Below are 288,358 nucleotides of genomic sequence, written 5' to 3' on the forward strand. Positions count from 1 at the left end.
CTATCCCTCATGATCGTAACACCCAGATACTTGAAGGAGCTTACCCAACTTAGAGGGGAAGGGGGGTAGCTATTGGGGTCTATGCCTTCATCTACTGGAAAGATATTGGATTTCTCCCAGTTTATGCGTAAACCCAAGTATCCTCCGAACTCATTTATAATTGCTAACGTTGACTGTAGCAAGGGTCCAGGATCACTTAAGTACAATCACACATCATCAGCATATAGGGAGATGCGCTCCTCCACCCTACCCAAATGCATACCTGCTATATTGTGAGCTGTGCATATTAGAATAGCCATTGGTTCTATCGCCAAGGCAAACAATAACGGCGAGAGGGGGCATCCCTGCCACGACTCATCTGAAAGATGTTTGACAATATTTTATTGACACTTATTCGTGCTTGGGGGTTTTGATATAGGAGTCCCACCCATTTGATGAACTGGCCACCCAGTCCAAAACTTTTCATTACCTCCCACAAGTACGACCATTCGTAGGCCTTTGCCGCATCCAATGAAACTACCACTCTTGAGCCTACCTCCCTATGTGTTGCTATATTGGTGTATTGGTGTAAAGCCTCCTTATATTTATATCTGTCGATCTCTCTGGCATAAAGCCAGAATGGTCCGCATGTATTATTTCAGTTATAACTTGTTTAAGCCTATTAGCCAGTATTTTGGCCATGATTTTGGTGTCCACGTTCAATAGGGAAATTGGCCTGTATGATCCGGGCTACTATCGTGGCTTCATGGTAAGAGTGTGGGAGGGAACCCTGGTCTATCGCATTGCTAATAGTTTTGTGCATGTGTGGAATTAGTTCATCTGCATTGAGTTTGTACCACTCGGCCGGGTAGCCATCAGGTCCCGGGGCCTTGTTTGCTGGTATAGAATTGATGGCTAGTGAGACCTCACTCTCTGTTATTGGGGCGTTTATTGCCTCTCTCAGGTCATTTGAGAGTCTAGGAATGGGTATACTGTCTAGGTACCTACATAATTGGGAATGATCATGATTGGACTGCGTGGTATATATGTTCTTATAGTGGAGAACACTTCTGCAATGCTATGTTCCCTGCATCCATCTGGATCCTGGGTACTGCATTAGATGTAGATTGCATACTTGCTAGCTAGTCCAACAATTTCCCATTTTTTCCCCCTTTGTCAAAGGTGCGCTGTGTGGCGTATAATAGTTTCTTCCTAGTTGCTTTAATTCTAGCCCTTTCTAGTTCAGCCTGTGCCACTTTATATGCCTGCAGGTTGGGGGCTGAGGGATCAGCTATATACTGCGTTTCTGCCCGGGAGGAATTATTCGGTGTTTTTGTGGCCTTAAATGCATCCCACACCACGGAAGGGGCTGCAGTTGCTGTGTTTAGGGCCCAGTATTCTGTTATAGCCTTGGTTGATACCTCTGCCTGTCACTCCCATTATCAACAGAACATTTTAAGGTAACCAAATAACTGCTCCCTGGTAGATATAAGAACAGCTTGCAATAAATCCATGTCCCACTGTGACTTCTTTAGTTACATTGAGTATTGAATTTCCATGTTCTCTGCGTTAATCTCAGGGGTCAGGTGACAAGGTAACGCCACGTCTAAACCAACTGTCACAGATACTGATGGTGCTGATGAGACCTGAAGCCCATCTGTAAAGTATACATGCACAACTATTAAACAACCGAAATAAAACATTCAAAATATACTGACATATCTCTGAGAATAAAGATCAGCACTAGTAAGGGTATGGATATTACTGTAACACTTTATTGATGAATTGATGAGAAAGCTGAATGTAGTGTTGAAGACTTTTCAGATGGACAGCTAGGAAAATGAACAAAGGGGACCTTGATGTATTATCTATATATTATACAGTAGTTAGTAGCAATCACCACAATGGTCGCAACTTAAAGGAGAACTAAATCTTAACTAAAGAAGTAGCTAGAAATGTTGTACATTATGTTTTGGGCTTCTGTACCAGCCCAAGACAACCACAGCCCTTTAGCAGGAAAGATCTGTGTCTCCAAAGATGCCCCAGTAGCTCCCCATCTTCTTTTCTGCTGATTCACTGCACATGCTCTGTGCTGCTGTCACTTACTGAGCTTAGGGACCCACTCACAATAAACAGTACACATAGAATAGAAATGTCACAATATAAAGCTGATAAGTAATTAATACAGATAATTACTACATAGCAGACACCAGTGCAATTAGCATCAGAATTTAACAATCAGCCCTGAAGCATCAGCTTATATTACAGACCAACCTCATTTTCTGCTGGATAATTAGTGACGACCCCTAAGCTTAGCTTCTCAACAGCTGCTCAGAGCCCATTGAGCATGTGAGTGTCACTTTCCAAGATGGTCGCCCACTGTGACAAGTTTGAAGTCCTGGATCATTGCTGCTATTGACAAGCTGAAACTTTAGCCTTGTGCAATAAGTTCAGTATAGAAAAATGCCATTTTTAGCCACATTCATTTTTTGGCTTTAGTACTCCTTTAAACCTTTAAAATAGAATAGTTAGAAATAAAAGTGTCTATAACATCAGATACTAATACTGGTATCAACAGCAGTTTTTACCAATATAAATAAATTGAGAATTGTTCTTTTAGTCCTATTTAGATCAAATGGTGGAAATTAAACTTGTGACGTGCCATTCATCATCACTTGACAATGTGGCTGCAAATAGAATGAATCACCAGCTAGCTTGATTTACCAAAATCTTTGGCTTGCTTGGAAACAATTGCATAACATTAAATATGAATACAGTTTGTCTGTTTACAGCATGTGAAGACACAGCTGACAAGAAGCCTTATAAATAATAAAAACAAAATACGTCTATAGACAAAAAAGGCACGATGAGTGATACTCAGAGTTCCCTGTATAACTCAGCCAGCAGCCTTGTGCCTTTATATGGTCACAGAACAACACCTCAGTGACTTCTAAATCCTTATCAATTACAGTAGGGGGTACATTATCCCTTATAATACATAAGTGATACTCAGTGTTCCCTGTATAACTCAGCCAGCAGCCTTGTGCCTTTATATGGTCACAGAACAACCCCTCAGTGACTTCTAATATCCTTATCATTTACAGTAGGGGGTACATTATCCCTTATAATAGTTCCCTGCAGGCTGGTGAATGTAAATGTGAGTCAGTCATTGAGCACCATCCAGCAATGGGTAGTAGAGGGAATAAGATGAGACTATAGACTTTTACCTATGAATAGATCAAATAGGAGATTATATGTGGATAATATGGATGTCAGTTTAGCTAATTAACTCTATAGTTACTCTAATACTGTGTTTAATGGACATGTTCTGTCAATAGCAGCTTCTTCGTGAAGATCTACTTGCAGGTGCTGTAAAGCAATAACAATCACTCTGGACTACAACTACTTTAAAGGGGTTGTACCCCTTTAAATTAACCTCTAGTATGATGTAGAGGGCAGTGGCCTTACTAAAATGCACCGGGCCCCCCACAAAAAATATCTTCAGAGGGGCCCAGTGCACTCTGATCCTCATACTCCCACCCACTTCCCGTCTCCATCTAGCCCACTTCCTGTCTCTGCCCTCCCCATGTCCCTCCCATGCCCCACCTGACCCCGCCCACTCTCACCCGACTTGCTTCTCCCTTCCTCGACGGTAAGAGAGAGCAGGTATCCCTGTTGTACATTAGTTTGTAGACGGACCCGTGTTAGATAAGAATCATAAGATGAAAAATCAAACTGGAGCAGCACGTTCAATACTTGCAAGTCTCAGTGTCTCACATACAAACTAATGTACAACAGGGATACAGACACTGTTAACAAGTCCACCTTAATTTCCTTCTACCTCGTTTCTAGGAGGGAGGGGGGAGTTTCAGAAGAAGAGCATGAAAACGGACTTGAAAAACTATGATGCTGGCCGGCTGCAGGGGGGCTCAGTCAGGGAGAGAATGAGTCTACCTTTCCTTACTTATTCCTTTCTCGGAGGGAGGGGGAAGCTGTAGAAGGAGAACAGCTTTATCTGAAATTGAGTTTTAAAAGTTACAGAAGTACGGAGGCTGGCTGGTGGGGGGGGGTGTCTGACTCACTAGAGAAGATGATCCATCCAGCAGGGCATGAAAAACAGAGCCTTTGAAGCCATTGAGCAACGGATACTGACTTAACACAGTTTCTGATTGACAGCTCTGACAGCCAATGAGAGAGAGGACAGAGCTGTTATGCAATAAACCCGACCCCGACCTCAGAGCTAGCCAGAGGCAGATAGGAGAGAAGCAGCTATGTATGGATTCACTATAATGGCTGCTATATTTTAAAAACTCTACATTTTTTTTATACAATATATTTGGACATTTAAACAACTTCATGCAATGATTCTTTTTACCAATTTTCAATTTCACGATAGTTCCCCTTTAAGGAGCATTAGGGACGTGCAGCTTCCCAGTGCTCCGACGTGTGTGATCGAATGGCAGCGGGCGCTAGAACCGTGCGGTCGAACTGCCGATGGGCACTAGGACCACGTGACCTAGGGGCACCGGCGATCCAAATCCAGCCCTGGGGGGCACTGTGCAGGAGGAAAGCGAGTCTTTCAGGCAAGAGCTGGCTGAACCCATGGGACACAGACTAGTCATGTGCGGCTCGAGAATTTCTCGACCCTAACCCGCCCGCATCCGACCCGGCCCCGCTGCTCCCCTTTATTTATAGACCCACGCCCTCCTCACAGTGACGTCACAAAAGGGTCTAGGCTATAGCCTAGGGGCCCATTGTGGTAGGGGGCCCATGAACTTTAATTAAAACAATTTTTAAACCGTCCTCCGGTCCAGTCCGGGGGCCCCCTGCTGCTTGCTGCCTGGGGTCAGGAGGGCCCGGGGACACACAAGTCAATTTGGGCAAGGGCAGCTGGGCAGGCCAGGCACTGAAGGCAGGCAGGCGCAGGCACACATCACAGCAGCGCGTGTGCGTGTCAGTGTGCACATGCGCCGAAGCTCTCCTGCTGCTGCCTGCCTGGCCCCGGCTGAATTGGTGCGCAGTGACACACGCATGTCGCACACTGGTGGCGTCATTGACCCACGCCGTGCTTTCATATAGTTGAGCACGTTGGCGCTGGCACACACAACACGCAGTCTGACCAGACGAGAGTTGCACTGCTCTTGCTCACCTCTAGAGACTAGTCTTTTGTCTTGTGAATATTATTTTAAGATTGAGAAGCCTTAAATTAATCTGCAGACGAGTCACGAGACGAGACAGTGCTTAGCTAACTAAGGCTAGCGGCAGCACCTTCCTTCAATCTTGCCTCGGCCTAGGCGTAGGCCTAATTGTCTGTGACTCAGTAGTACCAGCGGCCAGTTAGCTAGAAAGCAGAGGGTGGGGGGCCACGGGGCCACCTGGCCAGGCCAGCCACTGGTAGCAGCCAGGCTAGCCAGCACCACTGGCACTGGTCCTGCTGCAGCAGTCAGTGGGCAGGCCGCAGCCGGGCACAGAATTTCAGGCCGCAGCAGTGCACAGAGGCACCACCCGGCCTGGTGTAGAGCCAGGTGAATAATTTCTGCAGACAGTAAAATAATTTCTGCAGACAGTGAAATAATTTCTAGAGACAGTGAAATAATTTCTGCAGACAGTGAATAATTTCTGCAGGCAGTGAAATAATTTCTGCAGGCAATGAAATAATTTCTGCAGACATTGAAATAATTTCTGCAGGCAGTGAAATAATTTCTGCAGACAGTAAATAATTTCAGCAGGCAGTGAAATAATTTCTGCAGACAGTGAAATAATTTCTACAGACAGTGAATAGTTTCTGCAGTGAAATTATTTCTGCAGACTGAATAATTTCTGCAGACAGTGAAATAATTTCTGCAGACAGTAAAATCATTTCTGCAGACAGTGAATCATTTCTGCAGACAGTGAATACTTTCTGCAGACAGTTAATAATTTCTACAGACAGTGAATAATTTCTGCAGTGAAATAATTTCTGCAGACAGTGAATAATTTCTGCAAACAGTGAATCAGTTCTGCAGACAGTGAAATAATTTCTGCATACAGTGAATAATTTCTGCAGTGAAATAATTTCTGCAGACTGAATAATTTCTGCAGACAGTGAAATCATTTCTGCAGTGAATCATTTCTACAGACAGTGAATAATTTCTGCAGTGAAATAATTTCTGCAGACAGTGAAATAATTTCTACAGACAGTGAATAATTTCTGCAGTGAAATAATTTCTACAGACAGTGAATAATTTCTGCAGTGAAATAATTTCTGCAGACTGAATAATTTCTGCAGTGAAATAATTTCTGCAGACAGTGAAATAATTTCTGCAGACAGTGAATAATTTCTGCAGACATTGAAGCATTTCTGCAGACGGTGAATAATTTCTGCAGACAGTGAAATAAAAGGTCCACTTCATATTTAACTTTTAGACCAGGATAGCACCTTGTCTATTGTGTCACTCTCCCCACCCTGCTGGTGCAGAAAGGCTCAAATAAAAATTAAAAGATTTTCAAAAAAAAAATAATAATTCAATTTGCTATCAATTTGGCATTTTGTGTCACTCTCCCGTGCGGCAGGTGCACCCTGCCTGGCCTACAGAAAGGCTCAAATAAAAATTAAAAGATTTTCAAAAAAAAATAATAATTCAATTTGCTATCAATTTGGCAATTTGTGTCACTCTCCCGTGCTGCAGATGCACCCTGCCTGGCCTACAGAAAGACTCAAATAAAAATTAAAAGATTTTCAAAAAAAAATAATAATTCAATTTGCTATCAATTTGGCAATTTGTGTCACTCTCCCCTGCTACAGGTGCATCCTGCCTGGCCTACAGAAAGGCTGAAATAAAAATTAAAAGATTTTCAAAAAAAAAAAATAATTCAAATACGGAGACTTGTGTTAATTATTCTTGTGGTGCTGTTTGTTATACAGTTGGTTTTAGTCAAAAATGTCTGAAAGAAAATTCCTTAGTGGGGCACAAAGGCAAAAAGCTCAGAGGCTGAAAGAAAAGCAACAGGTGAACCTGCTTAGGAACATCCCTAAATTGACTGGGTATTTTCAGTCTGCTGGATCGCCATCCACTCATTCTGAATCAGGCCTTGAACTAACCACTAAAGGAGCGGTTACTTTAGAGATCACAAAACAAGTCAACAGTGATTGCTCTGAGTCCTCTGACAGTGATGTATCCACAAATGAACTTTTGTCAGCATCACTGACAACTGAAACACCCTTTGTTTCTACCAACAACCCAACATGCGCTGATCCAGATGTGGCAGTAACTGTTGTGTCTGTTGAACCAAATCTGAGAGTAGAAGCAACAGGATCAAATTCCTACAGCTCAGACCCTGCATGCTGGGGTAAAGTCGATGAACAATTGAGGGCATACTGGACCAAAATGGGCCCAGAGTTATGTCAAAAAAAAGATGCAGATTTTGCAGCATCAGAAAGATTTCAAAAACATCAAAAGAGGTACTTCTCTAAAACACTTTTCAAACGAAAACTAGCAAATGGGGAATCTGTTTTTTTAGAGATTGGCTGTTATATGCCCCTTCAACAGGTAACATTTACTGTTTTGCTTGTAAATTGTTTGGTGATAGAGAGAGCCATTCCTCTTTGTCAACAGGTTACAGTGATTGCAAGAATGTATCTGTTCCCTTGGCTGAACATGAAGGTTCAGAGAACCACAGTAAGTCGTTACTTTCTTATGTTGCTCGGTCTGCCAAGAGTGGCACTGGCAGTCAAATAGATTCATAACTTAAAAAAACAATTTGAGAGTGAATATGAATATTGGACAAATGTTTTAAAAAGGGTGGTGGTCGTAGTTTAATTTTTGGCAGAGAGAGGACTACCTTTTAGGGGACACAGTGAAATGTTTGGGCATCCTGATAACCGGAACTTTATGGGTGTCCTTGAAGTAATCAGCGAGTTTGACCCCTTCCTTAAGAAACATATAGAAAAATTTGGGAATGCTGGCAAGGGAAAGCCCTCATACCTTTCATCAACCACATGTTTAGAATTTATTGAACTGATGGGAGAACGTGTAGTTGGCGATATTATCTATCAAATAAAAATTGCAAAGTACTTTTCAATTATTGTCGATTCAACCCCTGATGTGACACATACAGACCGGCTAACATTTATAGTAAGATACTGTATGTATCACTGGATGGATGCATTGAAAAACGTTTTCTTAAATTTCTTCCAATTCTAAGTCACACAGGAGAGTCACTTTTCCATTCAGTACTTACTGATGACATGGGAATTGATATTAGAATTTGCCGTGGGCAGTGTTATGACAACGCAGCCAATATGTCAGGTGCTTATAAAGGTCTGCAGGCATGTATCAAAGAGCATAATCCTTTAGTTGAATGGGTACCATGTGCTGCACATACCCTAAATTTAGTTGGGGCAAATTGTGTGAACTGTTGCTTCGAGACAGAAGAGTTTTTTAATTTTGTTCAAACTCTTTTTAATTTTTCATCAAAGTCTTGCGCCCGTTGGCATATAATTACAGCAGGATTACAGCCAAATATCAACAACAGAATAGAGACATTAAAAACCCTTTGTGACACCAGATGGTCAGCACATGCACAAGCCACCAAAGCACTAACCGTGAATTACGCCAACATTCATGAATCATTGAACAACATAGCAGATGACCTTAACCAGAATCTACCAACTCATGATGAGGCTAAGTCACTCTGTAAAAAAATGGAAAAACTGGAAAATGCATTTCTTTGTGTTATGTGGAACAACATATTGAGCCGATTTCACAAAACAAATACTGCTTTGCAGTTGACTTGGATTTATGCAATGCAATTGATTTGGTCAGGTTATTGAAGGGTTATGTGGCTGGTTTACGTAAAGAATTTGACAACTTTGAGAAAGAAGCAAAAGAAATTTCTTCTTCAGTTTCCCAACAGTATAAAGTGGAGAAACAGCAGCAGCGAAAAAGAAAAAAAACTTTCAGATGAAGCAGCAGAGACAGAGTGCATACAGACAGGCCGAGAGGGGTTCAGAACAGGTGTTTTCTTTGTAATTGATCGACTTGTTGCCAAAATGGACCGGAGGTACCAGTCCTACAGTGGTATACATCACACATTTGGATTCTTGAACAGAATTTCTTCTGTTTCTTCTGATGATCTTCATTTACTAGCTACTAATCTTCAAAAAAAAATATACAGATGATTTGGAAGATGATTTTGCCAATGAAATATGTCAGTTGAGAGAATTTGTGCAAGGACATGAGGACATTGTGCAAGGGCCTACTACAGTTAATAAGGCAGAAGAAATTGCTGTCTGTTTTTCCGAATGTTGATATTGCTCTTTGGCTCTTCATTACCTGTAACAAATGCAAGTGGTGAGCGCTCATTCTCAAAACTGTCACTTATAAAAAACAAACTAAGGTCAACAATGCAACAGAGTAGGCTGAATCACCTGGCACTGATGTCAATTGAAAGTGATGTCCTACAGAAAATGGATTTCACAAGCCTGATCAAGGAGTTTTCTGTCAGAAAAGCACGAAAGAAAACATTCAATTGATAACTTGTTTTATATATTTTTTTAATCTACCGTATATACTCGAGTATAAGCCGACCCGAGTATAAGCCGAGGTTCCTAATTTTACCTACGAAAACTGGGAAAACTTATTGACTCTAGTATAAGCCTAGACACAACTACAGCCCTGTCTCCCAGCAGCGCACATTCTGCCAAAGCGACCCCCCCCCCAGCAATCAACCGGACTTCTTTGCAAAGTTGATAGTGACAGAGAATTGCCAAACGGATTACTGTCTGCATTGTCCCACTGTCCCACTACCATGTGCAGAGGGTGCGGTGTGATATTGCCATCACTGGTAATCCTTCATATAACCAACAGAGGGCGCTGTGTGATATTGCAGTCACTGTTATTCTTTCATATAACCAACAGACGGCACTGTGTGATATTGCAGTCACTGTTATTCTTTCATATAACCAACAGATGGTGCTGTGTGATATTGCAGTCACTGTTATTCTTTCATATAACCAACAGAGGGCACACTGTTATTATTTCATATAACCAACAGAGGGTGCTGTGTGATATTGCAGTCACTGTTATTCTTTCATATAACCAACAGAGGGCGCACTGTTATTCTTTCATATAACCAACAGAGGGTGCTGTGTGATATTGCAGTCACTGTTATTCTTTCATATAACCAACAGATGGCGCTGTGTGATATTGCAGTCACTGTTAATCTTTCATATAACCAACAGACGGCACTGTGTGATATTGCAGTCACTGTTATTCTTTCATATAACCAACAGATGGTGCTGTGTGATATTGCAATCACTGTTATTCTTTCATATAACCAACAGAGGGCGCACTCTTATTCTTTCATATAACCAACAGAGTGTGCTGTGTGATATTGCAGTCACTGTTATTCTTTCATATAACCAACAGATGGCGCTGTGTGATATTGCAGTCACTGTTAATCTTTCATATAACCAACAGAGGGCGCACTCTTATTCTTTCATATAACTAACAGATGGCGCTGTGTGATATTGCAGTCACTGTTATTCTTTCATATAACCAACAGAGGGCGCACTGTTATTCTTTCATATAACCAACAGAGGGTGCTGTGTGATATTGCAGTCACTGTTATTCTTTCATATAACCAACAGAGGGCGCACTGTTATTCTTTCATATAACCAACAGAGGGTGCTGTGTGATATTGCAGTCACTGTTATTCTTTCATATAACCAACAGAGGGCGCACTGTAATTCTTTCATATAACCGACAGAGGGCATTGTGGGATATTGCAGTCTCTCCCCAAGTGAACTGTTGGTATAGGAATGATTAAAAGTGACTGCAATCTCAGCTACTGCCCGCTGACCCGAGTATAAGCCGAGGTAGACTTTTTCAGAACATTTTGGATGCTGAAAAACTCGGCTTATACTCGAGTATATACGGTATTCATTGTTATTGTGTGTTCAGCTCAGTTACAGTGCAGTAGACACAAACTATCAAAGTGCAAGCAATGGTTGCTTTTGATATACATTTATTCAACCAGGTCTCTATTGTACTCTTTCTTGTTTTATGATATGCCTAATGCCAAAGTGTAAGCTTACCATTTGGTTATTTTTTTTTTTTTTAAATTATTTTACTATTACTGATAGTTAATAATTTGGAAGTTAATTGCAGATTACTGTGTAAATATGCTAGCGTCATGTGCCATTGCCTAAGCTTTAAAACACTAGCATATTTACATGGCGGTCTGCTTTTTTTTATTTTAAAAAATGGCGTGTACTGGCCTAGAAGGGGGCCCTGTGGAAAGTGTAGCCTAGGGGCCTCACATGTCCTTAATCCGCCACTGTCGCCTGCTACCTGCGGAGGGGTGAGAGCTGTGAAGATGTATAATTCTCTCCCTGAATCAGTCTTACAGGCTGATACATTAGATAAGATAGATAGAAGGGGTTGGATGGCTTTTTCGCAAGTGCGGGAATACAGGGCTATGGACTGAGGCAATACAGCTCATAGTACAAGTTGATCCAGGGACTCTGGAGTCAAGAAGGATTTTTTCATCCCTCTGAGGCAAATTGAAGAGGATTCTAATGGGGTTTTTTGCCTTTTATTTTTTTAACTTGATGGGCATGTGTCATTTTTCAACATAACTTACTATGTTACTATGTAAAAATATCTATTATCAGTTACTATTTTATATGCATTTACTATTTTATATGCATTTACTTATTCCATCACCCTTGTACCATCTACTCATTTCTAGTATTTCTTATGTTAAGTTATATAGGAATGGAAATGTTAGGATTCTTTCTTGTTTTCTATCATGTCCCATGCTTTTCTTTTACTATTTTCTTTTCTCCTTTTCCTCTAACCTTTTAACTCAATACAAGTTAAGTTTAAAAAAAATGGTGGGTGGGGGTGGCATACGTTATATATATGGAATACATTTTTTTTTTGCATTATCTTATCTTTACTCCTGTCCCATTCTTTTCTTTTACCATTTTCTTATCTGAAAAAAATTTAAAAAGATAGGATAGGTTATAAGGTAATGTATAAGATATAGGTTACATTATAATTAGATAGGATAAGTTATAGGGGATAGGAATGTTAGAATTAATAATTTCCTTTTTATTATGCTCTCCTATCTTTTCTCATCTAGTAGCACATAAGTTTAAAGTTGCAGGGTGGAAAAGATATAGCAGTGATGGGCGAATTTCTCCAGTTTTGGCGAAAAATTAGTGAATTTCCCGCGAAATGGCAAAAAATTCACAAAACATGAATTTTGCCACTGGCATCAAAATTATTTTGACTCCGGCGACAACTCTGACGCCTGCGAAAATTGTGACAATTTTCACTGCAATTTTGTGAATTTGTTCGCAGACGGCCACAAAGGCCCGGGCATAGGGCAGCAGAGTTTCAGAGGAGGCATGCTGCCCAGCTGCATTTGGATAAGTTCCAAGCACTGGAGACACCATTCCAGTCTCCAGTGCTGCACCAGACCCGACTGTTCAAGATGTGTGCATGCACGTATAAGTGCAGGCACAGTAAGGGGAGGAGGATGTGGTAAGCGACGGGGGGGGGATGTGGACGGCAATGAGGAGGTAGACTCGGATTGGGAAGGGGACAGGGAGAAGAATGTGGACCGTGAAGGGGGGGAGACGACCAGAGACAGTCTAGGGGTGCCCGGTTTGTAAATCCTGGCCTGTTTAAAGGGATACTGTCATGGGAAAAATTTTTTCCAAAATTAATCAGTTAATAGTGCTGCTCCAGCAGAATTCTGCACCGAAATCCATTTCTCAAAAGAGCAAACAGATTTTTTTTATATTCAATTTTGAAATCTGACATGGGGCTAGACATTTTGTCAATTTCCCAGTTGCCCCAAGTCATGTGACTTGTGCTCTTATAAACTTCAATCACTCTTTACGGCTGTACTGCAAGTTGGAGTGATATCACCCCCCTCCCTTTTCCCCCCAGCAGCCAAACAAAAGAACAATGGGAAGGTAACCAGATAGAAGCTCCCTAACACAAGATAACAGCTGCCTGGTAGATCTACGAACAGCACTCAATAGTAAAAACCCATGTCTCACTGAGACACATTCAGTTACATTGAGAAGGAAAAACAGCAGCCTGCCAGAAAGCATTTCTCTCCTAAAGTGCAGGCACAAGTCACATGACCAGGGGCAGCTGGGAAATTGACAAAATGTCTAGCCCCATGTCAGATTTCAAAATTGAATATAAAAAAATCTGTTTGCTCTTTTGAGAAATGGGTTTCAGTGCAGGATTCTGCTGGAGTAGCACTATTAACTGATGCGTTTTGAAAAAAAACATGTTTTCCCATGACAGTATCCCTTTAAAGAAAATCATAGCAGTAAATAAAACACCAGTTGCAGCTTATTTACTGTGTGATTTGCTGCAATAAGTATGAATGGTATGTGAATACAAAGTGGGATCCCCTTTGCATCAATATAGAAGATGAACATCTAGTTTAGTTAAATCTAAAATGTGCCATTGTGATTGGATTAGTGGAAGAGTTTATATGCCACACCAGCGGGTTGAACTGAAGAAGCTGCTCGGACGAGTACATGAGAACATCTTCATTGATTACTCAGCAAGTCCAGTTGTTTTTAGATTTACCTATACTAGATATACCATGACCTGGATGAATGAAAATCTTCATAGTCATAGAAGATGAACACAGGTCACCTTTTGATTGGCTGCAAGTTTAGTTTAGATTACTATAGAAATGAAAAAAAATCTGATGAGGCCGTCTGTATGCTTGTGCCTCTTTGACCCAACAGGAGGAAGTAGCAGGTGGAGCTGCAACAACTGAAATAAAAACTATAAATGTATTTATACAGTATATACAGCAGGCAACTAAATCAGGCTTATACATTTCATTATTTCCTGCTACGTCTAATTGAGGAACACTTTAATGAGCTTTAAAGCCTTAGGCACATGAGGAGCTTTGTCACCTGCAGTTAAATCTTCAAAATATTTCGCAAGCTGACTTCCCATTAGATTCGGCCAGTGGCTCTTTAAGTAAGTAATAGATAAATGGATTGCTTCTTTGCTGACAGGGAGCACAGTTGTATCTTGTCTCCATAAGAGGGCAGCTAATGCCCATTTCCTCATTCAGTGTGTGTGTTCTGCAAGCGAGCAATCTTAAATTGTTAGCTTGGTGTTAAATATAGCAAATCCAGTTAATTAAGTTTTTATAACTTTGCATAAAAGGATCTGCTGTTTGCAGAATGAGCAGGCTGCAGCCCTGTTACAGTGGACACCCATTTGTTATTATTAGTGATGGGTGAATTTGCGAAAAATTCGCGAAACAGCGCCGGCGTTTCGTTTTTGATGCCGGCACTCGTTTTTGAAAAAGTTTGGGAACCCCTCTCAGTAATTTACTCCACATTCAACAAAAAAGATAACAGTGGTATGGCTTTAATTTCCCAGCAACGAGTACTGGGGGGGGGGTGAAACGCGTTAGGCTCCATGAGGGGTTTGTTGATGATATTTTACAAGATGTAATAAAGTTGTATCTTTATCTTAAAAACATGCTTCTGGAAATTTTTACAAGTAATGAGGTTATACCACTGTTTGGTCACTATAGGACTCCAGCATGCGAGTATATGTTTACTTTGATCCATATCCAAGTAACTAAAGGTGGCCATAGACGCAAAGATACGCTCGTTTGGCAACATCGCCAAACGAGTGGATCTTTCCCCGATATGCCATTAACAAGCATGGCTATATCGGGGGTAATCTGATTGTTCGGCCGTATGGCCAAACGATCCGATTACGATGTGCCATGGGCTCTGGCGGGATCGGTCGGGTCAAAATCAAACCTGACCAATCGACCAATCGACCAAACGACCGATCTCCACCGGACGAAAGATGTCGGCACATGCCACACACGATACAAAAATCGTACGAATCCTTGATTCGTACGATAGGATCTGTGTGTCTACGGCCACCTTTAGAGTCTAATTTGACTTTTTTGACAAAGTGTTTTGGACTGATGAGACAAAAATGGATTTATTTGGTCTTAACAAAAAGGGCTTTGCATGGCGGAAGAAGAAGAACACCACATTCCAAGAAAAATGCCTGCTACTGTCAAATTTGGTGGAGGTTCCATCATGCTGTGTTAAAGTCGAGGGTCGGATGAATTCAACCCAGTATCAACAAATTCTTCAGGATAATGTTCAAGCATCAGTCACAAAGTTGAAGTTATGCAGGGGTTGGATATTCCAAAAAGACAATGACCCTAAACTTCGAAATATACAAAGGCATTTATGCAGAGGGAGAAGTACAATATTCTGGAATGGCCGTCACAGTCCCCCGACTTGAATATCATCGAAAATCTATGGGTTGATTTGAAGCAGGCTGTCCATGCTTGGCAGCCATCAAATTTAACTGAACTGAAGAGATTTTGTATGGACTAATGGACACTCATCAAAGTCTATAGGAGGCATCTAGAGGCTGTTACATTTGCAAAAGGAGGCTTAACTAAGTATTGATGTAATATCTCTGTTGGGGTGCCTACATTTATGCACCTCTCTGATTTTGTTATGATGCATATTGCATATTTTCTGTTAATACAATAAACTTTTTCACTGCTGAAACACTACTGTTTCCATAAGGCGTGTTATATATTAAAAGGAAGTTGCTACTTTGAAAACTCAGCCAATGATAAACAAAACTCCAAAGAATAAAGAGGGGTTCCCAAACTTATTCATATGACATATAAATGGCTCTTTTCTAATTTTTCAGTAGCAATCTATAAATGAAAGACCAGTTGCTTAGATAAATTATAACCAAACCTAACCAGTAAATAATATTTTTGTTCTGTGAAACTACTATGGTTAACTATCTATACTACATTGGTGGTGTTGCCCAGTGCTGCTGACATGGGCTTGAACACAAATCTCTAGGGAATAGGGGAAACTAATCCAGCACAGCTGGGGTGTGAGCAAGTTCCAGGACAGTCACCATATTTATAGCGGTGACAGATGAGTTCAGAATGTCGCAAATTGGTGTCAGAGCTTAGAGAGGGAAGGAGGGAGAGTGGGGCTGAAATACAATCCACTGAGCATCTAATGAAGAGAGAGACAGGGAGTAAAAAAAGGATACACGCACTTGCTAGCTAAAAGGAAAGTTCTATAGGAAACACGTTTGGGAAGAGACTGCTTGCTGCTGGAAAGCTCTGGTAGGCCGACCTGAAGCACATCAGTAGCATAGCACCAAGTCTTCTCCTGCCATGATTCAAGACCAGTATCTTATTGAATGTCCAATCGACTCTGATCATGACCAAATATATTTGCAAAACCCTCCAAATACAAAGGTCTACATCGAAGTGCCCCCCAGACAAGATATACGGGATCCTCGGGGTATCAACAAGCATCTGAAGGTACTATCGCTTGTAAGGTGTATGGAAAGTATCAGCATGTCCCACTGATTTATTTATTAAGAGTCAGTGCATTTTGCAGGGCAGTAAAGACAGAAATAGAATGAGGAAAATATTCCATTTGGGAATTTGGCAAAGGTATTTAGCAAGATATGGGGTTTTGCAATCCTAGGAATTTAAACAACTGAATCCAAACCCATGATTTCCTTTTATTACTTTAGTCTATTAGTCTACTATATTCTGCACAGCTAGACATGCTACTATACATACAGTATGTGTGCATGTTTGTGGAATCCAGCACACTCGTTACCTTTTCAATAGATACCATGGATTAAATGTCATCCATTGATAAGGAAAAATGTCGACATTTGTTTGCTTTATTGGGCAAAAAGTTTTGACTTCAGAAAATCTCATACATAGGCGTTATATTTTACTTATTTATTGACCCATAATCCTTAGAAAAAATGCCACTATATAGGACTTCCAAAAATGTCTATTTTAATAGCACTATATGGTTTTTACCATAACAGGGGTTCTTATACTTTTAAACTGGCAGGTGGATTTCTCTGATGTACTGGCTGAACCAGCATCATTTCACAGTTTTGATAAGGTATGGACCTGGAGTGACATCCTGTTTGAATCATCCAAGTTGTGGTGCTACCGCATTATATCCCTGCTGTGTGCCGTGCCAGTGTCTCTGCTCTCAGGAATCCTTTTTGCACTTCTAGGCTGCCTACACATATGGTAAGCAAACCCACCTAAAAACTAGGGGTCTTTTATCATACCTTCAAAACACTGAACTATTGGGACACGTTTATAATTGGTGGATTGACACCACTATGGCATGTATCTATGCTGTTTTAGTTATCCTAAGAAAGCAAAAAGGGGAAGAAATTCCTCCTTTCACTATTATAGAATGGCAGCTTTTGATTGTCATTTCATGACAGTAACTGTACTGTAGCTCCTAGCTGTTCAAGTGACCCCTTAAATGACCTCAGTTCCATAATATATTATAATTTTGTACTGCAGAGCTCCTAGCAAGGAACATGAATCGTATACTAGGTTACTTCCAGATTCATTAACATATGTATCTTCCTACATTTCACCATTTTAAATAAATATTTACATTGTGTGATTCGTGATGTATGATACAGTCATTCCATTGTTTCAGAAGACTTTTCAAGATGTGGGGTTTTACTTGTATACTGTATTTCTGAATTCTACCTGTTATGGGTACAACAACAAGGGTTGCTACCGTTGGTAACTTTAATTGGTTAACTTGAATGCTCATTCATTTTCTGCAGTAAGATATTAAGTATGTAAAACCACTCAAATACAAATGCAACATATATATAGGGGGCATCACTACACTTGTATAACCCTGAAACCTTATAGGGTTATGATTTTTAATTGCAGCATGATCAGTGTTTAATTAGCAAATTAGGAAAATGTCTTTCCATTAGACTGCTGCAAACAACATAGACGTTTCTCCAGTATATACAGTAAATGTTATTTTCTGGATCTAGGTGTAAGCATGCCAAAAAATACAGATAACCTTTTATTGGGGTAGTTGAGGAGGGTACACTTTGTTTTACATAGGCAACAAAAGTAAAGCAATGACCGATTTTATAGACTATAATGTGCAGTCGCAGGCAGCTTGCAGTAGGTGGATTGGTTTGTTAGCCTGTCACACCTGTTGGTTTCAATCTGTCATTCGGTTTAATGGCAACTGCCTGTCACCATTGGCACAGATAATTTTTGGCCCTAATATGTTGTTGCTTTTAAACTCGATGACAGGCATTTCTCTATACAGACAAAGAAACTGCCTAGTGTTGTATTAGGGGCAGATTTATCAAGGGTCGAATTTCGAAGTGTTAAAAATTACGAAGTACGATCATACTTCGAATCGAACAAATTTATTGTACGATTGTATGATTTCACCAAAAAATCCTTTGACTTCAAAAAACTTAGCCAAACACACAGGCGGTCCCCCATAGGCTAAACAGCAATTTGGCAGGTTTAAGATGGCAAAGTTTTGAAGTCAAAGTTTTTTAAAGAGACAGTACTTCGATATTCGAAGTGGAACAATTTTGCTTCAAGTCGAAGTAGCCTATTCGATGGTCGAAGTACCCAGGAAATTACTTTGAAATTTGAAGTTTTTGTGTTCGAAAATTCCCTCGAATTCACTTGGACCCTTGATAAATCTGGCCCTTAGTGTTGAAGTAACTGCATTATTCAAAATGTACTATGATTTTGCCAGTATTACTATGTGGTAATAATAACATTTACTAGAATGTAAATGAGGACTTCCTCGCCACCTCACACTCTGCCTCTCACTAGTGCCTGACAGGAATACTCATTTTAACTAAACTAGCCCCTGATTCACTATATGTGGCTATAAGAGGCTAATTTAATAGGTGCTGAATTGCTGCAGTATATCAGTATAAAACAAGTAGCATTCGTTGCTAATCGAAACTAAATTCTGAATGGTTGTTGTCATTGATAACACAGTATTCTGCATGCATTATATATGAACTGAGTAGATATGAGCTATTTGGAGTGCACCCATATCAAAATTCTCAGGTATACCCTGCAGCCGCCTGCAGAAGCTATGGGCTGCATCTTTGCAGTCACTTCCTGTCTGACTTTGATTTGTACAGTGAAAGAGGCCTTATTCAGCAGAATAGCAGTTTGACATTCCATGAATCAAAATGGTTCAATTACAGGTTAATTTAATCATGTGTCATCCTGTGTTTTTCTAGATTATATTTCTGTTTATTATTTCTTCCAGGTGTGCCATGCCATGTATACAGCTTTGCAATATCTGCATGCCCCCTATCCGGAGCCTGTGGGCAAGTGTGTTAGACATATTCATCGCTCCTATCTGTTCCAGCATTGGCCGCTGCTGCAGTTCTATTTATGTGAATGTTGCCAAGCAAAGACTATAGCAGGGTTGAGACTGGCTGGTCAACATATGGGACACAAGGAAAAAGTTTTTTAAAATAAATGTGCTACCTGCAAAGCAATCTCTTGCAGTCAGAAACAAAATAAAACATCCAAATTGATATATGCTAGGGACACGGGGGTGGTGGGCAACTTGCAGTGATCAGCTTTATTCATCCCAGTCTTTGTGACACTTTTGTTTTTCACGTATAATTCAATAATTGACAGTTGTTGGACTTTATTGTATAATGTTATCCCCTCAGCATTGACTTTGTTGTAATACATTCCCTGTGTAGCCTCCCATGTTTTGCAAATGTTTCTTCTGCAAATGTTGTTGTACTGATTGTTACAAGGGGATTTCTGCAGCTGTTTTGTTCTAGTATCCATGTTGCTGCTAACTCAAATAAAACATTTTTAAATCCTGATGGTCTAGTTTTGTGTACACTATATTTGAGGTAAGGCTCCTGAAATGTCATTGAAACATTGTAGAGAAAGGAGCACTGATGGATACACTGAGTCAACATATTTTTCGGTGTTCCATTCTCTACACTGTTTCTATGAACTTTGTAGCTGTCTGGGAGCTTAATGAATGTGTAGCGTGGGAAGAAGTTGTAGAGGAGAGAATTATGGCTCATTGTAAATTAAGGATGCGCTTTTTTTTATAAAGCACCCCCATAGAAGTAGATGGCTAAACTGCACTGAGCATTTCCTATAACAGTTGCCTGAAACTGTCTCACTTGGTTGAAATAGATACATAGATGTGGGACCCATTATACAGATTGTGGGGGACATGGGTTTTTGATCAAACAGTTATTTCTGTAATTTGGATTTGCATACAGAAAGTAGTAAAAATTAAATTGAAACATTAATCAAACAGAAAAACAAAATATTTTTTTTAAAAAAAAATTAATTGGAAATTGTGTATCCATGTTTAAAAATAAAACACTAAAATGGGCATTTGTGGATCAGCCAGTTGAATTCACACCCTGCTCTGAATTCATTAAAAGTAAATATGGTACGCAATTTATAAGGATCACATTGACTTTATTAATGCTAGGTAAACTATGTTGTCCAGGTATTATGTCCTGGGTGCCTCATTTATCTGCTTTGCATGTATTTACTGTATATGAGTGACATCTGCCATGCCTAATATTTCCTTATCAAATACAGCCTATTTATTGTAGCATACTAAAAGTTTAAATTTCATGCAAGTCAAAATTAAGACTCTGTGTTTATAATTGTAGCTTCTACTACATCTCTTGTGACACCCTAGCAAAAAGTTCTCTATTGCAGATGAGGACACTGAAATATTCTTCTGCTAGAGACCACGCCTGAGACAAAAATTTCACACTTGGGTGAAGAATTCGAACAACTTAACAGGAGGAATAGTGGAGAGGGACAAGGTTCGCATTACATGAAGGGCTACTAAAGCTAAATTAAGATAAGCAACAACAGCCCCAGCAAAAGGGCAAGACACATACAGCCCAGTGCGTGGGTGAGACAGAAAGCAAACGTTAGCCTAAACTCACTGCACAGCTTGGACTTTTCATGGATTTTCTGCAAAAACATGTACTACAATAAAGTGAAACTTTTTTTAATTTGTTCTGGGAACTAAAACTACCAGCTATCAGTTAACAGTTTGCATGCTTTGGGTTGCAGGTGAACAGCTGGTTAGCCAGTAGCCAGAGATGGAATGGTGGCTGCTGGGGTGATGTGTATTGTAGTTTACGAATTAATGGAGGGATTCTGTGGTTAAATAACAAAGGACAATGGGCAGAATATAGGGGTGGACATGTAATCTGCTTGAAAAGGAAGCATGTATATTTTTTACATGAACAGTTTTTTAAAAAAAATAATAACAACAGAGAGGTAGCTGTAGACAGACATAAGTAATCACCTTTAACTAAAAAGCAGCACATATATTCGATTTGCACAATGGGCAGAGACCACCTTACCACCCTGGGCTGTGCTTAGGGAAAGTCTTTCGAGGGAGGTGCTTCTGTATATTACCAGCCCACTGCACTGCTTTGCACAGAAGGTCTGGCAGCATCAGCACAGTGAGAGAGCCAAAACAGGGTAATACTGGCATATCAAGAGGACATGGCACAAATCCAACAACCAGAACCAGCAAAGCAGGACAAATCAAACACGGAGGCATTAACTAAAGAGATAGACCTGGTGCAAAGGGACCCCAAAAAGATCAACCAAGAGGTTGTGCAGGTGAGTAGGGGGTGTCAAGTTTTACTCAATGCCATGGGAAATCGCTATGTCATTTAACTATTATTTTTAACATAATAAGTAAGGTTGATAAAAGACACACGTCTATCAATTTCAACTTTTTTTTTTTTTTAATCTGCCTAACTGCCAGTTGATCCAGAGGAAAGCAAAAAACCCATCTGAAGCCTCTCCAATTTGCGTCAGAGGGGGAAAAAAAATCCTTCCTGACTCCAAAATAGCAATCGGACTAGTCCCTGGATCAACTTGTACCATGAGCTATCTCCCATAACCCTGTATTCCCTCACTTGCTAAAAAGCTATCCAACCGCTTCTTAAAGCTATCTAATGTACCAGCCTGTACAACTGATTCAGGGAGAGAATTCCACATCTTCACAGCTCTCACTGTAAAAAATCCCTTACAAATATTTAGGCGGAACCTCTTTTCTTCTAATCGGAATGGGTGACCTGGAAAGACCTTCTGGTAAATAAAGCATTAGAGAGATTATTATATGATCCCCTTATATATGTATACATAGTTATCATATCACCCCTTAAGCGCCTCTTCTCCAGCGTGAATATCCCCAATTTGGCCAGTCTTTCCTCATAGCTAAGATTTTCCATACATTTTACTAGCTTAGTTGCCCTTCTCTGTACCCTCTCTAATACAATAATGTCCTGTTTGAGTGATGGAGACCAAAACTGTACGGCATATTCAAGTGCTCTATACAGTGGAAGAATGACCCCCTCCTCCCATGACTATGTCTATGCCCCATTTAATACAGCTCAAGACCTTATTTGCCCTTGATGCTGCTGACTGGCATTGCTTGCTACAGCCAAGTTTATCATCTACAAGGACTCCAAGGTCCTTTTCCATAATGGATTTGCCTAGTGCAGTCCCATTAAGGGTATAAGTGGCTTGGATATTTTTACATCCCAGGTGCATGACTTTACATTTATCAACATTGAATCTCATTTCCCGCTTAGCTGCCCAGATTGCCAGTTTGTCAAGATCGTGTTGAAAGGATGCCAAATCCTGGATGGAATTAATTGGGCTGGATAGTTTTGTGTCATCTGCAAACACTGATATATTACTTACAATACCCTCCCCTAAGTCATTAATAAACAAGTTAAATAAAAGTGGACCCAATACTGAACCCTGGGGGACCCCACAAACAAACTTACTCCAAGTAGAGAATGTACCATTAACAACCACCCTCTGTACCCGATCCTGTAGCCAGTTTCCATGTGCAAACAACTTCATTAAGCCCAACAGACCCTATCTTAGAAAGCAGTCGTTTATGGGGCACAGCAGGACCGCCATCACAAATCGCAGGGCCCCATACGACAAAATTTCCTGGGCCCCCTGGGCTGCACCCACGCAAGCACCACCTACAGGTCCGCCCTCCCCACCCCCACAGGTCCGCCCCCACCACACAGTAAAAAAACTAAAAAAATATTGGTAGCTAGGGTTCCCACATGTTAATAAAAAATAAAAAGATATTGGTGGTCAGGGCCCGCCATAAAAAAACATTTGTGGCCAGGGCCCCCCCATTAAAAAATATTGGTGGCTAGGACCCCACATGAGAAAAAAATAATTGGTGACCAAAATTGGTAGCGAGGGCCCCCCCCACATTATGAGAAAATTGGTGGCCAGGGCCCCTTAAACGTCTATGCCTTCCCAAAGTCAGCAGCTCTCAGAAAGATGGGGCCCGGCTAATCAGTAAGTGTGGCCCCCTTACCCTCGGGACCCCCTACAACTCTCCCCCCTGTCCCCCCTGATGGCTGCCCTGGGACACAGTGTCAAACGCTTTGGCAAAATCCAAATAGATCACATCTACTGCCCCCCCACTGTCCAGCATCTTACTTACCTCATCATAAAAAGCAATCAAATTTGTCTGAAATGACCTATTCTTCATATTCTTCAGCATATTCCATGCTGATTGCTGCTCATAATGCCATTCACTAGGACAAAATCTTGAATGTGATCCCTTAAAGGGATCCTGTCATCGGAAAACTTTTTTTTTCAAAATCTGACATGGGGCTAGACATTTTGCCAATCCCAGCTGCCCCTGGTCATGTGACTTGTGCCTGCACTTTAGGAGAGAAATGCTTTCTGGCAGGCTGTTTTTTTTCCTTCTCAATGTAATTGAATGTGTTTCAGTGGGACATGGGTTTTTACTATTGAGTGTTGTTCTTAGATCTACCAGGCAGCTGTTATCTTGTGTTAGGGAGCTTTCATCTGGTTACCTTCCCATTGTTCTGTTGTTAGGCTGCTGGGGGGGAGGGGGTGATATCACTATAACTTGCAGTACAGCAGTAAAGAGTGATTGAAGTTTATCAGAGCACAAGTCACACGACTTGGGGCAGCTGGGAAATTGACAATATGTCTAGCCCCATGTCAGGTTTAAAAATTGAATATAATAAAATCTGTTTGCTCTTTTGAGAAATGGATTTCAGTGCAGAATTCTGCTGGAGCAGCACTATTAACTGATTCATTTTGAAAAAAAATGTCCCATTAGAGTATCCCTTTAACAAGCCTTCAAATAATTTGCCCACCACAGGTGTGAAATGTACTGGCCTATAATTGCCAGGCTGAGATTGTAATCCCTTTTTAAATATTGGAATGACATCAGCTTTTCTCCAGTCCATAGGCACCATACCAGAATCATAGAGAATCTGAGAAAATAGGGGCTGGTCTAAAACTGAACTAAGCTTTCTTAGAACCTGGGGTTTATGCCATCAGGCCCTGGAGCCTTGTTTACATTAATTTTTATTAAAGCTTTATGAATAATATCCTGAGTCAGCCACTGACTAGATTGAGCTGAGCAATTAGTGCAGCTATACAGTGAGCCTGGGAACTCAGACTCCTCTATTGTATACACTGAAGAAAAGAACTGATTTAACACATTGGCCCTTCTGTATCTGTTACAACCATACTGGTACCATTATTTAATGGAGCAACATTCTCAACCTGCATCTTTTTACTATTAATATATTTAACTTTTTAGGGTTAGTTTTCTCCTCCACCGCAATGAACTCTTCATTTCCTTTCTTTGCCTTCCGGATTGCTGATTTACAACATTTATTACAGTGTTTATATTCATTAAATGCAGCCTCTGTCCCAACAGATTTGTCATTTTTAAATGTCTTTCTCTTTCCTATTAACTTCTTTACTCCTGCATTAAGCCACACAGGATAATTCTTAGAGCTTCTACATTTACTGCTTAAGGGAATAAATTGAGAACCTTAATGATTTAATATCATTTTAAATGACAACCATTTCTGTTCTGTGTTTTTAGCTGAAAACGTAATGCCCCAATCAATACTCTGTAGGGCAGCCCTCAAGGCACTAAAATTAGCTTTTCCAAAATTCATGGTTTTTATTGTCCCAGTATATATTTGTTTTTTGCACCAGACATTAAATGATATAACGGTCACTATTACCCAGGGGTTCAATGACTTGCACATTTGCTATAAGTTCTGGGTCATTTGAGATCACTAAATCCAGAAGAGCATTTTTTCTGGTAGGCTCCTCAACAACCTATGCCATAAAATTGTCATGCAACAAGTTTATAAACTTGTTCCCATTCACTGATCTGGCAGTACTGTTGCTGCAGTCAATATGTGGGTAATTAAAATCCCCCATTATCATTACTTTACCCAAGCTAGCAGCCTTTTCTATTTGCATCAGGAGCTTCGCCTCCTCCTCCTCACTTACATTAGGGAGTCTATAGCATACGCCTGCAATTAATTTGCTGGACTCTTTACAATTGGTTAAGAACTCCACCCATAAGACTTCTGCCCCCTTATTTTCTAACATAACCTCCTCCTTTATATAAGCTTTTAAATCCTGCCTTACAAACCTGCCTTTTCTATTGCCTCTATTCCTCCGAAACAAAGTATGGCCACTGATATTTACTGCCCAATCATGCGACTCATTCAGCCATGTTTCGGCCACACCAATCGCATCATATTTTCCCTCCAGTACCAGCAGCTCCAGCTCTCCCATTTTACCAGTCAGACTCCTTGCATTTGCAAACATACATTTAATACTGGTACCATATTGAACATATGACATATGGTTCTCCCTATCCTTAACAGTACCGCCAACCAAATCTCCTTCCCCTATTTTGCCTTTCTTTGCCCACTATCTCATCTAACCTGTCTTCCACTGAATCTTTTACTGAACCCTCCCCCCCCACACCTAGTTTAAAATCTCCTCCAACCGTCTAGCCATCTTCTCTCCCAAAATGGCTTCACCACCTCCTTTAACTTCGTCATTGGTACCTAAGTGTCCCAATAATCTGTCCACTCATTCCACCACATGCCAAACCCTAGCACCAGGCAAGCAGCAGACTGTTCGGCATGTAGGGGCCTTACGACAGACTACCCTATCCACCTTTCTAATAATTGAATCCCCTATAACTAGAACCTGCCTTTCCTTCCTTGCACTCCCCCCACCACCGTATTAGAGCCACTGCCTCCTGCTCCATACACGCCAGTTCAGAGTTTTGCTCCCCAGCATCTTCAGCCAAAACGGTGAATTTGCTGTTTTGGACAAGCTGTGGACCAGCCCCCCTACCCTACTGTCCCCTACTTCCCCTCCTGACTGTCACAAACCTTCCTCCCTCATTAGCCTCCACTGCCCCTTCTCCTCCCCCCACTCCACTAACCCCTGCCAGTGGTTGCTCTGCGAGCCTCCTTTCCTCCCCTTCGTTTGCCGCTGCTCTCAGTACTGCAAGTTCACCTCGCCGACCAACCACATGTTAAAACACCACACAGAACATCAGCGCTAAAAATGGTCAACACACATACAAGTTAATAAAAAGCTATGGATGGTCAGGGGCCCCCTATAAGTTAAAAAAAAAATTGGCGCCAGGGCCCCTCCCTAAAAGTTTTTTTTTTTAAAAAAAACATTGGGCCCCCATTACAAGTAAAGAAAAATCGGTGCCCCAGAGAATATTTTTAAAAAAGCATTGGCACCAGGGCCCCCCTTACAAATTAGAAAAAATTGGTGCTCCAGAGAATATTTTTTAAAAAGAAAACATTGGCGCCAAGGCCCCGCTTACAAGTTAAAAATAATTTGGGGCCCCATTGATTATTTTTTAAAAAAAACATTTGTGCCAGGGCCCCCCTTACAAGTTAAAAAAATTTGGGGCCCCAGAGAATATTTTTTTCTATAGGCAGGGGCCTATAGAGTATTAAAATAATACATTGGTGGCCAGGGGTTTAAAAAAAAATTGGTGTTCAGTAGAATTGAACTCGTGGCTTCAGGACTTCAATTGTGCCTCCTTTCGTGACTTTGGGTCTTTTCGCAGCTTCAGGACTTCAATTTCGCCCACTTCGGGTCTTCAGATCTTTTTTTTGCCGCTTCTGGACTTCGGGTCTTTTCGCCGCTGTTTGGCACCTCGGCTGTTCGGCTTTTCAGGACGAAAGAGGTGGCAAGGCTTCGGCGCGGTCAGGGGGGCCCAGCTATTTGAAAAGTGCAGCACAGCCGGGCCCCCCTTCAGGCCCAGTACAGGAGTACCCCCTGTGCCCCCTTGATGGCGGCCCTGCTCGCTACTATCGGCACCATCGTCCCTACTATACCTGCAATCCTACATCTCCAATCCTTTCCTAGAGACTATTATCCCTACCCACAACTATAGGCACCATCTCTCCCTACTATAACTGCTATCCCACAGCTCCAGTCCCTTCCCAGAGACTATTATCCCACTTCTTTAATACGCACCACCCCTCCCTACTATACCACAGCCACAGTCCCTTCCCAGAGACTATTATCCCATTGCTACTATAGGCACCATCTCTTCCTACTATACCTGCTATCCCACAGCCACAGTCCTCTCCCAGAGACTTTTATGCCATTACTACTATAGGCACCATCTCTCCCTACTAAACCTGCTATCCCACAGCCTCAGTCCACTCCCAGAGACTATTATCCCACTTCTACTATAGGCACCATCTATCTTTACTATACTTGTTATCCCACTGCCACAGTCCCTTCCCAGAAACTATTATCCCCACCCACTACTATAGGCACAATCTCTCCCCACTATACCTGCTATCCCACAGCAACAGTCCCTCCCCAGAGGTTATTATCCCACCCACTACTATAGGCACCATCTCTCCCTACTATATGTAACATTTCACAGCCACAGTCCCTTCTCAGAGTCCATTATCCCCACTGCTAATATAGGCACCATCTCTCCCTACTATACTATATTCTGTCTACATTTTCCTACTCTGTTTCAGAAAGCTTTTTTCCCAATGGCACTATAAGAACCATCTCATCCACTATACCTGCTATCCCACAGCCACACCCCCTTCTCAGAGGCCATTTTCTAATCACTACTGCTACTGTGAGGAGGTGTTTTGAGCAGGGCCGGGCCAAGGTATTTTGGCACCCTAGGCAAGTGCTTCAGTTGGTGCCCCCCCCAACCAGTAGTCTCACATTACCATTTTCACCTTGCCATTTTACCATTTCAATTTTTAATAAATAAATCTATGTAAATTATAAAAAAATATGGGCAGCAGTGTACCCAATCAGACTTGACAGTGTCATAGAGGCCCATTTAGTAATGGTCATATTTAGTGATTTTCATGGTTTTAAAAACCAAGAAAAAACTCACTTCAGAAAAAAAATCATTTATGAACAACTACGAATATAGAGAAAACTGATCGGAAACGAAGTGTGATAAATACAATGAAAATTTGAATCATGGTTTAATGCTCTGCCTGACCCTTTATCATAGCATAATCAGATCTTGGGTATTAACACACAAGGGCTTTATCAGAAATACCAAGCAATCACAAAATATGTGATTAGGTAAAATATATGAGTATAATGGCAATAAAAACACAATACAACAAAATAGAGCAAGCACTGAATGCCAAATAGGACACACTTCTCTACAGTACAATGCGAAGGCAGGAAAAAAAGGGGTAGTTCACCTTTAATTTAACTTTTAGGATAATGGCAAATAGGTTGTATTCTCTGCATAATGTAGCATAACCACCCAACTCAGTCAGCTTACCAGAAAATGCAGCCAAATAAAATATTTAGCCAGCCCCCCCTTCCTGATTGCACCCCAAACATGTGCTAGCATCCAGCATGAGTGTGGACACAGAATATTTTACCAGGCCAGGGCCCCCCTCCCAAACATTTATTTAGCCCCCCCATAAAGCCCGTGTAACTGTGCAAGCAGCCAGCCCATAAAAATGTAACCAGGGTTCCCTGAACCTGTGTCAGCATCAGTGCAGCCACATAAAATATTCATATTTTATTTAGCCCCCACTACCTGCTCACATGTACCTGTGCCAGCGCCAGCCAACGCCACATAAAATCGGTCCAACAACTTTGTCTAAAATCCTTCTCCAATGCAAGTGAGCCACATTAGGTCCCCCCTGAACAGTGCCAGCAGTGAATCAGTGCACTAGTGCAGACATATTCAATTTTTACTTAGCCCCCAATACTTGCCCCATATACCTGTGCCAGCAGCCAGCCGGTGCCACATAAAATTAGTCTAATAACTGTCTCCAAACTTTCTCTAACCCTTCTCCAACCTTGCTCCAGTGTGAGAGAACCAGAGCCACACCAGGATCCCCTGAATCACTGCAACCATATTAAATTAGCCCCCACAACCTCCCCCCTGTGTACCTGTGCCAGCAGCCAGTCAGTGTGCCAAATAAAATTGCCAAAAATATCTCCAATATCCAGTTTCCAAAGTTTCTTCTCCTGTGAGGTAAGCCAGCAAGAGCCACACCAGCGCAAGTACCGTCAACCGATACAGTGACGTCACGCGCAGCCACCGCCGTCCACTGCGCATGTGTCTAAAGGGAAGAAAGGTACAGTCCAGCAGGAGGGGTGAAGAGGGAGCGCAAAAATTACAAAAATGACAGCGCTAAGGTGGTTGGGGCGGGCGGCTATTAAACACATACACATGCGTTAATAATGGCCAAAAAAAAGCGACAGTAAAAAAAATAAAAAAAAGATACAATTTTTTTTCTCCTAAGTGTGCTCCCCAATGATTGCGCCCTAGGCAGTCGCCTACCCTGCCTACCCCTAGTTCTGGCCCTGGAGCACACACTCCACATTCAGGAAGAAGTAGCCACAACTTAAGGAGTCTAAACTAGGGGAAGGCATCAGAAGAGGTACGTGCCTAGCACCCCTCTGCCTTTGCACCCTAGGCACCTGCCTCTTCTGCCTACCCCTAGTTCTGGCCCTGACCCCACCCCTTTAGACGCACAGTTTCCTTAACCTCATGACGCAGCGGGCCCTAGTGCGATTGCACCCCAGTGCCCCAGCACCTAGTGCTACAACTTGTTATTTTTCGAATTCACAAAGTTTTTTCGCCACAATGCGTTGTTTTTTCCCTGGTGTCCAGTGTAATTGTTGCCCCACTCGGGAGTTGCTCCTTCTTCTATTGCTCCTGATGGGGTAACATGAATGCAATTGAGCTGTGACTGCAATTTGTGTGCAAGTTGTAGCAACCTTTTTTTGAGTAAGATTGTGTCAATTCTGCCACAAGATGTTGAAACGACATTAGCCTGTGATTTTGCTGCGCTTGTTGATACAACCTGCAGCTGTGGGAACCCTGAAATTAGTGATGTGCATGTTGGCAAAAAGTTGCATTTGACCCTAAAGCTGGCCATAGATGTTGAGATTTTTAAAAGATTCGATCGTCATATTGAGACCACGATTATCTCGGAATGATTGTACGAATTGTACATCAACTAAAAAGACCAATTTGCCAGGAAAACAAAGGGTAGCTGCTTGCTTGGCCCTGCAGACATAGATAGATTGCACTGGGACCGATAAAGATTTTTCAACCCGGCCGATCAATTTCCTGACAGATGTCAGCCGAAAAATCGTAAGATGTACGATCGTTCGAATCCCACTAACTTCACGATAATTTCGAAGGATTGGTCGGACTTCGGTAAAATCGGACGTTCGGCAAGAAAAATCTTTGCGTCTATGGGGAGCTTAACTTGTCTACTCCCAATTCCTACTATGTTCAGGGAGGTGGTAGATGCAGGGTTTCTCAGACTTAATTAAAAAGGTATAAATGCAACTATGTGCAAGGAGCATGTTTGAACAAAATTATCGTTAATAAATGGTGTCAACACACACATTTGTACTCTATGGGTTATGAACTTGTGAAAGGTTTATAATTTCTTTCATAAAAATTCTTAAGAGCTAAAACTGGCAAATCTCTGCAATTATATCACAGTGAGATGCACAGCCGGACAATAGCGTCTAAATATCAGCTGCAAAAATAGGCACTAGTGTAAAATTAACCTAGAATGAATGTCTATCCAGGCGTAGGCTGCTGTCACACACGCCTGAGCAGAAAAGACAACTGGTGCTTGTGCCACCCACCCTATCCATCAAATATACAGTGGAAATTAATGGTATCCCCAAAAAGACATAATGGAAATTCCCTTATAAGAGCATCTGAGTGCCGGGATATCAAATTCAAAACATTACAAATTCTGGAGAACTACATTACCCAGCATCATCAGTCACCCATTTTCTATGTCATATAAACAATCTTCAAGGGGGGATTATAACAACAGGAGGATCTTTAAACCCAAGATTAGTCTTTCCATCTGACTTGATATTTGCTAAGGAATATAGGAGTAAGTCTACTGAGGTCAAGTAGGGTCTTCTGGGATTCATGCTGGCTAGTTCACCTAGTTCAAGTTTTTGTATATTATTGAATTACCAGTTTTAGCATCATCTTCAACTGGTCTTTTTATCTTTTTTGAATTATTTTCTTTCCTTTTCTGATTCATCCCAGCTTTCAAATGGGGGCACTGACCCTGGCAGCAAAAAAAAACGATTGCCATGAGGCTGCAATACAAATGTTATTATCTTTCTTACTTATTTTTCTATCCAGGCCCTCTCCTATTCATATCCCAGACCATCGTTTAAACTACTGCCAGGTTGCTAGGGTAAATTGCACCCTAGCAACCAGATAACTGCTGAAATTCCCAACTCAAGTGCTGTGAACAAATAATAAACAATCATGACCAATTGCAAATTGTCTCAGAATAGAGACAGTGCAGAACCGAGTACAGTCTGGTTGTAATTGTGATGCGCAGAGTTCTTTGAGTGGCTTCTTTCCAATATCACAGTCTGGTTGTAATTGTGATGGCAGAGTGCTTTGAGTGGCTTCTTTCCAATCAGATATTAGGTTAGAATATAAAAAAGAAATTAGGTGGGCAAAACGGAACCAGCACCCACACAACTAATGTGAAATTTGGATGCAGTAAAAATGGCAGTCGGTAATGGGACAGGAGGTTCAAGAGCTAATGAAGTTTTAGTTAGTAAAATAATTATCACTTAAAAAAGCAAGGCTACAACGGATTCATCCTGCTAGATAAAGTATGCGTCGTTTATTAATAGGAAATGCTTTATTAATGAATTATTATATTTCAAAGATTATTTGGACTACAGCTTTTCTGGAGGTGGTGGTGCTTGTCTCGTGCTGTTTATTAAAAGGATTTGGCAATGACAGTAGGTGGTGGTATACGGGTGATTTACATTTTATAGACCCTAATGATAACTGGCTCTTCCATTTGTAGTACAGGTATGGAATCCGTTATCTGGAAACCTATTAACTATAGCGATCTGAATTAGGGGAAGGCCATCCCATAGACTCCGTTTTCATCAAATAATGAATTCTTTTAAAAATGGTTTCCTTTTTTCCTGATATAATAAAACAGTACCTAGTGCTTGCTCCCAACTAAGATATGATATTGATTTTTAAGCAGACTTAAGGTATGAAGGTATGAAATTAGCGAATGAACCGTTATTCGGGAAAATCCCAGGTCCCAAGTATTCTGGATAACAGGTCCCATACCTGTACAATAAATCTCACACATCTGATTAATTCTGTTTTTTGCTCAAACCATTTATTTTAGTGGGAAAGGGGTGTTAAAGAGTGTCCAGAAATTAAAATAAAGACTGCTGTATCTGTAAGCCTCGTTCCAAAATGTTATGTTTACAACATACATTTTCAATACTTGAAGACAAGGTATACTTGCCATTTAATAAGAACTACATTTCTTAAAAATATTTTCCTTCAGAAGCTAGAGGGGTCTGCTATAGTTTTACGTTTGAATATTTTGGTTGCAGTGCCCAGCAGAGAGAAAGTGGTATGGGACCTCTAATAAAGATTCATTATATCTTAGTATGAATCAAGTACAAGGATCCCATACCTGTACCCCAAACTGTGGAAGCAGTTCATGTGAGATGTGCAGAATGTAGAAGCATCTTTTCCTTTACACTGAACTGATTCTGTCTTTGCAGGTGGACTTTGAAGATGTAATTGCAGAGCCGGATGGCACACACAGTTTTGACGGAGTGTGGAAGGCCAGCAGTACCACCTTCACTGTGACCAAATACTGGTGCTACCGAATGCTCTCTGCTATCTTTGGACTCCCTTTGGCGCTGCTCTGGGGCTTTGTCTTCGCTTGCTTATCATTCTGCCATATCTGGGCTGTGGTGCCTTGTGTGAAGAGCTATTTAATCGAAGTGCAGTGCCTTGGACAGTTCTACGCCATCTGTGTTCGCACCTTCTGTGATCCAATATTTGAGGCTGTGGGAAAGGTCCTGGGTGGAATCCGTGTAGCACTGAGAAAAGAAGTCTGAGCATAAACACTTGTTCCTCTTTCTCCTATGGAACACCCAGCCAACTCCCTCCATTAATTTCAGAGCACCCCGGTGGTCTCATTGCTCTGCAGTGAGCTACAGTGCTCTGTAAAACCATATATTTTTTTTTACCTTAAACTTATGGGCTGCAAGTAAGGCTAAATAAAACAGTAACAAGATTCTCAGGCAAAAAGAGATATAAACACATTTTTATTAGCATTGCTTTATAAGCACAAATAGCTGGAATTAAATGGGAACCAGAACAGGGTGTAAGAATACTTTTCTGGTACTCAAACACAATGAGGAGATATGGGGGTATATTTATCAAAGAGTGAAGTTAATAGTGAAGTTCCGCCACTAGAGTGAAATTCCGCCACTCTCCATTCATTTCTATGGGATTTTTATAGGCGTATTTATCAAAGGGTGAACTTTCACATTTACCGATTGATAAATACGCCTTTCAAAATCCCATAGAAATGAATTGAGAGTTGCGGAATTTCACTCTAGTGGTGGAACTTCACTCTTTGATAAATTTACCCCATGGAGTAGGAAACCCATCTATGGCTCTCCAACTGCTGCCACACCACATCTCCCATATTTTACCAGCTGCAAAGCCTTCCGGGAGTTTTAATACTATAACAGCTGGAGAGGCACAGGTTGTGTATTCCTGAGTTAGAGATTCCAAAAGTGCAATGAGCAGGCTAGAGTAGTAATGTACCTCTTAGAATCTCCATGTGGGCACCCATATTATAAGCAGTCACATCTGAATACCACCCCCCATATTTAAAAAAAAAAAAAAAACTGTCACAGTTTTCATGATCAGTGAAAAATAACAAGAGATGATTGAGATATAAGGCTCTTCTCCTCTGTCACACACAAACACACACATGGAATTACTTATATACATAAGCTGAGTGCCATGACACTTCAAGCAAAGGATTCTGGGTTTCCTGGTGAGTGGGTCACTCAGTGACCAGGTCCAGGGTGGGCAGAATAAAGAACTGACAGAGAACACTGAAAGGGAAAGGACTGGACCAGCAGACACACAGCAGAAGTCTCGGAGTCCAAGAAAAATGGAATAAAAAGTATGGAAAATGGAATAAAAAATATACTCTCTTCTTGTGCCATTCAAATTGGGAACATTTATTAACCCATAAGCTGCCTCAAGACCCTCCTTGATGGGGAAAATAAAAAAGCTGTCTACCTTGCTGGTGATGTTGCAGCGACCAATTCTATGCAAATGCAGAATTACAAACAAATGGACTGATCATTAACAGAATGTTTGCAATCTTAAAATATTCCACAACTAGATAGGTATAACCAGAACAGGTATAGTCTATTTGCTGTTGGGGGGGGGGTGCAGTTACTCAACTACAAAACTTCAAACTGAAAGGACATTGGGGGCCCAAATGTTATTAATGCTGCTCACCGTGCAATACAAAAATCCTTCGCAAATGTTAAACTTGTGCTGCTCTTCAATGCTCACACTGAATGTTCCCATGCACTAGACCGCTTTTATGTAAACAACAGCTCTGTCTTCACCTTATAATAAAAATTGTATCATTTTAATATAGCAAAAGTTCTCCAACACGTCTCATTTATTTTTAATGTTGGTAATTCTAGACAAGACAAGGAAAGTCTAATTTTAAGATTGTGCTTCTGAGGGTGGTTTTAGATCACCCTCATATATCATATATCTCACTTTTGGTATGTTTGGCAAACTTATGTTCTATGGGGTGCTATAGTGGCTTTGTGAAACCATTTAAATTCAAGCACTTCTGTATAAGATGCTCCTGCCTGTTTGCTTACAGTGTTGACCATAAGAGTTCAGTGCTGGCAAGTTTGGGGTAGTATAAGGTAAGGGAGCCCCTGCTGGTATTATAGCTGTGCTTCTGTTTATGACAATTGCACACACATTGATAAATTAAAACAAATGCACATTGGAGATTAAGAGAGTCTTGATCCCTTCAAGGGAACATTCCATTGACTTGCAAAAAGAAGAGCAAGCATCATATGTGTATTACATTTTTACAAGTGAGAACATTAGACACATGGATATGGCAGAACAATCTCTCCCTCTGAGGAACCCACTGGTCTGTACAATCCTTCTTGCTCTCATCTACATAATCAGTAACTGACGTTCATCTCCGGGTCCCAAACACATTTCTTCCTGCAGCTCCTTTCTTCGCTGCTGGGCTTCCACGTGACTGATCAGGGGTACTTGGTGCCACTTGCTTAAGTTCCCGTGGTTTTCCAGCTTTAACAGGGTCTACAGGATCTTCCAAATTCACCTGCTTTAGAGCAGTTTTTCCCAGCAGCTCTTTGAAGACACTGTTCATATTTTTCGTCACATCCTGCACAAATACAAAAGTTAAGAAGCTAAATGACCCAGACACTGTCCACTTAGCACAGTAAATTCAGAGTTGCAAACTTCTAAAATACTTATAATGCAATTTCATTAAGATACAGTATATACCATTATGATATTCAGTTTGTCCCTTTGAAATTTTCCAGCATTACCTTGACTTTCAGTAGTGGTGATATAATAAATGTAACAATTATATGTGCTGGTTTGAAACTTATTACATTAGCCCACATTTCTTATTCAGGAATTCAGGACATGCCCTCAATCCATTTCTACTCTTACCTTATCCACTTCGATGCCCTGACGATCATTTTGCCAGGGTTTGGCTGCGTTGGTACTCTTTGAAGCACTGTCTATTACGGTTCTCCTTTCTCCAGTACCTGGTATTACCCTGGGGACAAAAATAATAGATAGTAATATCACACCAACTAGTCAGCAGTTAAGCAGTAAAGTTAGAATAGCATCCATTATGATAGGTTGCTAATGAATAGCATACTACTTGTAAATATTGTCAATATTTATTCATAACCCCATGGTTTGCATTGTATCAACAGTATTTAAAGGCAGCTTTAAACCACTGTTTGCTGAATCTAGGAGGCTTCTATTTCACTTTGCTAAAATATTTGCCCTCCCTCTCTTTTACCTTTCAATATGCCCCCCCATCCTGGGAGTTGCCTGGAAAGCCATGTGGAAGGGAAGCCGGACATTGTCCATGAAGGGGGAGTTGAGTTTTCTGATGGGGCTTCCTTCACTGCGTTTCCTAGGGGAGCAAGCGCTGTCAGAATTTACACGTAGCCTGTAGAAGGAGCATGAAACAGTGTGACTGCTAAGAAACTACCCTCCACCCCAAAAACAACCGTCCACCCCAAGTACACCTCCCACTATTTTTACCTGCATGGTTCTTTAAGACCATCGTCAGGGGTATGTGCTATACCAGACTCCAACTCTTTTCTCTGGCACTTTTGCTCCAGCCTCTTCTCTGTTCTACAGATACAACGGGTTTTCTTGTAAACACAGCTTATATTAACACTTATTAAACACTTGTAAATTGCATTTTTACAGAGTATGACTAATAATCCTGTTAGACAACAGTGATCAGCAGAGTTGGACTGGCAGGACACCATGGAAAAAATACAGCTGCCCCCTGACCTCCCCCTGGCCCCGATTACAGCCGCAGCTAGAAAATCAGTATGCGGGGGTGGTGTTAGAGCGGGGTTGCACACTGGTGATCAGAGTATTTCCTCTTGAAGTGCTGCTTACTGCAACATTGTCCCCTAACCCTGATTCTATCAAAGTACTACTTACTGTCAGTATCCAAAATATAACCACTTACAATGTGTTATAAACCATCCTAACAAGACTAATACTAGAACATCTTTCCTTCCACAGCAACCATGTTACATCATGTCATTCAGGCTTGGTTTATTGCCCTCTGATACTCACCCCTCAGGAATACTGATGTACTTATGGGGGATGAGCCCCAAGGTCGCTGCAATCTCGCCTCGCCACCAGTCTCCATTTGCTTTACCATGAAGTAGCAGAATGTCACCCTTTTTGAATGAAAGCTCTTGAGGCGTTTGAGCTGAATAATCAAACCGGGCAATGGCTTCTATGGGTTCCAGCTCTGCAAAAGAGATGAGGGGTATTAAGTATGTATGTTTATTTTTGTTTATATAGTGCTATATATGTTTATATATGTGCAGCATTCTACATTCAAACAGCACATTAATAAAACAGATGAGTATTTTTAGAACACAAATAACAATAGAACGTTATAGTAAGTAAGGTAGAAAAAAGACACAAGTCAATCAAGTTCAATCTTTTAACTCTATTTTAACCTGCCTAACTGCTAGTTGATCCAGAGGATCAGAAAAACTAATTTCAAGTCTGTCCAATTTCCCTGAGAGGGAGCAAAAATTCCTTCGTGACTCCAAAATGGAAATCGGACTTGGCCCTGGATCAACTTGTACTATTTTCTATAACCCTGTATTCCCTCACTAGCTAAAAAGCCATCCGACCCCTTCTTAAAGCTATCTGGTGTATCATCCTGTACAACTGATACAAGGTTAAGTGCTAGGTGTTAAGAGACAATTAGGAGGTCACTGCCACCCAGGGTCAGTGGAAAACATACAAAGACAACCAGAATAAGAGTAATACATTCTGCATAAGGCAGTGCATAAAGACCTGCATCATATATGATAAGGTTAAATCAAATGTTATTCCGGTGTTGTAGGAGGTTTTGAAGAGATTTGCATATTATTATGATTTTTCTTTAATGGTAGGTATGTTGTAAATATAACTTTTTGCTAAAGGTTATTCATGGAATTTTGAGGATGTTTTTGTCAGCTCTATCTGGAAAGCCAGTAGTGTTTTATGTTTTGTGGTTTTGCAGAATCTGTAAGTGCTTAATGAAGTGCTTAAGGAGGCCATCTCTACAGAAGCTCCTTTAAAAAATAAGAAGTGTTTTTAGCCAGGCTTTAAATAATTTCCTTCAAAATATAAAGATACTTTAAGGTGCATTGTGCTCCACTACTACAAGACAGAAATTCCAAAAAAAAAGCTGGAAGTGCTTTGTGGTGCATTATGTGCTCCAGTCCTACTGCAGTTCCCTCTGAGATGGTAATGGTGCTATGTTGTACATTGTGCTCAGTTCCATTAGAGAAGGGGGAAGTGCTGCACAGAGCAAGGTGCTATAAATAAGGTTCAATTAGTAAAAGTAAAAATATGTGAGGTGTCTAGTTCTATTCTGGTTCCATAAGAAAATAGGGAACTGTTGTGTGGTGTGATGTGCACTAATTCAACTGTGGTTCCACAAATAAAGGGTGAAGTGGTACATGGAGTATTCCGACAAGCTTTACAGAGAAAAAACATACTGCTTTTCTGAGCAGACAAATCCTTGAAGAAATTGGAAGCACTCAGTGCACAAGATTTATGGAAGACATTTAAAAGTGAGTTGGGAGGGCTATGTCATGCAGTATGGTTTAGAAGGAGAATTTTTTGAGAGGACATGGACTTGACCCACACATGTTCAGTGAAAATGAAAGGGTTTTGTATTTAAGAGTTTTTCAGGTATACAGAAGGCCACGCTAGAAAATGAAAAGAATGCTCCGTGCTAGCTGAGGGAGTATAGGAAATGCTTCCACCACAGATATTTATAAAGCCAGGAATAGCTCCCCCAACATGTGGAACAGGGGCCACAGAATTTACAATCTTCCTAGGTACAGAGAGAAAAACACTTGGGGGCCGATTCACTAACTTCGAGTGAAGGATTCGAAGTAAAAAAACTTCGAATTTCGAAGTGTTTTTTGGGCTACTTCGACCATCGAATGGGCTACTACGACCTTCGACTACGACTACGACTTTGAATCGAACTAAAAATCGTTCGACTATTTGATAGTCGAAGTACTGTCTCTTTAAGAAAAAAATTCGACCCCCTAGCTCGCCATCTAAAAGCTACCGAACTCAATGTTAGCCTACGGGGAAGGTCCCCATAGGCTTTCCTAAGTTTTTTTGATCAAAGGATATTCCTTCGATCGTTGATTCGAAGGATTTTATCGTTCGATCGAAGGTATAATCCTCCTTCGATCGTTCGATCGCACTATTTGCGCTAAAATCCTTCGACTTCGATATTTGAAGTCGAAGGATTTTAATTCCCAGTCGAATATCGAGGGTTAATTAACCCTCGATATTCGACCCTTTGTGAATCGGCCCCTTGTGTGTGTGCGAGTGTCCTTGAATTCAAAATTGGATCAATTGTGTTGCTTCACCTTAGAGCAGTGAAATGTGTACAGTGCTGTGTCATTTAATGAGTCTTATTTCACTTTCCATGCTAAAACTTTGCCACGATACAACTGCTCTAAGTAAACGAATCCCTCACAATAACAAAAGCTTAGGTGTATACCCCAGTTCTACTAGATACTAGTCCAATTTAAAAGGATATCAGCTGACAATACGCTGCAAATGTGTTTAGACATCATGTTGACTAAGCCTATAAATATCTGCACCAATTATAGAAATCATGATATTTTCATTCACCCTAAGAATTTAAAGGACAAGGCATCCCGCTAAACCATATGTTACCAATTACTACCCTAGATGTCTTAAGGTGCCCATACACTATAAGATCTGCTTGTTTGGCGAGGTCGCCAAATGAGCAAATCTTTCCACGATATGACCACCAAAGGCAAGGCGATATCGGGTTAATGCCCTTAGGGCAAGCGATCGGATAATAATAGTAGCAATGGCTGCCGAGTGGTTGTAGGACCACATCAACTAGCTGATGTGGTCAATAGCAGGAAAATTCAAACCTGCCCAATCAATATCTGCCCGATTTTTGGACAGATATCAATCGAGGAGACCCATCGGCACTAAGGCAGGCTGTGTGGTAAAGTGGTGAAGTGCTAGGGGGCCTGAATGTGTTGATGGAAGCGGTTATCATTGGGGGCAGGGTGATTTGCCAGAGAGGTGGGCCCTTAGCTGGGGGAAAGAGGGCAACCAGAGGGTGGGCTCTTTGCTCGGGTTTTCCTGCAGGTCCTCGCCTCCCCAATTCCAACACTGATACCATGTCGTGCCACTCATATGCTCTCCATCCTTGTGGCCCACGAGCTGAATGGACAGAGACAGCATACCAGATCAGCCCATGTAGAGCAGTCTAAAGCAGTGGCAGTGGTTGTTGGGGAGCAGAAGATCACAGACCCTGCAATTGGGGGGAGACACAGGGGACAGGGGGACTGGACCATGTGTGTTATTTCCTCTATAGTTAAAAATCACCCCTCTGAAGATTTATGGGGGGGGGGGAGTCCAGTGTGGTGTGACAACACTGGCCTGTAGTGTAACAAACAAATGTACAGAGGGAAGTAGCAGCACAGGCAGAAAATTACACATAAAAATTATTCAAAAATTTTTTCCTGACCATCCTCACTGAGGGCCAGTTCTTGCTGTTGTTCTTGTTCACATTCCTCAATAGGAGCATCAAGGGACAGTGGATCACTAATGGGATGAAAAACAAAGAAAGTTTAGACTTAAGTTTATCCATGGTCTTTACAACACAATAGTTTGAAGCACAAAAACATCAGCAATCACTTCAAAATGGTGCACTAATGAAAAAAGATGCCAGGCCACACACTGCTTCTCCCATACCACACCTCAGGTTTACATAAAATGCCAATCATGATCCACCCAATGAGGCCATTAGGCTGCTAATTCTATTATGCTGTCTGGATGCATGGTTTAAAAGATCCAGCAAGCTGTTTACCAGTATTACATGAAATACTTCATAGTTACAGTATGGGTGTATTGCAATGGTGTACAAAAAGAGGTCCACTTTGTAACAAAGGAACAATCACCTTTATAATTTCTGAGAATAGCTAAAATGAGCATGAGTAAATACATAACTGAAAGCCACTAAAATAACTGTAATACTACAGGCCCTGTGGCTTGGCGTGTGTATTCCTGAGATATTTTTGCACTAAAGCTAACACATACATAAAATCAGTGCACTAGATAGTACCACTTTGCTTAACTACACCAATACACATGTTACATCACCAGATTTTCCAATATGCCAGATTACCGAACCAATCAATATCAATGATACATAGATCACTGTCAGGATCATCAGTCCACTATACATGTATTTTGTTTCATCCAATATTATTAGAATGTGCTTCAAACTTTACAGTGGTCCACCCAAACGATTTCAGGCTCTTTACATAGTATAAAGCGTCAAAAAAACACACTCATCATGCAGCCACAGACATCCCTCTTGTTGCACATAAATTGTTTTGCACATAAATTGTCTATCACACATTAATTTAAAAGTGTCTGGTTAGCACTGGGGCTCAGTTGGCAGCACTACTGTCATAAATGACCCCTTAAAAGTTGTCAACTTTTGCACTGGTTTAGTGAAGTAAAATCAAATCGTCTCACAAAGTTTTGTCCTGTTTGAATCAATGTATTAAAAGTGCAATGTTTAATAAATGTTTTGTGCTGGTATAAATGACTAAAAACTCCATTGGTTATGTGGCCTATATTAAAGTGCAATGTGTTCCCCTAAAAATCACGTGTTGTTATATTATAATAAAGACAAAAATAAAAGCTGTGTCTACTAACCATATGTTCCTCCATAGAGATTAAGATAACAATATATTGGTCCTATATTAAAAGTCCATATGTACTATGTATTATTGTATTGGCACAAAACAGTTAAATTGCATATTTGCATTCAGGCCACTAGCTGCTACGCAGTCCAATTCATAAGTCCAAGATTCTGTCTGAAACCCACTGTATACATCTCTGTAAACACTATTTTAGTAAAACTACATTCAACATTCAATTATAAAAAGGGCCAATAGTAAGTAATTGGACAGGTGACTATTCAATTTATATTACTGAAGGTGACCATACATGAGCAGAATGGAGATGTCTCCAAACAAGAGGATCTTGCCCCAATCTTGAGAGGGCGCCTGGGCGATATTGTGGGCCCTAGGGCCCAATGATCGGATTGAAAGCAAGCGGTTGGACGAGTCCAACGAGACTTCTAAGCCTGTCAGATCGACATTTTGCCGAATTTAGACCAAATTGGGTTGGGGAAGCCAATTGGAGAACTACCATCAGTGAAATTCATAAGTTGCTGGCTTGATTTGTCTGCAGTTTTTATCAGCCCTTGTATGGACACCTTTACTTTGGAGAGCATGGACCCCAAGAAACTAAGGGATCCCTTTTAATGGTCTGAAGGAAGTACAGAAGGAAGGATTGCCTGATCTAAACATAAAATCCCCTCAGAATACCCCACAGATATTGTGGGCACAATGGGCACAAACTGCCATGTTTACTACTAACAAAGGAATGTTTTTTTTCCCCACAACTTTAATTAGTGGCTGTATTGGTTAAATTGCACTATGGTTGCAATATATATAATAATATGCAATATATAGCTGATGTGGTGTGGGTGTTAAGTGCATTATTTCTGGGGCGCCATGAAGTTTATTACGTAAGTAAGTAAGTAAGTATGCGCTTGTGACAGACCCCTCCCCACTTGATACAGACAAATTGCACTGGAACACACTCACCAGTCTTCATCCTCCTCCACCGTCATGCATTTCTCATAAACTGGCCCCTCCAATTCAGCACTTCCTGGGAATATCCTCTCTTGGTAAATTATGATAGTTTTCACCACCTCATTAACACGGGCCTGAACAGATACAGGGTCCTGCCCCTCAGGAATGGAAACCAAGGTTGGTCCAAAGCACACCGCTATATTATATGGATCCATCATGTTCTCATCACTATACTGGGACAGACTGACAGAGAACATAACCAAGGTTAGGTGATTGCATTGGCATCTGTACAACTAAGAATATAGAAAACTTCTTGATGAGAATGACAGGTACTGCAACTAATCAAGAGATGTCATAATCCAGCTCCCTAACCCGACTCTAAACTCCTTAGATTACTCACTGATTCAGAAAGGCAAAAAGGTATCTAAGAACAAGAGTGACAGGTGGCGGAAGTTGGGACACCAGCTTCCTTAGGTGTGTTATTCTCTCTTGAGCTGTTTCCAGATCTGTAGAGAGAACCCCAGAGATCAACTCAGCAAGCATACAGAATTAAAGCCCCCAATGCCCATGCAAAAAAGCTTAGTGCCCCAGAATTAACAGTTCAAACAATAAGTGTCGAATTCAGAAGATCAGAAGAGCAGCAGTACTCACGGATACAGTACAGGAGATCATTAAACATCTCAGGGGGAAAGAGGGGCTTCTCCAGGCCACGGAAATAAAGCTTTAGGACCCCAGCAACTGAGTCCACATCATGGCCACTGCAGCTATCGTCTAGTGGATCTTCACCTGTGTAATATGACACATAACCAATTCATTTAAATGTCCTATTGTGACATCTCAGTGTATCAAATGAATTGTCTGAGCAATTGTTTTTGGGATGTGAGAAAATATTTTACAATTACAAGGCATTGTTTTATTTTTTGTGTCAGCAGAGGGAGATGTTGTTCACAGAAAATAAACATTGTCTTTTTAAATACTTAACAAATCTTAATAATTAAGTACAAACAAAAAAATGCTGGTTTTGTAAAAGGGCTGTTGAGGTTTCACCTGAGTTATTTTCAGCTTCCTCTGGATCAACTAGTAATAAAGCAGGTTTAAATTAAAGGGGTGGTTCTCTTCTTCTTCTGACTCTTTCCAGCTTTCAAATGGGGTCACTGGCCCCATCTAAAAACATTCACTTATATATATATATATACACACACACATATATATATATATATATAAGCATTCACAAAGTACCTGCACTCCTTCCTTGTTGTTCAAATGTGGGTGCTTGGTCAATCAGCGTATACAATGTTCAAAGTGGACCAGCACACCGAAGTTTTCAATCAAAAGAGTTTTATTTTAACATCACTCATGTGTCCATGAGTGATGTTAAAATAAAACTCTTTTGATTGAAAACTTCGGTGTGCTGGTCCACTTTGAACATTATATATATATATATATATATATATATATATATATATATATATATATATATATATATATATATATATATTTTATTATTTGGTTTTTTTTGGAAGAAAGACCAGCAACACTGGGCCCCTACCTATGCAAATGCATACATGTATACCTATGAGAATAAGCACATTTTAGGTCACCTCCTATAATGGTAAAGCATACCACATATAACATAGACTGACTTGTACGTCCAGTAATGTTGTATATATTATTAAATGCCCTTGCGGGCTAGTGTACTGCAGGAAAACCTGCAGACAACTTAAAGAACTGATTAGCATGCATTATGCATCGATAAGGGCAGCTTTGGAACATAAACCTAAGAAAGAAGGCAAACAGGATATATCCAAGCAACCAGTGGCACAGCATTGGCTACAAGCTAAACACTCAATAACCTCCTTTAAATGTATGCCAATTGACCACATCCCAAATCCACCGTGGGGATGTGGACCGTTTTTTGTTACAAAGGGAATACTTCGCATAATACAGTAACTGCAGCACTCTGATGATTGTGATTTTATTAGCTCATGTAGACAAAAAAGTGGCAACGTTTCGGGCCTCGCAGGGCCTTTTATCAAGAGGCTTGATGGCTCTGCGAGGCCCGAAATGTTGCCACTTTTTTGTCTACATGAGCTGAGCCAATAAAATCACAACGCTGAAATATCACTATAATCATCAGATTGCTGCAGTTACTGGATCATGCGTAGTATTCCCTTGACCTGTGGCTGGTTGGGCTAATCACTGCTGAACACCTGATTCGAAAGGATTGTGCACAAGGTTTGAGAGCTCAATTTCTGTATTGTAAAGGGAAACATTTTGGACTTATGAATTGGACTGCATAGTAGCTAGAGGCCTGTATACAAATATGCAACTTAACTGTTTTTTGCGAATACGATAATACATAGTACATATGGACTTTTAATATAACGGTAGGACAAATATGTTGTTATCTTAAACTCTATGGAGGAATATGCAGGTACATATGGTCAATAGACACAACTTTTATTTTTATCTTAAATGGTAAATTTTCCCTGTTTATGAATGAGAATGTTCTTCCTATCGTCTTCATGATCTTGTTTTGTGTAGCTTTAAGATTATTATTATCTCCGTGATATTGTAAATACAAGTATGGCACCTGTTATCCAGAATGTTTGGGGGCCTGGGGTTTTCCGGATAACGGATCTTTCTGTAATTTAGATCTTCATACCTTAAGCTTCTAGAAAATCATAAACCAAATAGGCTGGTTTTGCTTCCAATAATGATTAATTATATCTTAGTTGGTATCAAGTACAAGGCACTGTTTTATTTTTACAGTAAAAAAGGAAATAATTTAAAAAAAAAATGGATTATTTGGATAAAATGCAGTAATGCAGTATATAGAGGATGTCCTTCCTATAATCCAGAGTTTTCTGGATGATGGGTTTACGGATAACAGATCCCATACTTCCCAACTATCTCTTTAACTGCTTCACTTACCTCTTTCAAAGGAACTTCGGATTTCGTTCACCTGAGCCTGAGATCCGGGGACACGAAAAATACCTTCATGCTGTAATCCTGAAAGCAGAAGAAGCTGTAGTAATAATTCTTTAATCAGGCACTTACCAAAATAACTGTTTTTAATGACAGACTGATCTGGGTCCTGCGTTCATACCAATATTGTGGTTCGTCCTGCAGAAATGTGCACATCAAAGTACTTCACCAAATCAGACAACAGTGAGGGATGCCTACATCCCTCTTTATACTGCAGTGACACCCAGTGGACACATGTGGCTACTTAACGAAGTTGGTTCTGGTTTTTGTTTTAAATTTAAAGACTGCAAATAATTGCTGTTTCCAAATTATGATATCATACTTTATTATTAATAACAATAATAATATCCTTACCATGCAAGTTAATGAAGCGAATGCAGCTGGATACTACCCGGGGAATGGCTTGTCCTGAACTCTATGATTCAAATAACATTGTAGTGTTAAGGTGTCTGACAAACTGTATCTGATACACCAACAAATACAAATGTCACACAAAAAGGTAAAACTACAGCTAAAATACAAGTATATAAAGGAGTATATTGTGAAATACCAAAAATGCATGTGATTTGTGTATATATATATATATATATATATATATATATATATATATATATATATATATATTTGTACAAACAAAATGAGCGCACACTGGGAACCTTTTTATTGTACAACCATAATTTTATTTAAATTAATTAATGTTTTTTAATTACTTAAATAAAATTATGGTTTTAAAATAAAACCTTTGGAGTGTGCACTCATTCCATTTAGACAAATATCAATTACGCTTAATTGAGTAGCACCTGGGTTGTTTGTCAACTACATATATATATATATATATATATATATATATATATATATATATATCTCTCGTAAGGAGACAGTTTGTATCCTACAAGTAGCAGTTGATAGAAGCTATCCTATTGCTTACATTATGATTTACAGTATCTATGCCCAATGTATAGTGAATAAACCACACTTTATTTTAAAATAAAAGGATATTATAAGTCCCAGAGAAGTTCCATGACCATATAAAAGTACAAGGTCGAAGGCTTCTGAGGTGTTATCCTCATATTATTATTCAACAGGGGGTGCTTTATTATACATAAGTTTCAGTCATGTGTCGTGATATATTACATCACTAAGCACCAATTATAACTGATTACACCACTAAGTGCCATTTATAAGGATATAATTTACAGGATGTTCATGGCTCTTGTGTATTATATAGTGATATGGCACCATAAAGGAAGAAAAATGACGACCCCTATTTATAAATAAAGTATATCTACTTTTATACCTGAATGATTATACTGTCACTGTTAATACCTCTCAATACTGATAATCTACGGCTCCCAAAACCTTGATGGAGTACAACTGCAGGTATTTGATTACTGTTACTGAGCTAATGCTAGCAGGGCTCATCAGCAAGAGATGCATAGAAGCTGAAAATCCAGTGGCTGGAAAATTCTGCACTGTGCAATTAGAGATACTTGTATTTTAGTTGAAGTTTTTCTGTAAATGTTCCCTTAGGGCATGAGCTCTCAAATCAAAGTAGTAATGACCTTGTAACAACTGTTTGCATACAAAGGATATCAGGAAAGCAATGAATGTTAGCTTGGGGTAAGTTGGAACAGTGCATTTTTACTTTTCTCTGTAAATGTTATTCCTTGCCTTGCATATTTATATATATTACTGCCAACTAGCAAAACCCAATTTTGTATGGCAGGCTACAAAGTGGCGAATTACAGACCGCACTTAAAAAAAGATTTTATGGTGATATGACATGATCTTTGCCAGTGCCACAGGAGATGGCTTCTCCTTATGCTATATTGCAAATAGCACCTATCCGTCCTTACCACCAACCGAATAACACATTGCTAATCAGAAAATGCAAATAGGCAAACGGTATAATATATATATATATATATATATATATATATATATATATATATATATATATATATATATATACATACACACACACACAATAAGAAGCACCTATATAAAGAAGAAGGAAAGTAATTTATACTTAAGTTAGGCACCCCAAGTGGTTGTATATACTAATGGCTTGGGGTTCCAACAGCGAGCGATTGTCTTCTTCACTTTTCATATTTCCTGGGGCAGATGCAGTAGTACAGTAGAATGACATTGCCGGCTTCTTCGTTAAAGCTTTCACTCTACTGCGCATGTGCAGCCACCAGCTGAATAAAGAAGCAGGAAGAGGATCGCTCCATGGTACTCTCTGGAATAACCTATTGCCAGTGCAGTTTTCTGCTAATAGGAGCCCAGAGTGTCAGGTAAGTAAATACAATTGCTTGGGGTGCCTAACGTTTGCCCCCCCCCCAAGCATAAAAGCACTTTCCTTGTCCTTTAAATTATATATTTCAGAGCTATGGTATAAGACTTATTATAAGATGCAAGCTGAGACTTTTAGGTTATAGTTATTGGGACACTGAGGCTAAAATAATACAGGTCTTAATATAAAGTAGTAGAGTATTTAATAAAAAAAGGCAATCAACTCCCTTTAGCCATTTGGGAGTTACTATACCTTTCCCATGGAAGCAACTAACTAAATGTCACCCGAGGATGGTACGGAAACAGTGCCCTTAGATGGCCAAACTGGCATCGTCATTTAGCATCCAAGTAAAATAAGCTATTAGGTTTTCCATAACACGCTGCTTATTCCAGCATCAGTGTCCCTTTCGTGGCATAAAATCATGAAAAAAATATAATTCTCATAATTCTTCTAAGCTTTTGCCTGTTGCAGAGCTACAACTGCCATCAAGCCCAACCTTCTGCTTTCCAGCTAATTTTACTAAAACTTAAATTTTGGGCTGACAAGGCTATTGTAGCTTACAAAAGGCCAGCATATTCAGCGCAAGCAAAAATTAAAGATATTTCAAAAAACCTTTTCAACAATGACATAAGCATAGCAAAAGAATGCCTGAAGTGTACCTGTGCACGGGACAGATACCTCCTTCTCCTGACAGCAGCACAAAAGAAAGAAGTGGTTGTAAGCAAGAAAGAGAAAACGAGAAGGAAGTGTAGAAGGAAACTAACTTGAGCAAGGAAAGACAGCATATCTGGTCTACATGAGACTGGAAATACACATATTGGAGTCACAAATTGTGCAAAAGTCTTCCACAATATAGAATAACAGACTAAAACAGTGGGCAGTTTAATACAATGTATCATTTTCAAAAATCATATGACAAATAATGACTTTTTTCAATCGTTTTAGATTTTTTTTATTTTATATATATTATACAGCACCAACATATTCTGGAGTGCTTTACAGAGACTATAAATCATTCATATGAATAGCTTTATTTTACTCATATAACATCAGTAAGCTGGGTTGCTCTAACCAAGAGATACCCAAAATGTGGTACTGGCCCATCTAGGATGAGGAGGAGCTTGGAGCAGAGGATGAGGGAGCCAGGTATTTGCTCTCTCACTTAGGGTGAGATCTGAAGTGAATAATGTCTCTCTTATTCTATATTCTTGAAACTATTACCTTTTTTTTAATTCATTTCATGATCTAAGGAGGGTACTGATCAAAGGTTAAGTTCTCAGTGGGTTCCTAAACAAAATATGGACCTTCACGTGGGGCTTGAACTGAAACGTTTTAAAACCACTATCAGAGATAATTATCAACATTAAAATTGCTCTGTGAAAGCTTTAAGTAAAGAGTGCTGTGCATGCTTAGTAGTACGGGGTGCCGTTTGTCCCAAATACATTCTGTATACAAAACTATTCCTAATACACAGAATTAATGCCTCTCATGGTATATAAGACTTTGTGACCATATACACGTAAAAAAAACATACAAAAGACTTATTTCTATTAAAGCATGAGAACAAAATCTTGTTAGTGCACAAAAGAATGTCATTATATTACAAACTCCATTCTGTACATTTTAACCATCAATCTGTCTCACGAAGTTACTTACAGAATTAATTATGTAAAAGAACTTGGACATAATATATTAGTGTAACTAACTAGTGCATGCTAAGCTAGATTTGAATGATAAAATAGATTTATGACAGAAAGCAAGGTTTTATAGTACAGGATTCATTCTTTCCACATGAAAGTTCAGTTTAAAAAAACATACAACTCATGGACAGCATCATTACACCCCATTTGTTATAAATGAATGTAAAGCAATGTGCAGCTTGCTGCTGCTATATAAATAAATTATGATCCCCTAAAATTGCCCCTGCCTAAATGACCCCTTTTGTTTGCACACAGTTGCTCGTAAGACCTTCACATCATAGTATACCGAATGTGTGTACACATGAACAGTCCCACATCTGTGGCTAAACCTATTATGGACTAGTTACACTACAGCTAACTATGAGACTACTCATAAGACCCACTTTTCATACTATAATGAATGTGTGTGCACATGATCAGTCCCACTTCTGGTTAACCTATTATGATCAGTCCCATGTCTCTGGTTAACCTATTATGTAGCAGTTGAACTATAGCTAAGCACATTATAAAGAGAGTGCTAAATGCTAACTGGTGCAAGATTACAGTTAGGAGGAGACATTGGAGCCTAACAATCATTTCTGGTACATTAATTACAACATGGCAGGTAGGTGTGGCCTGCACCACAATTGCTCTCACCTTAGATAGGAAGAGGGAAACAGGAATATGAATCACAAGACAATGGCAAAACAGCAGTAATGCACTTAACCAAAATGCCATCAATTCAATTCATGTGTGCTTCAAGAGAGGAAAACAACTCCTTGTAGCCCCAGGTGCCCTCTGCCAGGGCAAATAGATGAAGATCAACAAAAGCAGCAGCACTCCAGTAATTTGAAAAAAGTGAATCTTTACTTAAAAGTGGCATGGCAACGTTTCGGGCTTCTATGGCCCTTTATCAAGCCCTTGATAAAGGGCCATAGAAGCCGGAAACAGTGCTATCATGCCTTTGTGTAACGAATCCTACTTACAGTGGTGGTCTAGTGGGAGGACGGCAGGGACGCCTGCCGCCCCCTCGGCGGGCACGCCCGCCATGCTTTTCCAAGCCACAGGGTTCTGTCTCTTAGGTGTGCGTCGCGCACTTCTTCCTGGTTTATTGGCGCATGTACGCTGTCGTGATGACGCCAGAGCGCAGTGGCGAGAAATTTAAAAGTATTTAAAGGCACAGTTTAGATTTTCACATTGCCCGTTATAGGATTTGTTTCCTGGTGCTTTCTGAGCTTTGTGCTAGTCTGTTATTCTGATCCTGATACCTGTTGTGACCCCTGCCTGACTTTTGACGATTCTACATTCTGTATTCTGACCCCTGACTTCTATTCTGCCTTATCCCTCTGATTGACTTCCTGGTTTGAACCTTGCCTGCCTGACTTTTTGCATTCTGCCTGCCCCGACCCGGCCTGATCTGACTAAGATTCTGCCTAACGCCTTGTACCGTGAACGTCTGCCCAAAGACTTTGCCTTACAGTTGTGCCCCTCTGCTTGTCCAGAACCCCTCGCCTTGCACCTCTCATTTAAGACCTGGCGGCATCTGAGTGGCTGAGCGCTCCGTCCAAGGCCAAAGGCGGCTGCATAGACCAGGGGGCTTGGCATAGGTTCTGGATTTAAGGTGCCAACCGTGACACTTTGATAAAGGGGCATAGAACCCGGAAACGTTGCCTTGGCACTTTAAGTAAAGTTTCACTTTTTTCAAATTACCAGAGTGCTGCTGCTTTTGTTGATCTTAACCAAAATGCCCACACAAGCAGGTTACTATAATAAGAATAGCCATATCAACTAAAAGTATCATATTTATGTTTTGCATACTTTTCTTTCTCTAGAATCATTATCAGTGCAGCATTATATGTCTCAGTCATTTGTAAGAACTTCCAATTATGAATCTGTAGTTTTTAACAGCAGCCTTTTTAGGAAATGTTTGATCATGTTTATTACTATACAGCAGAGGGGACATTAGAGGGTGCCCTCTATAGCAGGCCATATACTATGCCTTAGGGACGATGCAGCCAAATGGAGCAAAGTTGGCAACTTTTAATCTTGTTTGTTATATAGCAGTACGCATTGTTCTTATTGGTTCAGTAATGTGACTGACAGTATTGCTTCACAGAATGGATATGTTTTGTGAAACGGAACTTTCATTTTGTATAAAGAATGAATCCTGTACTACAAAATCTTGGTTTCTGTCATAAATATCTATTCTATAAATATCCGTCATTCAAATCTAGCTTGGCATGCACTAGTTAGTTACACTATTATATATCACGTCCAAGTTTTTTTTACATAATTAATTCTGTAAGTAACTTTGCACATAAATGCGTCTGTTACATGGAGGTTATACATTTGTGAAACAGATTGATTGTTAAAATGTAATATAATGTTTGTAATATAATGACATCCTTTTGTGCACTAACCAGATTTTGTTCTCATTCTTTAATAGAAATACGTATTTTATATATTGTTGTATATGTATATGGTCACAAATACTTATATACCATAAGGGGCATTCATTCTGTGTATTAGGGATAGTTTTGTATACAGAATATATTTGGGACAAACGGCACCCCATATACAGTAATAGGGGCCTAAGCTGCTGAGCATTGTCAGATAATGCAGAGCTGCTCTTGAAGGAGCTTGCAACTGGGGTGGGGGGCCCTGAGGCACCAGCTGCGGTGGGCCCCAGACACCCAGGACAATTCAGTCCTGAACTTTGAGTGGAAAAACAAAAGAAATTAATTTTTTAAACATACATTTTAGGAAAAAAGTAAATACAAAACAGAGAACCTAATTTCAAAAAGTCATTATATGTTGTATATAATTCCATAACAATAACTTTTGGAAATGTGACCTGCCCTTTTAACCACATTCATGAGCACCAGAAAGTGATCCTGATAAAGAGATACTCTTGCATGAAAATGAGATTGTACAAGATGCTGGTTTAGAGAATCTTGGAAGCCATTGTCCTTGAATCCCCACTCCCTGATGATGTTTTTTCTTTTTGTCGCCAAAGCTGATGACAACTGCATTAAAAAGAAATGGGCATCCCCCACATTTAAAAAAAATATTTTTATGTTAAAAATCTATTGAGCAGTTGTAAATTTAAGGGTGAAAAATAAAAGCAGTAACGTTATTTTTAATGAATTTGAATCGAAGACTTTTGCACACTTTTAGTAAGTATTTGAAGGTAATGAAAATATAGATAGATCATTAATAGCTGCTAAGGGTTTTTGCTCTTCAGCTTACACACAGCAAAGGCTTCTGGGATGGACAACACTGAAAAGTTGGTGCCCACCACAAATCATCTCAAGATAGCTCAGAAAGCATAGGAATTTGGGGCAGCACACAGGGAGGTACCTGAACAAATTCCTCCAAATCCCCGTTAAACAGTTTGTGGTTATACTGGGATGTCGGCCGCTGCCTTTTCACTCGCAGAGACTTACTGGTGCTGGACTGCTGCCTGAAATCAACCGTGTTATACACAATTGACACCACACACACACACAAAATCCACTTATGCTTAAGCAGCACTGTCAAATTAAATCACAAATCATTGAACATTTTTGGTTTTGTTTGAAAGCTTATATGCACACTTTGGAGCAATAAAGAAATCCCAAAATTCAAAAATCTGAAGGCAACCATTTGACTGTTTATGCATACTAAAATATGGGAAATTTGGAATACCAAAAGGCTTCACCTATTTCTAAAATATAACTGTCTTCTTATTAGGGATGCACCGAATCCAATATTTTGGATTCAGCCGAAACCCCAAATCTTTTGCAAAAGATTTGGCCGAATACCGAACTGAATTGAGGGCACTACATTAAACAGAAAATGCGCTGTGTGTAAATAAATTTTTCCAAATAAGTTATTTGGAGAAAATGGGGACTTCTGCCAATTCTTGTCCTGATCACTGCAGGTCCTCCCCAAGTGCTGTCAGTTTCCAATGAAAGGCTCTGAAGGGATTATTTGGCATTCACAGTGCAAGACTGTAGATCTGTTGAGCAGGCACTGTGTCCCTCTCAGTGATCTGACCCTGTCAGATATTTCCATTGAGATACATATAGAAGTATCTAATCTTAAAAATATCAGATCACTGCCCATGAGTGGAAAGAGTGTGGTCTGCAGAAACTCTCCCCATAAGATCAGTGTTCCAGATTGCTCCTTCATTCCTATAGAGGCCAGGACTGTGAACTGATGAGTAGTTTCAACTGCATAGGGAATTACCCCCAGATCATTCCTCCTCTCAGCTTCATTGCAAGCAGGAACCTGGCTCTTTTTCTCAAAAATATGTACATACATGTTATAATAACACAATAGGAAGGTTATGGCTTCCATTTCTGCAAATAGCCTTTGTGCTTATGGTTTCAACTTTAAAATGCCCTAACCTATATAAACTGCTAATCTGACTTCATGCAAATACTTTTGAGACAATGATTAATTAGCTGAGACTGTTAACACTAGTGAAGGCCATGTTGACGTATAAAGGTTACACTTTAGGTATATCTGCCTCTATATTTTAATCTGCTGAAATCAAGGAAAACATAGGAGGGTAAAAGATAATATACTTTTTTTTTTCAATTGTCTTTGTAATACTTTAATATTTTTGAACTTATTTGCAGTATCCCAAAGAAGAACCTTCCCCTGGATAAAGGGGTACTTACTGCAAGGCAGTGATTTTCTGCACTTCATTCTCCTGTGCTGCTCTCTTTATCAGTGGTCAGACCTGCCTGAATGAACCGAATGAGTTTTTTCCATCATAATTCATGACTACGGGTCAAGGGGAGTTTGTAAGGCAGTGTAAGCAAGTTTAATTTAATGAGGGTTCCTGCTAATGACCAAAGCTTTACAAACCTTGATATAAATGAAACAATTAAAGCTACCCCTTTCGGGGGTTTGCCTCTCTGGCCTACCCTAATATTTGATCTTTACTTTAAAATACAAAGGGTCATGAGTTTACCTTATAAGCAAAGCAAGTTTATCAGCTTGGAAATGCTTAAAGGGGTTGTTCACCTTTAAAATAACTTTTAGTTAGTGATATTTTGAGACTATATGCAATTGGGTTTTTTTTCTTATTATTTGTGTTTTTTAAGTAATTAAGCGTTTTATTCAGAAGCTCTCCAAATGACCCTAACAACCATGCAATGATTTGAATAAGAGACTGGAATATGAATAGGAAAGGGCCTGAACAGAAAGATGAGTAATCAAAAGTAGAAATAACAATCCATTACAGAGCATAGGTAGCTAAAAAGAGTCAGAATAAAAAGGCAAATAAATAAAAAATTAAGACCAACTGAAAAGTTGCTTCTATAACATCTGACAGCTGGATAAATTGTTTATTAATAAATCAACACCGATCTACATTCTATAGCATTTTTATAACATTTTTAGACAAAATTTTTAAAGATAAGGGACTCCTTATCACTTAAGTCTTAAGTGTGCTTGCTCTATACATTCTTATACAGCCCTTCCGTGCTTTTAAAATTCCCAACATGAGGAAACATACACTTCCCCTTGTTCCTATTAAATATGAGAATCAAACGTCTGTTGCACAATAAACTGAGTGGAAATTGCTAATCTTCCCCTCCCAGGGCCGCATAACATTGCCAGCTTTGCTAAAAACTGAAAAGGATTGCGTTATCATAGCAGTTGCCCTTGAATTTTAGATTCATTTTAAAAACATTAGACTGCCTTAATAAATCCAGATATAAATGTAAGGGCTCCTTGAAATATTCAATTTTTGTTGATAATGTTTTTTTTTATCAAGGAAAGCAGAGAAATCAAAATTTCTTCTGCACTTGTTATCCAAACAGGATACTATAAAGTGTCACTTTAAAAAACAGATAACGGGTCTCCGGATAATGAAAGCCATACCTGGATTTTTACAATTTTCACATTTCCAAACATAACTATTTTTTAATCAGCAATTTTCTATGTTTGTGTTTTATGGAAAAATATCAAAAATACTGCAACTGAAGCTTTGTGTCTTTTCATAAAACACAGACACAGCAAAGTGCGGATTGCAATACACATTTATTTTACGATGCTTCAAATTCGACATATCAAAATAAAGTAGTTATTGCAAAACGGAAATGTTATAAATTGCTGAAATTTAAAAACAACAATCTCTAGGAAAGGCAAATATATTAAAATTTTAATGAACAGCAAAAAAAATACTATATTATTAAATTATAAATTGGTATTTTAGAATGAGTATCCCTTAAAAGCACAAAGGGAAGAAGAGTAACAAGCAAGGTTTAGCTTGCCATATGTACAGTATGTGAGACAGTATGGGGGTTATTTATCAAAGTCCGAATTTATCTCAATATTTTCCGCTACAAACTGCTACGGATCATACCCGCTCGGGTTTTTTCTGATTATTGATTATTACATTTTGCCGAAAATTTTCTTTGCTTTTCGAATTTTTCACCCAAAAACTCAGAAAACGTTGGGGTATTGCACAAAACCCAGCGCACATCAAAAATCATTGGGACTTCTCCCATTGACTTATATGCAACCTTGACAGGTCTGAGATGCCGGATTTTACAGATTCGGATTTTTCCACCCTCGGGGTTTAATAAATTATGAAAAATTCGTGAATTTATTTTTACATTTTTTTAAAAAAATTTTAAAAAAAATTGTGATTTTGCATTCAGAGTTTAGTAAGTAACCCCCTGCATATGGGAGTGAGATTTTCCCTCCTCCCCACCACCCACATGCTGTGCAACAAAGGCAAATACATACCCAGAAATATTACTGTCCATCACAGCAGCTGGGGAGAAAAAAGGAATATATTAGTCATAAACAGAGAGGATGAGTTTTGTTTTTCAGTATGACTTTGTATGACACATTCATTATTTTTTATTTTTGCCTCATTATAGCACTGCCTGTAGTCCTGATAAAAAAAGATGATTTTGCCTCATTATATAAGTGCCTGCAGTCAATGTAAAATAATTTTTGGTTGTTAATAACACTGGTTGATAATTTTTTTCTTCCAAGGACCCTCAGAGCTGAATTTCATTCTTTTGATACTGAGCAAAGATGCCTTCAAAATCTAGTTAATAGTCAATGGCATGTAGGTAAAAGGGATCCTCATAACTTAAGTCTACTAGAAAATACTTTAAACATTAAATAAACCCAATAGGCTGGTTTTGCTTCCAATAAGGATTAATTATATCTTAGTTGGAATCAAGTACAAGTCACTGTTTTATTATTACAGAGAAAAAGGAAATAGTTTATAAAAATTCGGATCATTTGGGAGCTTTTTGGATAACGGGTTTCCTAATTGATCCAATACCTGTAATTGCTTCTTAATGGGGTTGTTCTCCTTTAAATTAACTTTCATACTAATGTAGAGACAGATATTCTAAGACAATTTGCAATTGTTTTTTTACTTCATATTTTATGTGCCTATTTTTGATTATTTACACCTTTCTGTTCAGCAGCTCTCCAGTTTGGTATTTCAGCAGCTATCTAGTAGCTAGGGTCTTCTTTACCTTTCCTTAATTACTCTCCTTCAGACTCCATCTCCTTGATGGAGGTCCCTTGTCTCTATATGGCATAGCACAGGTACCTGAACTGTTTTTATTATGATCTTTATAAGCCCGTGCCTTATTATTCTGATGGTATAAATGCATCAATTCCACAATTGCTTCAATCTAATATGTTTTTAGTTTTACTACTGCTAATTTGTTGCAACTTTGCTATAAAATGATAACCGTGACAATATGGGGAACTGTTGTCCTCCTTGTCACGGTTGTCATTTTATAGCAAAGTTGTTTATACGCCGTCTTTAATTCCTTTCCACCTGTCATGTGGGTGTAGTCAGCTTTCATGAACACTCAGACATGCCTAACTGCAAGCTTATATGTATAGGCTGCCAAGCAATGGGACAAACATCAAAGTAGAAACATGAATGATTAATGAAAAACGGAAAAAAAGAAAAATGGAAACATAAATCTAGAAGGGGGAAAACTGCACAGATGTCTGTGATTAAGATTTGTGGTTTTCTATGGAAATGACAAATTGCATTAGAATACATATAGGATGTATTTCAAGAACCACAGCTCAGTTAAATATAACTAAAATAAATGGCCAACAGGGTTAAGTAGCACAAATGTCTAAGAGCTATCCCTTACTTTTAATAATAGGATGACTGTCAAAATAAGGTCTTACTATTATAGGGAACTAGAGCTCCCAGCATGATCTAAACATCCCTTACCATTTTGGTTGCTCAGAGATACAGTTCCTAACAATTCAGTTAGCCATATCTGCTAATAGGGTTGGGTAGGGAAAAAAAGAGACGTGCATACTAAAAAATAAATTTGTGACAAAAAGTCACATGATTTTAAGGATTCAAATTCAACCAGGCACGAGGATTTGTCTTAATCCGAATCCAACTGAAAATGACCAAATCCTGGATGTGGTGGATTCCTAGTTCAATTACACAAGTATTTGTAAGTATTCCTTGGTCCCAACAAGGGCTAAAATAATAAATCAACTTGCCTTTTTCTATGGCTTCCTTCAGCAGGTCATACTTTGCTTGGAGTTTGCAGATTGTACTTCTTCCAAGTAGATACTTCTGGAATTTCTAGAACATGCCCAGGTGAAAGAAAGTATAAGTGTGTCTGTCATGGCACCATGTTAAAATTATTTGAAGGCTTGTTAGGTGATCACATTCAAAATATTGTCCTAGTGAATGGCATCATGAGCAGTAATCAGCATGGCTTTATGAAGGATAGGTCATGTCAGACAAATTTGATTATTTTTTATGAGGTAAGCAAGATGCTGGAAAGTGGGGGAGCAGTAGATGTTATCTATTTGCATTTTGCCAAAGCATTTGATACAGTGCCCAATAAACAACTGCTTTCCAAACTAAGGTCTGGACTCAATGAAGTTGTTTGCACATGAATAGGAAACTGGCTACAGAATTGGGTACAGAGGGTGGTTGTTAATGTTACATTCTCTACTTGGAGTAAGGTTCTTAACGGGGTCCCTCAGGATTGGGTCCACTTTTATTTAACTTGTTTATTAATGAACATTAATGAAGCGATGGTATTGTAAGTAATGTATCAGTGTTTGCAGATGACATAAAACTCTGCAGCCCAAGAGGCATAGATTCACGGAGCAGGGGGTTATTCTTTCACTGTACAGAGCGTCGGTAATGCCCGTCTAAAATATGATGCACAGTTTTGGTCTCCAGCGTTCAAACGGGGCATTATTGAATTAGAGAGGGTCCAATTAAGCTGGTAAACGGTATGGAAAATTTTAGCTATGAGGAAAGACTGGCTAAGTTGGGGTTGTTCACCCTGGAGAAGAGGCGTTTAAGGGGGAGGTGTGATAACTATGTATAAATATATGAGGGGTTTGTACAATAACCTCTCTAATGCTTTATTTACCAGTAGGTCCTTTGAGCTAACAAGAGTGCACCCATTCCGATTAGAAGAAAGGAGGTTCCGGACAAATATTCTGAAGGTATTTTTTACAGTGAGAGCCAGGGCCGGAACTAGGGGTAGGCAGAAGAGGCACTTGCCTAGGGCACAACGGCACAGGGCCGCCAGGCACGTACCTCTTCTGACGCCTTCCCCTAGCTCTGACCGCTGTGTTCAGAAGCTGTGGCTGAAGTTCTGCATAATATATGGTCTTCTGCGCATGCGCACGCTCACATTTTCTGCACATGCGCACTCGCGCTTTATTGCCGCTCGCACACTTCTGCGCATGCGCGAGCGGCGGGGGCGAAGTACTTGGCCGGGTTGCCTAGGGCGCCCGACCGAGTAGGCCCGGCACTGGAGATAGCTTTAAGAAGGGGTTGGATGGCTTTTTAACAAATGAGGGAATACAGGGTTATGTAATATAGCTCATAGAACAAGCCGATCTAGGGACTGGTCCGATTACCATCTTGGAGTCAGGAAGGAATTTTTTCCCCCTCTGAGGCAAATTTGAGACGCTTCAGATGGAGTTTTTTTTTTTTGCCTTCCCCTGGATCAATTAGGAGTAAAGTAGGTTATATAAAGTTTTAACAGGCTAAACTTGATGGACGTGTTTCTTTTTTCACCAAACTTACTGTTACGTTACTATGTTACATAAATCTCCTCCTATCATAATCCTCAATCCTCCCTACAAATCTATGGAGTCTATCAGAGCAAGGACCATTTATTCTGTACTATTTCTAGAGTTTTGTTTGGAGACCTCTTTTATGTCTTGGTAACTTCCCATCTATTGTTCCCCAGTCTCTCAGCTTTTATTCCCCTTCCCCATCTCTCAAGTGTATTATTCATCTTTTCATTCCATTTTCCTCTTGCTCTTACTGAAACATAGAAGTTCTCAGTGTCCTGCTGGTTGGCTCTCCTCTTGGCTGTGCTTGTCTTAGTGCTGGTGTCTGATCCTGTAGATTTAAGGGATTCAGTAGACTGGCTGGACTGGAAAACCTCCGACAGATCAAACTCATCTACTCCAATAAGATCTAGCAGGGACTGTAGAGTGGCTTTAAGGGTTTTTTTCACCTGCAAACAAACAGGGTGATAGAAAGAAAAAAAATATTTGTCTAAAAGATTGCCAATTTTTTTTTTTTATAAACTGTCATTGTGATTAAAAAATAAGGTAGACATTTTGGGGGCCTGAAAAATAATTTTCTGTGGTGCTAGTAATATCTACTTACACCACTGGAAAGGGGTTAAACCTACCTGAAGCCTTCCTCCAATCAACTGCTAGAGGAAGCTTTTTAGAGACCTTTCCTCTTTTCTCTCATTGCCTGAGCAAAAGGGTTTTGTGTGTTGAAGTGGGGTTGTGTGGAAAGCCGATTTCTCTGTGCAGTAAATTCCAGCTTTTAGTAAATGTTTAACCTTTGCCTGTTTGACTTTGATTTTGTGTTGATTCTTGGGTACTGTGTAGTCTAATTTATTGTTTATGACTTTGGTTCTGTTCTAGTTTCTGCCTCTGTTTAATCCCAAGTACTGCACTATTACTGCTATTGTGAGATTTGGGGCAAACGTATTTGCTGTCTTAGATATTATTGGAATAATGGCTGCTACATCAATGTTTTCCTATATCTATAGCTGTTATTAACTAAGGGGATCCCTGACCAAAGCTTCCACTTCCCAAGAGGTTTTGAACAGAAAAACCCACCCATTTGGGTTATATTGAGACAAGAATTATTTGATTAAATGAGTGCATCATAGGGTTTTTGGGTGGCTTTTTCTAGTTCTAAAACTTTAAAGGGGATGTTCACCTTTTAATTTACTTATAGTGTGATGTAGAGAGTGATATTCTGAGACAATCTGCAACTGGTTTTAATTTTTTTTATTTGTGGATTTTGAGTTATTTAGTTTTTTATTCAGCAGCTCTCCATTTTGCAATTTAGTTATTGCATTTATTTGAATACAAGACTGGAATATGAATAGGAGAGAGCCTGAACAGAAATATGAATAATAAAAAGTAGCAATAACATGAAGATAACATAAATGAAGTGAAGGCTAATTGAAAAGTTGCTTAGAATTAGCTGTTCTATAGCATACTAAATGTTGAATTAAAGGTGAACCACCCCTGTAAATATGCCAATATGTCAAAAATGTAAGAACCAGGACTCTGGCTCTTTCAGTGTGCAGAACGCTACTGCCCACTCTCCTCAGACCAAGTAATAGAGGTAAGCCTGGAGAGGGTGAGGTCTGCCTGTCTTAGAATCATACTTGTTCAAAAAATGCTGGTGACTTTTCCTTTTTTCATGGTGATAGGCTGTAAAACTCCTAAAGATTTTTTTTGGGTAAGCGGTTTCCCCCATACATTTTCTAACATATGGAACATTATTTTACAGTGGGCTCATGTGTAGGGCATTATAACAACTTTATTGACTTTATTAAGGTTCCCTGGACATGTCTACTTATCAGTGTAAATGTAATGTTTTTGATGCAACTTATAACTAATTTAGTGAATTAGTGTTGTCTGAGCTAAATTCTTGCGAATTGTAGCAATGTGTTGCAAATCGGTCACTGGCGAATTTTCGCCAGTTAGTGAATCTGTCCCCAAGTAGGAATTGTGGCTAAAGAAACTGTTTTGAGGCATAAAGATCATTTTGATCACTTTCCACTATTATAAATAACTAGGGATATTATAGGGTGCTGTGCATGACATACAGACAAAAAAATAATCAGAAAGGGGAAACAGGTGTTGTAAGGGTGGTTAAATCAGAAAATGATCTTCTCATTTGGCAAACTCCCTTTTCTGCTGAACTTTACAGTTATACACAGTACTCCAACATATCTGCTGTACTACCTCTTCGGTTTCCAGGTGCTCACTCTCCAGTCTGGATTTGATGTGCTGTATCCTAGAGACTAATTCCTGATGTAGCAATGGCTCAGACCGAACTTTCGACACCTGTAGAAACAAATGCCATGTGGACATATGAAGTGTTTTTGGATATATTCAGCAAGTCCATATACTTGGTATCTATAATTAAGCTGCATCCAACCCCTCAAACTGACCTTTCTCTGTTTTTATTTTTTATGCTAGCATATCCTCTTCTCCAATTCAGCTTAGTGTAGGGGTGTCTGATGTTCTCCCTGTACACTTTCTCTCTTTTTAAAAGACCTCATACATTTATTTGGCTTTAAATATCACTATGCAGACAAAATGTCAACAACCTCTTCACTAACCACTGAAATTCAGATTTAGATCTCTAACTGTCTCCTAACTATCTACTCCCGGATCAATCAACGCAATTGCAAACTGAACCTACCATAAACCAAACAGACAGCGTTTCCACCCAAATTTGAACAGTAACTTTATTCATCCAGAACAGGTAGGCTTTGTCCCAAGACAAGAAGCTCGAGATAATACCCTACGAGTCTATAGCATCATCCACCATTGCAAAAAGAACAAAATCCCACTTGCCCTATTATCAACTGATACGGAAAAGGCCTTCGACCAAGTTTCGTGGGCATTTATTTTCAAATGTTTATCTTGGATGGGTTTGGGACCAAACATCACCCACAGCATTCAAAGCTTATACTCTAACCGTCAAGCAAGCATCAGAGTGAATGGTCTATTGTCAGATTCCTTCATGGTTAATAATGGGACCCGCCAAGGATGCCCCTTATCCCCCCTTCTCTTTATAATCAATTTAAAACCCTTTTTGCAGAAAGTTTTCTTGAATTCTGATATCAGTGGGGTCAGCATATCGGATTTCCAACATAAAACTGCGGCATACGCCGACGATATGCTGTTTTTTATAACAAAACCACATATATCCCTACCGAATCTGATGCAAGAACTTTAGCAATATGGAGCAGTTAGTAATCTTAAAACTAACTATCAAAAATCTAGTTTGCTGAATATATCTCTATCTCCAGAACAAATAGACCTACTGAAACACTCGTTTGCGTTCACGGTGGAAGAGAGGTCCTTTACATACCTAGGTGACAGATAACATACTCCTATTACTGAAACACACTCAGAAGGACCTGACTCAATGGGACAGACCGGCGTTCTCATGGTTTGGTCGAATTAATATTGTTAAAATTGACATATTACCACGTTTCCTTTATCTTTTCCAAACTATCCCATTTCAAATTCCAATTCATATTTTTCACACACTTCTGAAGATGGTTACATCTGGCAAAAGAAAAAAGCCCGGCAAAAATATACCTCCCTAATCCAACCCAGAGACAGGGGTGGAACAGGACTCCTTGAACTTTTCACTTACTACAGAGCAGCGACACTACAAAGGATGTTGGATATCAAACATACTAAATCTACTAAATTGTGGGTCGCCATAGTACAATATGAATCCAAAACGCCTTTAGAAATACTTCCTTGGATATTACGGCATCATCGTCCACAGAAAATATCAACTAATCCTATTGCTTCTGCTATTCTCAACACTTGGGACAGCCAAATTTGAACTAACTCTAACTAATATCCACTCCAGAATGATCCCAATTCTCCATAACGCAAATTTCCCTCCAGGACAAAGAACAACTAACTTCCAACACTGGTCCCCATCAGACTCCTTATGGGCTTTTCAACTCATGAATGGAAGACAACTTAAGCAACTAGAGGAAATACTAGAGCCAGAATCGATCACATCTATGGACCGCTTGCGGTTTTGTCAAATCCAACATTTTTTTCTCTCAGAGGGAACTCTAAAACCACAGGAACCAGCGGACACACCCTTTAAACAACTATTTGTTAGTCACACTCGATTCCCTCACGAAATATACAAAATCTTATTGGACACATATCTATCCCCTGCGATCAAATTCTGCCATAATTGGGAAACAGAACTCAATACTACCTTTACTGATACTGAATGGACTTTTATCCAAGAGAAAACATTTCAATCAGCTACGTGCACGAGGTTACAGGAACTCAATTATAAGATTTTTTCACAATGGTACAGAGTCCCTACCAAGTGGTCCAAGACATTCCCAAACTTACCAGACGCCTGCTGGAGATGTAACCAAGAAAAAAGAACACTTACTCACATCATGTGGAACTGTCCTAAGATAAAACCCTACTGGACGGCAATCATGCAGCTTTTACCCAAATTTACCAATCAATGATCACTGACTCTGCATCCTTTTTCTTATTACACAACAATCATATGCCCACGGCGCAATATAGACATTCATTTATATCAACGATGATCAATATAGCGAAATCTCTAATACCCAAATATTCAAGATTAGAGAGAGTTCCCACAATTAAAGAGTGGGCGCAGAAAGTACAAGAACTGTATCTATTTGAAAGACTAAAAGACACTGGAGAAGGACAAACGAGTGAGACTCGATGCAGACAAAAGTGGTGCCACTGGCTGTTATATACAGAAACCCCGTAATACAAGGCCTTAGTCTCCTCAACACCATAAAGCTCCTAGAAAAGAGACCATCTAGTGAAGAGATGGGATCAGTGACAATATACATACAGGTGCTCCTGGCGCTCTTCCCTCCTACCATGCATTTCACACACCCCCATGTTCTAATTATCCTCACTCAGATGCCATACTTGAAAAGTTAAGTTACATGTACCAATACCCGATATCCTGCTTTAAAATCGGGCAAATAGAATATTCTAGCAATTGGGCTGCACGACAGACGGCATCACTCTGATCCTGTTGAAGTTCCTCTTTCTCCTTTTTGATTTATTTTTGCTCCCCTCTCTTTATTTTATTTATGGAATATTTGCGCCACAACAATGACTGATCCCTATGTCTCAGTAATAACACAATGTAGACTGGAGAAGTCATTAAAGGGGTTTATGCAGTATGTGAAGTAAGATATGCTGAATTTTTCCAAACTCAAATGTTGCGGGTTTGGATAAGAGTAACAATAAAGATTTATACTCGAGTAGCACACCCCCTAGCTATACTTAACAGTAATGATGTTTAATGATATGAAGAATGCAGAATAGTTCTTTAGCCTTTGATATTATGTCTGTCCAAGAAATCATCCAAGCCCCTCTTAAAAGCATTAAGAGAATCAGCCATCACAGTGCATTCCACAACCTCACTGTCCTCACTGTGAAGAACCACCTACGTTGCTTTAAATGAAAGTTCTTTTCTTCTAGTCTGAAGGGGTAGCCTCTGGTATGGTGATCCTCTTTATGGGTAAAAAGGTCCCCTGCTTTTTGTCTATAATGTCCTCTAATGTACTTGTAAAGTGTAATCATGTCCCCTCCCAAGCACCTTTTTTCCAGAGAAAACAACCCCAACCTTGACAGTCTACCCTTATAATTTAAGTCTTCGATCCCGCTAACCAGTTTAGTTGCACGTCTCTGCACTCTCTCCAGCTCATTTATATCCCTGTTAAGGACTTAAGTCCAAAACTGCACTGCATACTCCAGATGAGGCCTTACCAGGGACCTATAAAGAGCCATAATTATGTTTTCATCCCTTGATTTAATGCAGACGGAACTTTATTTGCTTTAGTAGCCACATAATGACACTGCCCAGAATTAGACAACCTGTTATCTACAAAAACCCCAAGATCCTTCTCATTTAAGGAAACTCCCAACACACTACAATTCAGTGCATTACTTGCATTTATATTATTTCTGCCAAAGTGCATAACCTTGCATTTATCAATGTTTTAGCAAAGTCTAAGTAAATCACATCCAATGCCATCCCAGAATCAAGGTCCCTGCTTACCTTCTCATAAAAAGAAATTAAGTTAGTCTGGCAAGATCTATAACGCATAAAACCATGCTGCAAACTCATTATATTGTTATTTGATATGACGTCCAGTATCTTATCCTTTATTAACCCTTCAAAAAGCTTTCCTACCACTGACATCAGACTGGGGCTTAGTACGGGATCCCTTTTTGAATATTGGCACCACATTAGCAATTCACCAGTCTCTCTGAACCATGCCAGACCTCAGTGAATCCTGAAAAATTAAGTAAAGCGCTTTGGCAATTACAGAGCTAAGCTCGCTAAATACCCTGGGATGAATACCATCTGGCCCGGACCTTTGTTTATCTTAACATGTTCTAGTCTCTTTTGAATGTCTTCATGTGTGAACCATGCATCATTAGTTGTATTACTAGAATTGAGACTATTAGTAAGAAAATCATTATTAGCTGGTTCCTCATTTGTGTAGACAGACAGAAACTGAGCTTTTTTTTCTTCACATCAACCAGCTGACCCCCCCCTGATATTAAAGGCCCCACCCCTTCCTGCTTTATTTTTTTTCTATTAACATATTTGAAAATTAATTTTGGATTCATTTTACTGCTTGCTGCAATATCCTTTTCCATATCGATTTTAGCTTGCCTGATAGCTTTTTTGCATGATTTGTTGGCCTCATAGCTTTTTGAATTGCTGTTTTGGTATTTCATGTGCCAAATTCCAATGCTTTAAAGGAGAACTAAAGCTTAACTAAAGAAGTAGGCTAGAAATGTTGTACATGATGTTTTGGGTTTTTGTACCAGCCCCAAGCACCACAGACCTTTAGCAGTAAAGATCTGTACCACCAAAGATGCCCCAGTAGCTCCCCATCTTCTTTTCTGCTGATTCACTGCACATGCTCTGCGTTGCTGTCACTTACTGAGCTTAGGGACCCACTCACAATATACAGTACACATAGAATATAAATGTCATAGTATAAGGCTTATTAGTAATTAATACAAATAATGACAACATGGCAGCACAGAAACCAGTGCAATTAACATCAGAATTGAATAATCAGCCTTGTGACATTAGCTTATTTTACAGACAAACCTCATTTTCTGCTTGATAATTTGTGACAATCCTTAAAAAGATTGAACACTGTGTTTAGGGGCGATCCTGCTGCTACCTCAATCCCCACACTCACCATTTGGTGCCTGAGGGGGGTTGGGGGGGAGTCCATGACGCTAGAGCAGAGAAGCGCAATAGTGCTCTTTGTGTGAGAAGAACTGAATTTTCAATATGAAAACTGAAAATTCAGCTCTTAGTTACCAGGAGCTGCATTTTTGCCGTCACTTGTAACTATCCCCAATTTGCCTGAGGTTAGTTCCTCAACTCCCCTTATGTATCCCCTAACTGAGTTAAATTTAACACAATGCATATCTAATGGTACAGCCCCTCTTGAAGTAAGGTTCTTAGTGGGGTCCCTCAGGGCTCGGAATTGGGTCCACTATTTTTTAACTTGTTGGTTAATGACTTAAGGGAGGGTATTGTAAGTAATGTATCAGTGTTTGCAGATAAAAACGATGCAGCCCAATTAATTCCATCCAGCATGTGGCATCCTTGCAAAGGATCTTGCCAATCTAGGTAGCTAAGTGGCAAATGAGATTCAATGTTTATAAATGTCATGCACCCGGGATGTAAAAATATTTAAGCCACTTATATCCTTGATGGGACTGCACTAGGCAAATCCATTATGGAAAAGGACCTTGCAGTCCTTGTATATAATAAACTTGGCTGTAGCAAACAATGCTAGTCAGCTGCATCAAGGACATATAAGGTCTTGAGCTGTATTTAAAGGGGCATTAATTCATGACAGGAAGGGTCATTCTTCCACTGTATAGAGCACTTGTAAGGCCCCATCTAGAATATGCCATACAGTTTTGGTCTTCATTGCTCAAACAGGACATTATTGTATAAGAGAGGGTACAGAGAAAAGCATCAAAGCTGGTAAAAGGTATGGAAAATCTTAGCTATGAGGAAAGACTGGCCAAATTGGGGATGTTCACGCTGGAGAAGAGGCACTTAAGGCGTGATATGATGACTATGTATAAATATATGAGGGGATCATATAATAATCTCTCTAATGCTTTAGTTACCCGTAGGTCTTTCCAGCTGACATAAGGTCACCCATTCCCATTAGAAGAAAACAGGTTCTGCCTATATATTTGGAAGTGTGAAGATGTCAAATTCTCTACCTGAATCAGTTATATAGGCTGATACATTAGATGGCTTTAAGAAGGGGTTGGATGATTTTTAGCAAGTGAGGGAATACAGGGTTATGTAATATCCATGGACTAGTCCGATTGCCATTTTGGAGTCAGGAAGACATTTTTTGGAGAGGCTTTCTCCTGCAATGCTACACCACAGCGCTTACCTTGGAGGTTCATGAGGGCTGCATCGCTAGTGTGGTGAGTACAATTGTGTTCTTTGCACTCGAAGAGCCAAATTTCCGGTTTAAAAACTAGAAATTTGCCTCTTAAAGTTACCAGGAGTGGCATTTTTGCTGCCCCTAGTAATTTATACGGTGCTGCTGCCGGAGGCAAGATTTTCAACGCTCCTCATTTGTACAACATATATCCTATTTTTCCATGATTGCTTAGTAGCGCATTATAAAGATACATGTTAGTAAAAGTTCATTACTACCTTATTCTAAAAAGGATTTCTTCTCACCTCATCCCCCTCATGTGGCTGGTATTCAAATTTGGTCGGACGGGAAAAGGTTTCACTGTACATCTCAAACAATTTATTCTTGTCTGTCTGTGAATTGAAGTTGTCAACAGCCCCCTCGACGGCCTGGAGACTCTGCTGACGGGACATCTGCACTTTCTCCTCAGCCTGCAGGTAAACTCGCATTGTCTTACTCATAGAAAGATGAAATCCGAGGTCACAGCACTGCCAGGATCAGGGCAAAGATCATTGTTATTGTTATTATTAGTATTAATAATAAAAATCAGAAGGAGAATTACTATACAAGAGACGAGGCGTGCACAATGTTACTTACATCGATGAGGTCATTGATGTCGTGTATATAGTAGTTCTCGATGTTATTGTTGACAGTGTTCAGGTTTATAAGATATTCATTCCTGGCCTTGGTGCACTTCTGACTGTTCTCCAAATATTTCTTCAGCCTCTGATTGATGAGAAAATACAGTTCCACACTTTTTTTGTATCTCTATAAACTATTGATAAGCTTTCCATATTACATGACGGATTATGCTTTTTCTGCCTGGCTGGCTGCTACAGATGAAATTTCCTGCTAGTGTTTTATTTGCAAACAGCCATTCACAATATAATGTATGGCGTAAATCTAAATCAGGGGCGGTTAGAGTGACGTCGCAGCAGTTGCAAAGCTAAATGCATACCCAGACAACCATTATTCTAGAGTCAATGTTGCACCTGCAAGACAGGTAAGGACTTTGGGAGCATTTATTGTAAAATAGTATAACGTTGTATGTATTAAAATATTCTTCCTATTAAAAAACTATATCTGCAGAAGAAAAATAAGACCGTACTGCATTAATTAAACTAGGCACAACAACCGGAAGCATGGCATAATGTACTACAGGTTATGCACCCTAAACAGCATACCATCGCAACCAATCGTAAGGATGGCTTATGTAGGCAGTCATAAGGCACCCTTGTTACTTGTTATGAGGGTAAAATCTCTGAATGACATATGATCTACTGGTCTTTAGTAAGAAATGGTAAATATTTGTATTGGCGCATGGATATATTATTTTTTCACATTTTTGGAGATCCGAATCGAGAAATTCACCATGGCACGTGTTTAGACAACCCGATGGCTAGAGACTTGATTCAAAATAGTGGACTATTTCCCATTTGCTTTGTCCCATTTCAACCAGGGACTACTGCTTTTTCTAGGGTAGGAAGTCCCAAAACTAACTTTAAAAAAAATGTAAAGATTTGGCAGCTTTTTTTATTAATTAGTTACCTTTTCCACAAGTCTTTCACTCTTCTTCAGAGAACTCCGTCTCTGCCCTCTGTCAGCTACTATTTATTAGTTACCTTTTCCACAAGTCTTTCACTCTTCTTCAGAGAACTCCGTCTCTGCCCTCTGTCAGCTACCGGTGAACTTGCAGTATGTTCACCTAATTTGCCCGAGCGTTTTTCGTCCTGCTTCTCGGCCTCCTTCAGCTTATGTTCAGCATACATACAGTCACTGTGATACAACTGATACGTCTTCATGGCCTTGGGGTAAAACACATATATTATGTTTAAAAGGATGTCACAAATAAAAATCTAAATAGCAGCTCTAGTCATCTATGTGGACTTGCCCTACTGAAACAGTACATGGTGCTTTTTATCTGTATTTCTTTTTTTTTCTCTACTGCAGTGACGTAAAAAAAACGTAAAAAAGAAAGTTGTAAAAATCAAAGCCTTTCTTCTACTTTCTTATAAAAATGTGTAGTAACATTAACATAAACATTAAGAAGGTATTACTACTTACTAACTAACTATTCTTACTAACATACTTCATTCGAGCAGGTATGGGACCTGTTTTCCAGAATGCTCTGAACCTGGGGATTTCTAGATATAGGATCTTTTTGTAATTTGGATCTTCATACCTTATTTATTAAGGGATTTATTTAAGGGTCGAATCCGATTTTTTTAAAAATATTTTTTTGTTCGACACTCTCAAATTCGAATTTTGAATTATTCTAACTCAATTCAAGTTTTAATTGGAATTCAAATTTCGAGATTTATCAAACCTATACCCTGGGAATAATTTGAATTTGACTTTTCGCCACCTTAAACCTGTGAAGTTCATATATAAGTCAATGGGAGAGGTCCAGTGAACAATTTGAAGATGTTATTAGCCTTCTGGAGAAAAAACTAGATTTGAGTTTAGTCAAATTCGATTCGAGTTTTCAGGTTGGTAATATTTGTTTCAGCTTTAGATATTTGATTTTTTTTAAATACTCTCCCAATCAATTTCGAGTATATTCAAATCTATTAGCGCTAAAAAAACTCACATGAATTTGAAATTCGACCTTTGATAAATGGTCCTCCGTCTACTAGAAAATGATGTAAACATTAAATAAACCCAATAGGCTGGTTTTGCTTCGTATAAGGATTAATTATATCTTAGTTGAGAACAAGTACAAGGTACTGTTTTATTATTACAGAGAAAAAGGAAATCGTTTTTCAAAATTTGGATTATTTGGATAAAATTGAGTCTATGGGAGACGGCCTTTCTGTAATTCAGAGCTTTCTGGATAATAGGTTTCCGGATAACAGGTCCCATACCTGTATATCCATTTTATTCAAATAATTCACATTTTAATAAATTGTTTCCTTTTTCTCTTTAATAATGAACCAGTACCTGATACTTGATCCAAACTGAGGTATAATTAATCCTTATTAGAGGCAAATCCTATTGGGTTTAATTCAATGTATTTTAATTAGATTTACATTATTTAGAGCTGAATTACAGAAATACCACTTATCCTGAAAACCCCAGCTCCCATAACTAACTTATGGTTTTAAAAGAAAGGAAAATCTTTTTCTCACACTGGAAAATCTCCACCTATATGGTCCATACTAATTGTCTTCAACAGAGAGTAAAAAAGGGATGTTTTGTTTTTCACTTCGTTTTTAGATAATATACCATTGCCAAATGAGTGGAATTCCCCTAATGCTGCAAAAAACACTAACCCATAAATGTAACTCATAGATCTACATCTATACAGGTATGGGACCTGGTATCCTGAATGCTCGGGACCTGGGGTTCATACTATGTTCATACTAAAAAATTATTTAAACTTTAATTAAACCCAATAGCATTTTTTTGCCTCCAATAAGGATGAATTATATCTTATTGAGATCAAGTACACGTTACTGGTTTTTACAGAGAAAAAACAGCTGATTACAATTTTTTGATTACAATAGAGTCTATGGCCTTTCCGAAATTCAGAGCTTTCTGTATAATGGGTTTCCTGATAACAGATGTCATAGTTGTGCAATAAGACAGCCTTTTAATAAAGCCTACTGTATGTATAGTTCCTTAGAAGAAAACAAAAACACAACATACATTTATGCTTAAACACAGGTATACAAAGCGTGAGTGTTGTGAGCATACAAATGATGCCATCGTACTTGTTTAAATATAAGATAAAACCATACATTGTATAGTACCCCATTAAGCTGACACAAGAAGGCTGCACGTCATATCCACGTTAGATGAACATTGTATAACTCTATAATACTGCTACTCTTGAGTGTTTAGACAGTTCCCTTGCATTGCTTTATCTTCCAATGGTAGCTTCTTTTTTTTAACCAAAAGCGCCAGAAATTAACTGAAAAGTCGTCATACTCATTCAGATATTATACATATATTTTTAAAGGCAAAGTCTGATGAAAACTGTATTAAGCTTTGTGTTGTCATAGTACTGTGCTATATTCTTTCTATAACTATTGTGTGTCTTACCAATGCAAAGTTTGATGCCTCCAAGGCAACTAAATAAACATTTGCTTTGTCTAATGTTGGTCATAGCTTATTGCAGATGCCAACCGACTACAGTTATGGGATCTGTTATCTGGAAAACAGGTAGCCTGAAAGCTCTGTATTACAGGAAGGCCATCTCCCATATTCTCCATTTTATCCAAATAATCAAAATTTTTAAAAACTATTCGGTTTTCTCTGTAATAATAAAACAGCATTACTTGCTGGTCAGGTTTTTTGGGGCAAAAATTTTAATTTTTAGTGGAATAAAGCTCAAATTTTTGGAGATTGATTATACCCCAATGCTGCGAAAAGCATGAATCTAAAAACCCAGCATCTCAAACCTGTTGAGGTCCTGTATAAGTCAATGGCAGATGTCCCTATCCCAATTTGAATATATTGTGGCCTGTGCTGGGTTTAGGCCGATAAAAAACATTCTGGGTTTTCGAACGATAACCCAGAAAAAAAATAGACAAATTTGAATTTTAGTAAATAAACCCCTATATGTTTACATGATTTTCTAGAGGACTTAAGGAATTGTGATCCAAATTGCCAAAAAGCCGTCAACCGCAAGACCCCAGGTCATGAGCATTCTGGATAACAGATCCCATACCTGTACCACTTAATTTTTATTACTATTACTAATACTAATTGCCTTAATACTATTGTGACATTTTCTAAAATAAGAGCCCACTTGAAGACTATGTTTATGTTTTCTTTTTCTGAATGAGGTTCTATGTAAAATCAATGATGGAATGTGGAATATTTTTAGTTTATACTGTATAAGTATACTGCCTTAGCCTTTTAAAACTGAAGACCTATATGATCTTGCATTCAAACTGTTAAGTTAATGGCTAATTTACATGCATATTGCATGGCTGCATATAAATCAGTGTAGTCCACAGCATGTATCTACTGTAATTCAACTGTTAACTTAGCCACAAAAATGTCTTATTTCTGTTATTAAAAAAGGGAGAGTATCAGCCTTAAGTGTAAGGAAAATGTCATGGATTGACTTCCACAAATCAATACTCACCCCCTGTAACTCCGAAACTAACTTTAGCAAATCTTCTTGTTGCTGCAAACCTACTTCCTTACTCTGCAAAGACAGGAAATATGGAGTTAAAATAGGCTACTTATATGTATATGAGCATTTAGTGGTGAACTAGGAACCCCTAATAGTTTGTTGAAAATGTGCAAGACAGCTATATTAAGCATGTGTGTTGAAAGCAGCCCTTCCTGTTAGCAAATTTCACATTACAATGGTTATTGCTAAATGTGTATGATTTTGTGCAGGGTAAACTGGTTGTATGCAGGATATGTGGAAAACAAACTAAATTTAAAGACACAGTTTGTGATATGTTCAATTATTTATAACAGGAAACATTAAAGGGGTTGTTTACCTTTGAGTTAACTTATAGTATGATGTAAAGAGTGATATTCTGAGACAATTTGAAATTGGTTTTCATTTTTTATTTTTTTGTGGTTCTTGAGTTACTTAGTTTTTTTATTCAGCAGCTCTCCAGTTTGCAATTTTAGCAATCTGGTTGCCAGAGTGCAAAATGCCCTAACAACCATGCATTGATTTCAATGAGGGATTGGAATTTGAATAGGAAAGGACCTGAATAGAAAGATGAGTAATAAAACAATACATTTGTAGGTGTAGAGAGCATTTGTTTTTTAGATGGGGTCATTTGAAAGCTAGAAACAGCCAGAACAAGAAGGTAAATAATTCAAAAACTATAAAAAATGAAAAAAAATGAAGGCCAGTTGAAAAGTTGCTTAGAATCAGCCATTCTATAACATAAGTAAAGTGATACTGACACTAAAAATGTTCTTTTCAAAATATTAATCTTCATCAAAAGTTACCTACAGGTCATGTCGATCATTTTTAGCTGATAGTTCTGCTTTTGTAAGTAATTGTCACTTGAAGTTCCTAAACCTGACTGTTTTACCAACCTGACTGTCCCTTCTTAACCTGTCAGTTTTTTTAATGCTTAACCTGTCAGTTTTTTAATGCTAACGGACTACTGCTGCACACAAATATGGCAGCCCCTCTGCCATTACTTATAGGGTAGTAAGAAAGGTAATGTAAAAGCATCAGACATATACTTTTATGGCAAAATTATAAATAGCATTCAAAGACAATGTTATGATAGATAAAAAACGGTTATTTTCTGATGTCAGTATCTCTTAAAATTTAACTTAAAGGTTAACCAACCCTTTTATTCATCTTGCCTTCTTTGTGTACGTCCATCTCCCTTCTCATTATCTATATTACCACTTCAGACACGGGATGTTTTATTCTAGCACTGCAAACCTTTTAGTCTACTGTTCTGATGTTTAATTAGATTTAAATATTGGGAAGACAAAAGTGCACAGTAAACAACCTGTGTAAGATAACAGCAAGAGGACGAGTGTAACCCCTGTAGTTTCTAAAAAGTTTACATTTCTTATAAAAATAGTAGTGAATACTTTAGTACAGGAAACAATTTGGCAGATTTAAGAAAATTCATTTTGGGCAATCTTGGCGAATTCCCAACAGTTTAAACTTTACTACTTTTTTTTACAGTTTCCTGAAAGAGGGTTTAACGAATTGGCACATTAACACAACATTTCCTTATTTTTACAAATGTGCCAATTCATCATAATGGAAGATTTAAGCTCTCCAGTTCAGCTCTTTCCTATAGAGAGCTATAGTTCAGTGGCATTGTGTTGTGATTGTAACACAGTTCAAGTCTAATAACACAATGCCAGTCTGTTGGTGAGCTGTAGATACACAGTTTGCAAGGAAACCAAGTTTGCAGAGCTGTACCTGGCTTGCAAATTTACAGTCACATTACAGTAATCACAATAAGCCTATAGAGGAAGAAGAGATATAGATAGTAGAATGAAAAAAAAGTCGGTGGACTGAAAGAAAATAAAAAATGACAGCTGTGTGACCTTTTATGGAAGCAGAGTATTTGCTGTTGAGATTGACAAGTGACTGCACACTTTGACCTGAATTCAAATCACACCAATGTGAAGGAGACAAGAGTGACCTAGAACAGCCTGCACAGTCCATAAGATGTAATGTGATGTTCACTGCCCTCCAGCTATACTCACACATACATATAACTCCCAGATTCCTTGGCCAGATTCTGGGAGTTATAATTTTCAATAATTTTAAGGCTGGTGAGATGGAAGCAATAGAGGCATGCATCACAGCCTCTGCTAGACAAATAGGGACAATTTTAATCAGAGTGATTTGACCCAGGGAACCAGATTACTAACTTGTGAGCCTAGTAAATACTTAAAGTCAGTGCCGGGCCACGCTGGGCAGGCGCCCTAGGCAAACCGGGCAGTCGTGGGGTCGTCTTAGCGTGCGCATGCGTGAATTTGTCCTAGCGTGCTCACATGCGCATGCGAGAATTTTACACTATCGTGCACATGTGCGAATTAGAGTTCACAACATGTTTCGTGCACCAAGGCCCTTTTTCACACACTTAAAAAAGGGCCTTGGTGCCTGAAACATGTCGTGTGGACGCACTATAAAAATGTAATCGCAGTTAATCTGCCTTCAGTACTTGATTCCCAAATTCGTATATACACTGTTAATACAAGGTGGAGGACAGTGGCGGAGCCTCCAGGGAATCATCACTATGGATTAGCAAAAGTTCAGCTGTGTGTAAACCTACTGTTGCAAATACCATTTTTCGTAGTATGTCATTGTTTGAATAACAGTAGCGGTTCACCAAAAAGCAATCTTGCTTTTTAAACTGAGCGTGTACAGCATGAAAGAATAGCTTTTATGGACACATTTAATTATAACTGAAATTGAACAGGTGCAGTAATCCATAGCAACGAAAAAAACGTTGCTTTAATTTTTTTAGTTTATCACAGACTAATCAAAACTGTTTGCTGTGGATAACTTGATGAGTAGAATGGGTGCACTATGCCTTACAGCTATGCATGTGGTAAATTGCCAGTTAAGCTTGCGATTGCAACTTCTTGAATAAAAGTTGTGTTCTAATTATAAGCTGAATTATCGTTTACAAAATAAAGACATTACTCTTGGCTGATACTTAGATAGGGGTCAGTGATATTTAGACCTTCTTTGAAAGGCGAGACAAATCCTCTCCGATATGTGCAAGGCGTGGGATGAGATGTGAAGTGTACACGTCGCTAAGTGTTCCATGATCCCGGCTTTCCTGCCGTGTATGGTTCAGAAGTGTATACCAGCAATTAACAGGAGACAGCAGGTTCTGTTCTTTCCTAACAAAGATACGAAGATAGACAAAACAAATTAAAAGAAGTTAAAAAAATACAATGTTAGTCAGGAGAAAAGCTAAAGTATTAAGCAGAGTACATACATAGTAAGGGAACTGCCGCACAAGCACAGAGCTAAGGGCTGAAAAGTGCATTCAGCTGAATGGTGATCCCTGGGTTTACATATGGGTCAGACGACTGTCACAAAAAAATGTGGCTGCCAGGTGCATCTGAGAGAGTATTGCATGATGCATCATAATTGTTTAGAGGCCCCCTGTGTTACCCTGGAATGATCTTATGTTTGTAGTAAAAAACTATGTATGCACATATCACAAAACATACACATGTGCAAACAAATAGATTGGGGGGGGGTAAAACTGATTATCATATAATTGTGTATTATCATCACAGACACACATTTACCTTACTTGTATCAATTTTGCATGGAGGAACTACAATTAATCAAAAGAAGACACAAAGAAACCTTTAGGGGCCTTGATTGGCAAATTTATTGCACTTTAATTTTTTTTAATATAGTGAAATGATTATTCTGAATCTTCCAAACCTCATATGGTTTCAGGATGTTCCCCTTTTAAAATGTGTATAAGTCAATGGCAGGGGCCCCTATCCTATTTTGAAGTTTATGTGGTCTGTGCAGGAATTAGACAGAAAATCCAAAAAACGCAGGCTTTTCAAAAATCGACCGATTCGTGAAAAAATTCGTGAAAAAATTCGGGGAAAAAATGTACGATTTGAGTTTTCGCTCTATTTTATTGAGTTTTTACCTTAACCAATTAAATAGCTCTTTTTTAATAACAATTAAGGTCAGATTGTGGATTCTAGTTTGATCTGACTTTTTTTATTAAGAAAATACAAAAAATTTGGATTTTGATAAATAACCCTCTTAGAAGCTAAACTGGGAATAATTTACTGATGTTTCCCCTTCTAACACATTTCTCAAAGCTTTAGTTTTTGAAAAACTGACTGCTTCTTATTTATACAATAATCAGGCAATTAGAATACTCAATAGATAAAGGGCATTGTAATTTTTGTTTTGGGCTTCCGAAGAGAGCCTTTATATGACTTCTAGTATTCTTATAATTTCCAGTAAGTGAAGCTGAGGCTACAAGGTTAGAAGATGGAAAGAGCAAGTTATTGCTTTATCGAATATATTTAAAAATGTATAGGATAATTAAGAGCTATTCTGAGAATAACTAATTCCAAATATACTGTATAATACTATATTAATAATATACTATATATGTATACTGTATAGTTCAACGTTTATCTTCCACTCGATTTAAGGTTTTAACAGAGAAGGTTGTGCTTGTGTGGGTTTAAGTTGTTCAAGGCAATAGTTCTCAGAGTTTGTTGCAGTAAGGCAGGAAACCAACTGTCCATATTTGATACATGATTTGATACATTTCTCAGCAAAATCTGAGCAATCAACTAATATATGAAACAATTGCCATCTAGAAAGTTTAGTAAAGATCTGTTTGGGGAAAACAATGGGATACAAATGAAACAAAAGGTACAACAAAAAGGATTACTGCACTACTTTAAAATCAATACACTTTGTGACAAGTAAACAGCAGCTTTTAATTAAATCACATTTACAGTTAAATGACAACATTGTTCTGTCAATGTTCTTTAGTTCCAAAGATTAAGAACAACGGCAAATACTACAAGTGTCACCCTTAATGGCCTACAGGCTGGACTTCCCCATCCACTGTTTCAGATCCCCATAGAGGGAGAAGGCCCACTAGTAGTGAATATATGGTTTCTGGTAATTCAAGAAGAAAATACATTTCATTTTCATTTTGAGTCATTTTTGTCCAGGAATACGTCTATGTCTCACAGCATTCCGGCTTGCTAACCTGCATCCAGCAAGCTTACCCTTTCTTGCATAGCTTTTACCCATATTAGTCATTTTTTGAGCCTTTGGAGGGTCATCTGTTTAGAAACTACCATTTTATTGATTGCTATAGTTTACTGCACATAGTACATATGGGGGTTATTGATTGATTCATTCCATTTTCAATCTGCCATATTTATAAATATTTTAATTTCAAGAGAAATAACACTATGTCAGTTAATAAACACAGTAGCAAATCTAGCCTGTAAAGATATAAAGCTTTCTGTGTACGATAGCCTATGTTGATACATTTTCTGGATATTAATACAGGCATGGGACCTGTTACCCAGAATTCTCAGACCTGGGATTTTCCGGATAACATCTTTCCATAATTTGAATCTTCATACCTTAAGTATACTAGATAATTATGTAAACATTAAATAAATTCAACAGGCTGGTTTTGCTTCCAATAAGGATTAATTATATCTAAGTATTGATTAAGTACAGGGTACTGTTTTATTATTACAGAGAAAAAGGAAATCATTTTTAAAATTATGGATTCTATGGGAGACAACCTTTCCATAATTCTGAGCTTTCGGGATAACAGCTTTCCAGATAATGGACCCCATACCTGTATATGAAAACCATAGTTATTGCATTATAACCATTTCCCTTTAGCAGTTACCTGAAGATATGGTGATCCTTGGAATTGCGGATTTTAGAAGAGAAGCGGTCACTCAGTTTCTCAAGACTGCGAGAGTACTCTAGATTAATCTCTGCCTTTCTGCGGAGAAATTCACTCATATCCTGCAGAAGCTGCTGGCGGAAATCTACTTGTGTGTCCAGGCATTTCACCTGGTCAGTCAGTTGAGCCCGGATTTCTATTGAAAACAGAGGGAGAGGGTTTGTCATGTTTGAAAAAATAGTATATGCAGAATAAATGTAGATGGGCAGTAGTATTTTGTACAGGTTTGGGACCTGTTATCCAGAATGCTCGGGGAATGGGGTTTTGCAAATAATGAATGTTTCCATAAATTGGATCTTCATACCTTAAGTCTATTAGAAAATCATGTAAGCATTAAATAAACCCAATAAAGAAGATGTCCAATAAAGATGAATTATATCTTAGTTGGGATCAAGTACAAGGTACTGTTTTATTATTACAGAGAAAAAAGAAATTTGGGTTATTTGATTAAAACGGAGTCTATGGTAGATGGGCTTTCTGTAATTCGTGGCTTTCTGGATAACAGGTTTCCGGATAACGGATCCCATAATTTATGGATAACAAATGCATTATAAACATAAAACTAGGAGCCAAAGACCCAATGCCACAGACCTTTGCTTATGGTGAGTAATGCCAGGAAATGAAAATACAATATATACTGTCACCTATAACTTTAATTTAGTTTTCCAGGGATTTCTACCCAAAATGATGAATAGGAAATTTCTTAAAATACAAGGAAACCTAAGAGGTGCATCCTTAGGGTGCATTTTAAAAAGTCCATACACACTTAAGTATTTAAAAAATATGCTATTCTCCCAAAAGCACTACAACAATTATGCATTATTCCAAGCCTGATTATGTAACATCTACCCATTGCCAGCACCACCGGAGATTGACAGATGGACCACACTGACCTGTAGGATGATGTAGGTGGAAGCAGCATGGCAGACACAAGCCCAATAATGAGTTAATTTATCTAGGCTTGCTACAGTATATAGGAAGGGATTTGGTGCAAGAGGATAAGGGTTGGACAGGTTTTAGATTTGTTGGTTTTCTTTGCCCTTTAAGTGTCTATTAATACAGTAGTCCAGATGGGGCTTTGCTTAAAGGGGAACTGCAGCTTCCAAACCAAAATTTGATAAATAGGACTACATAACACAGAAATACCTGTCCATCACAGTTATCTTCTTTTCTTCAAAAAGTATGAATAAATGTTTTCTATGCTGCAATCCAGCTGTTTAACAGTTCTCTTTCTGCATAATTTGAAATCCTGGCAGGGAAGGAGGGACTCAAACACTGATGTTACAAATTGTAACAACTTCTCCACAGCTTACAGACAGCATGCAGGAACTACATAACCCGCAATGCATTGCACTGTGATGTTCCTTTCCTTATTGAAATCACGTGTGCAGGGAATTGTGGTTTGGAGGATGCAGGCTGAGGTCAGATGGCTGTTGATACAAAGTAACAGTAGTCAGGCAGCTCAGCAAAGTAGTCAGCAGGAGAGCAGGGGGCTAGGCTCAGGGAACTGTTCCAAACCATTAAAAATCATGTGATTTTTCCACCTCGTGTTGCAAAAATGGCCTCCCAAAGGCCCCATTCATTTAGTACTATTAAACTCACACTGCAGAAAGCTGCCATGTTGTTTTTATGCATTAGAGGCATTTGAAGGGGTTGAATGTGATGGTCTGGTGTCTTTTTTCAACCGTAACCGAATTAAGTTATTCCTTTATACTGTATTGTAGTCTATGATAAATTCCTCTTTTAATCAAAGCCATAACATATCATACTTATAAGCAGGACTATTTTATGGCTAATTTCTCTAAAACATTTGCTAAATATGTGGGCCTTTCTTATTGTGTGTAGGGAATATTCGTTCTCTAAAAGTATCTACTAGGAGTATCTAAACTCATCAGTAGAACTGTTGGGTTTGGGTTCCAAGCCCCAAACCTACAGCCAGAGGGAGTGGATTAGACCATAACTGCAAAGATAGAGCAGGCATTCAAAATGTTCAAGTTCAATAAAATTAAAAAGTAAAAAAGCCGATGCCTAAGATAACTGCAGCATGAAATGCGTCAGACCTTCATTCTATAAACATATACTTTTTTATCTCATTGAACTGCCACGTTGGAACTTTTTTAGCCACTGCGCTATCTTTGCAGTTACAATATGCATTCTCTGCATATTGTTTTCTCTGGTCTTTCTTTGCTTATAGAATGTAAACCAAAGGCAGATACACAATATAAAAAAAATAGGGCGTACGTGTTTTGAAGATTATAACAATCCTGTAGAGCTAATATATCTATTCCCCGGTACCCTGCCGGCTCCTATCATGCGGTTGTTAATGTGTGCTGTTGTCTTATCCTGAGACACAGATGACAGCCTCTTTCGCTCCCATGCACAACCACACTGCCTGCAGGAGATGACATACTTCTTAATGTGTAAAGAGGAATACTGTATCTGTATGCCAGCCCCCAGGGTATAAGCAATGGGGGGATGGAGGCACAATGGCTTTAATTCAACAGACACAGAGCAACAAAAAAAGGGGGCACTCTCAGAAACTGTCTAAGAACAGATTTAGTTTAGATAAGCACATTTAGCCCAAGTTTTTCTTTTACAAAATAATATTTACCTTTTGTTTTGTTTTTTAATGTAAAAATAGTAACTTCTTTATTGAGGATACAAATCTATGTGTGTTATCAAGAACAGCACTTCAATAAGATCTTTTTCAGACTAGAAACAAGGGTGACTGTTACCTTAGAACTTGTAGCTTAAATCGATTAGTCGACTTCTTCCTTGAATTGTACCTCCACCACAGGTACAGATTCAAACTGACATCATATACAGTGGTGTGAAAAACTATTTGCCCCCTTCCTGATTTCTTATTCTTTTGCATGTTTGTCACACAAAATGTTTCTGATCATCAAACACATTTAACTATTAGTCAAAGATAACACAAGTAAACACAAAATGCAGTTTTTAAATGAGGGTTTTTATTATTTAGGGAGAAAAGAAATCCAAACCTGTGTGAAAAAGTAATTGCCCCCTGAACCTAATAACTGGTTGGGCCACCCTTAGCAGCAATAACTGCAATCAAGCATTTGCGATAACTTGCAACGAGTCTTTTACAGCGCTCTGGAGGAATTTTGGCCCACTCATCTTTGCAGAATTGTTGTAATTCAGCTTTATTTGAGGGTTTTCTAGCATGAACCGCCTTTTTAAGGTCATGCCACAACATCTCAATAGGATTCAGGTCAGGACTTTGACTAGGCCACTCCAAAGTCTTCATTTTGTTTTTCTTCAGCCATTCAGAGGTGGATTTGCTGGTGTGTTTTGGGTCATTGTCCTGCTGCAGCACCCAAGATCACTTCAGCTTGATTTTTTGGTAGACAGTAGAATTCATGGTTCCATCTATCACAGCAAGTCTTCCAGGTCCTGAAGCAGCAAAACAACCCCAGACCATCACACTACCACCACCATATTTTACTGTTGGTATGATGTTCTTTTTCTGAAATGCTGTGTTACTTTTACGCCAGATGTAACGGGACGCGCACCTTCCAAAAAGTTAAACTTTTGTCTCTTCGGTCCACAAGGTATTTTCCCAAAAGTCTTGGCAATCATTGAGATGTTTTTTAGCAAAATTGAGACGAGCCTTAATGTTCTTTTTGCATAAAAGTGGTTTGCACCTTGGAAATCTGCCATGCAGACCGTTTTTGCCCAGTCTCTTTCTTATGATGGAGTCGTGAACACTGACCTTTATTGAGGCAAGTGAGGCCTGCAGTTCTTTAGATGTTGTCCTGGGGTCTTTTGTGGCCTCTCGGATGAGTTGTCTCTGTGCTCTTGGGGTAATTTTGGTCGGCCGGCCACTCCTGGGAAGGTTCACCACTGTTCCATGTTTTTGCCATTTGTGGATAATGGCTCTCACTGTGGTTCGCTGGAGTCCCAAAGCTTTAGAAATGGCTTTATAACCTTTGAAATTGAACTCAGGTGTGATAAACCACAGTTAAGTTATTTTTTAACAAGGGGGGCAATCACTTTTTCACACAGGCCCATGTAGATTTGGAGTTTTTTTTCTCCCTTTATAACGTAAACCTTCATTTAAAAACTGCATTTTGTGTTCAATTATGTTATCTTTGACTAATAGTTAACGGTTTTTGATGAGCAGAAACATTTAAGTGTGACAAACATGCAAAAGAATAAGAAATCAGGAAGGGGGCAAATAGTTTTTCACACCACTGTATGTTGTGTACATGAACACACCATGAAAAATATGCATGTATTTTTTTAAAAAATTGTGATTTGTGTGTATGATTTAAGAATACCGCTAAACTTATAATCTGATTTGTAAAAGTAAATAAAGTTGCCTTACTTATGTCATTAATCACACTTGTAGCAAAATTAATGCATGATTATTCTCTGGGTTTCATAGTACAAACCCACACTTCGACCAACTCCGTGTTTGTGTACTGGCAGCCCCTTGGAAGTCCAATACAGAGCATATACAGAAAACCTAGAGGGGCTTTTATAAGAAGAAAGCTTTTTATAATGTTGAAGCCATACCACCCAACTGCATCAATTTGGAATTGAAGACCTGAAAGACATATTGGGATTGTGACCTACAATGGCAGCTATAGCTATTGAAAGTACTAAGGGACATCTATCCAGTTGTGCGTGAAGAACAGCTCCCCATAAACTAATGTTCATAATTATTCTGCCATTGAAAAGAACCCTTTGTTTTGAGTCATTAGATATGGTTTACTCATCAGAGCAAGCATGGCTGTGCCAATTATGTGAGTAGCAGAAATATGGAGAACAACTATGTCATATATTTGAACAAATCGGTACATTAACCTAACATCCTCAATGTAGTAAGGAATTCAAAATGGTAGAAAATAGTAGAGGGACTTATGATGTACAATAAAAGTTAAGCCAACCACAAAATAAAAATGGGCTAATAAATAAAACAAGTGAACACACACAGAAAAGAATGCATAACCACTTAGGGGCAGATTTACATATGATCGAACATCGAGGGTTAATTAACCCTCGATATTCGACTGCGGAATGTAAATCCTTCGTCTTCGAATATCGAAGTCGAAGGATTTATCCCAAACAGTTTGATCGAACGAAAAATCCTTTGATCGAACGATTAAATCCTTCAAATCGTATGATTCGAAGAATTTTAATCGATCGAAAGATTTGTCTTTGACCAAAAAAAGATTGCAAAGCCTATGGGGACCTTCCCCATAGGCTAACATTGAGCTTCGGTAGATTTTAGGTGGCGAAGTAGGGGAGTCGAAGTCTTTTTTAAAGAGACAGTACTTCGACTATCGAATGGTCAAATATTCGAACAATTTTTAGTTTGATTCGAAGTCGTAGTCGAAGGTCGAAGTAGCCAATTCGATGGTTGAAGTAGTCAAAAAAAACATTCGAAATTCGAAGTTTTTTTTATTCTATTCCTTCACTCGAACTAAGTAAATGGGCCCCTCTATGTAAAAGTAAAACAGGAAGATTTTTTTGCTCACTTGACTCTTCAGTCTTCCCTTATTATTCTCTAGTAACATTCAGTTACACCCATGGCCATAGCCCCAGTTTTGCTCTGCTCTTGCCTTTTTAAATGAAGGAGCAAAAATGAATTTGGATGCAAATTATGGAAGCAGGAAACAGGGATATTATCGCAGGAGACTGGGAGATGGGGACCAGGGTCAGACTGGGCCAGCAGGACACGGCAAAAAAAAAACTGGTGGGCCCAGGCCCTCATGAGCTGGCGGGGGGGAGCAGGTGGGTGACAGGACCCAGAGTGGGTATTGGGGCCCCTGCGGTAGCAGGCCTTGCACACCCCGGTCCAACCATGATGGGGACCAAAACTGTGTGACTTCTGAAAAGTTTGGAGAGCGGTATTTTTTGGAAAACAAAATATCTATTATATTTGTTACCCATTAAACATTATACATACATTCTGTGCAGGTAAAATACTAGCAGATGGCAACCCTAAAGCTGGCCATAGACGCAAAGATCCAATCGTATGAATCATCCCGACCTGCCACTAACCATTCCGATCAAATAAAGTACAAAAGAACAGATCAGCCGATGTTCTGCCCCTGACAGCAAATGTACGAACGTTATGTCCGACAAAAGCTAGTGACAGTCTCCCTCTGATAATCGTACGATCGGCAATACATGCAGAGATATTATCGGCTGCCGACAGATATATTTTAACCTGTCCGATCGACCAAATGATCGATCTCCACCAGATGAAAAATGTCGGGACTCTCTACACACGGTCCGAAAAGTGTACGAATCCTCGATTCTTATGATCAGATCTTTGCGTCTATGGCCAGCTTAAGGCTAGTAGCATACATAGCATTTTCTAAGCGAATGCAGAAACACCAGCAGATAGAAGACCAATCTGCCACTGTATGGAGCTTGTTGAGTGTGCACAGAATCAGTCTGCCCACATGGGGCATATTTCATCACAAAAATGTATAGTTTAGCTTTTCCGTCTTGAAATCTGCCTTGTCTGTGTGCACTGACAGGACAATGCCAAGCCTTTTAGTGTGCACAAAACACAGAACAGAAAGGATCAGCCACCCTTTAATCCATTGGCTTTTCTACACCAGTAGACAGTACTGTATGTGTGCTAATGGCCTAAAGGTGACACACCTAAAAGTATGTCTCAAGTACTTTAAGTGTTAAGCTGGCCATAGATGTTGAGATTTTTAAAAGATCAGATCCTGATCGTGAGACCACGATCTTCTCAGAACGATCGTACGATCGTACGAATCTACCATCAACTAAAAAGACCAATTTACCAGGAAAACAAAGGGGAGCTGCCTGCTTGGCCCTGCAAACATAGAGAGATTGCACTGGGACCGACAAAGATTTTTTGACCTGGCCGATCAATTTCCCGACAGATGTCGGCCGAAAAATCGTAAGATGTACGATCGTTCGAATACCACTAACCGCACGATCATTTCGAAGGATTGGTCTGGCTTCCCTAAAATCGGTCGTTCGGCAAGAAGAATCGTCGCGTCTATGGGGACCATAAGGCTTCAGATGGGTCTTTCTTTGTATTGTTTTTCAGCTAGCTATTTGCTGAATTAGAACTAGCTTTTTGATGATTCATTCAATGTAAGGACTAGAATTGACCTTATCATGTTTTAACATGCTTGGTTCTCCTTTCACTTTCGGTCATGTGTCTTTCACCAATATAATACATTTTCTTCCTCTTATATTAAGATTAAAGGAGTGGATAAATGATGCTACCGTGAGCCAGGGATCCATTTTCTGTATAAGCCCATGGGGCACGTCATTTAGCATCCACAAATCAATCACTGAACTTTTAAGCTTTTTAAGCTCTACACAAAGCCATGGTTACGTATCTGTACAAAGACAATTGACCTTCCAGGACACAGAGCACTAAATAAATATCATAATGTCTATGCAAAGCAATGACTCCATACCTGTATTAATCCTTTAGGCAAGTTATTAGGTTCCTGAAATTTAGCACTAATATCAATATTCTAAGGCTAAGCTCTTTAGGAAGAGGTGTATTTTAAATAAAAACATGTATCATTTAACACCAACCTGAGTTAGGCCTCAAAGTTTGAGTAGATTTACTATAATCTCCAAGAAACTGGAAAAGCCTAATGGAATGAGGTGGGGGGTTTTTTTGGTACATTTTTAAAAAGGTCCAAATTAGGACCAAAACGTTGACAATGCATTTTTTCCTACTTTTCACCTCATTATAAAGTCCTGGAGTGTGTCTGTTGGACTCTCTCTCTCTATACATACAAATATATATAGATATATAAACACACACACATACATATATGTTATTTCTTTTTCTGGATCTATTTACCCCTTTAATGCTTAGAATATATTTTGATTGACACAAATATTAAGTAGTAATGCACTAGGTCTGTAACATGTACGTGAAATTAATTCCAAGGGATGTGAAAGATGACATGCTGCAGTTGTTGTCTACTATGCTTCCTGTAGCCACCAACTTACAACTCAGCTTCTGAAAAGGATCACTAGCATTATTGCAGAAGGAAGACATCATTTCTGTACTGATATAATATAAAAGAAACTATAAACAAAATAAAATGTCTTTCTTTTTTAATTTTTCAGGTATACAAGCAGGGCTGGAACTAAGGGTAGGCAGAAGAGGCACCTGCCTAGGGCACTATAATGAGGGGTTGCTGGGCAAGTACCTCTTCTGCCTACCCTTACATAGTTACATAGTTAAATTGGGTTAAAAAAAGACAAAGTCCATCAAGTTCAACCCCTCCAAATGAAAACCCAGCATCCATACATACACCCCTCCATCCTTTCACATAAATTATATATACCAATATCTATACTAACTATAGAGTTTAGTATCACAATAGCCTTTGATATTATGTCAGTCCAAGAAATCATCCAAGCCACTCTTAAAGGCATTAACAGAATCAGCCATCACAACATCACCCGGCAGTGCATTCCACAACCTCACTGTCCTCATTGTGAACAACCACCTACATTGATTCAAATGAAAGTTCTTTTCTTCTAGTCCACAGGTCAGAAAACGTAACTATCAAAACCCTTTTGCCCCCTCTACCAATAAAGAAAAATATGCTATTTGTCTATAATGTCCTCTAATGTACTTGTAAAGTGTAATCATGTCCCCTCACAAGAGCCTTTTTTCCAGAAAAAAATAACCCCAACCTTGACAGTCTACCCAATGGCGGATTATTATACATGGAATTGAGCCTGTGCCAACCTACTGTGAATTCTGTGAGTATTTATACATGGAATTGCGCCTGTGCAATCCTACTGTGAATTCTGGGGGGATTATACATGGAATTGCATGTGCCATCCTACTGTGAATTCTGGGGGGATTATACATGGAGTTGCGCTGTTCCAACCTACTGTGAATTCTGGGGGGATTATATATGGAATTGCGCTGTTCCAACCTACTGTGAATTCTGGGGGGATTATACATGGAATTGCGCTGTTCCAACCTACTGTGAATTCTGGGGGTTTGAGTTTTTTCAGGTCATGCTGTGTGGGGGTGGGGGTTGGCAGGGGTTAGGGGGGTCCAGTTGTAAATTTCTGTACCAGGGCCTTCAGGGGTCTAGTTACGCCACTGAGTCTACCCTCATAATTTAAGTCTTCCATCCTTCTAGCCAGTTTAGTTGCACGTCTGTACTCTCTCATTTATTTCCCTTTTAAGGACTGGAGTTCAAAACTGCACTGCCTTACTTCCCAGCCATGCAGAACTCAAGCAGCTTTGTTTATGACGATCCCTAAGCAGCCCAGACCACACTGAGCATGTGCACTTAGTCTTAGTCTTGCAAAGATGTTTAACAAAGTTAGAAGATGTTGACCCCCTGTAGCCAACTTTGAAAGCATAAATTATGGGGCCGATTCATGAAGCTCGAGTGAAGGATTCGAAGTAAAAAAACTTCGAATTTCGAAGTGTTTTTTGGGCTACTTCGACCATCGAATGGGCTACTTCGACCTTCGACTACGACTACGAATCGAACGAAAAATCGTTCGACTATTCGACCATTCGATAGTCGAAGTACTGTCTCTTTAAAAAAAACTTCGACCCCCTACTTCGGCAGCTAAAAGCTACCGAAGTCAATGTTAGCCTATGGGGAAGGTCCCCATAGGCTTGCCTAAGTTTTTTTGATCGAAGGATATTCGTTCGATCGCAGCATTTGCGCTAAATCCTTCGACTTCGATATTCGAAGTCGAAGGATTTTAGTTCCTAGTCGAATATCGAGGGTTAATTAACCCTCGATATTCGACCCTTAATACATCTGCCCCTATGTGTTTGATTAGGCTTGTGGTGCAGTAAATTCATGTTTATATTTAGTATACAAAATACAGCAAAAAAAAATAAAAAATACAGCAAAAATTCTATTTGTAAGAGTAGCTGGCTTTATACTTGTCACTTATATGAGGTGGTTTATAGCAAACTCCAATGATAATTTTCTTTGTAACCTTTTGCCCAGTCAAAATCTCTACCCAGAGAGATTCCACACCCTCACCAATACGAGCAATGGTTATTTCTTTAGTGTATGGCTTTAATTCATGCTTTACATACAAACACATTCCTCCACCCTTTTTGTAATCAATCTGTCCCTCCTAAAAAGGGTGTAACCATTTTGATTTTTAGAGAATGCAATTAATTCTAGGTCTCCCATTTTACCTGACAAACTCCGTACATTTGCCAGCATACAGCGGAGATTATTACTTTTACTTATGAAATTTGCATTATTTAGCGGAGGATTATATGTTAAATTAGTAATTGTCTGTTTTCCTTGTAACAGAGGGACCTCCTTAGCTGGTAAACTGTATGTCCCCCTTATTCCTCCACCATGACTTCTTACTTATCCCACTGCCCCGTCTACCCCCATTATTTCACCTGACCCCCCCCTTGCCTAGTTTTAACACTCCTCTAACCTCTTAGCCATTCTTTCCCCTAGCACAATGAACCCCCTTCCATTGAAGTGCAATCCATCACAACTGTATAGTTTGTACCCCAAGGAAAAATCAGCCTAGTGCTCAAGGAACCAAAACCTTTCCTTCCTACACCAAAGACTTGAGCCATGCATTTCAGAAAAAATTACATTGAAAGACCTTCCCTTAATCTAGATCCCTGAAATCACTCTTTAAGGTCTTCCATCTCCCATTAATTTTGTCATTAATACCAATATGTACACAGTTTGTCATGCCCAGCCCCACCCAAGAATTTGTCTATCCGATCAACCACATGTCGAACCCTGGCACCAGGAAGACATCAAACTGTTCGGTTGTAGTGTTTCGGACGACAGATTACCCGATCCACTTTCCTAATCATTGAATCCCCTACAACCACAATCTGTTTAAGGCCTGACTCTGCTCTCCTCCCCACCACTACTAGAGAAACTGGTCTCCCAGCTGTTAAAGTGATCAGCCCCATCTAGAATTGCCAATCCAGAGTTCACACTCCCATCTTCTTCACACAATCTTGGGAATCTGAAGGGATGTATAAACCCTGGATCAGCCTCCATTTTCCGTTTGCCCACCTTAGATTTTCTAACTGCCCCCAGCAAAGTGGTAATTTGCTCACAACCACCACAGAGGTAAGCAGTTTGGATCTTGTTCCAAATCTGCATCGATATGGCAGAATGTGCACTGGGTCAGACCTTCAATTTTGCTAGCACTCATCCCAGTTACAGATCAAAACAGGAATAAAAAAATTAGGGTTTGGAATAATGTTTTGACCTGGTTTAAACCTCCTTAGTTTAAAACTCCACAGATCCCCAACTTAAAGAGCAAACACTTAAGAGCAGCTAAACACTAGCGCAAACTCCACTGGAGTCCCAGGGGTTCTATTTATATAGTCTGTTCAAGTGCAACTACTCAAAACCCACCTCCTCAAACTTAGGGAAAACTAACTGCAAAGTAAAGCAGGTTGTGACAAACTTGCTGTAAGCACAATAGCACACAAAACTTTGCTATTTAGCACCCAAGACAGAAACAAAACTATAAAATATGTAAATATACAACCTTACTATAAAATAACGGTTAATAAAAAAAACGTATTCTATTTAGTTGATTAGTTTGCTTTTTGTTGCTTTTTCCAGTCAGCAGCCTGTTAGTAAGCAGTTAGTATTTCAGATTCTGCAAGTTCCCCCTGCAAGAAGTCATTTGGCGTGGTGGGGGGCAAGGTGGACATTCCGGTTGTCTAGTCTGCTCTTATTTTCCACAATGCCTATAGCTGACTATACATTATAATATCCAATCGTTTGGTGAGGTTGCCTCGAAATGTCCACCTCAGGTGGTGATGTCAGGCTAATCTGATCGTTAGCCCTAGGGCCAAATAATCATATTGCAATGACGTGAAAAAATCAGACTTGCCCAAACGATATTGTAGGGCTCCATACACATCGGTCTAAAGGGCTTAAATTGTCACCTTACATGTTTCATTATAGGTCTGTTAATTATATGGCTACTGCTATATTTATTAAAAAGACAGAACCAGCAGTTCAGAGAATAAAAAAGGACACGAAAATAATGCTTTCAAAGTGCCATTCCCCTTTTACATACTGTATGTGTGTATGTGTGTATGCAGCTGTAGTTTAAACAAAAAAAAAAGGAAAGAGAAAACGAGAAGTACAATGCAAAACAATAACTGGGCACCAAAATAAATACCGTCATTGTTAAAAGAGAATTCAATAGTACATCATCATATGTCTCTAATTTCCTACTTTTTACTAGGCTCAAGCAGTGCCTTATTGCAAAGATAAACTGTTCCTTGTCCTGTTTTTTTGTACCAGTTCATAACGCTGATTTTCCATAAACAGCTATGCTGTACAAGACCTGGTAATCTATGTCTCTACTCCACTTGACAGACTCCCTTCCACATCTGGCATTCTCCTTTGCTGGTGCCATTTGGACTCAATTCAGCATCCACCCTTGTAAACCAACCTTCTCCGCCTTCAGGTGCCATTGTTCAAGGAAGGGAGACAGCTACGAGAAATAATCTGATTGTAACGGATAGTGTTTGCTATTTATATTAGGCTGGATTCATTACATATTATATTGAATGGAATCAGGCAGTTTTATATAGGGAGGACAACAGCAGCCCAATGCATGTGCATCCCCTGGAGGGGAAACACATAAAAGATCTATCACAGTGCAACATGGTTAAGAATGCCCATGTGTAAGAGCCCTTATTCAGCAGTGTGTGTTTGATCAGCTAAACACAGTATGAGAGGAACTACAAAGCAGAGGCAGTCACCAACTCCCCCATTCAGGAACATATCGCGATATTTGCCAGGGTGCTGAAGCTATTGTGCATTATTGTATAACTGTCTGTCCACCATTCATACTGTAAAATGGCACCATCTTTGGCTTCATTGCATACTGAATAGGCCAGGAATAAATGGTTCTCTAAGGTTCTACGGGTATTTTTGAAATTCAAATATCTGTGCCAAATTCGTAAGAATCTGCACTAAAATTAACAGTTAAAATAAGTTACTGAAAGTTAAATTGTAAGAACAAAGTTTATCCATGGACTGCAAAGACCGCAACCTGGTAGTTATTAAATTAGCCTTAGTCTTAGCCACTCCCTATTCTGCCTGCTTGTGTTGCCCCCACATATGCCACAATCTCATCAATGCCCTGCCTCCCCCATGGCACTCCCTCCTCTGCCTTTTTCAGAATTTTTAGGATGAGTTTCAATGGTTTTCAATGGCAGGTGAAAATATTAGTTACAAACTGGTGCTTCAGGAAGGGCTTTTTTTTTTTTTTTACCTTTCTTTGGATCATATAGAAGTTAGGCATGTTCCATTTGGACAAAAGGTTGAACTTAATGATACAGGTACGGGACCTGCTATCCAGAATGCTCGGGACCTGGGGTTTTCCGGACAATGAATCTTTCAGTAATTTAGGTCTTCAAATTATAAGTCTACTACAAAATCATTTTACATAGTTACTTAGTTAAATCGGGTTAAACAAAGACAAAGTCCATCAAGTTCAACCCCTCCAAATGAAAACCCAGCTTCCATACACACACCCCTCCCTACTTTCACATAAATGATATATACCCATACCTATACTAACTATAGCGTTTAGTATCACAATAGCCTTTGATATTATGTCTGTCCAAAAAATCATCCAAGCCATTCTTAAAGTTATTAACTGAATCAGCCATCACAACATCACCCGGCAGTGCATCCCACAGCCTCACTGTCCTGACTGTGAAGATCCACCTACGTTGCTTCAAATGAAAGTTCTTTTCTTCTAGTCTAAAGGGGTGGCCTCTGGTACGGTGAACCTCTTTATGGGTAAAAAGGTCCCCTGCTATTTGTCTATAATATCCTCCAATGTACTTGTAAAGTGTAATCATGTTCCCTCGCAAGCGCCTTTTTTCCAGAGAAAACAACTTGATAGTCTACCCTCATAATTTAAGTCTTCCATCCCTCTAACCAGTTTAGTTGCATGTCTCTGCACTCTCTCCAGCCTATTTATATCCCTTTTAAAGGAACACCAAAAAATGTAAATGTTTTAAAGTGTAAATGTTTGAAAATATCGTGTAGTGTTGCCCTGCACTGGTAGGAGCAATGGCGGAAATTGAAAAACAGCTATATGGCACAGGTTAACTAATGGATAACAGATAACACCATTACACAGACAGAGCTTATTTGCCAACTGCTGTCTAAACTGAGCCTTTTCTCCTTTGAATGGCTGTCCCCATTGCTACACAGCAACTTATTTATATAAACAATAGTAGTGTTTCTTAAACAAACACAGCAGTTTTACCAGTGCACGGCAACACAGCATTATATTTTCATTACTTACTTCATCACTTTTATTTTTTGACGTTACTGTTCCTTTTTAAGGACTGGATGGCTGGGCCATCCTACTGTGAATTCTGGGGGATGTGTTCCAGCCCAATGTGTGGGGGTGGGGGGTGGCAGGAGTTAGAGGGGCCCAGTTGTAAATTTCTTTACCAGGGCCCTCAGGGTTCTAGTTACGCCACTGAGTCTACCCTCATAATTTAAGTCTTCCATCCCTCTAACCCTTTAGTTGGACATCTCTGCACTCTCTACAGCTCATTTATATCCTTCTTAAGGATTGGAGTCCAAAACTGCACTGCATACTCCAGATGAGGCCTCACAGGGACCTATAAAGAGGCATAATTATGTTTTTATCCCTTGAGTTAATGCCCTTTTTTATGCAAGACAGAACTTTATTTGCTTTAGTAGCCACAGAATGACACCGCCAAGAATTAGACAACTTAAACAACAATTTAAACATTTAGGGGCACATTTACTTAGCTCGAGTGAAGGATTAGAAGGAAAAACACTTCGAATTTCAGTATTTTTTTGCCTACTTTGACCATCGAATTGGCTACTTCGACTACGACTTCGAATCAAACGGTTCGAACTAAAAATCGTCCCACTATTCAACCATTCAATAGTCGAAGTACTGTCTCTTTAAAAAAAACTTCGACCACCTACTTTGCCACCTAAAACCTACCGAGCACCAATGTTAGCCTATGGGGAAGGTCCCCATAGGCTTTCTAGCCAATTTGTGATCGAAGGAAAATCGTTCGATCGATGGAATAAAATCCTTCGAATTGCGGTATATCCAAACGAATTGCGGTAAATCCTTCGATATTCAAAGTCGAAACATTTAACTTCAATGGTCGAATATCAAGGGTTAATTAACCCTCAATATTAGACCCATAGTAAATGTGCCCCTTAATAAACGCTATAGACTGGTTTTGATTCCAATAAGGATGAATTATATCATAGTTTAGATCAAGAACAAGGTACTGTTTTTAAAAAGTCAGATTATTTGGATAAAATGGAGTCTATGGGAGATAACCTTTCTGTAATTTGGAGCTTTCTGGATAACAGGTTTCCAGATAACAGATTCTATACCTATACATGTCTTTTTCCAGGCTCAACTACTACATACATATATATGACTTCCTAGAAGTATGCCATAAATGTTGTGCAATAAAAGATTTTATGCCTTCCTCCATTACTAGTCATTAGCTAAATTACACAGTGACAGTTCACTAGCAGAAGACGTGTTTCATCAGACTAAATACCACTCTGACCTCAAAGCTTAATACATGCAGTGATCTCCAACACTGGGATTTGCACTATATCCAAACTACCTTCCCTTTAAAGTACTTAAAAGAAATTTAATAAGATTAATAGGCTTCTTGGAAGCCACAAAGCTATTTTTTTCCAGAGAAAAGAATAAGCTGTGCGTGTGTGTGTGTGTGTGTGTGTGTGTGTGTGTGTACGTTTACTTTGCTCTTTAATAAAATGAAGACTGGTTCTTATTAAAAATAACCTGTAATTCCCTTTTAGCAGCCAATGCTTGTTAAAACACATTTAGATGCAGAGAAACACAGAAATATGACTAATGTGAAGTTTGTACTGGCATTTGCTGTACAGATTCATATTGACAGCCCACTCATACCATATTGCAGGACCCCAAAAACAAGAGGGACTGTTGGTGTAAGGACAGTAATCTACCAGCATGGGCATAACTACAGAGGAAGCAGACCCTGTAGCTGCATGGGGTCCCAGGAGGTATAGGGGCCCCATGAGGCCCTAATTCATTTTAATATTAATAAATAATGGTAAAACAAGTCAACCTCTAGACATTATTGCCTTAAAAATAATTTGCAGTAGGGCCCAGTAATATCAAGTTACGCCACTGTCTACCAGCATTGCTCGCAGTCACGTGACTCATTGTCTAGATAAGAACAGTTAGGGGAGAAACTAAAATTAATCAGAAAAGAGGATGTGAGAGTAGATTTCATAAACTGGCAATTTCCTGAGAAAGAAAACTGCAAGGGTACCAATAAAGTGCCAGAGAGTTCCGCTCTATACTATATACTGGTCTTTGAAATCTTCGCAGTAAGCTCTTGTACCTAATATTTCTTCTGTTCTTTACCACCAAAACAGATGCATACACATATCTGCCCCCTCCTGTACCACATGCAACTTCCTATGATACTTTTAAAGGGGTTCATCTCTGAGTTAACTTTTATTACGATGTATATAGGGATATTATGAGACAATTTATTATTTGTGGTTTTTGAGATGTGTAGTTTTTTATTCCATAGCTCTCCAGTTTACAATTTCAGCAGTCTGGTTGCTAGGGTCCAAATTACCCTAGAAACCATGCATTGTTTTTGAATATACTCCGGTATATAGAGATCGCAATCGCGATGCTTCCACGCTGGCCTCAAGCGCCACTTGAATAAATCCGGCCCTGAATGTATAGACAATCAATCCCTGTTTTGTTTAAAGGGTAAAGCATTTTCTAGTAGCTTAAGGCACAAAATGTTTCAGTGCCTTTTGTATTTGTCTATGTGAATTTTGTGGTCACAGCCTCATCACACCCCACTTAATGAGTGGTGAGCACGACTTTCCATTGTTTGCAAAGCATACCTCCCAACTGTCCGGTTTTTCGAGGGACAGTCCTGATTTTGACAGCTCAGCCCTCAGACCCGGATTGTTACTGAAATGTCCAGAGTTTCCCTTTGATCTCCTGCACTGACATCAGAAAAACATATTAGGTTTCTAAAACTTAATAAAAGAAAGATGTTTTGGCAGAGAGCCCAGAATATTCAGCACCTGCACTTAGATTTATTTAGTAACTATTTCATATAAGCAAAGATACAATTGTAACTATTTAAGACAAACAAGTCTCTTGGGAGAAAAGAGACTTGTAACTTAAAGCAGCGGTCCCCAGCCATTTTTGGCCCGGGGGGCGGGGTCGGGAGGCGTCTGGAGGGGTTGGGAGGGGGTCGGGGGGTCCAATTCTGGCGCTCAGTGTTAATTGTCCCCTGGGCTCGGCGACCCAGTTCAAGACTGTCCGCGGCCGGCACTGTCCCGCGGCCCTGCGGTTGGGGACCCCTGACTTAAAGGGAATTCACCTTCATTAGCAAAACTGTAATATACATAAATAAATAAAGACATTAACATAAAACATAACTCTAAAACTCCCAGAAATGTGTTCAAACTTTCCATAACCTGCTAAATTTTGTAAAATGGACGTAGAAAATTCGACATGCTATGCATGGCAGAACTTTTTGTCCCTCTTTCCAATTTTCAAATGTTGGGAGATATTCCAAACTGCTGCTGTACATGGAAAATACCTACAAAATTAGACAATCTACATAGGTTTTTTGGCAAGCATCTAGGAAAACTCAATAACTTTATGTACATACCTATCATATATTGCTGACAAACATAAGGGTTTATTAAACTTTTTAGTCTTTAGCTTACATTTCCCATATTGACAGATAAACAATCAACACGTAAATCCAACACCAAGTTACCCTGATTTATTGCAAAAGTCTCTCCTGAGCCCAGTTTCCCCATGCATCCAGGATTAATTCTTGCAAAAAACACAGCCACAAGCATTTGCAGTACAGCCTCTAAAACATGTATGACAGAGAGTGAGAGTAGCAACTTGCATAAAGTGCAATGCAAATATAAATAAATCTATAACTAGAAAATGGTGAAGGGCTCATATCAAAACTGGGCATATATGCACCTGGGCAGTATCCTATTGTAACCAACCAATGCTCATCATATTAGCCATCCAACCCCTTCTAATAGATCTGCCAGTACAACCACTTCATGGAGAGAATTCCACAACTTCATGGTTCTCGCTGTAAAAACCCTTTTTCAAATATTACAATGGGAACACATTAATCTAATCGGAATGGATGCCCTGGAAGGACCTACTGCTAAATAAAGCATTAGAGAGATTAATATATGATCCCCTTATATATTTATACATAGTTATAATATCCCCCCTTAAAAAAAAAATACAGCATGCAATATTTTGTAGTGAGGCTGTGATACATTGCACAGCTCTACTCTGTGACATGACATACCACTTTCAATCAATGTACAAAAATATTTCCATATATGGTTGTAAACCTGTTAACGTGTCCTGAAAAGCAAGGGCAACATTTAACGTATATGTCCCTTTAAAGGGTAACTTCCTTTAAAACCCACCACTTAGTAATGCAGTTTTTAAAAAAAAAATAACTTCTTAGGTTCGCAAAACGAATTACTGTTGGTGAATGGAAATTCACTGCAAGCACCAGCAGAAGTGGAGGTTAAGAAATCCCCAGTTAAATGAAAAAAGCATCAAATGCTTGCTTAACCCTTTTGGCACTGGAGACTGGAGTGCAAGGGGGGGATGGGAAAAGGCTATTTGCTTAGAGCTAAATCTGGCAGGAGAACTCAGTCATTCAACAGCTGCTGTCAGTGTCAGCACTCAAGGGAATCATTTTTGACATTCATTATGCCTTCAGTCTTCAAGGACCCATGTAAAGTTGGGTGATGGGAGGATGGGCCTTTAATATTTTAAGGGGAGTTAATAGATTGTCTTACTGTATCATCCTGGCAAAGGGAGGATTTTCCACCTCCCCCAATGGTGCACTGGTGGTAATAAATGGGGTAAGCACCCCTATAACATTATGAGAGTGTGAAACTACAAACACGGCCAGGCTCGGACTGGGGCTGATCCACATGCTGCGCCTCTTCCTCTCTTCCAGACGTTCGCAAAAACACAGTGCACGCACGCACGTGCATGCGCAGCTTGGGGGTCATAGAGGGACCCTGAGGCAGCAGCCCCTATGGGCCCTGAACAACAGACCATTTATGAGCAATAGAATCCATCTTCCTGGAAATGTATCCTTGCAAGAGCAGATATAAAGGGGTAGGATATTGTCTTATCTACCAATGGGAAAAATTAGGGCCACATATTAGAGGTACAAGGGGTAGTGCAGTCAGGTTCCCTGTTGCAGGGAGGGCCCAGAGACAGAAAGATGCATTTTGCAGATTAGAACAGGAGCAGCGCTTACAGAGAGTGAGGGGGGCTTAAATGATTCGGGGGCAGAGTTTTGGCATAATTTAAGCATGCTCAAATGAATAAGGGGCATGGCTGAACCTTTGTTTTAAGGTAACAATTGGGACCCCCATATTCTAACTGTAGGATAGCAGGTATAGTAAATTGAAAAGATGAACTGAATCCAGGATTTAGTTCAGGATTTGGCCAAGATTTTGCCTTTTTCAGCAGGCCGAATCAAAAAAATCATGTGACTTTTCGTAACACAAACAAGGAAGTCAAAAATGTTTTTACTCTTACTTTTCGCCCCTTATTTCACTAATTCGGGTTTGGATTCAGTTTGGATTTGGTTTGGTTTTCGGCCTAATCTTTTACATAGGATTCTGTCTAATCATAAAATAGTGGATTCGGTGCATCCCTAGTAAATTGTACAGGTATGGAACCTGTTATCCAGATAGAATGCTTGGGACTTGGGGTTTTCCGGATAACGGATCTTTCCCTAATTTGGATCTTCAGACCTTGTCAACTAAAAAATCATGTAAACATTAAATAAACCTAATATGCTGGCTTATTGCACTTGGGGGTGCCAAATGTTAGGCACCCCCAATTGATTGTATTGACTTACCTGAAACCGGGCCAGTGCTCCTATCAGCAGAAAACTGCACCGGGCCAGGGTTATACCAATGAGCACCACTGAGTGATCTTCTTCCATCTTCCTTCTTCGTTCGGCTGCGCATGCACAGTAGAATAAACCCGGCCGGTGCAGTTTTCTGCTGATAGGAGCAGAGCCTGGGGTTTCAGGTCAATACAATCACTTGAGGGTGCCTAACATTTGGCACACCAAAGTGCACCAAGCCTTTCTTTCTCCTTTAATTATATTTCAGTTGGGATCAAGTATAAGCTACTGTTTTATTATTACAGAAAAAAAGGAAATCATGTTTAAAAATATGGATTATTTGCATAAAATGGAGTCTATGGGAGATGGCCTTTTCCGTAATTCTGATGTTTCTGGATAATGGGTTTCTGGATAATGGATCCCATACCTGAGAGGTGTTACTATAGTAGCAGTGCCCCCTTTACCACCTGCATTTTTATTTAGCATATGTATAATGAGATGTTGTAATAGGCTCTGTGAAGCGCAAGTGGATATGATTTCAGTTGGGATCAATGATGCCTATAAGAGTAGTGTGGATAAATAATATTATAATAGAAATAATAGTATTGTTAATATTACCGCTGCCCACCTGCTACATGTTCCAGTATCTATCAGCAACAGACAGGTTTTAGGGGAAGCTGGGAATTGTAATTCATCAACAGATGGAGGGCCACAGGTTGGACAAGCAGTTCTATTTTCTATACAGAATTGAGCCCCTCTGTCTGTTCTGCCATAGTCCCCGCCACAAATAAATACCGGCCCAGGTAGTGATTCTACTTTCTTTAATTCCATGCTGGCGCTGAAAGGGTCTTGGTGTCAGGGCAGCAGCCATATCCCACTATTTATTTTTCTTGCTGCTACGGTAGTGTTTTGGGTAGTGAGGTCTGTTTGCCGGTTCCTCCCTGTCTCCAACAGACCTGGCCTTGTGTGAGTGCAGGAAGTGGCTTTCACTGACATGAATAAGGCATTGATAGGGCAGACAGGCTGGCGGTGCTGCCATCCCAAGCTTGTCACACTACACTAGGCAGCCAGGCCGGCACAGATTCAGCAATGGAAAACTCCCCCCCTTGAAGGTATTTGCAGAGAAAGTGTTATAAAGTGAAAAGATGGACATTAATGCCCTGACTCAGGGAGAGAAAGGTTTGGACAAAAATTCTTCTAAGAACGGGGATGGGGTGACTCGCATAGACTTATATGAGTGACAGCAAAAGTGAAACTGGAAATTGAAAGGCAAATAAAATGACTGAGGCTACCACATGCTTTTAAGCAGTTAAAAATCTCTATGTAGCACATGGACATATTGTTATATAGTGAATAATATACATTATTATTCATTATCATACTCAGGTTACTATGAGTCATATGACAGAAATTACATCATTAAGCACCGATTATAACTGATAACATAACTAAATACCCTTTATATAGAGAATAATGTACCTCTGTTGTAAAATATGGGAATATTTATTAATTTTAAAGGAGTTCTATGATTATATTAAAGCACAAGGCTGAAGCCAAGTGTTGGAACTCCGAGATGACTTCTAATATCCTCATATTTTACAACAGGGGGTACATTATTTATTATATTACACAAGTTTCATGAGAGTCATTATACAGATCACACAACTCCGGGGTGACTTCTAATAATGCATCAGTAGGGGGTATCAGTAGGGGGTACATTATGCATTATAATCTGCATTTTGTGTGAAATGTCAGAAGGGGGGTGTGGGGGTCGGCGTCCAATTCTGGTTGCCGGCGTCCAAATCAGGTGTGCCGGCGTACAATTCGGGTGCGCCACATCAAATTCGGGTGTGCCGCGTCAAATTTGGCGACCGGGGACCCCTGTTATAAACGGAGCGTTCTGACGTCAGAATGCACCGTTTATAAGGATATAATTTACAGTCTAGTCCCATAGGGAAATGACCAGACTGTAGATTATAAGGATATTTTTTACAGGCTATCCATTGCTCTTGTGTATGATGTATATATAATGTGCATTGGCACCATCCTGCTCACACTTCAGACACTGGCCAATCATGTTAGAGCGCAGGCAAGTCTCTTAGCCAATCACAGTCTAGCCCATGTTAACATTCACATGAGGATATTTACTACCAGCAAGTGACAAAACAATTCCCAAGCTTCTACTGCTAAGTGACTTAAAATTCTGCAGTGCTTTTACAGCTTCAGTCCACTTTCCACACTGACACTATTATTATTATTTATTGTTCATCGTTTGTTTGAAGATCAGGTCTTTGGTTCTACAGTTACCACACTTTTATCCCACCCACCCCCTTTCATCTCTCTACAAATAATTGCTATAAGACCTACTCTAGGCAGATGCTGCATCTTACCATGCACTTAAATATCCTTATTATGTACTAGCTCCTAAATCCAGAAACCACCTCTTGAATAAATTATGGGGAACAAGTTAAGCTTGTTAAATAATTTACATTTGGTAAACATATGTAAAAGCTTTCCATGCTCAATATTCAGCCCCCCCCCCCCACACACACACACACGACCATAGGGTCTGCTTCCTCTATAATTTCCCCCAGAAAATATCTGGGCTAATGGAGCACCATCAATCCTGTATCACACGGATGTGCATAATGAACAAGCTAGAGCACTTGGATGCATGCCTATGTCCAAATATGGTTCTAGCAGCCTGCTCCTCCAGTGGGTGAATACACGCTCTAAAGCTGGCCATAGACGCAAAGATCTGATCGTACGAATCGAGGATTCGTACGATTTTCGAACCGTGTGTGGAGAGTCCCGACATTTTTCGTCCGGCGGAGATCGGTCGTTTGGTTGATCGGACAGGTTAGAAAATTTCTGTCGGCTGCCGATAATATCTCTGCATGTATTACCGATCGTACGATTTTCAGTGGGAGACTGACACTAGCTTTGGTTGGACATAGATATCGTACGATTGCTGTCAGGGGCAAAACATTGCTGATCTGTTCTTTAACTAATCTGACTGGTAAGACTTTGATCTGAATGGTTAGTGGCGGGTCGGAAGATGGGAAAGTCCAATCGTGCGATGATTCGTACGATCGGATCTTTGCATCTATGGCCAGCTTTAATGTAAATTCATAGTCTTATTACTCAAGTTTTGTTCAAAAAAACATTTTTTAAAGTTGGTCTTTTTACTCAAGTCAAGTCAAGTGGATTTTATTGTCATTTCAGCCATATACAGTAAATAAAGTGCATAGTAGAAACGAAATGACGTTCCTCCAGAACCCCCCGGTGCTATACAACAACTCTAGTACACGGTCATGCTGGGCAAAGTGGACATTTCAGTTCCTTATGAATATATTCAGTTCAGTCCTTGGGAGTTGAGATACCTGATGGCTTGTGGAAATAGACTGTTTCGCATTCTGGAAGTCAGCGCTCGAATACTGCGGTATCTTTTACAGGATGGCAAGAGGGTAAATAGATCATGTGCAGGGTGGGTGCTATCCCTGACAATGCTGGTAGCCTTCTGGAGACAGCGGGTGTGGTAAATATCCATAATGGCAAGAAGCGAGACCCCAATGATCTTTTCCGCTGTCCTCACCACCCGCTGCAGGATCTTGTGATCTGATACAGAGCAGTTTCAATACCAGGTAGTGATGCAGTTGCATAAAATGCTTTCATGATGACACAATAACTTTGTAGTAACCAAAAAGTAAATAATTCTGTTTAAGTAAAAACAAATTAAATTGACTTACCCAGATATTGACTGGAGCAACAGTACCGCCAGATCAGTTAATGGGAACAGATTTATAAACTTGTTGCATGACAATTTTATGGCACAGGTTGTTGAGGAGTGTACTAGAAAAAATGATATTCTGTATCTAGTGATCTCAAATGACCCAGAATTTTTAGCAAATTTAAAAGTCTTTGAACCCCTGGGTAATAGTGACCATAATGTTATATAATTTAATGTCTGGTGCAAAAAACAATTATACACTGGGGCAACAAAAAAACATGAATTTCAGAAAGTTAATTTTAGTGCCTTGAGGGGTGCCCTTCAGAGCATTGATTGGGGCATTATAACACAGAACAGAAATAGTTGTCATTTAAAATTATATTAAATCATTACTGTTCTCAATTTATTCCCTTAAGAAGTAAATGTAAAAGCTCTAAGAATCACCCTATGTGGCTTAATATAGAAGTAAAGAAGTTAATATGAAGAAGAGAAAGGAATTTAAAAACTACAAGTCTGTTGGGAGAGAAGCTGCATTTAATGAATATAAACACTAAAATAAATCAGCAATCCGGAAGGCAAAGAAAGGAAATAAAGAGTGCATTGTGGCCGAGGATAAGACAAACCCCAAAAGGTTTTTAAATATATTAATAGTAAAAAGATGCAGGTTGAGATTGTTGCTCCATTAAATAATGGTACAGTGTGGTTGTAACAGATAAAGAAAAGGCAAATGTGCAGTTCTTTTCTTCAGTGTATAGAGGATCACTTCATAGCTGCACTGATGGCTCAGCTCAATCTAGTCAGTGGCTGACTCAAATATGATCCATAAAGCTTTAATAAAAATTTATGTAAACAAGGCTCCAGGGCCTGCCAGAAAGTATATTATCCCAAAATGCTCTGCCCGCTTGGTTCAGGAAAAAGGTGCAACTTTCCTCAATCAGGTCACCGGTATCCTGATATCTGTAACTCGATTTATAAAGAAATGAGGAGAGCACTCTGCAAGCAATTAATGCTGTGGTTATCCTTTTATTAGTCGACAACTTGTACACAAGGCTTCAGGGCCTGATGGCATACACCCCAGGTTCTAAGAAAGCTTAGTTCAGTTTTAGACCAGCCCCTATTTCTGATTTTCTCAGATTCGCTTTCATCTGGTATGGTGCCTATGGACTGGAGAAAAGCTGATGTCATTCCAACATTTAAAAAGGGATTACAATCTCAGACTGGCAATTATAGTTAATTTCACACCTGTGATGGGCAAATTATTTGAAGGCTTGTTAAGGGATCACATTCAAAATTTTGTCCTAGTGAATGGCATTATGAGCAACACTCCACATGGCTTTATGAGATAGGTCATGTCAGACAAATTTGATTGCTTTTTATGATGAGGTAAAGGAGTTGCTGGACAGTGGCGCGGCAGTAGATCTATTTGGATTTTGCCAAATCGTTTGATACTGTACCCAACAAATGACTGCTTTCTAAACTAAGGTCTGTTGGGCTTAATGAAGTCGTTTGCACATGGATAGGAAACTGGCTACAGGATCTGGTACAGAGGGTGGTTGTTAATGGTACATTCTCTACTTGGAGTAAGGTTATTAGTGGGGTCCCTTAGGGCTCGGTATTGGGTTAGCTTTTATTTAACTTGTTCATTAATGACTTAGGGGAAGGTATTGTAAGTAATGTATCAGTGCTTGAAGATGACACAAAACTATCAAGCCCAATAAATTCCATCCAGGATGTGGCATCCTTACAATAGGATCTTGACAAACTGGCAATCTGGGCAGCTAAGTGGCAAATGAGATTCAATGTTAATAAATGTAAAGTCATGCACCTGGGATGTAAGAATATCCAAGCCACTTATACCCTTAATGGGACTGCACTAGGAAAATCCATAATGGAAGAGGACCTTGGAGTCCTTGTAGATGATAAACTTGGCTGTCTTGGCAAGCAATGCCAGTCAGCAACATCAAGAGAAAATAAGATCTTGAGCTGTATTTAAAGGCATTGCGGCAGGAGCACTGGCAAGGCCCCATCTAGAATATACTATACAGTTTTGGTCTACATCACTCAAACAGGACATTATTGTATTTGAGAGGGTACTGAGAAGGGCAACTAAGCTGGTAAAATGTATGGAAAATCTTAGCTATGAGGAAAGACTGGCCAAATTGGGGATGTTTATGATAACTTTGTATAAAAATATAAGGGGATCGTGGCTGGCTTTTTAGCAATTGAGGGAATACGGGGTTATGGAAGATAGCTCATAGTACAAGTTGACCCAAGTAATAGTCCGATTAGTCGGCATTTTGGAGTCAGGAAGGAATTTTTTCACCCTCTGAGGCAAATTGGAGAGGCTTCAGATGGGGTTTGTTTGCCTTCCTCTGGATCAACTAGCAGTTAGGTAGGTTAAAAAAAGTTGAAGGTTGAACTTGATGGACGTGTGCTTTTTTTCAACCTAATTAACTACTATGTTAAATATCAACCAGAGAGCTAACAGTTTCCTTTTAATAGAAAATCAAAATACTTTGGGAGTTATGTAACCAATCAGCAGGTAGCATTTACAGATCACCTGTCTAAAAGCAAACATCGTATTGGTTGCTATGGATTACTGCTCCTGGGCAAACTTTTTTTTTTTGTCTTTTATTACATATGGGGGTTCGAGAATTCAAGTGCAGCTCAATACAGAGGAAATTATGGCATTAAAAGATACTGGAAATTGTCTGTACTTTTATGGGGTTTTTTAAAGTACCATTGATTAAGATTTTGTGCACAGTCTTCATTTCCTGGAAGAGGTTAATAGTGCTTATCCCCCCAAAGCAGGAAGTGAAAGTATAAATGAAAGTTCCTTCCTTTATAATATTGAAGAGCACACGGTATAGTTCATTTAGCTGTTCACTGACATGGAGTAACAGGGGCATTATGTTGAGTATTGACTTTTATTAGATACAACTCCCTCAGCACCTCAACTCCCTCATATATACTTGGAGTACAGCAGTAAAGAGTGATTGAAGTTTATCAGAGCACAAGTCACATGACTTGGGGCAGCTGGGAAATTGACAATATATCTAACCCCATGTCAGATTTCAAAATTGAATATAAAAAAATCTGTTTGCTCTTTTGAGAAATGGATTTCAGTGCAGAATTCTGCTGGAGCAGCACTATTAACTGATTAATTTTTCCCATGACAGTATCCCTTTAAGGAATAAATGCAACTTGAAAAAAAATAAGCATTTTAATTGCCTCTACTAGTGGCGATCAAAATGCCAATTCTTGCTTGCAAATAAAAAGTCTTAAAGGAAAACGATACCCCCAAAATGAATACTTAAGAAACAGATAGTTTATATCATATTAAGCGGCATATTAAAAAATATTACCAAACTGGAATATATATTTAAGTATATATTGCCCGAGATGTAAAAACATACCTTGCCTTGCCTTGAACCACCACTTCCTGATGGTCTGTGTGCTGCCTCAGAGATCACCTGACCAGAAATACTACAACCCTAACTGTAACAGGAAGAAGTGTTGAAGCAAAAGACAGAACTCTGTTAATTGGCTCAAGTGACCTAACAAGTATAGTTTGTTTGGTATGTTTGTGTGCACAGTGAATCGTACCATCCCAGGGGGCAGCCCTTTTTTTTTTTAAATGGCAATTTTCTTTTTATGATTACCCAATGACACATACTACTAAGAGTGTATTATTATGAAAATGGTTTATTTACATGAAGCAGGGTTTTACATATGAGCTGTTTTATGCAATATCTTTCTATAGAGACCTACATTGTTTGGGGGCTAACTAGTAAATGCTGACTCCTGAGTTGGTGTTATGGGTTGCTAGAAAGTTGCAAACATTAATATTATTTATTACTATACCCCCATCATTTTATGAAAACTTGGAATATACAGTATAAAACTACCCACGTCTAATTAGAGGAGCATAGAAACATGAAATAGAACTATTTTGGGATATTGTCATGGTAAACCTAGTTTTTTTTCCAAAATGCATCAGTTAATAGTGTTGCTTCAGCCTGCACTGAAATTAGTTTTTCAAAAGAGCAAACTGAATAGTTTTATATTTAATTTTGAAATCTGTCATGGGGCTTCACATATTGTCAGTTTCCCAGATGCCCTCAGTTATGTGACTCTCTGATAAACTTCAGAATAATGGGAAGTTAACTAGATAACAGCTCCTTGGTAGATATAAGAACAGCATTCAATAGTAAGAATCCATGTACCACTGTGACGCCTTCACTGAGTAGGAGAAACAATAGCCTGTCAGAAAGCAATTCCATTGTGCAGCTCTGGCTCTTTCTGAAAGCACATGACCAGGCAAAATTACCTGACCTGCCTACACACTAATATTACAACTAAAAAAATACACTTGTTGGGATAAGAATGAAACTTTTTTTTGCATTAAATTCACAAACTCAAGGTATTCCAGTATTTACCACAATTGTTTTAATCGTGTTTTTTATATTCGTATTTTTTATAAATAGGCAATATTTTGTAGTTTTTTAAATTGTGAGTTTATCGCATTGGAAAGAAACCTCACAAATTTGATTTTTGATAAATAAGCCCATAGGGTTCATTTATGTTAAAGAACACACCACAATCTTCTTGTTTGGTGCATCTGTCCAGCAGCAAATGCACCATTCAACGGTAAACCATCTCTGCTGTTTGATTTAGTCCAAAGTATTTGGTAAAAAATTAAAGTTTTTTGAGCTTGGAAACTCACAAATGCATGTTATTCAAGTATATACCACAATTGTATTCAATTGTGTTTTTTTATATTCCAATTTTTTTAAAAATAGGCAAACATTCAAGTTTTCTAAATTGTGAGTTTATAGTAGTAGTAGAAAAAAACCTCTTAAACCTCACAAATTATATTTTTGATAAATAAGCCCAAAGGGTTCATTTATGTTACAGAACATGCCACAATCTCCTTGTATGGTGCATCTGTGCAGCAAATAACCCATTCAATGGGAAAACCATCTCTGCTGCTTAATTTAGCCCTAAGTATTAAGTATCCAGTGCCAGGGGAGGATTTGTTTCCATAATATTTGTATATAAACCATATAGGCACTATGCCCCCCCAAATGCCCTAGGCAAAGACCCATAATAGGTCCCTGCTTGCACCCCTTATTGCTCTAGCACTTGTGTCCCAGGGAAAGGTAAATGACCCCTATTATTTTTAACATGAAAAGCCAAAAGGGTACAGCTTGGAAAAGATAAAAACACAAATTCAGTGCACCATCTCAACTGAAATCCATATTGATACATATGCTTGAGTGAGGCAATGTAAACTTTCCTTTCCCCACATATTTCCTATTGTTGAAAAGTCTCAGTTCATCCTGTTTATTTTTCAGCTATTTAGCTTATCAGCTACCTGCTAGTGACGGGAGCTATTCGATTCCCATGTTATTAGTTGGGTATACTGGCGTGGAGCATACCTAGAATTATTTAGTGTCTGCTCTTGTAAACTAAGGCTCAACAGAGGTCACTTTGAAGTGCAATTCTGAGTGCAATGGCTGTGTTTTCCCCCACAATGCAGTGTCTTTCCCAGAATTCAATCAATGACTCCCAAGTAGTTACTGGAGATACTGAAATTTGACAAAGCTAAAAAGAAATCACTTTTCTGTATAAATATTGGAAGTCACAAGGAAAATGCAGATAACACTTTATAGCTCCAACATGACCTCTTATACCATTGTATTTTAAAATAGGGGGAACCTTATTTCTCTTAATACAGAAGCAAAAAAAAGCCACATCCATAAACACAAAAAGAAATAATGAATGCTCTATTACACCTGTTGTAAAATATATAGAGGATAATGTAACCCCTACTGTAATTTGCAAGATTATTAGAAGTCCTGTTAACAATTGAGAGTTTTTTTCGATTGCTCTCCACCATAGTTACATAGTTAAATTGGGTTAAAAAAAGACACAGTCCACCAAGTTCAACCCCTCCAAATGAAAACCCAGCATCCATACATACATCCATCCCTACTTTTAATTTAATTCTATATACCCATACCTATACTAACTATAGAGCTTAGTATCACAATAGCCTTTGATATTATGTCTGTCCAAAAAATCATCCAAGCCATTCTTAAAGGCATTAACTGAATCAGCCATCACAACATCACCCGGCAGTGCATTCCACAACCTCACTGTCCTGACTGTGAAGAACCCTCTACGTTGCTTCAAATTAAAGTTCTTTTCTTCTAGTCTAAAGGGGTGGCCTCTGGTACGGTGATCCACTTTATGGGTAAAAAGGTCCCCTGCCATTTGTCTATAATGTCCTCTGATGTACTTGTAAACAGGGCCGGGCCATACTGGCCTGGCGCCCCAGGCAACTCGGGCAGCCGAGTCGCCCCCTCCACACCTCCACAGAGTGCGCGTGTACATGAGCGCGCGTATACATGAGCGCGCGCGTACATGCGCGCGCATGCATGCTAAGAGCCGCATCCAGCACACGCCACACCCCCCTTAAATAGGCGCAGTAACATCATTGCGCATGACATACTTCCCTCACGTAGGTGCGCGTGTGCGCACAAGGAGCAGGACTTCACACCGGACTGGGGTAGGCAGCAGCTAAAGGTACGTGCCAGGCGCCCCCCAAGCATTGCGCCCTAGGCACGTGCCTACTCTGCCTACCCCTAGTTCCGGCCCTGCTTGTAAAGTGTAATCATGTCCCCTCGCAAGCGCCTTTTTTCCAGAGAAAACAACCCCAACCTTGACAGTCTACCCTATTAATTTAAGTCTTCCGTCCCTCTAACCAATTTAGTTGCACGTCTCTGCACTCTCTCCAGCTCATTTATATCCCTCTTAAGGACTGGAGTCCAAAACTGAACTGCATACTCCAGATGAGGCCTTACCAGGGACCTATAAAGAGACATAATTATGTTTTCATCCCTTGAGTTAATGCCCTTTTTTATGCAAGACAGAACTTTATTTGCTTTAGTAGCCACAGAATGACACTGCCCAGAATTAGACAACGTGTTATCTACAAAGACCCCTAGATCCTTCTCATTTAACGAAACTCCCAACACGCTGCCATTTAGTGTATAACTTGCATTTATATTATTTTTGCCAAAGTGCATAACCTTGCATTTATCAACATTGAACCTCATTTTCCAGTTTGCTGCCCAGTTTTCCAGTTTAGACAAATCACTCTGCAAAGTGGCAGCATCCTGCATGGAACCTATAGTTCTGCACAATTTAGTATCATCTGCAAAAATAGAAACAGTACTTTCAATGCCCACCTCCAGGTCATTAATAAACAAGTTGAAAAGCAAGAGACCTAGTACAGAGCCCTGCGGTACTCCACTAACAACACTGGTCCAATTAGAAAATGTTCCATTTACCACCACTCTTTGTAGTCTATCTTTTAGCCAGTTCACTATCCAGATACAAATACTACTGTATGTTCCAGGCCAACATTCCTTAATTTAACCAGTAACCTTTTGTGTGGCACTGTATCAAATGCTTTAGCAAAGTCTAAGTAAATCCCATCCATTGCCATCCTAGAATCGAGGTCTCTACTTACATTCTCATAAAAAGAAATTAAGTTAGTCTGGCAAGATCTATTACGCATAAAACCATGCTGGCACAAACTCATAGTATTATGAATTGCTATGAAGTCCAGTATCTTATCCTTTATTAACCCTTCGAAAAGCTTTCCTACCACTGACGTCAGACTAACTGGCCTATAGTTTTGAGGCTGAGAACGGGATCCTTTTTTGAATAGAGGCACCACATTAGCAATTCGCCAGTCTCTCGGCACTATGCCAGATCTCAATGAATCCTGAAAAATTAAGTAAAGAGGTTTGGCAATCACAGAGCTAAACTCGCAAATTACCCTGTGATGAATACCATCTGGCCCTGGACCTTTGTTAATCTTAACATGTTCTAGTCTCTTTTGAATTTCTTCATGTGTGAACCATGCATCATTAGTTGTATTACTAGAATTGGGACTGTTAAGAAGGAAACCTTCACTTACTGGTTCCTCATTTGTGTAGACAGATGAAAAATATGAGTTCAGAATCTGCGCTTTTATTTTGTTTTCATCAACCAGCTGACCCCCCTCTGATAGTAAGGGTCCCACCCCTTCCTGCTTCATTTTTTTACTATTAACATATTTAAAAAATAATTTTGGATTTTTTTTACTGCTTGCTGCAATATCCTTTTCTATAGCAATTTTAGCTTGCCTTATAGCTTCCTTGCATGATTTATTGGCCTCCTTGTACCTTGTAAATGTTTCGGCTGTACCAGCTAACTTGAAAGCCTTAAAAGCACGTCTTTTCTTACCCACCTCAACACCAACGCTTCTATTGAACCAAAAAGGTTTTGCTTTGCAACGACATTCCTTGCTTACAAGTGGAATATACTGACAAGTATATTTATTAAGCAGCATTTTAAAGACTTCCCATTTTTGTTCTGTGTTTAACCCTGTGAAAATCATTTCCCACTTAATATGTTGCAGAGATGCCCTTATACTGTCAAAGTTTGCACGTCTGAAATTTAGTGTTTTAGTTACTCCCTTATAGAATTGCTTCTGCAACAGAATCTCAAAGGAGACCATGTTATGATCACTATTCCCTAAATGCTCACCCACACAAATGTTAGAGATGAGTTCAGTATTGTTAGTTATTACAAGGTCCAAAAGAGAGTTATTCCTAGTAGGTTCTTGAATGAGCTGGAATAAAAAGTTGTCATTCAGCATATTTACAAACCTACTAGCTTTTTCTGTCTTAGCAACCCCATTACCCCAGTCAATGTCTGGATAATTGAAGTCACCCATAGCAACATCTTGACCCAGCTGTGAAGCCGCTTGTATCTGCAAGAGTAGCTGGGCTTCATACTCGACACTTATAGGTGGTTTATAACATACACCAATGATAATTCTTTTTGTTACCTTTTGCCCAGTCAAAATCTCTACCCAGGGTGATTCTACACCCTCACCAGTGCCAGCTATTGTTATTTCTTTAGCACATGGCTTTAATTCAGGCTTTACATACAAACACGCTCCTCCACCCTTTTTAATCCCTCTGTCCCTCCTAAAAAGGGTGTAACCATTTAAATTCACAATCCAGTCACATGTTTCATCCCACCAGGTCTCAGTGATACCAATTATATCATAATTTTTAGAGTATGCAATTAATTCCAGGTCTCCCATTTTACCTGACAAACTCCGTGCATTTGCCAGCATACAGCGGAGGTTACTACTTTTACTTTTGAAATTTGCATTACTTAGTGAAGAATTATACGTTAAGTTAGTATTATTCTGTTTTCCTTGTAACAGAGGGACCTCCTTAGCTGGTAAACTGTATGCCCCCCTCACTCCTCCCCCATGACCCCTTACTAACCCCACTGCCCCGTCTACCCTAGCTTCCCCATAATTCTTTATCTCACCCACACCCCCCCCCCCTTGCCTAGTTTAAACACTCCTCCAAGGGGTCAAACACCAGAGACAGGGACATTAAAATATAAACTTAGCAATTTTGTAAAAAAAAAATGGAAAGTAATTGAAAAAAGTCTTTATTTCTGGGGAACAATCTAAAAACAACTGAAGTGAAAAAAAATTTGGAAGGTGAACAAATCTCTTTAATGGGGAACCGTCACCCAAAAAAATAATTCCAAATCCTATTTTATCATGTTAGTCAAGCAAAATAAACTTTAACTACACATTGAAAATTATTTGAAACTCATTTCCTTCCATCTGGGAATTAATAATTATAGCAAGCAGGCCGGTGTGAGCTAGAACGGGGGACCTGATGTCCATCCCCATGCACTGGTTACACAATTAAATGGTGAAGAGAACAGGGGGAATATGGGTAGAGCACTAACATCTAGTAAGCGCTGAATGGAAAGCGAAAGTAATTGCTTGCAGGCAGGCAATATTTGATTGACAGCTGAGATTTTTAAATAAACAGCTATGAATGCTTAATTAAAAATTGGGTTTTTAATGTTTAATTTAAGGATTGATTACATAGATCACGAGATGGATTTTATCTGAATTGAAGTGGGAGGAGGACAACCCCTTCAATACTGCACTTAAAGTTCACCCCATCCCAACACAATATTGATTTTCTTACACTCCCATTTGATGGTCTGCACTTCTCAGTAGCTTGGGGTAGGCACCAGATAAAGCCACTTTGATCTACACGTGTGCAAACTACTGTAAATACTTAGGGCAGTGGCTGATGGGGAGATTTGTCGCCAGCCATAAAAATGCACTACTGCAGGTGACAAAAATCTCCTGAAAATGTGTCTACATTGGAAATCGCCTGCAGTAAAACCAAAGCATCTCTTCATTCTTCCAAAGTCGCCTCCTATAGCAACTTCAGGCAGCTTTGCAACGTGTAGGTTTTACCGCCAGTGATTTCAGTTATTTCAAATGGAGATGCACTTTCTGGAGTCTGCCTGCAGTCATGCATTTTTATTACAGGCGACAAATCTCCCTGTAGGACACTGTCCTTAGACAATAATTTCAGCCCCCAACCACAAACATACTCAACAGATTTTGGCGAAGAAATGTGAGACTTTGCATTTCGAGCTGACACATGGTTTCCGGGCATGAATACAGAAGAGGAGTTTGCTAGCAGTCGGGTGGCTGCAGATTTCATCAGAATGCTATTATAAAGGAAGAAGTAAGTATGGGTCATTTATGATCTGGTGGGCGCAAGTGCAAGACCACTAAGGAGCAGAGGGGTTGGTTAGTGGTACAGAGGAAGATTTGCGGTTGGGGAGGGGCCCATGGGGATTTTCAGCTGAGGTGGGGGGTTGCAGAGCCCCCCCCAGTCCAACACTGAATGGTAGTCATTATTGTTCTCAATTTATTCCCTTCCAGGCAAAGATTTTTTCAGTTCAGTTGGTTTCAGATAGTTTACTTCTATAACTGTTTTTCTAATCCCTGAGTTTCATTAAAGGCAGCTGTTAGAATTGATATAATAGTTGCTAATAGTCCACAGATGCCGCTAAGAAATGTATCAACTAATGAAGCAAATTGTAACAGTTCAGTATTTGTACCTGGATTACTGAGCAGCGAGACTGACAGGAAAATGAAGAGATATAAACATGAAACTTTATACTTAGATTTTGGAAAAATGGTAAAAAAATAAAACATGGTAAGCAATTAAAAAAATCAATCTTTAAACAGCTGAACTAAAAAAGTGTTTAGAAGGAACCCTCTTCAGGAAGAAATTTGGAAAGTGTAAGGATGTTTAAATTAATGAAGAAGAAAGCATTTAAGAATGAAAAGTCAGAGGGGGCAGACACTTATTTTAGTTCATATGAATAGTCCAAGCACACACATTAATACTGCACTTCAAAACAGTCTTTAAAAGGTTAAAAAAGTTGCATTAGTTAGATTATAATATAAAACAGACAAAAGCCACAGTCTATATAGGCTTACGAGTTTCATGTCTGAGCTGCACTTTATCACCGGTGAAGGATTCATTTCTATGCTTGCAGTTGAATCCTATGGATACTAGTGAAAAAAATGTATTCCTGTCCCTTTTCACAATAGCAATATTACCCCTCTGTAGCGAACTGGCAGATGACAGATATATTAGTTTAAAAAGGGTTTGGACACCTTCTATGAAAGTGAAAAAATACAAAGGGGGGACTGGACCGACTGCCTGCTTGGATTCAACTAGCACTTAAGCAGGTTATCATTAGACAACAAGGCATGTCTTTTTTCAACCTCATCTACTATGTTATTATGTTATTATGTTATAATGAGTAGGGATTGGATATAAAATAAACAAACATGTATATGACCCAGGCACACTCCTCTTCTCTTCCTTGTCTCTTGATCTCAGCCACATCAGGCCTACAATTTCCCAAGAACACTAGAGGCCTTCAGCCCTGCAATGCTTGTGATATTTTTTCTAAAACTAAAAAAGCCAGTTCATTGGCCTAGGCCTCCAAATCTTGATCCTGCCTTACACACATTTCCCCAGTGGCGGAACTACCGGGGGAGCAGGGGGTGCGAGCAGGCCAGGGCCCGCACCCCCTCAGGGCACCCTGGCAGCTCGCGCACCACTCAGTTCTGCGGCCGTTTCTGGCCGTACGGGGGGGCGGGGCCTGGCTGCACATCCCGTGCCAGGGCCCGCCCCCCTCTAGTTACGCCTCTTCATTTCCCAGTATTATTTATATTATCATTTACACATATATTTTAAGCGTCAACATATTCCACAGCTCAATAAATAAATGGCAGTATACACTGAACATACAGATTGCATACAAAAGCAACAACCCAAAAGAGAGGTGAAGAAGGCCGTGCCCCAAAAAAACCTTACAAAATAAAAAAAAATACATTGACAAAGATTAAACCAAATGCATTTTATCAGATTCCAGTGGTGTAACAAAGTCAAGCTGGGCCCCCTGTAAAAAATTTCGGAGGGTCCTGGCGCACTACAGCTCTGGTCCAGCACTCCCAACATCCACCCAGTTGTGCCCCCTGCTCCCCCAGCCACTTGTGTCACAAAAAGGTAACAGGGTGGCAGGGAAGAGTAGGGCACACACAGGAAGCATAGGAAAGGCAGAGTAGGGCACAAAGTGTAGGAAAAAAAAGACACATGCCCTTCAAGTTCAACTTTTCACAATTGAAACCTGCCTAACTGCTAGTTGATGAAATTAAACCCTTCATTTTCTGGTCCCCCAATGTTTCCTCGTGAGGCCCGTCGCCCGCATTTAGAGAACATTTGTCATTTGGCGACTATCTCCTAATGTGCCACCACCCTTAAGCCTCTCCAATTCTTCTCTCACTCCAAGATGGCAATTGGGCCAGTCCCTGGATCAACTAATGGTTACACTACAGCTACCCTGTATATTTCAACAGCTAAAACATCTTCCGAACCCTTCTTGAAGCTATTCTATGTATCTGACAGTACAATCACTTCAGGGAGAGAATTACACAATTTTACAGTTTTCACATTAAAAAACCCTTTTCAAATATGAAGATGGAGCCTTCTTTCCTTTTTATCTGAATGAACGTCCTTGTCTGCTGGAAGGATCTACAGGTAAATAAAGCATTAGTTAAAGCTTTATTATTTATTATATAAACTCCCTGATGCTTTCTTACCATTTCTTATATATATATCTTATTATATTTATACAGTCAAAAAAAATTCCCAACTTGTCCAGTCTTTCTTCATAATGGAGACTTTAAATAACCTTTACCAGCCTGGATGCCCTTCTTAATGAAACGGTAGACTAAACAAAAGTAGCCAACTAAGTCAACAGCAATTGATCATACTGTATTCCAAATTCCTAGCTTTGAGCCGCAAATACCTACCTAGGGCAAAAGATGACATAACAGTCATAACAAATTTGTGGTGACATCCCTTTGTATGTCATTTCATGCCAATATGTTATACCAGGTGTTGGTACTCTAAGCAATATATAGGGGTACACACTAAAATGAAGTAACTAGACAAGAGGCCAGTGAGTTTTTGGCAAATGCCAAACTTCGGAAAGCTTCACTGTTTTCTTTCTGTATCTCTTTGACTATACAGTCACAAGAACTGACCAGCAGGTGGCTTTATAAATGCAATGTAAGATACACAACAGTGAGAATCAAGTAAAGAATCATATTAAAGGGGTAGTATAATATGAGCTCAGTAAATAAGAAAATGATCATGCCTGTAGCCTAAAAGAGTAATAATAATAATAATAATAATAATTAAAAGTTGACAAAAAGCATAGCACAAATCCTTCAATATACTGGAACAAGGAGCCTACTTGGGCCTGCTCATGTTTACAAGGAGAGGCTGTTCACACAGCGTGAGAAACACTGATAAAGTACTTGCATACGTAGATACCACACAGCTACAAGGTTACTGTAATGCAAAAAAAAGTTTGTCACTGTTTGTCAACTTGGACAAAGAGACTGAAGTTCATGGATTTAGATTATAAACTCCTTTGAGTTTATTTTTATTCTGTAACCCTTGTTTGCTAAATTACTGTAACCACTGTTTGTAAGAAATTAATGTACAGTGCTGCATAACTTGCTGGCACTATATACATAAATGATGAGGATGATGTGCCCTTTTTCAATGTCATATTGTTTGTGTGAATGCATGAATGAGAGAAGTACTTGCAAAAGAAAGTGTCACGTAAAAGTCAATACTATACTGTATACTGCATACATACTGTCAAGAGCCAACACTGTAATAACCTAGCATATTACAATCATATTGCCAGCAGGCAACTCCAAAATAACACTATACTGCAAGCATTATGCTGTGAGGGTCAGTGCTGGAATAACAATATACAGCATGCATTCAGGGCCATTTCCATAAATAGGCAGAACTGGTATGTGCCCAGGGCCAAACACAACAGGGGGCCGCCATCAGACTTTGCAACTTGAATAACTTTTGATAGAATAAACTGGAATATCTCTACAGAATTACCATTTTGTGTGGCGTCTCCATTTTGTCATCTATCAAGGGCGATCCTAGCCCCTCTGCTTGAGGCGGCATGCTACTGCGACTCCCCCCCCACCCCGCACGCATGTGCGAGCGTGCTCACCTTTTTAGTGCCAGAGGGGGTCCGTTGGATCCTAATGCTAGCGCTCTCTGCACTAGAAGAGTGGAATTTCTGATTTAAAAACTGGCAATTTGGCTCTTAAAGTTACCTGAAGTTGCATTTTCTCCACCCCTGGTAACCAATGGAGCACTGCTTGCTGAGGAGAGTTTCTCATTGGTGCAGCTCCCCTGACTCCAAACACTGTTGGTTCAGGGTGGCAACCTTGTGATTATGCAAACTTCTGTAAGAACAAACCATAGGGCACATTCACTCACAGAGGCACAGTGAGCAAATTACAATTTTCAAGTGCAATCGCTTGTGTTTTTTTCCATAATGCACCGTTTCTGCAAAACTACTAGTAGCTACTTGTCATGGCTACAAAATAGACAATACTTATAATTGGCTTTGCTAAGACACTACTGGGGGAATGTAATAAAAGTTTCAAAGAGCAAAACAATTTGCACAAATAAGAATAAAAATTCACACAAATAAGAATAAAAATTCACATTTGGCAATGTAGTAATGTTACTGCATTGCGAATTTTCATTGCGCATTTCCCACTTTTAAAAAGTGCTTGAAGGTGTTGTAATCTTTTGGAGCAAACATAATAACTTTTTCAGTAAGAAGTTTTATTACATTCACTGCACATTGGTGCAAACTATAAAATTCTCAAACATTCTTCCCCTGTCTGAAGTGGTCGTTAAACAGTTTCCGGGTTCGCAAAAGGTATATTAAATTCACGCAAAGGAAAATTTGTTCGCACAGAGGCATAACTTTTCGGATTGCGAATATTTTTTCTATTACCGGGGGATTATTACATTCCCCCATACATGTGTTTTAGCAGAGGCAATTCTCAGTATTGTCTATGGAAGGGTATTTTTTGGCATTTTGTAGCCACAACTTGTAGCTAGCTACAAGTAGTGGCTACTTGTGGCTACAAAATACCCTACTATAGACAATACTGAGAATTGCCTCTGCTAAAACACATAGTGGGACATTCACTAAGATTCGTTGTTGCGCCAGCGTCCGCTTAGCCGCGCTTCGCCGCACTTCGCCAGGCGTATTTTCACAAGCGCTATGCAAATTCACTAAAATCCGAAGTTGCGCTCAGGGAAAGCGTAAGGTTGCAAAGTTGTGCTAGCATTAATTCGCCAAGCAAAGCGACGCTAGCGATGGTTAATTTGCATACGGCGCCAAATTCAAGTTACAATGGAGGTATATGTAGCAGCATTACACAAGCCTGGGAAACCTTCAAAACAGCAAATAAAGTTTTTATTTTGCCCTACACATGTGCCCACTGTATGAGTTAAATACAAGGAAATACAAGAAGGGTAGCCCCAAAAAAAATTTTTTGAAGCAATCCCTATCTACTCTATTGCACTTCGCCTGGTCTGAGGTGGCGAAGGAAGTCTGGCGTAAAAGGTAGCGTTCAGAATAATTCGCGCGTCAGTGAATTTGCGTAGTTACGTCCGTTGCGCAAATTCGCCAGGCGTAAGGGTGTGAAGTAACACTAGCGAATTTACGCCAGCGTCCGTTAGTGAATCCGCAAATTAACGAAAATGTGATACACTGGCGCATTCACGCTAGCGTTAGGCGCTTCGTCGTTTAGTGAATCTGCCCCATAGTGATTTAGCAAAGCCAATTATCACTATTGTCTATTTTTTAGCCGTAACAAGTAGCAGCTACTTGCAGCTCTGTGTGTCTTCACCCTTATGCTGACAAAAACCAGTACAGGATCAACAATGTACTGCAGCCAATATACTGTGATTATAGTCATTAATGGAACAACAATGTACTACACTAACTACAGTCGTTAAACTGTCAATAATGGAAAAGCCATGCACTGCAGCAATTATGCTATAAGGATTGGTACTGGAAATGTAAGGTATTGTAGGCAGTATACTCAACACTGGGACAGCAATGAAATGCAGCCAATATATTATGATGGCGGTATTAGTAGTACCATATTAACAATAAGTACTGAAGGCGTAAAAGTGGGAGGAGCCAAGAGAGTAAGAAAGTACAGCGTCTCAGTGTTCAGCTACAGAACAGAAAGGGTTAAACAAACATACTGTATAAGGAGGCCTCAGATAAAGCAGTCCATTCATGTCAGTGTGAAATTTCAGCACTGGACGTATATGAAAGAGGGGTTTGCGCTGCAGAATCAGAGTGTGCCATGGTGTGGCCAACACTGCTATAGTGGAATGTACTGCAACAATCATAATGACCCAACACAGAGAAACCCAATCTGTGAGCTTCCAGCTTTTTTTATTTTTTTTTGCTTATAATAAAACTAAGAGTTGTAGTTCAGCAATGAGAAGAGTTTTTAGCACTGAAACACTAGAACGAGCTACAAACAAAAAAAAAAACACAGGAAGCGCGAATTATCATGTCAATCTGATCGCTTGTCCCATCTCCCCTTGAACTTAATAACCAGTCAGAAATGACTAAGGTTGTAGCTCTACCACAGCAATGTAAACTACCAGTATAACAGTGTGATGAGCAAGCAGACACAAACAGCAGACTCCCCATGAGTGCACTAGCCAAGTACAAAGACTGTTTAGCCTGCTCGTATTTCAGCGCCAGTCCTTGCATCAAGCTCACAGATGAAAGACAATAATGCAGACATAAGAGTGCACTGGCATAGCAGTGGCTATAGGAAAATCCAGTGTAGTACTGGTTGATGGAGGAATGGAGTTCAGACAACACTAGTATCTGCTTCTGAATGCTGTCATTTAACATGAAGGGTTATTGGGAGAGACAAATACATGTACGCCTGTATGTGTAAGGTCTCCCCTAGAATACTAGCCAACAATGGAACAACAGAACCCATGAATTACAACCCATTCTTCCCTTGAAGACTGCTTTAAACAATGCAGGGCTGTGGGAAAGCAAATACAAGTATGGGATTCATGATCCAGAAACGTTCCAAATTACTGGAAGGCTATCTCCAATAGACTCCATTTTAATCAAATAATTAAAATTCTTAAAAAATAATTTACTGTTTCTCTGTAATAATAACACAGTACCGTGTACTTGATCAACCTAAGATGTAATTAATCCTAATTGGAGGCAAAATAATCCTGTTAGGTTTAATAGATGTTTACATGATTTTTTAGTAGACTATGGAAAATCTGGAAAACCCAAGGTCCCAGGGATTCTGGATAACAAGCCAAATACCTGTACAAACACCTGGGGTCTTTATTGGAATAGTAATGAGTATTGGAACAGAGTTTATTACCCATAAACAATACACTTGCCTGCTGGTGTTTGGCATGTGCTGCACTTTGACAGCAAAGAAAAACAGAGACTGAACTAGGCATAAGCACATTAGCTTAGTAGTATCAAAATGGAATTCTCATATAGAAGACCCTCCAGTGCTGATAGTAGGTGACAGTCAGTAGTGCAGCAGGCAGACACTATCTGTCATACTCAGCACTGGGTTATATGAAAGACAGCGCCAGAGTTACGAGGAGCCACCTTTGTCCCCTCGTACCCAATCAGCGCAACAAAGATACGTCGCTGCCTTTACCTTTGATCTGGTTCTCATACTCCGATGCCCGGTCCCTTCGGGGCTTCCCATGTGATGCCATCCCGTGCCCTCAGGCGCTAAACACTCTCTGCTCGACTCTCACCCCCCCAAGTACTGGGAAGTACACAATCACCGCACACCGCATCCAAAGCGCAGGGAGTCGCAGCAGCAGCAACACGGCAAGCGGCTTGTCAGAGAACAGACGTGCCCTTTAGTGCCTGCTAAAGGGTGTGGCTGCAGTCTCCTATTACGCACGCGGGGAGAATTTCAGATCCATGCGGGAATTGCCGATGCCCATCCCTAATGGCAGTTAGTAGCGTGTTTTCCCGTGGTAGTGCAGTGCGCGGCGACCTCCAGACAGCAGTGCAGTGGCACACGAGGATGAGCAGTGCCTGGTGACATCCAGCTGCAGTTAGTGCGATACGGCACAGCTCTCAGGCACCGCCCCCTCCTCTTCAGCTGTCTCTCTCTCTCCTCTCTGTGTGAGTTCTCAGACTGAAGGAAGGGTGTCCTGCCGTCTCAGGTTATTTTCAGTTTTCTGTGTAAATGATGGGCGCTGCTCTAATCATACCTTCCTTTGCATCTCTTACTCTCCCACTCTCTAGCCTTTTGCTATTGTGTCTTTATATCCCTTTTTGTGTGTATTGTCATTTCCTCTTATCTTTTTTTGCCCCCCCCCATTCATCCAACCTCCAGGTCAGTCTCTCTCGCAGTGTCATTTTCATAATCGCACTTAACACTTCCCCATTTTTGCACCAATCAGACCTGGACTATTGTGGGTTGATCCTTTCAAGCCTCCCTTATTGCCTGCTACAGCTCTCTAGGATACAATGTAGAACTGGACCATATAACCCTCTGCAATCTTACCTTTTCCTCCCTTCAGCCAATCAAACTCCAGGGATGGCTGCCCTACTATTTCATATGCTGTGTAGGAAAATAAAACTTTGCAAACACACAGCAGGAGATCAATAACATAATAACAATCATAATCAATAACATAATCTCTAACAGCCAAAATATATATTTTTTTAAAAATCCACATATTACTTCCTCACTGCCATCAGTTGCATTTAATAAATTTATCACCACATATTTAATGAGACTGTAGTTAACCTCTTATGGTGAACTCTGACTTTCTCCAGTTGACAAATATGCCCTTAAAAATCCCATAGACATGAATAAGGAGCAGTGGAATTTCTTTGATATGTTCCAAGGCATCTTATCTCCAATTTGCTGTTGTTGCTGATCCTGGGCATTTTGTCACCTTTTCAGCGCCGGAGGGGGTCAGGGGCGGTCCACATCGCGTCGGAGGGGGTCGGTCCACATTGTACCGGAGGGGGTCAGGGGCTGTCCACATTGCTAGTGCAGAGAGTGCAATTACGCTCTCTGCACTAAAAGAGCCGAATTTCCGGGTTGAAAAACTGAAATTCAGCTCTTAATTACCAGGAGCAGCATTTTTGTCGCCAGCTGGCAACCAGGGGGCGCTGCCTCCAGAGGCAGGTGTCTCAACCTGCCTCATTGGTGGAGCGCCCCTGAAGTTAATGCTTAATCATCCCTTCAGCCCAACTATAAATCTTACAGCCAGCTGCTGACCATATCTCTAGTTGTAGCCAGCCCAAGTGGTATTGATTATTCATAGTAACATAGTGAGATAGGTTGAAAAAAGACACATGTCCATCAAGTTCAACCTTTTAACTCTATTTTAACCTGCTTAACTGCTAGTTGTATCCAGAGGAAGGAAAAAAAAACATTTGAAGCCTCTTCAAAGTGCATCAGAGAAGGATAAAATTCCAGACCAGTCCCTGGATCAACTTTGCATCTATTTTCAATAATCCTGTAATTTCTCACTTGCTAAAAAGTCATGCAACCAGGCCCGGTTTTGTGGCGAGGCCACAAAGGCCCAGGCCTAGGGCAGCAAACTAATAGGAGTGGCATGCCGCTCCAGGCGCTTTCTAGGGGGGGGGATGAGTATGTGCAGTTCCAGCTCCTCCTCCATGCTCCTCACGCGGGTGGAGTTAGTGTGGGCAAGCGCTAGGACCACACGGCTTAAGGGCGCCTGCCCTTGAAATGCGGCTATGCATCCAACCCCTTCTTGAAACTAATATATCAGCCAGTACGACTGATTCAGGGGACTGATTGCCCTCTTGTCAGCTGGAAGGACCTTCTGGTAAATAAAGTATTGGAGAGATTATTATATGATTCCCTTATATATTTACACATAGTCATCATATCTCCCCTTAAGCGTCTCTTCTCCAGCGTGAACAACCCCAACTTGGCCAGTCTTTCCTCATAGCTAAGATTTTCCATACAATTTACCAGCTCAGTTGCCCTTCTCTGGACCCTCTCTAATTCAATAATATATAGTTGGAGCATTTCCCATTAAAGCATTCTAATATGAGGAGCTGAATAGGGCTGTTTGTTTGGCCCACATATTGGCATGGCCAAGCATATGTATATTACACCCCTGGTATTACACGTAATAGAACTTGTCAAGTCACACTTCATACTCCGCTATTGAGCCATCAGGTGGAAGAGGCAGACTGGCCCATTTGTATTGCGCTTTAGAGCTCCTATTGGCAGTGAAAGCATTCCTCCTAATGAAAGGTTAGATTGTGTACAGTTTCAGCCACCAGAAAGAGACATGCATACAGCAAGCTCACATGCAGATGTGAACTCATCTCACATGAGATTATATTATTACCTGGACTGCATGAATTCTGCATTTTTTACCCAATCTTTACATAAAGCACATGGGCAGTGTTATCAGTGTTCAGAGGCGATTATGCTTATTAGCATTGCCCTTTGAATTCAAACAAAACCATGTGACTAAAAAATCACCTGCTCCTTTGTGCAAGCAGTGACACAAGGAAAGGGTTATTAAGGCAAACGGTAAGATTGCTAATGCACAGTTCTTAACAGAGATTATGTTGAGACAGAGTATATTATAGTAAAGTAAGTGCCATGTTCAAGAGTTCTATAGGGACGCAGTACTATGAGTTGGGATTATATATTTATTATAGGTATGGGACCTGTTATCCAGAAAGTTTGGGACCTGGGGCTTACCGGATAGTGTATCTTTCCATAATTTGGATCTTCATACCTTAAGTCTACTAGAAAATGATGTAAACATTAAATAAACCCACTAGGCTGGTTTTGCCTCCAATAAGGATTAATTATTTTTTAATTGGGATCAAGTACAAGCTACTGTTTTATGGGAGATGGCCTTGCCAAAATTTTGAGCTTTCTGGATATCGGGTTTGCAAAGGATCCCATACCTGTATAAAGAGTTCTCTAAAACTCAAATTTAAGGAATGCAGTTTTTTTAGCTTTATATATTTTTTTCTGTTTTCTGTGAGTTTGGAGTGTAACACCTGTCAGTGCTTAAACACTTAAAGTCCAGAGCCAGAAAAAAACCCACAATGTGTGATGTTAGACTACAGGTGACCCTGCCAGCCCAGCCCCACTCCCTGCTCTCCAGTCTCCACCAGGAACTTTGAGTCCACATTTACCACTCCAAATGCATCCACAAGTAAAGGTGGCCATACACCAGATTAAAGCTGCCAATGTCGGTCCTTTAGACCAAAAATCGGCCAGATATCTTTTGGGCAGGTTTGATTTTTACTGTGATCGAGGACCACATCGGCTAGTTGATGCGGTCCTACGACCCATCTGTGCCCATTCTCTTGGTTGTAATGTATGGATTAATACTGGAGGGGTGGCAACCCTAGACACCCCAGTCCAACATTGGTTTTAATATTTGTAATTTTATGAAAAATGACACAAAAACAGAACATCCCCAACACCCACCCAAAAAATAAAACTTTAGAAATAATAATGTACCTTTAAAGAATAACCATGAGTAAACATGTCTTTATTGGTCCTAGGACTCCTTACAATGTTCTTCCTTCCAATCCAGTTCTCTGGTGGCAAAATGCATGCACAGCATTCACCAGTGTCATGAAATATCTTGTATCCTGGTGATGTGCACTGCTATGTAGGAGGCTTGGAGACCAAAGTTAACCAAAAAAAGTCACATATGGGCAAACCACTCATTGATTCAGTATCTTGACCAAATTGGCAGCTGTTTGTTGAATTAATTGGATTGATATCTGGATATCTGATCAGGGATCAGATCAAATATCTATTGAGTTGAATGAATATTCTCTGTTTTGAAGGGCCACATCTTGGATGCAATTCTCCAAAAAACTTTTGAAAAACTCCCTATCCTATGCCAGTCTCCACTTTCTAGTGTCCCATTGCACTTAATGGAGTATCAGCTACATCTTTCCCCTCTCCGTACTGGGGTTCCTCAAGGCTCCAGCCTCATTTTATTCTCTTTGTATACTTCTTCCCTCAGCCAACTAATCAAATCATTTGGTTTCCAACACCTCCTTGGTGTTGGGCCCTCTACCAATATTTATTGTGGCACCCAAAATCCCTGCACAAAGTAGTGACCCAATTTTAAATATGTCATGGGTATCCTGCGAGCCCCCTTATGGACATCCTGTTACCCCATGTACTCCAGCACCCGTGTTGGTGTGTTGCCACGGACTATCATTCACAAATTACGTATTTACTCCTTTTATCAGTACTTGTATATAATTTGTATGTTTGATTTCTACACCCTTCAGTTGTACAGCACTACAGTATAAGATGCTTTTTGCATTTTGTTAATAATAATAAGTTTTAATATTATTTCCAAGAGTCAACTGCTGCATTCAAATATTGCCACAAATAGGATAGTTCAGGGGAGGTTCACTTAAAATTATATGATAGTATGATGCAGCCAGTAATAGTCTCAGACAATATGCAGTTGGTCTTTTTTGAATTTTTTTTAAAAAAACTATTAGCTTTCAAGTTGAGCAGCTTTACTGTTTGGAATTCCAGCAGCTGTCTGTTGCTAAAGTATTATTTACCCAACAACCAGGCAGTGACTGGATTGAGGGACTAGAATAGAAAGTTAGGCCTGAATACAATGTTAGGCAATCAAAAGTTACAATTACAATACAATTGTAGCTTTACAGAGCAATAGTTATTTGGATACCAGAGTAAGTGACCTCTATTTGAAAGATGGAAAAGAGGCAGAAGAGGCAAATATTGAAAAAAACTATAAATAATAAAAAATGAAGGCCAGTAGGAACGGGCCATTCTATAACATAGTAAAAGTTAACCTGAAGGTATCCTCTCCAGCCCTTAGATACAGTCCTCCCTCCTAGCACTGGTAATGGATTCTTACGTGACAGAGCAGGATTCCTGAGACTAAATAACTCTGTGGTGGTCCCATATCCTGCCAGGGACTTGGTATTTTCAATAAGGTGTGTCACAAAATTATATTTGTCATATATGACATTTAAGGCTGTTGACAAGGACACAATACTGACCTGGGGGGTCCAGAGCAGCTGTCAAAATAAATCAGGTCAAAATGAACATGATATCATACATAGCACACTTTCAACAACCCCGTTGTTGAATAGGGCTTGTGCTGAAGAAGCATTTTACTTATTTTTATCTAATTTATGCTAAATAGTTTAAATTAAGTAAATTCATTTTCCATTTCATGACTAGTGAAATCAGACACAGACGTCTTTGAGCAGCCCTGGCTTTCATGTAAATAAATCCTTATACATAATGGGGAATTGATCCTACCATGTGTAATGGGAGAGGCTAACCTTAAACCTCAATGTGTAAATAGAACCCTTGCAATAAAAAACAACATTTAGAACAATGTGAATAATTCCATTTTCACTACAACACATTCTTTTCAGATTGTAGAAAAAAAATTTCCTTCCTTATTACTCACTTCCTGTTTAGGTGCCTGAAATGTATTATAGCAACACACTTCAGATTAAAGGAGGAGGAAAGTCATATCCCACTTGGGGGTACCAAATGTTAGGCACCCCCAAGTAAATGTATTTACTTACCTGAAACCCAGGGCTGGGGCTCCATCAGCAGAAAACTGCACTGGCCCGGGGTTATTCCAGAGATCACAAAGGATCTTCCGGCTTCTTCTTTCTTCTCGCGGCTGCGCATGCTCATTAGAGTAAAAAATCGAACTTGAACGAAACGGTCACCTATTTCGATGTACTGCGCATGCATCTGCCCCAGGAAATTTGTATAAAGAAAAATCCAAAAAAGGAGTTGTTCCGTGGTGCTCGCTGGAATAACCCCGGGCCAGTGCAGTTTTCTGCTGTTAGGAGCCTAGGGTTTCAGATAAGTAAATATATTCACTTTGGGGTGCCTAATATTTGGCACCCCCAAGTGGGATACAACTTTCCTTCTCCTTTAAGGCACATTAATCTGAAGTTTAATTTAAACAAAATAAGTTTTAACAACTGGCCAAAATTTCACTGGCCTATCTGTTATATCACCAGATAAAGCCATAAATTTACTCACAATATACTTTCCAGTAAATTTTTAATCATGCGCCCCCCCAATGTATGCCCCCCATAACAGCCAGCTCTATATGCCTCATCTGGCTCTAAGAGTATGCTGGGAGCTGTAGTTGTGTAAACGTGAAATAAACAGATCTCAAAACAGGCATACATGCTGACACTGTCAATACCCAAATTAATCTAACAATCCACAGCACATACACTTGCCTGCTCACCGTTTTGTTTAGCCTACAGTTTTAACACCTATATTCACAGCATGCCACACACAGACAGAACACAGGATGCTGCTATTCAAAGACACACCTACCCACAAACAGGAAGTTCCATGGTGATCTGCTCAAATAGACAATAACAGTCAGACTTTCTTATAAGAACATGCTCTGTTATTCACAATTACATATATGAAAGAAAGTGTTTCTTAACACCGAGTTAAGGTCAGCAAATTGTATTTTAGCTCTAGTGAAATTACAAATTTGACAAATGTCAAAATATATTGAAAAAAAGGAAAAGCAGTTGCAGATTTGCTAAGATTACTGCTGAATACAGCATACTAAAAGTTAATTTAGCTCTTTAGCCCATGGTGTGGCGATAGCAATGAAACTGCTGTTTCCCACTTGCAGCCACTTTCCTTTGGTATGAAATCGGAAAATGTGCTGCCTATAGCAAACATTTGCTTGTTAGGATAACATGTAGATGTTCCTTAGAGATCCTTAGAGATTCAAGCAGGGGTGCTTCATGTTAAAAAAGACTGCAAAATGACTTTGTTATTGGGCCTAGTACTTTCTAATTAAACTAAACCCTAAAAATTAATATAGCTAAAAATGCCATATTTTATATACTGAACTTATTGCACTAGCCTAGAGTTTCAGCTTCTGCATAACAGCAATTTTCCAGGACTTGTCACAGGGGGTCAGTTCACCATCTTGGAAAATGTCTGCAACACTCACATGCTTAGTGGGCTCTGAGCAGCTGTTGAGAAGCTAAGCTTAGGGGTTGTCTCAAATTATCAAGCAGAAAATGAGGTTGGTCTGTAATTTAAGATGATGCTACAGGTCTGATTATAACATTCTGATGCTAATTGCCCTGATTTCTGTGCTGCCATTTAATAATTATCTGTATTAATTACTAATCAGCCTTATATTGTGACATTTCTATTCTATGTGTACTGTATATTGTAAGTTGGTCCCTAAGCTCAGTGAATGACAGCAGCACAGAGCAAGTGCAGTGAATCATCAGAAAATAAGATGGGGAGCTACTGGGGCATCTTTGGAGACACAGATCTTCCCTGCTAAAGGGCTGTGGGTGCCTTGGGCTGGTACAGAAGCCCAAAACATAATGTACAACATTTCTAGCTACTTCTTTAGTATATCTTTAAAAGGAAACTATACACCACACAAAGTAGGTCTCTATAGAATATATTGCATAAAACAGCTCATATGCAAAAACCTGTAAATAAACCATTTTCATAAAAATATGCTTTTTTAGTAGTATGTGCCATTGGCTAATCCTAAATATAAAATTGCCATTTTAAGAACTAAGGGCCGCCCCTTGGGACCATACAATTCCCAGTGCACACAAAGTTATGTCTTTTACTCCCACACTTCTTCCTGTTTCAGTTAGAGCTGCAGTATTTCCTGTCAGATGATCTCTGAGGCAGCACAAACAATATCATAAAATGGTGTCTCATGGTAAAATATATAAAAGGGCAATATTTACCGATATCTATATTATATATAGTTTGGTAAGATTCTTTAACAGGCCACTTAATATAATATAAACAATCTGTTGGTTAAGTGCTCATTTTGGGGGTACTGTAGGGTTGCCACCTGTCTGGTTTTGACTCAGACAGCCCGGTAATTTGAAGGGCTGTCCGGGTCAAAACTGCCTACCCGGTTTTCCAAATTAGGAAAACTGGGCAGGATTCCCTATGATTGACACAATGATCTGCAAATCGTAGATTCCCTCATTATAGCCCCATCCGTGACGTCATGGCCCATCCCCCTCTGCGCCATAGCCCCCCTCTGACATCATGGTACGCCCCTCTGCGTCACGGCCCTGTCCCCTGCCCGATCTTCACCAGGCTAAACGGTGGCAACCCTAGGGTACAGTTTTCCTTTAAGCTACTGATAGTGGGTAGACAAGGGGCAGAATAGAGGTATAGAGTAGCAGGCAGCAGAGATTCAGCACAAGAGTCAGGCCAACAGTAAAGAACACAACATCAGGAGGTAGGCCGGATCACAGCAGGAGAGCAACAGGTAAAAATGCTAGGTACCTAAGTCAGACAAAGATAACCTAATTGTTGTATACATGTCAAAACAAATTTATAATCAAGCAATATCACTTCACGTGCAAGCATGCTCACACTCTAGCACCAAGATGAATTTAACTATCTGAATGTGAATCATAGGGATGTAGCGAACCGCCGATAATGTGTTCGCGAACGCCGTTCGCGAACACCGGCAAAAAATGCGAACAGTTCGCGAACAGTTTGCGAACTTCGAACATCCGAAAATCTTTCGATTCGAACGATCGAAGGATTTTAATCGTTCGATCGAACGATTTTCGTTCGAATCGAACGAAAATCGTTTGATTTTAGCGACCGAATGGTCGAATGGTCGAACGATTTTGACGCGAACGCCTATTGGCGAACGTCGCGCGACGTTCGCGAACTTGCGGCGGACGCGAACAGCCGATGTTCGCGCGAACAAGTTCGCCGCAGAACAGTCCGCGACATCCCTAGTGAATCACACAAAAATATGCATCTGTTGCTATATGATATGAAGCAGCTTATTCTTAGCAATCTTATTTATCCAATGTCCAAATAGCTCAGTACCTTGCTACAACTGTGAACAGCATTCTTTACTGACAGTTTATCAATGTAACACCATCTCTGAGCTGCCAATTCTGATTTATTGTATTGGATTTGGGAGGTAGAGTAATTTCCCTAGGGTCACATGAAACAAGTACAAAAAGCTCAGAAATCTTACATGAAACAGGTACAAAAATCTATTCAAATGCTGTTAGGTGGAGTTGTCTTGGCAATCCATTTTTTGCTATATTGTGAATAATAATATTAATAAAAAAGAGTACCTTGTACTCAATCCAAGCTAACATATCATTAATTATTTTTGGCAATACAGCCTATTGGGTTTACTGTTTACATGATTTTCTAGTAGGCTTTTATGGTATAAAGATCCCAATTACGCAAAGATTTATTATCCGGAAAACCCCGGTGCATTCTGGACAACTGCTTCAAAACAGGCTACTGACTGGAAAAAGCAACTAAAAGCAAACAAATCAACTGAAAAGGATAAGTATTTGTTATTAACTGTTATTTTATAGTAAGGTTTTATATTTAAATACAGTGGTTTAATTTTTTATAATTTTTCTGTCTTGGGTGCTAAAGAGCAAAGTTTGGTGTGCTATTGTGCTTACAGCAAGTTTGTCACAACCTGCTTTACTTTGCAGTTAGTTTTCCCTCAGTTTGAGGAGGTGGGGTTTTATTAGTTGCACCTGAACAGACTGTCTAAATAGAACCCCTGGGACTCAGGGGTTCTAAATCTCTCTGCACGCTTAATTTTACCCACAGGACAGCCAGCGCTTCCCAACTGCCTCCCCCAGTCTTCGGGCTGACTCCGATTGACGTCACGGACGCCGCCGCGACGTTGCCGCCGCAACGTTGCCGCCGCAACGTGACGTCGCCGACGCGACGTGACGTCGCCGACGTGACGTCGCTGACGCAACGCGACGTCACGTCGCCACTCGCCAGCCAGGGTGCTTTGTGAGGACGAGTTGAATGCGCGGGAGCTGAACGATGAAAAATAAATAGGTGAGGACCTGCCCTTTTCTCTCCCCAACCTGATCTCAGCCTGCTCCTTCCTGATTCACGAGGTCCCCCATCCCTGGCCCCTTCATGTCAAGACTCACATTAGTAGTACACTCCATCTACTTCCAAATCTGCCAATAAACTATCCCAACCACTTCCACACTGGGGCACCTAAGCAATTACATTCCATAAATTCATTCCACCCTTTATTATAGTGGTCATTCCCTATATATATATATTTAGATATATAGATATATATATAGATATATATATATATATTTGTCTGTTGGGGGATGCTACCCTAAACTAAATTACTTGCCCCCCCCTGGAAAATTTTCTGCGGACGCCCATGCCCCAACCTTTTTCTCCCATGAGCAACATTCAAATGTAAGGGGAGCAACAAAAGCATGAAAATAGTTCCTGAGGATGCCAACGAAGGGCTGTGATTGGCTATTTGGTACCCCCTATGCGGACTGGCAGCCTACAGGAGGCTCTGTTTGGCATTACAACTGTTTTTTATGCAACCAAAAGTCTCACCCAAGCCTGGAATTCAAAAATAAGCACCTGTTTTGAGGCAACTGGGAGCAACATCCAAGGGGTTGGGGAGCAACATGTTGCTCACAAGCTACTGGTTGGGGATCACTGCTCTAGTGTTTAGCTGCTCTTAAGTGTTTGCTCTTTAAGTTGGGGATCTGTAAGTGGAGTTACAAATACCGGAGTGTAAGTGGGGGATCTGTATGTGGAGTTACAAACACTGGAGTTAAAGTGGGGGATCTGTAAGTGGAGTTACAAACACCAGAGTTAAAGTGGGGGATTTGTAAGTGGAGTTACAAACACCAGAGTTTCAAACTAAAGGTGGTTCAAACTAGGTCAAAAGTTTGTTCTAAACCCTAATTTTCTTTAATTCCTGTTTTGATCTGTAACTGGCATAATGAGAGGTAGCAAGATTGAAGGTCTGACCCAATGCACATTCTGCCATAGGTATGCAAATTTGCAACAAGAGATGCAAACTGTTTACCTCTGTGGTGGTTGTGAGCAAATTGCCACTTTGGAGGCTCAAATTAGAGCACTAGAGCAACAAATTGCAACACTGTGGTCGATTGACACTCTTGAAAGGAGTCTCTTGCTCACTGAGCAGGACCTAGTGGGGTCAGATAGTTTGGGGGGAACAGAACAGCAGCAGGATGTTGAGGCAGCTAGCTGGGTAACAGTTAGAACATCTAAGGTGGGCAAAAGGAAAATGGGAGGATGATCCGGAGTTTATACATCTCAGCAAATTTGCCAGATTATGTGAAGTAGTGTGAACTCTGGATTGGCAATTCTAGATGGGGCTGATCTCTCTAACAGCCAGGAGACCAGTTTCTCTAGTAGTGGTGGGGAGGAGAGTAGAGTCAGGCCTAAGCAGATTGTGGTTGTAAGGGATTCAATTATTAGGAAAGTGGATAGGGTAATGTCCCGTCCGGATCGCTACAAAAGATTTGCTGTCTACCTGGTGCCAGGGTACGGCATGTGGTTGATCAGGTAGACAAATTATTTGGTCGGGCTGGGCATGACGCAACTGTCTTAGTACACATCAGTACTAATGACAAAATAAATGGTAGATGGAAGACTAATGATCAAGAGAAGGTCTTCCTATGTCATTTTTTCTGAAATTTTGCCCGTGCCACGTGCAAGTTTAGGAAGACAGCGGGAGCATAGGGAACTAAATGTGTGGCTAAGGTCTTGGTGTAGGAAGGAAGGGTTTGGGTTCCTAGAGCACTGGGCTAATTTTTCCTTGGGGTACAAACTATACAGGGGTAAAGAATGGCTAAGAGGTTGGAGGAGTGTTTATACTAGGCAAGGGGGGTGACATAAAGAATTATGGGGAAGCTAGGGTAGACAGGTCAGTGGGATTAGTAAGGGGTCATGGGGGAGGAGTGAGGGGGACATACAGTTTACTAGCTAAGAAGGTCCCTCTGTTACAAGGAAAACAGACTAATACTAACGTAACATATAATTCTCCACTAAGTAATGCAAATTTAAAAAGTAAAAGTAGTAACGTCAGCTGTATGCTGGCAAATGCAGAGAGTTTGTCAGGTAAAATGAGAGACCTAGGATTAATTGCATGCTCTAAAAATTATGATAAAATTGGTATCACTGAGACCTGGTGGGATGAAAAGTGACTGGACTATGAATTGAAATGGTTACACCCTTTTTAGGAGGGACAGAGGGATTAAAAAGGCTGGAGGAGAGTGTTTGTATGTAGAGCATGAAATAAAGAAATGCACTAAAGAAAAAACCATAGCTGGCACTGGTGAGGGTGTAAAATCCCTCTGAGTAGAGATTATGACTGGGCAAAAGAAAATTATCATTGGTGTATGCAGCTTCACAACTAGGTCAAGATATTACTATGGGTGAGTTCAATTATCCAGACATTGACTGGGGTAATGGGGTTACCAAGTAGGTTTGTAAATATGATGAATGACAACTTTTTATTCCAGCTCGTTCAAGAACCTACTAGGAATAACTCTCTTTTGGACCTTGTAATAGCTAATAATACTGAACTCATCTCTAGCATTTGTGTGGGTGAGCATTTAGCGAATAGTGATCATAACATGGTCTCCTTTGAGATTCTGTTGCAGAGGCAATTCTATGAGTGTTATAAATAACTAAGACTTTGACAGTATAAGGGCATCTCTGCAACATATTAAGTGGGAAATGCTTTTCACAGGGCACAGAACAAAAATGGGAAGTCTTTAAAATGCTGCTTAATAAATATACGTCAGTATATTCCCCTTGTAAGCAAGGAACGTCGTTGCAAAGCAAAACCTTTTTGGTTCAAGAGCAGTTAGCTGGGACAGCCGAATCATTAATAAGGTACATGGAGGCAAATAAATTATGCAAAAAAGCTATCAGGCAAGCTAAAATCGATATGGAAAAGGTTATTGCAGCAAGCAGTAAAACAAATTTAAAATTATTTTTTAAATATGTTAATAGTAAAAAAATTAAGCAGGAAGGGGTGGGACCTTTAAAATCAGAGGGGGGTCAGCTGGTTGACCAAAAAAACGCAGATTCTCATATTTTTCGTCTGTCTACACAAATGAGGAACCAGCTAATGAAGGTTTCCTTCTTAATAGTCACAATTCTAGTAAAGCAACTAATGATGCATGGTTCACACAGAAATTCAAAAGAGACTAGAACATGTTAAGATAAACAAAGGTCCGGGGCCAGATGGTATTCATCCCAGGGTACTTAGCGAGCTTAGCTCTGTGATTGCCAAACCTCTTTACTTAATTTTTCAGGATTCATTGAGGTCTGGCATGTTGCTGAGAGACTGGCGAATTGCTGATGTGGTGCCGCTATTCAAAAAGGGATCCTGTACTCAGCCTCAAAACTATAGGTCAGTTAGTCTGACATCAGTTCTAGGAAAGCTTTTCAAAGGGTTAATAAAGGATAAGATTCTGGACTTCATATCAAATACTTTGAGTTTATGCCAGCATGGTTTTATGCGTAATAGATCTTGCCAGACTACATTAATTTCTTTTTATGAGAATTTAGGCAGTGACCTCGATACTTGGGTGGCAGTGGATGTAATTTACTTAGACTTTGCTAAAGCATTTGATACAGTGCCACGCAGAAGGTTACTGGTTAAATTATGGAATGTGGCCTGGAACATAGTATTTGTACCTGGATAGAGGCTAAAAGGGCTACAAAGATTGGTTGTAAATGGAATATTTTCTAATTGGACAGTGTTGTAAGTGGAATACCGCAGGGCTCTGTACTAGGTCCCTTGCTTTACAACTTGTTTATTAATGACCTGGAGGTGGGCATTGAAAGTTTTCTATTTTTGCAAATGATACCAAATTGTGCAGAACTATAGGTTCCATGCAGGATGCTTCCACTTTGCAGAGTGATTTGTCTAAGTTGGGAAACTGGGCAGCAAACTGGAAAATGAGGTTCAATGTTGATAAATGCAAGGTTATGCACTTTGGCAAAAATAATATAAATGCAAGTTATACACCAAATGGCAGTGTGTTGGGAGTTTCCTTAAATGAGAAGGATCTCAGGGGTTTTTGTAGATAACAAGTTGTCTAATTCTGGGCAGTTTCATTCTGTGGCTAGTAAAGCAAATAAAGTTCTGTCTTGCACAGGGCCGGAACTAGGGGTAGGCAGAGTAGGCACGTGCCTAGGGGGCAAAGCTGGGAGGGCACCAGGCAAGTGTCTCCTCTGTCGCCTACCCCAAGTCTGGTTTCCTTCTCCGCCCGACTCTCTGCATTTGTTCTCGCTTTTTGCGCTTCTGCGCATGCGCGCAAACTTCAATTCACTATATCGCAAATGCGCAAATGCGCACATGCGCACGTGAGCGCAAATTTGTGCATGCGCATGCGAGCGCAAATTTGCCGCTAAACAGGTGCCGCGACTGCCCGGTATGCCTAGGGCGCCTGCCCAGCGTGGCCCAGCACTGGTCTTGCATAAAAAAGGGCATTAACTCAAGGGATGAAAACACAATTATGCCTCTTTATAGGTCTCTGTAAGGCCTCATCTGGAGTATGCAGTGCAGTTTTGGATTCCAGACACTGGGTGTCTAACATAATAGCCAGAACACGACTTCCTGCTTTGCAGCTCTATAACTCTGAGCTAGTCAGTGACTTGAAGGGGGCCACATGGTACATATCTGTTTAGTGACTTTGCAATTGATCCTCAGCATTCAGCTCAGATTCAAAAGCAACAGATATGACCCACGTGGCCCCCCCTCAAGTCTCTGATTGGTTACTGCCTGGTAACCAGGGCAACCAGTCAGTGTAAACCAAGAGAGCGGAAAAGCAGAAAGTAGTGTTCTGGCTATTATATTAGACATCCAGTCACTCAAGCCTTTATACATTACATTTTTGCCTAACTAACTATATTAGAAAGATTTTTTATTTTGCACAGCCTATCCATTTATACAGTTTTTATTTTCACACTGAACAATTCCTTTAAGAGGGATATAAATGAGCTGGAGAGAGTGCAGTGACTTGCAACTAAACTGGTTAGAGGGATGGAAGACTTGTATTAAAGTAAGAGGGTAGACTGCCAAGGTTGGGGTTGTTTTCTCTGAAAAAAAGGCGCTTACGAGGGGACATGATTACACTTTGCAAGTACATTAGAGGACATTATAGACAAATAGCAGGGGACCTTTTTACCCATAAAGAGGATCACTATACCAGAGGCCACCCCTTCAGACTAGAAGAAAAGAACTTTCATTTGAAGCAACATAGGTGGTTCTTCACAGTGAGGACAGTGAGGTTGTGGAATGCACTGCCAGATGATGTTGTGATGGCTGATTCTGTTAATGCTTTTAAGAGGGGCTTGGATGATTTTTTGGACTGACATAATATCAAAGGCTATTGTGATACTAAACTCTATAGTTAGTATAGATATGGGTATATATAATTCATGTGAAGGTATGGAGGGGTGTGGGTATGGATGCTGGGTTTTTATTTTGAGGGGTTGAACTTGATGGACTTAGTCTTTTTTCAACCCGATTTAACTATTTTACTATTTACCTATGTAACAGGACCCATACCTGTATAACTAATATATTGTTATACCCAGAATAATATTTTATTGGACCGTAGTGTACATTTGTGTAACTATTCCCCTAAATACACAACTGACATGGGTGCTATGTCAGTTACCAGTGGCAATCAATAAAAAATAGCTGATGAGGCTACTACAGTCTAGAATATGAAAGCAGAGATCTGATTTGTTACTATGGGCAACTGCATGGGTGCAGTGTAGAATCTATAATAATAAATCAGCCCCAGAGTGTTAAATATTGAGGGTTAAGGTAAAGAATTGTCATTTTGCATATTTCAGTAAAAAAGATTACTGTAATGGGGTCGTTCACCGAGAGATAAGTCTATTATTTGCAACTTTTTACTCGGTCTTCCTATTTTATTTTGGTTGTCCAGTTCTACCTCTTCTAAGTTCACACTTATAATTGTTGTCTAGATGGCAGGCATCACTAACCCTGGAAACCCCAAAGCAATGCAGCTCTGTGAGGCTACCATTTTCCAGACTCCTCCTATTCATTTCCCAGACTGTCATTTGCTACTGTTTTGAAAATGATAACAGTTTAAGCATAGTGTAAAGCTGTGAAAATTACATTACTGTATAAATTCTGTTGTTTGTTACTTATAAACAATAAATTACAGCACATGCTCAGGAGTTTTTAATTTTACCATTGTAAAACCTTGATGATTACTTTTCTTCCTGTTTCCTGATTTGCAGTAAGATATATAGCGCTTATTCTAAAAAATACATGCCTGCAAATGACATACACATAGGGTACAGGTATGTTATCATACTCTTATCCAGAATGCTCAGGACCAATAGGCTGGATTTGCTTCCAATAGGCTGGATTTGCTTCCAATAAGGATTAATTATATCTTAGGATAAAGTACAAGGTACTGTTTTATTATCACAGAGAAAAAGGAAATCATTTTTTAAAAAAATGTGAATAATATTATTAAAATGAAGTATATGGGAGATGACCTTCCCATAATTCAGAGCTTTCTGGATAGCAAAATGATTCTCGGGTAGTTCACAAGTCTCAGCTTGCAATGGTACTTGGCATAGAAATAAATGTGCCAAGCAACAGAAGGCTGGATGTATATAGGCTGGAATATTTTGAGTATCACCTGTATGTTGCCAAATGCCTAGCTCTCTATACAACAAAGCTCAGTAAATTGGAGTTAATCCCTTCCGAGAGAATGCTATGTTCAGAATGTCAAATGATTGCCAGCTGGATCTCATGGTAGATCTCTTGTTCCACTAGAAGGTGTGTATGTTTACCAATAAATTTTTCTATTGTTGTATGTACATTATCCCAGCCATGTTGTTTGCATGTAGTTCATTTCTATCTCTGTAGCTCCAGCCTTTTAAATACCTTTTCAGAATGTAATAAACGTCAATTCAAGTGAAGTAATCAAGGAAACTTTTGTCTTCAGTTTGAGCTGCAGTGGTTTATGAATTATTTGCTTTTAGGTTATGGCCCTCTCCAGACTAAATTTAAATTATCTGTCTGCCAAGGAGTGGCTGCGGCAAGTATACATTATATTAGAGGCCAGGGGTGGAACAAGGGCCTTGTTTGGTTGGCTTACCTCTCTCAACATTGTCTGTCCCTATTGCAAGAATACATTCCTGCCTGCCAGACCAATCCCCTCACCAATATGGCACTGCTCATATAAGATTCTTTAGGTAATATGTGTCTTTTAGTTTGTACATGCGTGTCTAGGATATCCAGGAAGATTTTTTTATAGAGAATGTCATGTCATTGGGTTTGTCAGTACAGGTATAGGATCCCTTATCCGGAAACCCGATATCCAGAAAACTCAGAATTACGGAATGGCTGTCTCCCATAGACTCCATTTTATCCAAATAATCCAAAATTTTAAAATTGATTTCCCTTTTCTCTGTAATAATAAAACAGTAGCTTGTACTTGATCCCAACTAAGAGATAATTAATCCTTATTGGAAGCAAAACCAGCTGCAGTGGTTTATGAATTATTTGCTTTTAGGTTATGGCCCTCTCCAGACTAAATTTAAATTATCTGTCTGCCAAGGAGTGGCTGCGGCAAGTTAAGTATACATTATATTAGAGGCCAGGGGTGGAACAAGGGCCTTGTTTGGTTGGCTTACCTCTCTCAACATTGTCTGTCCCTATTGCAAGAATACATTCCTGCCTGCCAGACCAATCCCCTCACCAATATGGCACTGCTCATATAAGATTCTTTAGGTAATATGTGTCTTTTAGTTTGTACATGCGTGTCTAGGATATCCAGGAAGATTTTTTTATAGAGAATGTCATGTCATTGGGTTTGTCAGTACAGGTATAGGATCCCTTATCCGGAAACCCGATATCCAGAAAACTCAGAATTACGGAATGGCTGTCTCCCATAGACTCCATTTTATCCAAATAATCCAAAATTTTAAAATTGATTTCCCTTTTCTCTGTAATAATAAAACAGTAGCTTGTACTTGATCCCAACTAAGAGATAATTAATCCTTATTGGAAGCAAAACCAGCCTATTGGGTTTATTTAATGTTTAAATGAATTTCTAGTAGACTTGAGGCATGAAGAACAAAATTACAGAAAGATCCATTATCCGGAAAACCCCAGGTCCCGAGCATTCTGGATAACAGGTCCCATACCTGTACTTGTCAGTATCATATGCAATATGCAAGTATGGAAGTTTCAATGAAATTTGCTTTCCAAGATTTTATTAAACAGGTTTCACTCTTCCCCTTAGTCCTAAGAAGTCTGAAAAGCATCAGCCAAGTTTTTAAATGTGTTCCATTGTTCCATACAGATGCTATGTTTCTCTCTTTGTCATATGCTGATATTATTCTGGTTTTGTCTAAATTCGGTATCCTGGGTCAATTAATTAGTTGGATAAAAGTTTTGTACAAAGGGGCGAGAAACTTCCCACTGATTAACAGTTGGCAGTGTTAAGACTTTCAGGTTGGGGCAGGAGTAAGACAGGGGTGCCTTCTGAGTCCTTTGCTGTATGCGTTTGCTTTAGATCCCTTTCTTAGGTCCCTGCAGGAAGGTAACTCGGAAGGTATCTGTGCACCCAGTGGTCAGCGCCTGAGGTTGGTAGCCTATGCGGATGATGTGACAGTGGTTATCTCAAAGCCTGAAGAGGTGGAGAGAGTCTCCTGTTGCATCAGAAGCTACTCAGAGGCCTCAGGGTCTCTGGTCAATAGTAAAAAGTCGGTAGCTTTTTGGAGTTTGGAGGATAACACAGTTTTGAGTTAAGAACATTCCCTGTTGCCTCCCTAGTTAAAATACTAGGGGTTAAATTTAGGAGGGAAGGTAATGCCAGGCTAAATTGGAAAGAGAACTTAGATACCGGTTTGGCAAAAGTTCAGCGTTTGAAAGGGTGCAAGCTGGCCTATAGAGAAATAGTTAACCTTGTGTGTTCCCTTTGCCAGAATCTTTCTTTCCTCGACAACTCCATGTCATACTTACCGGGATAGCCCCGCACCAGTGCTCCCATCAGAAGGACCGTCCCCAAAGCTTTAAAAGCCCAACCCCATCCCCCAGTCCGGTGTCTTTTTTTTCCTTCTGCTTCAGTTTATTTTTTGCTCCTGTTGGAAGCAAGTTTTCGTTATAACCTTGGGGAAGCATTAGGGCTGCTGTTAGCGTCCTCGGGACTCGGGGGTTGGTCCTGGTGATCTTTTTACCCCTAAGCACATTACCTCAGGTGGAGTCTTCAGTGTTTTATCATCTATATCAGGTAGGCACATTGTTACTGTGGCTAATATCATTGGGTTTTCCTTGATCCATGTGCCCTCCAGCCTGATTATATCCAGGGCTGTGGCAAGTGCTATGTCCCCCCATCCGTATGCCTAACTGGGCGTGTCTAAAAAGTGGCCAACGACATTGGGGCATATGGTCCATACACCCTTATCATTTTTACAGATGGGAGAGGGAGGTGGCAGTCAGTTACGTTATTCTGATAACAATATTTAGTTAGCGGCCTGAACCTTATGGCCTCCTTCTCTTTTTTTCCCAGGGGGTATTATTTTTTCTTCTCGAGGAATTTAGGTTTCAGAGCCAGCTGCCTCCCTCAAAAGACTTTCCCAAGGTTGAGGTAATTTGCAGCCTCCCGGGTTAAATAAAAGAAAACCCTGAGGTCTTAAATCTACTGGCAGTTAAAGCTAAAATTAAGCTGGGAATGCCACCTTGTTTCAAGAGTCTCTTAACTCTTAAAAATGTATGAGCCAGATTGGCCATTGGAGGAACTGTGCAGCGACAATACTGATATACATGTTCTATGAGCAATGACAATGTAATGCAGTGATAATGTAATAGTGTTTCCATGTGCTGGGAGCAGTTCTATGCAATGATGATCTGCAGGTTCTGAAAGCAGCATTAAGGCAAGACTTGTCTATATGTTATGTGAATGTTGCTAATACAATGTTAGCCTTCTTATTTGAGCACTGAGAATACTACTATGAAAAGAACTTTCATTTGAAGCAACGTTGGGGGTTCTTCATAGTCAGGAATGCACTGGCGGGTAATGTTGTGATGGCTGATTCAGTTAATGCCTTTAAGAATGGCTTTGATGATTTTTTGGACAGATATAATATCAAAGGCTATTGTCATACTAAGCTCTATAGTTAGTATAGGTATGGGTATATAGAATTGAATTAAAAGTAGAGAGGGGTGTGTGTATGGATGCTGGGCTTTCATTTGGAGGGGTTGAACTTGATGGGCTTTGTCTTTTTTCAACCCAATGTAACTATGTACTATGTTGGTCTGCAGGTTCCGTGTACAGCAGCTGCAGATAATTAGGTAATTACTCTAGAGGTCAGTGTTCAGGTGCAGTTAATGAACAGGTAGCTCCCCCTCCCACAGCAGCTCAGATTGATTCTCTGAAACATGTACTTCTATTCTGCTTTCTGATTTTAGCTAGCTTAGAAGCTTAGACAGTGCTGTAAGGGAGTAACCAGTATATATATTTGTATATATGTGCACGTGGATACTGGCTAGCTGGGATTTGGCAGCCAGAGAAACTGGCCTCTTTACTCTTGGGCAGAGTGCTCTCAGTCTGCATAATGTAGGAAATCGTAGTCCTGGCACTGCTTAATATTACAACCAAACTGATTGTATATGTAGAAACATTTCAGTGATTCTAGAGCTATCTTGAATAACCAAATATAAATGCATATGTTATTCATTTATGGGCCTGTCGCTGCATAAGGCAGTAACCAAACTGACTGTATATGTTTTTACTTGGACATGTAACATGTTATACTTTGTTTTCCCCTATTTTGATTTTCATTGTAAACTGCTTGCTTTTATTTTTTCAATAAACTACCCGAATTAAAAAAAAAAAAAAAAAACCACTGTATATGTGGAAAAATTTCAGCTGTTCTAGAGCTGGCTTGAATAACCAAATATAAATGCATATGTTATACATTTATGGGCCTCTCACTGCATAATGTAGTAACCAAACTAACTGTATATGTGGAAACTTTTCAGTGGTTCTAGAGCTGGCTAACCAAATATGAATGTACAGGTTGTATACTTTTGGTCTGGGCACTTCTTAATATTGTCTACTGATGTAGACATATATCTTGTCCAAATGGATTGGCTAAGGCCAATTCTAATTCATACAAATGCTATGTAATATATAGGATTATGCACCATGTGTATCACAAAGGTGGTGTGAGAGTAGTGGCCAATTCTGTCTTAAAGCTATATGGCTATACTGCATATGGGCGTTAATACAATAGTCAAACAGCAGGTAGGTATTGAACAATTGCTGTGTTATAACCATGAACTTGTAGACCACAACCATTGGTGTCTATGTGGTCGGTATTTTTGTTACATTCATAACTATAAGCTGTTGGAGTAGTTATCAGTCTTAAGGCACTCACTAATTAGAATCTATGTTCTATGCCTGCTTATTAAGAAAATAAGCTATATACTGTATCCTGCCTTTTGCGATAGGATTGGCCTGGGGCTGAATGGATATGTCATATATTCATTCAACAAGGATTCTAATATCGCCAGAGATCAGGCAAGATAAATGTTCTGTATATTCCAATGATAAATCAAGGTCTATTTACAAAACTGGTATGATATTCATCAAGATCTCTTTCTTAGGTTATAGGGGTGCAACTTATCAGGTCTCAGTCTGGAAGACAGTGGGTACATCAGTCAGTGCAAATTTTAGTTATTTCACATATACTGAATCCACTACTGCCGCAGGGTTTTAGAGCCTTGCAATGAGGTATTCTATAGTACAGACCTATTCAATTATCTCAAGTACAATAGGGGTCCAGTCAGCTCTCTGACTATATACTCATGGGCCATATTATATTAATGGGTACCATATAAAGCTGGCTGTAAAATTAGGTATACTCCATCAATGCAGCTATAGCTAAATTTTCAGTTCCATTTAAAAAAATTAATAAATAAAAAAATAAATGTATCCATAGGTTCATTATAACAGGCTGTTTCTGTCATGTTAACCCTTATGGTGGACAGGAGGCATGCAATTATGGCATGCTGGGTTCTTAAGGTCTGTTACTCTGGGTTTGGCCTTTTACACTGCCTGGCTAGTTGGGGTAACTATCATAAACCTTAACTTCAAGCTATAAAAATTGTCTTATTCACCAAGGACCAAGGCTGCAGTATCGGCCTTAGGCAAGGCCCTGGTTATGGCATCTCTTACCAACAGGTTTGGACATGCTAGTATAGTTAGTAGGGGAGTTCCATTACAGAAAAATAGGTGAATAATTCTATCCCCATACCTAGATTAATTTTGATCTTGAACACTTAAGAATGGTCTTTATGAACTGTCCAGGTCCCAAGCCAGAGCCCTTGGATATGAATATAACCCATCTCTAGCAGTATTGTTGGTTGTTCTACTTCCTGGAATCAGTCAAATTTCTTCCTAGAGGGTAAACACATGGGAGCATGCCAAACGGATTTGATTCTAGGCCCAATCTATGGGATACAATAACTGCAGCTATGTACAGGTCACATCCATGAAGGCTCGAGGACAGTATCATAGCAAGGTTATGCATATCTGCATGCAATTCTGTTACCCGGTCCATTTCAGGGCACGGTGATCATTAATACTATCCAGACTTGTTTGGTGGAGGATCATGAGCTAATGATAAAAACAATTTCAATCTGTACAGACTGCAGAATGCTCCTAGATACCTCACAGGGCAGGTAAGGTTTGCCCACAGTGGCAGCACTCCTTCTCCATGAGTAATTTCACGGACCATTCATTGAGAGGTGTATTGGTTATGGTCCAGAATAAATACAGGTTCCTTGGTATTAAAGAGACGGGGAACTACACTAGGTGATGCCATGTATCGGTAGTGTCATACAAACCAGGGTCATGTAGAATACTAGTGATGATATTTTTCCTTCCCCTACTAAATCCTCTTTTGCAGGTACCATGCTTTTGAGCCATTTCCAAGAATCTTCTGGTGGATGTTATGCGGTTGGAATAAACGTGCTGGTATGTAGTGGGAGTAAGACTATGGAGAAGTGTTACTGTATGTTCCTATCCGCTTCTCTTTAATTAAAGATAGTTCTCTCTTTTTAAATGGAATTGTCATGCTGGTTTCACAATCTGTATCATTACTTTGGTGTGGGTTCTTCCTTTAATGAGTACTATTTCCTTTTCTTTCTCTGCCAGTCCATTTCCTCTGAAAATACAGTTCACAGGTTTTCCACAAGGTGATTTCGGTCCACCTGTGGGGGTTTCATTCTTCTGAGTTTTATCTGGTATAGATTAGACTTGGCCAGTTTTCCTTATGTGGAACAAATTCCCTCCCATTGGGATATTCGCTTGCTAAGTCCTGGTAAGTATGACATGGAGTTGTCCAGGAAAAGGGAAGATTGTATCATACTTACGGTAATCTTCCTTTCCTGGATAACTCCATGTCACAGTTCCCATCCCTTTTTCGGTAGTTTCTAGAAGCTTATTACAAGACACCGGACTGGGGGGTGGGGTTGGGCTTTTAAAGCTTTGGGGAGGGTCCTTCTGATGGGAGCACTGGGGCTGGGCTATCCCGGTAAGTATGACATGGAGTTATCCAGGAAAGGAAGATCACGGTAAGTATGATACAATCTTCCCTTATGCTCAAGTCTATAACTTATTCTTCCAGATGCTCGGAGGAGTAAGCTAAAGTCAAAAGAGGGGTAATGTTCCTGCAGAGGAAAGAGGGAGGTTTGGGGATGGTCTGTCCTGTGACCTTCTTTGGTGTCATGTTCCTAAAGTTTAACTTTCGAGGTCTGACTCAAAGAACAAGCTCCCTGTGGGAAAGTTGTATCAGGTCTTGGGCATCGTCTTTTATCATGGACTGGCTGCAGGGCGAAAGAGGTCCATGTAAGACGGAGTTATTTTCCACCACACATTGCCATTGCCCTTAAGCCAGGGCCGGAACTAGGGGTAGGCAGAGTAGGCACGTGCCTAGGGCGCACAGCTGAGGGGGCGCCAGGCACGTACCTGCTCTGTCGCCTACCCCGTGTCCGATCCCGTCTCTCCCCGACTGCCACTGATGGCTTGCGCATAAATGCTATTCTGCGCATGCGCGAACACATTTTGCACATGCGCGGCTGGAGAGAGAATGAGTCAATATACCTTACAATAAACAATATCTTAAAAGAAATAAGTTTTATTAATACAAAAGCAAAGTGTGAATGAGAAATATTGGATAAACTTGGATTTCTCTTGGACTCATTTGTCTACGATCTCTTTGTAAATAATGTAAATATTGTCTTATTTTATTATTGTGATATGTCATGATTTCCCAAGTCACCATAGCAGCAAATCACCAACACTGGTAATCCCTCCCCTTTAGGTCACTGGACAGGAAACAGAACTTTTTTTTTTTCTGTCCTAATGGTCACTTGGATTTGTGGATGCTGCTTACCCAGGCATTATTCCAAGGATGGAGGTTTTTCTCTTTTCCTCCTTCTTGATGCCTCCCTTGAGCTTCTTGTGGGGATCGACTTGGAGAAGGGCCTCTATTGGTCAGGGCTGTGGGCATAGTAACAGTTCTCCTGGATACTTAGGGTTGGAGGCCGAATGGTAAGTGGTTGCTGCGGGGAAAACCACTCAGCATAATGCTCTGGAACGAGTGTGGTCTAAAATGGCGCCTATGATTTCCAAAGACCAGAAGTGCAAATAATCAGAAGTACCCTTACGGAGCCTGGGTGAGAGCTAGAAGGGCCGTGAGCATCATGACATCATCACTGGGCATCTAGATATTGTATTTTGGCGTGTTTCACTCGTGTTTGACACCATTCTGTGCAAGAAATAGAAAGTGGACTGCAATCAAGATTGTGTAAGGATCTTTTATTTTATTTTATTTGGGTTCTGCTTTTGGATGGTCTGGGTTTAATCGCTACAATTGTTTTATACGGTTCTCGCAAATATGGAGTCTTCTAGCTCTGGAACATAGTCTAAAGGTCTTGGGTAAGCAATATCAAATCTTAAAAAAGAGGGATGGTTGGCTGATGGTGTATTTTTACATTATAGCCTCCCTGCTTCTGAGTCTCAAAAGGATGCTTTTGGGTCTAAGAAGTCAGCGGAAGGACAGTTCTCTGTCAGTCAGCCGCAAGTCTCTGGAATGCCCCCATTGGATGCCTTTGTGTCACTGATTAAGCAGGCAGTTGTTTAAGGGGTGCAAGAAGCTTCAGCATCAACCTCCATACCAGTGCCTGTTAGGAAAAGCAAGAGGTTCAGAGAAACTATTTATGAATCTTTATCTGATATTTCAGAAGAGGATTTATATGACCCAGGGAAGGAAGGGGAGTTAGTTTCAGAAGAGGAAACTACCCTAGATGCGGCTGCAGTGGATAACCTAATCAAGACAGTGAGGAAAGCTTTGACACTAAATGAGGAAACCTCGAAGGGCTCTTTGGCTGATACATTTTTCCATCCCTTATGAAAAAGGCATCTTCTTTTCCTGTACATGAGTCAATTAAGGCTTTAAGACTTTCTGAATGGAAGAATACCGAGAAGAGAGTAGGGAAGTTTTCTAAGAGATATGCAGTTGAAGAATCTTTTACTAAACTCTGGGATAATCCACCAAAAGTAGATGCAGCTATGGTTCGGTTGGCAAGGACGACTACCTTACCAGTAGACGATGCTGCAGCATTTAGGGAGCCAATGGAGAAGCGAGTTGAATATAATTTTAAAAAAATCATATGTTTCGACTGGTGCAGCCTGTAGGCCGGCAGTGGCAATAAGTCAAGTCAAGTTTAAGGTGGTGGATGGAGCCACTAAATCTGGCAAGAGGAATGCCCCTGTCTGAACCCCAGTGGGTTACAGTCACAATGGATGCTTCAGAGTCAGGTTGGGGCGCAGTCATGCTCAACAAGTCTGTGTAAGGAGGTTGGAGTCTGCTCTCTGTACCATCGAATGTGCTGGGGCTAAGTGCCATAGGCCAGGCTCTGTTGGCACTTTCATAAGCATTGGCTCACAAGTGGGTCAAAATACGCTCCGACAGTGCCACGGAGGTGGCTTATGTGCACAAACAGTGGGGTACAAAAAGCCCCAACCTCATGAAGGAGTTGGGCCCTTAATGTTGTGGGCAGAGCAGAATTTGGCAGGGCTAATAGCCTTTCTTGTGCCAGGAGTCCAAAATCTGCAAGCAGATTACTTGAGCCGCAATGCTCTAATCCCAGTTTAAATCAATCCGTGTTTCTACATAGCATTGATTCCTCATTGGCCCCGACGGCTGTGGTTTCCACTGTTGCGTCAGTTGATGGTGGGGGACCCTTGGAAGCTTCCGAAAAACCGGATCTTTAGTCACAAGGACCCATATTCTGCGAGGTTGTCATGCACCTATCACTGATGGTATGGAAGTTGAGAGGCAGAGGTTGTATGAGAAAGGAGTTGAGGGGGATCTTGTGACTCTCCTTTTGAAATCCAGGAAAGCCTCAACTTCAACACAGTATCATCGAGTTTGGAGTTGTTTTGTACAATTTGCTCAAAGTAATGGCTTTGACCCTACAGAACCAGAACCTTGTCACCTGGTACAGTTTCTCTTTTCTGGATATCATAAGGGGCTGAGTAATAGTATGTTACGGGGTCAAGTTTTTGCCATATCCGCTGTACATAGTAGAACCTGCGCAGAAGATTCCCTTCTTAGACGATTCTTTAGTGCTCTGAAAAGGGTTCATCCGTACATAAAGCCATGTGTACCTCCGTGGGATTTGCCATTGGTTCTGGAAGTTCTGATGGCATCACCGTTTGAACCTCTGGAGAGGGCTTCGGATTGGCATGCAACCTTGAAGGTATTATTTTTGGTGGCTGTCACCTCAGCTTGTAGGGTGAAGGAGATTCATTCCCTTTCTGCGAAACAACCAGATATTGTAATCTTTCAGGACAAAGTAGTTATGAGGCAGACGTTTTGGTTTCTGCCGAAAATAGTTTCTCAATTCCATATAGATCTGGAATGTTGTGACCACATCCTGTCACACTTTAGTATAGTGAGTGAGAAGGGGTGGAGCTTCCTGTTTGGCTTCTGGTTGCTGATCCAGCTGGATGTTCCCAGGAAGCCTGGGGACACCAAGGCCTAGTAAAGCCACATTGCCATAGGGACCAATACCAGAGATAAGTCGGAGAGCACGGACCCCATGAATGAGGCCAGCTAGAGATAGGATACTACCTGTAATAGTACTCTCTAGGAGAGTAAGATAGGTAGGTTTGTAGGAGGGGCTTTCAGATTTAAAGGGAAAGTACACTGGGCAGGACACAATGATAAATTTAACCAGCAGATTTTATTCACTGTACACACCAGAGGCTTTTCATTCAGGCACACATTACACACATCAGCATTTTCTTCTTTCAACAAAACAAATACACATTTTCTATTGAACCAGTTTCTCTTCTTAGGCACACCTTTTTCCAATACCTTAAAGATTTTGGATCCCATCTATCCACCTAGTGGTCCAATATATGCTCCACCCGTATCCCTCGACTCCAATAGTGGTCTGATACCTTCAGGGTGATAGCCCTCCACTCTTCCAGGTTAGGCCTTTTCATCCAATCCTGGCCTGAAGCCTTGGTGTCCTTCCTACCTAGTCCTAAACTTCCACTGATTCCCTCACTTACGGAGTGCCCGTAAGAAACTAACTGCACTTTCTCCTTAATGGGGCCACAACTGCCCTTACTAAATACCCTCACTGCCTTGTGCACCTAGTGCTCGCTCACTTTAAATCTTTCCTGTTCTAACCTCCTAAACGAAGCTTTGGGTCTCACTTACCCTGCCAGGAGGCCACGCCCTACTATCAAGTCCTATCAACTTGGGTGGTGCACCTCCTTTTATACTCTTCTCTGTCCCACAGTGGCCTCAGGTGGCAGGGGTAAAAACTACACCTAAAAATAATTCAAAGACCTCCGCTGCCATCTAATGGTGATTCCCAAAAATTTCATCCAACACACTTACATATATACATTTTACATACATGCATATTTTGTCACACAAAAAGAGTACAACATTCCCGCACATAACACTCTTCATCGCTTCACACTTCCTTACAGTGTTATGCTATCGCCTCAGTGAGTTCCGTGCTGTCTCTGAGGAACATGTTGTAGCTATGTCATGATTTTCTGCTGGGGCCTCTGTGTAAATACAAAACCTATGGTAACCTCCTGGCACCCATTTCATTATTGGTTAAAGCACAGTTGCCTGTGGGAGTTGTAGTTGCACTACACCATACCTTCACTTCAAACACTTTGCGAAGGCCCTGTCTTAACTGTTAGAGTCCAGTGTAACCCATGCTCTAGTATACTAGCTGGTTGTTAACCCATTGGCCTGGATAGTCCAAAAATGTGTTACACTAATATCACTGCCAAATTCACTTAGCCACATGTGTTCCTTTAGGTAACAATATATTTAAGACAGAGACATTTTGTGCATACTGCTACTGAAAAATTCCTTACCCTTTAAACAAAACAGGGATTGTTTGTCCATATATTGCAATAGATTTAAGATAATTCATTAAGAATTCAATTTTCATCTGATTCATTAAAAATTAAATTGCTTAATTATACATTTTACAAAGGGACTAAGTTTTACCTGCAACTTACTAGCTGCTTTCAAAGTAAAACTCCCAAACTTAGCTGCCCTTTTATTAGACACCAGTGGGATCACCTGACTATAGCTGGGAAGGGTGGGAGCTACAACAAGGAGCTGGTCACTGCCCCTGTATAACTATAACAAACAAGGGAAAGTTGTGCTCACCACTAATTTTTAAAAACATTAGTCGGGGGTGCAATGAGACTGTGACCACAAAATACATATAGACAAATACAAGAGTCCTCTGCACTCAACCCATTATCAATATATTTAAGACAGAGACATTTTGTGCATACTGCTACTGAAAAATGCCTTACCCTTTAAACAAAACAGGGATTGTTTGTCCATATATCGCAATATATGTAAGCTGGCCAACTGCGTCAAAGTCATCCCATATCTGGCCAGTCCTACACTCAATTTTCATCTGATTCATTAAGAATTAAATTGCTTAATTATACATTTTACAAAGGGACTAAGTTTTACCTGCAACTTACTAGCTGCTTTCAAAGTAAAACTCCCAAACTTGGCTGCCCTTTTATTAGACACCAGTGGGATCACCTGACTATAGCTGGGAAGGGTGGGGGCTACAACAAGGAGCTGGTCACTGCTCCTGTATAACTATAACAAACAACGGAAAGTTGTGCTCACCACTGATTTTTAAAAACATTAGGCAGGGGTGCAATGAGACTGTGACCACAAAATACATATAGACAAATACAAGAGTCCTCTGCACTCAACCCATTATCAATATATTTAAGACAGAGACATTTTGTACATACTGCTACTGAAAAATGCCTTACCCTTTAAACAAAACAGGGATTGTTTGTCCATATATTGCAATATATTTAAGATGGCCAACTACGTAAAAGTCATCCCATATCTGGCCAGTCCTACGCTCCATTGCCCACTGAGCATGTGAGCGTCGCAGACAGTTTCCAAGATGGTGACCCCTGTGACAAGTTTGCTATTGAGAAGTTGACATTTTAGGCTGGTACAATAAGTTCAGTACATAAAATATGGCCTTTTTAACCATAATAATTTTAGGGTTTATTTCTCCTTTACGTCAACATCTTGCCTATGACTTTAGTAACCAAAATGAGGTAGCTACGCATGTATGTACCACAAAGAGAAGAGAACGTAACTTTAGGGCGAGGCGGGAAAATGCTTGGTGGTACTTGGGGGCAGATTCACTAACCATTGAAAAGTTGCCAGCAACCAATTCGCACCCATCACTACACTTCACCAGGTGAAAATTTGTTCAGACAACGCTAATTCACTAAAATGCAGTTTCACCGTGGGCGCCGAATTTGGCGACTTTTCACTAGCGTTACTTTGGCAATGCGAACAATTCAAATCATAGATGCACTAGCATTCATTTCTGCCTAGAGCAACTTCGCTAGAGGTCTTGCGTTCAAGTTAATCTGCATACTGCGGGAAATTTAAAGTTGAATGGACGTCTTTATGTTATATGTTGCAGCAAATACATTAAATTTCCACTGTTAATTACAGATGTCCAGGGAAACTTAATAAAGACAATATCGTTGTTATAATTAAGCAACAACACTCCACTGAAACTGCCCTAACCCGACTAACTACTGTAATTACCTTTTAACAGCTAAAGCCAACAATCACTTCTCACTACTAATACTGCTTGATCTCTCCACTGCATTTGACACTGTGGACCATCCTCTTCTTCTCCAGTCCCTCCCTTCACTTGGCCTTTGTGACATGGTCCTGTCCTGGTTCTCTTCTTACCTCACTAATCATTCCTTCAGTGTCTCCTACAATAGTGTAGCATCTTCTCCCCTTCCTCTTTCTGTTGGGGTTCCTCAAGGCTCTGTCCTAGGCCCCTTACTATTTTCCCTCTATACTTCCTCCCTTGGCAAACTAATCAACTCATATGGTTTCCACTACCACCACTAATCTGATGGCACTCTCCTCTCCTGATCTCAACCCAGAACTCCTAACTCGAATCTCCTCCTGCCTGTCCTCTATCTCTACTTGGATGTTGCAACGCTACCTTAAATTAAACCTCTCTAAAACGGAAATGGTTCTCTTCCCTACAACTAACACCATTAACATCCCGGAAGTATCCATCATAGCTAACAATTCCACTATCACCCCATCTCCCCAGGCCCGGTGCCTTGGCGTTATCCTAGATTTTGCCCTGTCCTTCACTCCTCATATCCAGTCACTTATTAAATATTGTCACCTAAGGAACATATCCAAAATACGGTCATTTATCAACCAAGATGCTGCCAAAATTCTTATTCACTCTCTGGTCATATATAGCCTAGACTACTAACTCTTTTTTAATTGGCTTTCCCCTCCAGAGACTGTCTCCTCTCCAGTCCTTAATGAACACTGCTGCGAGGCTCATAAACCTCAGCAACTGCTCCTCCTCTGCCATGCCACTCTGCCAATCCCTAACACTAGCTTCTGCTACCTTTCAGAATAAAATCCAAATTAATGAGCCTGACATTCAAAGCACTTCATAATTCTGCACCACCCTACATCTCTGGCCTCATCTCTATATACTCACCCAACCGCTTGCTACGCTCCTCAACTCTTCTCTCATTACCTCCTCACATGCTCGCATTCAAGACTTTGCAAGGGCTGCACCTTTTTCATCATTGGGACACCAATTTAGTCCAGCGCCACCCCCAACTTTTTAAATGCTCTGTATTTGCTCTAGTAAGCAGAGTGCTATGTACTGTTTAGCTATGGGTGACTTCTAGCACAGGGCAACTATATATACTAATTCCTAGGGTACAGTGAGCTGTGTAATGAGTATCTCTATAAACAGTAACAGGCTGGCAGTGAACAAAATCAAACCCACCAATTTGTGGGTCAGCATTTTGCATGACTCGACAAAAAACACATGGTGTAACATACAAGAAAGTCCAAAGTTACTCAAGGCAATTACAGAAAGAATCAGGAAGCAAAGTCACCATGTCAAAAGTCAGTCAGTGAGTTGAGTAATATTATCTAATTACTCACAGCCCAACAATCTGTAATCAGACCATAGCAACCAAAGTAAACTATATCAGGAAGGACTGAGCAGTAGCTACTCTAACTGGGCCCAGACTACCTATTCATTGTGGGTGCTAAAACCTAAAGATTACATACAAATAGTTAAGTGTTACATTTTACATTCTTCCCTAATACTATTATATCTTCCATCCCTTAAAGGACCAGTAACATCAAAAAAAAATGTTTAAAAGTTCGTTAGTGCACAACGAAAAATAAACACCAAGACAAATAAATCTTTTAAAAAGCAAAGCCTTTATTAAGAAATAACTTACAGAAAATCCACTTCCTGTCCTCTTCAGAAACGGCGAAAGCTCCGAGTCCCTCTGTGACTGAAGCCTTGGTGCAGTTCTGCTTAGTGGGGTCGCCGGCAGCGGCTACAGGAACAGCCCGGGCAGAACGTTCGGCGGGGTCGGCGGCGCTGCACAATGAGGAGCGCAGGTAAGTGGGAGCTACAGCCAAGGGGAAGCGGGTTAAAGCTTGGCTCCTAGGAGTTAATTCTCAGTGTGAGCGGAGGCAGGGGACGGAGCTCTTTACACATACTGTTCTTTGCCGGTATTGCTCCCATCCCAGCAGCTCCACGTATCTTTCACTGACAGCAACGAGCAGGCAACTTAGCTCAGTCTGGGGACTTTGGCAGCCGGTTTTGTATTTCTCTCTGCGGGGACCCTCAATGCGACTTATTATCCTGGAAGAAGCAGACAATCAAATACACACGCTAGGATTGTTTGCCGTTCTCCGCATTGTATGAAGCGATGGGAAGGATTTCACGCGCAGACAAGTATTTTACACTGGACTGTCTGCTTCTTAGAGCTCCGTCCCTGCCTCCGCTCACACCGACTCCTAAATCACTACCCACTCTGTGCCCCGCAGCTGCTGGTGAGGAGAGCGAAGGAGGGAAGTCGATCCATGGGGAAGAAGAGACACAGCTGTTGCTGGACGCCGGGAGGAGGAAGATGCCTGTCAGTGAATATCCAGGAAGGAGAAATCGATTGCTGCAGTGTGGATGGTCGCCTTTTCGCCGTTTCTGAAGAGGACAGGAAGTGGATTTTCTGTAAGTTATTTCTTAATAAAGGCTTTGCTTTTTAAAAGATTTATTTGTCTTGGTGTTTATTTTTCGTTGTGCACTAACGAATTTTTAGCCAAACGAAATGCAGATGCACACCTGGTCCCTCTTTCAACGTTCACGGTGCATGGATCATAGGAGGACGGCACCCCCAACGAAAGGTACGTAATAATTAATCCAGCACACGAAGTTTGCTCAAGGGTTATTACCCGTGTTTAATGTCAAGCCAAACAGGTTACAACGTTTCGGGGGCGTACCCCTTCGTCAGGTGATCTGTGCCTCCCACTTCCACCATTAAATAGGTAAAAAAAATTTTTAAACAACACCCCCATATTAAGAAAAAATTTACATATCAATCAAGAACAATCAACAGGAATCCTTGGATTATAATAAAAGTCCAGAGTCCATCCAATATTCACAATAAAGTCCAAACCCCTGAAAAGTTTGAAAACATTTGTTCACACATTATTTTGTTATAAGTAGATCGTATCAAAAAAGAAAAAAATACTCAAAAGGATTCTTTAAACAATATAGGAAAGAATTAATCATACCTTTCCTTTTCTAACGAAAAAATTATCAACTTAGGAGAATCTGTAGAAAAATAGAAACAAATTAGCAACATAATCTCAAACCAAATGGTACATTGTTACAAGTAAGATCTCAGGCTGAATTCCTCATTTAACCCCCTCGGTGTCTGAGTTTGCAGCAGCCATATCCAGTAAGCCTCACGTTGTGCTAATCTTATCTTTAGATTTTGGTTCGATGAATATATTTTTATTTTTTCTAGCACCTGCCATCGTAGTTGTGATGTCCTATGGCCTGCTTCAAAAAAATGTTGGTATAAAAAAGTTTCCTGCTTTTTCTTTTTATCACCAACTCCCTTAATGTCATCCTTTTGTGGTTTAAAATTTCTTATAGCAGCCTTATGTTCGTTTAACCTTATTTTAACCTGTCTACTCGTTTGGCCAATATATGCCAAACCACACGGGCATTTTAAACAGTAAATTACACCCTGAGAGTTACAGGTATAGAAACCTTTCGTGTTATGTTTTGTACCTTTTTGGGGATGTACCACATAATCTCCCTTAATAATACCAGTACAATGGCCGCAACAAAGACAGGGAAAAGTGCCTATCCTATCAGTGTGTACTTTATGGGGATTATGCTCCTTCTTTTTAATAATGTCACCAACATTCCTACCACGTTTATACGAAAACACAGGGGGCAATGTGAACAATTTACCAAATGAAACATCACCTTTTAAGACCTTCCAATGTTTCAAAATTGTTTTCCTTATATATTTCGCATTAATATCATATGTGGAAATAAAAGGTATGCGTTTATCCTTATTAGTAGTTCTAATCTGTTTTTGTAAGAGTTTAGTTCGAGGTATCTTACTAACCTCTTCACGAATTTTTAATAGGTTATTTTTGTCATAACCCCTTGTGTGAAATTTTTCAATCATCTTATCAGATTCACAAGCATACAATTCATCATCCGATGTAATTCTCCTAACCCTCATTAATTGGCTTTTAGGTAAGCCATTAAAAAGGCTAGGGGCATGGAAACTGGCAGGACTTAATAAATTATTACGATCAGTGGGTTTTGTAAAAACTGTAGTTTTAAAACCATTGTTAGATCTACAAATATCAACATCTAAAAAGTGAATGTTGGTAGGATGGTACTCTAGAGTAAATTTTAAAGTGCTATGTGCAGTGTTTAGATATCCAAGGAATTCCAACAATTTATCTTTGCCACCTTTCCAAAGAAAAAAAGTATCGTCCACATAGCGCCAATATGACAAAATATGCGGAGAAAATTCAGAGCTGGCAAAGATAAAAGTGTTTTCAAAATAATCCATAAAAATGTTTGCGTAAGCCGGTGACATATTAGCACCCATGGCGCAGCCTTGTGTCTGTAAGAAAAAATTGTTCTGAAAAGAAAAAACATTTTTCGTAAGCACCATCTCCAATAAAGTGCATAAAAAATTAATCTGATGTGTAGGTGTTTTAGTAAGGCCCAGATAAGAACGAACGCACTCAATGCCTTCATTATGCGGGATGGACGTAAACAAATCACATACGTCAAGGGAACATAGGAGGTAATCCTCTAAAGGTACAACAATCTCATCCAAACGTAACAGGAAATCACCTGTGTCTTGTACACAATGTTTCAACATTGGGATTATTTCTTGTAGTGCTATGTCAATATAAATAGCAAGAGGCTGTAACAAAGAGCCCACATTACTTACAATAGGGCGCCCAGGTGGATTGATTAGGGACTTGTGGATTTTTGGCAGAAAATAAATGTGTGAGATTTTAGCTTGTTCACGAAACAGTAAATTATAAGTATCCTCTGTGATAATACCCTCCATAACCGCTGAATATAGGAAAATTTTTATTTCATCCTTAAGTTGTAAAGAGGGATCATAATCAATCTTCCTATAATGACAATCATTATTTAACTGGCGAAATGCTTCCTTTTCGTAATCACATTTATTTAACACCACAATCCCACCACCTTTGTCAGCTTTGCAGATCACAATAGAGTCATTCTCCTGAAGATTAACCAAAGCCTTCCTCTCAAGGGCCGATATATTTTGTTTGACTTTATTGTGACCATCAATCAAATGCTTTTCAACCTCCATTCTCACTAGAAATTCAAAAGCATCAAGTGAGGAATAATTCCCAGGGGGAACATATGTACTTTTTTGTTGCAATTTACAGGCCAATTTTTTATTTACCTCATCACTCTTAATGCCCACATTTTTATCAGAAAAATGCACCTTTAATTTAAGAGATCGCATAAATTTAAAGAAATCAACAGTAAATTCAAAAGGGGCATTCACATGCATAGGTACAAAATTAAGCCCTTTGTTTAGGACTGATAGTTCTGGTTCAGTCAAAACATGTGAGGATAAATTAAAAACGTTATTCACCTCAGTTTTTGTTGTTTCCTGGCTGCTGGCTGGCGTTTTTTTGCCCCTCCTGGTTCTCTTGTGTTGCTTTGGCGCTGGCCTAAAAAAGCCGGTGAGGATTGTGCAGAGGTGCCAGAAATAGAATCTGAATCCGAGGATTGTTGAGAGTAGGCTCCTTCCAAGTCCCCTGTTGATCTGGGCTGTCTTGTATATTGGGCCTTCCTTGTCGTTTTCCATGTATACACCTCCCCCCTCTCGTAATCTTTTGTATCTCTTTTGAATTTGCGCAATTTGGATTGAAGGATTTCCTGTTCGAGTGTATCTATCCTCACCTGAAGCTCTGCAAGCGTCGTTTTGACAGTATTCATCGTGTCCTTGGCCTTGAGTTCCTCCTCTGCTGTATGTATTTGCTGGCGAGTTTCCCGCAAGCCGTTTTGCAGCTGCTGCACAGTTAGAGTGATGAGATCGAGGCTGCATTTGTTTAGGATACACTGCCATCTGGAGACAAAATCCTTGTCCTCCCGGAACAGTCCTGGCTTTATGTGTAGTCTTAACCCCCGAGGTATTCTCTGTACCTTTGCATACTCGGACAAAGTAGAGGAGTGCAGTGTCCATGCTACCTCTCTCCTCTTTAGCCTTTCCAGCTCACGCAAGATTTCAGCGTCGCCCGCCGGTGTTATCGAAGGTAATGCTTGTGCGGCGTTCAGTATCCTTTTCCTTTCCGCCTCAGTAAAGCTGAAAGTATCAGCACGTTGGTCGGTTGAGGCGGAAATATCGGCAAATGACATCACGTAGGGGACACACACGAGGGTGCAAATACTGCTGCCGTAATAGTAACGAACTTCAGCCAAACGAAATGCAGATGCACACCTGGTCCCTCTTTCAACGTTCACGGTGCATGGATCATAGGAGGACGGCACCCCCAACGAAAGGTACGTAATAATTAATCCAGCACACGAAGTTTGCTCAAGGGTTATTACCCGTGTTTAATGTCAAGCCAAACAGGTTACAACGTTTCGGGGGCGTACCCCTTCGTCAGGTGATCTGTGCCTCCCACTTCCACCATTAAATAGGTAAAAAAAATTTTTAAACAACACCCCCATATTAAGAAAAAATTTACATATCAATCAAGAACAATCAACAGGAATCCTTGGATTATAATAAAAGTCCAGAGTCCATCCAATATTCACAATAAAGTCCAAACCCCTGAAAAGTTTGAAAACATTTGTTCACACATTATTTTGTTATAAGTAGATCGTATCAAAAAAGAAAAAAATACTCAAAAGGATTCTTTAAACAATATAGGAAAGAATTAATCATACCTTTCCTTTTCTAACGAAAAAATTATCAACTTAGGAGAATCTGTAGAAAAATAGAAACAAATTAGCAACATAATCTCAAACCAAATGGTACATTGTTACAAGTAAGATCTCAGGCTGAATTCCTCATTTAACCCCCTCGGTGTCTGAGTTTGCAGCAGCCATATCCAGTAAGCCTCACGTTGTGCTAATCTTATCTTTAGATTTTGGTTCGATGAATATATTTTTTCTAGCACCTGCCATCGTAGTTGTGATGTCCTATGGCCTGCTTCAAAAAAATGTTGGTATAAAAAAGTTTCCTACTTTGTCCGAGTATGCAAAGGTACAGAGAATACCTCGGGGGTTAAGACTACACATAAAGCCAGGACTGTTCCGGGAGGACAAGGATTTTGTCTCCAGATGGCAGTGTATCCTAAACAAATGCAGCCTCGATCTCATCACTCTAACTGTGCAGCAGCTGCAAAACGGCTTGCGGGAAACTCGCCAGCAAATACATACAGCAGAGGAGGAACTCAAGGCCAAGGACACGATGAATACTGTCAAAACGACGCTTGCAGAGCTTCAGGTGAGGATAGATACACTCGAACAGGAAATCCTTCAATCCAAATTGCGCAAATTCAAAAGAGATACAAAAGATTACGAGAGGGGGGAGGTGTATACATGGAAAACGACAAGGAAGGCCCAATATACAATACAGCCCAGATCAACAGGGGACTTGGAAGGAGCCTACTCTCAACAATCCTCGGATTCAGATTCTATTTCTGGCACCTCTGCACAATCCTCACCGGCTTTTTTAGGCCAGCGCCAAAGCAACACAAGAGAACCAGGAGGGGCAAAAAAACGCCAGCCAGCAGCCAGGAAACAACAAAAACTGAGGTGAATAACGTTTTTAATTTATCCTCACATGTTTTGACTGAACCAGAACTATCAGTCCTAAACAAAGGGCTTAATTTTGTACCTATGCATGTGAATGCCCCTTTTGAATTTACTGTTGATTTCTTTAAATTTATGCGATCTCTTAAATTAAAGGTGCATTTTTCTGATAAAAATGTGGGCATTAAGAGTGATGAGGTAAATAAAAAATTGGCCTGTAAATTGCAACAAAAAAGTACATATGTTCCCCCTGGGAATTATTCCTCACTTGATGCTTTTGAATTTCTAGTGAGAATGGAGGTTGAAAAGCATTTGATTGATGGTCACAATAAAGTCAAACAAAATATATCGGCCCTTGAGAGGAAGGCTTTGGTTAATCTTCAGGAGAATGACTCTATTGTGATCTGCAAAGCTGACAAAGGTGGTGGGATTGTGGTGTTAAATAAATGTGATTACGAAAAGGAAGCATTTCGCCAGTTAAATAATGATTGTCATTATAGGAAGATTGATTATGATCCCTCTTTACAACTTAAGGATGAAATAAAAATTTTCCTATATTCAGCGGTTATGGAGGGTATTATCACAGAGGATACTTATAATTTACTGTTTCGTGAACAAGCTAAAATCTCACACATTTATTTTCTGCCAAAAATCCACAAGTCCCTAATCAATCCACCTGGGCGCCCTATTGTAAGTAATGTGGGCTCTTTGTTACAGCCTCTTGCTATTTATATTGACATAGCACTACAAGAAATAATCCCAATGTTGAAACATTGTGTACAAGACACAGGTGATTTCCTGTTACGTTTGGATGAGATTGTTGTACCTTTAGAGGATTACCTCCTATGTTCCCTTGACGTATGTGATTTGTTTACGTCCATCCCGCATAATGAAGGCATTGAGTGCGTTCGTTCTTATCTGGGCCTTACTAAAACACCTACACATCAGATTAATTTTTTATGCACTTTATTGGAGATGGTGCTTACGAAAAATGTTTTTTCTTTTCAGAACAATTTTTTCTTACAGACACAAGGCTGCGCCATGGGTGCTAATATGTCACCGGCTTACGCAAACATTTTTATGGATTATTTTGAAAACACTTTTATCTTTGCCAGCTCTGAATTTTCTCCGCATATTTTGTCATATTGGCGCTATGTGGACGATACTTTTTTTCTTTGGAAAGGTGGCAAAGATAAATTGTTGGAATTCCTTGGATATCTAAACACTGCACATAGCACTTTAAAATTTACTCTAGAGTACCATCCTACCAACATTCACTTTTTAGATGTTGATATTTGTAGATCTAACAATGGTTTTAAAACTACAGTTTTTACAAAACCCACTGATCGTAATAATTTATTAAGTCCTGCCAGTTTCCATGCCCCTAGCCTTTTTAATGGCTTACCTAAAAGCCAATTAATGAGGGTTAGGAGAATTACATCGGATGATGAATTGTATGCTTGTGAATCTGATAAGATGATTGAAAAATTTCACACAAGGGGTTATGACAAAAATAACCTATTAAAAATTCGTGAAGAGGTTAGTAAGATACCTCGAACTAAACTCTTACAAAAACAGATTAGAACTACTAATAAGGATAAACGCATACCTTTTATTTCCACATATGATATTAATGCGAAATATATAAGGAAAACAATTTTGAAACATTGGAAGGTCTTAAAAGGTGATGTTTCATTTGGTAAATTGTTCACATTGCCCCCTGTGTTTTCGTATAAACGTGGTAGGAATGTTGGTGACATTATTAAAAAGAAGGAGCATAATCCCCATAAAGTACACACTGATAGGATAGGCACTTTTCCCTGTCTTTGTTGCGGCCATTGTACTGGTATTATTAAGGGAGATTATGTGGTACATCCCCAAAAAGGTACAAAACATAACACGAAAGGTTTCTATACCTGTAACTCTCAGGGTGTAATTTACTGTTTAAAATGCCCGTGTGGTTTGGCATATATTGGCCAAACGAGTAGACAGGTTAAAATAAGGTTAAACGAACATAAGGCTGCTATAAGAAATTTTAAACCACAAAAGGATGACATTAAGGGAGTTGGTGATAAAAAGAAAAAGCAGGAAACTTTTTTATACCAACATTTTTTTGAAGCAGGCCATAGGACATCACAACTACGATGGCAGGTGCTAGAAAAAAAAAAAATATATTCATCGAACCAAAATCTAAAGATAAGATTAGCACAACGTGAGGCTTACTGGATATGGCTGCTGCAAACTCAGACACCGAGGGGGTTAAATGAGGAATTCAGCCTGAGATCTTACTTGTAACAATGTACCATTTGGTTTGAGATTATGTTGCTAATTTGTTTCTATTTTTCTACAGATTCTCCTAAGTTGATAATTTTTTCGTTAGAAAAGGAAAGGTATGATTAATTCTTTCCTATATTGTTTAAAGAATCCTTTTGAGTATTTTTTTCTTTTTTGATACGATCTACTTATAACAAAATAATGTGTGAACAAATGTTTTCAAACTTTTCAGGGGTTTGGACTTTATTGTGAATATTGGATGGACTCTGGACTTTTATTATAATCCAAGGATTCCTGTTGATTGTTCTTGATTGATATGTAAATTTTTTCTTAATATGGGGGTGTTGTTTAAAAATTTTTTTTTTTTTTTACCTAAAAATTTTTTTTTACCTATTTAATGGTGGAAGTGGGAGGCACAGATCACCTGACGAAGGGGTACGCCCCCGAAACGTTGTAACCTGTTTGGCTTGACATTAAACACGGGTAATAACCCTTGAGCAAACTTCGTGTGCTGGATTAATTATTACGTACCTAACGAATTTTTAAACATTTTTTTTTGATGTTACTGGTCCTTTAAGTACAGTCATTTCCCAGAGACTATTATCCCACTGCTACTATATGCACCATCTCTCCCTACTATACCTGCTATTCCACAGTCACACTCCCTTCCCAGAGACTATTATACCACTGTTACTATAGGCACCATCTCTCCCTACTATATCTACTATCCCACAACCACTTGCGGTAACTGTTGCAATCAGTATGTGATATTATTGCCACTCTGAAGTTATTATGCTACCAGGTTGTCACCAGTAGATTATACTGTCGGTATTGCTACTAGATTGAGATTACTCTGTGCATTTAATGTACATCAAGGAGCCCATTTACTTAGCTTGAGTGAAGGAATAGAATAAAAAAAACTTCTAATTTCGAATGGTTTTTTTTCGACTAAAAATCGTTCGAATATTCGACAGTCAAAGTACTGTCTCTTTAAGAAAAACTTCAACCCCCTACTGCACCACCTAAAACCTACAGAGGTACAATGTTAGCCTATGGGGAAGGTCCTCATAGGCTTCCTGGCAATTTTTTGGTCGAAGATAATTCATTCGATCGATGGATTAAAATCCTTTGAATCGAACGTTCCGAAGGATTTTATCGTTCGACTGAACGATTTTTCGTTCGATCGAACTATTTGCAGTAAATCCTTCGACTTTGATATTCGAAGTCGAAAGATTTACATTCGGCAGTCGAATATCGAGGGTTTATTAACCGTCGATATTCGACCCTATGTAAATCTGCCCCCCAAGCATAAGATGTTAAATCTATTCCCCATTTAAATATGGTGTTCTGCAGTTCATCATTACTACCAGATGCAATCACTCTGTGTGTAGGTATATGTGTATAGATATTTATATACATATGCACTGTGCATATGCAGTCATCATTTTACCATGTGGAAATGACTCAGTGTGTATAACAGTATATGTACTGCATGAGGCAAATCATGAAGTATAAAAATTATGCATATGAAGTTCTACAACATTTTCTAAGGCTAATAATTAGTGCAAACACTGTACATACGTAGGTGCGGATTCACCAGCTCATTTTTACTGGGTGAAACTACTTAATTTTAAATAATGTGCATTTTGCAGTCCATCATTATTCTGGGTGCCACAATTAATGATAAAGGTGCACATGAAGTAATTTTTATACTTGATTGCAACTACTTAGTGCAACATACGTTCTGCAGTTAACGGGTCAATTAATGACAAGTCTCTGTATGTACTGTGTATTCTATAGTTTAGAATAAGTATACGTCAACCACACAGTTAATTAAATATTAATACTGTACATTGGCAGTTCATCCTTTTATCATGATGCAATGGTTCAATATATATATAAAGTACAATCTATAAGCATATTACTGGACATTCTGCAGTTATCATGGCAGATGTAACTATTCACTAATTTAAGACATGCATTTTGCTATCCATATTTACTATATGTTACTACTAATCTCTTTAAAAAAACTTCGACTTCAAATTAAACCTGCCAAAGTGCTATGTTAGCCTATGGGGACCTTCTAGAGCATTTTTCTAAGAAGAAAAATCGATTGATGGATGAAATACTTCAAATCGTTCGATTAGAACAGTGCTGTCCAATTTCTATGGTACCGAGGGCCGGAATTTTTCTAATCTATATGGTGGAGAGCCGATAATGGAAACCAGTGTTAGCCACTCCCTGATTTTAGAACACACCCACATTAAACCACACCCATGTTCACATTAATAGCACACCAAAAAACCAAATAGTTGGTGCTCACTGCAGGGCTCAGGGCCTGAACTAGGGGTAGACAGAGTAGGTGGCTGTCTAGGGCGCCATTATTGAGGGGCTCACTTTTAAGTGGATTTTTTTTAGTTTTTTAACTTTTTTGTTTTTTTCAAGCGTTTATTTAATAATTTGTTTCAGTAATCATGGTCACCCAGTTGGGTGGAATCCATCTCCTTCTCCCTCTTGCCGGCAAGTAATAGCTTCTTCTGTGCAGTGCACCGCGACATGCATACACGCGTCAATGACGTCACTGATGTGTTGGGTGACAGAGAGAGGCAGAGAGCTGGCGGCCTGCTTGGTCTGGCTCACTCTCGCTGCTCTCAGCCTTGCACAGTTGCACAGAACTGAAGACATTTTTTCTATTACTGTAAAGTGTGAAGTATCCTGCTGGCACAGCCAGGTACAGATTTGGGGCCCATATGTTTGCTGTTGCTGCTGGGCGCTGTCACGGGTACATAAATACTTGGGGGCAATATGATGTGATCAGATTTATTTTTGCCTGCTGCTGACACAGGTAGAGATTGGGGGCAATATGATGGCTGCTGGAGGGCTGTATGATGGATGGCTGTTGAGCTTGCTGGTACAGGTATGTGTGGGATGTATTATGGATGGCTGCTGGGCTTACTGGTACAGGTATAGGGAGCAGTAATATAAATGAGAAAATGTTGTACATTTTCTTGCTCTCTTTATTTAAAAACTATCATGGTAAGGAGGGAAATTGTAATGCAGGACAGGGGGCACTGATTGAAGCTCTTGCCTAGGGTTCCAAACTACCTTGTGCCTGCCCTGGCAAGGCTGTCACTCATATGTGTAAAAAGTTAAGTCATATTAAGACATACCCATAAATCCATACGCCTCTTCCTCCCCTGTGTATAATACAGTACCCCAGCATATAATTAAACACCTAAGGGGCCCCTAACAATAATTTTCAATTGCTAACAGACCCCCAGAACAAATACCAAAGTATGACTCACACAGGGAGCATATGGAAGGCAGAACAGAGCAGGAGACAGGAATCAGGACCAGTCTAATATGTACTACATACAGTGACACAGTGCTGGTGCCCATTAGCATTTTGAATAAGGTGTGAACAGATGAACAATGTGGGTAGTTTCAGTCCGAGTCTCAGGTGTGAACAGTACAGGACTTTAGGATGTGAACAATAGAGGTGTCACAAGTGTGAACAATACATGGGGATCATAGGTGTGAACAATGCAGGGGATTAGTCTGAATTTGAGGTTTAAACAATGCAGGGGGCAGTCATTCTCTGTAGTGATACCTTTTAAAGTTCACATATGTTAAACAGACACAGCAGGCAGATTTTGATTAGGAGGGCCATATAAGGGGGTTGGACAGCCCTGGATTAGAAGGATTTCATCGTTCGATCAAACTATTTTACTTCGACTGCAAATGGCCAAATTCGATGTAAAAAAAATTGACTTCGATATTCAAAGTCAAAGTATTCCAATTCGATGGTCGAATTTCGAAGCTTTTTGTACTTGATAAATCTGCCCCGATATATTGTATATAGTTTCATCATTTTATGCTATCATGTTAGATTAGCTGGTCTTCTATAGGCATTTTTACACAATGCTATCTTGTCTAGTACTTTACACTGCATATGCTTACCAAGATGTTATTCAGTATAATAATTAACATTATTTATCTGAAGGTTTTTTAAAAAATATCTATCAACAGGTTAAAAGTTCTAGTTCATCTACCCGTTTCATTTAACTGGTATAATTAACTTGGCTGTGGCACCTTAACACTGTCCTATTTCCCTTGTCTACCCACTAGAGCAGGGGTCCCCAACCTTTTTTAACCTGTAAGCCACATTCAAAAAGAGCTGTGGAGCAACAAAAGCACAATAAGTCGCTGGGGTGCCAAACAAGGGCTGAGGAAGGGACATGTGGTCCCGAAACTTTTAATCGTGGTTGCAGTGTCTGATAGCACTATGGAATACATTTGGGATCACCCCTGTTGCAGCATTCAAAGGTATTAGTGTATTTTTCAACCTGCACATATATAAACCAAACCAGTTTTTAGAAACCATTATTGTACACAGCCCATACTGTCACTGAGCATAATTTTCAGTGTCTGGCCTGAGTCACATGGTAATTACCATTATGATCAGTTTCCTCCCATAGTTCATTTAGGGTTCCAAGAATTTTTTTTTTTTTTTGTTTTTTAAATTAAAAAAAAGTAACATGATGCATTGCGTTCACACAGTAGCTGGTACATTCTCTAAACAGACTAACATAGTAAGTTAGGTTGACAGACACATGCCCATCAAGTACAACCTTAAGTTTGTATATAACATGCCTAGCCGCTAGTTGATTCAGAGGAAGGCAAAAAAAAAAACATTTGAAGCCTCTTCCTGACTCCAAGATGGCAATCGGACTAGTCCCTGGATCAACTTGTACTATGAGCTATCTTGTTCTGTAGGGTTCCTAACTCGGTCCATTTGAACCTATTAGTGATTCGAAAGGTATATACGCTGATACAGTATATGGAAACCTCAGGTTTGAAGAAAGCCTGACAATGCAGAAAAAGAAGTATCCGTACCAGCTACAAATTATGTAAGATTCACTTTGTAAAAAAAACCTGAAGGGATGTTTTTTTTTAAACTCAACAATTAAATATTATAAACTATTAAATGAACAATAACAAACCCACCATAAATCAGACACGCGCACCCAACACAAATCAGAGTTTATTGCACACATACTGTTCCCCAGAAATCGACACGGTAAGGTAAGAGAGTATTGAAGTAAGCAGTTTTTTTATTATTTTGCAGCAAGTAGTGATCATCATTAAGGTTTCCAGTAGTCCGCATCAGAATAGAATCTTCCAAACAGAAAGGCCAACACCACTGCTTAACTGCTTTGCCTGATCTGTACATTACAGCTATTTCATATAAGAGTGTATTACTAATTCTGGAATATAGGGAATGCTATCCTGTTGTTTGCTTGGCAGTTCAGACCAACACATGTCTGCCACAAGTGTTATATACCGTCACTGGTAAGCAAATCTGCTAAACAACTGCAAAAGTACAGGTTTGCCAGCATGAAATATTGAAAAACATATCAATAGATGGAAAACAGTGGAAATCTCATTTTAGTCTCCTTAAAAAAAAAAAAAAAGAGTATAGGAACCATAAAAAATGCAGTCAAATACAAGTTGTGGTCATTAATGTTGTTAACGTAATGTTAATAAAATGGTGTTCAATGGAAACACATGAAAAAAAAAAAAAACCTTCACCAATAAGGAACTGTTCATTATAAAATAACTTTGGTGCACTGTTGTCCTAAGAACGATATTCAACCTGGCACTGCATCTCAAGTAAAACTGCAAGTCCCACCATCCTTAAAGGGCATGTAAAGTCTAACACAGAATAAGGCTAGAAATGCTGTATTTTGTATACTAAATATAAACATGAACCACAAGCCTAATCAAACAAATAATTTATGCTTTCAAAGTTGGCTACAGGGGGTCACCATCTTGTAACTTTGTTAAACATCTTTGCAAGACTAAGACTAAGACTGTGCACATGCTCAGTGTGGTCTGGGCTGCTTAGGGATCGTCATAAACAAAGCTGCTGAGTTCTGCATGGCTGAGAAGTCATGAGAAGCCATGAAGGCGGGGGCTCCCCCAGCTGTTCATAAGTATGATTGTTTCCCTGCTCAGCAGTTAGGGACCATCTGACAATTCCTATCCATAGCATTAAATGAAGTGAGAATTTCACTGCATACAGTCAGGTTTCTTATAAAAACAGTACACATTTTTTAATTAAAGTATATTGGAGATAGGTTTCTTTTTCATTAAAGAAAGTAAAAATGGGATTTTATTTTTTTGCCTTTACATGCCCTTTAAACAGAAGGGGGCTATTGGAGTTCTACTGGAGTGCCACAGGATGGCCAGCCCTACATTAAAGGGATTCTGTCATGATTTATTGTATTCATTTCTAAATTACACTACTTACACTGCAAATAATTCACTCTACAATATAAAAATTAATTCCTGAACCAGCAAGTGTATTTTTTTTAGTAGTAATATTGGTGTGTAGGCAGCTATCTTAGGTCATTTTGCCTGGTCATGTGCTTTCAGAAAGAGCCAGCACTTTAGGATGGAACTGATTTCTGGTAGGCTGTTGTTTCTCCTACTCGATGTAACTGAAGAAGTCACAGTAGGACATGGATTTTGCTATTGAGTGCTGTTCTTAGATCTACCAGGTAGCTGTTATCTTGTGTGAGGGACTGCTGGGGGGCAAGGGGGGGGTGATATCAGTCCAACTTGCAGTACAGCAGTAAAGATTGACTGAAGTTTATCACAGCACAAGTCACATGACTGGAAGCAGCTGGGAAACTGACCTGACTGTCTAGCCCCATGTCAGATTTCAACATTAAATATAAAAAAATCTGTTTGCTCTTTTGAGAAACGGATTTCAGTGCAGAATTCTGCTGGAGCAGCACTATTAATGGATGTGTTTTTAAAAAAAAAATTTTCCCATGACAGTATCCCTTTAAGCTTCAGCAAGGTAATTCAGAAAACAGACACTTTCAGGGACAGGCAGGCACCACTTGCCAGGGTAGACCGATGACAGGAAAGGGTTTGTGTCGGTTCTGTTGAAGCCTCATTTATGAGGCAGAGTCTGAAGCCTCTGAACTGTCCTTAACATCAGTGCTCTCGGTTGCCTCACTGACTTCACTTACATCCTTACTATCTCCACTGTCTTCTGTGAGGTCCCTTTTGCCGGAATTCCCCATGCATTTCTCATCCCGACAGCAGTCTCCTACATGTCCAGATCGGTTATCAGATTTATTTTCTATGGCGCTCAGTGGGCGGCTCTTCTCTTTTATTTCAAGCTGCTTTCTCAACTGCTTGAAGTATAGAAAACAAAAAAAGTATTTAAGAATAATACATTAAATACATCTGCATATGTCTATGAATAACAGAAAAGTAAACCTAAGGAATCTTTAGCGTAAACATTTTTAGGGCTATGAATGTATAAAAATGTTCAGTTTTAGAAAGGAGAAAAGTTTCCAAGTGGCTCTCTATCCAGCTTTATTTTAGCCACACAACAGTCTATAGACATGGTAGATAAAGCAGCTTGGAGTTGCAATATCCATAGCAGTTTGATGTCCGACATCATGCCTGTCCTTTATTAACAATTTGTGAATGCAATATGTGCTTTAACACTATTAACTCCTTACACTCTCCTCCCCTTCCAACCAGAGACTGGGATCCTATCCTCTCTGGATTTTTACAGGTTTTGTCTCTTTTAAACATGGTATTATTTAAAAAAAATTCCAATATGGGTCAGGTGCATATTAAACTTTTTCATGTGTTCCAGCCTTATTGTGTTTCCTGACTATTACAGTGATTTCATTTATAACACAGCACACATGGGCAGACAAATGAAATAATTGACTATGCCCTTTGTCAAGTGTGATAAAGGGCCTAGTCAAGTATGTGTAATCCACTTCTCAGATATAGACTTTGAAGTTTTTAAGACTTTTGTATAGTTGTAGTTTACTGCTGGCATTCAACTTCCTTCACTGTGTACCTTGAGTTCGATTCCAGCCAGTGAACAATCTGCAAGGTGTTTTTATGTTCTCTCTGTGTTTGCGTGTGTTTTCTCTCACTCCAAAAACACACAGGTAAGTTCACTGGCACGTGCTAAAATTAGTCCTTCTGTATGTGAATGTGATAGAGATGTTAGATTGTAATGATTTATATTCTCTGTAAAGCACTGCAGAAATGTTTTGATGCTATATAAATTTCAGGAAATAAAATAATAGACTGTATCTAACACTATTTTATTCTGCAGTCAATTGCAATTCTTTCTGAAATTTTGGGCAAGGGACATAAATGTTAGATATTATCCAGTTTGGCCATGAACATGGATAGCCCATTTGCGGATGACCCAAATAGGTATATTAAGACGCTTTTGTGTCTGCTGATGTCTGTAGAATTGGAAGACCAGGTTTTCTGTATGAACAGGCTGCAATCGAACTCCACTGATTTTGCAGGATACAAAGCTAATTAGTTCTCATATCGTAAGGCATTAAAAATATTCAAACATGTAACTTTCCCATTAAAGGGTTTGTGACACAATCCAGGTTGAAATTGAACAGTATGACTATCCTTTTAATCACTGAAAGGGGTAATGATCTACATATATATATAATCTATAATAGTTCAGTTTAGTAGAAGAGATAAGTATAGATACCACATCAGCCATTTGAGCAAGGTCTCGTTTCATAGCATACGCATCCTCCCCATCAGCATAATATTTAGGCTCAACCTCACTGATTCTGAGTGGGGGAAAAATCAGAAAACAAAACAAAATAATTCTAGTACAGAGTGTGAAATAATAACATAGGCACATGTTTGGGGTTGTACTTTTTAGTATGTTGTTCATATCTGTTGCCAATATTAATAAAGCTTATGTTACCTTTTAATTTTATTTAAATTTCATTGTCCACTGTGAGATAAGCTGCTTCCAGTGAACTGTCAGTGGAGTAACTGCGACTGTGGGAAGGCCCATACTTGTGAGACCCCCTGCAACAACCCCCCCTCCAGCCTTTCAAAATGCGGGAGGGGAGGTTTGGTGCAGGACCCATGGTGTGGGTGGCAGGGTAGGCCCATGTGTCCCAAGTTATGCCACTGAATTGAGTCACACAAGTGCACATGAAAGCTGTGGACTTGAATTTGTTTTGTTGTCACTCCAAATAAGTTTAGATAACACCCTGTCAAATGATTTTTGACCAATATGTCGATTTCAATATTTTGAAAATCCAAGTGTCAATACAGACTAGTTAAGAGCAAAAACGTATTTGGTGTTTTAACTGCCACCAGTATATTGTTTTCACAAATATCCAAAATACAGAGGAGGCTATAACATTAATAACTTATAACACACCACTGCAAAAAAAATCTTATACAATTCACTAACATACAAGAAAAATGGAAGAATACTTACTGGAAATTTAGAGTGTTCGAATAAAGATGCAGTGCCGCTCGGTTGCTTTAATTAAAACATTAAAAATATACATATAAGAATTTTTTTCTTTAAACAGAACTTTATCTCCACATAATTAACAACTACAAAAATAAAAAAGAAGAAAAAAAATACAAAATGACACAAACCTTTTTCTAACATGCAAAGATACATATTTGGCATTAAAGTTTTCAATCATCGCACGTGAGGCCTGGTCCATTAGCTTCTGTGCAAGGCCAAGCCTTCTGTGAGAGCGTTTCACAGCCTGTACAAATGAAGACATCCTTTTCACAAAAATATGTAACCATTACCATGCACCAGTAACACAAAAACCCATTTTTGTTAATATATATCAATTAAAGTAGCCATTGTGTGCTTTTCTACCAGAGAAGTAATGTGCCCGTGTGGAACATCATCTGGATCTTCTTCCCTGCAAACAGAAGCAAAAATAATAGTAATTTCCATTTCCCAAAATGTTCCTTATTATGAGCTTTCATATTACCATAAAGCTGTGTACAGGTATGGGATCCGTTATCCAGAAAGCTCCGAATTACAGGAAGGCCATCTCCTATAGTCTCCATTTTAATCAAATAATTAAAACAATTTTAAAATGATTACCTTGTTCTCTGTAATAATAAAACAGTACCTTGTACTTGATCCTAACTAAGGTTTTATTAATCCTCATTGTAGGCAAAACAATCTTATTGAGTTCAATATTTAAACCATTTTTAGTAGACTTAAGGAAGGGGATCCAAATTAGACTCCTTATCTGGAAAACCCCAAGTCCCAAGCATTCTGGATAACAGGTCCCTTACCTGTACAACAAAGCCAAGTCCCACACCTATGCCATTCATCGCACTTAATAATCTGTTTTGGAAGAATTCTACTCATCTTCTTGCTCCTCTTTAATCTGTCCTCAAAAAATTGTATCTGTTTGGCATATTTTAAATCTGTATGTTCCATCCATGAAACAATTTCCCAGATTAAAAGGCAGATTCTCAAGACAAAATCGGTTTGTGCCAGGGATTTGGCTGCATTTTATTGAATTGGGAAAAGTGCAAATCTGACATCACCCTCAAAGGGACAAATTTAGCATAAACCCATATAATAAAAGGCACAAAGGTTACCCAGGTGCAGTATCCCAAAGCAAGGACATTTGCTTCTAAGCAGGTGACCAGTAAATGCTTCTTGATAATTGGTTGCTATAAGTGACCAGATCTGTAACAAAGTTTACATCTATGTATACATAAACCTATAACATTTTAAAAATAAATCATATAACGGGAAGCATTCTAATGTCTGTTGGAAAGTTACAGCTTGATCACAGTCTTAGCATTGGTGCCTCAAAGTTCTCGTCTGTAGATGTTCAATAAGTTTTCACTATTATAACAAAAACAAAAATAGTATTTTCTTATAGAATTGCCTATACCAAGCGACCTAAATGAACACCTACAAATATAATCTCCTCCTATGCACAATATTCTTTAGTTCAACTTACATTTTTGCCAGGACGTAGCCAACAATTTTCCCATTTTCATCTTCTGCAATGTAGGACAACTGTGACACAGGAAAACATCAAAATCAAGTTTGTACTGGCACTTCACAAAGGCTGTAAGTAATCTATTTCTGTAGCTGGATGGAATTTAAGTGCATAGTTACATCAGAATTTAAATGCCTAGAACTAATGTTGCATACAAACTGGTTTGTGAAAGAAATGGTACTATTAAACATAAAGAATGTAAGGTTACACAATCCAACATGGATATTACAAGGTGGGGCCCCTCCCAGGTAGGTCTTAGGTATGGTCCTAATCTACCAATATCTATTTAGGAGTTGCCTAAAAAAAAAAAAAAAGAAAAGAGTATAATTTTCTGCCATTCATGAATGGTAAGATGGACTCCAAGTCTTGTTTATTTTCCACAACTTTAGAAGCCCCTTGACCCACCTCCCCCACAAAAAAAACCTGCAGTTATATATATATATATATATATATATCTGCCAAATCATAAGAGAAAAGGATTTCCTAAGGTCATGAACAACTTTGTCTAAGCTCCCCCCGCCTAGCTGCCCCACCGGCAAATGCCCATAACTCTTTATTTACGCCTCTGTGCAGATTCTGTCCAGCGGAGTTCACAGGTGCCATCTTCTTCTCTTTGGTAGCCTTCAGAATGAAGTGGCGCATGCGCAGTTGGAGCAATTTTCTGTTTCGCGACAACTGCACATGCAAAACTCACGAAAATTGCAGAAGCGCCCGGGAACTCCACTGGACAGAATCTGCACGGGGGGGGGGGGGGGGGCAGCTAGGCTGGGAGGGAGGGGGGTCTATGTAGGGTAGGGTTTTTTTTTTTATTAATGGTTTGTTTCTCCTTTAAAAACCCTGTAAATTACATCTTTCTAAACGGTGCTTAGTGATGTAATCGGTTATAATAGGAACTTAGTGATGTCGTTTTGTCACATGACTCACTGAAACTTGTGTATAATAATAAAGTACCCCCTGTTGCAAAATATGAGGATATTAGAAGTTACCTCGGAGTTCCATGACCATATAAAAACACAAGGCCAAAAGCTACACAGCAGCATATTTATATAAACAATAGTAGTGATTTTGAAGCAAACACAGCAGTTTTACGAGTGCAGGGTAACACTGCATTATATTTTTATTACTTTAAAACAATTTCATTTTTTCATGCTACTGTTCCTTTAATAAATAACCCCCTAAAACACTGCTGTGTTCAGTAATGTCATTATATGTGCCTAATCGCATATGTCTTATCCTTGTGTCTTTTACACTAGGGCATTTATTCATGCAATTCCATAAGGTGGCATATTTTATACATTTAATAAAATATTAAGTTAGGTTGAAAAAAAAAAGACAAGCCCATCAAGTAGAACCTTATGTCTTTATGTGACCGATCCAGAGGAAGGCAAAAAACCCCATTTGAAGCCTCTTCAATTTGCATCAGAGGGGGAAAAAGCCCTTCCTGACTCCAAGATGGCCCAATAGGACCAGTCCCTGGATCAACTTGTACGATGCGCTATATTCCATAACCCTGTATTCATTTCACCACACATGAACAAAATGTGCTCTGTGAGGCTACAATTTTAATTTATTGTTACTTTTTATTATCTATGCAGGCCCTCTCCTATTCACATCCCCATGTCTCGTTCAAACCACTGTCTGGTTGCTAGAGTAAATAAGACTGCAGCAACCAGTTAGCTACTGAACAAAAAGCTAAATAACTTAAAAGAAAACATAAAAAATAAGAAATGAAGACCAGTTGCAAATTGTCTCGGAATATCAATGTCTACATCATACTTAAAGTTAATTTAAAAGTGAACTGTGCCTTAAATAAACCCCATTCATTTCTATTGTCTCTGTATTCACATGCTGAACCTGCAAATGCAGGTTTGACACAACATGCGGTGACTATTTTGCATTTGACAGTTCAGTATGGTGTCATGGGTACAGGCACAATAAAAAACAATGGGCTTTGTTAATGCATACAATCCCATGTAGCAAAAAAACATTGAAAGCTACTGCACTTGTATCAGAAAGCCCGTGTAAATGAACCCTAAATTAGTTTCTGCATGAATTATTGGTTCATTTAATTTCTAAGAAGCAGATAAAATATCAAAAAAGTTTACAACACATACACACCTGTGGCCAAGAAAGGCCATGATAAAAGTAATACTTCATCTGGTAATTCTCAGGCAGACACAGCAAGTTACAGTGCTGCATATTCATGAGATCTTCTGGCTGCCAAAAGAGGAAGAGCAGGACATATCAGGAGAATAATGCCAGTGTATTGTACTGACATGAAATAGAAGTGTATGTACGTTCTGATTATAACAACGGTAGGTAAATATTCTAGAATAAATCTGACAGCTCAGTTATGGCAAGAAATAATGCACCCGGTATGGATTAGAAGAAATGGCTTTAACATCTTCAGCACAAAAAAGCTCCCTACCATGAAAGCAGTAAAATAATATTAAAATGTCCTCAATTATTACTATAGTGACTAACCTTAGACTTCCAGATTTTCTGTGGTTTGGTCAAACAGAATTGTTCTGTTATAGACGCTGCTTCTTTAACTTCTGAATTTGCTGAAGGGGACTTCACTAGAAGGGGCAATTTCAGACTAGGCAGACTAGAGCAATCTGTTAGGATAGTTAGAGGGTCTGTAAATAATGTGCCCGTCCCCACTTGAGATGCCAAACAGCCTCAGACTGGCCTGGTCTTTAGATTTTAGCAAATGCTAGAGGGGCTGCTGTAAGATGCCATAGACAATCACTATTTAGTGGGCTGGTGGCGGGCTGTTTGGGCCTCTATTTACTTGGAATGCCAGGTTCTATTTTGACTCCCAGATCAGACCTGGTGCCAAACATTCCCAGATAACACAGTGTGGTCAAAATCGACTAAATGGTAAATTTGGGCCTCCCTCGTAATACCAACTTTGTTAACTCACTTAATTTAAGAGTCAAATGTTACTACTAACTGGATCACATTCACAAACATTAAACAGCAGGGATCAAATAATCTGATCGGATTATACAATCATATCTAACCTGATTGTGTGTTGAAAGGAGTTTCACCATTCCTGTTGCACCCCTACTGATCTCTACATAGTTGCACATAACAACTTCCATAAAAATAACAGGATGCATTTTACTTTGAATGCATTTTAATTTTCATTTTATTATGGCAATTGCTTCCCTTTAGAAATTTGCAGCTTTAACTTAATACATATTGATGGATTTGGACCAACTAAATTAGATCAGCAGAGGTTAAAATGCAATTGACCAGATATATTTCTACTCAATATATTTAAGGTCACAATAACACAATTTCAGAAAGATATACGTGGGTTCTGTGGAAATTTTCTGTTCAGTGCCCTTGTTCGGAGCATTACTTCATATTTTATTTTTTACAATTATACATAGATTTGGGAACTAACATACTGCTTGCTCGAGGGAAACGTGTTCTATTTACTGCAATAACCGTTACTATGGATCCCACACAACAAAAGATACAATCTGTGCAATAATTCATGCCCACATCCTTTAAATTATTGGGGGACGCTTCAATTTTATTTTGTCAGATGCACATAGGCAAAAAAACAGCAGATGTAAGTAACTGGGGAGGAGGATAAAAGAAGTGAAAAGGAATACAGAAGTGTTTGGGAGCGAGAAGGGTGTAAATTGATAGAAAGGGTGATGGAAGTGTGTCTTTAACATCCTGCCTGGAGTCAAAGCAGTGACCTGGTGTTTACATGCTCTCTGCATTGCCTCTACCCTAGCGTTTGAGAGCAAGGGTTTTAGAGCAGGCACATAAGAGAAGAGTGTTGAAGTACACCATTTGTCCAGAACACCTCCCTGTATTATACTTCATGCTGCTACTTTATTCTATTTTTTTTGTACCTTACAGCAGTGCATTGTGGGACGTTCCGCCATGCTTCTTGTTACTACAAGCTAGAGAAGAGATTTGTGCCATATAATAGCCCTACCGACAGAAGCCAAAACTAACGTGAGTGTTCTACCAGCAAGGGCGCCCTGCAATTCTCTGCGTGCCCTCCCAAACCAGTTACTGTCACAGTTATGGATCGTTACCCGTGCGTTCCTGATATTCATGGCGCCGGCTTCTCTGTCACTGTACGTCTACTGCGCAGTCGCAATCCTCGGGTCAGACAATCACCTGACTGCACGCCTGCTCCCTCCTATTGGTTCACCCTCCCTGCCAGACTCCCACATGCTACCTGTTTAGCCTCAGTGAATGCGCATGCGCGTGTGGTAGGCCTGTGACATGGCGGAAAGTAGGAGCCCAGACAGGGGGGCAAAGGAGGATAAGCCGCGGCCCCGAAACATATCCAGAGAAGAGTCTCTGCAGTTGGAAGGCTATAAGCACGCCTGTCATGCGCTGCTGCATGCACCTAGTCAAGCCAAGCTTTTCGACCGTGTCCCTATTAGGCGTGTATTGCTGGTGAGGACGCGAGTACATCATTTGGAGCTGGTGGTGATTGATGGCTGACCCACCTGTTGTGCCATGAGCCCAAGTGTGAAGTGGTTCTTTTGCAGCCAATGCCTAGGCATAAGTTGTTCAAATATGCATGAGACTGAGTTGCCCCAATGACTTCCATATTGCAGCTTGTTTTTTTATATTGGTATATATCATATTATTATTATTAACATGTATTTATATAGCGCCAACATATTGCGTAGCACTGTAAAGTAAATGTGATTATACAACTACATCACATAAATTACATACATAGAATATATGGAGTAACAAACATCACAATCAATACAGGTACAAAAAGGTGAGGAAGGCCCTATGCATAAGCATACAGTCTAAAGGGAAGGGAGCAATACACAAGGTGTGGGAGTGGGCAAGATCGAATTAAGTGGGTGAGAAATGTGGTATTGCGTTTGGTAGTTAAGCAGAGTGAGGGTAGGCTTCTCGAAAGAAGTGCGTTTTCAGAGATTTCTTGAAAGTAGAAAGGTTGGGAGAAAGTCGGACAGACCGTGGGAGAGCGTTCAGAGGAGTGGTGCAGCCCTTGCAAAGTCTTGAATGCGAGCATGTGAGGAGGTAATGAGAGAAGAGTTGAGTAGTAGGTCGGTAGAGGAGCGTAGTAAGCGAGTGGGTGAGTATATAGAGGTGAGTTCAGAGATGTAGGGTGGGGCAGAGTTATGAAGTGCTTTGAAAGTCAGTGTCATTAATTTGAATTTGATTCTGAAAGCTAACGGAAGCCAGTGCAGGGATTGACAGAATGGCGAGGCAGAGGAGGAGCGGTTGCTGAGGTGTATGAGCCTCGCAGCAGTGTTCATTATGGACTGGAGAGGTGACAGTCTCTGGAGGGGGAGGCCAATTAAAAGAGAGTTACAGTAGTCTAGACGTGATATGATGAGAGAGTGAATAAGAATTTTGGCAGCGTCTTGGGTGATAAATGATCGTATTTTGGATATGCTTTTTATGTGCCCACTTATTGTGACCACCTGTACATCAACATATTCTGGGGTGCAACCCACACTTACTTTGTTGGGATTCAAACGTGTGCTAACACAACAGTTGAAGGAGAATTCAACCCGTAATAACCCCCCCCTACCCTGGGTAGACCCTCCTCCCCCCAGCCTACCTGCCCCCCTGGGCAAATGCCCCTAATTTTTACTCACCCCTCCGTGCAGGTTCTGGCCACGGGAGTTCATGGGCGCCATCTTCTTTCTTCGGTCTTTTACGGAACTTTTGGTGCATGCGCAGTTGGAGTTAATTTCCGGTCTCGAACCACTGCGCAGGCGCTGAAAGTCATGCGCAGTTGTTGGGAACGGAAATTTACTCCAACTGCGCATGCGCCGAAAATGCCGTCAATACATGAAGATTACCGGAGAAGAAGAAGATGACTGCCGTGAACTCCGAGGCCTGAATCTGACGTGAGGGGTGAGTAAAAAATTAGGGGCATTTGCCCCGGGGGGGGGGCAGGTAGGCTGGGGGGGTCTACCCAGGGTATGGGGGAGGGGTTTCTTAAAGGGATACTGTCATGGGAAAAAATGTTTTTTTCAAAATTAATCAGTTAATAGTGCTGCTCCAGTAGAATTCTGCACTGAAATCCATTTCTCAAAAGAGCAAACAGATTTTTTATATTAAATTTTGAAATCTGACATGGGACTAGACATTTTGTCAATTTCCCAGCTGCCCCCAGTCATGTGACTTGTGCCTGCACTATAGGAGAGAAATGCTTTCTGGCAGGCTGCTGTTTTTCCTTCTCAGTGTAACTGAAGGTGTCTCAGTGGGACATGGGTTTTTACTATTGAATGCTGTTTTTAGATCTACCAGGCAGCTGTTATCTTGTGATAGGGAGCTGCTATCTGGTTACCTTCCCATTGTGTTTTTGTTTGGCTGCTGGGGGGAAAAAGGGAGGGGGTGATATCACTCCAACTTTCAGTACAGCAGTAAAGAGTGATTGAAGTCTATCAGAGCACAAGTCACATGACTTGGGGCAGCTGGGACTTAACAAAATGAATTAACTGATTCATTTTGAAAAAAATTTTTTTCCTATGACTACATCCCTTTTAAACTATGGGTTGAATTCTCCTTTAAAGGATCAGTAACATATTTAAAAAAAAAAAAAATTGTTAGTATAGAACAAAAAAAAAACTTTTAAATCACTTAGGGGCCGATTTACTAACTTCGAGTGAAGGATTCGAAGTTAAAAAACTTTGAATTTCGAAGTTTTTTTGGGCTACTTCGACCATCGAATGGGCTACTTTGACCTTCGACTACGACTTCGAATCGAAGGATTCGAAGTAAATATCGTACGACTATTCGACCATTCGATAGTCGAAGTATTGTCTCTTTAAAAAAACTTCGACCCCCTAGTTCGCCATCTAAAAGCTACCGAAGTCAATGTTAGCCTATGGGGAAGGTCCCCATAGGCTTGGCTAACTTTTTTTGATCGAAGGATATTCCTTCGATCGTTGGATTTAAATCCTTTGAATCGTTCGATTCGAAGGATTTAATCGTTTGATTCGAAGGAATTATCCTTCGATCGAACTATCTGCGCTAAATCCTTTGACTTCGAAGTCGAAGGATTTTAATTCCTAATCGAATATCGAGGGTTAATTAACCCTCGATATTCGACCCTTAGTGAATCGGCCCCTAAGTCTTTATTGAGAAATAACTTACAGAGACTCTACTTGCGCTCCTCTTCAGAAAAGGCGACACGTGACAATCCATCATGCGGCACTCGTTTTCTCCTCCCTGGCTATTTCCTGTAAGGAAAGCAGGGAGGAGAAATTGCGCGCCGCATGATGGATTTGAAGTAACAACACTGGCTAGCAAAGGACTAACTCGTGTCATCCCATACTGTTCACAAATAGCTTTTGTATTTTCTGTGACTTGCATTATTTATAAATTAGAGTATTCAAAGCCATATTTTATATAGAAAATAATCCAATATACCTAATTTCTGTCTGAAATTTGTATGATTCATATGGAATATGATTATTCTCTTTTTATTGAAACACATTTAAGGTTATGTTTTAATCTATTAAATGATATATAGCATGATAGAATGAGACTTTATATTTTCTACCTGTGTACTGAATAATCCAGTGAACTCAGTGAAAGTTAGTCAGTAACTTAGACTGCTACGCTACCCAAAGGCCTAGCTGAAACCTCTTTTAGCTAATTTCACAGTTTTGTGGGGGTTTTTTGGGCTAAAATCTGCCCTATGTGAGAGCTGAAAGGTGGTATCCATGCCTGTTTGGAACACAGGACGAATGTCAATGGGGGTCATTTATAAACATTGGGCAAATTTGCACATGGGCAGTAACCCATAGCAACCAGTCAGTCATTTGCTTTTATTAGTTAGCTGCAGGTTGAACACTGAAAACTATCATCTGATTGGTTGCCATGGGTAGTATCAGATGTATCAGTACTATCAGATGATAGTTTTCAGTAGCCGAGGATCAAAAAAGTAATTGTGTTTAACATGTCTCTTTAATCAGGCCTTAGGACTCCCTAAACCAAATGCCTTTTGTTTTTGTTCTTTTTCATAAGGCAAACCACCTGGTCAATATGCAGAAAGCATGATCTTTGAATAATACACAAGGTTCAGTGTCTTCTACAGAAAAGCCAACCTTAATTCAGCACTTGCTCTGTTGTTAGAAGATATGTCTAATGATGTTCTAATTTAGTAGGAGCATGCCACAGGTTTTGGTTATCTGTTTAAATTGTGTCACAAACCATATACATTTGCCCACTCTACTAAACCTCAACAATCAAACAGATCTTTGCTTTCATTATTGTTTTATTTAATTCTGCCTTCTACTTCTTTTCACAGATGATGATGCGCTTCGATGGACGCTTGGGATTCCCAGGTGGTTTTGTAGACACTCGAGACATATCTCTGGAAGAAGGTCTGAAACGGGAATTGGAAGAGGAACTGGGTCCTGCTCTCGCAACGGTGGAGGTGACAGAGGACGATTATAGAAGTTCCCAAGTCAGGGAACACCCTCAAAAGTGTGTTACTCACTTCTACATTAAGGAACTGAAACTTGAGGAAATAGAGAGGATTGAAGCTGAGGCCGTGAATGCGAAAGACCATGGATTAGAGGTGTGTGACTGAAAGAACCAACACAGATTATACCGAATCACAGGCAAATTATGTTTTACACTGCCTCACATATGATAATGTCCTTTATTTTCTTGCTTTGTGTACTTATAATAACCAACAGTTACATAAACCACACATGGTCCCAAACAGAATACAGATTACAAGGTACATTATCTTTTTGTGTCTAACATATTCCACTACAGGATTTAAAGGGATCCTGTCATCGGAAAACATGGGTTTTTCAAAACACATCAGCTAATAGTGCTACTCCAGCAGAATTCTGCACTGAAATCCATTTCTCAAAAGAGCAAACAGATTTTTTTATATTCAGTTTTGAAATCTGACATGGGGCTAGACATTTTGTCAATTTCCCAGCTGCCCCCAGTCATGTGACTTGTGCCTGCACTTTAGGAGAGAAATGCTTTCTGGCAGGCTGCTGTTTTTCCTTCTCAAGGTAACTGAATGTGTCTCAGTGGGACATGGGTTTTTACTATTAAGTGCTGTTCTTAGATCTACCAAGCAGCTGTTATCTTGTGTTAGGGAGCTGCTATCTGGTTACCTTCCCATTGTTCTTTTGTTTGGCTGCTGGGGGGAAAAGGGGAGGGGTGATATCACTCTAACTTGCAGTACAGCAGTAAAGAGTGATTGAAGTTTATCAGAGCACAAGACACATGACTTAGGGCAGCTGGGAAATTGACAATATGTCTAGCCCCATGTCAGGTTTCAAAATTGAATATAAAAAAATCTGTTTGCTCTTTTGAGAAATGGATTCCAGTGCAGAATTCTGCTGGAGCAGCACTATTAACTGATTAATTTTGACAGTATCCCTTTAAGGTGGGCAAAACAGGTCAGACTGAGAGGCACATATAATACCATATTAATGTTCTTTGGCTCACTTTACCAATGCAGAACTTTAAATTAGAGAGAGACAGAAAAATGTTGGGAATTCACTGAAATATTTACTAAAAGGGGTTCTTTACGTTCCAATACTTTTTTGGTTCCGTTGTTTTCAGAATTTTTCACCTACTTATGACTTTCTGGATCAGCTCTTGAAGGGGGGGGGGGTCACCAACTCTGTAACTGTTCTAAATTGATATGTTATTTGATATATTGTATTTGTTATCTTTGGCTCTGCTGAGCAGAATCCTAAGAATGCCCATTAAATGCAGCTATTATAATTGATACAATAGTTGCTAATATTCCACAGTTGCTACTGAGAAATGTATCAACTAATGTAGCAAATTGTAACTGGTCAGAATCTTCACCTGGATTACTGAGCTGTCAGACTGATTACACCAGAGACAGGTATGGGACCTACTATACAGAATGTTCGGGACCTGGGGTTTTTCGGATAATGGATCTTTCTGTAATTTGGATCTTCATACCTTAACTTTACAAGAAAATCATGTAAACATTAAATAAACCCAACAGGCTGGTTTTGCTTCCAATACGGATTAATTATACTTTAGTTTGGATCAAGTACAAGCTACTGTATTATTATTATTACAGAAAAAATTTAATTATTTGGATAAAATGGAGTCAATGGGAGGCAGCATTTCTGTAATTCGGAGCTTTCTGGATAATGGGTTTCCGGATAACGGATCCCATACCTGTACTGGGATTATGGTCGCCAATAGATCAATAGCTCAGTCTTATTCAGCTTTTCGTTGTCTGATTTTAATTTCACATGTCACTATCTGTGTGCATATATTGTTATCCTTTATTTCAGATTTAGGATCAACAACCAACAAGTTCCTGCTAAAGGACTGAGCCAGCCCATGCTACACTAATAGACTGGGAAAGACTGACAGTCTTCAGTTTTAATTTATAAACAACTTTAACGCCATTGACATTTTGTAATGAATGTATACTTGAAAATTGCTTAGAATTACATTTCATTTGGGTGCAAAAAACTAAATTATACTAGATCAGTGCAGCTTTGATTTTGTGTTCATTATGTACAGCTATAGATAAATACAGAAGTATTTGTGGTGTTTCCTACCTCCCCCCGCCCCCACAACCGCCAGTGTTCAGAAAAACTAATGAACTTGTTGTTTTTTATGTGCTTTAGGTGATGGGCCTGATCCGTGTGCCCCTGTATACCCTACGGGATCGAGTGGGAGGTCTTCCTGCATTCCTGTGCAACAACTTTATTGGGAACTCTAAAAGTCAACTTCTGTATGCACTACGCTCTTTGAAACTGCTACGGGAGGACCAGATTCAGGAGGTCCTGAAGGCAAGCCATAGACTTCAGTACTGATAACCAGTATGATGTCTTCCAGCTGTTGAAGTGCATGGCTCAAGTACAGACACATGTACATGCTGGTGTGTATATATTATTGTATATAGATAAATTCAGTAATGTCACGCAATTGTGAATTTAATTTGGACAGTCCAACTGCAATTCAGTAGGATGGCCTTTTAAAAACTCCACATAAGCCCAGATGATTAGATAATAGGGCAAAACTTGTCAAACAGGTTATTTTTTTTTATATTCTCATTTTCTCAAGTTTCTCTGCTTAAACGTTTATACTGTATAACTACCTACTGTGAGCAACATTCTTTTGTATCTGTGGGAATATGTAAAAGAATTACAAGAATATTATTTTCTCTTTTGAAATAAAACCAATTTTTGTTTCTAAAACGAATAAAATACTGTAGTACAGAGCTACAGAGAACTGAAAGCAAGGCTCGGTATATTTGAATTTTTTTGGTTATGTGTGTAAGCAAGAAGTCTATATGTGAAAATTTTGTTGAGTGCAACTGTAACACACACTAATTAAAGGGGTGGTTCACCTTTAAAGGACCAGTAACATCAAAAAAATGTTTTAAAAAATTCGTTAGTATACATAGAGAAATAAACACAAAGACAAGTTAAACTTTAAAATCACAAAGCCTTTATTAAGAAATAACTTACTCCACTTCCAGTCGTCTTCAGAAAAGACGACAGGGCGACGATCCATCCTGCGGCGCTCTATTTTTCCTCCCTGGCTATCTCCCATATTCTGCTGACAGCATGTGAAGCTGCTGATCAGGGAGCTCCGGCGGACGCTCCTCTTAAAGCAAATTTTGCAGCCCTAGCAGGTCAACTGACCGTAGTGTTTGCCCCTGGACTTGTCCCCGCACACCACACACTCGATGTACTGCTGCTGAATCTGCCCCGAGCCCTGCTGCCCCTTGTCTCCAGCCGCAACCGGGGTGTATGGGGCTCCAGGCTGACTGGGGGTCTGTGGCGTGTGGGGGACGCCGGCGGAGAACGCTTGTTGTTGCTCCCTGGCCCCTGGGATGGGGCCTCCTGGAAACGGCTCCCAGCAGCAGCCAGCACCACGGCAGAGACAGCCAGCTTCTTCTTCTCCAGGATAAAATCCCCCCAGACCGTGGCCATAAGCTTGCTCTCCAGCACTTTCTGGGCCCGAGATACGGCAATGGCAGTTAGCAGCTGGAGAGATCCACAGGAGGACGTGGCCGGGCGAAATCCGGGAGGCCCCAACACGGGGGTCAGGGAGCAACAACAAGCGATCTCTGCCGCCCCACACGCCGCAGACCTCCAGTCAGCCGGGCCCTCCATCCACCCCAGGCTCGGCCGGAGATGAGGGTTAGCAGGACTTGGTGCAGAGTCAGCAGCAGCACATCGAGTGCGTGGTGTGCGGAGATAAGTCCAGCAGGAAACATTACGGTCAGTTCACCTACGAGGGCTGCAAAAGTTTCTTCAAGAGGAGCATCTGCCGGAGCTCCCTGATCTGCAACTCACATGCTGTCAGTAGAATATGGGCGATAGCCAGGGAGGAGAAATAGAGCGCCGCAGGATGGATCGTCGCCTTTTCTGCAGAGGAGCGGAATTGGAGTTTTAGTAAGTTATTTCTTAATATGGGCTTTGTGATTTTAAAGTTAATTTGTTTTGGTGTTTATTTTTCGATGTATACTATTTTTTTAAAAAAAATTTGATGTTAACTGGTTGGTTGGATGTTAACAGTTAGTATGCTATATAATGTACTATTCTCAGCAACTTTGCAATTGGTTAAAAAACGAATGCTTGTAAGGACACACATTTATTGTTGTTGCTACTTTTTATTACTTGTCTCTCTGTTCAGTTCCTCTCCTTTTCATATTCAAATCAATGAACGGTTGCTAGGGCAATTTGGACCCTAGCAAACAGATTGCTAAACGCAAAAGCTGCTCACTAACAAACTAAACACAAAAACCACAAATAATAAAAAATTAAACACAATTGTAAATTGTCACTCTCTACATCATACTAAAGGTGAATTTAAGGTGAAAGCTCCCAGTTCAGTCGTTTGAGCTGTTCAGTACAGTACAAGTTGAAACACATGGTGCTCAACATAAAAGCCAAAGGTTCCCAAAAACTGTAATAAATGTGATTGCACATTTATTTTAACCCTGAGAAAGTTAGTTTAGCTTACAAAACACATAGGTTTATATCATCTTTCCAATGAACAAGCCAGCTTACTAACATGAGGACCATACATGAAACTGCAGATATAGGGATTCCTTTCAAACAATCAGACACCAGAGATGGTAGAATTCTGAGAGGCTTTCGTTGTCTGGCATATTGTTAGTGCTAGTTAGGTATCTATGTTTTTATTAAACTTGTTTTATAGAATCACACTATGGTTTTGCATCCCTCTGTTTTAGATTCAGAAAACTGTACCTATCTTAATAGACGTCAAGACAGCTAAGAATTGTCTGTGCTTTTTCTTTAGTTAGTAGGAACATTTCTGCAAATAAGGTGCATTTTTCCCTACTGCATGACACTTATATAGGAGTGTTATATTGAGTTATGCAATGCTAATTATTCAGTGCTAATAAATACATTGTTCAGTATGATAATGAATTTTGGTACTTTTCTCTTACCCAGGCCACTGCAAAGCAGCTAAAACACTAAACAGACTTTTCTTTTAGATTGATGTTTATTTTTAGAATGATGTAATTATATTATGAACAGTAAATTAAACAGCTTATTAAAATAACCAGAACATAGGACAGGTAGTTATATATTTTTTTTTAATATAAGTTGAAAAGATTTCTGGTTTTGACTGATTAGCTTGTTAGTTGTCGATGAATGAAGTGGATTAGAATGTCAGCAACAAAATGATTCATGGCTTGGCCTTATAAATCCATAAAGCAATGCCCAGTAAACACCTAAGGCGCAGATTTCAGGTTTTGTTTTTTGCATCCAGAAGCTGGGAGAGTATCTCCTCACACATATAGAGGCACCTTGGAACATGGAAACATCCTGTAAGAAAGAGAATTTACCATGCATGTTAACTACAAGCCAAAACCATTTCTATTCAGAACTATCATTGGGATGGCAAGGGAAAAGCACGGACCCCATTCTTTGCAGGGGGCAAAGTGTTTCTTGTTCTTTGCCTAAGGGGATTGCTGTTTTCTTTTAAAATAGAATTCAAAGAACTGCACCTTGCTCTAAATACAACACTGGGACATTTCATCCAGAACAACAGCAGAGAGCAGGCAATGGCTCAGATGTAAGGACTCTTTCCTGTAGGACAATAATGACAAGGCAAGATTTCTATTCCCCATTGCTCGCACCCACCCCTCACAAAGTCGGCACTTCCCATCCCCCCCCTGCTAGCACTCTGACTGCCTCACCGAACCCCCTCTGCTGCTGCTGACCGCCTGGACTGGCAGATTCTCAGATGGCCAGCCACATCTTTGCTGCCCTAGGCCCGGGCCTTTGTGGATTATTTAGGTGAGCATTTATTTTGGTCCCATTCTAATTAGTTGGTGGGTCCGACCAGTTGAGTGCACAAGTAGACCATGGACTAAGAACCTGTTCCCTCACTGGGAGAGTGCCAAACTAACTATTATGTGGCCCCATAATAGCTATATACCGTATTGTAGAGCTGCATCCCACTCACCTTTAAATGGTCCACCTTTGATGGTAAGGGCCACATTACCTTCTCTGTTTAGGTAACCAAACCATTCCCCCTGTTCTGGGTCTGAAAACTGAAGAACAGGAAGGATGAATATAAATATTATAGGTGACATATAAAGCATTGTGTCTAAGAACAAAGAAAATAATACCTACACTACCCAGAATTTTACTGCCTTTTCATCTGACGTAGGTTATTGGACTCCTATAGTTTTTTTTTCAGACCATAGACTGCCAATCCCTGGTCTGATGTCTATATAAAAAGGGGATTTTTATTTCTAAATCATTCAGTTCACCTTTGAATATGGCACAGCTCATGTATGTGCTTTTAAAGGTGGCCAACTTGGCTCATATTAAAAATCAAGTTGTTAATATGATGACCATGCAAATCTCTTTGGACTAAGATGCCACAGACTCACAGCTCAGTCAACAAATGCTAACTGGACTGTGGTTCCATACTTCATAATTACTTCTTCTGAAATTAATTTGAAGGTGTTCATTCCATTGTTCCTTAGATACCCTGAAACCAATTTCTGATACCACTGAATCAGCCATGTCCTTCACTAAGCCCCCATCCCACGGCGCTGAGCCAGTAATGTTTTGGGCAGTGAGTTTGATCCTAGGACATCCTAAGACCAGTGTAACAAGACATGAATGTAAAACCCCTTATGTCCCTACTGACCCGGCTGAATACATATTCGCAGACTTTTTCAAAATGCTCCAGAAGCCGTTGGTCTCCAGTCTTTTGATAGGCCAGAAGAAAGGCAATAAGTGCTTCCGTGTGTGGCCACCACAGCTTCATGTTCCACTCCAGCTGAGATAAATGCAAAGATTCTTAAAACGTCATGTTCCCAAATATGTTGGTCCATTCAAACAGCTTTAGACACAGCACAGAAGGAGACTATATACAGTATTGTACATAGCACCACATATGTATATACCACTTACTTTTGAAAGTGCAACCCTTTGCCATTTTTCAAAATACAAAAAACTTAATAATATATGATTAAAACATTATTTCCAGTACAGTTAAGTTTTGTCTTTTGCTGTTGCAATAACAATGGTTTGTATTTTAGTATTCTCAACACAAACAGACAAAACAGGACCATTATAGTCCTAGGAGAAAACCTCAACTCTTACTTATGTAATTGTCCATATTAAGCTACATATCCATATTATAGATGATAAAAAAAGACAAAATGTATTTTAAATTGTCATTGAGCAAAATGCAAATCATTTCTCTTTGTGAGGAACACCCCAATGGTATTCTTTCACTCAAATTATCTATACAGAACCAAATAAAAAACACTGCATGGCCAGTAATATGACTGACCAGTAATAGGATAACTATGTATAAATACTTTATATAAGGGGATCATATAATAATCTCTCTAATGCTTTATTTACCAGTAGGTCTTTCCACACGTTGCAAAGTCACCCATTCCGATTAGAAGAAAGGAGGTTCCATCTAAATATTTGGAAGGGTTTTTTTACATTGAGAGCTGTGAAGATGTGGAATTCTCTCCCTGATTTAGTCGTACAGGCTGATACATTAGACAGTTTTAAGAAGGGGTTGGATGGCATTTTAGCAAAGGAGGGAATACAGGGTTATGGAAGCTCATAGTACAAGTTGATCCAGGGACTGGTCCGATTGCCATCTTGGAGTCAGGAAGAAATTTTTCCCCCTCTGAGGAAAGAGGCTTCAGATGTGGATTTTTGCATTCCTCTGGATCAACTAGCAGTTAGCAGGTTAAAATAGAGTTAAAAGGTTGAACTTGATGGGTGTGTGTCTTTTTTTCAACCTAACTTACTATGTTACCATAGTGAAAAATCATAGTTGGTGCAAATATCATCACTTTACTTTCATATCCAGTTCAAAGACATTTACCTGTGTAGGGCAGTGTCCATCAACATCTTGAAAAGAAAAGAGACCCCCATACTCCTGGTCCCACCCCAAAAGAAAAGGAAGCATTACAAATTTCTCCACTGCTGTTTGCACCAAGCTATCGTCAGAGTGAGCAATGGCATGCTGCAGCAGAAACCAACCTGCTTCAATTGCGTGACCTGAGAAGGAAAACAAATGAGTACACCAGAGTAAAACAAAGGAGAATTCAGACTGTAGGGGAGAAAATAAGTATGGGTGGGTCCCCGAATGATCCCAAATGCCATTACATGCATAGAAAAAAACATGACCTTCCAAAAGGTATTGAAGTATCTTCTATGAGTGCTAGTTAACTAGTTATGCCACTGGAATAAGCTCATCACAAGGATAGTGTTGCAGTGTAATAGAAGGACAATGCAGTACCTGGGTTCTGATGTCTCCCAAGGCAGCCTGGAAGCTCCTGTCCCTGTTCAGATACATTCTCCAAAATAGCTTTTCCATCTCGCTAAAAGAGTGCAGGAAGGTCAGGGTGAATCCAGTAAACTGATATGTTATAACTAGGCAATTATCTGTATATTCTGGCAATCACCAGAAAGGCTGCTGTAAGTTACCATAGACTCTTCTTACTGGGCCTCGTGTTGGCTTTTTGATGCTCAGTATACTTGAAATGCCAGGGCCTATTTTCAGTCTCAGTCTGAACATGGTGTTGCTCATTCAATGGCAACTTAGTGCAATGATAAACAAATGTCTATCTGATTAGCCCAAAGTTGCCCCAAGATTTAAAAACAATACTTTATTATGCAGTTTGGCCACACAAATAATCACTAATAGGTTAACGGTTTAGTGCACTTGGGACAAAGTCGCAGATGGTAAGATAATAAAGCTTGGTGGCTATTAGGAATTGGTGTAGGGTACAGGTCTCACTAAGTAGGTTTAGCAGTGTGGCCGTAAGGGGGTTCTAAGCGTAGAACATTAAAGGGCCCTGTCATTTTTGAGGACTTTAAAGGACAATTATACCTTCAGTACAAACAGATAATTTGAATTGTAATAAGTGACCTGACCTATTAAATAATCTCACCATATTGGTATATAATTTTCATTTAATATATAGATGCACACTGGGGATTCCAAAAAATGTTAAAAAAATCTTCACTTTTATTACATTATGTTAAAAGAAGACAGTCCTTTAAAGACTTTAAAAGATAACTATTACCTTCAGAACAAACAAGGAAAAGTTGTGCTCCCCACTAATTTTTAAAACCATTAGGCGGGGGTGCAATGAAGCTGTGACCACAAAATAGACAAATACAAGAGGTCCTCTGCACTCAACCTATTATCAATATATTTAAGACATTTTGTGCATATATATATATATATATATATATATATATATATATATATATATATTATATATATATATATATAAATATATATATATATATATAGTCCAAAAATAAAAGGAAGCACTCACGGCATAAAGGTTGTTAGAAGTCCTTTACTGAATCATATAAACATCTACGCGTTTCGGTACCTCATGTCTCACTATATTTATTTAATTTCAATTTAAAGGGTAAGTTGCTCTCAATTATAAAATATTTATTATAAATATAAGTAATTAAGAACTAGAAATAATTGATAATGGATTGAATCCCTTGTCTTAACCATGGGTTGCGATGTTTTTTGCATATTGGCTCTAACATGATGATCAGGTAAATTATAGCTATAATTGAGAGCAACTTACCCTTTAAATTGAAATTAAATAAATATAGTGTTTAAAATTAAAATTTGGTTGACAAAGGAATGGAGTCTGTTTAATCTAGTTATAAATTGTCTAGATTTGAACCATCCATTTGTTTTGCGGAAACATGTGGAGTTTCCATACAGATGTAGTTGAGATTGGTTTTATCCATGGTTTTAGAATTTTTAGGGAGGATTAATGTTCACTTTTATTGTCTGATGCACTATATTTATTGCACTCGATCACTTTAGCATACTGAAGTGACAATATTTTGTCACAGTTGATTTTGATCCACACTTGACACACAACATAATCAGTATCATCGCTATGTAACTTTATTCATAGCAACCATGGATTCCATTAAATGGACACATTCATTTTGAATGCACTTGTTGTTCTATGTAAAACATGCTCTTACCAAGTTTATCAGCATGAGGTCGACTAATTGTGCACTTTTTACACCTGATGTATAACTCATTAATGATGCACGCTGTGAAGGGAGGGTCTGATGTGGGTGGGGGGTATTTAGGTTCACTTGGTATTTGAAACATTCACATCCTGATGACGGTCCCTTGAGGTACCGAAACGCGTAGATGTTTATATGATTCAGTAAAGGACTTCTAACAACCTTTATGCCGTGAGTGCTTCCTTTTATTTTTGGACTTTATATTGAATTGGGGTTAGCAATATATATATAGATAGATAGAATCAAAAAGGTAGCTTGCACTCACAGGTCCTATGAAAGGTTTATAGGTGTTTATTTAGTCAAAAAGAACAGCTAACGTTTCAGCTAGCACTCTAGCCTTTTTCAAAGTGAAAGGCTAGAGTGCTAGCCGAAACGCTAGCTGTGAGTGCGAGCTACCTTTTTGATTCTACACTTACTCATTGGGCTTATTGCACCCAGGCAACGTTCACCATTTGATGAGTTGTGCTGGCTTCCAACAACTATATATCATATATATCATACAGACCAGGGGGTGGTATGTAAAATGGCAGTTTTCTGTTTAGGACTATTCAATGCCATAAACTGCTAGGAAAGAATCATTTTGATTTTGATGCAGTAGTGTGCTGTTTAATGCAATATATTTTTATACTTGCAATGTTCAGGGGTATAGTTTTCCTTTAAAACAATATTGGAAAAGATTGTAAAGGGCTACTGATATCATCTGCCAGAATGATAAATATTGTGGGAAGTTTCTCTATATTGGGCTGGGGGCTCTCTTTTGCTTAAACAGATATGTATATATACATTAATGCATAGGTACCTGCAGATGCTGCAGGATCATCTTCACACTCCATGTTCCTACTTCTTCATATTTTTTGGCCATCTCTTCATCCCCCTCACACAGTTGACTCACCAAGTTCAGTAGCATCATTGGCACTGCCATGGCATTTACTTGAGCAGCGCCAGGCAACTCTACTCTCCCCAAACCTGATGGATCCACTCGCACCCAATGAACAATCTGAACCATCATCTCATGTGCTGCTTTCTGTTACAGTCAATATAAAAGGGCAGTTACTATGACTGAAAACAAAAATATATATTTGTTTATTAACCACGTTTAAAAAAGCACGACAATGCTTGTTTTTTAAGTACAATATAAAGAACAGTAAAGAACTCTAGGTAATGCACTGACCACATTGAAAAATGAAAAAAATAATCAACTTCTTGAAGTTTGGGGGCCCTATGATTTTGCTCTGGGGCCTAGTAGTTTAGGCATTTTCCCCCATATGTAATAAAAGGTACAAACAGGTGACAATTAAATTCTACCTGCTGATTGGTTGCTATGGGTTACTGCTCCAGGGCAAACTTAGTGTCTTTTATTACATAACCCTGGTCCCTTATAGTGTTATAAACACTAAAGTATCTAAATATTTTGCATATAGATAGTAACATTTTTATTGTTTATTTATTTTATTTGTATTATTGTTTAAAGAGTGCAAGCATGAAATGTAAATACATGAAACCACTGTTGGAGTGGTACCGCGGAGACATGGGGAGGGGGTTGGAGCTTCATGAAATCATGACACCTCCTAGCACCTACTATATTTGGCACCTCCCTGACAAGATGGTGCACCACATCTATCTTTCACCTTGTACCGCTCCTCGTGTGTAGTTCTCCAGAGTTCATCCATGGCCATAACATAGAAACACTCACTAAAGATGGTGCGCTGAATTTTCACTGCTTGCCCATTCCTTGTCACCACAAAGGCACATTTCAGAGAATGAGCACTGGGGCAAGCATAAGACAATAGAAACTCACCACCTACCAAAAAGGAGAGATTGTAGATGTAAACGAGGTAGATAACTTTATGCTCAAAATTATGTAAACAGTGTCTATTTTTTTTTTCATTAAAATAAGCAGTATTGCAGCCAGCCTACATTTCATTGATGGCTAATAGTTTTGTGCATTATATCTCATAGTTTATTGAACAAAATTATGAGGCGAGTTGCCTCAGATGGCAGCGTCCCACTAGGTACCAGGGGCAGCAAAAATGCTGCTCCTGGTACTTTAAGAGCGTATTTCCGGTGATGGGGGGGGGCAACAGCAACTGCTGCTGCCTCAGGTGGTGGAGGGGCCAGGATCGCCCCTGCATACACTCTTAGGGCTCTTACTCACTGGCGTTTTGACCTGCGCTCCCCTGCGTTCCGTTTTTTGGCGTTTAGCCGCAGGGGAGCGCAGGAATAGACGCAAGTCATTATTTCAAATGGGGCTGTACTCACTCAGGCGCGTGTAGGCGCCGAACGCAGGAAAAATGCAGCATGTTGCGTCTGAACCTGCGTTCGGCGCCTACACGTGCCTGAGTGAGTACAGCCCCATTTGAAATAATATTTAGAAATCCCAAAACTCACCTGCTATAGCAGCACTAAGTATCTCCTGCTGATGAAATCTGGGCACTTTCCTATAAAGGCGGCAGTACATCCAAACCTAGAAACAAAATGAGACTGAAGAGACACAATATAACTACAGAGCAAAGAAAGTAGTTATGTTACACCCAATGTAGGAAAGGAGTTAAAGCATGATAACATAAAGGGGGATAAAAACTCACAGGCAGCTGGACTCAGCCATGAAAACGTTATACACTAATGACAGGAAAATTAAGTCCTTTGTGAAAATACCAATTTATTTTACATTTATAGATTATGGTTTGGAACTGGTTTGGAGTTTGGAATTGGCAACATCAAGCACCATGTAGGCCACAATGGCTTAGGGTTACAGAAATCTGGGATGGCATGCCAACCATTTCCACTTTTCTGGAAAAAAAATACCGGCCTTCCTATTTATTTATCTTTTTTCCCCTATTAATAACATTGGGATCAACCATCATTTTTACCAGCCGGGCTGGTAAAATGCCGGCCAGGTGGCAATCCTAACCACTGGCCACAGCTGCACTGTGTCGAAGACATTTAAATCTCCAGCCTGCCCAGTCCCCAGTGTAGAAAATCATATAGGAGTGGGTGGTGGTACTGGTGGTACTGGTGGTTGGAGGGTGGTGTGAGCAGCCTGGGTAAGTGCGAGCTGGGTGGCAGTGGGGATGCGAGCAGCAGGGGGGGCCTAAAGGCACAATGATTTTAAATCCAGCCCTGGCACCATGAAGGGACCAGCAAAACATCTTAACCTAGAGTAAATGTGCCTTGTCTGGTCTGGAATGTGTTACATAGGAATACAGAGATCTGGCAGGGAATGGGCTACACAGTGATGCAGTTCAGTCCTCTGATAAGCAATGAGTTGCATACATATGCTCTGTAGTCATACTACCTGTCGTCCTTGCAGCCAGATGTACTTGAGGTCATCATAAACAGCTCCATCCTGAGCCAGACATGTGAAGAAACCACTAGATATACAGTATAAAATAAGCAGAGTAAGCCAGAGCAGAGAATGGTGAAGAACAGATGTTGAAGGGTATAGTCTAGTGCCGCTTTCAGTGGGATACAGGTGATGCAGTTATAGGGGATCCTGTAATTAATGGGACCCTGAAACCCAAAATTTCTGTGATCAGTTCCCAGTAAGAGACAAAGCTGGGAATTGTAGCTCAGCAATATCACTGGGTTAGAAACTATATGAAACCAAAAAAAACGTGGAAGGTGAGCAACTCCTTTAAATACATCGTACAACATGGTGTATACATAAATGGATGGAACAGACTTTCATACCTTGCTTTCCCCTTTTAAGCAGGGCTGAGCTGACATGTTTAGCCCTGAATTAAGTATATTTCATTGTCACTCTAATAGAGGAAGGTTGGCATGTTTAGTGTATGTGCTGATCACTGTATTTTCACATATTCTAGATCTACAAGAAGTGTCATTTACCTGAATAGCTTATAATCAAAGTTATAAAAATGACATTAATATAATGTTTCTGAAGCTTCCTTACCCATAATCCTTGTCCATTGAATGCTGTGTCCAAAACCCCATTACCCTATCCAGCTCCTTTCCCATCTGCTCTCTCCATTTTTCCAGGCGCTCTCTTTCAGTCATTCTTCCTTTATCCTGGTCTGCTTCCCAATATATTCCACTGAATTATGTCTTTTCAGGGCTGGATGTTTCTGCTTTCAGAAGCTGTGCTGCCTTCCAGCCATTCTCACTCAGCAGCACGAGACACGTCTCTCTCTTCCTCTTCCCTCTCTATCTTTTGCTTGGCTGCTTCCCCCTGTTTACTTGGAGAGCAGCTGAGTCAGGAAACCAGATGGACCAGAGTCAGTCAGCTGACTTTGGGTCATATGACAAATCTAAATCAAATATTCACAGAATGTTCTCTGAATCAGCTGGGTGAATAAAGGCAATGCTGGGCAAATGTTACCTTTACAGAAATCGAGACTAGCCATTAATAAACTTGAACAGATTAACCTTTTGAATACAGGTATGGCATCCATTATCAAGAATGCTCCAAATGATGGGAAGGCGATCTCCAGCAATTAATTCAAATTCTGTAATAATAAATCATTACCTTGAATTTCATCCAAACTAAGATTTAATTAATCCTAATTGGAGGCAAAACAAGCCTATTAATATACAGTATCTAATGTTAAAATAATTTTTAGTAGATTTAAGGTATGGAGATCCAAATTATGGAAAGATCCGTTATCTGGTATACCCCAGGTTCCAAGTATTATTGATAGCAGATCCCATACCTGCATTTCTATTTTTTAATATAAACTCCAGACTTCAGTGTTTGGCGGGAATCTGGGAAGGTTGTAGTTCAGCAACATACAGACAGATGCAAGTTAGACAGTCACAAATACTGATACTATTTTACATTTACATTCAGTTTAGCACTGGCTACATAGTTACATAGTTCAATCGGGTTTAAAAGACAAACTCCATCAAGTTCTACACCTCAAAGTTAAACCCAGCATCCATAAACAAACCCAGGGTCAGACTGAGGGGCCTGGGGCCCACCGAGGCTGCTGTCCAGGGCCCCCTCCACCCCCCTGCCGTGTCACCGGCGCGCCGTTACCACTCAGCGTGTAAAAAATTTGATGGGCTCATGTGGGCCCTGCCAGCCCAGATCCGCACCCAACTTCTTTGTGCCGCAACCTCCCTTTGTCGGACGGTCGCAGAAAAAAAATTGCGCAGCTCAGCAAGGGAGGCAGGAGGAGGGCCCCTGGGACAGCAGCCCGACCCTATTTGAAGGGGTGTCCTCTGGTGCAGTGATCCTCTTCATGGGTAAAAAGGTCCCCTGCTATTTGTCTGTAATGTCCTGTAATGTCTCTTTTTTCCAGAGAAAACAACTCCAACCATGACAGTCTACCCTCATAATTTAAGTCTTCCATCCCTCTAACCAGTTTAGTTGCACGCCTCTGCACTCTCTCCAGCTCATTTATATCCCTCTTAAGGAATGGAGTCCAATACTACACTGCATACTCCAGATGAGGCCTTATCAGGGACCTATAAAGAGGCATAATTATGATTTTATCCCTTAATTTTATGGCTACTAAAGCAAATGCAAATGCTTAGTAGCCATAGAATGACACTGCCCAGAATTACTGATGAAGGGCCATGCGGTCCCAAAACATTTGATCTGTTGAACTGTGTCAAGAGCACCATGGAATAAAGCTTGGGATCACCCCGTTTGTTGCATAAAAAGTTATCGGCTTTTCATTTATTACTGCCCAGAATTAGACAACATGTTATCTACAAAAACCGCTAGATCCTTGTTTCCTTCTCGGGTAAGAAAAACTCCCAACACATTGCCATTTAGTGGATTCATATAATATTTGCCAAAGTGCTTAACCTTGCATTTATCAACATTGAACCTTATTTTCCAGTTTGCTGCCCAGTTTTCCAACAAATCACTCAAAGTGGCAGCATCCTGCATGGAACCTATAGTTCTGCACAATTTAGTATCATCTGCAAAAATAGAAACAGTAATTTCAATGCCCGCCTCCAGGTCATTAATAAACAAGTTGAAAAGCAAGAGACCTAGTACAGAACCCTGCAGTACCCCACTAACAACACTGGTCCAATTAGAAAATGTTCCATTTTGTGATTTATCTTTTAGCCAGTTCTCTATACAGATACAAATACTATGTTAAAGGCTAACATTCCTTAATTTAACCAGTAACCTTCTGTGTGGCCCACTTATGTCTCCCTGCTCCCCAGCCGCTCCCACCGGGTAGGTAACATTGCAGCTGCAGAGGGGGGATGTCTTAATGCCACAGAGGAAGAAGAACCTGCATTCCGCCCCCCCCCCCTGCAACCGCGGGTTCTGCCACTTCCTCTACACCAGGGTTCCCCAACCCTTTTTTACCCATAAGCCACATTCAGATGTAAAAAGAGCTGGGGAGCAGTACAAGCATAAAGAATGTTAATGGGTTGTGCAAAATAAGGGCTGTGATTGGCTATTTAGTAGCCCCTATGTGGAATGGCAACTACAATAGGCTCTGTTTGGCAGTACACTTGGTTTTTATGCAACCAAAACTTGCCTCCAACCCAAGAATCCAAAAATAAACACCTGCTCCACTGGGAACAACATCCAAGGGGTGGCTCACAAGCCACTGGTTGGGGTTAACTGCTCTACAGTAACGCCACTGTTTTGAGTGATGCAGTTTGAGGGTCTATGCTGAAATACATACAGCCACACATGGAATTTTTCTTAAAACATTTTAAAGGCATATGTGTAACTATTATGCAGTGTCTTAAAATGAAGATATGCAGTCATTTCAACTTCAGTTTTACTACAGTTTCTATATTTCCACCTCAGTGCGCACCTGCCCAACAGTGCGCACATAATAATTTTTCCATCCTACATGGCTAATGGCAGCACAGAAACATTTGCACACATTCATAGTGTGGATTTTCTTACTCTTTATAATAAGAGCTCTCCTACTGTATATGTAGTAGTCACTTTGAACAAATTATTGCATGGCAGTTTGGAAGGACAAGCAACCATCCAGCTCATTATTTTCATGAGCATTTGCCCACCAGAGGTCATTGTTTCATAAGTGAAAAGATGAGATTATAATTTCACAGTCATAGCACAATGTGATTTATAAGATTTACAGTAAAATAGTGTAAACCAAGTTCCTTTAATCCCTTCTGTGTGCATTCCATCAGAAACATGACACCAGGGCCTTTTTAATTAAAAGTAAAAACACACAGGTTTTTGCTCAAATATGCCAGTGAAAATACGCTTTTATACAGAAAAGTTTTGAGAAGGAAGGGTTAATAACAAACAATTTAATAACAGAAAAAAATTACTAAATAGTCCATGTGTGATAAATAATGGGCCTATTTGCAGCAGCAAAACTGTATACAGAAACATAGCTAGGTACCTGGTTATGTGCTAGGGGTAAGGTTGGAGAGAGACGGGAAGCAAAGTGTAGTTCCTATGTAGGGTCAATTCATATAGTCCTAGATTTGTTTACCAAAGAAGGAATTCATTAGTGATGGCCTGGCTTAAGGGCAAGTCAACCCCCCAAAAAAATTGCCTAATAAAAGAAAACATAATTCTAATCAACTTACAAATATACAATACATTTATATTGTAATTGTAAAAAAAAAAAAAAACAATTGCTTGAAAGCATTTGCTTAACTCTTGGTTGTTACTTTTAAAACAATGTTGCAAAATTCTTAGTTCCCCCCAGCTGCTTTGTCTTATATGGTATCAACAGTCTGAGCCACCAGGAGAGTATAGAAAGGGACAAACAAACACTGCTTTCAATAGCAAAACATATACAAATAACTTAAAAACCATGAAAAATCTTAATGAATGTATATCGCAAAGTTGCTTAGAATTATTTTTTTCTATTATTAGACGAAAAATAATTTAGAGAAAAATTGTAATTAATTTATATTGTACATTTTATAGACAAAAATAGTTTTTTGGGTTGACATTCCCTTTAAGCAAAGCTTCAGGGTAGCATGAGGCCACAGTAAAAATAATGCTTGATATCAATGTTATTAATAGGGCAAAAAGATAAAAATATAGAAAGGATGGTATTTTTGGTTGATTTTGCATATAATGGTACAGATATAACATGTAGGATAGGAGTTTTAGTATTTGTGGATCAAAGAGAAATAATACATCCTGTTCAGGGAAGTGTCTGCAAGGGCTCCAGTCCCATTTCTCCTCTTTGTCACATAGAAGAGCCTGCTCCATGTGTCCACGGAAGGTAAGTTCATATGATGTGGGAAGGAGTGATACACATTCAGTGTACTGATTCTGGGGGGCTTTGCAGGTTCCTTGGGGTGGCTTTTCGGAGATTGTCCCTGACACGCAGAAACTCATGGACCCCTGACAGATCATTCTTGACTATTTTCTGTTCTTTCTATAAAAAGACAAGCAGGTTAAGGATAGAGGAAAGGTTTATAATAACATCTGACAAATCTGTCCACAGACCCCCATAGAGAGTACATTAGGCAGGAATGGAGAAATTTGTAGTCATTTTACTCTGGAGTAAACAATCAGTAATTCAAAGAAAACTGACTAATGAAAGCAAAACTCTATTCATTATTCCTAAGTAATATTTACACTTGAGATGTTGCAGTGAAGATACTGCTAGAATTAAGGTTGCTTTCCTATCTCTTCCCTAGTAATATTAGCGTAATTTTTACCAGCTAATAAGTACATGCAAGGTGGTATCTATAATGTGCATTCAGGCCTGTACCAGTGGTGTAGGGTGGTTTCTATTCGAGTCAATGGGAGGCAGCTTAGACAGTTTCATAATCCATAATCATCAACAATTCAAAATCCATCAGCATCAACAAAAAATCAAATTTTTACTTTAATGAAAAATAAACTTATGTCCAGTATACTTTAATTTAAAAATGTCTACTTTTTTTTTAAGAAAGCTGACTGTATGCAGTGAAATCCTCCCTTCATTTACTTGCTTTGTCTGCTGTGGATAGGAAACGTCAGGCTGTCCCTAATTGCTCTGCAGGGAAATGATCATACTTTCGAACAGTAGGGGAAGATCCTCCCACCATACTTCACAGCCGTGCAGAACTCCAGCAGCTTTGTTTCCCTGTAAAGCAGTCGGCGAATGTGTACAAATTTGTATTGGATTTTATTTTTGCCTTTACATCCCCTTTAATGTTTCCAACACCATGACAAATATCATGGAGCCAAATTTAAACAGATAAAATGGGATTCTCATTTAAGGATTATTTTGCGGCAGCCATTGGTTCTGCAGAGTTGGAGAAAGTTCGTATTAAATCCACATTAGATTACATGACAACACAGGACCCAGTGCAGTCTACATATTATGATTATTAATCAGCCTTGCTGTTTCAGCTTCTAGCAGATATTATTTGACTTTTTTTGTTGTTTTGATAATTTATAACGATTCCTAAGCAGTAAGTTCATGTTTAAGTTTAGTATACAAAATACAGCATCTCTAGCATTATTAAGTCAGTCCATGTATAGGACAGATTTCAGGTTGTAGGGCATTTTCAGACAAAAATCCTCTGTGTCCTCATACAGGTGAATTAAATCTTTTGCCAATGCTTATGATATGGGACTGAATCAGCTATTTCTCCGCCAGTGAAAAATCATTGGTGAAGAAACTGTTAAAGGGATACTGTCATGGGAAAAACATTTTTTTTCAAAACAAATCAGTTAATAGTGCTGCTCCAGCAGAATTCTGCACTGAAATCCATTTCTCAAAAGAGCAAACAGATTTTTTTATATTCAATTTTGAAATCTGACATGGGGCTAGACATTTTGTCAATTTCCCAGCTGCCCCTGGTCATGTGACTTGTGCCTGCACTTCAGGAGAGAAATACTTTCTGGCAGGCTGCTGTTTCTCCTTCTCAATGTAACTGAAGGAGTCTCAGTGGGACATGGGTTTTTACTATTGAGTGCTGTTCTTAGATCTACCAGGCAGCTGTTATCTTGTGTTAGGGAGCTGCTATCTCGTTACCTTCCCACTGTTCTTTTGTTTGGCTGCTGGGGGAAAAAAGGGAGGGGTGATATCACTCCAACTTGCAGTACAGCAGTAAAGAGTGATTGAAGTTTATCAGAGCACAAGTCACATGACTTGGGGCAGCTGGGAAATTGTCAAAATGTCTAGCCCCATGTCAGATTTCAAAATTGAATATAAAAAAATCTGTTTGCTCTTTTGAGAAATGGATTTCAGTGCAGAATTCTGCTGGAGCAGCACTATTAACTGATTCATTTTGAAAAAAAAAAATTTTCCCATGACAGTATCCCTTTAAAGTAACATTAGACTTAGCCTACCCAAACAAAAAAATCACCCTCCGCCTATGTGTAGATAATTGGCTTCACTTGCTGTTAACAAATAGTCACTGAAAATACTGGATAGCTGTGGGTAAAATCAGATTTGTGTTAAAACAATGGAATGAATACAGATGTGCCTTGGTGGCAAGCTGCCCCTAAAATTTTGTGAGCTTCCCACGCATCATGGTCTAGTTTTCAGAATGAAGAGCATAGGTAAAATGATTCTTGGCCATTTATATCTTCCATCTTTTCTTAAAGGAGTTATTCACCTTTAAGTTAACTTTGAGTATGACGTAGAGAGTGATATTCTGAGACATTTTTTTAAAGTTATTTAGCTTTTCATTCAGCAGCTCTCCAGTTTGCAATTTCATAAGGAGAGGAAAAAGTACTCACTTGACCTATTATGACATATAAGAGTCACTTCACAACTATTACTCCCCTATTCATCCATAGTAGCTTAAAATAGAGAATTGATTATTCCAAATAACACTAATTGATCCACCTAATTAGTGTATAAAGTGCAGGTGCTTACAGTTGAGTTTAGTAACTAAAGTACAGTGCAAGGATATCAATTAATTCCTTGAATTAATAAATATTTCTAATTAAAAAACAATCACTTGATTCAATTGATGCGCCAATTCATTTAAGAATTCACCAGTAAACTAAATAAATAGTACAAAAGGATCTAAAGTGCTGTGCAGTAATTAATAAATCCATTTGATTCCCAAATTAATTCTAATAAATAAATAAATAGAAAAATGAGTTCATAATTATAAATTAATGGAATAAATTATAATTATATGTCATAATAGGTCAAGTGGGGTATTTTTTCCCTCTCCATATTTTTCATAATCGTAATTGTACGGACCTTGGTCAGACCTTTGCTTTGATCTTGTGGTATAAATTATTATTAGGTAACGAGGGCTTCAATTTCCTTACTTAGGTCCCACTCACTACCCACCAGCCAAACAAAGAAAGCAGAGTTGCGGTCTGCTTGAAAGTTTTGTAAGCTATAGGGAGGAACTCCATGGGCGATTCCCGCGCGATCCGACACGCTGTACAAAAACAAAGGCGTCAAAAGTCGGATGCAACAGAAATAAAGTAAGCAACAGAAATGTCGGATGTTTCTTGACTTCATGATCTTCGAGGGTTTCAGGCTGGTTTTTGTTCGATAATTCGAAAAAGTTTTTCGGTTGTCAAATCAAAACATTTTACAATTTACATGTCAAATCGAAAAACTTGCACAATGATTTTATGTGACTTTTTCCCGCTTTTCTACCTGATTTTTTGATAGATTAGGTAAATTCGTGAATAGGAAGTAGGTCAAATTTGTTTTAGTAAAAAAAAAAAATTAGAAAGATTTGAGTCTTAGTATAACTCTGTAGTCTGGGTCATTGATTTACGTTATTAGGATTTGATATATTTCTTACAGACATTGTAAAGCTCAGGAAGCATGTTAGAAGCTCATTAGTTGACCTGTCATTTAGAATCGTGGGAATGGTTCATACTTATGGCAACACAGCATTTCCATTTTAAACAAAATGCTCAGTTCTGCTCTGCCAATATATATTGACATGGTAATGCATTTTAGAAAACCATTTTTCCAACACCTACTAGTGAGTGTTACAGTTCATACCTCCTCCCGCCGCTGCTGCCATTTCTGCAGTTCATGCTCTAAGGGAGTGCAGTGTACTTCAGGGTTCTGCCCATCCTTCCAATGGGTCCTTCTTTTCTCCAGAACCTGAAGCAGTTCAGGCTTACTGTGCAGGACAAGGCCTCTATGGGGAAGGGAGGCAGAATATGAAAATGTGTGAAATGATGAGGTGAACATTTAAACTAAAGTGCTGCAAAACTGACAAACTGCTGCTAAAAAAGGCATACTGTTTCTTTCCTATCATCTCACAACATAGTTCATTCCATTTCTCCAATACATGCTTCATCTTAGGTTACTGTACATAGGGCATTGCCCCCAGCCCATTTTAAAGTCTATATACTTGTAGCACTAAAGTAATTGGTGCATAGTTTTCTTTCTACAAGCTTCACCCCTATACTGTGCTCTGGATGAGGGGTAAGCCCTCGCAAATGGTGTGGAGGCACTGTGTAGTGTAACTGTATTTAAAGCGGTGGTACCCCTATAAATTAACTAACCTATACTGTGCTCTGGATGAGGGGTAAGCCCTCGCAAATGGTGTGGAGGCAATGTGTAGTGTAACTGTAACTTTGTGCAGGGTAAAATAATTGGGCGCCAGTGGTTCTTAACCAGAGAACATATTAATTAAACTGAAGCATCCACAATGGAGTGTACATATAGAGCAAGCAGGATTATACATCAGCAGTGAATAGGCATATATTCACATTGGTCAGTATCAGTCCCCACAGGGATGAGAACATGTACACAGGTGCTGCTCGGGGTACACCCAGCTTTCAGCCTTTTCCCTAAGTGGAACCTGAGGAGAATCTCTACATCCCAAGGTCTGTACACTTAGTCCCTACTTCTGGACAATTGGTAACCAAGATCGAGCACCGTTACCGAGAACATTATCCCACTCACAATCCTCGGAGGAGCCTCAAGATGCTCAGCTAAATAGCCTGTCTATCTGTCACTCCTAGAGTGACCTCTTAAGGTGAGTAGTCTATCCTTACTAGACCTGATCTGTCTATGTTCCACATGAGCTCTGCCTGCCTGCTCAGGCCAGAGCTAGCACAAAATGGACCCTGAGCACATGACTGCCCAGGACTTTATACTTCAGCACAGTGCCATCTACTGGTCACTGTGTGAACATCAAGGGGCATAGCATTGAGCAGGATAAGGAAACCGGTCCCCCTCCTAAATGTATTTTAAGCCCCAGTTAGGAGTCTATAACACTAGGGGACTGCCTGCTAAATAATACTGGGAGACTAATTTACCAATCCCCTTGGGTGTAAGAGCATTGGATTGAGGAAAAGGTATTTAAAGCGGTGGTCCCCCTATAAATTAACTTTTAGAATGATGTAGAGAGTGACGTTCCACGACAATTTACGATTGATTTTCACTTTTATTATTTGTGGTGCTCTCCATTTTGCTATTTCAGCAAACTGTTTCCTAGCGTCCAAATTACCCTAGCAACTATGCATTGATTTGAATAAGAGACTGGAATATGAATATGAGAGGGCATTTGTTTTTAGATGGGGTCAATGAACCCAAGAATAAAGTGTCGGTAAATAATTAAAAACTGATAAAAAAAATAATTCTTTACACATTTTCTACACATTTAGCAGACCACCCACTGACTTTTTTGGCAAACCCTACAATTTTAGCATAGGTTATCTGAGCATTTATGGATAGCTTTATTACACTAATGCACTGGATGGAAGATCCATGCTGGCCACTTTACCATGGTATCTGCTAATAATACAGCCTGAACTTTTATTTTGGCTGGTGAAAAGTACGGCAATGAAACCAGAGTTTGATTACCTAGTAAAGGAACATCATATGAATACACACAATTAGATTGGGCAGCTTTATTTCCCCATATTGAAATAGTGGCTCTACATAATGAACTTGCCATTTAAAAATCTGCAGATCTATTGCACAAGGACCATAAAAAGCTTTTAGTTTTATTGCTGTATTCTATAGGTACTATTAATGGTATATAGCGGATCACTGATCTGTTAAAATTCAAGGAGATAAAGCAGAAAAGAAAGTAAAGTGTAGAAATTCTGTGACTTTGCTTTAAAAGCTTAGGGGCACATTTACAAAGCTCGAGTGAAGGATTCGAATTAAAAAAACTTCGAATTTCGAAGTGTTTTTTGGGCTACTTCGACCATCGAATGGGCTAGTTCGACCTTCGACTACGACTTCGACTACGAATCGAACGATTCGAACTAAAAATCGTTCGACTATTCGACCATTCGATAATCGAAGTACTGTCTCTTTAAGAAAAACTTCGACCCCCTAGTTCGGCAGCTAAAAGCTACCGAACTCAATGTTAGCCTATGGGGAAGGTCCCCATAGGCTTGCCTGTGTTTTTTTGATCGAAGGATATTCCTTCGATCGTTGTATTAAAATCCTTCGTATCGTTCGATTCGAAGGATTTAATCGTTCGATCGAACGAATAATCCTTCGATCGTTCGATCGTAGGATTAGCGCTAAATCGTTCGACTTCGATATTCGAAGTCGAACGATTTTAGTTCCTAGTCGAATATCGAGGGTTAATTAACCCTCGATATTCGACCCTTAGTAAATCTGCCCCTTAATGTTCATGTTCATGCATAGACACCTACTTCTTGTAAGTCAGTAGCAGTTCTCTGTGCAGTTCCTGGTGAGTACGGGCAGATTTCATTGGGTTATCAAGTTTGACCTGTGAATTGAGCTTGGGGGCAGTGGAAGCAGGCACAGAGTCTGACAAGCCTTCCTTACTCACTCTTGGAGCTGTGTGAGACAATGGACAGATGCAGGTCTTACACATTTATATTTATATACATAGTTCTATTCCCTGAATAAGAAAAGAAAATTGCATTCCACAAACATATCAGTCATTTTGCACTGTTTTAGCTTTTTTATTGCTATATGTGAATTTTAAAATACTCTTTTGTTAGTGTTTGTATTTTAGCAAGTAGCATTCTTCTATGGGAGAATAACTGAGCAGTACTCTGTCGGCACTTAAAGGGGTTGTTAACTTTTGAATCAGCTTTTAGTATGATGTAGAGAATGATATTCCAGGACAATTTGCAATTGGCTTTCATTTGTAGTTTTTGAGTTATTTAGCTTCTTATTCAGCAGCTCTTCCATTTACAATTTCAGCAATTTCAGTCCCGAATACCCTAGCAACCATACACTGATTTGAATAAGAGACTGACATATGAATAGGACAGGGCATTGACAGAAAGATGAATTTTAAAAAGTAGCAATAGCAATACATTTGTAGTTTAAGTTTTTTTATGAGGTCACTGACTCCTGTTTGAAACCTGGAAAAAGTTAAAAACCTATAAAAAATAAAAATAATGAACACCAGTTAAAAAGTTACTTAGAATTAAAAGTTAACTTAAAGGTGATCCACCTTTTAATATCCTTATAATATTTGGTAGGGTAGCATAGTCCCAGTACTACTTCTGTGTCCCATTAATATTTTGCAAGGATGTCAGTGAAATAGTGCATAGTATAGTTATCTGGCTGACAAAAGCAGGTAGCACTGTAACTAACTGCTATTCTGGAGCAGGTAAAAATTATGGCCAGTTTATAAGATGCAGGTGGGGGCATAGCCGTCTCCCAGGGAATGCTTAGGTGCCACCCTCACCCTAATAAGCAAAGGCTACCTGCACACTTTAATTTACCTTGTTTACTGGGCACTATACAATTGTAAAAAGAAAAAACTGTGTTCACTATACAATTGTCTCATTAAAGGTCTCTCCTTCTGGCTTTAGTTATTTTTTAAAATCTTAAACTTAAAAAAGACCTATAATTACTTTTATTGGTATGCCAGAAAAAGTTACCTTTCTTTAAGGTGGGCACTACAGTTCCTATGCCAAATGGAAGACGCAGGGAGGCGAGTACCTGGCATTTAGCCCACATCCACAGCTCTTGGGATATCCTGCCAATATGAGAGAAAAGGGAAAGCTGGCTAAAATAAAATAAACAGATATTTGCAGTATCCATATTTGAAATTGCATGAGAAGAGACTTTCATTGTATCTGGAACATTGTGTTTGGCTTGCTGGTTGGCTTTGCTGGTACATTAGTCCCCATCTGAGGTCCTGGAAAGGTATCAATAATAAAAATTCTAGAAAAGAAAAATACTAAGGCCACAGTGCCACAGTGCCCTGGCCACAGCCCCCCATGACTGGAATCCAACTCAGGACCCCAGGACTGCAATTAAACTATTACCCCCATGCACACAGAACATAGAATAAAGCAGGCACAATGTTTTCCTGTACTTTTAACTGCATGTTACCTGCACTGTGGTGGAACCGGGGGTTTCATTCTCCAGTACTCTTCTCTGTGGGGAAAACACAAAAGCAATTGTTTAGTGTGTAAACATGGCTGTGCAGAAATGTCAGCACAAAATACACTAAGGGGTAAATTTATCAAAGAGTGAAGTTCCGCCACTAGAGTGAAATTTCGCAGCTCTCCATTCATTTCTATGGGATTTTGAAAGGCGTATTTATCAATGGGTGAAAGTGAAATTTCACCCTTTGATAAATACGCCTTTAAAAACCCCATAGAAATGAATGGGAAGTGGCGGAATTTCACTCTAGTGGCGGAACTTCACTCTTTGATAAATATACCCCTAGGCTTTTCGGGGGGATCTGGGAAAATGTAAAATCAGGGAAATGTATTAGCCGTTATACATTGGTGGGGCCATAAAATGATTTAAAGAGTAGGAAAGCTTAAAATCAGGGTATATAAAGTTGATTAAATAATAATTATTCTTCAGACACTATGTATGAAATATTCCAAAGCCTTTAATACAATCTGCACCTTCCTGCTGTGCCACACCTCCATCATAGTGTAATATTTTGTTGTGTACATTGAAAGCCAATCATGATGTAGTATATGGCTGTATGTACAATAACTTAAAGGTTTTGCACATACTAGGTAATTTTTGCAATTGCTGATGGATTTAGTTGGCCCAACTAACTGGAGAAGGCAAGAAACACAGGTGTGCCACTATAGAGGAAGCAAAGTCTGTGGCTGCTGGAGAGCACAGGAGGTATAGTGGGACACTTACTGATAAGAAGCTTATCTTTTTAAATACAATTTTGTGAAATGTAGGGAACAGCTGGATGGTGCACCCCTGCTGTCCTCTGGCCACAGTAAGAGGGGCCAAATGTCAATTAGAATTGTAGGGATTTTTTTTTCCAGTTCAGCTTGTGGTCTGCAGGGATTCTGGGAGAAATACTGTGTGTTGTTCAGGAAGAGCTGGAGGAGGGACACTGGAATTCAAAGCTGTTTTTTTTAAGGGCCACATGGATCAACTAGCAGTTAGGCAGGTTGTATACTGTTTAGACATAAAAGGTTGAACTTGATGGACGTGTTTTTTTTTACTTACTATGTTACAAATTTGACAACAGCTGGACTGCAACTTGGCCATCGCCAATATATAAGTCCAAATATATTTACAATAATAATTATTATCTTTATAATAATTTTTAAGACTTTCTTAATTATAACAAGAACCCCCCACCAATTTTCAATTATATCGCAAAGACAGTGTAGGATTTCATACATAATTCTAGTGCCTATATCAATGAGATGACTAAGCATTGTCCAGGAAACCTAAACTAGATAGTTAATAATGGATCTAGCCTCTCCAATCTCTGGTTTCAAAGACTTTGTGTAACTGCAGATAGACGTTCTCGCAATAGCAGGCCATTTACTCCTTGGTTACATAAAGCCATGCATTTTTCTTCTGATTGTAAAACACCCAGGGTTCATTTCATATGGAAGCACTGTCACCAAGGGCAGAGGTTTTCAGACTTTGTTGGTTTTAAGCACCTTTTTGTGTTCCAACATTTGATCAGTATCTGAATAGATGCAAAGCGAGGCTTATTATGTGTGATGTCAGTAGTGCCCTGTAACTTGTGCACACGTTCAGACCATGTTCACTACTTTGGAGCCTGTGATTATACCCACACAATGGTTATCTTGCCACTCCTGCCCACTACATCTCTTCCCACTACCTAGGCACGTGGCCTATTTTATCCTTATTATTTTAATAAGAATTATGGGACTCTATTTTATCCAAATAATCCAGATTTTTTAAAAAGTATTACATTTTTCTCTGTAATAATAAAACAGTACATTGTACGTGATCCCAACTAAGATATAAACCAGCCTATTAGGCTTAATTAATGTTTGCATTATTTTCTTGTAAACTTAAGGTATGAAGATGGGGTCCTGAAAAGTATACAGTTGCAATAAATGTTTGTAAAACAGTTAATCTTTCCCCAGGGTCCCTAAAAGGTTTTTTGCTGTGGGGCCCAGTAACTGTTACAAGAATGACTGAAAGCTTTTTAGAAGAAGAGAGAGCAAGTATTCCTTCATAAATAAATTATTGCAAAGTAATAAAAGTGTGTATCAGGTCTAGTAACCCATAGCAACTAGTAACATGTTTGCATTCACACAGGTGACATGAAATACTCCATGTGATTTGCTACGGGTTACTGACCTAGTCCATATTTAGCTAAATTTTTACAACACCTCTCTTAAAGGGGTTGTTCACCTTTAAGTTAAGTTTTAGCTAAGTTTTTAGTTATTTAGCTTTTTATTCAGCAGCTCTCCAGTTTGCAATTTCAGCAGTCTGGTTGCTAGGGTCCAAATTGTCCTAGCAACCATGCTTTGATTTGAATAAGAGACTGGTTTATGCATAATAGAGAGCCTGAATAGAAAGTTGAGTAATAAAAAGTAGCAGTAACAATATATTTGTAGCCTTACAGAGCATTTGTTGTTTAAATAGGATCAGTGCATACCCGGATTTGTGGAAAGGCCACCAAGGCCCGAGCCTAGGGTGGCAGGATTTTAGGGGAGGGGCATGCTGCCCAACCACATCCACAGTGGTTCATAAACACTGGGGATGCTTGGGAAATACAATATTTTTTACAGTTTCTTATGTGCCAATCCCTATTGCTCCAGACCTGATTCAAATTTGCATGAATTAAGGGGAGGGGACTGGGGCGACGAACGACAGCATGCCTAGGGGCACCTGCTATGTAAATCTGGCCATTGGTCAGTGACCCCCATGTGAACGCTGGAAAAAGTCAGAAGAAGAAGGCAAATAATTAAAAATACTATAACTAATAAATAATAAAGACTAATGGAAAACTCGCTTTGAATCGGCCATTCTATAACATACTAATAGTTAACTTAAAGGCGAACCAACCATTTAATGGCCGAAAACACAACAAATTCCAGTAGCAACTATGCACAGAGCAAACAGAATTATGGGAGAGAGGAAGAAGCTATGCCACCACAGAATGATCTAATTGCCACTAACCACTTGTGGAACTGGAAGGCATCGCTACTAAAGTTATTATTTTGTATCTCACTTGTAGAAAAGGAGAAACAAGGTGCACGGACTTACATGATCTTGGCGTGGCTACTCGGCCCTTCTGGGGTGTGTGACATCCTTGGACCCTCTGGGCAGGACACAGGATCAGTCCAGGGAGTGGATGTGTCCCAGTTGCAGAGTGCACTATTTGTCTCTGGCTTCTTGCTTCTGCATCCAGTACACATTAATTATTAAGGACCTCTCGCTGTTCAGGATCCCCAGCAGAGAGAACCAAACACTTGTCTTTAACATGAGTAATGTCAGACTACTGTGTGCTGGGAAAATATACAATCAAAACTGATTGGTAGGAACTATTTGGGCTGCAACCAGTCGGCACTGAGCTCTGATCAGCCTTAAAGGGGAACTATAGCAAAAATTGATATTTAATATAAGCTTCAGCACACTGAAATAAGAAACTTTCAGAATCCAATCAATTAAAAATTCTGTACCATTTCTGAAATAATCAAGTTTATATTCACTATTTCTCTCTCATCATCTGTTTCTCTTCATGCAGCAATTGGGTGTCAGATAATTATTGACATTTAGATCCAATATATCTTATGGGGGGCTCCTTTTGCCCCCTAGAAGATATATTAGAGCTCACTCTATAAAAATCACCAGATATCCTGTCTCTCTACATGCAGGATTTGTGCAAAAGGCAGTTATTTTTTTCGATTTTGTTTGTACTGGAATCAGTTATTTGAGTGAGCTCTAATACATCTGCTAGGAAAGGAAGCCCCCCCTATAAGATAAATCGGATTATTCATCTGACACCCAACTGCTGCATGAAGACAGAATGAAGAGAAACAGATGCTGAGAGAGGAATAGTGATCGTAAACTTGATTATTTCAGAAACAATACATAATGTTTAATTGATTTTGTATTTAAATCCCAAAATTGGAGTGCTATCCCAGGTCTGTATCACCGGATTGGTGTCAGGTGCCTTCAGGTATCGGGCCCAATACTGCCCAAAGCCCAAAATTGTATATCACAAAGCAAGAGACCTGCGGCACAACTGTTGCAATTGATTAAGTGATCAGTATTTATTCAGCTCACAAACAAAGCAGCAACGTTTCGGGCCTCCACTGGGCCCTTTATCAAGCCTATTGGTGTAAAGCATGTGACAAACATTTATAGTGGAAGAGGGGTGTAATCACGCCTCTCACCCCTCCCCAAAGGTCAAAGTTCACAGTGTCCATATTTTATTCTCCGTAGTTCATAGTCCATAGCAACCAGTGTCCAAAATGTTATTTTCTGTAGATATATACTATACAATTGCAAGTAGTGTATCCAAAATATAAATGTATCAAAAACATTGTGACACACAGTGATAAAAGTGATACTAAAATTGAAACATAAAGGAAATAGATGCTGAAAGGAATTGATCTATACAGGCCTGAGATATCATCTGGCACCCATGTGGCATAAAGTACTCAGCACTCTTCATGAGACACTTCATTGTATGTACAAATTGGTACCAATACTTAGGATGTTTCCTGTAGATCATGCTCCTTTAAAGGAGAAGGAAAGCTACAGAGGCATTTTATTGCCAATAGATTAGCTGCAATAGTGCAAGCTAGAATGCTATATTTATTCTGTAGAATGTTTTACCATACCTGAGTAAAAAGCTCTAGAAACTCTCTGTTTGTTTAGGATAGGAGCTACAGTATTAATGTGGTGTGACATCACTTCCTGCCTGAGTCTCTCCCTGCTCTGTGCTCAGATTACAGTAGAGAAGGGAGGGGTGGGGGAAGAGGAGCAAACTGAGCATGCTCTTGCCCAGGGCAATATGGTTTAAGCTGAAGGCAGGAAGTCTGATACAGAAGCCCATGTGTACACAATAGAAGGAAAGAAATGCAGTGTTTCTTTTGACAGGGGACTCAGAGCAACATTACTTTGGGGGTTTACTGGTATATTTAGATGGACCTTTCTGATAAGGCTGACTTAGTTTTAACCTTTCCTTCTCCTTTAAAAAGAAACAAAGAAATTGTTAAAAACATAAATATAATACACATATTGAATCAGTCATTTATTTTCTACACCATTAAAAGCACCATTATAAACAGGACTCCATACCTAATATTAAATATTAATTGTTAAATAAACATTGCTGGGGTATAGTCCCTATTCAGTCCTCGAGGTCAAATCGTATCCAGTCTGTGTATCCACCGCATTTCCAATTTCTTAAGCATCAAAATCCTGTCACCACCCCGTCTAGGGACTTCTACTGAGTCAATGACCTGAAAGCGTAATTGACTAACTGTGTGTCTAGCCTCCTGAAAGTGAGCTGGAACAGGGAGGGCTGTCAGTTGTTTACGAATCGTGGATTTGTGCTTGGAAATGCGGTCTTTGACCTTTTGTGTGGTTTTGCCAATATAGAGCAAATCGCAGGGGCATTTCAATAAATAGACCACATAAGAGGAATCGCATGTATAGTAATTCTTTTTAGTATATTTTTTACCCGAATGTGGATGATAAAACACATCCCCCTTGGTAACTGAATTACATTGTGTGCAGTTAAGACAGGGAAAAGTGCCGAATTTTGGATTACATAAAAAGCGTGTGGACTGCTTTTTCAGAGGTCCAATATCGGCTTTTACTAGTCGATCCTTAAGGTTTCTGGCACGTTTATAGGCCATTAGTGGTGGTTGCTGAAATACCGGTATGTTGGACAAACATGATGTAAGCAAATGCCAGTGTTTATGTATGATTTTAGTAACATGTTTGCTGGCCGTAGAAAAACCTGAAACAAAAACCATCCTATTTTCATTAGTTTTGTTTCTACTTGGGGGTTGTAATAGCTCAACCCTACTCTTATTGTTAGAGATAGACCCTTATTTAAAACATCCTAAGGGTACCCCCTCTCTTTGAAACGGTCAGTCATTTCTTCAATTCTCTTTGTGTATATATGTGGATCAGATACGATTCTTTTAACCCTCAAAATGTAGGAGACTATTTTTGTCAGTTGATTTTCTAAAGAGGTCAGTTTCCAATTTTATTCCCCTTCTGAAAATGTTAACATCCAAAAAGCTAATGCAATTTTTATCACTTGTCCATGTGAATTTAATGGAAGATTCCATATTATTTAGGAAGCCTATAAAGGCTGTCAATATGTCAGAGGGGCCTTCCCATACCATTAGTAGGTCGTCTATATAGCGTACGTATAGTCGACAGTGGACTTTGTAAAGGGGGTGTGTATATACCATGTGTGTTTCTAGGTAGGCCATAAAAAGGTTGGCATAACTTAGTGCCACATTACTCCCCATCGCTGTCCCCTGTTGTTGTAAGTAGAGAGTGTCCCCAAAAAGAAAGTAATTTTGATGTAGGATAATCTCCAACAGATCAATAATGAATGTTTTTTGGGGTGTAGTGTAGTCACTATCGTCTAGAAAGTATTTCACAGCTGTAATGGAGGTATAAAGGCTGGAAACATCAAGGCTGACCAAAACTATATCACGTAACGGTAATTGTAAAGATTCCAAAATTGTGAGTAAATGTTTTGTATCTTTTACATAGGAGGTGGTATTATGTACTAAGGGTTGTAAAATCTTGTCCACATATATTGCCAGTGGACTGAGTACCGAATCCGTGCCTGCCACTATAGGTCGTCCAGGGTTTTTTTCCATGTTTTTATGGATTTTTGGCAAAGTGTAAAATACAGGGGTCATTGGATTAGTTTTAATTAAGAAATCCTTCATATGATCATCAATTATACCATCATCCACTGCCTGGTACACCCTGGACATAATGCACTGCTGTATAGAGATTAATGGGTTAACAGAGATCTTTTTGTAAATCTCTGCATCTGATAGTTGTTCATTAATTTCTGACAGGTAAAAGTCCCTGTCCATAACTACCAGTGCACCCCCCTTATCTGCAGGCTTAATGATCAACTTCAACTACAAGAGGTCCTCTGCACTCAACCCATTATCAATATATTTAAGACAGTGAGACATTTTGTGCATACTGCTAATAAAAAATGCCCTACCCTTTAAACAACACAGGGATTGTTTGTCCATATATTGCAATATATTTAAGCTGGCCAACTACGTCAAAGTCATCCCATATCTGGCCAGTCCTTCGATTAATTTTCATCTGATTCATTAAGAATTCAATTGCTTAATTATACATTTTACAAAGGGACTTAGTTTTACCTGCAACTTACTAGCTGCTTTCAAAGTAAAACTCCCAAACTTGGCTGCCCTTTTATTAGACACCAGTGGGATCACCTGACTATAGCTGGGATGGGTGGGAGCTACAACATGGAACTGGTCACTGCTCCTGTATAACTATAACAAACAAGGGAAAGTTGTGCTCACCACTATTTTTTAAAACCATTAGGCGGGGGTGCAATGAGGGTGTGACCACAAAATACATATAGTCAACTACAAGAGGTCCTCTGCACTCAACCCATTATCAATATATTTAAGACAGTGAGACATTTTGTGCATACTGCTACTAAAAAATGTCCTACCCTTTAAACAACACAGGGATTGTTTGTCCATATATTGCAATATATTTAAGCAGGCCAACTACGTCAAAGCGTAGGACTGGCCAGATATGGGATGACTTTGACGTAGTTGGCCAGCTTAAATATATTGCAATATATGGACAAACAATAGCTGTGTTGTTTAAAGGGTAGGGCATTTTTTAGTAGCAGTATGCACAAAATGTCTCACTGTCTTAAATATATTGATAATGGGTTAAGTGCAGAGGACTCTTGTAGTTGACTATATGTATTTTGTGGTCACAACCTCATTGCACCCCCGCCTAATGGTTTTAAAAAATAGTGGTGAGCACAACTTTCCCTTGTTTGTTAATGATCAACTTATCATTGTTCATGCAAGTCTATATTAAGTGAAAATGTGTCACAATTGCTAGTGGGGGAATAAGATAGGCCTTTTTGTAGGACAGTTAATTGTTCAGAGGATAATACAGCATTGGAAATGTTATATACTAACGTTTTTTATAGATGTTCCGTGTTGTCCGATTGGGCTGTTGTCTCCTCTCTGTTATTACCCCCTGTGGGTAATATTGGTTGCGGTTCCCTGTGTAATAATTGATTGTATTTAGGGATGGGCGAATTTGACTCGTTTGGTTTCGCCAAAAATTTGCCGCTGCCGAAAATGTCACCAACGCCCATTAAAGTCTATGGGCGTCAAAAATTTTTGTCGGGTGCCGAAATTTTTTTTGACACGCGTCTTTTTATTTTGGCGCACAACGCCATACAAGTTTTTGGGCGTCTTTTTTTCGCGAAACAAGGCGGAAAAATTCGCCCATCCCTAATTGTATTTAGAAAATTTCTTATTTTAGCATGATGAAACTGATATTAAATTTTATTTTCACAATAGATCCCCTTTAAATGCTGATTTACAGATTACACTCATCTATGCAGAACTATTCACTGGAAGCAGTTATTTACTACAAAAAGTTTTGGTCACTCTGGCAGATAGAATACAATAACAGATGTTTAGGGGCAGGAAATATCACCCAAGTCTCCAGGTCCAGACCAAGACTAATAGGCTCTGGAAGTTCAACTTTACAGAAGCCCAACCAGTACCCACCAGCTTAATAAATAGTGACTGTCTATAAGGCATCTTACAGCAGCCCCTCTGTCATTTGCCAGAATCTACAATTTGGGTCTAAAATTCACAAAGAAATATTATCAGTATCCAATATCTGTAAGCATTCTGATTACCCATGTCTCAATTGAAAAAAAAAAACCAAACAGGTTATAGCACCGTGATGATTTAAATGATGTACACAGTGGCAGATTAATGGGATCTGAGGCCCCTATGCTATACTTTGCACAGGTTCTCCTTCTTGGCTGATTCCTCTGGAAAAAGTTTAGCTTTTTTTCAGTTGTAGTCAGTTTATATTTATTTTCATCAGTGTTGCTGGTCCAGAGTCACAAGTGCACCTGGAAACACAAGGAGCCTATCTAGCTTTTTACAATTATTATTTGTTTTTTCTTTGCATTATTATTATTTTCTTTTCTTTTTCCTTTTATTTGTTTTGTTTTGTGCTGTGCTGTGCTGTGCTGGGCCTGGGTCCTGCTTGATGGGAGAAAATTAGGCAGCTAGGCAAGGCAGCAAACTGCAAGGCACATGTGTGTCTGTATGGTTTGTGCACCAAAGCTTTTTAATTATTTCAATTATGTAAATTTGTTATGGGCTAAGGGGCCTGACCAAATATTGGGTTGCAAGAAGTGGCTGACACCAAAGGGATCTGCCATGTTATAGATTTAAAATTAAATACAATTCATATGCACTACTAATTACAGAGATTTATTGGTTTTCTCTGTTTCTACCAACAGCTATTTTTCATTGATATAATACTGTAAATACTAAATACTAAACCGAAATTTGAATCTTTTGTCTGTGGACCTGCACTTGTATGATTCACCAACAGATGGGGCTATGGCAACACAATTAAAGACTCACTGGGACTGGAACCTACATTGAGGCTGAAGCCTATTTCACATAAACAAGAATGTGTAGCAACAGGAACAGTAATTCCAGCAGCTGCTGGGGGGGGGGGGCAAGGAGCACTGAGGGTCAGTTGAGCCTTGACACAGGCACAATGTCAATTTAAATGTGCAAAACAGGTTATAATTCCTAAATTCCGGTGGGTGGTAGCTTCCAGTTACTTCTCTAAATAAAAACACCAAAGGCTAATCACCCACTCTCTCAAGGCAACAATAAAGCCCAGCAACCTAAGGAAAAAAAGTGAATCATTGTGGAATTGTTTCATATATATGTAACTGAAAATATAAAATAAAAGGAGGCAACACCACCCGTGGATTACTTTAAAAACACTGTATCTTTCCACCAGAAAGACTGCTGGGACCGAAAGGTCCCAGGGTATTTCAAAGGTCCAATGGGGAAAAATGGGTAACGGTGTGATAATTATATGATAATATTACAGCAATATAGAAAAAGTTAGGGAAGGCTGTTCCCCATAAAGTCTATTTTAACAACTGATTCATACAATTTCCTTTTTCTACACAATAATAAAACAGTACAGATATAGCAACCATTATCTGGCAACCCATTAAACAAAAAATATCCAAATTACGGGAAGGTCATCTCCCATAGACTCCATAATAATTAAATCATCTATTTAATTTTTCTCTGTAATGACATAATAATTAAACCTCGCTGGTGGGAAAAATATCCCATTGGGTTTATTTTATGTTTAAATGATTTTTTTAACAAACTTACGGTATGATTGGAATTATGGAAAGATCCTTTATCCGGAAAACCTCAGGTCCCGAGCATTCTGGATAACAGGTCCCATACCTGTACTCTGTACTTGATGGTAACTAAGCTGCATAACTTGGTGCCAAAACAATATTGGGTTTCGTTCATATTTAAAAGTTTTACAAGACTTAAGCCACATTGGTTCGTTCAGCCTGCGTATGATCCCATTGCTTTATGATTGCCGGGGCACAGTATTGTATTTCTCTCTAGGTGACAACAACTCTGGTGTTTTGGGGCTGGAGGCAAATTCTTCATATTTCTAAAAGAGATAAATAAGCCCTAAGATAAATATAATCAGTTAACCCTTTGACCCCAAAAGCGAAGGATACACTTTGAGACTAGGGATGTAGCGAACTGTTCTGCTGCGAACTAGTTCGCGCGAACTTCGACCGTTCGCGTCCGCCGAATGTTCGCGAACGTTTGGGAACGTTCGCATTTTGAGTTCGCGTTCGATTCGAATACAAGTCGTTCGACCATTCGACCATTCGAATTCCTTCGACCGCTAAAAATCGAACGATTTCCATTCGTTCGAACGATTGTAAGCATTCGATAGAATGAAAAGCATTCGATCGAATGGCTTCGATCGTTCGATTCGAATGAAAATCCTTCGATCGAATGATTAAAATCCTTCGATCGTTCGAATCGAACGATTTTAGCGGGTGTTCGAAGTTCGCGAACTGTCCGCGAACGTTCGCATTATTTGCCGGTGTTCGCGAACGGCGTTCGCGAACACCAAATCGGCAGTTCGCTACATCCCTATTTGAGACATATGAAACTACATCCTTGTTTGGAAGGTCAACAATACCTGTTAAGAGATGATGAGCACCGCTGCCATATAGTTTACATTTTGCTTCATTGGAAGCAAAATCAGCCTATTGGGTTTATAGTGTTGCCAATGCACTCACATCGCTTTGATTTTCAAAGTTGCCTCACAAGGAAAATTCGGGCAACTTCGGAAATCGAAGCGATGCGAGTGCAGGGTGACAGGGTGAAGGCAGTTCAGGGAGATTGTCGCCCCACAGACAGAAACGTAACTAGAGGGGGGCGGGCCCCGACGCCTGGAACTGGCCGGGAATTAGCGGCGCGTGAACTGCCGGGGGGGCCCTGAGGGGGTGCGGGCCCTGGCCCGCTCGAACCCCCTGCTCCCCCGGTAGTTCCGCCACTGCCCGCAGAAGAGGCGATTAGTCGTCAGGAGACTAAATTTACCCAAATTTGCCGACCTAAGCAACTTTTTTTTTACATTTCTGATTCCTCATACTAGTTCTGTGCAGCTTATAGCCAGTTGTTCTGTCTGGCTGTGACGCCCTTGGACGTGCTGCTTTTCCCTGCTGTATGAGTCACTGGCTAAGGCCCAAGGCCAAATCTCTCTTATTTTGTATGTGCCGTCTCCCACACTGCCGAACTCCGAGAATACAGCCTTACCCAACCTCTTTGCTCTCTATAGCTTTGTGCCTCACTTCAATAAAAACAGCTGGGAAATGTGCTTTAGCACACACTCTCAGATATTGCTGATCATACAATATTTCCAGTTCGAAAATGTGGCATTTTTAAAACCTATTTTAATAGGAAACAACACACCATGTGTGTATTCATACAGGCAAGGCTACAAGGGGGAGTTTGATCAGTCTGTGGTAGTTAAAAATTTAAAGTGGGCGATGGATGGAACTGGAATTCCGATAATTCATCAAAGACTTAAAAATAAGGCTAGGGGTAGGCCTGTATGCCCTGAAGGCAACATTATGTGCACTTCCATTGCACTCTCTGCACTTCACCACCCCCTGCATGGGTCCAAGATGAGAGGCAGGAAACTGGGAGGGAGGGTGGCAGTATGGCGCTGATGCTTAACGTGGCATAAAGGCTAGAGATGGCTCTGGGTGGGCTTGGGACAATTATCCTGTTTGGTAGTGGTGCCAAAATGGATAGCTTACCTCATATAAATGGATTCTCTCAGAATGGTGACCCAGCTGAGACCTTGCTTTAAAGGGTGGTTCACCTTTAAGTTAACGTTTAGTACGTTATAGAATGGCTAATTCTAAGCAACTTTTTAATTGACCTTCATTTTTTTCTATAGTTCTATAGGGATTTGCCTTCTTCTGACTCTTTCCAGATTTCCACTGGGGGTCACTGGCCCCATCTACAAAACAAATGCTCTGTGAGGCTACAAAATATATTGTTATTGCTACTTTTTATTACTCATCTTTCTATTCAGGCACTCTACTATTCATATTCCAGTCTCTAATTCAAATCAATGCATGGTTACTAGGGTCATTTGGACTCTAGCAACCAGATTGCTGAAATTGCAAACTGGAGAGCTGCTGAAATGAAAATGAAAAACAATTGCAAATTGGTATCACTCATATGATATCATGATATGATTCTCTACCAGGGGTGCCAACTGGCCGCTATTTTACTGGCCTGACAAAAAATGATGGTTGATCCCAATGTTATTAGTATGGAAAAAAGATAAATATATAGGAAGTCCGGTATTTGTTTCCAGAAAAGGTGGCAACCCTATTCTCTACATCATAATGAAGTATAAGTCCTTCACTTAAGAAGTCAAATTCTTGTGTCATTTGAGGAGGAGATATAGCTAGATGCAAATATCTATTTGCAAGTCAGGCAAGTCATTCAGATAATGATACAACATGTGATCAAACTTTTCTGGAGAATGCGATTATTTGAACAAGGGAAAGAAAGCAGGCCGAGACTGATAAGGATGATATTTGGAATAACTCTTAACATGACAACCTGTGCTCAGACATTCAGCAAGAATCATGGCATTCTAAGCAGTCCTTTTGCTAGGGTCATCTGAAAGGCCAGAGCTCATGTTCTACTGATGGTGCCTAAACCATTATCTTGGTCTAAAAGAAGGACATTCAAATGAATCTTGGTTCAGGTATGTGACATGTTATCCAAAATGCTCGGGACCTGGGGGTTTCCATAATTTGTATCTCGATACCATATGTCTACAAAAAAAACATTTAAAAATTAAATAAATCCAATCCAATGTTTTGCCTCCAATAAGGATTAAATATATGTTAGTTCTGGTGATGTTCTGGTGATGTGGTGTAATCAACAGACAGATTATTGGGTGGGGCTGTGGAAGGCCCAGCAGTTTTGGTACACATAGGTACCAATGACAAAGTTAGAAGTCCTCAAAAATGATTTTTAAAAACTAGGTGAAAAGTTGAGGACGAGGACTTCCAAGGTAATTTTCTCAAAAATATTAAATTAATATTATTAAGGAGACAGCGGAAGCTTAGGGAGATTAATATGTGACTGGTATCTCAATTGGCTACAGGCTCTTTGCTAGGGATGGGCTGCGCCACAATGATGATGGTGCAGCTGCTTTAGTGGAGAAGATGACTAGAGGGTTGGAGAAGATTTTAAAAAGGGTATGACGTAGTGATTAACAATATGGAAAATTGTCTTCAGTGGTAAGTACCTATAAAATGGAAAACAAATGGATCAAATAAAGATTACGGTGTACTTTTGAAAGGGCATACAAATGCGCAGATATGAATATAAATACATATGTACTATTACTCCATAAAAATAATCCAAATGTACAAATCATTTTGATAAGTTAATTACCAATTGATGAATAAGGAAAAAATCCATTATTATATTAACATACAATCAACTCATGAGTATATTGTACTTATACATAAGTTAAAATAATTTCATAAATACAATTGTACTAATTAATCAATTAATTAACTAGATAATACATTTATATATTTATAAATACATAAATAAATAAAAATCTGAAAAGAACTGAAAAAATGAGGCACCCTTCACTTAATGGATTTTTGGATGTTTAAAAATTTGTAATATTCTGTAAGGCTATCACATTATATACTGTAGCATTGTCAACTTTTTGACTCACTAAACGCAACCTGCAACATCAAAACGCGAATTTAAGCCTTTCGGTTGTCGGGTATCCAGTGTGAAAATCCAATAAGCCTCTCTATGTAGTAACCTCAAAATTATTTCTCCACCTCTTGATGTGGAAAATATTTTTTCAATCCCTTGAATTTTGAGGTACGTACTATAGGCCATTGCTACAATCTAAGAAATGCCTAGTTACTACAGTGCTGGAACTCCGTGAAGCAATCTGACCGATATGCTCACACATATGGCATTTTAATTTTCTTGAGGTACACCCCACATACTGAATTTCACATTTCGCACAGGTAAGCAAATAAATAACTAATGGATTATTGCGATTAATAAAACTCCTAATCTTGTGCACCTTCTTGGTACTGCTACTTACAAATTCTCCTGACTTTACCATGTGCCTACACGTGATACATCGTGTGGCCCCAGAACCAAATGATCCTGTTGTATTCAACCAGGTAGCTGTGTTTTGACTGACACAGACATCACTCGGGGACAGAATGTTTCCTAATGTCTTAACTCGACGTATAACAAACTTGCAACCATGTTGCAATACCTTACGCAATTTGTCATCCCCATTCAAAACCGGAAGGTACTTATTAACTATACGTTTAACCTCACAATATTGCTTAATATAAGACTTGATAAACAATAGTGCACCATTCTGCGATTCTGTCTCGCTAATCTTGTGTTTGTGAAGCCACTGCGATCTGCTTTCATTGAACATTTACACAAACGCAAAAATGCAAAGGATATCCACTGGCCAAAAAATGGTCTCTCAGATTTATCGACTGTGATATAAACTAATGGGGCTCATTTATCAACACTGGGCAAATTTGCCCATGGGCAGTGTCCTATAGCAACCAAACAGTGATTAGCTTTTTGAAACCAGCAATCTGATTGGTTGCCATGGGTTACTGCCCATGGGCAAATTTGCCCAGTGTTGATAAATGAACCCCATTGTCTGTGCTACAATTACTCCTGATTCTGAAATTGCCTGATTAAAAATGTGATTTGGGAGACAAGAATCAGCTCTCAGTAAGGAATTATCGGCTAACTTCTCCCTGAATACAGTGCTGTTTATTTTACAGCGTTCACCTGTCAATTTCTGATCCTAAAAATAAATTGTGGAGTGATTAAACGAGATGTGAAACCCACGTACCGTAATCTTTATTTGATCCATTCGTTTTCCATTTTATAGGTACTTACCTCTGAAGACAATTTTCCATATCAATTGAACAGGAATCCTTAGGGTTAAACGCTTTGTGGTGTAATCACCACGTCATGTCCTTTTTAAGATGTTTAAATTCTTATAAATTGCCTATGATTACGTATCAGTAGATACGAAACACGTCAGCAGGGCCGGATTTCAAATCGCGGAGCCCCAAAGCCGCATTGTCCAAGCGCCAAATTCTTATATTGCGCACGCCCCCCCTGCCGCTGCTGGCACTACATGGTCCTAGCGCCGGCTGCGTGAAGCGACATCGATCGGAATTTAAATCACGGGAGCATCCCGCCCCTACATTTTTGCCGCCCTAGGCCCGGGCCTATGTGGCCTCGCCACAAATCCGGGCCTGCACGTCAGGACATGCGGTTTTAGTAATATGGAATAAAGTCAAGTTGTATCTTCATCGGCTGGTTCAGGAGTGGGTGCTCATTTCGTTTATTCCTGCAAAAAACAAAAACGTAATTTAATAAAAGCACTGAACAGCAATGGTTGTCATTTAAAATGATATTAAATTATTACTGTTCTCAGTTTATTCCCTAAAGAAGTAAATATAAAAGCACCCATAACCACACTATGTAGCTTAATATAGAAGTAAAGACGTTAATAGGAAAGAAGAGAAAGGCATTTAATAACTACAAGTCTGTAGGGACAGAAACTGCATTTAAAGGAGAACGAAAGGCAAGCCTTACTTCTTGTCCTATTTTGTAGATCTCATATACCCCTCCAGAATCGCTATGTTTATTTTTTTGAAACATGTTTATTTTTTTTAATAAAACACGGCTCTGAAGTTGCAGCCTGCTGAAGAAAACAGTGCCGCCATCATACTAAAGGCTTCCCTTCAGCCTTGAGCTACTGTTACTACTGCTAATGTGCCAAAATCCCTCCCCCTGACCCCAGGCAAGCTTCTTCATTAACATATATGCCTGCAACATCTCCTCTATCAATAAACTTTTACAAACAGCAGTAAGTTTTCCTATGTCCACAAAAGGTTCCTCGAATATATTTAGCTAATATATCACACATACACCCAGGAGAATACACAACTTGTCCCTGCTAGCCCGTACCTCTGTGTACTAATGAATGGAATCGAGCATCCCATGGAGACCAGGCTCGCTGATTCCTATTGGATGGTGGGCGGGCTACACAGGCTCACGAAGAAGAGCATGCAGATTGAGCACAGGCATGGTGGGAAGGGCTATTAAAATTAGACTCATGCACAGAATAAAGACTGTAAAGCTCGCCATAGATAAAGATAATGATTTTTAAATGATCCGATCGTCATCGTGAGACCACGATTATCTCGAAACGGTCGTACGAATTGTCCATCAACTAAAAAGCTAGAATTTCTTACCTGGAAATTGCAGTTCCTTCAGGTCCCCTTAGGCAGCACACTACAAGAGAGATAGCCCCTCCTCCAAGGACAGGAATAAAACCTTTAAAATATGCCTTCCCTCCCCCACATAACTCAGTGTTTATTAAAGGGATACTGTCATGGGGAAAAAATTTTTTTTCAAAATGAATCAGTTAATAGTGCTGTTCCAGCAGAATTCTGCACTGAAATCCATTTCTCAACAGAGCAAACAGATTTTTTTATATTCAATTTTGAAATTTGACATGGGGCTAGACATATTGTCAATTTCCCAGCTGCCCCAAGTCATGTGACTTGTGCTCTGATAAACTTCAATCACTCTTTACTGCTGTACTGCAAGTTGGAGTGATATCACCCCCTCCCTTTTGCCCCCCAGCAGCCAAACAAAAGAACAATGGGAAGGTAACCAGATAACTGCTCCCTAACACTAGGGATGTAGCGAACGTCGGAAAAAAAGTTCGCGAACATATTCGCGAACTTGCGCAAAAATGCGAGCGGTTCGCGAACGGTTCGCGAACCCCATAGACTTCAATGGGAAGGCGAACTTTAACATCTAGAAAAGACATTTCTGGCCAGAAAAATGATTTTAAAGTTGTTTAAAGGGTGCAACGACCTGGACAGTGGCATGCCAGAGGGGGATCAAGGGCAAAAATGTATCTGAAAAATCTGCCTGTGTGTGCTTGGAAGAGATAGTGTAGGGGGAGAGCTGTTAGTGATTTCAGGGACAGATGATAGTAAGCTTGCTGGCTAGTAATCTGCTTGATACTGCTCTGTATTGGAGGGACAGAAGTCTGCAGGGATTTGAGGGACATTTTAGCTTAGGTAGCTTTGCTGGCTAGTAATCTACTGTTCTCTTTAAACAACTGCCATACGTTGACCTTGTAGGCATTGTTTGCCCAGTTTTTTTGGACGCAGCCACTGAAGCACAGTTGCCAGAAAAAATATGCCATATAAATGCTGAAAATAGTAATTTTTCGCCATACGTTGACCTTGTAGACATTGTTTGCCCAGTTTTTTTGGACGCAGCCACTGAAGCACAGTTGCCAGAAAAATTATGCCATATAAATGCTGAAAATATAAATTTTTTTGGTTGCAGCCACTGAAGCACAGAGGCCAGAAAAATTATGCCATATAAATGCAGAAAATATGCATTTTTTTGGTCGCAGCCACTGAAGCACAGTTGCCAGAATAATTATGCCATATAAATGCTGAAAATATAAATTTTTTGGTTGCAGCCACTGAAGCACAGAGGCCAGAAAAATTATGCCATATAAATGCAGAAAATATGCATTTTTTTGGTCGCAGCCACTGAAGCACAGTTGCCAGAAAAAATATGCCATATAAATGCTGAAAATAGTCATTTTTTGCCATATACGTTGAGTCAACGTATGGCAAAAAATTACTATTTTCAGCATTTATATGGCATATTTTTTCTGGCCTCTGTGCTTCAGTGGCTGCGGCCAAAAAAACTGGGCAAACAATGCCTACAAGGTCAACGTATACACTACTACAGCGGTGGATACGGATTACGTAAAATATATGAATGCTGCTTGAAAAAAAGTAACTCAAGTGGTTTTTCTAGAGACGATAATATTATCAATATTTAGACAAAATGTGAACAAGCTCACACAGCTCGATGGCGGGTTGAAGAAAACACTGTGCAAATAATGCCTACAAGGCCAACGTATACACTACTACAGCGGTGGATACGGATTACGTAAAATATATGAATGCTGCTTGAAAAAAGTGACTCCGGTGTTTTTTCTGGAGACGGTAATATTATGGATATTTAGACAGAATGGGAACAAGGTCACACAGCTCGATGGCGGGTTGAAGAAAACAGTGTGCAAATAATGCCTACAAGGCCAACGTATACACTACTACAGCGGTGGATACGGATTACGTAAAATATATGAATGCTGCTTGAAAAAAGTGACTCCGGTGTTTTTTCTGGAGACGGTAATATTATGGATATTTAGACAGAATGGGAACAAGGTCACACAGCTCGATGGCGGGTTGAAGAAAACAGTGTGCAAATAATGCCTACAAGGCCAACGTATACACTACTACAGCGGTGGATACGGATTACGTAAAATATATGAATGCTGCTTGAAAAAAGTGACTCCGGTGTTTTTTCTGGAGACGGTAATATTATGGATATTTAGACAGAATGGGAACAAGGTCACACAGCTCGATGGCGGGTTGAAGAAAACAGTGTGCAAATAATGCCTACAAGGCCAACGTATACACTACTACAGCGGTGGATACGGATTACGTAAAATATATTATGGCTGCTTGAAAAAAGTGACTCCGGTGTTTTTTCTGGAGACGGTAATATTATGGATATTTAGACAGAATGTGAACAAGGTCACACAGCTCGATGGCGGGTTGAAGAAAACAGTGTGCAAATAATGCCTACAGGGCAAATAATGCCTAAAAGGTCAACTTATACACTACTACAGCGGTAGTAAAATAAAAAAAGTAAAATAAAAAAAAAATGAATATTAAAAAAAAAAATTAAAGTTGGTGCTGCTGAACTACTAGGAGCAGCAGATTAGCACACCAGTCCCACTCCCCAACACTGCTAGACTAATAGCACTGGGCTCTTATAGTAGTAGTAGTAGTAGTAGTAGTAAAACAACAAAAAAATAAATAAAAGCAGTCCTTACAAGGACTACTGTTATTGCAGCAGTCAGCAGATGAGATCAGAAGCAGGACAGCTGCCCACTGCAGCTACATACAGAGCACTGCAGTAGAAGGTAGATTACTAGCCAGCAAAGCTACCTAAGCTTAAATGTCCCTCAAACCCCTGCAGACTTCTGTCCCTCCAATAACAGAGCAGTATCAAAACGATTACTAGCCAGCAAACTTTCAACTGTCCCTGAAATCACTAACAGGCAGCAGCTCTCTCCCTACACTATCTCTTCAGCACACACAGGCAGAGTGAAAAAACGCTGCAGGGCTTCGGTTTTTATAGGGAAGGGGAGTGGTCCAGGGGAGAGCTTCCTGATTGGCTGCCATGTACCTGCTGGTCTGGGGTGAGAGGGCAAAAAAAAGCGCCAACAATGGCGAACCCAAAATGGCGAACGTCGCGCGACGTTCGCGAACTTCCGGCGAGCGCGAACACCCGATGTTCGCGCGAACAAGTTCGCCGGCGAACAGTTCGCGACATCTCTACCTAACACAAGATAACAGCTGCCTGGTAGATCTAAGAACAACACTCAATAGTAAAAACCCATGTCCCACTGAGACACATTCAGTTACATTGAGAAGGAAAAACAGCAGCCTGCCATAAAGCATTTCTCTCCTAAAGTGCATGCACAAGTCACATGACCAGGGGCAGCTGGGAAATTGACAAAATGTCTAGCCCCATGTGAGATTTCAAAATTGAATATAAAAAAATCTGTTTGCTCTTTTGAGAAATGGATTTCAGTGCAGAATTCTGCTGGAGCAGCACTATTAACTGATTCATTTTGAAAAAAAATGTTTTTCCCATGACAGTATCCCTTTAACAAGATCAAGACACCAAGGGCTGCTACATCAACAAACAGAATTTTATCAGGGAGGGAACTATGTGCTGCCTAAGGGGACCTGAAGGAACTGCAATTTCCAGGTAAGAAATTCTAGCTTTCCTTCAAGTCCCCAGGCAGCACACTACAAGAGATATTGAAAAGATATTTAGGGAGGGCCTAAATAAACCTGTTTGTAACACTTTCTCACCAAAAACAGCCTCCCTTGAATACATCAAGTCCATAATGCCTTGTGAATTTATGCAAGGATGCCCAAGTTGCCGCTTACATAACCTGCTCTGCCCAAGATGTTGAATGAGCGGTGATTTTTATCAGAAACCTACCAGCAAGCTCATAAACAAGTGACTGTCTGCTTAAGCCATCTTGTAAATGTAGGTTTGGATGCTACCAAACCCTTGGACTGACCTTAGGCGTAAAAGAAGTAGGAAACATCAGCAACTCTCTTATCCGGAAAGAAAGAACTGAAGATAAGGTTCCTCAATAGATAGACTTTGCAATTCACCCACTCTGTTGAAGTGAGTTCCACCAACATAACTGTTTTGAGAGTAATCAGCTTAATTAGAATTAGCTTTAAGTGGTTCAATGTGCCCAGTAAGAGAATTAGCTTTAAGTGGTTCAATGTGCCCAGTAAGTGATAACACAGAAAGCCTTTGCTTTAACCCTGCATGTTTGTTAACCTTTCTTTGTCCTTTAATGAATATAAAGACTATGATTAACGTTAAAATCTGGAAGGCAAAAATATAAAATGAGAGCACATTGCAGCAGAGGCCAAGACTAACCCAAAAATTTCAAATCAAGTAAATTAATAGTAAACAAATGTGTTGCTCCTTTAAATAATAGTACCAGTGGTTGTAACAGATACAGAAAAGGCAAATGTGCTAAATTAGTTCTTTTCTTGAGTGTATACAATAGAGGAGTCACCAGGTTCACTTCATAGCTGCACTGTTGACTCAACTCAAACTAGTCAGTGGCTGACTCAGGATATGGTTCATAAAGCTTTCCTCAAAATTAATGTGAACAAAGTGCCAGGGCCAAATGGAATACACCCTTGGGTTCTAATGAAGCGGTACAGAAATGCCATCCACCAGACTGAGTGACGTCTATGATTATACACTTGATGAAAACCAGTGAAAACCTGTGACAAACATCTTCTACAACAGGCAGAACAGGCTTGGCAATGTGATCTGAAATGTTCCAGGTAGATTAAAGGTATTAGTCCGTGTGATTCTGGCTGAAGCACTGTCACATCTCATTCTTCCCTGGTGGAACGCTAATACAGTTGTTTGGTTCTCCATGTTTTCTTTTTCCCAATTTGACAAACTTGATAGAGACAGGGACCAGGTGTGATATGGTCCACGGTTTTTTTTTGTTTTTTTTTTTCTGGTTATTAAAGGAGAAGGAAAGGTTAAAACGAAGTAAGCCTTATAAGAAAGGTCCACCTAAATATACCAGTAAACCCTCAAAGTAGTGCTGCTCTGAGTCCTTTGTCAAAAGAAACACTACATTTCTTTCCTTCTATTGTGTACACATGGGCTTTTGTATCAGACTTCCTGCATTTATCTTAAACCTCCTTGCCCTGGGCGTGAGTATGCTCAGTTTGCCCCCCCCCCAATTCTCTGCTGTAATCTGAGCCCTGAGCTATAAGTGAGGGAGAGACTCAGGCAGGATCTAAAACTGCAGCTGCTATCCTAAACAAAGAGAGCTTCTAGAGCTTTTTACTCAGGTATGCTAAAACATTCTACTGAATAAATATAGCATTCTATCTTACACTATTGCAGCTAATCTATTGACAATAAAATACCTCCGTAGCTCTACTTCTCTTTTAAATGCCTCCCTTGTAATTGTTATTTATTTCCAGCTTGGGGATGTCCCATGCATCCCCACTGCCATTTTGGAATTTTAAATATTTCCTGGAAATTATCCAGTTATTTCCCATTTAACGTTCCAAGTGCTTTAATGCTTTTATTTATTTCATGTATTTTTTCTTTGCTCTAATGTGATTTTTATTTTGTTTATATTTATTTTTATGATTTATGTTGGATCTTTATTGCTCTAGGTTTGTTCATGAAGATCATCATTTGTTATTATATTTGTATATTTCTACAATCAATATTTTTGGAATTTTGTTTATGTACTGCTCCATTATTGACTTGTTTATGAAAAACAATAAACACGTAAAAAAAAATTTTTTGGAATTTTATTCTCTTGGACCAAGGCATGGAAGTGAGCAAAGCTTCTCCCCCACTTGCTAGGAAGATCTAGCTGATAAAAACCTTCTCCATCCCCTACTCCTTCTGTTTGATGTCTCAAGCTAAAGCAAATGTCACACTAGTGGGCACATTCATTAAAACTTGAGGTTGGAGATTCATGTATTTTATAGACAAATAAGAAATACTCATAGTTCCACCTATAAATTATTTTGATCCAAATGTCAAGATTTATCATACAATTAATAAGAAACAATCAGCAGTTTAATATTGGCAGCTCTGATCTACTAAGATTCCCCAGGGCACATAGCTCTGGTGTGTGTGTTCGTATACTCTCTATCCATTTGGTCTATGGACCAGTCAGAGAATGTACCTGGTACAACCATGTCGGCTGTCTTTACATACAGTGTTTTGCAAAGGTATTCACAAATATAGACCCTTAGCCAGTTTCTCATTTGACTGGATAACAGTAGCTTTCATTTTATTAAGTGTAAGGGCACACGGTAAGATTTGGGAGATTTAGTTGCCCGGCGACAAATCGCCTCTTCTTCGGGCAACTAATCTCCCAAAAAGCCTTCCCATTGGCTAGAATCTACTATAAATCAGTGGCGGGAAGGCACTCGGAGCGCCTCACAAGGAAATTTCAGGCAACTTCAGAAAACAAAGCACTCCGAGTGCCATCCCGCCGGCGATTCAGATTCCAGCCGGTGTGAAGGCTTTTCGGGGAGATTAGTCGGCCGAAGAAGAGGCGATTTGTCACCGGGCGACTAAATTTCCACGAATCTTAGTGTGTGCCCTTACCCTAAAGGAGAAGGAAAGTCTAAATTACTGGGGGGGGGGGCAAATGTTAGGCAGCTCCCAGTGATTGTGATCACTGGGATTGTGATTGTACCAGTTACTCCCTGCCGGCATTCCTCTTGGCAGAAACCTGCAATGACCTGAGGTCTTTCTCAGCAAGCATCATGGAGCGTGCTTCTTCTTTCTTCACATGAGTATGCATGCGCAGTTGAGTGAAAACTCAAACTTTATTTTGAATAAGCCATCTTTTTCCTTTTACTGCACAATTGGAAGAGAAAGATCACTCCTCTGTACCTACCCCAGCCAGTTTTCTGCTAACAGAAACACTGGCCCCAGAGTATCAGGCTTTTGCCGATATTGGTCACTTCATCTCCCATACATTCACTGAATATCATACAAAAATTTTTTATACAATAATACCTGTGTGTGAATGGCAACCTCAACATGGTTTCCTTTTAATCTATGGAATTGGGTATGTTAGGGAAAGAAATACATTCCTAACAAGGAAACTTTAGACAACTTCAGAAAAATTAAGTGTTGCATATGTTTTCCCACCAGCAATTTACATGATTGCCCATTTGGAGGAGATTTATAGACTTATCTACTTAATATATAAAACACACAGATTAATGGCATGTTCTGTTCATATCACATATCAATTATTTTGATTCAGTATCCTAAGATTGGAGTGATGTAACTGAAAATAACAGGCCAGTCCAGAGATTGTTGTACATTTATTTTAAGCTTTCTGCTCAACAACTTTGTTACAGTGTAAAAAACAAAAAAGAAGAACTATGGCAGATGAATGGCAAATGAGTCCTGCCCATAGCTGTATAACACAACAAGCATATCGAATATATACCCATTATCCTGATCTTAAGATGTTAAACCTTTCCTGATGAAACAAATCAAACTTAAGACTTGCTGCTGCAAGAACACAGTTCCTATTATATAAAAATCAGCATAATATGGCAGGAATACAAGAACAATTCATCAGTAGCCCACACGCTGAAGTTCTCTAAATTCACACCAAGTGATCTGTTGTTTACTGACATGTCCATATGAGGAGCACAAAGACTATACCCTGTTGCTAGTCACAGGGTAAAGTGCTTTCCTTTCCATTCCCCCAATAATGCAATTACAGTGTAGGATATCAGAAAGGGCCAATATCTCTCACAGTGCCCTCATTGGGAAAATAAAAACACCAGCCTGCTAACCATGAACACATTCAGTGTCTCTCAAAAGAGATCTGAAGCTATAGATGATATAGGATTTCACTGCTACAGCTGGGAACTTCTTGAAAAGTTTAATTTAAAAAAAATTGTGCGTATCAGCTTCACCTAAAAATTGCTCATTTGTCTGCTATGTATGCTCTCATCCCTTTAGTAACAATTAAGGTCCATGTGTAGTAACACTCAATCCAGCAAAGGTCTCCCCATAGATGAACTCCATAGTAGCATGCTGCTCCTGTGCAATCAGTGTGCCCATGCAATGGAATGCAATTACTGGTAAAGAAATGTCTAAAAACTCTAAGAAAGCAAAAGGCTAAGCTCAGTGCAGAAAAGCTTGAATGGATCTTCATGCTGAATACAAATGGTTTCTAAAAAATAAATTCCTTTATCATTCCTTCCTAGTAGAGCCTGCTGAAGCTATTTGAATAAGTCAGTTGCAAGAATGATTTATGGATAGCTATGAAGAACAAAGCAGGTGTTGGTAGTGAAGGAGGCAGGTAGCACATGCTTAGATATTTCACACTTCTATGTTGGCATGTTGTCCTTCAGATTACCGAGTACAGAGGCAGGAATGCTAGCAAACATGGTGGAAGACTAAAACGAGTATCCCAAATAGCATGGCCTTTACACCAAGCTGCGTGCACTAGACAAAGGCAGAAAGCAACATATTGCAGGTCACTGCTATGTAAGGCAGTGTGGGGCAAGCCAATGGAACACTGAAGTGGTTACAACTACGCAAGTACACAATGATCTCTCTCTCTGTTCAATAGAGAACATTAGCATTTAGAGTTAGTAACATTAAGCAAAGAGTTTTTGACTGCAAGGAGAAAGTACCTTGAAATAAAATTTGACATTAATACACCCTGCTGTGCAGTTTATTTTATCTACACAAGCACTGAGCAAAATCCTCAACTTGTGTATTTTCTAGTACATTGGCAGTTTTATCTCACAGAAGTGGCACATTTGATGAAAGGGCTTCAGGGTGCATTCATACTCCTCAACCTTTGCAGAGCCTGGCGCCCAAAGTCTCACTGCAATCTCCCTTGTCCATTAGCGGATGTGGGCCATCTCTTCCAAGAAAGGAGTTTTCATGCAGCCTGTGCAGAGCTGATCCATCCACAGCGGCGCTTCATGCTGCAGAGGGGTGCGGCGGGGGAAGAAAGTGTAGCTTAGGTCATAGTTTAGGAGGCAGCTAATAGAGGCCATGTAAAGATCTGAAAAACGGCAGAGACGGCGGGAAAAGTAGGTGGGGTTATGGCAGGTCCGGAAAATACTACCAAACTGGGGGTTGAAGAGATTCTTGGTTACAGCCCTGAAACAAAATAATAATGTCAAAGCAAGAAAGATCCCAGCCTCCCATTATGTGCTCTAATACATCATCATGATAAATATACATTACTTTATTATGCTTACATATACTTTACTACAAAGTCATAGCAATTAATATCAAGAATAAATAGTTAATTGTTCATGTCTTTTTTTGTTATTGTTCCAACGTCTCGTAGAAAGTAGAACAGCTGTATGCACCGCAGTTGAATTAAACGACTTGAAACATTCTGAATTCCACAATTCAGTTTGATTCATGTCATGAACAGTATGTTATTCCAGCATAAAAGCACACTGTGAAGAAGATGAGCCAAAGCACATTCATTCTCCCATAGGAAATCTGCATTACATTCTAAAAACTAACCTCAGCAAGTCTTAGGTCATAATTACATCAAAAATGTGTCATAAAAAAGTGCCTGTGACCATGCAAAAAAACTGTACCTTAGCTCATGTCTCTCCTTCATCCAGTCCTGCAGTACCAGCTGAGACTCTGGGTCCCGGAAATTCTGCAATGTACAGAACAAGGCATGAATTAACTTTGGGGTGAAACCATTTGTATGCTTGACACTTTATGAATGGTAATGGTAGATGTAAAGTGCATGATAGGTATGTATGGACTTTGATGCCTAAGGAGAGGATTTCTTGTTAAGAAACCCAGCTGGCAGATTTTTGCTGCATACTGAAAGTGAGCTATCCCCTGTAACTGGCGGCTTTCCTTGTGAACATTTAGTCAGACCATGCAGAGCAATTTGGCCGGCCCAGACCCGCTCCCTGCTTGAAATTGTCACCTTTGCCCCCAACCTCCCTCTCCTGCCACGGTTGCAGAAAGAAAAAAGGTACGGGGGGGGGGGGGATTTGAAGGCAGGCTGCATCAGGTGCGGGGGGGGGGGGGGGTCCAGAGGGGGCTTTGCCCCAGTCCAACCCTGTGTAAACCTATAAAATGTGCATTGTGCCTACTATCAAGTTGTTAATATATGACAAAAGTAAGAGTAACTCACAGTACCCCAAACACCACCTGTAGTCAGAGAACCCCACAGTTGAATTTGGAGTATACTCGAATTGAAAATTTAAAAAACCTCCTTTAATAAATGTGCCTCCCCATGTATATGGGTTATGGATGCTTTTGAAGACCCAATTAAAATGCTAATACAACTAGACAAAAGACAAGAGACAGGAGTAAAAAAAAATAAAAAAATGTAATGACGCAAAAACAAGGATTTAAAAATTATACAAACCTGCATTCGCTCCAAGAGGCCAGTCAACGCCTGCAGCCAAGTCAGCGACTGGGAATACTGTTCTGTGTTAACAATCTTGGTTTCAGTCTCTAGTTCCGGCACTATAGCCCCTGTCCTCCAACCATGACGCAGCATAAGGTCCTAGAGGGAAGCAAATTATTTAGTAAACTGTGAATGCATTTCAAGGAGTGCTTTACCCTAATTTTACAAAAGGTTTTCCTGAATTATACATCATTTTCTCCTGGCCCCCTGAAAAAAGTAAAATGTGGGTTGCACTGTACTTTGTGGGTTTGAACTTACCGCAAGGTCACTATACAAATGGTCTCCAAAATAAAGCACCTTAGACCCACGCCAGCCTGTTAAGCGAATGAAGTCAAACAAGTTACCCTAAGAAAAGAAGTAAACAGTATATAAATTAGTCTATGCTTCGAAAACACAAAATAGTATATACAGGTATTTAAAATGCATCATCATCATAATGTTATTATTCTGTCAAAATGGCCCTCTCTGTATTGATACAAAACTTTGAATCTGAGGCCTCGGGGGGGGGGGGTGCTGACATATCAACCGACACGGACATGCCGGCTGATTTAAACAAAGCTTTTGTTCAGCCGGTCTGCATGGAAATCACGTAGCCCTGGCTTGTAATGGTGGGAATGCTTAGATTGCTGGTCACAGGGTGGAAAGTCAGTGACAAAGCTTTCAGTGTAGAATTAAATGGTATGTAGTGATGGATGTGCAAAAGCAAAAATATTTAACCTGCCAAACCTGTCTGACAAGCTGTCACTCAAAACAGAAAGCAAGTCTGGTCTGTCTGATTAGAAGCAGCTAAACAACCCGAGGGGATATAATCTTTAGCAAAAAAGAGTAACCTAGGAAATAGTAATAATGGTAAATATTTTCTAGGCATGGTTACAAATGTCTAAATTAAATATGCCAAATAACAAAAAACGCACTGTATGACATAGCATTAATTAATTTAAAAAAAATGATTTTAGTTTAGCAATAGAGCATTTAGACTTTACTGACTTGTAATGATGCTATCCTATAAAGATCTACTGGTCTTCTGTTACCATTCTATGGAGATGCAATCTAACGCAAACCTTATTTTTTACATTATTTCTATAATATGAATAAGAGCAGGCAACCAGGACTTAAAGGGGGTGGTTCACCTTTAAGTTAACTATTAGTATGTAACAGAATGGCCAATTCTAAGCAACTTTTCAATTGGCCTTCATTATTTTATTTTATTTTTTTAATAGCTTTTGAATTATTTGCCACCTTCTTCTGACTCTTTCCAGGTGTTAAATCACCCATCTATAAAGCATATGCTCTGTAAGGCTACACATTAATTGTTATTGCTACTTTTTTATTACTAATCTTTCTGTTCAGGCCCTTTCCTATTCCAGTCTCTTAAATTAATGCATGGTTGCTAGAGTCAATTTGACCCTAGCACCAAATTGCTGAAATGGCAAACTGGAGAACTGCTGAATTAAAAGCTAAATAACTCGAAAATCAAAAATAATTAAAAATGAAAACCAATTGCAAATTGACTCAGAATCACTGTCTATATCATAATATGAGTTAACTTAAAGGTGACCAACCCCTTTAATCCAAATGAAAGTGCCCTGATCGAGAACTACAGATCTACAGGTATTTTTTAGGTACATTTTTTTTGTATTGACTGGGTTTAAAAGGATTCTTTAAGCATCCAAGTTCCCCATACTAGCACAGAAGTAAAACAAAAAAACTGTATATTCTAAAAATACAAATGCTTTGCGATAGTGTTCCCTGAAACATTTACCTGCACTAGTGTTCCCTGAAACATTTACTTGCATTTCAGACATTACTGAGAAAAATATAGAAAAAAAACTAGGAGCAAAAACGCCTAAAAATAGTCTTGGAGCTAATCCAGCAAGCTTGTAGACAGTTTGAACACATGAGAATGTGCAAGTACAGTGTGGCCTAGTGCAAAAAACAATCTGCAGCCTCTCCAATTTGCCTCAAAAGGGTAAAAAGAAAAACATTTCTGATTTCAAAAAGTCAACTGCATCAGTGCCTGGAACAACTTTATAGTGAGAACAGCTAAAGGGCTACAGGTCAGACACTAAAAAAAAACAAAAAAACATTTGTTCTACTTTACATCTGTTTTCTATTTTAAGAAGTACTTATGGAAGCTTCCAGGAACATGGCTAAATCACATTCACAGCGATACATTTTTATTTGTGTTGCAGTGTTCCTCAAAGTCATTACTTCCTTTATAGATGAATAGCTCTAGGGAACGGAATTCTTCGCCCTAGGCCTGCTTGCATTATTCATCTCGCAGACATCCCTTTTGAGGATTTGCGTCACAAATAAAACATTGCCTGAAATAATGTAATTCCTGTATTACAGGGGGGGGGGGTGCGCTGGATGGAATCCAAGTCTCAGCAGTTGCCTAAGCCTAAAGAAAACACATGACATCCTGCAAGCTTGCAAAAAATACTTCTACAATTAGTTGGAGGGACACGTATACTCAAGCAAAGATGTCTCTGCTGTTTGAAGATGGTGAAAAAAGCCAAGGAGGGTTAATTCCCCTCCCTAGTCTTAACAATGAAAGCATAAATTCAGACTTGTATAATTGTTCTCTTGTACGCACTACCACACCTAATGTCTGATTTCAGACACATAAAATATGCCAAAAATGGAACCCCATGAGACATACTGAAAACAAAGTGATTAAAAAAAACTGTGCAGTGGAAAGCATGGGATGAAAAAGTAGAAGAAAATTCCCAGAACTTAATCTATAGCCGATCTAGTACAACAGGTTGTTGGTCAAAAGTGAATACGAAAAATTAACTTCCCAATAATATGTCATGTGCCAGACAAACCTAAAACAGAATTTTAAACCAATCTTTTTCCACTCTCGTTAAAGGGAATATACCTTTTTTTGATACAAGTTCAATCAGTTGGGCTTATGTAGAAAAAGTACATGAACACTATCTGATCTTTCAGAAATATATATATTTTTTTACGCCAAACATACCTGATTCCACATACTGAAAGAAACTCCAAAACGCTATTCCCCAAGACCCCTTATGTTCACAGTATAATGCTACCCCCTCCCTCGCCTTGTTCCATTGTATAATGATAAAGGTAAAAGTTGAAGTCCCAGAATTTACTTTAACTTTCAGGATAATGTAGAATACCAATTCTTAGCAATAGCTTCAGCTGGTCTTCATTTTGTATAGGTTTTTTTTTAATTTGCCTTCTTCTGGCTCTTTCTAGTTTACTAATGGGGGGGGGGTCACTGACCCCGGCAGCCAAACAACTATATACAACAATTGTATTACTTTTTTTAAAAATGAGTTTTCTTTCTATTCAGGCCCTTTCCTATTCATATTCCAGTCTCTCGGGCCTCTCTTGCTAACAACAAACTGGAGAGCTGATAAAATAAAAATGAAGAATCGTATCACTTTCTACATTAAACTAAAGTTAAACAACTCTTTAAGTCCTTCTGCTTTCTGTAGTAGGTGGTGCCCAGGTTCTGAAAAAGCAGAAACCTTCAAATCCCAGAATACACCCATTCACTATGGAATAAGGTGAGGGTGGGGTTGCATTACACTCTAGGAAGCAGGGAACTGGCAAAAACACATACAAACTATCATGGTTTCCTTTCAACCTGTGGAATCAGGTATGTCAGTAAATATAAAATACATTTATATTTGCTGCTTTTCAGCTACAGAAACTCCGTTATAGATAGGTGTATTGTTCGTTATGCTTAGCAGTGTGTAAGTGTGTACCTGTTTGTACACCTGTCCCTTCTCCAAACTTGTAATCTTATCCCATTTTAAGTCTCCATTCGCATCCAACTGGCGGAAAGGCCTACATAGGAACAAGAACAATGTACCGTTTATTATTACAGGGAAAAAAAGTAAATGAGTTGAATTTGCTTAAAATGGAATCCATGGGAGATGGCCTTGCTTAATCTCTTAGCCTGTTCTGTAACCTAATTATAACATAAAGCCTATCTCACACAGGAATTATTCTCCAGCATTTTTCACTACCATCTTCTCCTTCCTACCCTGCCCTCACCTGTCCTGAAGTAAGATTTTCAGTCTGTGTGCATGCACATTACTAAACTTCTGCAAATAGAGCTGTATTGTGCATGTGCCAAGAGCCTTATTGAAAATAACACATTTTACCAAATTTTGCTTCACAACAAAAAGTTTCTTGCAGACCCCATTCCAAACACACTGTATTATGCTTAGGGCAAAGGCACACAATATGTAGGGTCCACTGCTCCCAGCCTGAGAGAGAGAAGCGGATCTTGCTTTGTGCTCCAGCTTTATCCACATGAACTGTTTCCACTTGCTTGCAGTCACAAACAAGGGTCAGCCCAGAAATGTCTCAATTCGTTTTTTATTGGGCTAACCTCTGCACCATTGCGTGTGACTGCAGGCTAAGAGCAGTGGAGCCTGTGCTCAGTGTGCCCTTGCCCTTAGGGTTCTGACACTGGATCAAGCAGAATACACTTCCCACTGTGTTAAAACAAACTCACTTGATACAATCATTGAAGAAGTGGGGTTTATCTGCCTGGACAATGACAACGTCAAAGAAATCCCTCCAGTCCTTGCCAACCATGTATTTCATCCCCTTGTCCCTGTGGGTAGGGCAAAAATAAGTATGTTACCTCTGAATGAAGGCTGTTTGGAAGTGAATATTAGGCATCAGGAGTCACACAGCATTTCAGGTTTAACTTACACAAAGCTAAAGGGACTGTTGGTGATAAGGAAAAGCTTTTTGCCTTGACTGGCCAGGCGGTGCAAGACTGCATATGTTTCATCTCCTCTTAAAATATACTTTTCTAAAAAGAGAAGAAAAAAAAGAAAGTCATGAAAACATCAATGTGTGCCAAAAGGTGGGTATTGCTTGGCAAGATTGGGGATTCCCTGAGCAGCCATCACAAATATGGACTTCGACACGTTATATCATGATGAATAAAAGCTTCTTTATTTATTGACAATTATAAATAACATGTCCGCTATTGACTCCTTCCTCAGAGTATAGCATTTTTTACACAATACACAACTTTATAGCTATTCACAATTACAGACAATTTACTTAAAGGGTTATTCCCTAATTTCATATTTCCATACTTTTATTGTTATATAAAACCAAATAACAGCTATAAACAATGATATAGCAACGTATGTTTTTTTTTCCCCATTTACTTTTATTCTCTCTACAGAGGTTCTCCACATTGTATTTAGTTCAATGAAGACTTCAAATCATGGAAAGACCCGTTATCCAGAAAACCCAGGTCCAGAGAATTCTGGATAAAAGGTCTCATACTTGTACAAAAGATCGGCTTATGTTCAAAGGTTTTTTGTTTTAATTGTATCCTGAATTATAACCCTCTAAGAAGCAAAGCTGATACACCGTGCTTACATAAATACAGGTATTATAATCAGAATGTTTTCGATGGCTGTTTGCCTGCTCTGTTAAGCTACTTGCTCCAGCGTGGACATGCAACAGTGCCAAGTACAAGCTGTGCCAGCCTTTATCTTAGAGGAATGCTGAGAAGTGTAGCCTTTTGCACAGATGGATTTGAGACCTAGTGAATGACGCGCACCCTCAAGGCTAAGAAATGACCCTTATAATAAGGCACAGGATAAACCTTCTTTATGCAAATATGTTCATATGATTCTCAATAGGAGTATTGTTAAAAGGTCTTCAATTCCATCCCCCATATAAACATTGTGGCTTTCAAGCAACACCGCAAGAGCAGTTGGCAGCCTGCAGATTACATCCAGAACAGATTTTGTTTAATACACAAACGCACACTCGCTTGGCAAAAATATACGCCACGTCTTTAGTTTATGAGTGTTACTGAAAATAATCAGCTAGAGCCTTGGCTTTAAGCGTTCCAGGGTCACTCACCAAGATCCTGCATGATCCATTTGTACATGAAGCCCTTTATATGTACGTCTCGGATTGCATCCTGCAAATACAAAGTCAAATAAGTTAAAATTCTGAAATTTCATTAAAGGCAACACAGATTTCTTTTATTATACGGAGTATCGGTAGCTTTGATATTTCTTTAAAGAAATAGTAACTTTGCGGCAAGAGGAGAACATTTATCCACAAAACAAACATGGCAGAGTGACCTTTCGCTTAATTAGATGTGTGTGCCACAAGTGGGACACGAGCCAGTTTTGGACTTAAGGGAATTATTGTGACTGCAAAACATCCTGCAAATTGGTATTAAAAGACAGAACAAGTCCAAAACAATTTGTTTTGACAGTGCTTGTACACCAATTAATCTTATTTAAGCAGGAAAAAATAGTAAACCAACTGAAAACATGCATGCAAAACAGTTTATAGCTTGCTTTAAAGGGGAAATCAACCTGACATTTGTTTTCCTGAATTTGAAAAATTGAGAATTCTATTGAAATCATTGGTCATATTTCAGAAATAATGTGCGTCACATCCCTGCAAGATGCTATTTAGATAACCACACCAACCTTCTTATAGGAGATGCATGTCTTAAAAAGTCCAAAACTGGCTCGTGTCCCACTTGTGGCACACACATGTCCTGGCAGGGTACACCTTCAGTTACTTATCCTGTAGGTATCAATCACATTGTCTGCAGTGCAATTTTGTTACATATGTTGTTACTCATTTTATATAGAGACTGTATAGGTACAAGACCTGTTATCCAGAATGCTCGGGGCCTGGGGTTTTTTGTATAATAGATCATTCCATAATTTGGATCTTCATACCTTAAGTCTATTAGAAAATCATGCAAACATTAAATAAACCCAATGATAGGTTTGCCTCTAAGGATTAATTTTATCTTAGTTTGGATCAAGTACAGGTATGGCACCCGTTATCCAGAATGTTAGGGTCTGGGGTTTTCTGGATAAAGGATCTTTCTGTAATTTGAATCTTCATACCTTAAAGGAACAGTAACAACAAAAAATTAAAGTGTTTTAAAGGAAAAGCAGTGTCCTGCACTGGCAAAACTGGTGTGTTTTCTTGAGAAAAACAACTATAGCTTATATAAACAAGCTGGGGCAGCCATTCATGTACAGGATACACAGTAGATAACAGAAGTTCTGAAGAATCCCATTGTATACTACAGCGATTATCTGTTATCTGCTGTGTATCCTGTGCCTTTTCTCCTTTTCAGCTTTGAATGGCTGCAACCATGGATACACAGCAGCTTGCTAATATAAACTATAATTGTGTTTTAAGCAAACACACAGTTTTACCAGTGCAGCACAGCAGTACATTATTATATATATAACAATAGGCTGGTTTGCCTCCAATAAGGATTAATGATATCTTAGTTTGGATCAAGTACAGGTATGGGACTTGCTATCCAGAATGCTCTGGACCTGGAGTTTTCCAGATAATGGAATTTTCCCTAATTTAGAGCTCCATACTTTATCTACTAAATAATTTAAACATGAATTAAACCTAATAGGTATTGATTTTATTATTATAGAGAAAGAAAATGATTACTAAAAATTATGGAGTCTAAGGAAGCTTTCTGGATAACGGATCCCACACCTGTACAAGGTACGGTTTTATTACTACAGAGAAAAAGGAAATAATTTTAAAAAATTTAGGATAAAATGGAGTCTATGGGAGATGGCTTTCCTGTAATTTGGAGTTTTCTGAAGAACGGATCCCATACTTGCACCACTAAATATGCCCCCTGCATTGGCATAAATGTGCTATTACCCATTTTTTCTGTACCACTCAACCTGGTACATATCAAAATTAGAAACCACAGCAATAAACTGGCCACACAGAGTTATACATATCTACTTTGCAACTGCAGCAGTATCCTTCACAGGCAGAGGGCAAGGATTATTTAATGCAAATGTAGCACTACTATGTCATTATTGCTAAAGAAAGAATGTGATGCACAGGAATAGCATGAAATCAAATTAGAAGAAAGAGATTCACCATTTATAATAGAGTTCTAGGGGGCTAAATAGATATTTTAAGGGTGGCGGCAGACGTGGCTACTCGGGGAGATTATTCGGGTGACTAATCTCCCCTAAATGCCTTCCCACAGGCTAGAATGTAAATCGCCGACGGGAAGGCACTCGGAACAGTTCGTTCTCTGAAGTTGCCTCACGAGTAATCTTCGGGCGACTTGGAAAGTTGAAACAATCCAAATGCCACCCCGTCGGCTAGAATGCTAAAGGTCTTTAGGGGAGATTAATTGCCGAAGAAGAGGTTATTTTTTTTGCTGGGCGACTAACCTCCCCCAGTACCCTCATATGCCACCACCCTTAAGAATAACAATTTTGCAGAGATAAACAGCTAATCTTAACACAAACTGTGAAGGTAAGAAGCAAAGGTAATTGTGCATTACCCACAGTCCATCTGCACATTTGACCCGATTATTAACGCTGCATTACTGTCATTGCAGAGTTTTGTTCCTTATTATTAATATTTCTATTATCTGTTTATCTATCTATCTATCCATCTATATATATATATATATATATATATATATATCTCTCTCTATCTCTAGATCTATCTCTAGCTATCTAGATCTATCTATATCTCTATATATCTTATATAGATATATATCTATCTCGGACTCCTTTACACAGCACAAAGAGGTTGCACATCATGCATCTAAGTCCTTGCCCCAATGGAGCTTACGATACAAGGAACATATCACATTCACACACAGTAGGGTCAAGTGTGGGAGAAACCGAACTACCTTGGAGGAAACCCACACAGACGCAGGGAAAACATTCAAACTCCTTTCAGATAGTGCCCAAGCTGTAACCAAACTGACACGCAGAAGTAGTACACATTAAAGGGCACCTGTCATCCCCTATATTGTTTCCCCCAACCAGAGTGTGGGCTCTATCAGCCTGCACCTCCGGTGGGGGAAAACATTTTGTGGGTGACAGGTGCCCTTTAAGCCACTGTGATTGATGCAACCCTTGCCCTTTCCCAACATATGTCTCTAAACAAAGTTCTTTCATGTCCAAGATGTTTCCTGTTTGCAGAATACTTGCATTTCTCTAAACAGTTTGTTTAATCCCTGCCAAAGCCCAGACAGTCTCAGTATGAGAAGCTTCTCATAAAGGGGGAAGACTTGAAAAAAAGATCATTTTACAAAGAAGTACTTATGAACTAAGTGTCAGCAAAGGGTATTCAAAGCTTTAGCTGTTTATCTGCATGATGCCAGGGTGTTTCTAAAATTTGGAAGGTAATTAATTAATGTACTGGACTCTGTATAACAATATATGAAATCCTGTAGTCTCACATGTACTCGGCTGGTTAGGGAGTAATCTGTAAACAAACTGCTCCTTTGGTACATACATTGCAATAAAAACACAATTAGCCCCTGACCCCAGAAAGGTGCAGCACTGTTATTCCCCTATAACATTTCCCCTCCCTTTATTGTTTTCGGACTGCTTTAGGGCTGCTGTGAGAATTCAGGGCAGATTTATGAGATGTCCACAACAGGTGTGCTGACTGTGTAACCAAATATCCCTACATACTACCCATAAAGAGGTGAGAAGAGGGTCAGAGGTCTTAAGAGTAAATGCTTCTGCTAATGCCTTTAAAGGCAAAAGAAACATACAAAGCAAACAAAAAGCAAGGGAAACTCAGGCAGGGCACTCTTACTCTAGGAAGGCATTTAGTCCTTTCCCTGTAGCAGGATACTTTGGAATGTAATGGTCCTGCATCGGGTTGGGTAACATTTAGGGCAAAAAGACACGCTCAGATTCGGGAGATCAGTCGCCCAGGGAAATATCTCCTCTTCTACGGGCGACTAATCTCCCCAAAATGCATTCCCACAGACTAGAATGTAAATCGTTGGCGAAATGGCACTCGTTGCTTTGTTTTCCGCAGTCACCCGAAGTTGCGTCGCAAGGAAGGCGGCGGGAGGCAGTTCAGGGAGATAAATCGCCTCTTCTTCAGGGCAACTAATCTCCGGGCGACTAAATCTCCCCGAATCTAAGCGTGTCTCTGCCCTTAGGTTGCAGGTAGGATTTACAGATGCTGGCAAGAGTGTGGATAAACACATTTTGTTTTTTAAAATGTTCCTGTTTTTTTCACCATGCCCACTTCTGATCAGGTCACTTCCAGTTTTGCAGTGACAACACTTCCGGTTTAATAATGGGCTGAGGGTTGGGTTGCAGATAAGACATTTGCAGGTCAGGTTGGATAGTGGGTGCAAATGAGGGTTGTGGGTTCAGGTGTGGGTCAGGGTTTCAAGTATTGTACTTGCACAGAACTGTACAGTGGTTGTTCACCTTTGAGTCAACTTTTAGTATGATGTACAGAGTGATATTCCAAGCCAATTTGCAGTTGGTTTTCATTTTTTTATTATTTGTGGTTTTCGAGTTATTTAGATTATTATTCAGCAGCAGTTTCAGCAATCTGGTTGCTAGGGTCCAAATGACCATAGCAACCACACATGGATTTGAATAAGAGACTGGAATATGAACAGGAGAGGGCCTGAATAGAAAGATGAGTAATAAAAAGTAGCAATAACCATACATTTCTAGCCTTACAGCATTTGTTTTTAGATGGGTGACCCTCATTTGAAAGCTGAAGCAGGAGTCAGAAGAAGAAGGCAAATAAATAAATTATAAAAATAAATAAATAAAACAAAAGAATAATGAGGGCAAACTGAAATGTTGCTTAGAACATACTAACATTTAGTTTAAAAGTGAAGCTATGGAAAATAGGGAATATTCTCTGGCACACAGAGCATTTTCTGGCTGCGTTTTTGCCAAAACCTACCTTCCCTGCTTGCTCACTCACTGTCCAAACATGTCACGTGAAGCACCTTTTATTAGGTACATAACCAGATATCATTGACTCATATGAACACGAAATAGATTTGCCTAAAGCAGTTATTGCAGTACATCCTCTGTGATACACTCCAGTAGTCTAATCTTATTTTTCTATTACAGCAAAATACACACAGATACAGGGAACATAGTACAGTTTTCAAATAGCAATACATTTCTTAGGGTTCAAGCACACGGGCAGATTCGGGGATATTTAGTCGCCTGGCAACTAATCGCCTCTTCTACGGGGCGACAATCTCCCAAAACTGCTTTCCCTGTCTGCTATAATGACAAAACGCCAGCGCCAATGCACACGCGGCGTTTCGATTTCAGAAGTCGCCTGATGTGAAGTCAAAGCGCCGCAAGTGCATTAGTACTGGCGTTTTGGCATTATAGTAGGCGGCACGCAGTTTGGGGAGATTGTCACCCCGCAAAAGAGGTGATTAGTCGTCAGGCGACTAAATCTCCCCGAATCTGCCCGTGTGCATCAACCCTTAGGCTTTCATGCTTTCTGCCCTTTTATACATAAATGTTTTCCTCTACAAAGGATTACAGAATTGAATATAGTAATCTGTATTAATCATGTCTTTGAAAATAGCTAATGAGGCTATTTTTTTTTTTTTTTTAAGAAATTTGACATGACATGGGGCACGGAACAATTTAAAGAAAAATGTCACATGTAGAATTCTTAAGTAACCTTAATCACCTGCCAGCAAATGCAATAGGCAGATTGTTTCCCATACTTCAATGTGGAAAGCATTTTGAAAGCCATAGCTGTGATTGCATACACCGTTACAGCAAGGTTAAAAAGAAAGAAGAAGACCAAAGTCCACCAAGTCCTCCAAATAATCCACAGTGTACAGACACTTATACACTGACATATATTATATATACAAATACAGTACCTACCTATACAAATATTGTCATCACAATAGCCTTGAATATTATGCCACTCTTATAGGCATTAATAAAATCTGCCACATCACTCAGCAGGACATTCCACAACCTTGCTGCCCTCATTGTGAACCAATGTCGGACTGGGACACCAGAGGCCCACCTAAAAACCATAGACCAGGGGCCCACCATAAAGCCTTAGATCAGGGGACCACTCTCAGTACTAATATTCTTCATCTCCTCAATCAACCTCTATTCTCCTAGTCTGTTTTCTTTATACTATAATCTATTATTCCAGCTATTTAGCCTCTGTTCTCCTAGAAATAGGAAATGGCCATGAAATAGGCCAAAAGTTTAGCAGCATGAGGGCCCACTGACACCTGGGCCCACCGGGAGTTTTCCTGGTATCCCGGTGGGCAAGTCCGACACTGACGTGAACAAACATCTACACTGCTTCGAATAAAAGTTTACTTCCTACAATGCCTACCTCAAGGTATTAATAAACATGTTAAAAAGAAAATGGACCACTGACAGAGCCCTGCTGTGCTCCACTAACAACACTGGTACAATTAGAAAATGTTCCACCACTTTTTGTATTCCTGAATTTATTCATTAACCTTCTGTGTGGTACTGCATCAAATGCTTTAGCAAAGTCTAAGTAGATTACATCCACAGACACCCCAGAGTTTAGGTTCCTGTCCACCTCCAGCGTTGGACAGGAGGCCCATTTCTGCCACAGGCCCCCCACCTCCCCCTCCTCTGTGACAATCCCCCTAAAGGCCCCCAGCCACGACTCCCCTCCAGGCCCCATGCGTAAATGTGCTGTACTTGCAGTAGCAACCAGGGGAACACGCAATCATGGAGCAGCGTGGGCTGTAGGTGGGTGCAGGTCTGGGTCGGCAGGGCCCACCAGGTTTCTACTTGGTGCCCCACCGGCCCAGTCCGACCCTGCTCACCTCCTCATAAAAAAAGCAATTAAATTAGTCAGGCAAGATCTATTAAGCAAAAAACCATGCTGGCACAAACTCTTAGTACCGTGGTTTGCAGTTTTTTTAAGTTTCTTATCCCTTAATACCCCTTCCAAAAGCTTTCCTACCATTGATGTCTAGTCTATAGTTTTCAGACTGAAAATGGAATCCCTTTTTTGAATAGTGGCACCAAATTAGAAATTCGTCAATCTCTCTGCACCAATGTAGACCTCAAACAAACCTGAAAAATGAATTAAGAGATTTGGCAATCACTGAGCTAAGCTCATTTGGTACCCCGGGATGAATTCTGGTCCTGGAACCTTGTTAACCATTTCATGGTCTAGTCTCTTTTTAAATTTAAATTTCCTACTGAATCACCTATCCATCCATAATGTTAAACTGCACAGACTGTCAAAGCCCAGATCAGACTGTAACTCATTGGGCAGCTCCTCTGGTTTGATAAGAACTGAAAGGCATTTACTTAAATAAATAAGGAAAGAATGTAAAGATTAGGCCTGGATTGTTCCCTTTTCATATGTATACACGCTAATTAACACCTTTATCTCCTTATCAACATGATATTTAATTTATGCACACGTATAACATAAACACCATTTGGTTTACTTTACTTGTTTTGTATAACTAGCCCCTAAATAACAAATCTGTGTTTAGAATACACTGCAAATATATCCATTTAAGGCCAAAGGCACACATGGCATTTTGTTGATAGAAAAATCACGCAATAATACTTTTTACGCATTTGTTACATGATTCAGCTGGCAGGGAACAGACAAAGGAAATTGCATCAATGACTCATGCAGAATAAAGGGACATTATAAATATACAAGTTTTTAAAAATTAAACATGTATGGGATCGAGACCTTGAGCATTCCAGATTATGGATCTTTCCGTAATTTGGATCTTTATACCATAAATCTACTAGAAAATCATGTAATTATCAAATAAACCCAATAGGCTGGTTTTGCTTAAAATAAGGATTAATTATATCTCAGTTTGGATCAAGTACAAGGTACTGTTTTATTATTACAGAGAAAAGGGAATTGTTTAAATTTAAAGATTTCTATTATTTGGATAAAATGGAGATTGGGCTGGACTGGGACTGGGCTCAGGATAACGGATTCAATATCTTTACACACGTGATTTATTTCCTGACCAAAAACAGTGGCTCTCCCAAAACTCAGATATCATTCATTCTAATGTTGCTGCTTAGCAAAAAAACATGCAATTATTTTGTTATTTATAACAAAATCTGGTCAGTAGAGGACTTAATTTCAGAACAATAGGCCAGTGAAATTACCATAGAAGAGCAACAAAGGGTGATCACATGATATGGATAATCACGAATATAAAAACACTGTTAAAAAGAACAATATACTGGAACCTTGTAAATTTTGTAATGAAATGTTGGAGTTTAGATTTTTGAAAGCTCCATTTTTAATGAGACCATCATCTTGGTCTGACCTTATAAGCAGCTTTCAAGAACAGTAACTTAGTGGATAATGTTCAGCTCTGCCCCGGGTGATGGCTTAAACAGACATGCTGGCAGACTGAAATGCTGACCCCAGCAGCTGCACTGAGAGGTCAACAGGAGCCAGTGTAATGGCAATGAATGAGACGTGTGAACACAAGCATACTTGTGCATCTGGGAGAATAACAGGGCCAACAACAGGGCCAATAAATAAGCAGACTTGTGTTCATGCTGCAACCACTGTCGTAGCATCTTAATCCCCAAAACATCTGTTGGAAGAATTCCATGAGCAAGCAAGATCTGGCACCAATTAACTTTACTTAAGATATGCAAGGCAGTTTTATGTTAACATGTGCTTTTCCAACAAATCCCATCTGAACCACCTCTACCCAACACATACACCATCAATAGAATCCCTTCATTATCAACCTGATCCTATTGGCAGAGCTGTAGAATACGACTTTCCTAAAACTTGTTACCCATATTGCAGATCAGTTCGGGAAGAAGGCATTACAAACCACAAACATCAATGTAACATACAGTATCAATCAATGCTCACTGGCAAAAAAGATTGTAGAATAACAGAAGAGAATTTGCTGTTCAAGATTCCGTTTTCAATCAGTGAATCATACTATATGCCTATAGAATATTGACCATGTTGACTGAAAGGCCTAATGCCACAAGTACTTTGTAATGAATGTAGCTCACCAAGGCAATTAACAGCCACTTGCGTCACTGAAGGCAAACATCCCAGGTTACTTGCTTAATATAGATACTGCAATAACAGAGCCCTCCAGCAGCTATAGGCATTATTATTAGCACAAGAGACACATGCAAGTCAAACCTTCCTTATCTTAGAAGTTAAAGGGGTAGTTCACCTTTAAGTTAACTTTAGTATGCTATAGAATGGTTAATTCTAAGCAAATTTTCAATTGGCCTACCTTTAATACTTTTTTTATATTGTTTTTGAATTATTATTTGCCTTCTTCTATCCAGCTTTCAAATGGGGGTCATTGATGCCATCTAAAAAATAAATGCATCTATCTATTCAGGTCCTTTCTTATTCATATTTCAGTCGCTTATTCAAATCAATGCATGGTTGCTAGGGTAATGTGGACCATACCAACCTTATTACTGAAATTTCTGGATGAAATAGAGAGCTGCTGGCTAAATAAAAAACACAAATAAAAAATGAAAAACAATTGCAAATTGTCTCAGAATATCACTCTCCACATCATACTAAAAGTGAATTTAAAGGAACAGCTCAGTGTAAAATTAAAAACTGGCTAAATAGATAGGCTGTGCAAAATAAAAAATATTTCTAATATAGTTTATTAGGCAAAAATATAAGTAGTGTTCTGGCTGTTGTTAGACATCCAGTCACTCCAGCCTTTATACATTACATCTTTTCCTAACTATATTAGAAACATTTTTTTTTTGCACAGCCTATCTATTTAGCAGGTTTTTATTTTTACACTGAACAATTCCTTTAAAGATGAACAACCCCCCTTTAAGCTGTAGATTTTTGTTTACATGTTAATTAGCTAGCTGCTGTTACATTGTTTCAGAGTCAGAGCCACCAGGACAGTCCCATTAAATGGACATACTCCTCATACAGTTTCTGCTTTTCCTGGTCATGGTTAACTTTGTAAACAAGATTAAACACAGCTATGTTGATTTTTGGAGCACTTTGTATTACACAATGTATAATAAATTCACTGGTTTGGAAGTGGCAGATTTAGCATAGAACCTGCAGTTTACAGATTTAATTTATGTGCTCTGCACTAAAACAGCCTTTGATGCACAATCATTATCTTACTTTGGAGATCTAAGGGCAGAGGCACACAGAGCATAGGCACCTTACCACCTTTTCTCCGCTACAAGGAGTGAAGCCGAGTGGGGATCTGCCCAGAAATGCTTGCTTTTGCATTTTCGGGGGAAGATGCCTACTCAGCCCTGCTACATGTAGCCGAACAGAGGCGGTGAGGTAAAAACGGAGCGGATCTGCTTCTATCAGCCTGCAAAAAATACACAGGCTGAAAGCAGTGAAGCCTACGTCTCTCTGTGCCTCTGCCCTTATGAGCTTGTAAATTCCACACAGGGGCATCAGTTGGTCACCACTGCAACTAAAATTTCCAAGTATCATGTTTTCCGCCTCTCCTATCCCCTCTTATTCCTGCTTTATTAAAAAAAAAAAAAAACACAGAGCAAGAGAGAACAAGAGAATAGTGGCGTGCAAGAAAAAAAAAAAAAAAACACATCTGTGGAGTCTGTTCCAGCACACAGTTGAGCTTGAGTGTTTTTGGCACAATCTGTTCTAGGTGAGAGGTACAGCTACCCATACAAGCACAAGGCATAGAGGGTGGGGGGCTCTGCAAACACAAAATACTCTCAGCTTCCTGAAAAACATTGTGTCATGGATCTACTGTGCTGAGCTACTTATAAAAAAACAGAAGTCAATGTAACAAAACCTCAAACACTTTCTTTCACCTCATGCGAGTGCAGCTTTTTCATTGCCGATACTCAGAACAGGGATTTTTCTGAGTTTCTGAGTGTTGTCACCTACCAACACTCAGATGAACAAATGGGGAAATGCTGGATCACAGTTTCTTACTGGGAAAAATTCTCTTTTTTTATTTGAACTCATTCAACTGGTTTTACTGCATGTAGAATAGGTGCATAAAAACACTTTCTGGACTTCCATAAGTAAGTATATATTTTCAGCCAGATATCTGTTGGGGAAGCCCATTGGAGGGCTCTACAAACGAGCCAATAAGCTTCTGATTCAGCTTTGGGCGACTAATCTCCCCAAACTGCCTTCCCGGCGGCTAGAATGTAAATCGCCGGCGGGATGGCACTCGGAACGCTTCGTTCAGAAGGCAGTTCGGTATATTAGTCGCACAAAGAAAAAATGATTTGTTGCTGGACGACTAATCTCCTTAAATAGCAGTGTGTGTCTCTGCCCTTATAGTTCAAGATTTTGCCTGTGTGCCATTAGCCTTAAGCTCCCCATAGACGTGACGATACTTCTTGCCGAACGACCAATTTTAGGGAAGCCCGACCAATCCTTCGAAATGATCGTGCGGTTAGTGGTATTCGAACGATCGTACATCTTACGATTTTTCGGCTCTGTCGTGAAATTGATCGGCCAGGTCAAAAAATCTTTGTCTGTCCCGGTCAAAAAATCTTTGTCTGTCCCAGTGCAATCTATCTTGTTTGCAGGGTCAAGCAGGCAGCTCCCCTTTGTTTTCCTGGCAAATTGATCTTTTTAGTTGATGGTAAATTCATACGATCGTACGATCGTTCTGAGAAGATCGTGGTCTCACGATCAGGATCTGATCTTTTAAAAATCTCAACATCTATGGCCAGCTTTAGATTTCAAGCTCCTCCAGGGCAAGGACTGATTTGAATAACAAACAATGTGTTAAAAGCCTTGCATAAACATAGCAGTACTATATAAATAAAGGTTGATAATAGTAAATGCCTTTGATGACAAGGCTGGTTTAATCTTTGTTTATCTTCTGCACATATGGTAGTCACACATTTGATAATATGTACAGGCTACTTTACTTGCGAGATTTCTAAATAAGCCCAGTGCTTCTGTATTTTCAAACTAGTTCTTCCACTGGTGCAGATACAGTTTCTCCAATGGTGCTGACAAGCCAGCTTTTTACATTGGTGTGACACTAGCCTAAAGGGAACCATACATGGACAGACCCTTAAGATATCCCACCATTATGCCCAGAAACCAAATAAATCAATATGCACGATGCAGCAAAACACATGGATGGCCATCGGATTATTTAGTCTAACAAGATGCACATCTGGCATGTATCTGCTGACTTTATGGTTCTGTAGCTGAAAATGGTAGTTTAGACAGATCAACTTAAACTATAAGTCAAACCACCGTCCCTCACTGATGTGACACGTCTACATACTAGTCCTCTTCTACATAAGAAACCAGTTACCCACATAAAGTAACTAATGCAAACAGGGCAAGTTATAGACAAATAAAGATACCTCTTTGGCAACACATACACCAGGCTCATTTTTATCAGGCACCAATTAACATAACAGTGGAGTGCAAGAGGACATCTGCAAAGATTTAAGGACCATGCAAACCATTTAATTTAAAATTAGCTGGAGCAAAATGAAAATGGAGTTTTGAAATTCTAATGCTGCCATTCATATACCCTGACAGTCATAAACTGAATCCCACCTGGCAGCACAGCTGAGTTTCTGAATTCATATACACTGGAATAAAAATTGCCAGGCCAGCCGCCAGACTATCAGTTTAGTTCTCTCTGCTCATCATTTCACCAAAACAAACCTAGAGATTTTTGCAAGCAAAAAATGATTAACCATTCTTAGAATCTGTATGTGTACAGTCAACTTCAGTAGCAAAGAGCAGACAATACAATGTGACAGTGGACAGACTGAGAATGCCACAGATCACAGGGACTTACTGTGACATCTTTGTACAGGTGAATGGGGTCATAATCAATATCATTTGTCAGAAAAAAATCATTGGCAACAGCCAGCAGCGTCATTTCAGGCAATGAGAAGATGTCCATAAATTGCTTGACTGCAGGACCCTGTTGGGAAAAAAAACTGTTTAGTCAGAGAGATGACTGAAGATACAGAAACAAGAAATCTGATTAAACCTCGGGTGTGCTTGCTTTGAAGTGGTCAAGAAACAGGCTTCAAAATGACATTGATATAAACATTAAATGCTGATGCATTCAGAAATGTATTAAGCCTTACTGCAGAAAAATCAATGCAGCTAAATAATCTTGTCTAGTTTAAAGGGATAGACTTAACCAGAAATATATCACTATCTATGTAAACCTGCCAACTGCTAATCATTCCTTGCAAATGTGACTGCCTTATTCTGCCCTACAAACCTATCCTGAAGTCACTCACAGCTTCCAGCACAGAGGCCTTGTGGTAATGTTGGTTGTGGGGAGGCGCAGTTTACATTTGTATTCCAGACCATTAAGCCCACATCTTTCCCCCCAAAGCCTGTCACTTGCAAAACCCTACTGCTTAAACTGCTTCGGTTACTGGCACAGGTTAGCAACCATGGGCTAAAGGGGAGATTAATATTTGAATAGTTAGAAATTCCAATTAAAATCTGGAACAAGTCGCAATCCCTGTAAATGAAACACAGTGCTAAACTGGAGGTGGTATAAGGCAGAGGCTTAATTTATAACATAGGGAAAGCATGCCAGGCTGGCTGCAACATGACATAATGGTATGTAACTCATATACTGATCACTTATATGTGTATATCAGAGGGTAGAATCCCTAAAGCATGCATGGCAAAGTGCCCATCATGCTGGGTAATATCAGACAACAATGCTCCAGGAGCAAATTGAGATCCATCCATAAACAAACCTCAGGATGGTTTTTCATGGAACGGACATCACAGTAAGAACAGAGTTAGTTCAGGGATGTCAAAGTGATGATCCTCCATTTGTTCAACTAAAACTTTCATATACATATACATATATATATATATATATATATATATATATATATATATATATATATATATATATATATATATATATATATATATATATATATATATATATATATATATATATATATATATATATATATATATATATATATAAATATATAAATCTCTCATCTATGTGTGTGGGGGGGGGATTTCCCGTTTTGATCAGATCAGATACACAGACAAGCATGTGCATGGGTTTATCAGTTGATCAGGAAGCAATCAAAAAACTTCTACTACCTAGTTATTATGGCCAACAGGTAGGATTACTTAATTATTGTAGTTTGGCCATGTACATGTTTGCCCAAATTTTGTCAACAATGTGTGACAACTATAAGATTACCATATAAATTTGGGGTGATCCCATGATGCAGTAACCATGATTTTTTCGAAGCAGGGAGATAAAACTCCATAAAGTTATCAAGGCACATGTGTAAAATGGATTGGATACCTGATAGACTACTACCATCAGCCCCCTAGTCAAGCCAAAATGCGTGCCTCAGAAAAGCACACAGTGCACAGTGGGACCTTACCTTGCCATAGAACCCGCTGACCTGGTGAAGTGGTATGTGGTGTGTTCCCTGGTAGAGATCCATCACCTCCTCATCTGGGACCGGCTTCAGGCCCCTAGCATTTGGAGAGGCAGGAAGATCAGAAAATGGTTATTGCTTAGATGAACATTTAGGCAAACACACCACTCTAAATACCTTGCAGGGGATTAACCCTTTGCACAGTTGTTTTTCTGAAGCATTGTGTATTTTTGTAATTGGCCAGCCGATGAGAGGGAAATGTAATTTTTCTTTATGTATGGGGATATCCATTAGCATTTAAATTTTCCTTTTGCATTAACTGCTTGAGGGACAGCCTTTTGAATGGAAAAAAATACCTCTTAAAGTGGCCATACACGGGCAGATTAAAGCTGTTGATTGTTGTCCTTTAGACCGATATGGCAGCTTATCTGCCCTTGTGTGGGGGCTTCCGACGGGTCCCCCTAATCGATATAGAGGCTAAAGATCAGGGAGATATCGATCCAGGACCGCATCGACTAGTTGATGCGGTCCTGCAACCCCTCTGCGGCCATTTGTATCATTGTAATCTGATCATTTGGCCTCTGGGCTGAAAATTTGGATTAATCAACATTTCGCCCTGCCATTAGTGGGCATATCGGGATAAGATCTGCTCATTTGGCAACCTCGCCAAAATAGGGGATCTAATAGTGTATGGCCACCTTATGAGCTAAAGCCCAAGACATTGGGAATGGATAGTTACATAGTTAGTTACATAGTTAAATTTGGTTGAAAAAAAGACAAAGTCCATCAAGTTCAACCCTTCCAAATGAAAAACCAGCATCCATACACACATCCCTCCATACTTTCACATAAATTATATATACCAATATCTATACCAACTATAGAATTTAGATGGATTTATTTACCTTTTATATGTGTCTATAACTTCACCACTCACTTAGAATGTAAGCCCCATAAGTCAGGGTCACCCTCTCTCATGTCTTTAAGCACGTGACAATTAATATAAATTATATTTAAATAAGTTATTGCACTGACAACTGTATTATGAAATGTAAAGCATTGCACATAAAAGTAGGGATATCCATGTATGTACAAACTAAACATCAAGATCACTAAAATAATTACAACATCCTCTCACACAATAATAGTAATAATGTATATTTTAGAAAATGTTACTGCCAGTCTCTCTGGGCTTTCAATATAAAAAAATATGTCCCCTGCACTGCTAAAGTCTAATTGTACTCATTAAACAAGCTTAGAAAGAAACAAAAATAAACGTGTTGTCCAACTTGTGGGTCTACAATTGTTACATTTCCAGATCCCATTCCGAAGCTTTAAGCCAAAAGACGATGGTAGGAGTAGTTTTTAAGGAGCTTAAGATGAACAGCTGTGGCATAACATCTAGCTGCAGCCAACACCTAGCCCCTACTAAATGCCCTATAGTTTAGTATTGTAAACAAAATTTAGGGAAGAGATATTTTACCCACAAACTTACCTGTATGCAGTGCCTAGCTCTATGTAGTGATAAGCATCGATCTTCATTAACAGACCCTAAATGAAGCAAAGAGTAACAGAATTGCTTCAACTGTAAACTAAAAAACTCATAGCATAGTAAAAAATGTGCATATAACCACTTGGATAATAAATATATATTATTATTTAAATATATAGAAGATTTGGACGAATCGTTGACAAAGGATTTGGCCAAATCTTAAAATACTGGATTTGGTGCATTGTTAGTCAAAAATGTAGCGAGTGTTCAGACATTTTTTGTCCTCCTTGGCTCAAAATAAGGTTTAAAATATATGAACATGCTAAATCAAGATTCACTGTGATATTTTGTTACCTTGTTAATATCATAATGCAGGCCTCTCACTGCAAAGTTAGGTAGGTATTCATACTTGCGGATTGCATCTGGATACTAAGGAATAAGATAAAAACAGGATTACTTCGTGCAATTTTGCAGAACACAGTGCTAAAGTCAGTTTTAAAGCCAACCATATACATACAGATAATGTTACCTTATAGGAGAAGGAATACCCTTTTCTACTTGGGGTGCCAAAAGTTAGGCACCCCAAGCGACTACTTTTAGTTCAGCTTTTCACTCTAAATGCGCATGTGCAGCCGCGAGAACACCGAAGAAGCAGGAAGAGGATCGCTCCGTAGTGCTAGGGCCTGTGTGGTTTTATGCTGATAGGAGCACTGGCCCGGGGTGTCGGGTAAGTAAAAGTAGTCACTTGGAGGTGCCTAACTTTTGGCACCCCAAGTATAAAATGGTATTCCTTCTCCTTTATACTATGTTCAGTCATTTCTGCAACTAAACAGATTTAAATAATTTCACGTCCTTTGTTTGTATGACAATATCTGTATGTGCATGGTCAATCCTGAGATAAAAAAATTATCTTTGCAGAACATGACATCCTAAAAGAAAATACATTTGCCATAAACTTGAACTCACACAGGCTTAACATCAAGGAGAAAGTACAGTCTAATTATTACAGAGAAATGGCAAATGAGTCAGAAATAAAAAACTGTTTCAAAGGAACACTATGGGGAAAAATGGCGTTCCTGTATTACTGTACTCTATCAATGTAAGCAACTTCAGGACAAGAATATTAGCTGTGTTTTTATTGGTAACCAACTGCCTATCATCACCATGATCATTGCCAAGTGTCAACTGGAGTGGTGTAAACGTTGGTGCCATTGGATGATGGAGCAGTGGAAACATCCTCAATGCTGAATAGCACTTCTCCATCTGGCAGCTGACATTCAAATCTGGGTTTGACAGAACACAGCTGCCTGAATGAATTATGCCTGCTGGTGAAGAAATAATTGTCCAGTGCGTTTTTTTCACCTCAGCCTTACAGAGAACATACTTAGTGCCTCACTAATGCTAAATAGAAGTCAATCCCAGCAACAGCAACTAGTTGAAAGCCTTTGCAAGAAGATGTATAGAGGCTGATATAGCAACAAAGATACAAACTTCATATTAGCCATACTATATAATGTGTATAATCTATATATACACATTATAATGTGTATAATATACAATGTGTATAATGTATATATACATATATTATATTTCATTGCAAAACTAAATAAGTGGGGTTTATTCAACCTTTCGGCTCTAAAGCTGGCCATAGATATAAAGATCTTTAAAATATCTTTTCTTTATCGTGAGACCATGATTATCTCACGATCACGATTATATTGTTTAAATGTACGATGTGTCCATCAACTAAAAAGACCATTTCAGTCGATACTGCCAGCAAAACTGAAGGGTAGCTGCCTGCTTGACCGTGCAGACATAGATAGATTGCAATAATAAATATTTTTTAACCTGGCCGATCAATTTTCTGACATATGTCTGACGAAAATCGTAAGATGTGGGATCATTCGAATCCCACTAACTACACCATAATGACAGATTGGTCGGACTTCGCTAAAATCGGCCATTCGACAAAGAAAAATCTTTGCGTCTATGTGGACCTTTAGACGCGAGTCATCTTCTGGAATATATATATAGCAACTTTTTTGCTAAATAAAATTCACCTTTATTCTTCATAAGACCTGCGAGTGCTTGCCTCCTTTGTGGATAGCTATGGACATTTCATGCTGATATCACCCAGGCACAGTACACCTATCTAACGAGTTGTGCCGGCATTAAATGCATTAAATAAAGGACAGTATATATACATACATACATACACACACACACATATACACAATAATGTCTTGAGAAAGGCCCAGAACGGGACCGAAACGTTGACAAATTTTCTTTTCTAAACTGCATTATGAAGCCCTGGAGTGCGTCAATCTTGGGGAACTACTAACTATACTTTTTTTGACAGCACCCAGGCATGAATAGAATGCTTGACTGGAGTGCACCATTTCTGGGTGCTAACAGTACTAATGGAGAAAGGTTTAACCTCCTTCCATAATAAACTTCTCCACCCCCTCCCCCCTCCAGGCTTAGTAAATCCATGCCCTCCCCCAGAAGGGGGGGGGAGTAAACAGGAGAATTTCCCACAGCAAACAGTAAGTTCTTATTTTTAACATCCAAACAGATAGAACAAATACTTTGAACAAAGGTGTATGACGCTCCTAATTTAGTCTATCAGAGTCTCTTGATAAACACTTTATTTATTAGACACCAAAACCCTTATTTTTACCATTGAAATCCTGGAGATTTTCCCGTGCAGTGGTCATGTTGCTTCCTCCTAAAGCTTGGCACATTTAATCTGTGCATACAAACATAGATGTAGGGACTCTTACATTTTGTGCACATAGAGCAGGTTTTCAGACAGCCACCACGTGCACTCAAAAAAAGTCCAAGGAGTGCTAGCAATAAGTACATTTTCTTGAATGAAAGATTTTCTACCCCCCCAGAAAAGAAAAAAAAGAAAAAAAACAAAAAAAAAAAACAACTAGTAGCAGTTGGGAAAGGAGTCCTTTTTTCTCTTTTAAAACACACTCACTCTCCCGGTTATTTGTTTTAATCCCCCTACTCCAACCCCCTGCAGCGAATCTAAAAACCTCTTGATGTTGATGGATGGAACAAAATGTTACACATTCTGCCCTAAGGACTGAATTGGAGGCATCCTACATAGCGTTTAAAGTGAAACTTACTGTATGCAAATAGCACAAGCCAATTTTTAACCTGATAGCTGATCTGTATTGTTGCAAGCCCCACCAACAAATGCTTGAATGTGTTTGTCCCCGACAGCCCATTTTCAGTTATCAATTTACCTTGTACTGTTCAACCAGAATGTCTCTGGCAGTGTTAAATATCATGGAGTGCAGAGCACTGGAATACAGTGCCAGGGTGTAGTCATAATCAAATCCATAGACTTCTATGTCTCCAAGGCAGACTTCATTGTTGGCATAGATAGTTGAAGAGTTGAGGAGGTTACACACCCCAGGAGGCAAGAGGTCTGAAACAGGACAGCAAAAAAAATAAATAAAATAAAACACATGCATTAAAAAAATATGTTTTTCCTGCTAAAACGCTCAGTGTACCATCACAATAATTTTCCCATTGCAACTCAGCATTATGTATCAACATTGTTGCCAGAAAAAATGAAAACAAATGATGACTGTCTAAAATAAAAGATGAATGACAATGTATACAGGTTATATTTTACATAGCCTGTAATTTACAAATACCCTTTCCAGCAAAAAGCCTGATAACTACTGGTGCAAATGTTAGTCAGACAAGGTGCCTATAATCTTTATATTACTTAGGGGCAGATTTATAAAAGCTTTGAATGGTAAATTAACAATTTTGAAAAAAAAAAAAAAAAGTGTCAAAGCTCACAAATTCGAATTTAAAAGCACCAACTCGAATGTAAGATTGATCACATCTCAACCATAGAAAACAGTTCTGATTCGAATATTGGCCTCCTAAAACCTGCCAAATTCATTTACAAGTCAATGGCAGAGGTCCGTTGAACCATTTGAAGTTGTTCATAGCCTTAATGAAATTCGAGTTTCTTTCGGAGAGAAAAACTCTAATTGAGTTTCATTCAAATTCAATTTGAGTTTTCAGGTCAGTAACATACGTTTGAATTTTAGATGTTGGAGTTTTGAGTACATATAAATTAATTCAAGTAAAAAAAAAAATATAGAGTATATCATATTTAAAATAAAAAAAATGTACCCACCCCCCATTCCAATAAATATTTTGGAAATCCTTTTATTTTGACCTGGAATTTCCTTTCAACTGCCCAGGGACACTGCTCCTCCTCCAGATTTCAAACTACTTTCCCAACATAGTCACCCAGTGATTTGGGAAAGGGAGACAAGCGAGTACTAATCAGTACCATGTGCTAGGAGAGAAAGTCAGTAGGTGGCCTTGGAAAGGGCAAGCAGCTCCACTACCAAATTAACACACAGTTATGTACAGTTCTTTCATATATTTGCTGGCATAACATTGCTCTTCTAAACATTCCTCTACTAACACATCTTAGCACATTGATTTGGACAAAGTGAAAGCAGTTTGCTTGTGGATGAACGTTTGCTTTAAACTTTTTTTTTAATTTATTTTAAGTGTGTCACTGCAGCTGAAAACAACTGGTGGCAGAACATAAAAAGCATATATGACATTATGACATATTCCCTGTTTCCAGGGCTGGTTTTACATACAATGTAGCCCTAGGCCCTCTGACGTTGGACCCCCCCTCCTTTTTATTCACGCAAATTTCCATTGTCTAGACCGGACCAACTGGCGCACAGGAAATTTAAAAAACTATATTTTATCTGCTGCACATCCACAGTGTTTCTGAACCAATGTGGGTGTGGTTGGGCAGCATGCCACCCCTAAAATCCTGCCGCCCAAATTGTCTCATGGAGGGGCTCGTCACCAGCCTTAGGGGGATGTACAAAGTTATTTGTACTACCTTGCACTGCATACAATGTTGCCGCTTAATAGATAGATTGGTGGGGTTTTATTTTTTTTAAACTGAATACCTTTAGAGAGATGGCAGGTGGGCCACTTTGCCACCAGCATGAAACCTACATTTCAGTAGTGCAAAAGTATTCCTTATCCTGAAACCAGTTATCCAGAATGCTCTGATTTATGGGAAGACCAAATAATTCTCAATTTTGTAATATTATTTCCCTTTTCATTGTAGTAATAAAACAGTATCTGTGGATCCTTACTGTGCTACATAAATCGATATAGATGACAAAGCAATCCTATTGGGTTTATTCAATGTTTAAATCATTTTTGGAAGAAATAAGGCTAGCGCCACACAAGTCGGATCTCGGGCTAAAAAGAAACGCAGGTTGAGAATCCGCTCCACCGCTGATGCCCTTCTGCCCTCTGTGCCTGCACTCGGAAACATTACCTTCGCTTGGGAGTAAACAGACAACACTGGTTGCCTGGTGTAGGCAGTTCAGCACTGAACTGAGATTTGCTGTTCTCACTGAATTCTGCTGCATCTGCCTGCACCTTAGTGGAGGTAATGTTTCTGGGTGCAGGCAGAAGGGCAGCAGAAGATAGGGCCGGATTTACATAGTGGGCACCCCTAGGCCCATTGCTGTTCATTGCCCCTGTCCTCTCACATATATTCGTGCAAATTTTCATCATCAATGGGGATTGGCGCATGGGAAATTTAAAAAGTGATTTTATCTCCAGCGCATCCCCAGTGTTTCTGAACCAATGTGGGTGTGGTTGGGCAGCATGCCGCACCCTAAAATCCTGCCAAACTAGGCCTGGGCCTAGATGGCCTTTCTACAAATCTGGGCCTTGCAGCAGAGGAGCAGATTCTAAGCCTGTGGCTAAATGCACTCGCCTGGCCCTACCCTAAGGTATTGTGACTCACAAACAGAAAGACTCATCAGGTATACTAATGATTAGGGATGTCGCGGAGTGTTCGCCGGCGAACTTGTTCGCGCGAACATCGACCGTTCGCGTCCGCCGAATGTTCGCGAATGTAATGCAACGTTCGCCAATTTGGGTTCGCCTTAGCTGGCGCTTTTTTTTGCCATTTCTCCCCCAGACCAGCAGATACATGGCAGCCAATCAGGAAGCTCTCCCTCCTGGACCACCCCCACACCCCCTGGACCACTCCCCTTCCATATATAAACTGAAGCCCTGCAGCGTTTTTTCATTCTGCCTGTGTGTGCTTGGAAGAGCTAGTGTAGGGAGAGAGCTGTTAGTGATTTGAGGGACAGTTGATAGTAACTTTGCTGGCTAGTAATCTACTTGATACTGCTCTGTATTGGAGGGACAGAACTCTGCAGGGATTTGAGGGACATTTTAGGTTAGGTAGCTTTGCTGGCTAGTAATCTACCTTCTACTGCAGTGCTCTGTATGTAGCTGCTGTGGGCAGCTGTCTGTCCTGCTGCTGATCTCTCATCTGCATCTGTTCTTCAAACCACTGCCACCTAGCTGTGTGAGCTTTTTCACATTCTGTCTAAATATCAATAATAATACCGTCTCCAGAAACACCACCTGAGTGACGTTTTCCAAGCAGCAATAATATATTCCGTATCCACTGCTGTAGTGTATACGTTGACCTTGCAGGCATTATTTGCCCAGTGTGTTCTTCAAACCACTGCCACCTAGCTGTGTGAGCTTTTTCACATTCTGTCTAAATATCAATAATAATACCATCTCCAGAAACACCACCTGAGTGACGTAGTGTGATTTCTGCCCTTTACAGCACAAAACGCAGCGCTGTGTCAACAATGGATTTTTTTAGAAACATATTTGCCCTTGATCCCCCTCTGGCATGCCACTGTCCAGGTCGTTGCACCCTTTAAACAACTTTAAAATCATTTTTCTGGCCAGAAATGTCTTTTCTAGCTTTTAAAATTCACCTTCCCATTGAAGTCTATGGGGTTCGCAACGTTCGCGAACGGTTCGCGAACATTTTTTCCGACGTTCGCTACATCCCTACTAATGATTTTTTAAAGGAGTTGTTTACCTTTGTTCAACTTTTAGTATGATGTAGAGAGTGATATTCTGAGACCATGCACTATTGGTTTTAATTTTTTTTTTTATTTGTGGATTTTAAGTTATTCAGCAGCTCTCCAGTTTACAATTTCAACACTAGTTGCTAGGGTCCAGATTACCTTAGCAACCATGCACTGATTTGAATAAGACACTGGAATACGAATAGGAGAGGGCCTGAATAGAAAGAAGAGTAATAAAAAGTAGCACTAACTAATGCCTTAGAGAGCCTTTGTTTTTAGATGAAGTGATTCCCATTTGAAAGCTGGAAAGAGTCAGAAGAAAAATGCTAATAATTCAAACCTATAAAAAATAAGTAATGAACTCCAATTGAAAAGTTGCTTAGAATAAGCCATTCTATAACATACTAAAACTTAACTTAAAGGTGAACCACCTCTTTAAAAGCAATCGTAAATTAGCCAACAGAGGTCCTTTTTTTATTTTATTTTTTTCTGGAAAGGGTATCTTATTTAATTAACAGTGGCAGCTTCCTCTAATATTAATGCAAATATGCAGATAAATGATTTACCCAGAATAACCTATGGCATTATGATTTTCTGAATGTAACCCCTGCTGATTAACAAAGTGTATCTTCTCCATATAATAAATAAATAACCAGGCAGAAGTGTATTGCTCTGGGTCTAGTATGTAGTTAACTTAATATAATGGATGAGCAGAAGTTTTCTTAGTCTGGAAAGCTATGGCACATTGTCAGCTTACATTACATTTATATAGTGTAAATTCACCACTTTTAACTCATCACCATTCACACCAGACTCTTCCTCAATGTAGCTTAAAATCAAAAAATATACACTATATTACACACTATGAAGCTCAAAAACATGATAGCAGGTTAAACAGTTCCTGATAAAATTGGAGTATGGGAGGAAACAGGAGGATACAGAAGAAACCCTGACTACTGAAAGCATACTGACTATAGATAATGCCCTGAAATTGTACCCAGGACCCAATTGGTGCATGGCAGCCAGTAATCACTGAGCCTCATTGCAGCTTTGAGTCTTCATGGAACTACGGGAAGCTACTCTTGTAGATTTGGGGTAACTTTAAGCAGATGTGCTGACATAGCAGTTGATGTATTGTAACAGCAGAGAAAGGGGCACAATGAATAAACAAACTTCCACCCAAAAATCTCCACAAACCTATCAGAAAAGAGTGCAGTGCTGTTTTAGGGACTCAGATAGTTACAGCAGATATAAGTCCAACTACGTCACTGAAAGCTGCTGTGTCAAGCCCAATAAAGAAACCCTGTCTGTTACTGTCCGATAAGAAACTGCTACACCCCTTTACAGCTATCTGTATATCTGCTGTCACTTTTCAGCAGATGTTGTCCATGTGCAGCCAACAGCATTTAAAGGGACATTAACCTTGCTGTATCTTTTACTAAGACGAACAACAATCTGATAAATGACTTTCTAAAGAATGTAACTTTTCCATGAAGTAGCTCTGTCTGTATTTTTTTTAATTGTATGTGCTAACTGAATAGAAATAAGTTAAAGAAAATGTGCTAATTGCACTAAACCTAGCCACCAAGCAAAGACTTCAATAACAGAATATGACAATGTGTGAAAAGAAAGATAAGCAATGAAAAATATTACAAAATCAACCTCACAATCAACTTGGTTTCTGTTGCTCAAATGAATGCCCTAGCAACCAGATAATATGTTAATAGATTAATATGTTGGTGCTCTAAAAATACATTTAGTAATAATAATAATAATAATAATAATAATTTTCACATTAGGGAGAGTAGACAGAACAGCAAAGGGAAAAAAACTAAAATTAAAAAAAGTTACATTGTTCAAAACTACTTTTATTAGGGAAACTCTGCAGTGTTCATTCAAAGGTGAACATCCCCTTTAGATTTCAAGCACAAAAAGTTCCCTGTTCCTCTCTGAGCTGCCAGCAGGAACATTAAATATTTGAGATGGCTCACATCTACAGCTATGGTAAATACTTCATGCAAGAAAACAGTTACCAGTGTTGCTATGAAGGCAGCAATACCCATAAGCATATTGGATAAAAGGTGTAGTTTTATAATCCTGATGGATAGGAAAACATTTATGCAGCCAGTTACTATGCTTCAAACATTGTATTTTCCAAGCTTATAATAATAATAAAACAAATGTTTGCTACAAGTAATAGGGTGCAATTTCAATAAGAGGATTTCAACATATTGAGGGTGGAAGGGCCTTTTGAGCTCATGTATTGACCTGCTAAATACCCTCATGAATTTGGAAGCCAGCATTGCAGGTCTCTCTGCCACAAGCTGTCAGACTTTCTCCTTCTTTCCAAACTTTCAAGCGCTCCTTAAAGACCCATCTGTTTAAAGAGGCTTATTCAATGTACCTTAATTAATCATTGCTGTATTAAAAATGACAAAATGTTTATATAATCCTAATGTCTCAATTGTACCCTAACCTTTTAGTTTGTAAACTCTAATCTCTAGGTCCTTCTAACCCTATTGTATTCTGTAATCCTTGTTTGTTATCCACCATTTATTCCCCGTTTGCTATAACTGCAGTAAAGCACTGCGTATCTTGAAAGCGCTATATAAATAAATAATGATGATGATGATGATGATTGGCTAGCATTTTTTTTCCTTCAGCTCTCCGTTTCTGCACCTCTACGTGCTGCCTAAAGCATAGCTGGAGCATCTCCGCCAGACCTTGTTAGAGGTAAGCAGACTCAAAAGGAAGCATTCAAGGGCTTCTTTAAATTTCATATAGGGGGAGGGTGGGGAATTTAGTTACAAAATTTTAGGACCCTGTGCTACAAATCATAATAGCCGAAACACATAATGTCTATTTTTTCCCGTAAAATTTAATTTCAGGGATTCTCTTCAACTGGACGCAATTGTGCCTTCCATTTGTTACTTTTTTAATGGACTTTTTATTGTTACACTTTTACTAAGCACTTTGTACTTATTCTAAGCTCTTTGCAGGAGGGGGGAGCCTTCTTTGTCTTCATATCGATTACTGGTCGTTATGCATATAATTCTGTATGTTTTAAATTTGTATTAATATATTTGTATAAATATATTGTTTTTAAGAAGAGGTGCAACACCACAAGGCTCAATGTAAGCATAGGGTACCTAACAACCTAGTGGCCAAGAAGGCCACTTTTCTGTTACTATATGGGCAGCTATTCCCATAAGAGTGCTAAAGGGTGCTTAGGCCCACTGTTGTTCCAATGATTCCCTATTTTCCAATGCACCAAACAGATGATCCTGGACCCTTTGCTGTCCTGAGGCTCCTTGCTGCTGCAGCCCCCCCCCCCCTGCTCACTTTTTTGGTGCCGGAGGGTTGGTATACTGTCATAATCAGCATCAGTCACAACCTTCCACAAAAAGTGTGTCCTTGCCCATAATAACATTTAGTGGCACACCTGTATGTCAGGTTATGCTTCGGTACATCTGAAAATGGTAAAATAAGTCAATGTCATTCTGCTGATTCTTAGGACCAACTGCCAAAAACCTTAACTGGCAGCAAATGTTGGTGGCATAAAAAAACATGGGGGGGGAGCTGGTAAATAGAATACTATTTGTTTGGGGACACCAGCTTATTGTGGAAGGAGTTGAGACAGTAAAGCTGGCCATAGATGTTGAGATTTTTAATAGATCCGATCATCATCGTTAAATTATCTCGGAAAGATCGTACGTTGTCCAACTAAAAAGACAAATTTGCCAGGAAAACAAAGGGTAGCTGCCTGCTTGGCCCTGCAAACATAGATAGATTGCACTTGGACCGACAAAGATTTTTTTAACCTGGCCAATCAATTTCCTGACAGATGTCGGCCGAAAAATCGTAAGATGTTCGATCGTTCGAATCCCACTAACCACACGATAATTTCAAAGGATTGGTCGGATTTCGCTAAAATCAGTCGTTCGGCAAGAGAAATCTTTGCGTCTATGGGGACCTTTACAGTGTTGCACAACTTGCAAAGCCAAATTCAGATGACTTCGGAAAACAAATAGCCGCGTGTGCTTAGCGCCACCGATTTTTCATTTTAGCCAGCACAAGAGTGAGGGAAGGCGTTTGGGGAGATTGGTCGCCAGGTAAGTATATCGCCCCGAAACGCCCAGTGTGACCTTACCCTAAGGCTTTAAACAAAAGCATGTTTACATACAGCCCTGAATAATCTGAATATATATCATGATATAGAAGCTAGTAAATTCATTGTATTGGCTGAAATCCAAAAGCAGATATAACACTCACTCTTGCAGTAATACATAACCAGATGTACTAAGAAATATTCCACGTCACTCATATAGTGTCACTATTACAATAGCTAGTGTACTTTCCACAGAAACACAAAGTTCTTCCTAAAACATGCAGGATTGCTAAAAATATGAGAAAAGCTGATGGAAGTAGGAATGTGCAGGTTAGTCAAAAAGGTGTGACACACTGCATACATTACTGATCACATGATGTGAGAATTAGGCAGCTGTTTACGTATTTGCATTGCCACATATTTCGTCTGGATCTGGCATATGTGCAAATGAGTCAGCTACATGATAAAAGTAGGCTAGTATGCACAAATATTAACACATTCATACTTTGCACAAAAAGGTCCCCATACTCTGCATTAAAGTGGTTGTTCACCTTTCACCACTTTTTTTCAGTTTTTGTTTAGTTTTCAGGTCTGGGGGGGGGGGTCACTGACTCTGTAACCATTCTAAATTGACACATTTCTTATCTTTAGCCCTGCGGAGTAGAATCCTTGAGTTTTATTAAAGGCAGCTGTTAGAATGGATACAATTGTTGCTTATATGCCACAGATACTGTTGAGAAATATATCAACTAATGTAACAACTTGTAACAGTTCAAAATTTGTACCTGGATTATGCTGGCCAAAGTTGCAAAGATCCGATCGTTCGACTCCTCGAACGATCGGACTTCCCCCATCTCCCGACCTGCCACTAACCATTCCAATCAAATAAGGTAGTAAAAGAACAGATCAGCCGATGTTCTGCCCCTGACAGCAATCGTACAAAAGTTTGTCCGACAAAGCTGTTTTCCCACTGCAAATCGTCCGATCAGCAATACATGCAGAGATATTATCGGCAGCCGACAGAAATCTTTTAACCTGTCCGATCGACCAAACGACCGATCTCCGTGGGACGGAAAATGTCGGGACTCTCCACAAACTGTCCAAAATCATACGAATCGAGGATTCGTACGATCGGATCTTTCAGTCTGGCAGCTTTGTAAAGCTGGCCATAGACACAAACCCTAGAGACATAAACACTTAAATTTTGGAAAAATTATAAAAAAAAAATGAAAAAAGTCTATTTCTTCTGAAAACAGCTGAGCTGAAGAAAATTTTTTGAAAGGTTTACAACCCCCTTTAACTGTTGAGGATATTTTACCATGTACAGACTAGTAGGGCTCTTACACACGGGCGTTTGTTTGTGCACTCCCCTGCATTGCCCAGGAGTAGACGCACTGAATTCTTGTCAATGGGGCTGTACTCACACAGATGCATGTAAGTGCCAAATGCTGGTTGTGACGCAGCGTGTTGCATTTTACCTGCGTTTATTGCATACATGCATCTGTGTGAGTACAGCCCCATTGACAATAATTCAGTGCATCTACTCCTGCGCTCCCCTGCGACTGAACTGGAGAAAGCACAACGCAGGGGAGCACACAAACACCCGTGTGTAAGAGCCCATAGACATCCAAGCACAGATGGAAGTTGGGGAAAGAGATTTTCAGTGATTTGCATCAGTAAATTATAATGAAAAACCAACACAGTTGTGTGTCAACACATGTGAAAGGATTTGTTCACACTACCAACTTTGCAAGAGCAATGGAGGACATAAACTGCCAACACATCAACCCAGTCAAACTGCCCACCCCCCACCATTTCTAATCAAGTCTGGTCCTCAACCAACCAGGTGCAGAGTGAAACTTATTTACTAACCCTGGGTAAATTTGCACCTGGGCAGTAACCAATAGAAACCAACCATATCTTGTTTAATTGTGCTATTGCTTTCCATGGGTGACTTTCAACATGCATACGTGTCCAGTATTAGTTGGTAGAGAGATTTACTGTTTTTTGTGGAATTTATTGTTCAACAGACAATAACGAGAGACCACACATCCCTTTCACTTTCCAATGTAGGTAATGCAATTCAACTATCCATGGGTTTGCCAAACTGTTGAACAGTTTGTCAACCATGGATTGTCTCTCTAGACAATGATCAGCAAGAAAGAAATACCTGGAACAGTCACAAAGGAAAGTTTTAAGAAATAGAAAGTCAAGCACAAAGCCAAATAATGGGCAGTTTCCTGGTAGAGGATCTGTACCAATACTTGTCAGGAAAATGATAGACTGGTGGTCAATTAAACATGGAGATCCATGGACAGTTTGGTCACCCTCCACCTAAGGTGCTGCATTGACCCCAGTACCCCTCAAAAACAAGAACGACAAATTTAAAAGTTAACGGGAAGGGGGAACCACACACAATTGGTGGGTTGACAGCCACTAATGAAGAAATACTGTGAACATTTCAAAGCGAGAGGATGCAGGCAATGCTTTCACATGCCCGCAGATCTCCTCAGTGACTTCTAACAGCCTTAACATTTACAAACTGGCTAGACTATCCTCTGTGTTATTTTACATGGGAAATCTTCTTGGGGCATAAACCTGTAATGGACCTCACAGTTTCTGGGTCTCCAAAAATGTTTTATTAGAAGTATATTTTTGTTATTTTTCTTTTCTATAATGGGAAGCATATTCTGCCAAATCTTTCACAAAGGATTCAGGGGTTTGGCCGAATCCAAAATACTGGATTCGCTGCATGCCTATTAGAGACAAAAACACATGTGTCCTTGCATAGGACCCCGACCCCCAATGAACAAGTCCGGGCAAAACACACAGGATCACTTAGCCACATATCCTAAAAAATCCCTCCTGCCATACCTGGCTGCAGCATGTGTTGTAGTGGCAGTATGCATATATAGAAAATGAAGAAAATTACAGAGGTGCAGTACCCATTGCACATATATGGTACAGAGGGCAGTAAGTGCCCAGTCATGTGCATTGCAGTTTAATTGGGGGGCAATTAAATGTATGTATAAAACATAGAAGACAGAAAGTAAGTTCCACTGAATGTGCATTACACAGAGGGTGGTAGGTTTACAGCCATACTACAGAAGGGCTGTGTCTTTTATGCATGTGCATTACAAAGAGCTATTATACAGGGCACATGCATATTCATTACAAGCCAATAAGCAAGTATGTACAACGGCCATACAGGTTCATTGCACAGAAAGTACCCAGGCGAGTGCAATAAAAGATGGTGTGCCCAGGCACATTTATTATACAGAGGAGGACATTGAATACCCAGGCACATACATTACACAGTGAGCAGAAAGTGCCCAGGAAAATATATTAGATGGGGCAGTAAGTGCTCAAGGGACAGTATGTACACAGCCATAAACATGAATGGTGCCCTTGTACACATGTTGGTGCAAATTCACTGCACATGAACACAAATAAATAAAAATGCCCAAGAAGGTCAAGTAACGGTTGATGAATAATAAGTACCTTGCACAAGTTTCTTCATCTCCCCATACCGGGACCATAGGAAGCTCTTGTTATCAATCTTTGGGACAGACGAAGATGATGAAAAGCGGCGGCCAGGAGCCGGGGCACCAGAAGAATGCAGATGAGGGGCTGTGGGGTTACCAGGGGAAGTGGAAGAGGGGGTGACAGGGGGTAGCTGAGAGGTTGCTTGTCCCGCTGAGGGAACAGGAGCAGGACAAGAGGTTCCATCTCTCCCTGTGCTGTAGGCGGCGGCGGCAGCCCCCCTCTTCAGAGAGCCACGCAGTAAGCTGCACACTGCCACAGACGCTGCCATTTCTCTGCAGCCCTGAGCACACTGACACATGCGGGGCTGAGCACCAACAATCACTGGGAGACCCTCCCCTAGATGCAATCCTATTGGTTAATGCTGGAGAGGGTGGGTTGTAAAAGCTCCCTGTGTCTAATAGAGAGCAGAACGCAAATAAGCAGGTGGGGCCTGTTGTGCTTTGTTTGTGAGTGTTTGGCACGCCCTGCCGCTGCATACGTGTTGCTGCAACTGAACAAGGAATATGTCTTTAGCTACTGGTGCAGTGCAAGGAGCGTTGGCTATATTCTGTAGAATCCATCACTTTACCCGAGTAAACAGCCATAGGAGCTGCCATATCAGTTTTGTGTGCGGTAACTTGCCTGCCTTGTGTCTCTCACTGCTGCCTCTCCTTAGATTACAGCTGGGAGAGATGGGAAAAGGGGAGTGAAGGCAGCTGCGCATGCTTCTGCCTGGGGCTGGTAAGTTTGAGTTGCGGCAAGGAAATCTGATAGCAATGCCCATGTGTAAAGAATAGGAGAAAAGTAATGCTGTGGTTCTTTTCCACGATGACTCAAAACAGCAGCTTTCTCATAAAGCTTACTTAAAGGGGTGGTTTACCTTTAAGTAAACTTTTAGTATGTAATAGAATGGCCAATTCTAAGCAACTTTTCCATTATTATTTTTTTATATAGTTTTATAATTATTTGGCTTTTTCTTCTGACTCTTTCCAGCTTTCCAATGGGCGTTGCTGACCCCATCTAAAAGCAAATGCTCTGTGAGGCTACACACTTATTATCAGGGCCGGAACTAGGGGTAGGCAGAAGAGCCTAGAGCCTAGGGCACAGCTGTGGTGGGGCGCCTTTTATAACAGCTCACCAGCACAGGACTTAATACTTTGCCCTGCTTCTTCCCAGACCTGCTCCTCCCATGATGCGCTCGTCACCACTAACACCCGCCCACCACACTAGTTGTGCAGCGCTGGTAGCAGTGCAGTGGGGAAATAAATGGCAGAGGGGGAGGTTCAGGAGGGAGGGTGGTGAGCGGTGCATCCTGCCTTGGGCACAGTAAGTGCACACGGTTCTCTGTGCATGGACGCGCACACGATTTTCCACGCATGCGCGCACACACGATTTTCACTCATGTGCGTGCACCACTGTGGGGTGCTCCAACCAGCCGGCTCCCTAGGGCGTCTGCCCAGGCTGGCCCGGCACTGCTTATTATTACTGCTACTTTTTATTGCTCATCTTTCTAGTAAGGTCCTCTCCTATTCATATTCCAGTCTCTTATTCAAATCATGGCATGGTTGCTAGAGATATTTGGACCCTAGCTACCAGAATACAAAGATAAATAACTCAAAAACCTTAAATAATAAAAATTGAAAACCAATTACAAATCATACATAATACTAAAAATTAACTAAAAGGTGAACAACTCCTTTAAAGGGGTGGTTCCCTTTATGTTAACTTTTAGTATGTTATAGAATGGTTAATTCTAAGTGACTTTTCAGTTGTTCTTCCCTTGTTATGTTTTACAGTTCACCATGTGGCTGTACTTGGGGTATGCAAGTGCCTAGGACGCAAAGCTTGGGGGCGACGTACTTTTTAATGCTGCCTACCCTAGTCCGGTCTGCAGAGTCCTGCCCTTGTTTGTGCGTATGCACGTGCGCCTACACGAGGGGAGGGAGCATGCGTGCCTAAAGGAGGATGACGCGACTGGTCAGCTTGTATACTCTCGCAGTGGAGGGGGCGATGCGGCCTGCCTGGCCCAGCCCTGGCCATCTTATACAGAGACTGTTTGCTTGGAGATCAGGAGTTCAAGCAACAGCATTTAGAAAGCTACTTAAATATGTAAGACTACCTTTCCCAGCAGTGCATGCTCTTAGAGACATGTTTATAGGGTTGCCACCTCACCCCTTAAAAACTGAACACATATGGAATACACAGCCTGCATGGCTAATTCATAATTCATTTAGATGCATGATGCATGGCTGCACATAAATCTGTTCAGTCTGCAATGTGCATCTTAATGAATTGCTAATTAGCCATGCATGCTGTGTATTCCAAACGTGTTTAGTTTTAGGGCAGAACTCCAGCTTACAATATTATAATTCACAATAAAAGGCAGGCAAAACAACTTTATTAGCACATAATGTTTGAATGTGATCTGCTGCAGGTTTATCAATTGCTAATTAAAGGAGAAGGAAATTCCCTGGGTGCAAAAAACCCTCCCCCCGCCCCCGTGTTGCCCCCCTCCCTCCTCCCCCCTGGCCTACCTGTCCCCCCGGGCAAATGCCCCTAACTTGTTACTCAGCCCTCTGCGCAGGTCCTGTCCACAGAGTTCACAGGCGCCATCTTCTTCCAAGCGGTCTTCTTCCTGCTTTGACCGGCGTTTTTGGCGCATGCGCAGTAGGAGCATTTATCCGGTATGGATCTACTGCGCATGCGCCAAAAGTCACAAAGTTTTCCGATTTCACTTCGTGACATTCGGCGCATGCGCAGTAGTTCCGTACTGGTAAATGCTCCTACTGCGCATGCGCCAAAAATGCCGGTCAAAGCAGGAAGAAGACTGCTTGGGAGAAGATGGCGCCTGTGAACTCCGTGGACAGGACCTGCGCAGAGAGGTAACAAGTTAGGGGCATTTGCCCGGGGGGACAGGTAGGCCAGGGGGGAGGAGGGAGGGGGGGCAACACAGGGGAGGAGGGAGGGATTTTTGCGCCCAGGGAGTTTCCTTCTCCTTTAAGCTCAGGCCATGTAGCCTGCACACCCAGTGCTAACATTTTGCTCACATTATACTAAATAGGAACAATGGTAAGTTAAATCTTTGGTGATTTTTGTAATGTTGGGTGGAATATGGAGATCACAGTTTTTTATTTTGTCTGCAGAAGGATACAGTGGACAGAAAGAGAGGATTTATGGCCAGCAATAGTGCAGGGGGAAAAGCATTTACACCACACATACAGGCAGACAAGATATATCACTGTGCATATCATAAACATGAATGCGTGCCCTTGTACACATGTTGCTGGTGCAAATTTACTACACACGAATACAAATATATAAAAATGCCCAAGTAGGTCAAGTAATGGTTGATGAATAATAAGTACCTTGCACTAGTTTCTTGATCTCCCCATACCGGGACTATAGGAAGCTATTGTTATCAATCTTTGGGACAGTCGAAGAAGATGAAAAGCGATGGCCAGGAGCCGGGACACCAAAAGGATGCAGATGGGGGGCTGTGGGGTTACCAGGGGAAGTGGAAGAAGGTGTGACAAGGGGTAGCTGAGAGGTGGCTGGTCTCGCTGAGAGAACAGGAGCAAGACGAGGGGTGCCATCTCTTCCTGTGCTGTAGGCGGCAGGCCCCCTCCTCAGAGAGCCACACAGTGGGGGTCATTTATAAAAACACTGGGCAAATTTGCCCATGGGCAGTAACCCATGGCAACCAATCAGATTGCTGCATTCATTGTTCTACTTGCAGCTGGCTTTAAAAAGCTAATCACTGATTGGTTGCTATAGGTAACTGCCCATGTGCAAATTTGCCCAGTGTTGATAAATGAGCCCCAGTAAGTTACACACTGCCACAGATGCTGCCATGTTTCTGAAGCTCTGAGCACACTTGCACATGCGGGGCTGAGCATCAACAAGCACTGGGAGACCCTCCCACAGATGCAATGCTATTGGCTGTGTGCTGAAGAGAGCAGAAGACAAATAAGCAGGCAGACCTGTTATGCTTTGTGACTTGTGAGTGTCTGAAAGGCCCTGCCCCAAGGTCAACCCCAAAATAAAAAGTTGCCTAATAAAAGAAAACATAATTCTAAGCAACTTTCCAATATACATTTATTAAAGGAGATATTTTGTGTAAAAAAATAAGAATGTACTAGTGCATTATACTCATTTCGATATAGAAGAATTGTGCTTAAAAAAAGTAGTGTTTCAGGCTGATTTATTGAATATTTCTGCAAAAACCATAATAATCCCTCCCTTCTCTTCCACTTTCTGCTTCCTGGATTCCCAGGCTGTACAGGGGAGCCGGTAGCTCTCAGCTCACTGCACTGTAGGACAGAAACCAATCAGTAGCTAGCAGGACCTGAAAGGGAACTGAAGTCTGTCTGTGCTTGTGTGACTGCAGGACTGTGATTGGCTGTCCCCCTCCTACTGTGCTTCTGGCATGGACCGTTAGGACTCACCCATCTCTCATTTGTAACACAGACAGGGACCAGAGAACATCTATAGGGAGCTCCAATAAAGGGGCTATTTTTAAAGATAATATTAATTTTTAGCACCATGTAAAAGCAACACTATATATTACTCATAATTGCCTACATTAGTTTTTTTTTAATTTATCCTATATGTCTCCTTTGAAAAAGTTCAGTACTTTCAAATTGTAAAAACAATTTAAACACCAAAAAATAATCTTGCTAATTAAAGAAAACAATTCTAAGCAACTTTGCAATATACATTCAATACAGATATTCTATGATTTTTAAGTTATGTGTATATGTATTGCTATTGAAAGCAGTGTTTGTCTGTCCCTTTCTATACTGAGACTGTTGATACAATGTAAGACAATGCAGCTTATTAACAGGTCTGTCTTTGCTGGGGAACTAAGACTTTTGCAATGTTGCTTAATAAGTAGCAACCAATGAGCACTCCATGAAAAAAACAGTAACACCAAAAAATGAAAGTGTTTTAAAGTAATGAAAATATTATGTAGTGTTGCCCTTGCACTGGTAAAACTGATCTGTTTGCTTCATAAACACTAGCAATAGTGGAAATTGAAAAAAGGCTATATGCACAGGATAAATAGTGGATAACAGATAACTTGTGTAACTTGAGCCTTTTTTTCCTTTGAATAGCTGCCCCCATGGCTACATAGCAGCTTATTTATATAAACAATAATAGCGTTTTTGAAGCAAACACAGCAGTTTTACCAGTACAACACTGCATTATATTTGTATTACTTTAAAACAATTTAATTTTTTGATGTTACTCAGGGCCGGAACTAGGGGTAGGCAGAAGAGGCAGCTGCCTAGGGTGCAACGATTGAGGGGTGCTGGGCAGCTACCTCTTCTGCCTACCCCTAGACCAGACCGCGCTCCTCTACCAGAAGTATGCGGGAGCGTGCATCACTTCACATGCGCACACATGCGTCAGAGCTCTTCACTACGCATGCGTTCTAGAGCTACATCATGCATCCATGCAGAATCTACAGGGGAAGGAGGGGGGCGAGCTGGCCAGCTGATAGTGTCAGGTGGAAGGACCTACTGGTAAATAAAGCATTAGAGAGATTATTATATGATTCCCTTATATATTTATACATAGTTATCATATCACCCCTTAAGCGTCTCTTCTCTAGCGCGAACAACCCCAATTTGGCCAGTCTTTCCTCATAGCTAACATTTCCATACCTTTTACCAGCTTAGTTGCCCTTCTCTGTACCCTCTGTAATTCGATAATGTCCTGCTTTAGAAAAATGGAGACCAAAACTGTACGGCATATTCTAGATGGGTCCTTACCAGTGCTCAATACAGTGGAAGAATGACCCCCTCCTTCCGTGAATCAATGCCCCTTTTAATACAGCTCAAGATCTTGTTTGTCCTTGAAGCTGCTGACTGGCATTGCTTGCTACAGCAAAGCTATCATCAGTTCGAATGACTTGTACATCTAGAAAAGTTACATCATGGAGATCATCTGTCATATTGAATTTTATATCCTCATGGGCCCACCGGGGCTGCTGTCCAGGGCCCCCCTCTGGATCCCCGGACCCCACTGCTGCAGACCTCGCATTGCCCTCCCGACGCAGTGCACCCCCCCTGACGTGCTGCTGATCTTACGCTCCTGCGCAGGCGCGCACATACACTACGTTTAAGGAGCATGAAATTAACGCAGGAAGGAAGGCCCTGCCCGCATGCATGTGATAACGCCGGCATTTGTGCCACAAATAGTTTTTGTGGGGGCTGGGCCAGGGAGGGAGGCTGGGTCAGCGGGGGGCCATGAGGGTCAGGGCCCACCGGGTTTTTTCCCGGTTTCCCGCCGGCCCAGTCCGACACTGTCATTGATTGCATTGTGGAAGGCAGACAGGGAATCCAAGTCACCCTGCCATGTGAGGAACACTACAAGAGGTCCTCTGCACTCAACCCATTATCAATATATTTAAGACAGAGACATTTTGTGCATACTGCTACTAAAAAATGCCTTACCCTTTAAACAACACAGGGATTGTTTGTCCATATATTGAAATATATTTAAGCTGGCCAACTACGTCAAAGTCATCCCATATCTGGCCAGTCCTACGCTTAATTTTCATCTGATTCATTAAGAATTCAATTGCTTATACATTTTACAAAGGGACTAAGTTTTACCTGCAACTTACTAGCTGCTTTCAAAGTAAAACTCCCAAACTTGGCTGCCCTTTTATTAGACACCAGTGGGATCACCTGACTATAGCTGGGAGGGGTGGGAGCTACAACATAGAGCTGGTCACTGCTCATGTATAACTATAACAAACAAGGGAAAGTTGTGCTCACCACTATTTTTTAAAACCATTAGGCGGGGGTGCAATGAGGGTGTGACCACAAAATACATATAGTCAACTACAAGACAAACAATCTATGGACAAACAATCCCTGTGTTGTTTAAAGGGTAAGGCATTTTTTAGTAGCAGTATGCACAAAATGTCTCTGTCTTAAATATATTGATAATGGGTTGAGTGCAGAGGACCTCTTGTAGTTGACTATATGTATTTTGTGGTCACACCCTCATTGCACCCCCGCCTAATGGTTTTAAAAAATAGTGGTGAGCACAAAAAATTAAGCGTAGGACTGGCCAGATATGGGATGACTTTGACATAGTTGGCCAGCTTAAATATATTGCAATATATGGACAAACAATCCCTGTGTTGTTTAAAGGGTAAGGCATTTTTTAGTAGCAGTATGCACAAAATGTCTCTGTCTTAAATATATTGATAATGGGTTGAGTGCAGAGGACCTCTTGTAGTTGACTATATGTATTTTGTGGTCACACCCTCATTGCACCCCCGCCTAATGGTTTTAAAAAATAGTGGTGAGCACAACTTTCCCTTGTTTGTTATAGTTATACATGAGCAGTGACCAGCTCATGAGTTAATGTATCTTGACAAAGGTCAAGATACATATATATACATGTATATTATATATATATATATATATAATACACAAAAGCCATGAATACCTTGTAAATTATATTCTTATAAACGGTGAGTTCTGATGTCATCAGTTATAAACGGTGAGTTCTGATGTCATTTCTGTCACGTGACTCACTGAAACGTGTGTATTATAATAAATAAAGTACCCCCAGTTGCAAAATATGAGGATATTAGAAGTTACCTCGGAAGTTCCATGACCTTTATAAAAACACTCGGCCTCGTGTTTTTATATGGTCATGGAACTTCTCGGTAACTTATAATATCCTTATATTTTACAAGAGGGGGTACTTTATTCACTATAAATACACAGTGTATATATATATACACACACACGCTTGTGTTTTATTTTTTCCCCATTACATTTTTTCTCTTCCCCATTTGCTATTCCATATATATGTTTATCATACATATATATTACCTCATGTGTCATTATTTGGTCTTTTCCACTTTTGCCATCTACACCTCACATATGCTAACTCTCTCTTGCTCTCCCATTACAGTCTACATTGCACCCCTCATATGCCATTGTCTCTACAACAGTTTTCTTTTTATGTGCTCTTGCTTTTACTTACCCTACTTTTAACCTCTGTAAGTGCCATTCTCTTTCCATTTCGCTATACTTTTTACCCCTTATTCACCCTTCTCCCCATCCTTTCTTTTCCCATGTTCCCTTCTTTTCCTGCCCCCTCCCCTTTATTATTTTCAATCTACCTTTATAATACTCATTTCCAATTCACATTTTCTTTTCTAAAAAAAATACAGGCTTATCTTACAGCTGTAACTATTAATAGGTGGCAGGTTTAAAAGACAATTCAGCAGGCACTGGATACAAGTTTTTCAGATAGAAAATCCCATCTCCCAGCAACCTTGAACAGTACATTTTTTATTTCATCCTAAATCCAAAAGCCTTTATTATAATACATTTCCACAGATCCCAAACCACTGGCCTACATCATCCTTGTATCAAGATAATAACTGAGAGCATCTACAACTGTATACTGTATAACCAGACTAATGTTGCCCTCGTGTGGTCAAATTAATTACATACAAAATATTACATAGAATTTAAAGATCCTTCTTACTATTTAATTCTTATTAATTACAATTTAATCACTATGAAGGTTTTCATTCATTCATGTATGTACACCATGATATACCATGACATAGATATGCAATTTGATGAGCAATAGATAAAAAAAAGTCTATCTGCCATAAAATCTTTCCATTTCAATATGGGAGCACTTTCTTCTACGTCCCTCCATGTCAGTACACATGGGGCATTGCCCCTCCCAGACCTGGAGGTAGGACCTATAACATAGCCAATCAAAATGAATCATGACCTATAAGACCACATGACTTCCTCCTCACCACAGTTATTTTTTGTCCTACTGGACAGGGAGGTAGGATCTCCCTCCTCACTTTTTATTTTTTGTTGAATTTTGAGAGAAATCAAACACAGTTTTTGTTTTTTGTTTTTCTTTTGCATTTTCTTTTTGTTTATTTATTTTTTACCTCTGTGTAGACACAGAGGGATGATTCCCAGGTAATGGAGAAGATTTTACCTGATGCCTCAAGACGCATAATCTGTAAATTATCGCTTATTGGGAAGAAATGCAGGTGTGGGCATAGCCATGGTCCTAGCCCTGTGCTAAAATATCCCCCCTGCTATATGCCCAGCGAGGCACAAGATTCAATCTAGTGCTTTTTGGGAAGAGACACAGTTGTGGGCTTCCCACATTATTACCTGTGAGGCTTTTGTTTTTTCTTCTGTATTTTTATTTATTTATTTATTTATTTATTTTTGCTTATTTTTTACCTCTGTGTGGACACAGAGGGATGATTCCCAGGTAATGGAGAAGAATTTACCTGATGCCTCAAGACGCATAATCTGTAAATTATCGCTTATTGGGAAGAAGTGCAGGTGTGGGCATACCCATGGTCCTAGCCCTGTGCTAAAATAGCCCCCCTGCTATATGCCCAGCGAGGCACAAGATTCAATCTAGTGCTTTTTTGGGAACAGACACAGGTGTGGGCTTCCCACATTGTTACCTGTGAGCTTTTTGGACTCCCCTTTTCTTTTGAGTTATGTGAGACTTTACAGAACTCTACAGAACTTCTGCAAAAGGGCCGTGGGTATGCATATGGGCTAGTTATAACAGCCTGAAGCTGGTGAGTATGATTCTTCATTATCTACTGTGTGTAGTGCACTGGGAAGTCTGCATGCTAATTAGCTAATTATGTCCCTCAGCTGAGAGCTATTGGGGCTTTGGCTGGAGTTTCCATCCAGCTAATTAGTCACTATCTGATAAGGTGCAGGTGTGCCTTCGCCCCGTTTTGCTATTGCTGTTTAATATTTTAAGCCTTGTATGGGTGAACCTGCATCCTCTGTGCAGACACAGAAGTTATATTGGCACCTCCAGGAAGGGCTAGAGGTTGCACTGCTCAAGCAGTATGGCACCTCCTTCCTTCTTATGAGTCTGCTCTTAACAAGCAGTGTTCCACCTGGATATTCCTGCTGACAAGCCTGAGCTATCTGGTAAGGTGCCTGTGTTTCCCTGACTTCTTGTATTATCTGAAGTCTTATGTTGTGAGCTGGCGTCCTCTGTGCAAAATACAGTATTGGCTCTTGCTACACTTTAAGTACTGGCTGGTGAATCCCTCTGCCTAAGCAGTGTGGTACCTGAATCCAGAGATTTTGATTTCTCAGTATCCATTGTGTATTTGAAACATTAATTTCACTGGGAAGTCTGCATGTTAATATGCTTAATATGCCCCTCAGCTGAAAGCTATCAGGGCTTTGGCTGGAGTTTCCATCAAGCTAACTAGTCACTAGCTGGTAAGGTGCAGGTGTTCCTTTGGCCCATTTGCTATTGCTGTTTAATATTTTAAGTTTTGTATGGGTGAACCTGCATCCTCTTGGCTGACACAGTGGTTATATTGGCTCATGTGCTCAAGCAGTATGGCACCTCCTTCCTTTCTTATGAGTCTGCTCTTAACAAGCAGTGTTCCACTGGACTGGATATTCCTGCTGACAAGCCTGAGCTATCTGGTAAGCTGCCTGTGTTCCTTCTTATATTATATGAAGTCGAATGTTGTGAGCTGGAGTCCTCTGTGCAAAATGCAGTTACACAAGGTGCTAAGTCTGCATGTTAATAAGCTAATTATGTCCCTCAGCTGAAAGCTATCCGGGTTCTAGCTGAAGTTTCCAACCTGCGGACTTTTCATTGCTATCAGGTAATGTGCAGATACTCCTCAGTTTGCTACTGTTGTTTCTATTGTCCTCTGTGCAGACACAGAGGTTATATTTGCCTTTTATTACACTGGGTGCTTGCAGGGTTGGCTGGAGGCTTGCACTGCTGAAGCAGTATGGTAGCCCCTTCCTTACATTGAGTCTGCTCAGTGCTGTAACCTGATGTCATTGGGCCCCACAGCAAATTCATTTTAGGGCCCCTAATATATCCAGAGGTTGTGCTTTTTTACCAATACGTATTGAAATTGCTCTTATTTGGGCCTCATGGGTCCCTATACCTTTTGGGCCCACCTGCAGCCGCAGGGTCTGCTTCCTCTTTAGTTACGCCCCTGAGTCTGCTCCTTAGAAGCAGTCTGCCACCAAGGATCTGTCTGGATTATTCCTACTGTCTAGCGCATATTATCTGGTTAGGTGCCTGTATTCCTCTGACTTCTTGTATAGTTGTCATCTGAGGTCTTAGGTTTGTGAGTCCGAGTTCTCTTCGCAGACACAGTAGGCAAGTGTGCTCTTATTACACCTGGTATTTCCAGGACCGGCTAGGGGTTTGTTCTGCTGTAGCAGCATTGTACCCCATTTTTTCCTATGATGATTCCACACTTAACAGGCAGTGTTCCGAGTTATATGGTGTCTTTTTGTGTGATATAGGCCTTCTCTTAGATATTCTATTCCCATCTGGTGGCTTTTGTTGGGAGCTCAGTTGTAGTTATACTACATCTACTGAGTTTTTGTGACTGTAGGTTTCCCTTCTTTAATTGTTGGTAGATTAAAGGGCACTTACTGTTATGTCTATTGGCACCTTAACATGCTTGAAGCCAGCTTGTAGTCTATGGCCCTTTGTGTGGCCTCAGGCATCTCGCCAGGGAGCTGGGTTTGTGTGGCCTCTAGCTTTCATTATGGCCCTTGGCTTGGATTAGAGCCCTTTTTTTTGGTCCATGGCTTTTTACCATGGTCCTCGGCTCCTGGGTCTGCTGGCCTTTTACAAGGGCCCTTGTTCTGCTGGCCTGTTGCATAAGCCTTTGGCTCGTGTGGTCTTTTACCCTTGGCACATTTGTTTGGTTGTCCTTTTACCTGGGTTATTATGGCTGCGGGCCTGTTTTCATGGCCCTTAACTTAGGCGCTTGCTTGCCTTTTACCAGGGTTCTTGGGCTGTTGGCCTTTTCTGTGGCCCCTGGCTAAGGTGGCCGCTAGTTTTTATTATAGTCCTTGTGGGCTTGTGGCTGCCAGTCTTGGCTGTTACCTATGGTGCATAGGTCACCAGCCAGGCTGTGGCGGCTGATAGGCATGGTTACTATTCTTGCTGTGGCCCTTGGTGGGCATGTCTGTTTGCCTTGCGGCAATCCTTGGCAGGACAACAGCCATTAGTTTTGTCTTGTCTGCAATCCTTGTAGGTATGGTTCTGGTTACACCGTAGGCATGATTGACTATTTGGTTGGATCTAGCATGGGTTGTACCATCAGCTGGTGTTTGCTCTGAGTTTCACAGCCCATAGCTAATTTTGTTGCTGATGTTTTTGGTCTTGTATGCCACTGCTTATTATCAATAAGGCTAGCTTGTGGACCAGGGTTTTGCAAGTTCAACAACTGACGTGCTCCGTTGTTGCATGTATGGAAATTGACTTTTGTGTCAGGTGCCAGTGCAGTTGGTTACCTTGTCCCTAAGGGTGGCATTCACAATAGCTGGCTTATTTTCTATTGCTTGTGTATTCGAATTCCACTCTGGTTTTTTGCAAACACTTCAGCTGATGGGCATCTTGGCCTGCTAGTGTGACAATGGCCTTGCACATCTATGTTGGAATACATAATAGCTGGCTGGTCCACCACTGGTTGCATGTATGGTGGCTGGCTCTCTGCCAGTGGATTGTGCATCATTGCTGGTTCCAGTTTTTGTAGGCTATAAGCTTCTGGCATGCCTGATTTTGGATTGTGATCCCAGCTGTTGGCTGGTTCTGTAGCTTCTATGTATGGTCACAGGTTTGGTTCAGTTTTTGCATAAACTGTAGCATTGTGCAGCTTGAGCTGTAGTGGCCTCGGCTTTTGTGGGTGTTTTCTAGAACTGTAATTGGCTTGGGTCCCATTGCTTGCTTGTGTAGCAGTTGGCTGGGGCAACAGCATAGCTTACTGGTAGATGGCTTTAAGTCACATTGGTTGGTTCAGCAGCTTATCCTTGTGCTATTGTATACCCAGTTTAGATTTGGTGGTTGGTGGAGCTACTGGGCTGTACCAGCATGGCTCTACAATGGTTACAATGATATGCTGATTTATGATAACCCAGAGTTGGTGTTCATTTAGTTAAGTCTTCATAAGGTATTATTAGCATGGAGTTGGTGGATCTTGGACTGATCTCTGGTGTGGAGTTGACTCCGGTCAGCACTGGTTTGCGCTGCTTCCATTAAGATGCAGGACCAGGCTAATGTGGGCCAAGTCTTTTTAGGGCCACTTGCTATTGCTGAGGATCATGTATTTCTCCAGCACTGGTGATCGATGCATTCAAGTTGTGTTTAGTTTCTGATCTGATTGATTTCCTGGTGGTTTCTAGGGTGTTTTAGTTCTGAGATGGCTATTGCCATCATTCTGGTTTTGTCCTAGGCACCTTTTTTGTTTTAACAGTTGCAGGATTTTTGTTCTTCCCCAGGTGGGGTTTTGTCAGATAACCATATTGCAGGTATCCCTCTAGTCACTGAGGGAACCTTTTTAAACAGAATATGTTTATTCTTAATCTGCAATGCTTGATCCTCAAGTACCGGTCTCTGTAATTTTGTGGTTTATTTTGTAGCTCTTGTTAATCGTTTACCATGTCCTAGGACATGTTGTTCTTGTGTCTTTATCTACCCTTTTCAGGAGATATACATTTATCAGCTCCCCTGTTGGATGGATGTGATGCTGGCCTTTTCTCAGGGCCTCCTTGGCATCAGTTTGGTTTTTGCATTATGTTGGTTATTCCCACCCCTTGTTTTCGGTGCATGGCTTGGTAGATCCCATGTGTACTGACATGGAGGGACGTAGAAGAAATAGAGAATTTTACTTATCTACTTGACGTAAATTCCTTTTCTTCTAGTCCCGACATGTCAGTACAGGGTTTCCCATCCCAATTATTTATTTTGGTTACTGTACTGCTATGGCAAAAGTATAACTGTGGTGAGGAGGAAGTCATGTGGTCTTATAGGTCATGATTCATTTTGATTGGCTATGTTATAGGTCCTACCTCCAGGTCTGGGAGGGGCAATGCCCCATGTGTACTGACATGTCGGGACTAGAAGAAAAGGAATTTACGTCAAGTAGGTAAGTGTCAGGGAGCCGGGAGCTCCCTCCAGGGAGGTAGTCGGGATCAAGGAGGAAGCCTTCTTGAGGGTGCAAGGTCGCGGTGTCCAAGGGGTTAATCCAGAGAGTAGTCAGAATCCAGGCAAGAGTTCAGGGGCAGGCAGATAACAGCAAAGTCCAAAGGCCAGGCAGGGGTCAAGGATAATAATCAGGATCAGGATAAGGAATATTAGCACACAGGGAACCCAGGAAATACTTAGGGCAAGGTTTCCTATACTTGGGCGCCATCCTGGCGTCTAAACAGGCTTTTTATTTGAATTTGGCGCCTTAATGACGTCATTGACGTCCTTGCGCCGACGTCGGCGCACTGACGTCATCGCGCCGGCGCCGCTTACCCACGTGGCGGCCATGGGCGCCGCCATCTTGGGAGCGACGCCGGCAGGAGAGGACGCGCCGCCCGGAGCTCCTGGGCCTGCTCCGGGCGGCGATCGTTACAGTACCCCCCCCCTTCACGGGGGGCCTCCGGACCACCAGGACTTGGCTTCTGGGGAAACTTGGAATGGAACTCCCTCACCAGACGAGGAGCATGGACATCAGAGTATCCTTCCCAGGAGCATTCTTCAGGGCCAAAGCCCTTCCACTTGATGAGGTACTGAAGAGACCCCCTGGAGATTCTGGAGTTAAGGATCTTCTCCACTTCATATTCTTGTTGACCATCCACAGAGATAGTAGGAGGAGGAGGCTGGACAACAGAAAAGCGGTTGGAGGTAGCGCGTTTCACCAAGGAGACATGAAACACGTTGGGAATTCGCATCTCAGGAGGAAGCTGAAGTCTGACAGCCACAGGATTGATCACCTCCAGGATGGAAAAAGGACCTACGAACCTCGGACCCAACTTAGGAGATGGTACCTTCAACCGAATGTTCCTGGAAGACAACCAGACTTTATCACCGACCTTGTAGGGAGGAGAGGGTCTACGTCTACGATCTGCAAACGTCTTAAGAACCAGAGCACTCTTCTCCAGATTGGACTTGGTTGCGGCCCAAATAGCAGACATGTGGGCTGCATGGTCATCAGCGGCCGGAACATCGGACAACACAAAGTCTTGTGGGAAGGCTTGAGGATGTTGACCATACACCGCCATAAATGGGGACCTTCCAGTGGAAGTGTGGCAGGCATTGTTATGAGCAAATTCCACCCACGGGAGGAGATCAGACCAATCATCTTGACAAAGGGAAACGTGGTTCCTCAAGAACTGTTCCAGGGCTTGGTTGACACGTTCAGCTGCCCCATTCGTCTGCGGGTGGTATGCAGATGAAAACTGAAGAGCAATTCCCAGGTCTTTGCATAGGGAACGCCAGAACTTGGCAGTAAACTGTGTGCCTCTATCGGAGACGATCTCCACCGGGAAACCATGGCAGGCGGAAGATGTACTGGATAAATAGCTGGGACAACTCCACCGCAGAGGGCAAACTTCTTCAGAGGGATGAAATGGGCCATTTTGGAGAAACGATCAATGACAACCCAGATCACCGTGTTCCCACAGGAGGGAGGAAGTTCGACAATGAAGTCCATGGACAGGTGGGTCCAGGGACGGGAAGGAACTGGCAAGGGCTGTAGTAACCCACTGGGGCGGGAGTGGCTTGACTTAGATGTGGCACAAACATTACAAGCAGCAACAAAGTCTTTCACATCTTTGCGGATATCAGGCCACCAGACCAGGCGTCGTAAGAGTTCAAGAGTTTTAGCTGGGCCAGGGTGTCCGGCTTGCCTGGAGCAATGGGTCTGTTGCAGGATAGGCAGACGCAGCTCAGGAGGAACAAATGCCATCCCAATGGGAGTACCAGAAGGAGCAGAAGACTGACCAGCCAGGATTTGGTCGGCAAACTGTGGATACAGGGAGGCAATAATCTTGACTGGAGGGATGATTGGCTCTTGTCTCTCAGGAGAGCGGTCCACCGGAGTGAAGCTACGAGACAAGGCATCGGCCTTCCGATTCTTGGAGCCTGGGCGATAAGTCAAGATAAAATTAAATCGAGAGAAGAAGAGAGCCCACCTTGCCTGTCTGGGGTTTAGCCTCTTGAGGGACTGGATGAACTCGAGATTCTTATGATCGGTGTAAATCTGAACAGGAATCAGAGAACCCTCCAAGAGGTGACGCCATTCTTCAAGGGCGAGTTTAACAGCCAAGAGTTCTCGGTTCCCGACATCGTAGTTCTGCTCTGCGGACGAGAACTTCTTGGAGAAATAAGCACAGGGGTGCAACTTCCCATCAGTGGGGTGTCTCTGAGACAGGATGGCTCCGGCTCCGACTTCAGAAGCATCAACTTCGATGCAGAAGGGTAGTTCAGGATTGGGGTGTCGGAGGACAGAAGCGGACGTGAAGGCCTCTTTCAAGGACTGAAAAGCATCAATGGCAGATGGAGGCCACAAGCTGGGTTTACCCCCTTTCCGGATGAGGGCCAGGATAGGTGCAATGCGGGAAGAGAACCCCCGGATGAACTGCCGATAGTAATTAGCAAATCCGATAAATCTCTGGATTGCCTTGGTACACAGCGGGAGAGGCCACTCCTGGATGGCAGACACTTTCACGGGATCCATCTCAAATCCCTCAGGAGAGATAATGTATCCTAGGAAGGGGATCTTAGACACCTCGAAGACGCACTTCTCCAACTTGGCGAAGAGAGAGTTCTTCCTCAAACGAGAGAGTACCTCCTTCACCTGGGAGCGATGGCTTTCTAGGTCTTTAGAAAAGATCAGGATGTCGTCCAGGTACACGACTACGAACCTTCCTAGGAGATCCCGGAACACATCGTTAACAAACTCCTGGAAGACGGCAGGGGCATTGCAAAGGCCAAAGGGCATAACGAGATATTCATAGTGCCCGTCACGAGTGTTGAAAGCCGTCTTCCATTCATCACCCTCACGGATGCGAATGAGGTTGTACGCCCCACGGAGATCCAACTTAGTGAAGATTTTAGCCCCCTTCAATTGGTCAAAGAGTTCGGCAATCAAGGGCAAGGGATACCGGTTCTTAACCGTAATCTTATTAAGACCCCGGTAGTCGATGCAAGGACGAAGGCCTCCATCCTTCTTTTCCACGAAGAAGAATCCAGCCCCGGCAGGAGAGGTAGAAGGGCGAATAAACCCCCGCTGAAGATTTTCTTGGATATACTGCTTCATAGCAGTGGTCTCCGCTGGAGAGAGAGGATAAGTACGACCTCTAGGGGGCATGGTTCCAGGCAGGAGATCGACAGGACAATCGTATTGTCGATGTGGAGGAAGGAATTCTGCAGACTTCTTACAGAACACATCAGCGAATTAATTGTAAAAGGGGGGTAGAGTCTTCAGATCAGACAAAGAGATATTCACCCTCCGGAGGGGTTCAGCAGGAAGGCAGTGCTGCTGGCAAAATGGGCTCCAACGGGAAATCTGTCCTGCGGACCAATCAATGGAAGGATTATGCAGGCGCAGCCAAGGAAGACCCAACACAACTGGAACGGATGGGCAGGAAATAATTAGGAACGAAAGTCTTTCTTTATGCAATGTCCCAACCTGCACAGGCAATTCCCCAGTCGTCATGGAGATAAATTCAGCCTCCAGGGGTCTGTCGTCAATGGCTGTGACTCGGAGAGGAGTAGACAATGGGAATAAGGGAATTTCCAAGTGTTTGGCGAACAGAGCGTCCATGAAGTTCCCAGCAGCTCCAGAGTCAATGAAAGCAGAGCCAACAATAGTCTTAGTGGCTAGGCGAATCTGTAAAGGAAGGAGAAACCTGTGAGTGTTCTCTTGAGACTTTGGAGTAGTGCCCCCTACATGTGTTACCCTAGATATACCTCGGGGAACAGAACTCGTGGGCTTCGCTGGACAAGAATTCGCAAAATGAGACTGTCCGCCACAATACAGACATAAGCCAGCCATTCGTCTACGGAGTCTTTCTTGTTCGGAGAGACGAGCCCTTCCAACCTGCATCGGTTCCTCCGGAGCAGCTGGAGTTTGCAAGAGAGGTCTCTGGAAGCGAGGTGCCAACACGGGTTGAAATCGTTTACAATGCTCCCTCTCTACTTGATGCTCTCTGAGACGAGTGTCCACTTTAATGGACAGTGCAATCAGATCTTCCAGCAGATCAGGGAACTCCCTGGAGACAAGATCATCTTTAATGCGAATAGACAGACCTTGATAGAATACGGCCTTATAGGCATCGTCATTCCAGGAAGTTTCAGCCATCAAAGTTCTAAAGTCAATAGCATAGTCACTGACGCTGCGGTTTCCCTGTCGGAGTTGC

General features: G+C 40.0%; 8 protein-coding genes across 17 annotated transcripts; 3 read left to right on the plus strand and 5 right to left on the minus strand.

Annotated features, from left to right (window-relative positions):
- Window positions 1-16,013: 16,013 nt before the first annotated feature.
- On the plus strand, window positions 16,014-19,718 carry XB5932841.L (provisional ortholog of caveolin 2 L homeolog). Its single transcript, XM_018229681.2, has 3 exons — window positions 16,014-16,353; window positions 16,907-17,094; window positions 19,142-19,718. Exons 1-3 carry the CDS (start codon window positions 16,204-16,206, stop codon window positions 19,296-19,298), a joined length of 495 nt encoding a protein of 164 aa, XP_018085170.1. The 5' UTR covers window positions 16,014-16,203; the 3' UTR covers window positions 19,299-19,718.
- A 1,230-nt stretch (window positions 19,719-20,948) lies between these two features.
- On the plus strand, window positions 20,949-33,556 carry cav3.2.L (caveolin 3, gene 2 L homeolog). The gene is made up of 2 exons (XM_018229680.2): window positions 20,949-21,513; window positions 32,824-33,556. The coding sequence occupies exons 1-2, from the start codon at window positions 21,394-21,396 to the stop codon at window positions 33,163-33,165; spliced, it is 462 nt and encodes a 153-aa protein (XP_018085169.1). The 5' UTR covers window positions 20,949-21,393; the 3' UTR covers window positions 33,166-33,556.
- Window positions 33,557-34,287: 731 nt separating this feature from the next.
- Window positions 34,288-156,649, minus strand: arhgap4.L (Rho GTPase activating protein 4 L homeolog). Of its 6 annotated transcripts, none has more exons than XM_041572534.1 (23): window positions 156,631-156,649; window positions 78,965-79,160; window positions 76,268-76,430; window positions 73,213-73,275; window positions 69,740-69,922; window positions 68,715-68,843; window positions 68,384-68,605; window positions 61,822-61,923; window positions 59,862-60,056; window positions 58,060-58,144; window positions 56,299-56,326; window positions 52,912-53,014; window positions 45,931-45,991; window positions 45,523-45,600; window positions 43,240-43,374; window positions 42,989-43,094; window positions 42,601-42,831; window positions 40,443-40,519; window positions 36,974-37,154; window positions 36,422-36,514; window positions 36,174-36,326; window positions 35,813-35,921; window positions 34,288-35,519 (listed from the first exon to the last, which is right to left on the minus strand). In XM_041572534.1, exons 2-23 carry the CDS (start codon window positions 79,081-79,083, stop codon window positions 35,307-35,309), a joined length of 2,829 nt encoding a protein of 942 aa, XP_041428468.1. In that variant the 5' UTR covers window positions 79,084-79,160; window positions 156,631-156,649; the 3' UTR covers window positions 34,288-35,306. The 6 variants fall into 6 exon arrangements, 5 of the variants coding, with proteins under 5 accessions (XP_041428468.1, XP_018085166.1, XP_018085167.1 ...); XM_018229677.2 differs by lacking the exon at window positions 156,631-156,649 and adding an exon at window positions 120,788-121,504 and having other exon boundaries at window positions 36,174-36,290; XM_018229678.2 differs by lacking the exons at window positions 52,912-53,014; window positions 156,631-156,649 and adding exons at window positions 48,532-48,559; window positions 120,788-121,502.
- Window positions 156,650-167,750: 11,101 nt separating this feature from the next.
- naa10.L (N(alpha)-acetyltransferase 10, NatA catalytic subunit L homeolog) lies at window positions 167,751-176,157 on the minus strand. 4 transcript variants are annotated; one of them, XM_018229673.2, is made up of 8 exons: window positions 175,828-175,986; window positions 174,068-174,166; window positions 171,908-171,966; window positions 170,794-170,839; window positions 170,559-170,674; window positions 170,392-170,436; window positions 169,639-169,723; window positions 167,751-168,283 (listed from the first exon to the last, which is right to left on the minus strand). In XM_018229673.2, exons 1-8 carry the CDS (start codon window positions 175,858-175,860, stop codon window positions 168,044-168,046), a joined length of 723 nt encoding a protein of 240 aa, XP_018085162.1. In that variant the 5' UTR covers window positions 175,861-175,986; the 3' UTR covers window positions 167,751-168,043. The 4 variants fall into 4 exon arrangements, with proteins under 4 accessions (XP_018085162.1, XP_018085164.1, XP_018085163.1 ...); XM_018229675.2 differs by lacking the exon at window positions 175,828-175,986 and adding an exon at window positions 176,017-176,157 and having other exon boundaries at window positions 167,811-168,283; XM_018229674.2 differs by lacking the exon at window positions 175,828-175,986 and adding an exon at window positions 176,017-176,157 and having other exon boundaries at window positions 167,811-168,286.
- A 26-nt stretch (window positions 176,158-176,183) lies between these two features.
- On the plus strand, window positions 176,184-183,199 carry nudt16.L (nudix hydrolase 16 L homeolog). 2 transcript variants are annotated; one of them, NM_001091244.1, is given in 3 exon segments: window positions 176,184-176,386; window positions 180,243-180,515; window positions 182,587-183,199. In NM_001091244.1, coding segments are annotated over 3 exon segments (639 nt in total). In that variant the 5' UTR covers window positions 176,184-176,209; the 3' UTR covers window positions 182,776-183,199.
- A 2,230-nt stretch (window positions 183,200-185,429) lies between these two features.
- renbp.L (renin binding protein L homeolog) lies at window positions 185,430-194,689 on the minus strand. Its single transcript, NM_001095914.1, has 10 exons — window positions 194,423-194,689; window positions 193,808-193,883; window positions 192,901-192,976; window positions 192,141-192,313; window positions 191,312-191,536; window positions 188,732-188,813; window positions 188,315-188,490; window positions 187,109-187,240; window positions 186,413-186,500; window positions 185,430-185,769 (listed from the first exon to the last, which is right to left on the minus strand). Exons 1-10 carry the CDS (start codon window positions 194,524-194,526, stop codon window positions 185,690-185,692), a joined length of 1,212 nt encoding a protein of 403 aa, NP_001089383.1. The 5' UTR covers window positions 194,527-194,689; the 3' UTR covers window positions 185,430-185,689.
- Window positions 194,690-198,352: 3,663 nt separating this feature from the next.
- Window positions 198,353-210,167, minus strand: LOC121396907. The gene is made up of 6 exons (XM_041572536.1): window positions 209,787-210,167; window positions 206,658-206,702; window positions 206,201-206,298; window positions 204,992-205,139; window positions 202,365-202,506; window positions 198,353-198,818 (listed from the first exon to the last, which is right to left on the minus strand). The coding sequence occupies exons 1-6, from the start codon at window positions 209,936-209,938 to the stop codon at window positions 198,699-198,701; spliced, it is 705 nt and encodes a 234-aa protein (XP_041428470.1). The 5' UTR covers window positions 209,939-210,167; the 3' UTR covers window positions 198,353-198,698.
- Window positions 210,168-230,768: 20,601 nt separating this feature from the next.
- Window positions 230,769-270,425, minus strand: nt5dc2.L (5'-nucleotidase domain containing 2 b). Its single transcript, NM_001086851.1, has 14 exons — window positions 270,102-270,425; window positions 258,821-259,005; window positions 255,918-255,992; window positions 255,567-255,622; window positions 254,075-254,168; window positions 252,484-252,612; window positions 239,763-239,823; window positions 238,584-238,686; window positions 238,381-238,482; window positions 237,623-237,704; window positions 234,141-234,227; window positions 233,841-233,981; window positions 233,047-233,111; window positions 230,769-232,591 (listed from the first exon to the last, which is right to left on the minus strand). The coding sequence occupies exons 1-14, from the start codon at window positions 270,412-270,414 to the stop codon at window positions 232,330-232,332; spliced, it is 1,755 nt and encodes a 584-aa protein (NP_001080320.2). The 5' UTR covers window positions 270,415-270,425; the 3' UTR covers window positions 230,769-232,329.
- Window positions 270,426-288,358: the final 17,933 nt, after the last annotated feature.

The sequence above is a fragment of the Xenopus laevis genome, chromosome 8L (assembly GCF_017654675.1).
Source record: "Xenopus laevis strain J_2021 chromosome 8L, Xenopus_laevis_v10.1, whole genome shotgun sequence".
Lineage (NCBI taxonomy): Eukaryota > Metazoa > Chordata > Amphibia > Anura > Pipidae > Xenopus > Xenopus laevis.

Excerpts from the sequence above, each read along its gene's own strand:
- nt5dc2.L (NM_001086851.1), bottom strand. The coding sequence starts at position 270,414 with ATGGCAGCGTCTGTGGCAGTGTGCAGCTTACTGCGTGGCTCTCTGAAG. Across the intron at positions 255,993-258,820 it reads TTCTGGTTGAACAGTACAAG|TATCCAGATGCAATCCGCAA; the intron begins GTAAATTGATAA and ends CTTATTCCTTAG. Across the intron at positions 234,228-237,622 it reads AGGGACAGGTGTACAAACAG|GGTAACTTGTTTGACTTCAT; the intron begins GTACACACTTAC and ends TTCTTTTCTTAG.
- arhgap4.L (XM_018229676.2), bottom strand. The coding sequence starts at position 120,848 with ATGGCATCACATGGGAAGCCCCGAAGGGACCGGGCATCGGAGTATGAG. Across the intron at positions 76,431-78,964 it reads AAGGATCACCATATCTTCAG|GAAAGAACAGAACCTGCTGT; the intron begins GTAACTGCTAAA and ends TATCTTTGTTAG. Across the intron at positions 43,095-43,239 it reads TGATCTCCTGTACTGTATCC|ATCTGGAAACAGCTCAAGAG; the intron begins GTGAGTACTGCT and ends TTCTCTCTACAG.
- renbp.L (NM_001095914.1), bottom strand. The coding sequence starts at position 194,526 with ATGACTGAAAGAGAGCGCCTGGAAAAATGGAGAGAGCAGATGGGAAAG. Across the intron at positions 188,814-191,311 it reads TGATCCTGCAGCATCTGCAG|CGAGATGGAAAAGCTATTTT; the intron begins GTACCTATGCAT and ends GCACTCTTTTAG. Across the intron at positions 186,501-187,108 it reads GCGAATATGTATTCAGCCGG|TTTTCAGACCCAGAACAGGG; the intron begins GTCAGTAGGGAC and ends CCTGTTCTTCAG.
- cav3.2.L (XM_018229680.2), top strand. The coding sequence starts at position 21,394 with ATGGCACAAATCCAACAACCAGAACCAGCAAAGCAGGACAAATCAAAC. Across the intron at positions 21,514-32,823 it reads TCAACCAAGAGGTTGTGCAG|GTGGACTTTGAAGATGTAAT; the intron begins GTGAGTAGGGGG and ends CTGTCTTTGCAG.
- nudt16.L (XM_018228822.2), top strand. The coding sequence starts at position 176,514 with ATGAGACTGAGTTGCCCCAATGACTTCCATATTGCAGCTTGTTTTTTT. Across the intron at positions 176,568-180,242 it reads CAGCTTGTTTTTTTATATTG|ATGATGATGCGCTTCGATGG; the intron begins GTATATATCATA and ends TTCTTTTCACAG. Across the intron at positions 180,516-182,586 it reads CGAAAGACCATGGATTAGAG|GTGATGGGCCTGATCCGTGT; the intron begins GTGTGTGACTGA and ends TATGTGCTTTAG.
- naa10.L (XM_018229672.2), bottom strand. The coding sequence starts at position 175,860 with ATGGCGGAACGTCCCACAATGCACTGCTGTAAG. Across the intron at positions 174,167-175,827 it reads CCACAATGCACTGCTGTAAG|CCAGAAGATCTCATGAATAT; the intron begins GTACAAAAAAAA and ends CTCTTTTGGCAG. Across the intron at positions 169,724-170,391 it reads TCGAACACTCTAAATTTCCA|AATCAGTGAGGTTGAGCCTA; the intron begins GTAAGTATTCTT and ends TCCCCCACTCAG.
- XB5932841.L (XM_018229681.2), top strand. The coding sequence starts at position 16,204 with ATGATTCAAGACCAGTATCTTATTGAATGTCCAATCGACTCTGATCAT. Across the intron at positions 16,354-16,906 it reads GTATCAACAAGCATCTGAAG|GTGGATTTCTCTGATGTACT; the intron begins GTACTATCGCTT and ends TTAAACTGGCAG. Across the intron at positions 17,095-19,141 it reads CTAGGCTGCCTACACATATG|GTGTGCCATGCCATGTATAC; the intron begins GTAAGCAAACCC and ends TATTTCTTCCAG.
- LOC121396907 (XM_041572536.1), bottom strand. The coding sequence starts at position 209,938 with ATGTGTACTGGATGCAGAAGCAAGAAGCCAGAGACAAATAGTGCACTC. Across the intron at positions 206,703-209,786 it reads AGTAGCCACGCCAAGATCAT|AGAAGAGTACTGGAGAATGA; the intron begins GTAAGTCCGTGC and ends TTTTCCCCACAG. Across the intron at positions 206,299-206,657 it reads CCGGTTCCACCACAGTGCAG|GATATCCCAAGAGCTGTGGA; the intron begins GTAACATGCAGT and ends TCATATTGGCAG.